Here is a 288,358-nt window from a genome sequence, read left to right as displayed (position 1 = left end):
AGCACCAGTATTTATTGTTCGCAGTGCTTCCGTGAGCATGGCGAGAGGAATATGATCATCGGTTAGCAGGTCAAGCCAATTACCTACCGAGCCATTCTTCAACCATATACATGGGTTAGAATTATTTTCAAGAGAAAAACATAAGGCTCCTTGAAGAGGAACATCTGTTGCATTATACATAGCCATGCTAGGGTCCAAATTTACGCAGGGTAAGCCTAATTCACAACTAGTGGAAAAAAAGACTGGTAAAACCTTTGACGTAGAATGAACATGTATAGGTATTGGCCATGCTTTTGCTATGGCCCAAAAAATTTGTTCATTGGCCTGGATCAGCAACGGGGACATCACCATCAGTAGGATCACAGTTGGAGACTTCATCTTGCTTGTCGTTCCTCTGCACTTGCACTTTTCTCACCAAGCGCTCCGGTTCCCAAATAGGGTCCTGATGATCCTGTGGAAAAACACAGACAGAACCTCGTGCCCATGCCAGCACGGGATCAGGGCCATGCCAGACCCCTGTCAGAACATCCTTCCAACACACCAAGCCTTTGGAGGGACCAGACCAATTGGAATGCCTGTCCGCATCTGATTGGGCGGAGCAATCCAAATTTAAAAAGTTCAAGGTAAATAAGGTTAAGGAAAGTCTATTCTTAGGGGACTGTGCATGTCTTATTCCCCCTTTTTGTTTTTGAAGCATCCCTTTCAAGGACCTGTGGGTGTGTTCCACAATGCCTTGTCCTTGTGGATTATAGGGCAGGCCATGTACCAACTGTACACCCATATGTTGGCAGAATGATGTGAATTTTTGTCCTGTATAGGCAGGCCCATTATCTGTTTTAAGTTGAGAAGGTTTACCCCATGCTGCCCAAGCCTCTAGGCAGTGGGCACTAACATGGTTGGCCTTTTCTCCAGTCATAGGTGTGGCATGGATGATGCCAGAACAGGTGTCCACTGAAACATGTACATACTTTCGGGTTCCAAATTTTGAAATATGAGTAACATCCATCTGCCAAACCTTTTGAGGTAAGAGACCTCGAGGATTCACTCCAAGCGTAGGAGGATGGTGATGTACCACACAGCTTGGACAGTCAACAACTATCTTTCATGCATCAGCACGAGAGAGGGCAAATTTATGCTGTAAGGTTTTGGCATTGACATGATATTCTTTATGAAATTCTTGGGCCCTTTGAAGGGCAGATGCAAGAAACATCCATTCTTGTCTGGTGCATAAATCAACCTCATGGTTACCTGCAGCCATGGGTCCTAGCAAACCTGTATGGACACGAATGTGCTGTGCAAAGAAAAGGTGTTTCCACTGACAAATCAGCGACTGCAACTGAACAAACAATGAATGCACCGAACTGGAGGCTTTTATAGGTCCAGCACACTCAAGGTGCCTGAGAGCATTTACCACATAACAAGAATCAGAGACTAAATTAAATGGGAAAGGGCAAGACTTAAACATCTCAATCACAATCAATAATTCTACTTGTTGAGGAGCTCCAGGAGAAAATTGATGTTTAACAGGTTCTGCGGAGTCCACCATGTAAGCACCACAGCCAGTTTTAGATCCATCTGTAAATATAACGCTGGCTCGTAAGGCAGTGATTTTTGGAAAGACTACTGGATGTTCTTTAAAAAAGTTTAACAGTGGATGCTTAGGAAAGTGACAATTGATGTGCCCAGAATAGGAGCACAGTAAAATAGCCCAATCATCACTAGTGGCACATAAAATATTAAAATTTGAGTAGTATTATATGGGGTGTCTACTACACCTGGTGCAACTCCAAAATGTTGCAGGCAAGCTTGAATGCCTTGCTGATCAAGCGAAGCGACAGCAATAGGACAATATTCTATGGATTTTGTGGGGGAAATCTTGGAATGAATCCAAAGTAGTGATCCTTCCTGCCACAGAATACCCGTGGGTTGTAGACTAGTGGGTAAAATGCATAAATCAGTATCTTTTTCAGCTTGCACACGTTTTAAAAAGGCTTTAGATAATTTTTCCTCTATAAGAGAGAGTGCTTGTTGTGCTTCACTGGTTAATTGTCTGGGAGAATCGAGAGCTACATCACCAATTAAAATGTCATACAACGGTTTTAACTCGTAATTTGCCATACCCAAACTGCCCCTGATCCAATTTATATCTCCCAACAATTTTTGAAAATCATTAAATGTATGCAAGTGATCTTTTCTTAATTCTACCTTTTGTGGTACAACGTGGTCATAGGTTATTTTCGAGCCCAAATAGCTTACTATTTCACTATGTTGTACCTTTTCAGGGTCTATAAATAAGCCCCTTTTCTTCAAGTTATCTGCTAGGACAGCGTAAGCTTCCTGCAGCACAGGCTCCTTCCTTGCAGCTAAAAGAATGTCGTCCATATAATGAAGGCATCTTATTTCAGGAAATTGACTTCTGACTGGGTCTAGGGTGGTTGACACAAAAATCTGACACATCGTAGGACTATTGGCCATATCTTGTGGCAATATAATCCATTGGTACCTTTTATCTGGCTCCTCATGGTTGATGGAAGGCAAAGTAAATACAAATCTATCGCTATCCAGGGTATTTAATGGAATGGAGAAAAAACAATCTTTTATATCTACAAGTATAATGGGCCAGTCTGCTGGTAAAGCTGATAAAAGTGGAAGGCCACGTTGGACGGGTCCCATGACTTTCATCTGTTCATTAATGGCCCTCAGATCATGCAAGAGCCTCCATTTACCAGACTTCTTTTTAGTGATAAATATAGGGGTATTCCATGGAGAAAGAGAAGGTTTAATATGTCCTGCTTCTAATTGTTCCTGTACTAATTGATGTGCTGCTTGCAATTTTTTGGAAGAAAGTGGCCACTGAGGAACCCATACCGGCTCGTCCGTTTTCCAGGAAATAGGAATTCCATCCCCAGTGGCCCCTAGGAAAAACCCAGGCCCTTCCTCTTTCCTCTAGGCTTTGTCTTAACAGGCTCTTTGCGTCCTTGAAGATATTTTCCTAGTCCATAATTAGGGTGACTTCCCATCTCTTTCATCATGTTTTGGGCAGTATTGGAATATTCATTGCTTAATTTAAACCCCATATCTTTTAATAAATCTCTACCCCATAAAGATACAGGAAGCTTGAATACATATGGTTGTATTGTTCCAGAATGACCTTCATTGTCTTTCCACTGTAAACAGCTAGCACTCATATTGGGAGCACTGGAATATCCCAAGCCTTGTAAACTATGAGTAGACATCTGAACAGGCCATCCTTTTGGCCAGTCCTTACTAGCTACAATACTTCTGTCTCCTCCAGTGTCCAACAGACCCATAATCTATATTCCATTAATGGTCAGTTGTAATGTAAGCCTTTAGTCAAGGTCTAATGACAAAAATGTGAGATCAGTTCCGCACAAGTCGAAACCTTTGTCTCCCCTTTCTACCTCCCTAGCAGGGTATTGTTCATGCATGCTTGGGAGAATAACGAGCTGAGCTATTCTATCTCCTTGGGAAATTGCTGAGATGTCTTTTGGCGATTCCACCATAATCTTAACAACACCTGTATAATCTGGGTCAATTATCCCTGGGTGAATTCGTAGACCTCTTAGGGTAGTAGATGATCTCCCTATTAATAGCCCCACCATGCCAGACTGAAGAGGGCCTTGAAAATCAGAGTCCACTGTTTGAACTCCCATTTGGGGAGTTAGTACGAGTGTGGCGGTGGCACGAAGGTCCAATCCTGCTGAACCTGCAGTGGCTCTCCGCAGTCCTTGGGGTGTCTGAAAGTTGACCAATGCTCGTGACTCTCTATCCCTCTCTGTGTCTCCATTGCCCCATATATTTGCAGGCCCTGAGGCCGGGGGGGGGGGCCCTGCCGTCCGTTTTTTGGCCTAGCATCAAGAGGTCATCCATCAATATCTTCCACTGATCTGCATTCATTGGCCCAATGCCTCCCTTTTTTACAACTGGGGCACACCCCGGGGCCAAGTCGCAATTCCTATGCTAATGCTGGCATGCTGCTAAGTGGTGCTCCATGCCGCTGAGGGCAATTGCATTTTAAATGCCCTTGCTTGCCACAGTGGTAGCAGACCCCATTAGCAGAACTTCTGCCTCTAGTCAGCCTCAGTACTGCCGCAGCAAGGTCTGCATTTGTCAGTGGCTCTCCCAGTTCCCTACATACTCTCATCCAATGTTCTATTCTTCTATGTTTATACGAGGTAATGGTGGCCCTGCATTCTTTTGTACACTGTTCATAAATCAATTGCTTTAGCATGGGCAGAGCAGAGTTCAAATCCTCAAATATCCTACCTTCAGCCTCCATTATTCGTGCCACAAAATCAGAAAAAGGCTCAGTAGGGCCTTGAATAATTTTTGTTAAATTTCCTCTTACCTCTCCTTTGTTAGGTACTGCCTTCCAGGCTCGAATGGCGATAGCATTAATTTGCTCATACACCTAATTTGGATATCCATTTTGATTATTAGCAAATCTGCTAGCAAAATTGTCCTAGCAAGATGTCTGCATCCCAGACAGCCTGGGGTCCTCCAGCGGCCTGATTTACAGCGGCCTGTGCATGTGCAAACTCAAATAGGAAAGCTTTCCATGCTAAATACTGTCCAGGGGACAAACAAAGCTTGGCAACATTTGCCCAATCAGTGGGTGTCATAGCAAATCTGGTTAAAGATTCCACCTGGGCCATGGTAAAGGAGGCTGTAATGCCATATGTCCGGACAGATTCAGCTAGATTCTTAGCTGTTTTAAAATCCAATAATTCATGGTATCTATTTCCCTGCTGATCCTGGAAGACTGGAAAAGCTGCCATCATTCTTGCCCCTCCTTGAGTTATCATTTCAGTTCTGACCTCTCTCCATACTGCAGGACTAAAGGAACTTCCTCCAGCGGGTGTAAAAGGGCCTCCTGCCACAGTCTCTCTAGTCTCCACATAGGGAGGAGGAGCCGTGGGAGTGGGATCCCTTTCAGTATTAGGTTTATAGCCTTTCCTTATTCTCCTTTTATGGCACAGTTTTACCCTTTCAAAGGCTTTTCGAGCTGCCTCTATGGCCTCTCGATCATCCTTACTCTCACTACTTCTCTCGGACTGACTGACACTAGGGCTATCAGATTCATCTAATTCGGAAAGGCTGGGATATAATTTTGCTCTCCCTTTTCCAGGATCCTTGCCTGAATGTGTTTTTTCAGATGTTGCCTTTTCAGATCTTTCCTCTTGTAGCACTTCCAAGGCTGCCTGTCCATTTTCCACCACTGCAATGCATCGCTGATCACTCAGGCAGCTTCGTACCAGCTTCCAAATCAGTCTAACCCCGCCTTTCAACGTTCCCTGCTCGAATGCAAAATCGAGATCTCTACCTAACTTATCCCACGACGGTAAGTTGAGATGCCCCGAGGTTGCAAACCAAGGAGCAGCCACATCTACCTACCCTAAAAATTATTCAAGGGTGCTTCTTTTCGGTTTTAAATTCTTGGAGCGTAGCAGCTCATTGAGAGCTAAGAAAAATTGGGTGCGAAGACGAAGCGCCCATAATCAAACTATCTCCCTTCTTTTCTTCTCTTTCGATTTGTCTACCTGCGGACTCACTACTCGCAGTTTGACAGCTTCCAAAGCCGCATGCAGTCTCGGTTTGACCGCTTCAGTTTGACAGCTCGCGAAACCGCTTCGGTCTGACAGCTCGTGGCAGCGCTCTTATGGCCTGCTGCGCTGCTTTCGCCTTTGATTCCCTACCTAGACTATCTGCTTCGCAAAACTCTAACCCCGCTCTGGATGCGATCACTAATCCCTGCTCTGGACGCGGTCACTAATCCCTGCTCTCGACGCGGTCACTAATCCTGCTTTTATCGCAGATCCCCAAACTTACCCGAGGACTTTATTGGTGCACCCCCTGACTGCCGCAAGTTCTGGGCTCCGCGGAGAGAAAGTGGACGAAATCCCCGTATGTCACTTGTTTCCGTAACATTCCCGGGTTTCAGTACCAATTGTCGCTGCCACCTCGACAGCAAGGACGACACAACACCGGAACTCTTCTTGCACATAGTTTTTATTCAGGACCTTTTACAAATCACTTCTCTTCTTCTCTCACTTCTCTCACAGGGCAAGCCCCTCCCAGCCCTTTAGTAGGCCTGGGCCGCCAACCCTGGATTGCCACATAGGCACTGTCCATAGGTACACACACACACACACACACACACGCAAGCATCTTGTGATCATCGGGTGAGAAACACAAGAGCCTGACCATCTCCAAATAAGGGGTTGTTTACCCCGGAGAGCATCTTCTTTCGGGATAGCAGGGGGTGGAAGCCAGCGCCATTTTCAAGGTGCGGCTCCACGCAGCTCTCCACAGCGTACTTGTCTACTTAGGTCTGTTTTCACTATTTTATCAACAACAACATCAAGAAGTTTTAGCTCACCTCTTCTAGACAAAGCTTTCATTCACTTGTCAAAATATCCACATCTACTCGTTTAAAAGAGATTCTGTAGCCTTTCTGGCAAATCCCTCTGTTCTGCTCACCCATATTACTTGACCATTTTCCCAGCTTTTAGTATTCCTAGGAAAACTTCTTACTTTCCATAACCCACAGGGTGATTTCACTTCCTTGGGTTTACATTTATCTCTAGAACCTTCAAGCACTTGTCCAAAACTGAATTCTTCATCCTTCCCTAAGATACATTTCTTTCTTTTTTACAAGAGAGTCCCCTTCCTTCCTTCTCTCCTTCCCTCCTTTTCTCCTTCCTTCCTTCTTTCCTTTCCTCCTCCCTTCCTTTCTTCCTTCCTTCCTTTCCTCTTTCCTTCCTTCCTTCCTCCCTTCCTTTCTTCCTTCCTTCCTTTCCTCCTTCCTTCGGCCTACTAGTTAACTACTTACCAGATTCCATTATTCCTTACTCTTAAATACATTCAACCACTGTCATCTGTTCCTACCACCTCCACCCAGTCCAGACCCGCTTCAATCCTCATATCAACAATTGCAAACCTTACTGATTTGTCTCCTTCATCTACCCTTCAACTACCTTCCTAAGCACAGCTAACAGAATTTTATCTTTAAATCAAAGACTTGCCTATAATGTTTTCAGTCCTTTAACAGCTGCCTATCACTTACACCAAGGCTCTAGAAATGGGCTCTCCTCCATGTTACATGTGGCCTTCATTCTTCCTGTAACCTTCCTTTGCATTCTGCAGTCAGCTCCTTCCATTTGTATCTAACATGAAACATGCCTTGTTCCTCCATACATTTATACAGGCATTCTCTTGCCCCTGGAAAGCCTCCTTTGTCTTCCCTATCCTTGTCTCTGTGTTTGCATGCCACCAGCTTCCTGAGCTGAGGTCACCTTTGCATCCCAGGGAAGGGTACCATGCCCTGATGACCTTTTATAGCACAGTGTCACATCAGTTTGTTTGACATAAGCCTTCCCCCACCGAACTGCTGCCGAACTGATGGATAAAGAACCAGGACCGTATTCCTTTTTTTTAAATTTTATTCTAAATTTATTTATTTATTTATTATTGAACATTTCCACCTCCTCCCCTCCTCTCACTTCCCTCCCCTCCCCTCCCCCCATTCCTCCTCCCCCTCCTTCTCCAGGACCATATTCTGATCACATTAGCCACACACAAAATTTGGTCTATGAGCAGCCAATTGTGGTTGGTTGAAATTCTATGAGATGATAACTGGCTTAAAAGCTCTAATGATATAGCAAATTAATTTTTTAAAGGACATGTTCCAAAGACTACAGATTAGATAATAATAATAATAACAACAACAACAATAACAACAACAACATTTTAAAGTAACATCCTGGTAGACAGTGAGGGGTCTAAACTAAAGAGTAAGAAAAAGGAAAGAATTGTGTTGATTAAAAAAAATACCTCCCAGGAATTTTAGAAATGATAAGTTTACCCTTTTTGTCAAAACACAAATAAATCAGAGCTGTTGGCTTGCAGAATCACTTATAGACTAATTCCCAGCCTTTAGTATACAGCCAGGCTTATAATTTAGAGTATAGCCAGGCTTCTCTGATCCTACCTCTGTCAACCACTTGATTAAACACCAACCCCAGAGCTCAGATTCTGAGTGCTAGGGATTGAGTCTTCCTGGAGGAAACTCTCCGGTAGCCTTCCTTTTCTAATATACTTTACATGTACTCTCTAGTTACCTAAGGCCTCTTACTGAGGGTCCAATCTTGAACGGCCCTGCTCTCAACTTACTAGGTCCCTTGTCACTTGAACCTGAAATAGCTGTTTTTCCCTGAAACCTTGAATCCAGAAAAGGAGACCTGATTGGATTCTCAAAACATTTTTTCCTTTTTTGGGACTTTCCTATCTATGCAAATGGCTTTTCTCTGAAAGGCTGCTTCTCCTTGGATGGCAGGTCCTCAGTGCTCATCCATGAGCATCATGCTGACGAAGGGGTCTCACAAACCCAGCACTTTCTAAATCAAACTGATTTGGGTTTGTGATTTTATCAACTCTCTCAAAGAATTTTTCCCATTCATTTGCTTCTCTATGCCTCTCCCTTCTCCTGACTGTTGTTCTACTTCGTATATTCTCTCTTTATGTCTCTCTTTCTGGAATGCCTCTTTTCCTCTCTCTCTACCCCTTTGTCCTTCTCTTCCCTCTCATTCTCCTTTATTTTCATCCCCCTCTTCCTTTTCTTTCCCTTTCTTCCACTTTCCAATCCTCTCCTCTTTTCCTCTCATTCTCACTTTCCTTCCTTCTCCCCTGTTCCCCTGTCGGCCTCCACTCTTTCCATACAAATCTCCAAAATTTCTTCCAATCATGACTAACGTGCACACAACACACACATACTTCCACTTAATAAGGCGCCAGACTCTCAAGACAGATGTACTCTCATATCTAAACACACTTCTGGGAAAAAGATTATCGCCATCAGGAGAAATACCTAAGAGGCAAACATTTAAGAAACTAATTGGAAAGAGAAGAGCTCACGCCAAAATAAGGGAAAACCCTTTATGTTCTTGGCAGCATCCGAATGCATACTGGCCTCTTCTAAGTGCAGCGAGTTGCAGAAGTGACAAAATCAAACAATTTTGAACTGTGGCGCTTTCAGATGTCTGTAGCCTAATAAAAGCCAGTAGAGCATTTCACAGATTAAAAAAATACAGAGATGTCAGACAACGATGGATGCAGACTATGCGTCAGAAACTTCTTGACTCTGTTCTTTTAAGTATGAAACTAGTTATGTACTTGGTCAAAATTTGCTAGATAAAACTCAATATCTAGTTTCTTGATTTTAAAATATTTGCTTCTTATCCTACAGATTGCTCACAAATGGTCTTCCATCATGCCATTCCTCTCAGTTTCTTGGAATACTATATTCCAGAGTGTATTCTTTCTGTTGTTCGTTATACGTTCTTTCAATATCCTGAGTTTCAAACATTTATTTTCTTCGAATTTATTTCTGAACCCAATTCCTGTTCTACTTCTCAACTGTACTATCTCTACCCCCACACATAGACACACAGACGAGCAAATGCAATTTCACACCAAAAGAGCCCACCCAGTTCTCAACTAGTGGGAATTCAGTGATACAGTTGCTATCTCTCCTCTGCTGAATCTCAGTTTAAATGCCAACACTGCAGATGTCTTTTCTGGGAAAGGCCCTCTAGTTTTTCTACATCCTAGAGTCCTACTTATTTTCTCCCTTCTGCTGCTAATACTTTAAAACTTAATTGTTATCTTAAAATTAATCATTATTCATGGGTTCTTCAAACTTAAGGTTCATAAAGAGAGAAAACACTTCTGTGGTATATTTGTAATTATTTAATCAAGGAACAGGCTAGCATTTTTTAGTTCTCTTTAAGTATACACGTTCTTATGATATAAAGAAATGTATACACATCTGCTTACCACTCCAAAATCCTTCATATTAAAGTATGAACTAAGCCAATTAAAAAAATAGGAAGTCAATGTGGAGCAAAGACATGAAAGCATAGTTAACAGATATTAATAAAAACATATTTTCCTTGATAATCTGAAATGGTGACATAGGATGAAAAGGTTTCTACTGTATGACATCATCACAAATAGCATGTATTCCATGAGTCAAGAGTGTGATAAATAACTACCTGGTTTCTCTTCTTGATGACATCATCAGATTCCAACGGAAGCTTCAGTCATGGTTGTAGTCTCTATTGAAAAGAGGATTAATTCCCAGCCACATACAGATTTTACCAGATATTGGACTATTCCCATCTTTCAGTTATTTACAGTGGAAGCCACTCCCAGTTCCTTGCCATGAGGACTTTCCCAATATCCCTGCATCTTTGACATCAGCAGAAGATTATCTTTTGTATGACAGTGTTTGGAATCTTGTCAAGCCTGATCACATACATTCCTATCATTTTTCATAGTCTATTGATTAGAAGAAAATCACAGGCATGCCCATACCAAAGAAAGGGAATCTCTCCTGGTATGGTTTAGATAAAGGTGCCCCAAAGGCTTATATGTTAAAGGCTTGGCTGCCAACCTAATACTAGAAGGTAAAAGAACCTTCAAGAAATGAGGCTTTGTGGGTAGAAGTTAGGTCACTGTGGACATGTCCTTGAATATCCTTTGAGTTATCATCTTCTTCCTGTCTCTTTTCTTGCCATGATTGAACAATTTCCACCAATGTATATACTCCTACCATGATATTCTATTTTGCTACAAGCCCAAGAGCAGCCTGGTCAATTAACCATAGTCTGAAAATGCATAGACTATAGGGCAAAATAAACTTCTCCTCTTCATTAGCTGATCACCTCTGGTAATTTGTCAGAGATATGGAAAACTGATTAGTACACAAGGGTAGGATCACCAGGAGACAGACATCAAAGATGTATCCCAGAATCAATCTAACCCAAAGTAGTCACTCAGAGCCTTGATTTTTTTTCAGATTAATAAGATTTTTTTGGTGGTCAAGAACATATACAAACCCATTTAAGGAATAAAATATTAAAATCATTTCTATATGTAGTTTAGGTAGCAGAGATTTTAATTTAATTTTCATTGTTTTACACTTCTGGAGATTAAACCTGGGGATTCACAACTGCTAGAAAACCTCCATGACAAGGTTTTGAATGGTGCATTGTGATAAAACGAGTAAATCAAAGAACTACATAAGTATTCAGAACTTCATCAAAGACAGATGGAATAAATGAGATTTTGCAAATAGCAGAAAAAGCAACTGAAGAGTTTATAAGAAGTCAAATGAAAGTGAAAACTATATGTAGGAGGTTGTCTCGCAGTATCTCCTTCTGTCCCCATCCAAAGCATGATTCACTGTGGGTAGTGTGTTCTTCCCTGATCTATTGACTTAGGGCTTGGTTGGAGCTGTGTTAACCAATAATGTGTGGATAGAGATGGCAGTCCACCACTCTGAACAGGCCATAAGAAGTAGCAAGAGTCTCGGTATGCCACCTTTGCATTCTCTCATCTACCACAAGAATAACTTGGGTCAGATTAAGAAGACATGCCAAGCTTAGCAAAGCCTAGAGAGCCATGGTCAACTGTCATTCCTATAAATAATAAATAAATATTGACTAACATGAGTCACTGAATTTGGGGATTTTTTTTCATTAAGAAATGTATTAGGGAGAAAAGGCTGATTAAAGCCAGTATATAATTTTCTAAGTAATGGATAAATACAAGAAGTAACTTGACTGAGTCTGTTATTAAACTGTCTGCTTCAGGATACAAGTAACTTGTCTTTATTTTTATATTCTCCACTTTGGTCTCTAAAAACACAGCTTTCTTTTCCTGGAGTGACCTCCACCAGGATTTTAGAAAGTCAAGACATGACTCCTCTTCTATTCCATCCGAATTTAGAATATGGTTAGCAGCGGACATCAGGCTATGTCCGTAGAAACACACATACCACCTTCATCAGCACCAATTCAGTATCATTAATGAAGAGAAAGGCATAAGCATACAAATCAAGGCATTTTTGCTAATAGAAAAGCCCGGGCAGACAGGAAGAAACACAAGTTGCTATGGTGACAGGGGTCTCTACCACAGAGCTTAGCGCACTGTACAGGCTATACTGAGTTCAGCCTCTCCAAATGCACACATCTGATGGGTCGCTCCACCCCACCCATGGTAGGCAGTGAACTGAAGAGTTCTAGTCTAAGGAGATTTCTGGAAGGAAAAGAGAGGGGAAAGGATTTGGTGTTGGTAAAAGCCCTCATCTCCTGTGTCCTGTAATTTCACAGGATCATTATGTATGTAGTAGAATTACTAGGCAGGCAGGCTGTTGATGCCGGTGTGGTGTTATTGCCTGACTCGTCCTGTCTGCATTCTTGCCATGAGTGAAGTTTCCTCCATCACATCCTCCTACCATGATCTGCTGTCTCACCAAAAGCCCCAAAACAATGTAGCCAGAGACAGGTTTCCCACACTGTAAGGCAAAAGAAACACATAGAAATAAATAAAATATAAGCCATGAAAACCGTAGATCCCCAAAGAGATGAGAGATTAGGTCAAAATTCCCACGGCACACAGTGTTCCCGGAAAACAGGTGCTGAGGAAATGCACAAACTGAGAGATAGTTCTATTTTCTGAAATGGTTTCATGCTGCAGTCTTCATTGACATGACACACACTAGTGTCACCTGGGAAAAGGGAACCTCAAATAAGAAAGTGCCGCTCTCAGATCGACTTATGGGGCAGTGTATAGAGCTTTTCCCTCGTTGTTGATAGAAGAGGGCCCAACCCACTCTGGGCAGTACCATCTATAGACAGGCACCCTGGGCTGTTATAAGAATAAGACAGCTGAGCAAGTCAGGGAAAGGAAGCCAGTGAGCAGATTCTTCTTTGGTCCCTGCCTCCACGTTCCTGCTTCAGTTCCTGTTCCAACTTCCCTCAATGATGGGCTGTGATGTGGACATGTAAGACAAAATAACTTCGTCCCAAGTTGGTTTTGGGCAGTGCTTTATCACAGCAATGGAGAAGCTAACTAGGGCAGTCTTCTTTTTCTATCCATGAGAGGTTAAGAAAGGTTTATAACTTACAAGGTAAATGAAAGACAAACACTTCAATCAAAAGTTAGGATAACTGTGGGTTCTCTTGATGGTTGAAAATTGATGCTCCCATGCCTGGAGCCCAGACACTGTGGTATCTATGTCCCCTCTTGTGCATTTGTGTCTGGGTGAACTCCAGCTCCTGGTTGTAGCTATGGAGACTTCTCTTTGATGTGTTAGCTCCACAAGACTATAAACATAGCTGACAAAATAATACAGTTCATATATCATACATAAAAAGACTGCATACCTATTTTAATAAACACATATAAAACTCCTCGAAGACCTGAAGACAACATACTCAAAAATACATTCCTAAATTTCTTTCCAGAATTTCTGTCCCATGACATGCCACTTCTTTCACAGCCATTAGCACACGACTGCCTTCTGAAGATTAAACTTTCAATAAGATCACCATCCATCCATGCAGAGATGAAAAATCTGGCATTTCCTCCCAATGAAAAGTACATTTCTGTTCCAAGAGAAAGTGGCCACACTGATTGAAAGTTCCTGCACTGACTGGAAAGCGTTTCTAAGAATCACTTCCAAACTTCACAGCAAGGAAAGATGCTCGGGTCAGAACCAGTGATTCAAACCACAGCCCAAGCAGGAGCTATACTAGAATTAGGTGTCCAGCAAGAAGGAGGATTTGTCGGCAAGTAGGACCCTATTCCCCAATCAAACTAAATAGCAGCTTCCATCAGCCCACTTGGCAACACTGATTGAGAGGAGATTGCAGTCTGCAAGAGGTCAGGAAAGTGTGCCTTCTCGCTCCTGTGCTCACAGAAGTGCCAGAAGCAGGGGCACAGAAACAGCAGGGGGCACAGCAACCACAGGGGCACAGCAACATGGACATTTTAGAAAATAAGAAATGAAATAACCCCATTTCCTACCAAGCATGGGAAAAAGAAAAAAATGTGGTCAAGAATAAAATATTAGCCACCAGTCAGGTCTAGAATCTCAGACTGAATTGAAAAGCATAGCAAATAAAATGATCATATACAGGACCCAGGCATCAGAGGCACCTGGCACAGGCTATTGCTGCATTTTATTCCACAGCTCCAAGCAAAATCTGTACAGAGCATCGATGCTGGGTGTTAGAATCACGTGTCAGAGTCAGGAAAGAACTCGGGATCACCTAAGTCACCTCCTGCTCCAACCTGACCCCGAACCTGCCGTTTATAGTTCACAGACAAGGTTGCTGAGGTCCACAGAGACATGGGACTTGCCTTCCAGCTGAGTTTGCATTTTAACTAAATGATGCATTGCTCCTGAAAGCTCAGCTCCACGAGAGAGGGTCTAGCATAGTTAGTAAGTACTCCACATAGAGGCTCAGAGAGAGCTGGCTAGTGTTTGGGTGCTAACATTCATTGGCTATGTGAAGCTGGATAAACCATTTAGCTTGACTTATCTTCTGTGGGAAATGGAAATGATAGGTAACATGTAGTTGTATTAAGTAAAATATTACTTTAAAATTATTATTGTAAAACATCACATAGTACATAGTGAATTATAATCACTATTGTTATTACTCCTTATCTTTAGCAGCACCAGTGAAAGACGACTTACCTTTCTGGCCCTACTGGGTCCTCTAGAGGGCTAGGAAAGCCTGATTTTGTCCTTAGCGCACTGGTTCTCAACTTCCTTAATGCTGTGTGTGACCCTTTCATACAGTTTCTCATGTTGTGGTGACCCCATTATAACTGCAATGCTGCTACTACTATGAATCATAATATAAATATCTGATATGCAGGATATCTGATACGTGGTCCCTGTGAAAGGGTCTTTGATCCCCAAAGGGGTCATGACCCATAGGTTGAGAACCAATGACGTAAAGGGTCATTTAACACTCTACACAGAGGCTCCGATTCCTCACCATTGGTCCCATGGGTCCCTCTGTGTTCTCTCGATGTCATTCACCCTCTATAAAAACAAGTTACCAGCATACACTCCCTTAACCCATCTTTCTTTCCTTTTATTTAATCTTCTGAATGTACCTAGTCCAGTGCCCCTTCCCTGCTGCCAGATGGGCTGATCCACCTTTTTCCATCCTGTTGAGAACTTTTCTCCATTTTCAGCTCTCTCCTCTGTCCTCGGTCTCTCACGCCCTCCCTTTCCTTAGAAACCACCTCCGCTCTAAGAAAAGTCACATTAATTATAGCTCCTTCAGTCACATGGAAATGAACGTCCTCTCTGCCTTGGTTTGGTTTGATCTTGCTTAGTTGGTTGAATTTCTTTTCCTGTCAACTGTCTTCTGAGGACCATCTGTGTGGCTCCCACCTTCTTCCCATCTTCCCTCCACCATTGTGAAGGTGAAGGCTCCACCTAATTGGCTTGGTGCCTCCTAATTGCCTGACCTAAAGTTTTGAACCCCTGCCTTCTGCAGCTTCAGGGCAGGATAAACACTGCTGGTTCCCTGCCCTCCTCTCATTCCCTGCCCCACTGAGCACCCACTTTCACATCCCATCTCTCACCTATGTACTTTCCCTTGATATCCCTGTAGTTGCTGCATCCGTGTGTTAACTCCTTTGGGGTTGATTCCACCCCACTCAGAGTTCCGTCCTCCACCATCCTGTCCTTCATTCACCTACAGATATTTCACCTGGCTCTCTCTCTCCTTCCCATTCACCACTCTCATTCACTGCTTCTCATCTGTATTCCCATTTTGTCTAAAACCTCTAGAGCATTGCAGTCCTAAAACACACATGAAAATCGTGTTCTCATTCTCTGTATTCACCCACTGGAGAGAGAACCCCTCACTACCCCTCCTCCATATGGAACCCCTTCTCATAGCCTGTGGAGTCACCTTCCTTCCACTCCGGCTCATCTCCATTTTCACGCATGGCGTTTTATTAAGCCATCTCTTTAATTCAGAGTCAGGCTATTAAAGATATTCCAGCTTGGCCCTTACCAGCCCAGCACTTCCCAGTCCAACCCCTTAATTACTAACCAGCACTAGAAATCAATGAGAATATGAACCTTTGTCTCCTGGGCTCTCACAAAGCTCAGCCATGAATTAAGCTGTCCCGCGCTACCATCTCACCTGCAAGAACGACGCGGGACACTTAGGATCCTTCTGCAGCAAAGCTTTAATGCGTCTTGAGAGGGAGAGCATAAGCTTACATGGCGGAGACCCAGAATGAGGGGAACCCAGCCCTTATAAAGGAAACAGTCCTCGCTTCTGACGTGTCACTCTTGGATTGGTCTACTGCCCATTATCCCAGATGATGCCTCGGAAGTAGGCAGGGACGCAGCAGTAGAGAGTTACAAAGCACATGCGCTGGGATTAAAGGCGTGTGCTACAACACCTTGAACTCACAGAGATCTGCCTGTCTCTGCCTCCTAGGCATTGGGACCAAAGGCGTGTACCACCACACCTTGAGGTCACAGAGGTCAATCTGCCTCTGCCTCCCAGGCATCAGGACTAAAGGCGTGTACCACCACACCTTGAGGTCACAGAGGTCAATCTCTACCTTTGTCCCTTGAAGCAATGGAGAATGTGGTTGCGGCCCTCCACATTAAGCTGATGCCATTACCTTTTCAGAATCCAGTCCCACCTACCTGTATGTTCCTCCTGCTCCCCTCACACCACTGACTAGCCAGGCTTCATGCCTTTCCATTGCTAGGCACATTGTACTACCGCCAAGCCCAGTGTCATATAATCAGGAACCATTATCTGGATTATAGTTTCTCTCCTCATCTTCGTCCCAACTTCTGGGGCCGTCTCAATTGCCACCTTCACTATAAGGCAGTCCTCAGAGAACCCCAGGCAAAACACGACCTAATACTTTGTTCACCCCACTCTCAGACTTTGTGGTAGCTAGTTTTATGTCAACTTGGAACAAGTTAGAATCACTTTGGAAGAGGAAACGTCAATTGAGGAAAAAAAAAAATGTCCCCACCAGATTGCCCTGTGGGTGAGCCTATGGTACATTTTCTTTATTGATGACTTACGTGGGAGGGTCCAACTCATTGTGGGTGGTACCACCCCCGAGTTGGTGGTCCTGGGTGCTAAAGCAGGCTGAACAAGCCATGAGGAGGCAGCCAGTGGGTAGTATTTCTCTATAGCTTCTGCTTCAGCCCCGCGTCCAGGTTCCTTCCATGAGTTCCTGCCCTGACTTCTCTCACTGAAGAACAGTGATGTGGAGCTGTATGATGAAATAAACCCTTCTTCCTCCAAGTGGCTTTTAGTCATGGGCTCTATCACATCAGTAGAAACCTACTCTTTCCTACTGGAGAATTGAATAGTGGGACAGATATTGCATCGCATAGCAGAACACAGTCAATACAGTGGCAGAATGATGGAACCAAGCAGGGGTGGAGGGTGTTCACCTGGGGCTGGCCTAACATAGCTGCAGAGTGGTACATGACAAGGGCCTAGCACACCCCACCTGTGTCAATGCTCTGTCACCGGGACAAACACCTGGGGCAAGCAACTTGAAAGAAGGACATCTTTATTGTCCTTCCTTGTTCAGAGAGTTCCATCCATAGTCACTGGACACTATTACTTCAGGGGCTACAGTTGGTCAATTCATCAGGGCAGAAGCACCAGGCTGAGACCTGTTCCCCTCCAGACATTTAGGAAGCAAATAGAATCATGGGGGCAGGAAACAGAGTTCCAATCCCATTTTCACAGGTAAATCTCGAGTTCTCTACTTTCCTTCCTGTAGGCCCTACCTCCTAAGAGTGCCATCACCTCCTGTTCCCAGGTTGAGAATCAAGACTTGTGCATAGCCTTTGTGGGGTACTTCAAATTCAAACTGCAGCACCCCATCTGAGAGGCTACAGAAGAAACTGTGTTATGTCCGTTGACATGGAGGGGACCCTGTTCCATGAAGGATGTGTAGTTGCATATGACTTTTATACTAAGTGAAAGTTAGATGTTCCAGGAGACAGCCAAAGAGCAGAAATGTGGCATTTCTGAAATAGCAGCCTAGGCAGGTGAGTAATAACCAGAGTCTTCAAATCCACACCCTAGACCTTAGGGTCAGTGTGAAGACAAGAGAGGAAAGGCCACAATGTCTGTCACAACTCTGGATTGTTTCCATAGACTCTGAACTAGGCCAGGGAAGTTACTATATACTGGAAACACCAAGACTTGCTAGGACAATCAATTGTCCCATAGAAAACTTGATTTATATCTTTCTACACATGAACTTATAAAGCGATGCATGCCCCATCTAAAATACAAAATGCACTTTGACCTGCACCAAAGGACTTAACCCCTGTTTTATGGGGAGAAAATTGCCTGCGTTAGTGTAGTAGCTATCTCTGGCCTCCATCTTCAAGCATCTGCTTTGATGTTAGCAAAGGAGCTTCTGAATGGGCGCTCCACACACTGTCTCTGCTCCCTTCCTCTGGTCCATGCCTCAATCACTGGCAATGTGGTCCACTCTCAATCACTTCACTGAAATGCCTTCAACACAGGTCCCAAAGAGCAACCGTAGAGTCAAACCCCACTGGCAAGTGTAAGTTCTTGTTTTACTACATGTCTATCATACTACCTATATTGTATTTGAAGCCTTGACCTCAGACTCCACCTTCCTCCTTGAATCTGCTAACCACTAGGTCTGCTGACCTATCAGGGCAGTTTTTTACTTTCTTGACCCTTCCCTCCTAATGAGATTTGTCACCTCTTGTTACACCAATCATAACTTCTCTGTCTTTGGCCAGTGAGTTTCTCGCTCTCCTTCTCTATGAGTGAGTATCTCTATACTGCCACATCAGCTCAGAGTTTTAGTGATCACATCAACTACCAGGGGTGATATCTAACTGACCGCTCATGGGATGCCTCAGCTGCTACTCAGCAGAGTCTCGTTAACTTCAACACACACAGTTTCCAGTTGTGAACCTGTCTGCATTATGAGTCATCAGATCTGTCAGGGGTGAGCCCCTCGTGTGGCTCTCAGCTTTCTTACGCCTTTATCTCTCCCACCCCATACTTACCTATCACAGGGTCCTACCAATCTTACTTTCTATTTTTTATTTTTTTTTGTTTTTTGTTTGTTTGTTTGTTTGTTTGAGACAGGGTTTCTCTGTTTAACAGTCCTGCCTGTCCTAGAATTCACAAAGATACGCCTGGTCCTGCCGCCCAAGTGCTGGGATTAAAGGTACCACCACCGCCTGACTTCTAATTATACTTTTAGGAAAAAATTTACTTATAATTATTTTTCAGAAAAGGTAATTCTCTCTTCCTCATCTCTGATATGGCTGGCATAGTTTCAGTTGCTAACCTTGCCTGTTAAACACTCCAGTCTCCCACCTTCTTACTGCTATCCAAGGCAACTGTGAACCATCACACTGCTTTCCACTTTGCCTACAGAGTGAAACCCCAGCTCATCATTGCTCTATAACCTGCCTCCTTACAGGGTCCCTTTTAACCATGCTGACACCCCCCGACTATGCACTCCAATGAAACCAAAGACCTTGAGACTTCTCAAACAGACACAGTTACCACCACCATGAAGTGGATGTCATTCTCTCCCCCAGCATAATAACCAAAGAACCTGTCTTTTATGTCTTATTCAGTTCTTCAGCATACTTCAAGACTCACCTTAAAATGGTCTCCAATAAGTCTTCCTTGGACGTTCAAATAGGTTAATTGCCTTTCTTTTATGTTCATACACCTATGCATACTGCCAGTCATAGCAGAATAAAAATATCACTTACATAATTTTCTTCCCCATTGGAACTAAACTTCTCAAGCTAAAGAACTGTCCTGCTTCTGATAGTCTCAGAAACTTGCTTAAATGTGATTCAGATGAAGTGCCCAAGAGAGGCTGTAGACTTTCCATTACATTACAACTCAAATATTCAGCTAATTTTCCATTTCATCTAATCCAGAAAAAAATATGAAGTGCCAATTACATTTCTGGCACTGAGCTAGAGCTATAAAATAAAAACATTTTATATTCATATTATTTTTATTTTTGAAGTGCTTTTATACACATTAAGTTATTTTTATTTTTACTTCATTTTCAGGCTAAATGAAAACTACATATTCATGAGACAATCTCATGAGGTAATTCCTCAAAGTCTCATATGCTGAGCGTTAAATGTTCTTGAGGTAAAGCCAAATAAAAGGATGGGAGAGATTCAGTTATTTTGAATATGCATTGACCCAATTCAGTATAACAATGAAATATCACACACCAGTACCAACACATTCATTTGGCCCCTGTCTTTACTTCCTGTCTGTAGGGACTTCTAGTAGAGCAGGGGGGACATCACATACAAAACAAAATCCATTTGCGATAAATCAGTTGCATGTTGGAATTATAAAATTATCATGGTTTTGAGACACATCCAGTGAGAGGAATTAGGAAAGACTTCATTTGAAAGGTGGCTGTGGAAAGATGAATATTGGGCAGATAAAAATCCGGGCCCCCCTCCTATACACAAAGGATAAAGAAGCAGAGAGGGAAATCAGAGAAGCATCACCTTTCATGATAGCCACAAATAGCATAAAATATCTTGGGGTTACTCTAACCAAGGAAGTGAAAGACCTATTTGACAAAAACTTTAAGTCTTTGGAGAAAGAAATTGAGGAGGATACCAGAAAATGGAAAGACCTCCCCTGCTCTTGGATTGGGAGAATCAACATAGTAAAAATGGCAATTCTACCAAAAGCAATCTATAGATTCAATGCAATCCCCATCAAAATCCCAACAAACTTCTTCACAGACCTTGAGAGAACAATAATCAAGTTTATATGGCAAAACAAAAAACCCAGGATAGCCAAAACAATCTTAGACAATAAAAGAACTTCTGGAGGCATTACCATCCCTGACTTCAAACTCTATTATAGAGCTACAGTATTGAAAACAGCTTGGTATTGGCATAAGAACAGAGAAGTCGACCTATGGAATCGAATAGAAGACCCAGATATTAACCCACAAACTTATGAACACCTAATTTTCGACAAGGGAGCTAAAGGTATACAATGGAAGAAGGAAAGCATCTTTAACAAATGGTGCTGGCATAACTGGATGTCAACCTGTAAAAAAATGAAAGTAGATCCATATCTATCACCATGCACAAAAATCAAGTCCAAATGGATTAAAGACATCAACATTAATCCGTCCACTTTGAACCTGATAGAAGAGAAAGTGGGAAGTAGTCTACAAGATTTAGGCACAGGAGGCCTCTTCCTAAGTAGGACCCCAGCAGCACAGACAATAAGAGAAACAATGGATAAATGGGATATACTGAAACTGGGAAGCTTCTGTAAAGCAAAGGACACTGTCAGTAGGACAAAAAGGCTGCCTTCTGACTGGGAGAAGATCTTCACCAACCCCTCATCAGACAAAGGTCTGATCTCCAAAATATACAAAGAACTCAAGAAACTAGGCACTAAAACTCTAATTAACCCAATTAAAAAATGGGGTACTGAACTTAACAGAGAATTCACAACAGATGAACTTCGAATGGCCAGAAGACACTTAAGGTCATGCTCAACCTCCTTAGCGATCAGGGAAATGCAAATCAAAACCATTTTGAGATACCATCTTACACCTGTCAGAATAGCTAAAGTCAAAAACACCAACGATAGCCTATGCTGGAGAGGATGTGGGGTGAGGGGAACACCCATCCATTGTTGGTGGGAATGCAAACTCGTGCAGCCACTGTGGAAATCAGTGTGGCGGTTTCTCAGGAAACTGGGAGTCAACCTCCCTCAGGACCCAGCAATACCACTCTTGGGAATATACCCTAAAGATTCCCTAACATACTACAAAAGCATTTGTTCTATTATGTTCATAGCAGCACTATTTGTAATAGCCAGAACCTGGAAACAGCCTAGGTGCCCCTCAATAGAAGAATGGTTAAAAAAGGTGTGGAACATATACACATTAGAGTTTTACTCGGCGGTAAAAAACAATGACATCTTGAATTTTGCATGCAAATGGATGGAAATAGAAAACGCTTTACTGAGTGAGGTAAGCCAGACCCAAAAAGAGGAACACGGTATGTATTCACTCATAAGTGGATTCTAACCATAATTAAAGGTCTTTGAGCCTATTATTCGTGATCCTAGAGAAGCTAAATAAGAAGATGAACCTGATAAAGATTATTTATCTATCCACCAGGAGGTAGGAAATAGACAAGAGTCCCAGGTAACCTCGGGTGCATGGGGGGGGGTGGGAGGGTCGATGGAAGGGGAGAGGGTTAGAGAGAAGTGAGTAGGGGAGGAACGGGGAAAGCTTGGTGGCCTGGGATGGGGGGAGGGAGGAAGGATGAATATGGGATCAGGGAACAATATATTTCAACTAAGGGAGCCATTTTAGGGTTTACAGGAGACTTGATCATATATGGGATCCCAGGTCCAAGGAGAGATCCCCCAGATTGCTCTCTGGACAGAGGAGAGGGTGCCTGAATCGGCTGTGGCCCATGACCATACTGATGTATATTTTGCTTATCACCATAGATCCTTCATCTGGCAAAGGACGGCGATACAGTCGGAGACCCACATTGGAGCACAGGACTGAGCCCCCCGAGGTCCAAATGAGGAGCAGAAGGAGGAAGAACATGAAAAACGAAATCAGGACTGCGAGGGATGCTATCACCCACTGATACAAGGGAACGGATCTGATGAGAGTTTACCAAGGCCAGTTGGACTGGGACTGAACGAGGACGTGATCTAACCAGATTCTCTGAATGTGGCCGGATTCTCTGAATGTGGCTGGCCCGAAGTCTTTCTGAAAAGCCATTGACTATGACACTGGGACCTGTTTCCTCTACATATACTGGATTTTGGGGATCCAGTGTCTGTTTGGACACTCACCTTCCTGGACCTGGAGGGAGGGGGAAGGAACTGGAACTTCCCACAGGGCAGGAAACCCTGACTGCCCTGGGGGACGAAGAGGGAGGAGGAGGGGGATTGGGGGGAGTGGGAGGGTGTTGGGAGGGGGGGCGGAAATGGAAACTTTTATAATTTAATAAAATTTACTTAAAAAAAAAAATCCGGGCCCCAAGACATAGACGTCAGAAGCGTCAGCCTGAGCCAGGTAGCAGAAACAGAAATGCCCAGAGCACGTGGAGGAAAACAAAGATCCTGCTGGCTTTCCAGGAATGTGAAAAGAATATGATACAAAGCCTTGGGGATAATAGGAGGTGATTAAAAATAATTCAGTGGGGAACTTGAGAACTGAGACTTAGTTCATACAGATTCCGGAGACAAGCAAAAGTTGTGAAACAATATTTAAGTGGTCAGAGTTGGGCTTTAGGAAGGGAAACCGCTGGAGCTGCAAAGAATGATTAGAGAGAAAGCTGGGGCAAGGAAAGCAGAAGGCATCCTTTGCCAGAGGCAAGTGGATTTGTATTTCACGACAATAAGTCTTCACGAGTTGTTCCCAACACTAACAGAGCTAAGATCTTACTTACACTGTGAAAACAGACTAGATAAATGATGGGATTTTATATAGCATTTTATAGTTCATTATGAAGTTCTTAATTGCTGTCTACTAGTACTATGCAAAAAGATAGTTCCATGAAAATAAAACAGAAAGAGGCATATGCTGAAAAGATGTCAAGATATCACATAACTATGGGAACCGAAGTACTTCAGATCAAATCATCTATTAATGAGCTCATATCTAGAAACCAGAAGATAAGACTAATATATTGCAGTTGATAAGGAAATCATAATACAAAGCCTTATGATATATGTAGATATGCAAACTAAAATAGTCACAGTATAGGCTAGTTGAAGATTTGAATTAATTAGATTTGATCAAAATCATAATCTTGGTAGCTAACTTTAAATGAACCATTCTTACTTTGAAATGTCATTTATGAATTCATAACATTTAATAATGACTTATGAATCATCGACTCTCTCTGTCACAGGCACTGTGTTAAATGAATTTTCAGGACATGTGAACAGCAGATAGCCCCTAATTCTGAGGATCACATTCTAAAACGGAAAAGACAAGAAAGATAGTGAGCCTAAAAAACAAGTAACATGGTACCAAAGGGTGTGCACACACACACACACACACACCCCACACACATACACATATGAATGGGAGCAAACACACACACACATATGAGTGGGAGCTCTACCCTGTTGCAATATTAAATATGATGGTTTGGGGTAGGTGTCCTTTCAGAGGTAAAATTAGAAGAGCTATCACAACAGATCACTGATAAATGTTGTAACCTCAAGATATGACTACAAAGAACACTATATGCCCAAGAGTTTGGCATCTCAAGTTGAGGATATGGGCTAAAAACTTCTGGAAGAAGTAAAAGCAACATGGGTTTGGCTGGCATCACTCAAAATTGTAGCCCTTCTGCTACTGTGCTGGACATTGTACAAAAGCCACAGTGCAGGAAGAATAAAATAGTTTGAGCCCAGACTGATGTGGGAGGTCCTTCTGTATATGTGTTGCTTTTATTGGTTGGTGAATAAAGCTATTTTGGTCAATGACTTAGCAAAGTCTTCTAGGAAATCTGAACAGAGATATATAGAGAGTAGCTGAGTCAAGGAGTTGCCATGTAGCTGCTGAAGGAGACAAATGCTGGAATCTTGCAGGTAAATCACAGCCTAGTGGCGACACACAGAGTAATAGAAATGGGTTAGTTTAAGATATAAGAGTTCGCTAGCAATATGCATAAACCATTGGTCAAGCAGTGTTGTAATTAGTATAGTTTCTGTGTGATTATTTGGGTCAGGGTGGCCGAAAAACAAAAGCACATTCTCCATTTATACCAGACACTACGGATTTATTCCCATTCTTTCACCAACAATTCCCAAAGTCTCTCTGTGTTTGCACTGTGATTAGGCTATTCACTGTGTAGTCTCAGAGTCAAGTTCAAAACAATCATGTTTTTGTTGTTGCTAACACTTGGATTCTGTTCTTATATCCCTACACAGAACACAATGGCTTGGCTGAGTTTTTTTTTTTTAACCCAGGGTTTCCAGCGGAGAGAAGGTCAGTGCTTTCCAAAAGATTACACATTCATGCATTATGCAAATCAGAAAAGATGTCAATAAAAATCCAAGTGTAGAAGATAACAGAGTCCCAGCTTCATGAGGTCCAAAGAAACACCCAGGACACATCTACTACAGAGTCATCCAGCAACTGATCCAATATTCATCAGTCTATGTACAGAGAATAAGTGGGGAATAGCCAGAACTCATCCTGGAAGTGACCCCACACATTCCAGCAGAGAACCTGGAAAATGGCCATGGATCTGCCAAGAGCAGAATCTAGCAACATCAGAGATTTGCCTCTAACTTCAATTCATACTCAAGTTGGCTTTTATTTTTTAAACAAAGGATAATTTTATTTAAAAATTGAGAAGCAGAGGAAAGGGAACCATTTCATGGAAATTGCTTTTCTCTTAAATGTTAAACAGCACACACCTGTACTTGGACATGGTCTAAAACAACCATAGCTGGTTTTTAAATGGCACCTAACCCTTCAATACTCAAGATAGTTCATCTAATACTTGATGAGCTGTTGCACTTAAACTATCTTCCTGAAATGAATTGCAGAACTCTGGGGAGAGATAAAAGCTCACACTGGCCATTTTATTTGCTCAGCTTGTGGCTGTACAATGGCAAGAGATAGAAGCTCCCTAAAGCTGAATGGGCTGGATACCAGAAGCAGCAGCCAGAGTGACATCTGTCCCTGACTGCTCCTATAAAAACCTAAGTCAATGCATGACCCACTTGAGCTTTAACACCCTGAATTCATATTGTCTATTGTGCTGCATGACTTGGCTCTTGCCTTTCTCTTCCTTGCTTGCCTGGCTGGTTGGTTTCTTGCTTATCTGAATAATATAAAACACCTCCCCACCCCAGCCTGTTTTCATATACACCTCTCTGTTTGGCTCCCCCAATTCTTTCCTTCTTGTTTGACTCAAAACCTCTAAAAACACTTATCATCTAAGATTGTTCACATTTTTTTTTATCACGTCTCTCTGCCTGGAATTTTTTTGGTTTCTTTGATTCTCATTCATTTTCTTTTTCTCTAACTACAACACGAGCTGAAATCAGAATACCCAATTATCTTTGAAAAATTAGAAAACCATAAGGGGCATAAATTCACAAAAATACAGCAAAGATAGTGAGCTAGGAATGAAAAGTATATGTAACTCCTTTGGTTGAAGGACATAGAGAAATTGATGAACTGAACTGGAAGTTTCCTGCATGCTAACTGTTTTATATAGGACCATATATAGAGGTTATGCAGGCTGCTGAGGAGGAGAGATCATCAATGGGATTACCAGCTCTGAACCCTGCAGGCTATGAGGTCAACATTCTAGGTAAGATTCCTACTGTGCAATAGTGGTATGTCTGTTAGGGGTGTATTTGATTGCTTTCTGATAAGGTTGGGGCCCAATTCACAGCAGGGAATTCATGTCTAGTACTACAAAGCTTGTCAAAATTCCTTGGCTGAGGTCATAGGACCTAGTAGGAAAACCTGCTGCTGCTGCTGCTGCTGCTGCTGCTGCTGCTGCTGCAGCTGCTTTGTTCCATTAATGTGCATTACTTTGTTGCTGCTGTGATAAACACTATGGCTCCTTGTCTGCTTGCCTTCATGGCCCTCTGGAAAGTTCATCTGTTCTTCAGATGCCATTGCTGTTGCTGCTGATACCTCTGTATATTTTGCTGGTATCAGAACTTCCTCTGGCTTTCAATATGAAAGATGAATGATTATCCATCCAAGAATCCTTAGGGCTTGCAGCTACAGATTGGAACTACTAAGACAAACAGTCTTACGGACTGAGTAGCTATCAGATTCTTCATTTTGTATGGTTAATATGCTATGGTGCTTCCTAATATGGAATACCATGTGTCCTGGCTAGCTTTTTCAAATCGACACTGTGCGGAGTCATCTGAGAAAAGAATCTCAACTGAGAAAGTACTTAGATTATATTGACTTGTAGGCATGTCTATGGGGGATTTTCTTGATTGTTAATTGACACAGGAGGGCACAACCCACCCATAGTGGGTGACACCATACCTCGGCATGTGTACCTGGGTTGTACAAAAAAGCTAACTAAACAGAAACCTAGGAATGAGCCAGCAAGCAGCATTCCTCCATGGCTTCTACTTCAGTTATTGCCTTAAGTTGCTTTTGGTCACAGTGTTTCATCACAGCAACAGAGAGGAGACAAGATGCTATATATTAATTTAAAAAGACAACTGAAGGAGATCAAGGGGATACTAATTGTAAAGGAGGAAGTCAAAGTATCACTACTTGCAGATGATATAATAATGTATACAACCAACCTGCAAAATTCCTGAAGCTGATATAAACCATCAGCAAAGTATCTGGATGCAAGATTAACAACAAAAAAAAATCAACCCTCCTATATACAAATGACAAATGGACTGAGAAAGAAATCAGGAAAACAACACACTTCACTATAGCCACAAATAATATAAAGTATCTCATCATAACTCTAGCCAAACAAGTGAAAGACCTGTATGATAAAAACTTCAAGTCTTTAAAGAAGAAAATGGAAGAAAATATCAGAAGATGGAAAGACCTCCCATTCTCCTAAGCTCATGGATCATTAGGTTTAACAAAGTAAAAATGACCATCCTACCAAAAAGTACCCTACAGACTCAATGCAATCTGCATAAAAATTCCAACACAATTTTTTACAGACCTTAAAAGAACAATACTAATCTTTATATGGAAAAACAAAAACCCTGGGATAGGAAAAGCAATCCTGTACAATAAAAGAACTTTCAGAGGTGTCACCAACTGATTTCAAGCTGTACTTCAGAGCTATAATAGCAGCAGTAGTAATAATAGTAATAATAACAGTAGCATAGTAATGGCATAAAAACAAATAGGTGTATCAATGGAATCAAATTAAAGACCCAGACATAAATCCACACACCTATGGACACCTGAATTAGCATAAAGAACCCAGAAATACACAGTGGGGGAAAAAAGAAAGCATCTTCAACAAATGGAGGTGGTCTAACTGGATATCTGCTTGTAGAAGAATGCAAATAGATTCATATTTATCACCCCACATAAAACTCAAGTCCAAAAAAAAAAACCCTCAAGTCCGAGTGGATTAAAGACCTCAACATAAAACCAGATACACTGAAAAAGTGGGTAGTAGTCTTGTGAACGCATTGACACAGGAGACAACTACTGGACAGAACACCAATAGTACAGGCACTTAGCTCAACAATTAATAAGTGGAACCTCATAAAACTGAAGTCTTCTATAAGGCAAAGAACACTGTCAGTAGGATAAAACGGCAGCCTACAGAATGAGAAAATATTCTCACCAACTCCTGATAGAGGGCTACTATCTAAAATATAAAGAACTCAAGAAACTAAGCATCAAAAAAATCCAGTTTTAAAATGGAATATAGATCTAAGCTGAGAATTCTTAACAGAGAAATCTCAGATGGCCAAGAATCACTTTAAAAAAAAAAAGTTCAATGTCCTTAGCCATCAGGAAAATGTAAAGTAAAACACTACTGAGATTCCATCTTATACCTGTCAGAATGGCTAAGATCAAAAACATAAGTGATAGCTCAGACTAGAGGGGATGTGGAACAAGGGGAATACACTTCCACTGCTTGTGGGAATACAAACTTGTATGACCACTTTAGAAATCAATAGGGTGGCTTCTCAAAAAAATTGAGAATCATTCTACCTCAAGATCCAGTATTACCACTCCTAGGCATATACCCAAAAGCTGTTCCACCATACCTGGACTCAACCTAAAAGTCCCTCAACTGAAGAATGAATAAAGAAAATGGAGTATTACTCAGCTAGTGAAATTCACATAAAATTTGCAGGCAAATGAATGGAACTAGAAAAAAAAAACATACCTGAGCGAGGTAACCCAGACCCTGAAAGACAAACTTGGAAAGTACTTATTATAACTGTGTATTAGCTGTTACTTAAATGACAATCATTCTATAATCCACAGACCCAAAAAGACTAAGACAGGAGGACTCTAAGGAAGACTCCTGGATATCCTTGGGAAGGGGAGATAGAATAAATTTTGCAGGTAGACTGGGGGCAGGTGGAAATAGGAACAAGAGGGATCAGATGTGGGAGGAGGAATGGAAGACGAGAGTAAGGGGGAGGTGACTAGAATTGGAGGGCATCTGCAATATAGGGGAAGGGTGGAGTGCAGTAGAAACCCCCAGGATTCTACAAGGGTGATCCTAGTGAGGACTCCTAGTTATGGAGGATATAGAGTCTGAACTGGACAGGGGGAGACTGGGTAACTTCTATAATCAGGCAAGATTCCCAGTGGTGGTACTGGGACACCAACCCAACCACAAAGCCTTCTACAATCTGTCCTGCCTGCAAGATGTGCTGGGGCAATGGAGGCCTAAAATTTGTGGGAGTGGTCAACCAGTGATTGGTCTAATTTGAGGTACACATCACAAGAGGGAACCCATGCCTGACACTGCCTGGATGGCCAGGCACTGGAGACTGGGTAGCCCAGAGACTTAGGTAGAGGGGGGGAAATCAATAAAAGGATGATTCCTAACGATTTCCTGATGATATTCTGCTATACTCACAGACGAGTGCCTAACCCAACTGTCATCACAGAGGATTCCTTTGGTAGCTGATGAGCAGATGCAGAGATCCACAGCCAAACATTAGGCAGAGAGAGAGAGAGAGAGAGAGAGAGAGAGAGAGAGAGAGAGAGAGAGAGAGAGCCCAGACTAGAAATTTTCATCCAGTCCCTTGCCTTTGAAGCCTGCTGAAGGAGAGGAAAAATTATAGAGTGGTCAAAGACAGCAGAACACTACCCACAGAATCAACTAAGCACCATTCATAGGGGCTACAGAGACTGGAGCAACAATCAGGGAGCGGATATGGGCTTGCTCTAGGTCCGCTGTATATATGTTATGACTGTAAGCTCCGTGTTTTTGTGAATTCCTACCCATGGGGGCAAAGGGGAGGTATCTCTGATTCTTTCACCTTCCCTTGGAACACTTTTCCTCCTACTGGGTTGCCTTGCCCAGCCTTGATATAAGGGTTTATGCCTAGTCTTGTTGTAATTTGTTATACCATATTCGATTGATATCCCTGGGAGGTCAGATCTTTTCTGAAGGGAAATGGAGGAGGAGTTGATCTGGGGGAGAAGAGAAGTAGAGGACGGTGACATGGAGGAGTGGAGGGAGGGGAAACTGTGTTCAGGATGTTTTCAAAAATAAAAATGAAAATAATAGGATTAAAAAAGGGAGCCAAACTAAATGCAATGGAATTGTATTTTTTTAATTTTTCAAAGTAAAAACAGTTTACAAATATAAACTGTGGTATTGCTTATATAATAAAGAACCTGCGAATATACACAGTAAGCATCTGAAAGACTGAAAACACCAATGATTTTGATCCTTCTGAGAAACTACAATAGTGTAAGCCCAGGATTTTTATCTCACCTCTCACACACATGTATTTAAAATTCTTTACCGGAGTCAAAGCTTATTCTTCCAACAGTATACCAGCTAATTAATAGAAAACTAGAACTAGCAGGCAGTTGTTCATTGCAATCCAGTGCCTGCCTGGCTCACCTCTTGCTGTATACTTACCCACTTCTGACACCTTCACCGTCTCCTAGACTGTTGAATTCTGGAGGAAAAGACAGCACCATCCCACCACCCTAAAGGGGCACTAAACCCTCATCAGAATTTTAAGTCTGTGTACAGATGTAATCCCATTCTAGCAACTGATCTTCCCTCAAAAGGAAGGACACTCCATGCTCTAACTGCTCCCTTCACTTGTACAATCCCCATTCCACTGTCTTTTATGCTATCATATGTGACTCAGTGCTCAGAGCTCCTTGATGGTGTGAAGCTTTGGGCTCCTAGTTTTAAATACCCCCTTCATATGTATTAGTACTATCCTGGGGAGGAGGACATACTGCCTCACACTGACAGTTCAAATCACCTATGAGTCCTTGAAGGTAAAGATTTGATGTGCTTTCTTGTGAATCTCCAACTCTACCCACACCTAGCAAACAGGCTTTCTTTGAATGCTAGAGATGGTAAAAGACAAGACTTACAAACTACTTTTTTTCAACTTAATGATCCCAGGACATTTAACTGAGTATTCATCTTAACACACAGGTAAATATCTGTCTTAGATTGGAATCTGTTGTCTTAATGTCAGGCAAACTGTGAGAAACGCTGTCCTCACCCTGTCTTGAACCTCAGGATCAATGAATCACAGCCTTAAGTCCTCAAATATTCAAGAAAGGAGATCAAAGTTGCAGGTCTAACTTTAGGGACTGAATCATTTTACATCATGAAAACATGACATTTTGAAATCTCTGGTGGCTAATGACGGAGTCAAAGGGAGTATTGATCCTTCATCTATTTGATACATAATAGCCCCCTTCTTCTAGGCTGAGAACGCAGATGAAGTCTGAGCCAATGGACTCACAGAGGGTGTTAGCTGCCCCACAAGCTCCCAGTTCTCCATTTGAACCTATTCTCAGTAAGCTGGGCTCTTTCCCTCTCCAGTGCTGCTTAATTGAACCACAAATTAGAAGGCTACGGCCTCTGGGTACCAGAGGGTTCTGAACCATGGTGCTCCATCAGAGAAGGCCAGGGAAGAAGGAATGCATCTCTTCTCAGGGTCTCCTCAAAAAAAAAGGAGGTTTTAATTGCATCCTCTCTTTTGACATCTAAAATCAATTTTTCAGCTTTATGGTACTCAACCCTGAGTTCAGTCAAAAGTTTACACAAGCGTAGCAGAAGGTTGTTTTTCCCACCTCTCCAGGCGGGAGTGTCAGGGTGGGCTGGGTACCCCACACCATTTCTTTGAACTTGAATGGCTTACTTGGCTCACACCTGTCCTCACACTCCCTCTTACGCTCCCCTGCTCCGTTATTATTCTTCTATTATTCTGCTCTAGCTTCTAGAACAGTCTGCTTGCCTGATGGGGAGAATTACTCAGCGTGTGCTCTGCCCACAAAATTCTAGCCAGTTTACAAATCCATCACTCTTTCATGGTCTGGAAAATCTCCCAGGGCTTGAGTTCAATCAGCACTGATTCGTTTCAATAGACAGTAATCAAACACCTTCCGTGTCGAGGTATTGCCCTTGACATTCAGGAAGAGAGAGAGAATGAAACACAATCCCGTGGTTTAGGACATGAGTGTGTGACTAAGACTGACCTGGAGAGACACAAATGCAGTGCAAGAAGTGAGTGCCTAAGTGAAGAGCCAAGGAGAAATAGTGCTTTAGCATCCTAGGACTAAAGGGACCCACCTAGCAAGATCATCTCAAGAAGGGATTTCCAGGTGGGGGAGCATTTTCTCTCATTCCCCAGCGAGAACTCACATACCAGAAATAAAAACAGATGTACGAGAGAAGGGTAAGCACATGAACAAACGTCTCTGCTACTGCTTTGATTTAACCCTTCTTGTGTTCACCCGGTGACAACACACTGTCTAACGCATGCCTGGGCGAAGAACACATGTCCTCCAGCGAGGCTAAGAGTAAGTCTTAACCACTGCTTGCCCACAGGTTCACAGTGAATAGCTATTGCTCTGCTGTGTAGTAAGTATGACCCCAGAAGTACAGCCCACTGGGACAGAAGATCCTTTCTCTGGGTGAGATGGAAGGCTTCCTGGAGGAGTGGACGTCTGGGCTGCATCTCAAAGATGAGTGTGAGATGCATAAAAAAGAACAGTAAAGGGGCATTTGGAGCTGAAGGAAATGCCCATGGACCAGCTTCCACAAGTCTACTGGGGATGGAGGCCCTCTAGGACATGGCTGAAACTTCCTGAAAGGGAAAAGATCACTTCAAACTTTACTTTGGATTTCTAAATCCTGTTTAGTATACTGCTATGTAAAACCAGGAGGGACTCAATAACCTCCTCCACTTCAGCCTCACACACACAGAGAACTTTGCCCGAAGGTTGGCAGTAGATTACCTTATTATACCTCCATACAAGAATGCAGATGATGCACTGGTTATGGAAAGAGCACTTGTGACCCCTGGACCAATCTCGCATATCAGATGACAGCCTGTTAAGTGTTCCCTGCTGGAGTAGTGGAAGGATGGGGTACCCAGGTCTTTACACCCCACACCTGGGAGTGCTTGCCTGCAGCAAAGCCTAGCTTCTTCCACAACATCCTAAGAAGCCGAGTACAGCAGGGCCTTCCCGCTTGCCACAGCCATGACATAGCTTTGGGGCTGCCATAGCTAAGACCTCTGGCTAGATACTGGGTTCTACCTAACTCCCATGAATCTTTTTAGGCCTGCTAGAGACTCTGGATCTCAGCCATGAAGACCACATATGAAGATGGAGGTACTATTGCAGCTAAGGACAAAGCCCAGGGTATTTCTGAATTAGAGAATATAACAGAGCCCGTGAAGGCAGATCCTAGTAGGTCTTCATATTTAGGTCTTTGTCTCCTAAATCTGTCTTTTCCTCAACTGTGAGGAGGCATACAATTGCTGTCTTCACTGAGCTAACATACCTGTAAATGTCTCTCTCCAGTTCCATATCACATTGAAGGATTTCTGAGGGTTCTAGCTAAGAAGAAATGCTGCTCATCCTTCAGCAGGCCCACTTGCCCGTCCCAACACTCTTGAGAGGCATTTTTTAGGCTTGCTTCTCTGGTGTGTGCCTGATGTGACTCTAATAGTCACTTCCCTACGACTGACAGATTGGGACATTCTCACACGCTAACTGAGCATTGGAAACCTGTCAGGTTTTTTTCTTCTTTTATTTTCTTCACTCATCTGAACTCATTCTTTTATCCTGATGGCAAAATGTCATAAACATTTTAAAGTCTGAGTACGGGCACTGAAGGGGTCCAAGAGTATATGCTGCCAGTGTTGTCTCTCTCTCCAGGCGCTGAAGGTTGAGATGCTGCAACCTTAACTGGACCACGCCTCACTGCATAATGAAGCTACAGTACAACATACCCCTAGAACTTACAATGCTTGTTTGTTATCCTTCTGAGATCCTTTTTTTGTGTTTCCCTACCCAATTATTCTTTAAGTCATCAATAACACTAGAGATATACCACGCTTCTTAAGAACGAGACATCCACTTTTATCTCTACAGCTTTCTCTAAGCATCTTCTTCACACTCACCCTGATATCAGCTCTCTCTTGATGTTACCAAAAAGTTTCCAGACAACAGCCACAGCTCAGTACCTTTCTTCAAACTGTCTTTAAAGAGTCGTATTTATTTCAGATAACTTAAAGTCTGCACCTTATCAGTCCACCCATTAATCATATTTTAATCTTTTTTGAGGATTATCTCACTCATATAACTTTATGGCCCAAGTAATAGACCTCAATAACCCTGTCCAGAGTAATTATAAATGTTATTACACTACTACAGTGCTTTCCCACATCGGCTTAGATATCCCACATTAACTATCTTTGTCGTTACCATAAATTTCCAGGCATGCCACAAACAACGGCCGCTTCGCCAATGTTTTCTTTTGATTTAATATACATGCTTTCTCTTCTTTTAATTTAACATATTTCTCAGGATTATTTAAAAGACTTCTCAGAATTAGCAAGAAAGTAAGCTGCATCCTTCCAGATCCAGGATCCTGCCTGAGAGAGAGAGAGAGAGAGAGAGAGAGAGAGAGAGAGAGAGAGAGAGCAGGATAGTCAACTTTCCTCACTCTGCCATCCCTTCCATTAAATTAGTGCCACTCTTAGTGAAACCACAGGCAGCTATGAAGAAGGCTGAGAGACCTTAGTCTCTCTGGTGTGGAAGTCATTCTGCAAGGAGGAAAGAACAGATTAGAAAAACAAGAGATGCTCAGAAAGGCTAAGTGATTTCCCACAAGTTGCCTGATGAGTCAGAATTCTGATTTCCAACACCACCCCAAGGCTCTTGCTCTCTATGTTAGCGCATCTTGATAATGGAAATATCAAAGAACAGTTCCATAGTATCCCTGGGCTAGTTGTTTTTGCCGACTTGACAAAAGCCAGAGTCACCTGAGAAAACCCCAGTTGAGTAACTGCCCAGAGAAGATTGTTATGTGGCCATGTCTTTGAGAGATTATCTTGACAATGATTGATGTGGGAGAGTTCAGCTCACTGCGAGTAGTAGCATCCTTAGGTAGGTGGGTCTGGGCTACATAAGAAAGCTAGCTAAGCATGGACCACAGTCCAAGACAATAAGGAGCATCCTTCCATGGTTTCTGCTTCAGTTCTTGCTTGCATTCATGTGCTGAATCCCCTAAATAATGGATTGTGACCTGAAAGTGTAAGCCAGATAGACCTAAGTTGCTTTTGACCCTCACAACAATACTCAACCACAAAACGTAAAAGAACTAAAGGTGATTCTTTATATATTACAGAATGAAGAAACATCGCTAGAAGCACATCATTCTAAACGGACAAGAGCCTCTGGGGATCCATATCTTTCAAAAGTCTTGACAGAGGCGAAGGTGACATATGCCCGTCTGAATTATGCAAGCATTAGTTGCACTATCATTGACTTCTTCTGATCCTTTTCTCATTGGCATCATTTGGAGTACCAGGTCTTTTGTCATTTTCGGTTTCTCTGCACGTCTGTAGCTCTGCTGAAAAAAAAATTGGCAGGAGATGGTACCGAAAAGGAACAACTTAGCAGAGCAGATGTTAGCTCCAGGCAGCACCTGTGATCTGTGCTGGGGCACGTTTAAAGAAGTAGATCAGGAGGATGAACTGGGGAGGATAAGGCTCTGGAGGATGTGGGATAGCGGTAAATAAGAAAGGGTAATTTCCAGGCACACCGAGACTGAGATGTTATCCGAGGGTAGTTAGTGGGTGGAGGCCAGAACAGACTAAGTGGGAGGTAACTAGTCCAAGGAAGACCCCGAGGAGAAAAAGACAAGATGAATGGGCCATCATTAATATGATCGGAAGATGGGAAAGCCAATGACTCACTTCCTCTCTGCAGAGCCCCCGCACAAAGCAGAAGCGACTGCATTGAAAAGGCTCTTACAGCCCCGTCCATCTTGTGATTCACGGTGTCACACACCTCTGAGTCTATCTCATTCTCTTCGGCTTTTCTAGAAAATTTCGCTTGACGTTTCTGCTTTTAACTCATCTTTAAATCTCCCTTGAATAAAATCAAGCATGCCACCTGCCTGGTGGAGTTCTACTCGACACCCTCCAGCTATCGGTCGCTCTGTCCTCTATCTCTCACTGCTCAGCTGAGCTCAAGGTCTCTGTTTCATCCACCTTTGTCTCCCACCACACCCTTCCCTCCCTCATCTCTGTGTTTGAGCTACCTGGGAATCACATGATTTTTCTGTCCTCTTTCTTTCAGTTGACTTCAACTCTTTGGTGTTCAGGAACTGATGACAAATGACCCACCCCACCCTCACATCATGAATTCACAGGACAAAAAAAACCATCTTTCCAAACATGATATCCCATCAAGGAATAGATCCATTTTTACATGTACACTGAGTTTTCTCCGATACAAAGTTGGTAGCATTCAATGTCGTGCAAGCCAAGTGTCTGTTGTAGATAGTGTTCTCTTCCCAGGATCTCCTTCATTTCTGAGTCTTTGCAAAGTTGGGAACAAGAACACCCAGACTAGCACTACTCTACCCAATTGACAGATGGAGAAACTGAGGCCCCAAGTGAGAGAACGGTAGAGCTAAACTCTTACAGCAAAAAGCCTGGAATCTCCCTTCTGGAAGGCTCTGGTGCATGTGAGCTACCTGAAATTTATTTTCGTCTGCATTTCTGACAAGTTCATAAGTGGTGGGAGGGGCTGCAACTCGGTGACCCCAGTTTTCAGCCCCTCCTTACACCTGCCTCTTAGAATGAGGAACGGGTTCATGAGATTGTCTATCAATTCTATAAAGTTTGTTCACTAAAAAGAGGCAGATTTAAAATGATTCTGGAGGCCTGAGTCTCTCGACATTTATATCGTAGTGTTAGAAATTCAGAGTTTGGGGGATCCAAATTTGAAGTTATAAATAATACAGCTTGGGAAGAGAGGCAGTGGAGGAGTGAAGCTGATCTTGATCAGAGCCCATGGAGTGTACCTATGGATAGACTGCAGTGATCCCCATTAACATGGCCAATGAAAACATGTCACTACAAACAAATGTAAACTATTTTAAAATTTTGAGGATTTCCATCGGTCTCTGCTTTCTTCAATCACTAAATGAGCTATAAATGCATTCATTTGCCACTTTATATGGCTTCTTTACTGTCATTTTTCATAGGTGGTTCTTGCTCATGTCAGCCAAAGTTTGGGGCTTGGGTTTTATTTTAATTTAGAAGGAAAACAAAGGAACAAAACATATCCTCTCCAAGACAAAGGCTCCTAACTACAGTGTTGAGTTTTTAAGCCACTTTTAGTCATGTTGGTGATATACCATGGGTGTTCTATCTTCCTCAGTGCTCCGAACAATTTTACACAGGAGGCCCTTGGCTTCCGTGCAGGATGGCATTGCTCTTCCATCTGCCACAGTGAGATGGCATTCTTTGCTTTCATCCCAAGATAGATGCCCACAGCTCTCTGGGGGAAACTAATCACAGAGGCTTCAAAGAGGCTTATTTCATAAAACAAATATACTCCAAATGACTTTAAATGGCGAGTCTGGCTTTTCAGGTTTCCTAGAGGTGATTCACAAATAGTCTCCTTGCAAATGGCATATTTGTTTAGGTAAATTACCCTGAAAATAAGACATAATATTCTCCCCACTCCCATTCCATTTTAAGAAGGGATTAAAACAATAACTTCATTTCAGTAAAAGCAGCACCATGAAGATCGTTTGTCATCGTCAATTCCAGATAATTATTCCTGACACTATATCACACATTAATCTTTGTCACCCAATGAGAATTAACTTTCTCATCAGCAGAAATACCCTGCACAATGCTCCTTAATTTCTTCTAAATCTAAAGCTCCTTTCCAAGCAATTTAATCAGCAGACTGTATTTGTTCTACCCAATTTCAACTCTTCCTATTTTGTACAGTTTCTTAAGTTGTGTCTCCAAATAACTGAAACACATTTTGGCAATGGAATAGACATTTCTTCATTCTTAGTACAGTTCAAAGTGTAACTTAATTGGGAATATCTTAGCCTACATGAACAAAAAGGTACTGCTTAGGTGCTGAGTACATAAAGATTTTTAGTAACAGTCAATCCCACTAAACAAGAGCCAATTTGATTCATTTCAAATGTCTACTTAGTAAACAGTTTTGATGCCTAGCATGTGAGTGGAAATACATAAACCATTTTGAATGCAAAGACTAATGTGGCAGAGTCTCTATGACTAAAGTACTCAAACTGTATCAAGAAGTAAGATTAGTAAAGATAGCTGTCCTTCAGTGTGATAAGACACTGAAGAGCAATGCCCACTCTGCAGGAGAGTGGTACGGGAGCATCTACCTACAGAAGCCAAGGAAGCATTACACAGAAGAGATGTGGTACACAGAGGCAGCCATACTTAGCTAAGGAGGATACAGCTCCTAACAAAAGTTGAGAATCTATAGATTGTGTCAGGGTTCTCTAGAGGAACAGAGAATAGAGAGACAGATGATAAATACGTAGGTAGGTAGGTAGGTAGGTAGGTAGGTAGGTAGGTAGGTATGTAGGTAGGTAGACAGATGAGATAGAGGATTTATTAGAATGGCTCACAGGCTGTGATCCAACTAATCCAACAAGGGCTGCCTACGAGTGAAGAGTCAAGAATTCAGTAGCTGCTCAGTTCAGGAGTCTGGGTATACACTGGAATCCCAAAGAAGTAAGCTCTAATGCCAATAAAGGAATGGACTTGCTAGCAAAAGCAGAAGCAAGCAGGCTAAAAGAGAGAGTTTCCTTTTTCCATGTCCTTATATAGGCTGCCAGCAAAAATATGCAGTGCAGATGAAGGGTGGCTCTTCCCACCTCAAAAGATTCAAATTAAAGGTTTATCTTCTCAACTCAAAGATCTAGATTAGAAAGAAGTGGGTCTTTCTACTTCAAATGCTTTAACAAAAAAAAAAAGATTCCTCATAAGTGTGCCCAATCACTTGAGTTTCAGTTAATTCCAGATGTAATGAAATTGACAACTAAACATGTTAAGAATATTTTCTAACAGCCTCTCCCCCAGCACAAAGAATTTCAATCAAACCAGATTAAATGCCAGAGTTTAGTAGACAGCAGACTCCTGGGTGGCCTGGAGCATGGTAGGGGGAAGACAATGGGAGTGCACACACAAACCCCAAACCACAAGTTCCTCGGTCCAGGACGACCTTAAATACCCTGTGGGAGTGATCCTGACCCTCCCTGGGGAGGGGTCAGCGCTTGGCAGGCTGGGAGTTGGAGTTCAAGCCCTAGGCAGGCTGTGAATGGGAGTCTGAACCAACAAAAAATAGCCAGTCTTACCTAATGGATTTTCATTTATGGCTAGAAATAGAAAACAGAAAAGTTGCCCCTCAATAGAAGAATGGTTAAAAAAGGTGTGGAACATATATACATTAGAGTTTTACTCAGCGATAAAAAAACAATGACATCTTGAATTTTGCATGCAAATGGATGGAAATAGAAAACGCTTTACTGAGTGAGGTAAGCCAGACCCAAAAAGAGGAACATGGTATGTATTCACTCATAAGTGGATTCTAGCCATAATTAAAGGTCTTTGAGCCTATTATTCGTGATCCTAGAGAAGCTAAATAAGAAGATGAACCTGATGAAGATTATTTAGCTATCCGCCAGGAGGTAGGAAATAGACAAGAGTCCCAGGTAACCTCGGGTGCATGGGGGGGTGGGAGGGTTGATGGAAGGGGAGAGGGTTAGAGAGAAGGGAGTAGGGGAGGAATGGGGAAAGCTCGGTGGCCTGGGATGGGGGGGGAGGGAGGAAGGATGAATATGGGATCAGGGAAGAATATATTTCAACTAAGGGAGTCATTTAAGGGTTTACAGGAGACTTGATTATATATGGGATCCCAGGTCCAAGGAGAGATCCCCCAGATTGTTCTCTGGACAGAGGAGAGGGTGCCTGAATCGGCCGTGGCCCATAACCATACTGATGTATATTTTGCTTATCACCATAGATCCTTCATCTGGCAAAGGACGGCGATACAGTCGGAGACCCACATTGGAGCACAGGACTGAGCCCCCCAAGGTCCAAATGAGGAGCAGAAGGAGGAAGAACATGAAAAACGAAATCAGGACTGCGAGGGATGCTATCACCCACTGATACAAGGGAACGGATCTAATGAGAGTTTACCAAGGCCAGTTGGACTGGGACTGAACGAGAACGTGATCTAACCAGATTCTCGGAATTTGGCCGGATTCTCTGAATGTGGCTGGCCCGGAGTCTTTCTGAAAAGCCATTGACTATGATACTGGGACCTGTTTCCTCTGCATATACTGGATTTTGGGGATCCAGTCTGTTTGGACACTCACCTTCCTGGACCTGGAGGGAGGGGGGAGGAACTTGAACTTCCCACAGGGCAGGAAACACTGACTGCCCTAAGGGACGAAGAGGGAGGAGGAGAGGGAGTGGGGGGAGTGGGAGGGTGTTGGGAAGAGGGGCGGAAATGGAAACTTTTATAATTTAATAAAATTTACAAAAAAAAAAGAAAACAGAAAAACAGAAAAACAGAAGCAAGGGCTAGGTGGGGTGGCACTTGCCTGAGAAGCAGAGCCAGGTAGCTCTATATGAGTTTGAAGGTACCCTGGTGTGCGCAGCCAGTTTGAAGCCAGTCAAAGCTACACAGTGAGACCCTGCTTTTAAAACAGATGTAGGGGAGAGAGTAAAAAACGAGAAAGAAAGCAAAAGCAGAAGGACCACCCGCCTGACGATGTGCTGGGAAGCAGAGAAAGGAAGTCTCCATCCCAGACATTTCAACAACAAATAACATGTGCCTCCCAGGCCAAACTTGTGTGGGTGGGTGTACAGAAACCACATTTATTGTCCATTGTGGAGTCTGAAAGGAAAGAGTTCACTCCAGAGCAAAGGGACCCTGCAGTGTATCTGAAAGAATGGTTCTGATTGGACAATCCCTTAGTGTTTCACTCCTAGAATAATTATGGTCCTTCAGGTTGAAACCAACAAGCACAGGAAAGCATCCTCTACAACACCTTCAGCATTCCACGCCCACTGAGTAGAATCCCCACCACCACCATTATGAAGCAGGTGTTCTCAGCACACGGAGCATACATTTTTAAATGGTTTTGTTGTTGTTGTTGTTGTTGTTGTTGCCATTGTTTTGATGTAGGATCTCTCTAAGATGCTTAGGCTGAACTTGAACTTGTTCTGTAGTCCACGAAATCCATAAACTTTTGATCCTCTTGCCTAATCCTGTCAAATAGTAAGCTTTACACCACTTTTTAATTAAACAAGTTAAGGTAAAAAAAGAGAAGGAAGGCCTGGATGAAGAAGAGGGTAGACACTTCAAAGCAAGAATTAAGAAAATAGAACATTGGCTTCCCCCAAGAATAAAATCACAATTGCTTTCCAATACCAAAGAGATCATATCTGAAATAATAATATACCTGTACATTGTACAGACTGAGCAGGATGAGTGTGTGAGTGTATGCATGTATAAAGCTGTAGGTGTGGTGTGTGTGTGTGTGTGTGTGTGTGTGTGTGTGTGTGACAGCAATTAAAGAAAAAGAGGCCATCAATCTGAAAGAGAGCAATGGAGCTATACTGGTTGCTTTTTATTAACTTGACACAAACCTAGCCTTATCTCAGAACAGGGATCTTAACTGAAAAAAAAATGCTTCCATAAGATTGTCCTGTAGGGGTACTGTAGAGCATTGTCTTGAATAATTACTGATGTGGGAAGACCCACCTCACTGTGGGCAGTGCCATTCCTGGACAGGTGACCCTTTGTGGTCTAGCAAAGAAGACTGAGCAATCCATGAGAAGCAAGCCAGTGAGCAGCGCCCTCCATGGTTTCTGTTTCAACTCCTGCCTACAGGTTTCTGTCTTGAGTTCCTGACCTGACTTCCCTCAGTGATAGAGTCTGACCTGAGAGATGAGAACTGAAATAAACCCTTTCCTCTCCAAATTGGTTTTGGTCATGGTATTTTATCAACAACAGAAAAGTAACTAAGACAGAGGATTTATGGGAGGGGGCTCAAGTAAAAAAGGAAAGAGGAGACATTATGTGAATTTCAAAAACAGCAAAAGAAATAAAATGAACATATTATAGAGACAATTATAAAGATAAATCAACATAAAATAAATTGAAGTAAATTCTGACTTAAAGACTAATTGTTCACCACTCTCAACTGCTTCACAGAACTATTTCTTAAAGTCTTCATCAACACAGATTGGACCTCAATAACTATACCACAAGTTGAGTCTGAGTCCTGGGCAGAGGCCTCCTGATGCTCAAACAGCTCAGGCATCCACTTCATCTGTCAACAGATGAGAGAGAAAGAGGGAGGGAGAGAGAGAGAGAGAGAGAGAGAGAGAGAGAGAGAGAGAGAGAGAGAGATCCTTCTCTTCCAGCTTCACAGACTGGCCGTGGACTTCTGTGTGAGTGCACACAAAATTTAATGCACAGTTAGACCACTGTTTCATTTAAAAACCTTGACTGACTTTTAAGTACCAACCACATTCACAAAAGGGATTTCTTTGCCCCTACAAACCAGGCACCAACCCTAATCATGTTCTAAAATTTTCTTCCAGGAGAACATATTTATTTAACTCTATAACGCAAAGACAGTAACAGCAGTGTAAAAAATGAATTCAGTTGTTGATCAATGTACTAGTAAATAGAAATGAATGGTTCATCCAGGGGAAATTAGTTCACTACTGAATGAAATAAAAGAATCGCTTTTGTTAGCTTCTTGTGACTGCCACACCAAATTACACACAAACTCATTAGTAATTTTCTCCAATAGAGTCTCCCTGGGTATATTAGCCATTTACAGCAATAATCAGGCAGCACAAAATAAAGTTTGTGGTATTTTTGAGGTATTTTGTCTCACATTACTGTTGTTTATTCATTTTTTGTCTTACTTGTCTTTTGTTTGTTTAGTTTGGTCTCCATTTTTGTGTTTTTGTGAGGTGTGTATGTGTGGGTGTGTGTGGTGTGTGTGTTTGTGGGGTGTATACGTGTGTGTGGTGTATACGTGTTTTTGTGGGGGGGATATTTTGTGGGGTGTATGTAGTGTATGTATGTGGTGTGTGTATATGTGGTATGTGTGTATATGTGTGTGGTGCATGTGTTTCTGTGTGGTGTGTGTATATGGTGTATGTCCATATGTGCGTGTGGTGTATGTGTTTTTGTGTGGTGTGTGTGGTGTGTGTATATGTGTGGGGGGTGTGTTCTTTTGTGGTATTGGGGGACTGTATGTGTGTATCTTCAGAGTTGGGTAGACAAGAAGGTGGGAAAGATACGGAAGGAGTTGGGGAGGAGGGAACATGACCAGAATATATTATATGATTTTTTTTTCAGTTAAAAAAACCAAAAATACAGTCTCTCACAGTTGGCAAGCCACAGGTTCAAAAGCAGCATCGGTAAGCAGAAAAAAAAGGTGTCAGCAGGACCATGGTCTTTCTGGAGGCTCTAGAGAAGAATTTATTCCTTGACTCTTTCAAGTCCATTGCAGATAAGGGTGCGTCCCTCCTTCCTCACAGCCTCAGCATCCCTGTCCCTGTCTCTCACATTCTTTCTCCCTCCCTTCCCACTTGTTTTTAATAGCATAGGCTCAAGCACTTTCCATCTTAAAGTTTCCCTCTTGGGCTGAGGAGATGAAGGACCTGCCTTTCAACCCTAACAAGAGAATCAGAAAACCATATGATATGCCACACCCCCAAAACCCATCACTCTCTACCTATCTATATACTCTTATTATACAATTTCTTTAAAAGATCTTTTAAGGAAAATAATCTGCACTTCCTCACCTCTGGCTCTCTCCTCATCTCGTTTCTATTTGTCCTCCCTCAGTCACTGCCATGAAAGTCTCTTGTCAATGTCACCTATGACTTTCATAGCTACTCTTCAATTCGGTAGCAAATAGAACGATGGCCACTCCCTCCCTCTTGATCCACTCCTGATTTTTTTCCTCCTAACTTTTTCTCAAACTCCCTTCCAGTTATCCTCTAGGTCAGTTGTTCTCAACCTTCCTAATTTTTGTTCTTTAAAAGATAATATGTTGTTAACGGGTGACCGAGGCAGGCTAGTCCAGGCAGAGGCTGCCGCCAAAACGGGTACAGGTTCCACACTGCGAGTGGCAGAGCTGGTCCCACCATGCGGCCCAAAGAGCAGGCCAGATAAAAGACTTACAGGACATAATAAATAAACGTACGGGTAAACATAAAGCTAAATATTTATTATTTAAAGAAGAGGGAGAGATTTATTACTTAAAAAGAGGGAAACAGAGAGACATGGGACAGACATAGAGAGAGAGACAGAGACACGTGTACACACGCCAAGAGACAAGGGACAGAAGAGAGAGTGCCAAGGGCGATGAGGGAGGTCGGAAGTGGCTGGGAGTGGGCGTGGTTAGTCCTTAAAGGGACCAGAGCATAGGGAATAACACTAATGCTGCAACCCTTTAATACAGTCTCTCATGTTGTGGTGCCCCTAACTATAAAATTATTTTTATTGCTGCTTCATAACTGTCATTTTGTTACTATGATAAATCACAATGTCTGACATGTAATCGGTTTCAGGAGACCCCTATGAAAAGTTCGTTCAACCCCTCCTAAGGGGTTATGACCCACAGGTTGAGAACCACTATTCTAGATGCTGAGAAACCTTTAGGCTCACTCTTGGACACGCTCCCCAATCTCTGTTCTCTTTTGTAGACAGCCTTACAATTCTTTTGGCGTCAAGCACAAGGATTCGACTGCTGGCTCTAGACTTTAATACCTGTCTGACCTCATTACTGAGATGCCTCACAGCAGACCTGGATGGAGATCCCCATCCTCTCTCTACTGTTACTCTTAGCCATCGACTTAGTCACTCTGGAAATCATAACACGGCAAGAAAGAACGCAGAGAATGGGAGTTCTTTCCCCCGGAAGAGCTGTCTGCATGTACAGGGGTGCTCATTACCTATCTTCACACAGTAGTTCAGGACGCGAGCTCCTTCATCTCGTGGCTCTCTCTCCCTTTGCAACTCAGCAGGCTTTGAATGCAGCCAGCACTCCAGAGAACTGTGAGCAGAAAGCCAACACAACCACTTCAGAAAACTGCCTTTACTAAAATATGCTGTCAGAATACTATCCAAGAATGGAGTTCTGTGAGGAGAACTCTTGAGTGCTTGTGAGAAAACTCCAAGAAAACAAGAGTCTTATGACCTTGGTTTCTTCAAAATACACAGTTGTTCTTGGAATATGTTTCCCACTCCTTCCAGGTATAGCAGGTAAGAGTGGGTTTACTTCAGATTACTCGGTATGGCTTGCTGCAATAAAAGTTTATATGCCACTTTGGAAAACATGTTTTTGCCATGGTCAGCCTGTTCTTTTGGTTGTACACTTCACTTGGGTGACTCTTGGTAGCCCTCAGAGTATAAACTGTCTGATGCTCCGAATAAAGTTGGCTATTGCATGAGACTTCAGTTTGCCTCATTTATCAGCTCCATTCTCCCACGTCACTTCCAGACACATTCTGTTGGTGAGAGCTGCCACAACCCCACAGTCTAGGTTCAGGCTGAGCAGTAGCCCACCCAAGAAAGGGAGAGCCAAGATTCACGGTGAACTGATAGAACAAGAAACCCAGGACAGTAGCTGATCTGAGCAGTATTAGAGATCAGAGTAGAAATTACAAAGTTAAAAGCAGAAGGATTTTTCCTGGACAGGAACAAGAAGAGTGTGTGAGGACAGAGTAGGCAAACAAGGCACTGAAATACTATACTGTGCTTCGGGTGCTTTGCACCTCAAGCCTTCACTACTCACCTTCCCTGACATTCAGGCTCCCACGGTATTTCTCTCAAGAGACCAGAGAAGAACTCTCCCTCGTGAGGTCGCCATAAAGATGATTTGAAAAATAGATTTCTACTAACTCCTGCAGGTATTGAAATGAATGTGCACACGAATACATTCCGACAGTGGCAAGAAAAATCTAAATAATGAAGCAGAGCCAGGCAAAGATATCATTGGCTAATTGTTTCTGACACTCTCCTGGGTTCCCTTGGGTGTCTGTGACAAATGAGCGGTTTAGTAAATGTAGTCTTCAAGGTAGCCTGACATCTCACCTTGGGATTTGACAGCCTTGCATAATGAGCTGCCAGAGTGCTCTAAACTCCCTCCATACCCTTTCTCTTCATGTTCCTATTATGCATGAGGAAATGAACATGAGAGGGTCATGAACATGAGGAAAACTTTTGTATTCAGTGACTTAGAATGGCAGATCAGCCGACATATATTCCTGGCTTTTGAAGAAGACAAAAAAAAAAGAAAGGAAGGAAGAAAACACAAGGTGGATAAAATGTATAAGCACCGAATAGTCCTGGATACACTAGCAGCCTTTGACCTAGGAAGCTTGGCTTCCAAACAGAGTCATAGAAATGAGATGCCACTGCCCCAGAGCAGAGAACACAGGCTGGAGGAGGAGGTGCCACTTCAGGTAGAAAACAGCAAGGAATTCAACCCTGAACCGCAGCAGTCTGAATCTTCTTCAGGGCACAGTTGGGGGATAGTGTCCCTTTAATGAGATGCTCGGAGACTTTGAAGTCAATACAAAACAGCAACAACAAAAATGGCAGTTTCCCCCAAGTCAAGGTAGCCATGGTAAGTGTTCTCATTTAGCTGTCACTGAAACTTCCAGCTAGTTTCCATGGAGACAACCTATAGATCAAAAAACATGACAAAAACTTACTAACTGAAGAAGAAAAACACTGGCCTTTCAAATGCTTTTCCATTGAGACTTTTGATATGCATCTTAAGGCCAAGACACTTGTTTGGGGACAAAAGACATCATCGTGTTTTTCTCCATAGTTCATGAACTTATATCACAAGAGGTTTATTTTGATATTTCAGTCATCAGTTTCGACTAGAATTTTTAATTGCACAGTAGCTTCCATTGCTCCACCCAGCCAGTTTATTGGTTTATTCATTCATCATAATAATATTCATTCAACATGAGAAATATGCTGCCTACCTTCTCAAGTGAGCTATGTCTTATTCTGGTACAGGGTCGTCCCCCCCCCCCAAAAAGGAAGAATTTGTCAGCAAGAGAATTGCCATTTATGTAGTATGTGTTATAGCTGGTGTTTTGTTAATTATACATGGCTAAGATGGCAGAACAGAAGACTTTTTGCAGCATAAGTCATCCTGCTTGAAGCCTAGTCCTCAGGAACTTGGGAACATATGCATGGATCCTGTGTAGAATGAGTATTAGAGTACGCTTTTTTAAATATTCATTTTTTTTATTTCAAACTCAAAGAAGCCACTTTAGTTGTTAACAGGGGAAAAAGGGGGTCTGGTACTATAAGCCTGAGTGAATCCTCTGTTATGGTTTGAATGTGAAATGTCTTCCACAGACTCGTGTGTTTGACACTTGGTCCCCAGTTAGAGGTACCGTTTTGGAGAACAGCAAATCCTATAGAAGGGAAGACCTGGGTAGCAGAAGTAGGATGCTAGGAGTGGACCCTGTAATATATCCAACCACGGTTCTGGTCTAGCCTGTGCCTCTCAATTAGGCACATATATAATGGATAACATGTAATACTAGGATCAGGACTAGGCAGGATAAGTCCTGCCCCTGCAGTGGAGCTCCTCTATTTGCCCCTTTACCATGAAAGACTCAAACCTCAGGAATTAAGGCTCTTGGAGGAAGGGGCCGCTTGTTCTTCCCCGTAGCCAGGCTGCTTAACCCCAAAATAATCACAAAGAAACAATATTATTTAAATCACTGCTTGGCCCATTAGCTTTAGCTTCTTATCGGCTAGCTCTTACATCTCAGTTTAACCCATCTCCTTTAATCTGTTTATTGTCACAAGGCAGTGGCTTACTGGTAAAGCATCTCTCTCTCTGCCTTCCTTCTCCCAACATTCAGTCCAGTTTTCACCGCCTACCTAAGTTCTGCCCTATCAACAGGCCAAGTCAGTTTCTTTATTCATTAACCAATAAAAGTAACACATAGACAGAAGGACCTCCCACACCAGAGGGCCAAAGCAAAATGCCTCTGTGAGGCATCATGTCCAGCAGTGAGAAGGGTAGCTCATATAGACTTGTCAGACTCCACAAGCAAAGATGAGGAGCAAGATGATGCCCTTTCAGGGAGGGAGGCAGGAGAAGCAGATAGAGGATAAGGAAGTCTCATGGCCAGTACTCCTTTCCTGAAGGAAATGAGTACACACAGTACATTAACCAGCTTCACAGGTACAGAGGGAAAGCCTTCCTGTAACTTGAACAGCTCCATCCTCTTCTTGCTCTCTCAGGCCCCAGACCCTTAGCCTTCCCCTTTCCCCATCCAGGACTATCAATACCCAGTAACATAAAGAAAGAAATGCGAGCTATAGAAACTTCCGGTTTCCATCTTTCTTCCTTCCACAGAGAAGCCAGCTTTTGTTTAGGGAAGCAATGTGCTCACTCTCCAGCATTGCAGCCTGGAACAGGCGGAACTGAGATCTACACCAACCCTTAATTAAATGAGCCAAATCAGGAGGCTCTTGCTTCCTTCACATAAAGACATGGATATGGATAAGCAGGCCCCTACGGCGTGGGCCTATGTGAGCTGGCTCTGTCCCTTCCCTGAGGGAATCAGTCCCATTGACCCAGACCAACCAGCTCAGCTATCACTCAGATCCACATCCTGGGCCTTGGGCTGATCCATCCTAACATCTACCCCATCTATGTATGACCTTTAGCAGCAAAACTATAGCTATAAAGTAACAATGAAAATAATTTTATGGTTGGGGATCACCACAGCATGAGGAACTGTATTCAAGGGTAGCAATATCTAACAACGTTGAGAACCACTGTCCTGAATGACCAGCATAAGGGGGAAGGCTCTAGAGAGAGAGAAAGAGAGAGAGAGAGAGAGAGAGAGACCAAAGAAGCATAGTCGAACACTCAGTTCCAGGCCTGAGCCAGCTGTTTGGGAGTAAAGAGGAAGTCAAGTCCTTTGGAAAGACCTTGCTATGCCATATATATATATATATATATATATATATATATATATATATATATATCCCTTCTCCCTAGTCTGCTCACAATTTTACCTAAAGTCATTTACTGGAGTAATTATGGTTTATTTATGAGTGGTTTCCTGGACATAGGCGCTGAGCTGGCACTAAGTCCCAGAGACCTAAGTATCACTACCCCCCAAGTCATAATAGTACAGGAGGTCGGGTGATCAGTGGAGTTTTGTTCCAGGTTCATGTTTCAGTGGGCTCATGGGTCTGACCATATCTATGGTTATTTCATCATTTTGAGAACTCAGAGTTGGAAGAATCTGTAAGAATCTCCATAAGTTCCCTGACACACAGCATGAGGCTTGTGTGAAAGTTCGTGTACAGCCACCAAAGCTTCATCTATCTGGAAGATCAATAAAGCGAAGGAACCCTGTACAGCTGTAGCAAACAAAAGGGGACTCAACAGAGGCAAGGCGTTGCTTCCCAGTTCCTTGAGAATCTCTAGTCTTCTCATGTTTGGCCTCCAAAGGAGACAGACCTTGAATGGCCGTGATCATAAGTAGTAATCCCAATCATGGTTACTCTTCTAAGTGTGTTTTTATTCCTAGAACAAGGTCACGCATGTCCCTGGTACTTGCAGAAGATCTGGCACACATAAGCCCCCAGGTTCAATCCCCAGTGCCACATAAAAAAAAAAAATTTATATAACAATGGAAGAATACACTGAAGCATATCCATGTTGGTACATAAGGTGCTGTGTTACTCAGACTTTAGAGCCTGGTACTTGGCATGCAGGTGTTGATCTAAGAAGTTACTGCAGGTTTTTTCTCTTTGCTTTTTAGTGGCCTGCCTTCCAGCTCCCCAACAATCACACCAAAGTTTATTCTTTCTTTTGAATGCCTGACTGTAGCTTGGCTTATTTCTAGTCAGCTTTTCTTAACTTCAATTATCCTGTATATCTTTTACCTCTGGGCTTTTCTCTTTCTCTATACTATCTACCTTTCTTTGCTTCTTACTCCATGGCTTTCTGTGTAGCTGGGTAGCTGACCTTTGATGTCCTCCTCTCCTCCTCTTTTTTCTTGTTCCTTGACCTTCTCTTCCCAGATTTCTCCTTCTATTTATTCTCTCTACCTACCAGCCCCATCTATCCTTTCTCCTTCCTATCTACTTGCTGTTCAGCTCTTTATGAGACCCATCAGGTGTTGTAGGCATCAGGCAAAGTAACACAGCTTCACAGAGTTAAACAAATACAACATAAAAGAATGGAATACATCTTTTCACCATTAAACAAATATTCCACAGCATAAAAATAGGTAACACATCTTAAACTAATATTGCACAAGTTATTTTCTCTTCTCTGCATCTATGAGCCCAGACTATCAGGACCAGCTTGCTCTCAGAAAGGCCTGTCTTGCTTCACACATCTCTCAAGTCTCCATCCCATGTCATAACCAGTTTCACAGAGACCTTAGTGCCTTTTTTCCTCCACCAGATATTACACAACTATAGCGTGATATTGATTAGTGCTGACCTCTAGGGGGTGCCCTCTCTGGGTCTACTTGAAGGATGCAAAATGAAACCCCACCAGAAGTCTTTAAAAGCCAGTAGATCCATCTCTCTTGGGAATGCTAAACTCTCCTTGTGCAAGAGATACTCCTCCGCTGGGAAAGAAAGAGATGGATTACCCAGTTGTCCTCTCTGGGCCTTGAGTAACGCACACATCAGCGCACTTACCAGTGGCTTGTGAAAACTGCCAGCTTGGGGCTACTCAGAAAGAGAAGATTCCTGGGTTGGGTTGCTCAGTGAAAGTATGTTTGCCTGGCACACACAAGACCCGGGTTCAATCCTTAGCACCACAGCAATGAGAGGATACTCTGAAATGGCTCCATGCTGCAGCATAAGGCACTGTGCTACTTGGACTTTGGAACACAGCACAGATGAGTGTGCTGAAGGGTGGTGACAGCTGTCTGGAGCCTTTGGCAGGTCCTTATGAGAACACGTAAAGAGCCTTAGAATAATGGAGCCAAGCTGTGCGGTCTTTGAGGATGGCTACATGTACTTATAGTGAGTCTGTTTATCTGTTTGCTTGATTGTTTTCTAGAAGGGTTTCTAGCCCAAGTTGGTCTCTAACTCCCTATGGAGCCAAGCAATTTGGAATTTACTATGTAATAGAGGATGGCCTTAAAGTCCCCAATCACTGGGATTAGAGAAGTATGTTGCCACATCCAGTCTATGGGATGCTGGGGATCAAACCCAGAGTTTTGTGTACCTGAGGCAACCACTCTACCAGTTGAGCAACATCCTGAATCTAACACTCATTTTGGAGAAGCAGCTTTGTTTGTCCTGGGCCTCAGTAAACACTGAACTGCTCCTGGGACACTAAGACAGCAGGCAAAGTGAGCTGTGCAAACTATGTCCCCCTTTTTGCTTCTGATTCTGTTAATTTGGATATTGTCTCTCTGCCTTTTGGTTTGTTTGGATAAAGGTTTGTCTACTTTGTTGATTTCAGCTCTCAATTTGATAATTTCTGGTCATCTAGTCCTCCTAAGTGAGTTTGCTTCTTTTTGTCCTAGAGTTTTCAAATGCTCTGTTAACTCACTAGTGTGGGATTTTTCCATCTTCTTTATGTAGGCATTCAGTGTTATGAACTTTCCTCTTAACACTGTTTTCACTGTGTCCCACAAATTTGGGTATGTTGTGTGGTCATTTTCAATGAATTGTAGGAAGTCTTTAATTTCTTCTTTGACCCATTGATGATTCAGGTAAGCATTGTTTAATTTCCATGTGTTTGTGGGCTTTCTGGAATTAGTGTTGCTGTTGAACTCTAATTTTAAGCCATGGTGGTTCGATAAGGTACATGCGGTTATTCCAGTTTTTTGGTATCTGTTGAGATTTGCTTTGTTACCTAGTATGTGGCCAAATTTTGAAAAGGTTCCATGAGGTTCTGAGAAGAAGGTATATTCTTTTATGTTTGGATGTAATGTTCTATAGATGTCTGTTAAGTACATTTGAGTTATAACATCTGTTAGTTCTTTTATTTCTCTGATAATTTTCCATCTGACAGACCTGTGCAGTAGTGAGAGTGGGGTGTTAAAGTCTCCCACTATTAGTTCAATGTGTGTTTTAAGTTTCAGAAGTGTTTCTTTTATATATGAAGGTGTCCTTATATTTGGCATTATAGATGTTCAGTATTGAGATTTCCTCTTAATGGATTTTTCCTGTGACTAATATGAAATGTCCTTCTTTGTCTCTTTTGGTTGATTTTAGTTTGAAGTCTATTTTGTTAGATATTAGAATAGGTACATCAACTTGTTTCTTAGGTCCATTTGATTGAAAAAAATTTTTCCAACCCTTTACTCTGAGGCGATGTCTTTGAGGTTCAGGTATGTTACTTGTACACAGCAGAAGGATGGATTCTGCTTTTGTATCCAGTCTGTTAGCCTGTGTCTGTTTATAGGTGAGTTGACTCCTTTTTTATTAAGGGATATTAATGATTGTTAGCTCCTGTTATTTTAGTTTTTGTTGGTGGTGATGATATTGTGTATGTTTTCCCCTTCTTTGGGATTTGCTATGTTTTCATGGATGTAACCCAACTTCTAGTACTTTGTGTAGGCATGAGTTTGTGGCTAGGTATTGGTTAAATCTGATTCTGTCATGGAATATCTTGTTTTGTCCATCTATGATAATTGAAAGTTTTTTTGGGCTGGCATTCATGATCTCTTAATGCCTGCATAATGCTTGACCAAGACCTTCTGACTTTCACTGTTACCATTTAGAAGTCAGGTGTAATTCTGGTAGGTTTGCCTTTATATGTTACTTGGACTTTTATTTTTTACAACTCTTAATATTCTTTTTTATTCTGTATGTTTAGTGTTTTGATTATTATGTGGCAAAGGAACTTATTTTTTGATCCAGTCTATTTGGTGTTCTGTAAGCTTCTTATATCTTCATACACATATCTTTCTTTATGTTGGGAAAGTTTTCTTCTGTGATTTTGTTGAATATATTTTCTGTGCTTTAAAGTTGGACTTCTCCTTCTTCTATCCCTATTATTCTTAGGTTTGGTTTCTTAATGGTGTCCCATATTTCCTGGATATTTTGTCTTAAGCTTTTATTAGATTTAATGTTTTCTTTGACTTATGAGCCCATTTCCTCTATTGTATCTTCAGTGCTTGAGGTTCTCTCTTCCATCTCTTGCATTCTGCTGTTTATGCTTGCATTTGTGGTTACTGATCATTTTCTCATAATTTCTATTTCTATAATTCCCTTGGTTTGTGTTTTCTTTGTCTCTATTTCAGTTTTCAAGTCTTGAATAGTTTCAATCATTTGAAACTTGACTAGTTTCAAATAATTGCTTTTTCTTGGTTTTCTTTGAGGGATTTGTTGATTTCTTACAATTTTTTGTCTTTTCCTCCATTTCTTTGAGGGAATTTTTCATTTCTTCCTTAAGGGCCTCAAACATTCTCCTAAAGTTATTTTTTAGGTAATATTTTTTTGCTTTATTTATATTTGGTTGTTCAAGTCTTGCTGTTGTAGGGTCACAGGTTTTTACTGGTGTTGTGTTGCTCTTTGTGTTAAATGTTTTCTTACCTTATCTACCGATCTTTTCCTCTGATTGGTGTAGTTGGGGCTGTCTGTATCTCTGGTGATCAGTCTTCCAGGTGCCAGTGAATCCAAGGCTCAGGTGGTTGCTCCTCATAGTGCAGTGAGGGCCACAGTTCCAGTCACCCTAGAAGTCACTTGGTGTTCCTGGAGGTCTCTCAGTGCTCCCAGGGATTGCTCTGCAATAAGGGAGGGGTCGTTTGGGTCTGCTCCCATGGAGGTTGCTTGGGGCTGCTGCCACTGAGGTCACTTCCTTGGGCCTTCTCTGGCAGAAGTCGCTAGTTCAGGCCTGCTCTGGCAGAGGTTGTTGGCTCAAGCCTGTTTCTGTAGATGTCCCTGGCTTGGATCTGCCCCCGTGGAGGTCCCTGGCTTAGGCCCAGGCCCACAGAGGACTCTGGCTCAGGCCTACTTCCTCAGGCGTGGCTTCCTTATCCCTGCTCCTGTAGAGGTCATTGCCTTGGATCTGCTCCGGGAGAGGTCCCTGGCTTAAGCCTGCCTCCGCAGAGGTTGCTGCTTCATGCCCCGTCCCACAGAGTTCTCTAGCTCAGGCCTGCTCCCTCAGCCATAGCGCCCTTGTACCTGCTCTGCTCCAGTGGAGGTCACTGGCTGAAACCTGCTCCGGTTGAGGTGGCTGCCTCCGGGCCTGCTCCAGCTGAGATAGCTGACTCAGGCCTGCTCCAGCAGAGGTCACTGGCTCAGTTCTGTTCCTGCAGATGTCCCTGGCTGGGGCCTGCTCCCTCAGAGGTCCCTGACTGGTACCCAGTCCCACAGAGGTCTCTGACTTGGGCCTCCTCCCTTGGAGGTCGCTCCCTTGTACCTGCCTTTGTGGAAGTCGTTGCCTCTGGGACATCCTCCGATGGAGATTACTGAACTGTGTAACCTAAATAGGTATTGTCTTAACTCACCAAGAGCTACAGCTGACCATGAAGAGAGCACTCTGTCAAGTGGAAATGATTGAATTAGATCAGGTTTTATCTGGTCCTTAAGACCAAGTGGGTTATACAAAGAAATAGCCTATGTCTCACAAACCTAACTCTGCTATGCTATCTGTCCCTGAAAATCGATGGCCTCTTAGGGGATCCCCTAAGATCATTTTGAGAAACAAAACCACTTTGGCATTACGGGTATGTTCTATACAAAATGCATGCACCAGCCAAAGTGAAGAGCCCTGCCCCGGAAGTCCCCTTAAATGAAGGGAGATCCTTTCCATGGACAGAACTTGGTTACCCAGCTTGGTCATTTTATGAAAAAGAGGGATACCTAAAGGAGAATGAGAAAGTGGCAGAGAGACAGAGAGAGATCGTGAACTGTGCCTTATGATTTGATAGGAAGGCCAGGAACATGGAAAGAACAAAACTAGAAAACCGGTGACTAAGAAAAACATATGAAGACATTTTCAGACAGGCCTAAAGTGTGAGACACTTGAAAATGTAGCCTTAAGCACTCTGTTCATGTTCCTAACTTCACGGCCCAGGCAACCTTTTTCATTCTCCAATGGGCTTGTGAACAAAGTGGTCACAGTGGTAGTGATGGGGGCTAGCCATAACCTCGGCAAGCTGGCTTCCACTCCCCATAGCCTCTGCTGGGCCTGGTCATCATCAGCAGGCCATCGTGTGGGTGGACTTGACAACAGTTGCTCCCTCCGTGGAACCTGGTAATGGCCCCTGAGTCAGGTCACAGCCTTGCTGCAATCAGTCTCAGCATGAAGCCAGGCTGAAGTCAGCCAGCAGGGTCACTCCCTGGTTTCTTAGCACAGACACTCAGACAATAAATGCTTATTTGATAGAAAAATCCTGAACTCCTCTACTATGGCACAGTAAATAGCGTCCACCCAGCTTGGATCAACCTTTTGGGCTCAGGAGCACCAGGTAAGCAAGATAGGAGAGTATGGGGCTCACCAAAAGGAAGCATACGTTGCTTTCCTATTTTAGTTTTCTATTTTGGCATTACTATCTATTATTCTTACATGACAAATAAAATCAGAACCATATTGTTTACAGTTAAGAAGCTTATTTCTAATATTTACATACTTGGCTTTTTGTGTATTTCCTCAGATAATTACACCTGGACATCACATTTTAAAGAAAGTTTCTATAGTCTCTCCTTTGTATCTTTTCACTAAGCACTAGAATAATAAAGGGAACTTAAGAAAAATAAGACAGAGATCCATCAAGACGGATGATCAGAGCCAGGGGACAACTATGGATGTCTCTGACCCAGGAACAACCATAAAACCAATGTACGATGGGAATTTAAAAAAAACTGAGAATTTATAAAATTATGACCAAATGGAATAAACAAAAACCTCTGCTTCTCAATCGTGTTCCTTTCTAGGGAACAGAACTCTGTGGCCTCCAAATGACCAATCAGATGCTCCCTGAGCCTTCCGCCGGGAGTTTTCATTCCTGTGTACTCCCGAGCTATCTGACACCCAAACAGGAGCCCGATCACTTCCAGAAGATTTATTTCTAGGGACAAATCTATGCCTTTCAAATTGCATTTTGTTATCGTTGCTGTTCAGAGAAAGATTAGTTCCGTGCCTTGCCTTTGATGTTCTAACAATGACAATCGGCCTGTAGAGACAGCATCACAGCAGACAGGCTTCCTTTGTCAGGAAGCTGTTTTTCCTTTTGGCCCGATCTAGTAAGATTCGGATCTTGTGGCATACTCACTCCAGAATAAAAGTCCTTATCTCCAGGTTTTAAGATTTAATTTCTTCCATTTCCCATTTTGGGCCTGCAGTTATTCATTAGACATCACTTGCAAATAATTCTTGTTCACTCTATTCACTTCCCGATGTCAAGAAATCGCTCTAATTTTTTACCTCAATACTATCCTATATGAATTTAATTTTAGAAAGCCATGTGTCCACTGCAGCAGCTGTCATACACTACAGGAAAGATATTAAACCACCCACGGGCACGATTTTCAGATCTAGTGACACCAAGTTGCTGGCGAGCTTAAATCAATTTACCAGTTAATGAGGCAATCTTCTGAGTCCATTTCTGTAATTAGTAGTTCCCCTGTATGTGGAAATTCTGAATTCACCTTTTTCTGTCTTTCTTTAAGCAAGTGATTAAAGACCCCAAAACACTGATCTTGGATCTTTAATATCAAGTTTTATATAATCTCAGTCTCTGCTCAGTGTAATCTAACTTGACTCAAGCTTGGTTAGTGAAGGGTGCTTAGCTATGAGCAGAGAAGGCTTAAATATTAACGGTCAAGATAGGAAGCCAAGCTAATAACATTGCTTCAACAGTTGAAGCGGTATCTGAGACAGAACCATGCAAGACGATTGACATTCAAGAAATGAAACTTCTAATCATTAAATCTGGCAAACATGGTGGCTTAAAACAAAAGAAGTTATTCTTTCATGATCCCAGAAGGTAGAAGTGTGAAGTCATGCTGTCGTCTGAGCTGTGTTTTTGTAGGGATTCCTTCCTTATCCCCACCAGGTTTCAGGAGCCATCCTTGTTTCACTACAGTGACCTACTCTGGTCACATACATTGCCACCTCCTCCCCAGTCTGTATCTTCTATCTCTTGCCGCCTTCTGACTTTCCATTATGAAATTACATACTTGCCAACTTTAAGGCCCATCAAAGTAAGCCACGGGATGATCGCTCCATCTGAAGATTCGGATCATAACACATTTCCAAAGAGTTCTGTTCCAAATAAGGGCATTTCCTCCAATCCCAGGAGTTGGAATGGAGTATTTTAAGGCCACCTCTTTTTGGCTGACCACACCTGATAAGATGTAAAAAACAGCCATGCTTCCAAGGAAAACTCCTATTTAGGATTGGTTGAGGAATGGGATATTGGGTCAGCAGAACATAGCCATGGCAATTTAGTATATGTTTCTCTGAGCTTTGGATTCATATGTGACTCTGTGAGAATACAAAACTGAAAAAAAAATCTTAGTTCACTTTTCAAGGCCCTGGCAGAGTTTAAAATACAGCGCTTGACTCTAAATGGGCTGACTATGTCATAGCACCTACCTCCAAGAATCACCGATCTTTGCAGAAGAGAGGGCAGAAAGATAATGAAGAGCTGGAAGGAGTGAACCATAGAAAAACTTTATTTGTCATACAAGACAGTGCTGTTGTAAACATGGACTCACAGCAGCTGTGACTGCATGCACAAGACCCACACTAGAACAAGCCAATCCAAATCCCAACACAGAGTGAGAAGGGGCTCAGGAAACCACATGCTACTTGGAGAGCCACCGGCAACTGATGAGTACTGGGAGAGGGAAAGTTATGCTTCTTTGGGCATGTGGCCTGTGGGAAGCTACCCATGCTCCAGTGGACAGTCCTGTGCCCATGCATATACAGGAAGCACTATGTGGACTCAGCTGATCTGAAAAAGGACAGACACATGAAGTTGGGAAGGAACAGAGTGGGGAGGAAAGGAGAAAAATTGGAGAAGAGGGGAAAGATTTGGATGCATGAAATTCTCAAAAATATATACATACATATACATATATATTTGCTCTTTCAATATATGTAAAATTTCAAACTCTAGAAACTTGCTAATTCAAAAAATAAAAGACCAAAATAAATGTGTGAGCATGGGAGTCAGGAAGCACTGCATTTGAATCCTGTCTACACCAAACTCCAAAGGATATGGTACTTTAAGTTCTTTGGGTCTCTTAAGCTAGGAAATACAGGTCATTATCTTAGGGGAATAAGATAAAGCAGATAATAAGAGATGCTGGGAGGGGCACAGTGAGTAGTGGGGCAGCATCTGGGGTCTGGGAGAGCAAGGAAAGCCTCGACATATTCAGCATCTACTTACTGGAAACTTTGCATATGCTCTGCTCTCTACATTCTCACATGAGCACTGGGATACGATTATGTCATCTGCAATCTGTAGGCAAGGAGATGAGCGACTTACTCAGAATCACAGCAATTGCTTGTACAATTGACTCCAAACCTAAGTCTTCTGATCCCCAAGTCTGTTGAAGTGAGGGAAGAAAGCAGTAAAGTTGGAAGATTAAAACGTAATGTTGGTACCTTGCTCAGCCTAGATACAGTAGGGAGGGCCTTGGTCCTTCCTCAAAGCAATGTGTCTTACCCTATCTGAGGAGGGGATGTGGGGGAAGGTTGGGGAGGAGATGAAGGGAATGGGAAGAGGGGAGGGCGTGGGAACTGGCATTGGGATCTAACATGAAAAAAGAGACTGTTTTTGTTTTTATTTTTGTTTTCTTTTTAAAAATATAATAAATAAACCCTTAGTGTTGGAAATATTTACATGCTTATTCAAGTAGTTCATTAACAATTGCCCACTGAGAAATGCTGGGATATGGAAAAGGATAGACCCTGTCTCCAAGGAACTTCATCCTCTCAGGCTTCTGAAAAACATTGGGCATCTGTAGACTTGGTGGTGACCAGTGAAATCCAGCACAGTACCAGATCAGAAAACTCCTGGATGTCTTTCACCTCGACGCTGACTGTCTAGAAACAGATCATCCACACGTGCAATGAGAGAAAAAAGGTGCTGTATGAGTTCAGGGTTCCCGTTCATCAGGGGTAGACAGATCTTCCTTAAGGCTGCTGCGTGAGTTCAGGGTTCCCATTCTCCAGGGGTAGACAGATCGTTTTTATGGCTGTGTCTTCTCTATTAACTCCACCATCCCCCAGCTGGGTACCACCTCTCAGAGAGAAAGAACCCAAGCAGACAATCTCAGCTCCAATTTCTCAAGGTGTTTCTACTTCTTATCTTTGTAGTCTTTGAGAGGATTTCCTTAGTTAAGATCACACTCATGTCTTAATCAAGAATGGTTGTTTTAACCCTTTTGGAGTTCAAGATGGCTCAAAAGATGGAAGCCTAGCTTTTTCCTGTGGTTTTCTCACACCCAGACTTTGTTGTAAGGGGCACAACATCTTCCATTGCTTCTGTTCTTAGGTTGACAAGGGGGACTAGATGCTATAACGGATGAATGAGATGAACACAGAAGATACAATGACAAAAAGAAATGGACAAGATGATGTGTAAGAAATGAATCAGGTAAATAAGGAACTAAATAATGAATGAAGGTACAGCGTGTTGTCTAACTAAAAAATAGAGTTAAATATAACAAATGAAATAAAAAGTAAGTATACATAATAAATGAGTGATATAAACAGGAAGTAGAAAGAAATTGGCCATTTCAGTGTGGAAAGAAAGATACAGACAGATTCAGGCAGGTATATAAGCTGCAAAGAACAAAGCAACTGAATTGATTCTGTTTCCCTAAATGTCTGTCCCATAATAATGAATCGACTTCCATCATGTGTTTGAAGAACTTTTTGTCAAGTGATTTTTTTTCAGGTCATCTTAAATAGAGACAGGGTCAGAAATCCAAAGAGCAAAGTGTTCCTGTCATTTTACAGATGGGTTATTTCCTAAGGAGAGACTGATCTGTTGTTCTGCTTGGCCATATTGATTTGACATAGGGTATTTCAAACAATAGAGCAAGCAAGCCTATCATTCTCTGAATCAATCATGACAGATCTCCACGGTGTATTATTACAGAAGATGCTCTGATCGAGCAAAGGTCTGTTTGGAATGCAGACTCAGCCCCCTAAAACTTATGTGTGCCTCCTGTGCATCTATATCAGCGGCAATTTTCTCAAGTTGTCAAGCTTTGCTATTGGCGGAATCAAAGCAGAAGAGGAAGGAAAGCGAGTGCAGAGTGTCTCTCTCCTGTCTCATCTCCCAGGCAGTCGCGGTAAGTCAGTTAGCCAGTGCCCACACCGCGTCACAAAGTCATGTTTATAAGTAACTGGACCCACTTACGGGTGAGGCTATCTCCTCCAGTCATTTTACCAGATTTGTTATAATCAACCTCAAACATTAAATTGGGGTGAATTTAGAGCAGGGGCTAGAGAGATGGGTCAGAGTAAAGAGCACTACTGTCCTTTCAGAGCACTTGGACCTGTGTCCTAGCACCCACAGGACAGCCCTCCCCTAGCTGTAACCGCAGATCTGAGAAATCTGATGCTACCTTCTAGCCTCATACATGTGGTACCCATAAGCTCACGCAGGCACATATATGTCCACATAAATACTAAGTGTATCTTACTTTAAAGGACTCAAAACAAAAGGCAGGCTAGTATGTTGAGAACGTGGTCTCCCAAAAGATGGCTATTTAGTGGGGAGTCGGTCGGATGAGACTGCATTTTTAGGCCCTATGTAGAGTTTTCCCTCTTAATACCTTTGGACCAGGACACAGTATTTGCTGCCATCATTGGTATTCCCAAGGGCCCCTCAAAGTGAGAGTTATAGATGTTCTTTCTCCACTTTGAGACACAGCCATGGCAAACGCCATCTTAGGCCTCCAACAACAGAATTATGCTAGCCCTTCACCAAACCCGAGAAGAGTGGGAGAGGCTCACACTTAGTAATTCACCTGACTGGCGGTCAGCACAAAAAACACAGTGAGAAATCACCTACCGCCCCAACCTGCTAGCACACCCTGAGGCTTTATCAAGGACCTTCTCAGGGACATATAGCAAATGTCACTCAGGAGGGCGAGCAGTACAAACTTAATAGACTCCGTCTCTCCTCTTTCTTTCCTTGGCATTTTCCAGGCAAGGGGATCTGATGGTGAAATTTAACGTGTGATCTGACTTGCTGGTTGCTGGTTGCCAGGCATTGCTCATGTTCCTGTGTGGCCCCTGCATCTGCAGAGTGGTAATCTGAAGCTGGCTCACTCGACACACAAGGAGGATAAAAAGAGCAATTGTAACTGCCTTTTACTTAGCATTTACCAAGAATCTGCCGCTTATAAGGCCCCATGCCCAGCCTTTGTGGTTTATTGTATGAGCTGGTGAGGGCAAGGGAAAGTCAGGAATGGCTTTCCGACATTGCTGACCTACAGCTTCGGAGTGTGCTGTTCTCAGCCCCACTGCACCATTGTGCTTCACTTGAAGACACGCTCTCAGACATTAAAGTTCATTAATTATATGTAAAAACAATTTTCCTTCTCCTGACTTCAGGCCGTTGAATATGGCTGTCGATGACTTTCCTTGTTATTGTGACCTGCCTGGCAAAAGGTAGCAGAAGAGAAGAAGAACATTTATTTCAGTTCACAGTTTCGTGGCTAAGGAAATATGGTGGCTGCATCTCTGGCTTTGGTATGGGAATTTGTGACTGGACACATTGATGGTGACATTGAAACAGCAGCTAAGAAGCACGGAGACAGACAGACTTGGGCCAAAGTCCGAGCCAGACCATAACTAGTGAGTCTGCTCCTGGTGACTCATGCCCACCACCAACCTCACCTCCGAAAGGATCCACAACATCAAACAATGCCACCAGCTGGGACCAGGTGTTCAAACACATACGCATGTGGGGAGCATTTCACTTCAAGCCAGAGCCAATACAGACATCTATTGCAGGCCCAAAGGCACACTGCTCCCTCAGACTTTCATCTTTCCCTTTTCCCAGCCCAAGAGCCAGGGAGGGAAGGAAGTAAATGACAAACATTTCACCCACTGAGAGCATCTCAGCTGTAGAACAAACCATTGCAGCAAAATTCTGTCCACACTGTAGACTGTCCATTTTCAATCTCCCCTCTCCCCAGTTCTTAGACATTAGCCTCTGCCCTCTAAACTGGTGTCATCTCCCCTCCTTTCCCAGGAGGCTTTGGGAAAATATGTCCTCAAGATGGCCAGAGTTCTGTTACTTTCCACACAGTGAGAGGTCCTCAGGGGCTCATGGGTCACCACATTGGCTACCTTGCTACTCAGTCCCAAACTTCCTTTCGCTCCAATTTCCGGGAAAATCCTGGGTTGCACTTTCTGTTCACTTTTGCTAATTTCAGTTTGGTTATATTTTGCCTTGTTTTTGTGACAAGATCTTGTGTAGCCCAGGCTGGGGTCAAACTCCTGATCTTTCTGTAACCATCCCACAGGTGGGGGGAAGATATTCTAAAGAATAAACCTCTGCCTTTCCCATTGGTTATTAGACTATTAAGACAATATAACTCAAGAATTAAATATCCCCAGGAATTTCATGCTGGGTGAAGGGAAGGTTGAAGGTTTAGGGCCAGGCAGAAGAACTTACCTCCTAGGGAGACTTCACATGGTTCCAACAGTTTACCAAATCACACTGCAGAAGAAACTGGAAGTGAAACAATGATGGGTCAGTGATGGACAGGATCACACTGTCACTAAAATAGCTTTGTTATCCATGGCTCTGTGCCTCCACTTAAACCTAAACTTCATGCCAGTCTCCTAAAGAAAGATGTGCAACATCAAGGGGCCCATCACGGGGCCCCTTTATCTACTCCGCTTCCAAGCATGGCCTTATTGAATAACCTTTTTATGTTTTGTGCTATTATATGTCTCTTTAGCTAACATATTGGGTATGAGTAACTGTGGTCGTTTAGATGATAATTGCCTCCATAGGCTCACATGTTTGAGTACTTGGTCCCCAGGGAAACTGTTGAGAAGGATTAGGAGTGGTGTAGGCGGTCCTTCTGTCTTTGTGTTGCTTTCATTGGTTAATAACGAAACTGCTTTGGGCCCTTGGTAGGGCAGAACTTAAGTAGGTGGGGAGATAGAACTAAATGCTGGGAGAAAGAAGGGTGGAGTCAGAGAGAAGCCATGGATCCGTGGCCAGAGGTAGATATGCTAAAACTTTTCTGATAGGCCATGACTGCGTGGTGATATACAGACTGATAGAAATGGGTTAAATAAAGATGTAAAAGTTAGCCAATAAGAAGCTAGAGCTAATGGGCCAAGTAGTGTTTTACTTAATACAATTTCTGTGTGGTTGTCTCAGGGCTAAGCTAGCCAAGCAACAGGGATGAACAAGCAGGCCCTCTCCTTGCAATAATTGGCACCCAGAAGAACTTTAGGTAACTGTCCAGGCAGTGAGATGTCGCTGACAATTCTAGAGTTTTGGAAGTTGCTTACAATGCACTTCCTGTTTACTTAGGTAATAGTATATCCTTCTGGAGTCTTTGATGTAGTTAAAAAAAAGATAGATAGTTATAGTTTTCCTTAGTTATGATAAAAGATAAAGTAGATATAAATATTGTAACTGTAATTCTTGTTTGATAACTGTTTTGTTATATGTAATTTTACTATGTTTAAGCCTTCCTTCTTTTTAAACAGAAAAGGGGAAGTGGTGTAGGAGGTCCTTCTGTCTTTGTGTTGTTTTCATTGATTAATAAAGAAACTGCTTTGGGCCCCTGATAGGGCAGAACTTAAGTAGGTAGGGAGACAGAACTAAATGCTGGGAGAAAGAAGGGCAGAGTCAGAGAGAAGCTATGGATCTGCTGCCAGAGAAAGACTCAAAACTTTGATGGTAAGCCACAACCATGTGACAATACATAGATTAATAAAAATGGGTTAAACTAAGATGTAAATGTTCGCCAATAAAAAGTTAGACCTAATGGGCCAAGCAGTGTTTTCATTAATACAATTTCTGTGTGGTTATTTTGGGGCTAAGCTAGCAGGGTGGCCAGGATGAACAAGTGGGCTCTCTCCTTGCAACATAGGAGGTCTGATCTTGTTAAAGGAGATGTATCGTTGAAAACTCACAATTCTACTCCTCCAAACCTGCACTCTCTTTAGATTCCCTCCTACATCCCTACTAGAGATTCCTATTCCTACATCCCTACTAGAGAAAACTGTTCCAAGGGAAATTGTGTTTGGCTTCACAATGCTGTGCCTAAGTCCTAATTTTCTGGGCTATAGTAGCCTGCAGTCTCCTTTTTATGATCTCCAATTTTTAGAGCAGGTGTGAGTCAAACTGGGTTCTGCAGATGCTGTTGTGTAAAATGTGGGATCTTCTGGGTTGGGTTACCCTCATCATGGTTCATCCGTGAATTCACTTGTTCATCAATTAGTGTGTGTTTGTCCAATACTTTTCTATAGTCTAGAAACACAGTACTGAGCAAGGCAGCCCATTTCCTAGAGAAGCTCCTATCCCTGTCAGGAGGAGGTCAGCAAAAGCATCAATAAGTAGTCCAGAATGCATAGATATTAGATTAAGAGGAATGACTAAGTCATGCCTCTGAAGAAGTGGCAGGTGTAAGAGTTAGATGATAAGAAAGAGCTAGCCTCAGAAGACTGGGGAGAGGACTTTTCCAGGCAGAAAGGACTAAACATATTAAGAAGGAGCAGGGGTAAACTCGGGGTGGTGATGGAATGAGAGGAAATCCCTGTGCTTGTAGCTTGGAATGAGGGGTCAGGGTGAGAAAAATACAGAGCCACACTCATGTGGGGGCATGAACTATAGACATACATATAAGATCACTCTGGTAGTTTGAATAGGTTTGCCCTCCATAGAAACACGTGTTTGAATGCTTGGACAATAAAGAGTGGCACTATTAAGAGGTGTAGCCTTGTTAGGGTAGCTGTGGCCTTGTCAGAGGAAGAGTGTCACTGTGGGGGGGGGGGCAGGCTTTCAGGTCTCATATGCTCAAGCTACACCCAGTGTAGGACACAGTTCACTTCCTGTTGCTTGCAGATCAAGCTGTAGAACTCTCAACTACCTCTCCAGCACCATATCTGCATGTATGCTGCCTTGTTTCTCACCATGATGATAATGGACTAAGCCCCAGAAACTATAAGCTAGTCCCAATGAAATGCTTTCTTTGTAAGAGCTGCCAAGGTCATGGTGCTTCTTCACAGCAATAGAATCCCTAAGTAATACAATCATATATACTCTCTGTGAAGGTGGGGTTAGGCCCTTATTTCCTAGGGCTTTGTAAAATTGAAAACAGATCTGTAGCTCACCTTAATGGTACATGTCAAACTTTTTCACCAAAGACTCATATAATAGCCAGTTCTGGAAAGAGCCCCATAGTCCTATAAGTTATTATGGCTGTAGTGAGTCTACACACACACACACACACACACACACACACACACACACACTTAATTTAGCCCCCAGTAACTCCACAGGAAGGAAATAATGAGCTCTGCTTTTGAGGCAAACAATCTGAAGCTCAGAAGTTCATCATCTCTTCATTGGTATACAATCACACACCAAGTCAGGTACATTATGTTTCAGTAAAATATGAGTACCTACATGGAATGATAACCAGCAAATATTTCATCATGCCTGTCTTATTTGCTTTTATGGTGTAATGAATTATCTTCAAAAGAAAAAAAATATTTTTTGTTTTCAGGGCTTTGAGTCACAAGGAATTATGACGCTCGCTGAGTGACTCAAGTGTATTCATCTGTCCAAAAACAAAATTGTCCTGATTCAGCCACAGACTTTCTGGGAAGAATAGAAAATAAAATACCGTGAGCCATTTACCACATGTCCACTGTTATAAGTTTGTTGTCGACATTTTCACGAGTCTTCTGAAATAATCAGTGTTTTGATTATTCCCCTTTACCAAGAAAACAAGGTACAAAAGTGTGAGTAGACAGCAGAACTAGGATTCAAGGATAGGTAGTCTCTTAGCCCCAGAAACCCCAGCGCTTCCATTGCTGTTCTGTTGACTCCCTGTAATCAAAACCAAGGATCACAGCAACTCTGAATCAGCAGCTGTGTGGTATAAAACCCTCAAGGAAAGGTGCTGCGCTGGCCCTCTCCATAACTCCAGGGGAGGGTATAAAGGCACGTGAGCAGTGAGGTGAGAACCAGGACCTAGGACCCTTGCCTGAAGTCAGGTTCACACCTCTAACACCAGTGAGGCTCTCTGAGTGGTCCTCTGTGAGCACCCCATGTGGGGCGCCAAAGATGTCTTCCTTGGTGAAAAAATAAGGAGGCCATGGCATAGACAGTCTGAGAAAGAAGCAAGAAACTAAGAACGGATATTTTATACATTTTGAGCAGGTTCTATTTCACTCCTAAACTGTGCTGTTCTCCCACTTGAACCAACCCCCTTCTGGTGCAGCATCTACAGGAAGGAGAAATTGACTGAAAAGACAGAAAATTACCTTTACTCCAGGTCTACAAATTCTAATTATGCAAATTCTTCATGAGAAGACTTCTGGGTAGATAAGGTATTTCCCTTCGGCTTATCTCACTTGCTGGTTTCTTACAATGATAGCTAGGTAGGTGTGTGTGTGTGTGTGTGTGTGTGTGTGTGTGTGTGTGTGTCAGAGAGAGGGGGGACTCCTTTTGGCTGTTTTATGTCAGTATTGTTCTCAAGGTGCTGCAATGAAGTTTCAGAATGCTGCATGGGAATTACATTAACACCATCTTATAAAGATGGGATGAACTAAGCTGTCCTTTCACTGAGGGTCAGGTGCTGGTGCCAGGCACTGTGCACAATAACTTCATGTTTCCTGAAGTGACAACAAACCCTGGAACATAATTATCTCTGTGTACCAGGCAAACTTGAAGGTCAAAAATAATCAGCATTGAAGCATGAAATTTTGGAGGCACAGTCATCTGGGCTCCACTGGCTAAAGAGACATCTTAGGGTTTCGACCTCTCTCCTAGTCTTACTTTGCTCCTCTGTGAAATGGGTTTGTGTTTTCACACTGAGCTTCTCAACTACAAGAATACATGCACAGATCTCTTGAGAGTCTGTCAAAATCCAGGACTAACCTTAAGAGGTGTGGGCATGGCCAGAGGTTCCAAATGGGACAGGCCAGGCCTGTGCCAATCTCTACAACCATTAAGCACAAGGTGATAATCAAATAAGAACAAAGCCTGGAACTTTTCCAGGCCTTCCTCAAAATGGAAAACTGTAGCCCTGACCAGTCCCTAACTAGATCTAGCCGGTTAGAATGTGCTGATATGATTGCCACTTGCTTAAGCCAATCATATCCGAGATGAGCCAATTGCCATAGGACTGTTTCTTGGCTGTGCTTAAAAGGAGCCTGTGCACTCCTCTCAGGGATGTCGTCATCCTGCCTCTGTATAGGATGATCAGCCCCAGCATGCCAGAATAATAGGATCATGGTCTTCTGTTGGACTTCTCCAGAACCCTAAAAGCACACATCCAAAACTAGTTCAGCCTGAACAGGACTCCTGCGTCTTTACCTGGATATATTTCAGAACCTGTCCCAATGGGTCATTGGAGCAACACACTCCATTATTTGGAGTGGCGTAACATGCAACTTGATGCAGGTGAAAATCCCAAGCTGCCAAGCTCATTGCTAGGAAAAAGGTATGATTGTGTGTATGTCAAATGAAGCAGAGTCCTAGGTTGCAAACCTATCCCTATGCTGGCTTGCCCTAAACCCATGAGTCAAAAATAAGTATTTCCAAAATAAATTTCCTAAATCCTTTGACTTGTACATGTCTAGCATTCTGTCACTGGAGTTTAAGGGTCTAATGACATCATATACAGAGACTAGCACATCATAAACCCTCAGTGACTCCTTTGGGATCTCAGTGTTGTTATTTTATAGTCAACTACAAAGTCAGAGGCTGTGTGTTCTGTAAGGTCCCTTTTCTACTGTCCTAGAAAGTCCTCTAGGAGGTACAACAAGAGTTAGAGCAGTGTGACAGGATAATAAGAGGAGAAAACAGGACCTGGAGCCCTGCCATACCCTATGGGCTCATCCTTTGAGTTCTAGATCTTTGGAGATAGAGATAGTAATAACTGTTCTAGATGATGGAACTAATATAAAAATACGTGGGAAAGTTCTTATAAACCAGCAATGTGTGCTTCGACATGGGTGCAAATATCTCCCAGATCCTCCCTGCTCACCACTCTCTATCCACTGAGAGTTAGATCTGTTTGTAGCTCCTGGTATAAGAAGACATGAAGGGAAATGAGATACAGCCCTCAGGCATCTGGTGGGGGAAATAGATCCAAGCATTGCTTGTCTTTCTTTAGTTGTTTGTTTTGAGAGATGATCTCAGCTCAGACAGACTTCAAATTTGCTATGCAGCTAAGAGTGGTCTGCTAGTGCTGGGATTATAGGTTTGTGACTCCGTGTCTGGCCTTCAAAATATGTTATATGCTGTTTCTATCCTTTTAGCTTAGGATATAGAAGAGAGGGGACTTAGGAGACAAAATTATAAAGGTACCTATCAGGTCAGATAAGCCTAAACCTACCTTCTCAGCCCCTACCCTATGCATCTACCAGCACATGGAAAAGGATCATCAACCTTTCTAAGTCAATAGGTGTGCAAGGACAAAGCAGACAGCTCAGACCTCCATTCTCATTGTTGACCCTAAGAGTCGAGTTCAAGTTGGGACTCTACATGAGAGGCTTTGATCTTGGTTCCCGTCTATGTCCTAGGGAGGAAAAGCTGTGATCATGCATGGCCTCTCAGGAGTTGATGTGCAATCCGAAGCCACTGTTTGGAGGAGAAGTGACAAGTGACGTGGCCTCACCACAGTGCTCTGTGCTCTGCATGAAACCCTTGGAAATCAACTCAGTCAAGGGATTGATTTTCAAGCAATGACAAATATTTGTGCTAATATAGGAAGCTTGCACGGGAAGATCTTTACAGCAACCATGACAAGTGGCTTAGAAGGAAAGGTGCTATAACTACAGGTAACCCAGACAATGGTTTTCTAAGATAAAAGTGTGGACCTACAGGTGCATGGATGTCTGGTAACTTAGAATATCTGGGAGAACAACAAAATGTTTACCAGCTTAGGCACAGCAGCGTGACAGTAAGACTAAAGGGCTTGGAAGATGACTCGGTTGCTCATCTGCTTACCACACGCATGAGGACCTGGGTTTGAGTCCCAGGATCCAAGTAAAGAAGCCACATGTTATAGTGTGTGCTTAGATCTTAGTGCTGGAGTTGCAGACTGGAGAATCCCTGGGGCTGGCTAGCCAGATAGTCTGGCCTAATGGGTGAACTCCAGGACAATGAAGAGATCCTGCCTCAAAAAGGCAAAGTAGAAGTCACTTGGGAAACACCTGAGTTGACCTCTGGCATCCTCCAGATGCATGTGTGCAAATGTACACACACACACACACACACAAACACACACACACACACACACACACACACACACACACACACTTTTTTTAAAAAATCCACCTGGGCTCAGATCTCAACCTATCTTTCTAACCAACTATAGCAAAACATAGTGAGTCAAATCCATCATGGCCAGCTTATACACAAAGTTTTAAAGACCAGAAGCCTCCATTTAGTCAGACTTTATGAGTTCAAACCCATGCACAATTGTTTATGTCTTTCCTGTGAGATCTTAGAAAAAAAATTAATTAAGTTTTCTGCCCCTAGTTACCTTATCTACAAAAATGAGGCTGCTAATAGAATCTGTCCCCTCGGGCTACGGTCAGGATCAAATGAGTTTGTAAACGGAAAGTGCTTTGAATAATAAGAAGGTACAGTAAACATTTCAAAATAACAGGGTCTTGTTATTGTAAAACCTTAATAAATTGGTTGACCTCGTTTGAGGAAGGGCATTCCCTCATTAGCATAAGTATATGCTGTAAATGAAAGGAAGAGATGTATGTGGGGACTTCCTTAAAGCTGAGCAAGCTGGACCATCTGAGTAATGACACAATGCATATTGGGAGGGGACTTCTTATTTTGTGCCTGACTTCAGCTTGGCCCAAGGAAGGATTGGAGCCTCACAGTGCATTCTCTTGAATTAACATTTTCTCATTTCTTTAAATGTCTGATACTGCTTCCGGGACTTTGGCTTGCCAAGAGGTTTGTTCTGGCACATTCAGAGGTCACTGATGGAGGAATTACCTCATAGGGATTAGAAACAAACAAACAAAAAAAAAGAACGAAAGAAAGAAAGAACTTGAAGTTAACTCAAGGGTTGAAGTTAGGAGCAAATCCAGCCCAGAGTATGAGCTAGTGTGTTACTGTAGAGTTGTGTGTTTGTTTGTTTGTTTGTTTGTTTGTTTGTTATCAGCTATATAATTTCATGTGCAAACAGTGGTGTATGAGCTGCACTTAGCTGAGACTTTAGTTTCCCAGAGACCTTAAAGTCACCAACTTCTGAAAAAGGTGATCATGAGTTTTGTTCTTAAAAAATAATGTTGGGGTGTTCCCCTAGCGGCCTGCGAGCCAGGCAGAGGCTGCCACCAGGGTGGTGCAGGGTCCCCGTGGCTAACGGCAGAGCTGGCGGTGGAGTTGGCGGATAAAAGACTTACAGGACATAGTAAATAGATGTAAGGCTAAACATAAAGTTAAACATTTATTACTTAAAGAAGAGGGAGACAGAGAAACATGGAGACGGACATAGAGGAGACACAGAGAAGACACATGTGCACACGCCGAGAGAGGGGGACAGAAGGAAGGGGTGAAGATGGCAACCAGGGGGTCAGAAGTGGCTGGGAGTGGGCGTGGCTTGCCCTTAAAGGGATCAGATCAAAAGAATAACACTGAGTAGTCTGAGACCTGTGTGCATGGTGCTTTTGCTATGGAAGGTGACTCTGCTCAGATCCTCCTTGGTGGGTTTACATGCCCTGTTCATACTAAGGAACACTGCAATCATCACATGTCCACAAAAAATGTCTAAGGGCAGTTTAGGGAAGGCAAGGACAGGCTGTGCAGACAGACTAGGCTCTGCACCCCAGTTCCAGCATCTAAAAGGTATATAAACTTGAGAAAGTAATGAACTGTTTTGTATTTCCCTGTCAAATAAGTAGTAGCTGTTTATACTAGCAATCTGTTGCCCTGTACCTACTCTCTGACATAGCAACCGTAGCAACATAAAGCAATCATTGCTGTGGGCTGGGCCTTTGCAGTGCCTTAGCTGGGAGGTCCTACCTTACAGTCTTTCCAGAAGCTACAGTCAGGCTCCTGGCCAGGGCAGCAGTGGCCCGAGACAAGAAGATCCACTTCCAGACTCCCTAATGTGGTGCTGGCAAGTGTGAGCTCCCTGCCTGGTGCAGGATGGAGTCCTCAGGTCCTTGCCAAGAATGAAGTTACAATCTTCCATGGTCTTATCTGGGAAGAGAAATGCCACCCTTTCTGCCCTGGGTCATTGTTCACAGCTCTGGTTTTAGTTTTCATTTTTGGTTTTTCTTTTTCTGTTATTGTACTAAAGCACCCTTAGCAGAAGCTATTTAGTGATGTGAAGGGTTTATTTGACTATCCCGGGTCACAGTTCATCACTGAGGGAAGTCAAGGAAGGACTCAAGCAGGCATTGAAGCAGAAACCAGAGAGGAGAACTGCTTGCTGGATGAACTCTCCTCAGCTAACTTTCTTATGCAGATCAGGGTCACCTGCCTAGGGATGGTACCGCCCAAGGTGGGCTGAGCCTTCTCACATCAATTAGCAATTAAGACAAAGCCCTGTAGACATTAGCATATGTCAATCTGATGGAAGCAATTCTTTGAGGTTCCCTTCTTCCCAAGTTGTGTTGAGTTGACAATAAAAACTAGTCAAGACAGTCACACAGACCAGCCCTAGTACCACGTGAGCAGTGAGTACACAGTGACATGCACAGTAAGAGCTGGGGACCACAGTAGGTGCCATAGAGACAGGCTGGCATGGCACCTGTTAGACTGCCTGGGAGAATTCATCAATCAATTTTTGTAAATGTTTTGGAAGAGGACCCAGCCCATAGTTAGCAGGGGTAATAGGTGAGCTATGATCATCCTTATATTACTTTTTCATTGTTGTCTTTAAGAGCTAAGCTATGAAATGGAAATGTCAGTCAAACTGCCCAGAAACCAATGCCCAACCCTAACGTTGAGTTGTGTGTCAGGATGTCTCCTTGCCCCAGACAGGGAGGGAAAGGGAAAGTATCAGCCCAAGATCCCCAAGATCAAGTTCTCAGCACAAAGGAGATTTATTTTCTCCAAAGAGATAGGAGGCAGGGAATAAGAGACAAATATAGGAGATGGAGGTTAAGGCAGAAGGGGAAGGAAACAAGGGAAAGGGGCAGAGATATTTATTCTGGGTCTGGGGAGGGCAGAGGACCACTGTGGCAATAAGCAAATGGTGGTTTATAAAGGTAAAGGGGGAAATCCTGTGTTGGGATGAGGTGGTTAATTTTAATTAGGAGTGTTACTTAGGTGAGACAAAAGGGCCTTCTGATTGCTAGACTTCAATACTTTGATAGCTGGACCTTGGTAGTCAACCTCAGGAGGACAGATTGGCCAAATAAGAGAAAGGGCCTTGAAAGCTATCCTTAGTGATGTAATCTAATGACTTTTAGCAAGGCAGAGTAAATGGGAGAGAAGGGCAAGGTCTGTCAAAGCCATGTTTGCATGCTGGCAAGAGTCCCTTCAGCAAGCCCACAGCAGAACAAAGTATGGATACAACAGAAGTCCAACTTGGTGAGTCAATGAGTTTTATTGGGGTTACGTATAGGAGTATGGGTGAAGGTTTACTCACAAGAGCAGAGATGGCATTTCAAAGGTAGCTGTATCACTACAGCCCACCCAGCATTGGCAATGGCTTAAAAAAGCTGGGAACCTGGAGCACAGTGCACAGCCTGCAGTCAGCTCAACAGGATGGAGAGCGTCCCTTCCAAGCGACTCAGTTGGTCTAAACCTCTTCCAGGCAGTTGGTCTGGTCTCAGAATCTTCTTTGTAGGTTGGCTTGTCTATGAGTGACTCTTAGCCTCTTCATTGCCAACTCTAGTGGGGAGGAGCCTAGTGAATCTGGTCAGCTTAGGGGACTTCCTGAAGCTATTTTAAAGTTTTCTCTCCTGCTTAAGGAGCATCCATGCAAGGTGGAATGTTCCAATACCCAAGGAAACAGCTACATGACACCCTGTCAGTGGCTTACCCTAAACCAAGTCTCCTCTCATAACCTCCTCTGTACCTTGGCATGCAGATTCTTATTTATTTCAAAGTAAATATTTACCAAATTTACTAAATCTAGCACTCAAACCCTAAAACTAATTCCTCCATACACCCATTACTTAGAAAGTTCAACAATACAAATCTCAGAGTTTTGGGGGAAACCCTCTCAGATACTTTATCCTCTCAAGTAACAAGAGGCTGGGGTGAAGCTAGCACCGTGCTTAGCTCAACTGTGTCATCCAGGACTGAAGACATCTCCATCTCTCCATGAGCTTGAGTGATATGTCCTGTTATGACCCATACCTTATAGATTCCTATCGTGGATTTAATGGTATCTTGATGTAAAGGCAGGAAGAAAGGACATGAGGACAAAGACAGTGACAGAACTTTCCTAACATGCTTCTGTTTTCCTCAAGGTATGTATGTATGTATGTTTGGGTGTGTATATGCATGTATGTGTGTAGATATATATGTGTGTGTATGTATGTGTGTATATACATACATATGTGTATTATGTATGCGTGTATATATGCATGCATATGTGTATGTACATATGTGTGTATGTGTGAATATGCTTGCATATATGTATGTCTGTATGGGTATGTATATTTATGATTACATATGTTATGTATGTATGGGTGTATGTGTGTGTATGTACACGTATATGTATGTATGTATGTATGTATATATATGCATGTATATGTGTATTATGTTTGTGTGTATGTGTGTCAGTATGTTGGCTCAAAAGGAAGATTTCCTCCAGAAGTTTTCCAAATGAATTTCTTATAAACTACTTTAGCTGGAAGTCAAACACACACCCACACCTAATTACAAAGACTGAAAACACACTGATATTTTATGAGATGGTGTCCCCATATAATCTTGACCTATCACGGACCCAAAAAACAAAGCCACATGATTCAGCAATTAAATACCGCAGACTAGTAATCTAGCCCGAAGACACTTCTTCAGTCTCACAGTTTAGGAGGATGGCAGTCTGAGGTCGTTGTGATGGCTTCAGGTGATGAGAGCCCACTCCTGACTTCCCCCAGTGTCTCCTGTGGCTTTTCTTTGAAGGAAGGTAAGGAGGAGGAGGAGGAGGAAGAAGAAGAGGAAGAGGAAAATAGGGAGGAGAGAGAGAGAGAGAGAGAGAGAGAGAGAGAGAGAGAGAGAGAGAGAGAGAATTTTCTGTTGATTAAATTTTCAAACTAGAACATAAAATAATGAATTTCAGGGATGCTTTCACTCATACTTAACATTGTAGTGTACTCCTATCCCTCCTTCCTTACCTGTCCTTCCTCAGTCACCTTGCTGGCCTTCTGCTGGCCCCTTTCCTGCACCCCAATCCCCCTTCTGATTTCATCTCACATATAGCACATACATATTCTGACTTTAGATTCTAAGTATTGGAGCAAGCATGATTTAGTTTTTCCATTCCCTCTGCTACCCTTTCTCCTTCCCCATCTACTCCCTGAAGACCTCTTCCCATGATATCTTATCTAATTTCATGGTGTTTGTGTAATATGTGTAATATATATTAAATAATAATAATATGTGTAATATATGTTGAATAATGTTCTTTTTGTTGTTTGGGATTTTTTGTAGATTCTAAATGTTAGTCCTCTGTCAGATGAATAATTGTCAAAGGTTTTCTTCCACTCTGTAGGCTGTCTTTTCAACAATCAACTGTGTTGACTGCTTCTTTTCTATATAGAAGGATATTTTTAATTTTACGTATTCCCATTTGTCACACTGTGAATTATGTCCTATGCTCTGTGACCTTTCCAGAAGGTCCTTGCCTATCCCTGCATCTGTAAGTATGCTGTCTATTTTCTGCTAAATTGTTCATAAGTTCAGGTCCTACATTAAAGCTTTTGATATATTGAATTATGTGCAGGTTGAACGATGTAGATCTAGTTTCATTCTTCTACAGGTGGATATCCAGTTTCCCATCACTATGGGATCAAGTGGATCTCTTTTCTAAAATCTATGTCTTTGATACCTTTGTCAAAAACTAGGTGACTGAAGCCAGACAGTGGTGGTGAAGGCCCTTAAAGCCAACATTCGAGAGGCAGAGGCAGGCAAATCTTTTTGAGTTCAAGGCCAGCCTGGTCTACAAAAATGAGTTCCAGGACAGCCAGTGCTGTTACTAAAAACGAATCCTATCTTGGAAAAAATAAAATAAAGTAATTTTTAAAGAATTAGGGGATAATAGCTTTGTATGTTTACTTCTAGGTTATCTGATCTATTTTTTGATTTATGTGTCTTTTATCTGTGCTGTGTGCTAGCACCATGCTATTTTGTTGCTATGGCTCTGTAGTATAGTTTGAGATCATGTTTCATGCCATCTCCAATTTTCTATTTCTGCATTATATCTAATTAAGGGTATTTTGTGCTTCTGTGTAAATTTTAGGAATTTTTTCCTATTTCTGCACAATATGGCATTAGAATTTTGATAGGGATTGTGTTGAGGCTGGAGCTCATTGTAGGTGACATAACCATTTTCACAACATTAATTCTGTCAAAGCATGGGTATGGGATCTCGTTCCATCTTCTACTGTGTTTAATTTCCTTCATCATTGTGTTTTCGTGGTACAAGTATTTTACCTCCTTGGTTAATTTTCTTCATAAAGGGTTTTGTTGTTGTTTATTTGTTTTATTCTATTTCGTGTTGTATTTTTTGAAGCTATAATGAATGGGAGGGGTTTTTCCTCTGATTTCCTTCTCACCAAGCTTATTATGGTATATAGAAAAACTACTTTTTGTATGTTTATTTTATATCCTGCTACGTTGTTAAAAATGTTTGTTGGAGTTAAGAATTGCCTTTATGGTTGGATGTAGTGCAGCATCAAATAGTCTAAAAATTAGGATAGCTTGACCCAGTCTTTCCTATATATGTTCCCTTTATCCCTTCTCTTGCTGTGATGCTCTGGGCTAGAATAAAACATAGCATCATGAAAGGAAGGAGAAAAGGGATACCCTCGTCTCAAGTTCATTCATTCTGCAAGGAGACATTGGTGGAACCAATCTTTTGAGGATCACATACAGGTCATCCAGCTGCCCTGATTTCAAGATGGTCATGAAGGACCGAGTTCCACAGCGGAGACCCTGCCTCCAAAACAAAACCACTCTGGGGTCATCCTTTCTACCTACAATTTGCATAAATTTGCATAAATTAGCATGACTTTCAATGAAACAGCTCACATGTGAGTAACAGAGTCTTGTTAATCTGACATCGATGGTGTATAAAGTATGGAAAATTAAAAGACTCTGCAGATAAGTATCCTTGGGAGTTCTAAAGCTTGCCACACTTCACGTATTTTCCATCAGTCATCCAATGAAACACTTCTCTATCTTTCTTGGCCATGGGTCTGAATATAGTTTCGTGGTTTTTGAATGGCAGAGCTCTTGTGGGAAGCACCAGTGACTGCACTTTGGACAAGCACTCTAGTGCCCAGTGAGACAGCGTTTGCACCAACCCTGAAGGCCTCTATATCATTCAGTCTGATGAGACAGTCTACATGATATTGTGCAAAATCTGTTTTTCTTTGGGTAAAAACTTCCTCCCTTGAAGTCATTTCCTTTTCTGCTGTCACTTTTTTTCTGTTAAATTTCTAATGTCATTCATTACCTGCTACTTTTTGTCCTTCAATAATGACAGAAGCAAGTACTGAAAGCCACTAAGGGAACCATGAGGAGCTGTAGGTGTCTCCATAGGAACGGGGCCATAAGGAGAGCTGCCAGACAGAGGTATTTTGGAAATGTTTAAGCATTTTCTATCTGCAGGCCAAGGACACCAGATGGCATTCTCAGCTAGACCTTTGGTAATTTTCAAAATGCCAGGGTAGCTTAAGAAAGTTAAATAGTTTATTGTTCTAACAACCTGATCTACAGTTAGTATGTTTTATTCTCCAATCAGCGCTACCATTTGACTGCGTACTCCAAAATTTATGTATTGGAACCTTGGTTCCTAGTCAGAAATTTGGAAAGCCATTCAGTCTTGATAGTTCCACAATCATAACTGGGTTAACCCATTCACACATTGGTTATCATATGAGTGGTTTCATTATAAATTTGAACTCCTATCTATCTATCTATCATCTATTTACCTATCTACCTACCTACCTATTTCTCTATATATCTACCTGCCTATCTATCTAACTATCTATCTACCTACCTATCATCTATTTAACTACCTACCTATCTATCTATCTATCTATCTATCTATCTATCTATCTCTGAATCGCTGCACCATGCCTCCCCATATAATGATTTCTCAGGAAGGGCCTCATCAGATGCTAACACCATATTCTAAAACTTCCCTGGCCCCTATAACTATAAAGTAAACAAAGTTCTGTTTGTTATAAATTTATCTGTGAGGCGCAGTTAAAGAAACAGAAAGAAGACAAAGATAATCATAAAAATAGACATTTTCATAGAGCGAGAAGGGACTGGTTATGGTCTGGAAGACTGTGATGATCAACAATGCTGGTCTCTGGGCAATGGAAGAGTTGGGAGATGATGCCCGAAGGGAACTTGGCACTATCTGAGCTAAAGTTGATAGTATTCCTTACTAATATTGGGACATCCTGAGTCAATGGGAGGGGCTAAGTCCTATGCCCGACAACTGTTTCCAAATAATGAAGAGACCTCAAATATTCTCAGTACTCAAGAAGAACCTTTTATTTGCCAAAGCTGATGAACCAATTGTTTTATTAGAACTCAGGTAAGATTTCCTACCAGGATGAAATCAAACAGCAGAGTCCTTTTCCGGCTGTCTCACTGATGGCACTATCTTGAAAGATAGGTAAGGCTAGCTCTGGCAAGTTCCTTATGTTCTTGAGTCTCCTATACCAGAAGACATAATTCAAAATTAAAATACTTCCTTGCTTAGTATCTTTGTTGTCATGAGAGATGTCATGGTACAAAGAGATTAGCTACCCTAAGAGCTCTCACTAGTAACCTGGTAATGGCTATAGGAACATGGTCCAAGAATGGAGTTGTATGAGGAGAATTCTGAGAGCTTGTGAGAAAACCCCGAACATAATCTATAAACAGGCTTAAGATCAGAAACCACTTGATCATCTCAGTTGATACAGGAAAGTCTTTCGATGACATTCAACATCCCTTCAGGGTAAAAAGTCCCAAAGAAACTAGAAATAAAAACAGCATATCTCAGCCTACTGACGTCTGGATAATGCAAATATATAGACAATATTAAATTAAACTGGAGAGGCTGAGAGTATTCCTCTAAAGCCCAGAATAAGACAAGAGTTCCCATCCTCTCTCCTCTTATTCAATACAGTGCTCAAAGTCTTACCTAAGGCAATAAGACAAGAGAAAGATAAGATGTTACAAGTAAGAAAAAAAATCTCTATTTACAGGCAAACTGACCCTACATGTAAAAACCCCTAGATACTCTACCAGAAGATTCTTAGACTTCAAACACTTTCAGCAAAGTAGCAGGAAGCAGAATTAATATGCAATACACCATTAGACACAAAAAATGAACTCGTTAAGAAATAAAAATTTTAAAAATAAATTTTGAAAATCAAATGCTCAATAGCTACCAAAAAAATCAAGTATCTAAAAATAAACATAATCAAAAAGGCGAAAGACCATGGCAAGGAAATTATTAAGACACTAAAGAACAAAGTTGAAGGAGACACTAAAAGATAGAAAATCATGCTCATCATTTGGAAGAATCCATATTGTGAAGATAACTATTACAAAGTGCAACCTGTAGATTCTGTGCAACCCCTATCAAAATTCTAATATCACTCTGAGAACTAGAAAAGAACAATCTTAAAATTCATATGAAAGCACAAAAGACACTGAAGAACCATTGTGAGCCTCAGCAGGAAGAGTAACACTGGAGAAATCACAGTACCTGGTGTCAAATTATATTACAGGGTCATAGTAACCAAAACAGTCTGATACTGGCCCAAAATAGGCATGTGGGTTATTGGAATACAATACAGGGCACAAATATAATCCCACACAGCTTGCTACACCTACTATGCAACAAATGTGTCAAAAACATATTGGAAGAAAGACAGTTCCTCTAACTAACAACACCAAGGAAAGTGGATGTCCAGGCACTGAAGAAAGAAACGAGATCTTTATCTCTCAGTTCATGTAAAAATAATTCAAAATCGGTCAAAGCATGGATGTAAGATCAGAAACTTTAAACAACTAGAGGAAAACATAAGTAAAGCACTTCATGATGTAGCCATAGGTGAGGACTTTTAAAATTTAGGGTTGGAGAGAGGGCTCCATGGTTAAGAGTACTTTTTGATCTTATGGAGGGTCCACATTCAGGACTCAGTACTACACGGGGCACACAACAATCTAAAACTCCAAATCCATGGAATCTGACACCCTCTTCTGAGCTCCAAGGGCATCCGGCACACACATAGTGCAAAGACACATGTAGGCAAACACTCATACACATAAAATAAAAATTTAATTGATAATAATTAGAAATAAGGTAATTAATAACGGCTGAGGAAGGGAGAAACAGTCTTCCATAGGAACAAGCCTCTAATACCAAGTCCTAAAAAGTATACACATATAAGCAACACTAAAAAGATTCAATGGCTTGCACTTACTTTTCACACACACACATACACATACTTACTTTTCACACACACACATACACATATATACACACAAATATACATATACACACACACACGTGTGTGTGTGTGTGTGTGTGTGTGAGTGTGTATAACAGTAATAATAATACAGAAAATGTCATGAATTTGAAAAAGAGTGGAGGGGGTTGGAAGGGGTTAGAAGAGAGGAAGGAGGAAAATGATGCTATTCTACTTCAATCAATTTTTTTTGGTTTTTCAAGACAGGGTTTCTCTGTGTGGCTTTGGAGTATGTCCTGGTCTCAAACTCAGAGATCCACCTGCCTCTGCCTCCCAAGTACTGGGATTAAAAGTGTGTACCACCATGGCCCAGCAAATTTAAATTTTTAAAATAGAAGTAAAATAAATTGTAAGAGATTAAACAGTTTTGAAAATGGTAATAAAAAATACCTAGCAATAACATAAAATGTACTTAAAGGAGAGACTCTCTGTACCCTTTATATAAATAGCCAAATGGTAAATGTCAGACATTTACTTCACCAAAAACTGCAATTTCTTTTTTTTTTTTTTTACAGTTAAGAATGTCAGACCAGTTATGTCCTTATGTCGATGGCTGTTATTTGCTGGTCCTTGGATGCATATGTGTTTGTGGAGAGCAATCACATGAGAGTTAGGATAGGATGGGTTTCCAACAAGACCCTATATCGCAGTGGCTCTTCTCATCTTCACTCAGTGTAGTAGGAGGCTGCTTATTCATTTCCAGCCGCTCAGCCCCAAAATAACCACACAGATACTGTATTAATTAAATCACTGCTTGGCCCATTAGCTCTAGCTTATTATTTGCTAACTCTTACATCTTAATTTAACTCATCTCCATTAATCTGTGTATCGCCACATTGCTGTGGCTTACCAGGTAAAGTTCCAAGCATCTGTCTCCACAGGGGCTACAAGTCTCTCTGACTCTGCCTCCTTTCTCACAGCATTCAGTTTAGTTTTCCCTGGCCTAGCTCTATTCCTCTTTAGCTCTGATATAGGCCCAAAGCAGTTCCTTTATGAACCAATGACATTCATACAGAGGGGAATCCCACATCAACTCGGCTTTGCTCCATGTGGGGTTCCATCTCCCATGATGCTTTAGGATTTACTCTAACTAGGAAGGAGTCAGCTGGAAGATAACACTGCAACCCCAGGGTGACCTAGCTCAGAGAGATACATCTCATCTACTCACAGTCTAGTGGCAATAGCTAACTGTTGCCTGGCTATACACTATCAGGAAAGTATAGCCCTTTTAAATGCTTGAGAAGGGAAGTGATTTGAGTTTGGGAGAAATTATGTTGCTACTGGAAAGTAAATATTTTCCACAAGATGCTCAAGCCCAAGGTAATAAATCCAGGAGCATACATGTCTGTTCAACAAATCTTATTCTAAGTTCTTCAATAGCAGTGAAAACATGTCCTACTTAAGCAAGAAAAATCTAAATTGCCATAACTGAGAGGAAAATCTAGAAGCTTCTTATGCCTTCACCCCATCAAAACTGTGTGTTTCATGCATGCATGTGTGTGGGGTGCACGCACACATGCATGTGTGTTTATATATGTGCACATGTGTGCATATATGTGTGTGTACCTGTGTCATTTTGTGTGTATTTGTGTCTTTATGTCTCTCTATGTGTGTAGATAATTAATTGCGGCGCGCTTCCTGACCAGCAGGAATAAACGCCACGAAAAACGAGAATTCCTTCCCTGATCACGCCTTTATTCGGAGCACTTGATTGAGGAAAACTGGGGGAAGGGAAGAGAGAGTGCAGGGACGAGAGAAAGCTTAGAGAGAGGAAGCAGAGCCCAGAGGCAGCTGCTTTTAAACGGTGGAGAGGCTTGAATGCTGATTGGTTGATGCCATTTGCTGGTCTGCGCATGTGCAGGCTAGGGTTCTCAGCCCCACGTGGCTAAGCCAGGTATGGACTTGTATACCTCCAAACTGCAGGACCACCTGTGCCTCCAGGTGGCTCCCTACAATTATTAGACACCTGAACAACTGGAAAGGCTAGTGCCTGAGTAATCACTATCGCCAATCTTAAATCTAAGGTTTGGTGAGAAGGGGACCTTACAGCTGGGAGTACCAAAGGGATGCAAGCACTTAAAATCATTATTTACAAATACATTGCAAACTTAATACAAGCCCATACTTCAAACATGGTCTAAGAATCTGTGTAATAGTCATCATTAAAAATAAATAATGACTAGGTTTGGTGGCACAGGCCTTTGATTCCAACATTCAGAGACAAAGGTGAGTGGATCTTTCTGAGTTCAAGGACAGCCATCCATATATTAGCCTGAATATAATTAATATTATTTGAAATAGAAAGCCTTACTTTTCTGAGTATTTTTAAAATTTTCTGCTAAATAAACTCATGTATATGACTCAGAATTCTTTAAATTCTCTGGTAATCAATAACAAATGCTATTCCTACTTGGACTTCAAACTTTTGAAATTGAACCTTGTATTCTAGTATCATGACATAAAGCATATTTCTAGAAGACTCTAGAAACTTTCTGGGACATCTTTCTTGACTTGCCCAAATTCTGCAGAAATTGTCCTCGCAGAAGCCCAGTGTCTGCAGGGCTGAGGATGAGGAGTTCTAGCGCCCATGTGCACACACAAACTCCAACATCCCTTTGGGAGAAAAGCATTTTTAAGTCTAGCGTTCACAAATCTCTACATAGTACAGTTGAGAGCAACGATTTTAGACTTCTCATTTTCCAAACCATCCCCAAGTCTCCAACCCCTGGGCATGAAATCAGGTTTGTGCCATCTCTTAAAACAACAACTGCTGACCACAAAAACAAAATAAATGGTTATTCTGACCCTAGGTGGTGGTTTTATGAAGGGGGTGGGGTGGGAGAATCATGACCAAAAATCAATCAAGTGTGATCTCTTGTATTCTCTCTCTCCCCACTCCTCTTCCTCACCAATGTAAGGAGGATTGACATTCCTTGTTTAACCAGTTGATCTGCATTGAAACTGGAGGGTGGGAAGAGTACAATGCACCCTTGTTCATCTTGAGCTGCACAGAAAGCAGGGTCTCTTATGCTGCCACCATTCCTGGCTCTTTACCTTGTGAGCTCCAAAGTCCCGATGCTGGCCACTAAAGAGCATCTACTTTAAACCATCACTACATCAGTTCTGGGAACTATCTGACCAACGCACCAGCCATTCGTCACCTTGTCTTTTCAAAAGCTGGATCATGTGCTGCTCAGAAAACGCCACCAGGCTTTCTGAACATTAGATTCTTTGTTGAACTACCCTTTGAAGTAACATGCTTGTAGGCACGAAAGTATAAAAGGAAATTTTGTATTTCCTGCAGAGAGGGAACAGTGCAATTATCTCAGTAGGAATCCTTCTCCCTTTCTTCTGTCATCCAACATGAATAACAATAAAGAGAATCGATTTACAAAATGAAGCTAATGATAGAGTTGACAGTGTGTTTTCAGTAAAATGCTGACAGTGAAAGTGCTGTTGTTGAGATTCACAATGAATGCCAGCTAGATTATAAAAAACATAAGCATCATCATACATACAAGTATGAGGGACTTTAAGACAAGAGGAAAAACATTACTGGAAGGGGAAAATAATGGGCTGCATCATGTATCCACTAGACAGTGTCCAAGAGTGGTTAAGATCCCTTGAATAAGAAAGGCTCTGTTGCTATGGCAATGTTTGACACTTTCTTATACAACAAAGGCGAGGAAAAGGTGAAGGTGACACCACGTTGATTCACCAAACTTTGTTCTTCTGTAAAATGGAGAGCTTTAGGGAGACGGAGAGCAGTGCGAGAAAACCCCGAAGCTGATATCCTGACTCGGTAGGAAAGAAAAGTGGTACCCTGGTCTCCTGGGTGATGCCTGCCAAAGTCAGCATAGGGGCCATGACCAATCCACAAAGATGGGAGCACCAAGTGACCATCCAGAGGTAAATTATGTTTCACCAAGACAGAAGGTCCCTTCAGAGCCACTGGAAAGGGAATTCTTGCCTATAAACACAGAAGCAAAAACTAATTTCAACTCTAAAATATTGGCAAGTAGAGTTTGAAGTCCCCAAACCAGACATTCTTATTCAAATTCATTTTTGGATTGAATGATTCTGACCTGATTAGGAACTTAGCATAATTTTCTTTCTTAGACTTTCTAAGAGAGAGGGTTGTTATTTTACATATATGCATATCCACTTCATTTTCATTGCTTCATATGGCATGAATAATTTTTCAGGTTGAACATGAACGACATTACGTTTGCTTTGGGGGACATTCCAGATCCAACTACTGTAAATAATAGTTTAAAAAACTCCCTAGCTCTATTTCCATTCCCATGGCCAGACTCTGTGGGGTCTTCAGCACATCCGCCCAGCAGCTCCGGGGGGATAACAGCAAGGGTTCATTTGCTTTTGTGATTCCAGCACCAGCTGCTTTGTTTTCATTATTTCATTTCTTAGATACAATTTACACGCACATTTTTCTAAATTATGAGCAGTTAAAAATACATCATTACCATAGCTAGAAATTATGTGAACCAAAGCCACCCTCTACTCCCACCATATAAGGCAAAAATGATGAAATATGGCCTGGGACCACTGACAGGGATCCAGAAATTAAACAAGCAGGAGTTTAATGTGAGCTGGAATAAACAGAATATTAAATCAGCCATAATAGCATGTATTACAAAGTTATAAATATATATACACAGTAACTTCTACACAACCATCATAATTTAAATTTTATTATACAAGTACTTATTTCAAAACTCGCTGGGCTGAAACTAAATTAGCTTTTCAATATGGTTAAGTGGTTGTTCTTAGCTTGGGTGAAATTTTGCTGCAAGAATAAGTATCAAATCTGCTTCAATAAATTTGTTCTAATTGCCTAAGTCTCCTAACCAAAAAAGGGGCTTGAAGATGGGGTACTATAATTTACCACCTGGAAAACTTTGAGAAAATATTGTTAAATGCTGAGTTTGACAAAGGAATTTCAAGTGTTAGATATTTGGGGTGTTCTCTGAAGACCAGATTCCTTCCTTCCACAGGTTAAAGTCAATCAACACACAAGTTCTTCAGCATTCACAGAGAAATGGTCACACTGGGGCTGGGGAGTTGAATGCTTAAAGCAAATGTGTGCTATCAGCAAGCATGAGGACAGGGTCTAGAACCCCAGACCCCATGCAGATGTATTATGGGAACTCATCTATAATAACAGTGCTTAGAAGACAAAGACGGGGGTCCCGGCTACAAGCTGGAGAGCTAGGCTAACCTTTTGGTGAGCTTTGGGCTCACGTGAGAGGGCCTGCCTCAACATACCAAGAAGAGTATGAGATATGAGCACCAGGCGTACACGTACACATGCCCATACATGCTCACATGTGAAAATATGCATGCACACGTCATAAGCCCACAGGACTATCCAGTGAATGTACAACTGACAGATCAAGAGACAGATCCACAGGAGGTGTATGTACACTCCATATGGAGAACCTGGTTTCAGGGTTTGGGAGCACTTGTCTTTTGGAGTCACTGTCTTTTCTGTAAAAACCTTGTGAAACCATGACTCCTTTTCCCTTCAAAACGGGATTCATTCCCAAAATGCCTCAGCAGTGTAAAACTTCCTCTTGTACAAGCAATAGAATGACCTTCCATGGGGCCTTCGAGAGATAACATTCATTCTTTGTTCTTCTAATAGTCAAATCTACGTAAAGTTCATCTCTCACAATTACCTTTGCTAATAGACAATGTAGGAATTTCTAAAAGATAGGAAGACAGCACACCCACCCTTACCAAAAAACAGGTCTGGGCACAGGGGCACAGGTGAGTCCAACGTTCAAGTAACCTTATCTACTTAACTACACAACTATGATAATTTAAATTTTATTATACAGTGGTTAGTAACCTTATCTAATGGTTTAGGATGTCAGGTACTTCCCCTAGGATGCTAGTCCTTCCTGGGTGGTGTCACCTGCTTTGTCAGGGTCTACCTGCTTTTCTGTGATTCTGAAATGTCTGTGGATATCATTGGTTTTGCCTATGGAATTTTTTAAACTGTATCTGTAAAAACTAAAACCTGAGGGAGATTATTTCTCTCCCTCTGCTTCTTCTCCCAAAGAATAAAGAACACACAGAGATAATGTGCTCGAGTTAATTTATTTCATTTTTACTCTCAGACCCTATTAGTCAGATGTCTGCCTGCTATAGTGAATCTTTCTGAACCCTGAGAGGTTTAATGGACTTAACTCCCAAAATATTCCTTGTTACACACACACACACACACACACACAGAGAGAGAGAGAGAGAGAGAGAGAGAGAGAGAGAGAGAGAGACCACATCACATGCACGCACATGAAAGAAAAAGACCACCTTAAGTCATGACCAAGGCAGTAAGAACTGCCCAGTGCACATTCTCAGAGGGTAAAGAAGCACACACAGAGATTGTGTGGAGAGTAATTTAAGATGGATAAACTGAGAAAGCAGTTTGAATGAGGACTAGTAAAATTATTCCTCTAGCCTCAATTTATCTGTCTTTGGAAGGGACCTCACAAATACAATCCCTTCTTAAGGTTTCCAGAAAGGCCACATTACCAAAGTGTAAAGTAGGAGCTAGTACTTACATTTAACACAAGAAAGAGAGGCACAGGAATCTTAATAATGTGCCCAATAGTACATTAGCTAGCCAGTAGCACTGTTGGGTCTTGAACCCAGTCATTAAATTCCAGAGTCTATAAACTGGACCAGAGAGCTAATCTGCCCCTTCGAAGCAAAATCTCTTCCACTGATATGCACGGCACTCTTTTCCTTTCCTTCATGACATTCATTATAACTCACATTACATGTACATGTGGATAACACAGACCTAACACACATAAGCATCAGTTTGGTTTCTTGCCCTCTTCCAACACTATCCTATTGAGTGCCATGAGGACAAGAATGCTATCTGCGTTGTTCACCTATATGCCTAGTTCAAAAATGGCAAATAATAGAACTCAATAAATATTTATGGCCAAATGTCCTTATTCCTTCCTTCCCCTAGCTCCTCGTTAACAGTCTGTAAATCTATAAACTTCAACTTCACTGCCTTGTAAAAATAAAAGTATTTGAGATTTCATGAGTGTGGCTTCCCTGTCATACACAGACAACATTAGCTCATATCATGTCTTGGTACAAGGTCCCTGACCCCTCTTCCACAATGTTTCCCACGGTTTAGAAGTAGGGGAGCTGTGCTGTGGATGTATCAGCTGTGTCTGGGCACCCTGCAGTAAGTGGTCCTCTGCATATTAACAAGTCTTTGGTTTTCTGTGACGGTGTCTGTCTGGATCCGAGAAGCTTTTTCGATGAGGGCTTAGAGTTACACCTCCCTATGGGTATAATGTTAAGTGCTTAGAATGTAGTTAGAGATGATACTGGTGTAGGAAAGAGACAGGAGTAGATTCTCCTCCAGGGTCCGTGACTCTACCACTCATGGGTAATTGGATAAGTTTGCAGCACCAGCCATGAATTCTCTCCTGTGGTTTGGGCCTTAAGTCCAATTAGATGACTGCTGGTTACCCAACCTCATATTGAGGGAGGTAACCTGTAACATGAGGGGCCGGCGTGTTGGGGTTTCTGTCCCGCCTAGTATCTTATAGCCGGCAAATCCCAAAGAGAAATCACACATAGGACTCCATAAGATTGTTTATAAATGTTCTTTTACATTTAAAGGGGGATATGATATAGATATGAATAATTTCATTGGTATGGATTTTAAGGTCAGTTTTATTATATGTATATATATTTCTGATCTTGATTGAGGTATTGTGATTGTGTAGTTCATTTAAAAATGTAATGTATAATCAAAAATATAGGTTTTTAAAGGATAATCATTGATAATAGTCAAGCTTGTAGTAATGTTAGTTTGATTTTCTAGATGTGCATAGATATATTTCAGATAGGCATTCTTCATATCTTTCAAAGACTACAGAACATGGTATTTAATGTTTTAATAACTTAGGACTTTTCATGACAATGAGACACATCTGCTCCTGGCAGCACCAATCTACTTCAAGAGGAAGATGGGCATCAAAGAGGCTCCTTATGGAGTTTGATAGCCATTTTGGGCAAGAAACTGTTCTTGTCTGGACTGTTGTATAAGCTGGACACAGAGAACCCACAGAGAGAGGACTGCTGAACTTGCCTAAAGGTGAGATGATCTTTCGGGGTTCCTGATTCATGAAGGAGTCTGCGAGACATTCTGCAGGACACAGCAGATAGTGACTGAACTGTCTTTAAAAGTTCCTGCTTCATGGAAATGTCTGCTGAATATTATGGGCCTGAAGGCCAAAAATGGATGCCCCAACGATACAGAGGAACTTTGAGTCACTGTCCAGGCAGCGAGATGTCTCTGTCATTTCTAGAGTTTTGGAGGTTGCTTACTTCTTATTTACTTATGTAATATTATATCCTTCTAAAGTCTTTGATGGAGTTAAAGAATGGATAGTCATGGTTATAGTTTGCCATTATTATGATAAAGATATAGTTATAAATATTGTGACTGTAATTCTTGCTTGATGACTGTTTTGTTATATGTAATTTTACTATGTTAAAATGAAAGCCTTTCTTTTTTGTTTAAACAGAAAAAGGGGAAATGATGGAGGAGGGTTATCTGTCTATTGTGTTATTTTCATTGGTCAATAAAGAGACTGCCTTGGCCCTTTGATAGGACAGAAAATTAGGTAGGTGGAGTAAACAGAACACAATGCTGGGAAGAGGGCAATGGGGCAGAAGCCATGGAGCCAGTCACCAGGTCAGACATGCTGAATCTTTTCCGGTAAGCCACCACCTCGTGGTGCTACACAGATTATTAGAAATGGGTTAATATCAAGATATGAGAGTTAGTCAGTAACTAACTCTCTAGAGATAATGGGCCAGGCAGTGCTTAAATGAATACAATTTATATGTTGTTATTTCTGGGGCTAAGCTAGCCATGCTGGAGCTGGGCGGGTCGAAAAGCAGGCCTGCCTGCCCACTCCTCACTACAGTAATCCAGACCCAGAAAAACAAATATCATATGTACTCACTCATAAGTGGCTTTTAGACATAAAGCAAAGAAAAAACAGCCTACAATTCACAACCCCAGAGAACCTAGACAACAAAGAGGACCCTAAGAGAGACATACATGACCTAATCTACAGGGGAAGTAGAAAAAGACAAGATCTCCTGAGTAAATTGGGAGCATGGGGACCTTGGGAGAGGGTAGAAGGGGAGGGGAGAGGCAGGGAGAAGAGCAGAGAAAAATAGATAGCTCAATAAAAGCAACTTTAAAAAGATATAAAGGCCACTGTTGCACCCTTCAGGATATCTTACTGTGCTTGTTATTGATGTGGGTCACACATTTTTCATCCAAGTCGGTTGCCTAGACAACATCAACACAATGACAACCCCAAATAACATGGCATCATGGATGGTGGAAATCTCACAGGATTCCACTCCTAGGTAAAGAGCTGCAGGATGCTTAGCGAGGGAAATTCAGTCTTTTCCAGAGATGAGCCCCAGGGAAGTTATCTAATCCCAAATGAGCATATATATATATATATATATATGTGTGTGTGTGTGTGTGTGTGTGTGTGTGTGTGTGTATACGTATATATATACGTATATATACACATATATATAATGATATATATATAATGCAAGCAATGCTAAATGGAATCATCAGGCTAAGTTTATAAACACACACACACACACACACACACACACACACATATATATATATATATATATATATATTGGTAACAATACTAAATGGAATCAGTAGGTTATGTTTATGAACACATACACATACACGTGCACACACACACATACACCAATATTTAAAGAAAAGATAGTGAATTTGAGAAGGAGTTGAAGGGATACAAGAGGAGTTGGAGGGGGGGACAGGTGAAAATGATATAATACTCATGTATCAAATTCTAAAATAAAAAGGGAAAGAAAAAGAATAGAAGTAGTAGTTTAAATGAAAACTTGATGAGAATCCCCAGTGCCAGATCTTGAAATGTTGAAACCTTTACATGGACCATCCTCCATAACAGCCCAGACCAACTGCATCTATCTACAGGATCAAATTCCCGAATTCTTCAACCCTCAGTATTTTCCCACCATCTATTTGAAACATAGTCATCAGAGCGGCTGTTCCTCCCACTCTGTCATGAAAACTCAATACCCTATAGACGTCTTTGTGATGTGTCCAACATCCCTAATACAAAAGGCTCATGATGGACCTTGTTTGGAATTTTGGGGGTCAGATTTAGAATACACAATGAGCTTTCTGGGGGATGAGGCCTAAATTGAAACCAGAAATGCACCTGGTTTTTATGCCTCATGCTTTTTATGTGATAAGAATAATTTAATCAATACTTTTAGTTTCCTGACCCCCATGTTTGGCCTGTAACCTATCACACGAGATCAGATGTAGAATTTTCAATGTGTGACATCATGGCCACATTAAAAAGCTTTTGGATCTTGGAGCATTTTATATTTTAAATTTTTGAGGTTGGCACGCTCCATCTGCAGTTAATGATTAGTTAGGAGTGCAGGACAAGTGGCAGCACCCTGGAAATGCAGTACTTGATACCTGGGAAAGACCCGGATAAGTCCAGACCCCTCTAGCAGGAAAAATAGAGCCAAAAATCTGGCAGGAAGAGAAGAGCCAAAACTCTAGGTTAGCTGGTTCAGTGACTCTGTTTCAGGAACTAGCTGAAGATAAAGTTAGATTATAATCTTAAGTATAATCTTGAGAAACAGGGAGTTATCCCCTTGTGATTATCACTGGTATTTTCAGAATTTTTCAATGATCACTGGTATTTTCAGAATTTTCCAATGATGCCCTCCCTACCCCCTGTGGATTACTGGGTTGTGGTTTCTTCCCTTAAATACCCCTTCTCCCAGCTACTCGGGGTCGAACTCTCTACTCCTGCGTGGAAAATAATTTTTGGCCGCAGTGCACTGGTTCCTGTCCTGTCAATAAACCTCGTGTGATTGCAGCAAGGACGGTCTCTTGTGAGTTTCTGGGGGCTCGTGTTATCCGGAGACTTGAGTGAGCATCTCCCCGCTCCTGAGGTCTTTCACCTGGAGCTGTCACTAGCAGAATGGGAGGGACCTTAAAGAAGAGTCCAGAAAATCCGAAGTTAATTTTGCCTCTGTGGCAGTGTTCAGACACTCCCAGCTTGGCTCTGCAGACCTGCTCTGACAGATGTCATAGATGCCTCCTGTTGTGTGAGTTTTCCTGGGGAGACACGAACAAATGTCGACCCACCCTGTATAGGACATCAACAGCAGACTAAAGAAGTTGTTCCACAACATCTGGGTTGGCAAACCAACCGAACTGGGGTCACCTGCAGGAGCAATTAGGGTCACCTGCAGAAGCATGCGTGATTTGGAGGCAGCTGCGTCATCAAAGCCCATAACAGAACAACAGCTGCGGCACTGGAGTCCCTGCTAAACCTGCTGGCTCCATCAGAAACTGGCTGCTTTAGCAACTGTTTACTGCCTGCCTGGCCCTCGGGAGTCTTCCAAGTTTCATGACCTCTCTGAGTTTCCACAGCCTCCTTTTCCTTCAAGAAGGAATGTTTCAGCTCAGAGAAAACAGGGGTACACTCCACTTGGTATACAGGAAAAAAATCTAGTTGGTTGTTTTGTTTTTCATTCTTTTGAAAGTTTGGGGCGGGGGATGTTGCTACTATTTATTATTAAGTGAACGCTGTATTCCTGCACCAAAAAGCACTCATTTGCATAGTGAGAGGTTTATAGGTATTCAAGGAGTTCCTTTGCCTTCAAGATGCCAAGCTACTTTGGTTGATTCTTCACTAATTTAATGAAAAGTGCAAGAGCCTTGTAGCTACAATCTAATTAAGCATTGTTTCCCTCCACCTCAGCCCTGCTGACAGCCCGGGAAGACAGCTCAATATGCAATTTAAGTTGGCAAGATGTTGACAATCATTGTCAAAAATATTTCAAAAGAACTCAGGTATGTTCTTTCAACTTCCTAAACTCAGAACATTCGCTTTAATAGTGCTAGGCCTGCATTTCAGGATGTTTGTGAACTAACGTACTTTCAAGCTCTTTCAGGAAGGAATTAACCTTGTACTGACTGAATTGGTCAACTTTCAGACAAAGAAAAGCGTTTTCAGAAGAGTGTTATCCATTCCTGAATTCAATTCACTAATTTGGAATACACAACTAACTATATTCCTTTTGGATTTTATTTAGGTGAAAAGTTACATGTACTTAGGTTGCACTTAACCACGGGTAAGACAGAACACATTCCAGAAATACAGGAGTGTCTAGGAGAGAAATCAGTGTGATAGCATTTTTTACATTTATTCTTGGAGAATTACATAAACACACATATTGTATTTTGATCCCCACATTCCTTCCTAGGACCCCACCATTGCCGTGGGGGCTCCCTACATCATGTCTGTTTTCCATAAGCTAATGATTCCAGTCAGCGCTGCCTGTGTGTGCATAGGGGCTGAGCCATCCACTGAAGCAGGGGCAACCTACAAGGGGCTGCTTCCCTGGAGACAACTGACTTCCTTACCCCAGCAGCCTTCCTAGGTAAAGCTCCTCAGCTAAGACTGAGTCCCCAAAAGTCCCTCTCCATCCATGCTGGATTGTTGACTGGTTTATTCTGGTGGAGATTCTGCGCAGGCCCCTGCTGCTGCTGTGAAGTAATTCGTACAACAGCCCTGCTAAGTAGAAGACCCAGTTTCCCAGCAATCCTTCTGGAGCACAGGCTCTTACAGTATTCTACCCCCTTTTCCATAATCAACAGTCACCTTTTAAATATATGGACAATCTTTTTTTAAATAGCACTCTGCCCAGCTTTTAGTAACATAACAACATAGATTAGTTTAAAAAACAAACAAGCAAACAAACAAAAAAGCAAAGTCAGACCTAGATTTTTTTATCACTGGTTTGGTTTCTCCTGAGTCATTGTGCAACAGCCACTGCATGTTTCTGAAGCTCAGAGAACGATGCCTTAGAAGTACAAGTTGGTTGATAAGCACAGCTGTGCACTTACCCATACGTCAGGGCAAAGGAAGTGTTCCTGGTTCAATGTCTACGAGCAAATTCTCTATGTCGAAATGCAAAATATTGAGATTATACCAGCAAAGGAATTCTGAGAGACCATTCCAGAAGAATTACAAATATGCTGAACTTGAGATTCCTTCTGAGCATATCCTCCTCCTATTGACCAAATCTGTCCTTCTGAAGTGGGCCCCAGCATTACTATTGCTCTACATGATATATTTTTTTTTAATTTCTATCTTGGAATGTAGGTGAGTTGAGACATACTCTCACTCGAGGTAGCCCAAGCCATCCTGGAACTCACTATTATTATGGTCTTAACTAGTATCAAACAGAACAACCAGGTCAGGACCACCAAGGTAGGTAAATACGAGAGCTTGTGGCTGATCTAACTGATCTACCTGAATTAATTGTTGAAAAATACAGAAGTCTGGGAAAAATAATAAAGCAAGTCTCAGCAGGCTCCAGCTGCCTCCGAGAATCACCCTGCCCCACAGTTCAAAGAAAATATGCACGGCACATGCAAGCCTTTTCACACAGGCTTGTTGATACCAGCAATACACTGGGCACTTCTAAAATGTCTTCACCTATTCCAGGAAGGAAACTACTCCAGAATGTCTCACCGACTAGCCACTTGTTCACAGCTGTGGTAAGCATTCTCTCCCTTTGGCAGTAAAGACTTCAAACAACAAGCTGGTCATGTGACCTGAGAACGAACGTTAATACATAATTTAAGACATGGCTTAATTGATGACTAGCAGAAGGCCAATGGCTGACAACCATGTCAAAGTGACAGAAATAATAAACAAGGATCACATAATGTCTGACCACTTCAGTGACTGTGCAAACCGTGTGTGATAACTTCCCAGGTTGGCCAGGGGAGTTACACAAAGCATATGAGCCACCCACCCACCCACTTACAAAGCATGTGAGCCACAAATCTACCATTTGCTCAGACCACAGTGTGAACAAAGAATTAACCAAACTCTATAGAAATTACCTCATTCTTGGTACCATTTCTGCCATAAGTTCTATAAAAAGCTCCTATCTAGGCTTCCCTTATGAACTCCCCAGCCACAGGAATCTTCCTTTCCTTGCTCACTCCTCCTCCATCCTTAATTCTTAATTCTTCTTCATTTACATCTTCATTTGCACAGGACAGCCAACTTGAGAGTCACTGCCTGGGATGATTTCTGGTCACTGTTGATTCTCTGGCATCACAGTCCCTGAGCCAAGCCCATCTAGATTGAGAGACGCCTGTCATTCTCAGAGAGTTTACAGCACTAGGCAGCCCAGGCTGAGCATAAAGACACAGCAATCAATTTGCACCAAATTCCTGAGTGCATGAATTCCAAGTGTAAGCCACCTCAACTGCCCCTCTTTAACTCTCAAACATGAAGTGTATAAGAGCTCTGTGGTCCAACACGAGTACTTACATGGTGAGTTATATAATATATGGTGACTAGACATAATTAACAATGCATTGTTTCCTTTAATAGTGCTGTGAACAGATTTCAAGTGTCCTCACCACGAAACAATAACTATGGCAAGTCGTAAAGACCTTGGTTTGGTTTTCCACTCCATGTCTGCTTATAAGCATCATGATGCACATGGTAAATATATATGATTTGATTTGATTTTTTTTTCTTGAAGAAAAATATAGATGCCCTGGTATCTTCCCCCTTCTATTCTACCCTATCACATGAAAATGTTGAAACTTTTATTTAAATGCTGTCTGTATACCTGGCCCAGTGCTAAGAATTTTGTATGTAGTATCCAAAGGGACAGGTAATTTACGTATGATCTAGATCACTGTGATGTGTTGACTATGGACTAATATAGTGGGAGTAAAGAATAAAGTGGTAATACTTCATCATCATGGTTGTCCCTAAGCGTTCTTTAAATCATAACCTATCAAGCTTTCTACTACTACAGATGGAAATCAAAGAGGGCAAATGCTGAAATATGCTAATACATTAATTTCAGGAACTATCTGACAAAAACTCTGAATGTTAGCTGTCGAGGGTGAAAGCCCACGTTGGACCACACCAACACTGACATAAAAGGAATACTGGAAGCTTCTGTGTACGAGACCAGCAGCAATGCCTGGGTGGCTGAACACTCCCTAAATTTCTTATCTTCGGGCTCCAGAAGATTTCCGCGAAGTTTTTCACTCTGGGAAACTTGGAAAGTTCACAGCGAAGTTGTGTGCCTCTGCTTTCTCCCTGGTAGCCCTTTAGCTTGCTCTTCCAAGCCAATGAGCAAATCATTTCACAGTAGCCAACAGCGAGGGTGTACCGGAAGGGGTGTACCGGGAGGGGGGTAAAATTAAACAAACCTATCAAGCCTAACGTAAATTCCGCACGCTTGATGAAGAATTTACTGCTGATTGGCACTGGGAGCTTTACTCTGCTCCAGGGAGCATTTATAAACTACACCTGAAATCATTTGGAAGCTCCATTTTCTGAATAGCAACCAAAAGTGTGTCCTGATGCCCTATCTTCAAATTAAATAAAAGCATTATTTTTATCCTGCCCTTTTGCATGAGTCTTTCCTGTTCTAAATAGATCTCTGTTATTCTATAGATTACTTTGTGGGGAAGGACATATCCCCACACAGGAGCACACACACACATACACACATACACACACACACACACACACACACACACAGAGAGAGACAGAGACAGAGACAGAGACAGAGAATTTGGGGCATATTCCTCTCTTACATTCTCCACCCTCCCCTTTCTGATAGTACTGTTCATATTTCTAGACAGCTATACCTCAGCTTTCATATCTGATGTATGGTTTCAAGTAAGGTCTAGGATGCAAAATTAGGACAAATATGTAGTATCTGTTTTCTAAGACTAATTTAGCATGCTTAATATTATACTCTCCCATTGTACATGTTTTCCTACCTATGATATAATTTTATCATGCATTGCATCTAACTAAAACAACATTGTATACACACACACACACGCACACACATATATTTATATATGCCACATTTTCCTCACCCATCCCTCTACTGACAGAAACTGAGGCTGACTCCATAACTTAGCAACAGTTAATAGCGCTGCAGTAAATGTGAATTTGCAAGAATCTCAGTGAGATATTGACCTCCCAATCCATTTATGAAACTAGCAGGAAGGATATAATTGTGTTATATGTTAGATTTATTTGTGGGCTTTGTTTCATTTGTGAGAAAGTGGGAAAGAGGATGAGTGGAAATGAGTTAGGAATGACAGGGAAAGAATATGGGTATATTGGAAGACTAGTAGTGACAACCCAATGGAATTGGTATAGAAACATACAGAATAATCATAAAACCCAATTAAGAAATATAAAAACTCAAGCAAAACTGTCACAAGAGTGAGTAAAGATTAAGACATAAAAGCAAAGAGAAACATAAGTATAATAGATTTTTAAATATCTGAGTACCCATCAGTATTTCTGACTTGGGACAGCATTTGAATTCTTTCCCTCCATGTGATGTTGCCTGAAGAAAACTCTGCTGATAGAGAAAGCACAGTCTGTGACCCCAGTCCAAGCCAACAAAACCAGATTTTTGGGTTACAGGGCTCCAGTGCAGTGTAAACAAATTGCCTTTTGAACTCAACCCCTGATACACACCTCCACAGCCTGTCACTCTCCAGTGAGTGGTTCTCCCTAGGGATGCAGCTAGAGAAGGGTGGTGGAAGCCCTTGCCTTGCAGTTCCCACTAATTTCAGCCACTACTGTGCAGGGACAGTCTCGTCTTCAAATTTGCACTTAATGGTTCATCCCTAAACTCAACAGCCTATGAAGATCCCACACAGTAAGTTGGCAACCCCTTAACACCAACAGGAGAGGAATCAAACTAGCAACAATCCAAACAGTGAGCAAAACAACCACACGCACTAAATGAATAGCAGATACCTACTAGTAGCAATCTTAAAAGAAAACGTCCGGCATCAACTCACTCTCAAAAAGAGATAGACAATACTGACAAATAAAATACCAAATTCACCTGTTTTCTCCAAGAAACACATATGACTGCAAGTCTCCCATAAAGTGTGAGTCAAACAGTAGAGGTCAACCTATCAAGCAAACAGAAGCCCAAAGTGAGCTGGTATAATATTCTAATACCTAAGAAAGAAGACTTCAAACCAAATCAGAAGAGGAAGGTCGCTACATTTGAATAAAGAGAACGATTCATCAAGAACATATAACAGAGCAACAGCTCCGTGCCATGCTGTGCATCTGGCAGGGGCAGTACCCAACCATGAGTCTCTAAGGGACTCTAGCCCTGGGCAGTCATACAGCAACAACAGCAGCTCCACACCAGCCATGCCATGCATCCGACGGTGGTGCGATTCATCCAATAGCCTCCTGGGGCCTATGGTGCAGGGCCACTCAGACACCATTATAATAAATGAGTACAGGATGGGGAAGTGGAAGAGAGAGAAGGGTGGGGTGGTTCGTGGGCTGGGGAGAGTGGCAGGTCTGAAGAGGTCAGGGTGGCAAGGAACAGACTAATGTGTATGGCCTGCTTGGCACCTGAGTCCAAGGTGATGTCCAGACCTGGGCTATTCCCAAGGACCAACCTTCATCCAAGGCCCTGAAGCTGCTGAGGAGGCATGAGCTGATATCTATGGCTCCTGTTGCCACTGAGGGCCATGCAGAGGCCTATGGTTGGGGCTTTGGCCCCGTCGGGCCAGGTAGGTGTCCAAAGGCCATGCTGCTGCAGAGACCGTGGCGATCTGAATGGCCTGAACTGCCACCTGAGGCATGGTGACATCTGGATTGGGTTGCTGCTGAGGACCCACATTTGGGTCCATAGGCCTACCAGAGCCAGGGTCTGTGTTGATACCCAATGGCCCATAAAGGTCACATTAATGACCAGGGTCTAGGCCATGTTGGTACCTGAGGGTTGTGCCGTCACTAGGGCCATGCCAAGTTGAGTAGCCAGCACCGTCAGCTGGAGCCAGAGTGTCATTAGGGCCAGGGCTGCTGCTGAGGGCCATGTCTGGGCCTGTTGCCCTACAGACACTAGGGTCTGAGTTGATGCCATAGCTCCTGAAACCCTTGAAGTTCATGTGGATTCCAAGGATCAGGGCTGTCATCTAGGACCATGTTGGTGTCCAATAGTCATGCTGCCTGCTGAGGGTGGCCTGTGCTACCTGGAGCGATGGTGACACCTGAGTCCTGACTATGGCCTAGGACCATGGTCTTGATCCATGGTCCTACCACAGCCCAGGGTCTGTATTGGTGGTTGTGGCTCAAGTTGCCACCAAAGGCTATACCCATCACCTCAGGTGTGCACCTCACTTGGGCAGCACACTAGAGCTAACCTAGATGTCTGAGATGCAGGTGACCTGGCCCTGAGGGTGTGAGAACAGCAGAACTACCCCCGACCCTCCTTGTCTGCTATGTGCCTCCCCATGCCCCTTGTTACCTGAGGCAGACAGGAGAATTGGCACAGATGTCACGAGAGTAAGAGAACTAGTCCTGCTCCTCACCAACTGCAGCACACAGGCGAGCATACCCTGCACCCTGCCAGGGCAGCATACTAGAGCTAACCCTGTGGTTAGGGACACAGGTGAACCAGCCCAAAGGGCATGAGAGTAGGAGAGCTGACCCAGCATCCCCCCACGCCCATATCCTCTACCTCACCCCACCCCCACTCATATGTTCCTATAGCAATCAAGAGAAAGAGGGCCCTGTACTTTGCCTGGGCAAAATAGTGGAGCTGGTCCTGGTAGTGTGAGTGTGTGTGAGCCAGGTCAAGGGCCTGAGATCAAGAGAACTGGCCCCACTCCTTACTGTAGGCTGCATTGGATAGGCTAGCTCAGGCAGAACCGGACAGCTCATCCAGTTGGTGACAATGGGGGAAAGCTGGCATGCTAAGCAGCCCAGCTACCACCCAGGCCCAGAACCAGGACTGAGCTAGCCCTCTCCAGTACCCACCGCATCTATGAAATGTTGAAGCATATGCAGAAGATTAACCTACAGATGCAAAATAGCAGAATTCCCCAAGACACAGGATAACAATAGGATATCTAAGAGGAGCCCCAGTAAGAGCACATTACTGATAGTGTGGCAGATGCCAGAGACTTTGAACCAATGACTTAGGCAATGAACACTTACGAGTAAAGATAAAAGGACGAAAGGGTTAATGGTGTAACTTAAGGAGTCACACTACAGCTTCCACAATGAGATTCTTCTCCTTTATTTTGTTATTGTTGTTGTTGCTCTATTTTGTTTGGATTTTGGTTTTTCTTCTAAATTGGGGGGTGGGTGGTTGTAAGGGTGGAAGGTGGCTGGAGAGATGAATGGGATCAGGATGCATGATGTGAAATCTACAAATAATAAATAAAAGTTTTTTTAAAAGGACATAAAACAATGGTAAATAGATACACCAAATGCTGGGGCTCCCAGTTCATCAAATAAACATTCATGGACATAAAAGTAAAGACAGGGTCTTATAATAGTGGGTGCCTTCAATACCCCACTCACCAACATATGGATCATCCAGACTAAAAACTAAAAGAAACTTCAGAATTGATTTCCACCACAGCTCAAATAGACTTCCGTCTCACAGCTACAGAGCATACAATCTTCTCAGCATACCCTGAAACTTTCTCTAAAATATACTATATTTTAGGCCATAAAGAAATCTAAAAAGTACAAAAGGAATGAAATAATGGCTTGCAACTATTGTTGTGGAATAAAACTAGAAATCGGTAGCAGAAGAAAGCACAGAAATTATGCAAAGATCTGGAGATTAAACAATACACGTCTGAATATCCATGAGGTCATTGGAGAAATGGGGAGGGAAGATTAGGAACTGCTGAAAGTCAAATGAAAATGAAAACATCTTACAATTTTTGAGGAACTCAAGGGTAGCTGTAAAAGAAAAACTTATGCCTACGGATGCTTCCATTAAAAACCAGACAGAGAGCAAATAAGAACTTTAATGTTATCTCAGTGTTTTAGAAAAACAAGTGTAAACCAAATCTTAAAACAGAGGATGGTAATAAATATAGAGACAAAGGCAGAAAATAATGAAATTGACACGAAAAGAAAGAACAAGACAAAGGGCTGGTTCTCTGAAAACATAGACATGATTTAGAAACATGTAGCCAAACGAATCAAGAAAGAGAAGACCCAAAATCGAGATGAAAATGGAATCCTTACTACAGGCTACAATTAAATTCATAAATGGTTAGGAATACTTTGAAAACTTACATTCCAAAAACCTAGAAAATTTAGACAAATTTCTAACCAAATACAACCTTAAAATTAAGTCAAGAGAATATAAACATCCAAACACATTACTGCAGCCAACAAGACTGAGAGAGCAAAGGTCATTTCAAGGACAGACAGGTTCACTGGCCACTTTGATCAAATATTTGAAGAAATAAGAGCAACATCCCCCAAACTCTTCCATGAACACAAAGAGAAGCTATACTACCAATCTCATGCCCATTTCTCCTAACTAAGCATTCCCCTGACATCCAAACCAGATAAAGACATTACAGAACAGAAAAAGGGAAAAGAAAGAAAACTATGCAAATTTCCCCAGTGAACATAGGCATAAAAATTCTCAACAAAATACTTGCAAAAATAGCTTAAGAACATATTTAAAAAGACCACACAACAAGACCGAGTTACTCAAGGATAGTTCAACACATGCAGATCAATAAATGCCAGGACAGAAGTCACATGGTCATCATAGTTGATGTAGAAAGAGGTTTTTTAAATGCCATCATCCCTTCGTGACAAAAGTCCTGAAGGAACAAGTGCTAGAATGAACACACCTCAACATAATAAAAGCTACTTATGACACGCACATGCCCAATGTTACACAAGTGAACGAAGCCAATAGCATGTCCTCTGAAATCAGGTTCAAGACCAGGATTTCACTCTCATTCAGCATGTGCTTTATGTCTTAACTTAGAGAAGCGGGAAGGCAGTAAAAACCGTTGAGAAGGATACACACAGGAAAGGAAGAAATCAAACTCTCCCCATTTTCAGATGACAGAATTCTATAGTTAAAAGGACAACTAACGGTGTCCTTTTAACCTTGTCCTAACGGTGACAAGAAAACTCTTAGATCTGATAGACACTTCAGCAAAGTAGCAGGGTACAAAATTAACACACGAAAATCAACTTTTCTGAATTTTCAAAAAAAAAAAAAAAGGAAAGAAAGGAAGGAAGGAAGGAAGGAAGAAAGGAAGGAAGGAAGAAAGAAAGAAATCTGGGGAGAGAAATATAATTCACAATAGCTTCAGAAAAAGCCCCAGATATTTAGAAAGAAGCCTAATCATGGAGATAAAAGACCTCCACAATGATACAACTTGGAAACTATGAAGAAATGAGAAAGGCCCAGGAAGATGGAAAGCTCTCTCATGCTCAGGGGTTGGCAGAATTACCAGCTTTATAACAAAATGAGATCTACAGGTCAATGCAGTCTTCAATGAAATTTCAATATATTCTTTATATCATTAGGAAAAAAATCCTAATTCATACAGACACACTAAAGGCTTGAGTAATGAGGATTCACCAAGGCATATTGAATAGTTCCCTTATTCTCTCTCGTGGAAGCATTTTGTGTGGCCCATCATAGAAAAAATTCAGAAAATAAAAAATATTGCTGGTTAAAAACCCCATTATCATATAATATTTTAATTAAAGCACTTCAAATATTAAATCCATTTCTCTAAATTTCAGAACTGCAGAGTTGGTGCCTTCAATTTATAAAGCTATCCTTTCATAAACTGTAACTGGCAAAACCAAAGTCCTCGTTACCTGGTGTGGGAGAAGAGGGAAATGGTGCGGGAGAATTATCTGTATTCTGTCAATCATATATTTTAATAAAACGCTGATTGGCCAGGCAGAAAGTATAGGCGGGTCAACCAGACAGGAAGTAGAGGCGGGGCAATGAGAATAGGAAAAGGCTAGGGAGGAGAAAGCTCCCTCAGCCACTCCTGTCCAGACCACTGAAGAGGCAAGATGTAAGCTGCCCAGCTGAGAAAGGTACGGAGCCATTATAGCTAACATAGATGAGAATAATGGGTTAAGATAAGTCATAAGAACTAATAAGTAGCCAGAGCTAAGGGCCAATCAGTTTATAATGTTATGGAGTCCTTTGTGTGATTTTCTCTTTGGGAATTGCCAGTTGTGGGGTACCGGGTAGGACAGAAACCCCAACAAGCCGGCCCTCGTGTTACAGTTACCAAACCAATCAACCAAGTCCAGTTAGCTTTTTGTCAAAAAAAAAAGCTAATTTTTCAATTTAAATAAAAGTATGAACACCTGTCCCAGCATCGTCTTCTGAATTCTAACACAGACACTGAGCTCTGGAAACAGACTTCTGCGTGAAATTGCCAACTGAACAAAACAAGCCTTCACTACTCAACATTCCCAAGCTCAACCCTGACATTCTGCTGTAGTCTCCCTCTTCCCTCAGACTTGAGCCGGTTACACCTTCTACCATCAGCTGCCTCTAGATCCTAGAGAGAGGACAGTGTGGAGGCATTCTTTGTGCTTTCTTCTGCATGCCTCTTCCAAGGACATACTACAGGCACACAAAGAAAAAGAGGGCATAAAAGATCTTTCCTGCTAGCCTGCTTTACAATATACTTGAGTGAAGAGTATTACTACTGAAGCAGAAACACCATTTGCAAAGCCTTACTTGCAACTCCACATAGATCCTTGAAAAGACAGAGAGAGGCACCAACTCCACAGCAGGCGAACAGAGTTTTGGTTGTGAGCCTAGCCTTTAACGGCTGAGCCATCTCTCCAACCCTAGTTTGACATAATCAATAGCAATGATCTTTACCTTTCTGAAAAGTGCACAGTGGTAAGATTTCAGAAAACTGTTACAAGTGAAAACACAGCCTTCTCAGCAGAAATGTATGGAAGGACAGATGGGAAAGTAAAGGTGGGAAAGAGGGACTTACACGGCCACATGCAGTGTAGACGCCTTCCCAGCCAATCACGACAAATAGAGCTGCGGATTTGATCAAGCCTGGGAAAACAGATATTCTTGACAATTTCTGCATCCGTGTACTTCTTATAAAGGTTTCTCGTTTGTTCCTCACTGGTCCCTGGACCCTGATATGAAGACTGCTGGTGCAGGCTGTGAATCAAATGGGTTGGTGACACTTCTCTTACAACGCTTGAGAAATGAGACATCTTAATATCTACCTCCTGCTGCTAACATCAGGTCATAGTCAGTGTGCATCTCTTACCTCAGGCTTCCTCTGTCTGAGCACAGGGTCCGGCTCAATTCTGGTTCCTCTTCTCAGAGGCTCACAGGAAGTAGCATGAGATTGACAGCTACTGCAGTCTGAACTGAGATCCTAGCTCCTCTCTGAAACTCTCAGGATGCTGACTGAGCTCGAGGCCTGTGGTTCTTAGGCTGCCCCTTCCTCTCGGAGGCTGACCAACCACTGCATGTGTTTTCCACATTATAGCATGGCTTTTCTTTAAGGGCATTAGAAGGATGGCTCTATTGTAGCCTTTCCCTCTGCCTGCTTCTGAACGGGCTCAACTGAGACCTGCCAAATGAATTACCCCATAAATTACAGAAAATAATGAAGAACTTGTTTATCCCTGCAAATTCCTTTCTCTTGTATACAATGTTACATCATCTAGGATGTGGAAATCCATTTGCCTCGTTATACTCATTAGAAATTAGAGGTAATACTCACTGTTGTCGCAAGGGAAGATGGCAAGGGCTCAGGTCATGAGAAGTTACATTCTGCCTCCCACAGTATTCAAACCAAAATTAACACTGAAGTTAGGAATATTTTTAGAAAACGTATTCTTCGAACTTAGAATATAAAACTTCAAGGACGGCCCCCCAGCTCATTTAGTACTTAGTGACTGTGAAAAAAATCCTAGGGCCACTCTGGTTCACTTGGCATGGAAGTTAACCAGGAATCCTTATCACAAACCCTCTCTGATGACTGGGATATATTCTTCCCACATACTGAAAACACCTAACACAGTGCCTCTGGGATCTAAGAATTGCTGGCCATTCCCACAAGGCTTTGCAGTTGGGGCTGGTGAGATGGCTCCGTGGGTGAAGTCACATGTCCCCAACCCTGAAGGCCTGAGCTCAGTCACAGCAGGAGAGAAATGACCCCTGTGGTGTTCTCTGACCTTTATGTGCTTCAGCGGTGTGCACATGTGTACACACACACACACAAAATAAATGAATAAAATTAAAGAAATTAAAAGAAAAATACTAAAATAGCCAAAATTAAGCTCTGCAGTGTGGGCCACAGACTTCCTCCTGCTCAGCTCCTCTGATTATCAAAACTGGATCTCCCGGGCGCCACCTCTCTGCTTAGCGACTAATAGAGTAAGGGGCCTTTACACAGATTCGGGAAATCCTGTTCTTCTAGAGTGCTTCTAAATCTAATCCCCCAGCATTCTTGTGATGTGGAACAAGGTGATAAATCAACAATGGCCCAGAATGAATGGGATCCTGGTTTCTTCTCCCACTGTAGCTCTTGCTTGCCGTTTGCTCTGGAGGAGAAGCGGAAGTTTAGCTAGAGAGGGCGTCCACGTATCCCAGCTGCAACTGTTGCGGGTTCCTGGAGGCCCTCTGGTCAGGAGAACAGAGAGGAGACCAAGGAAGCTACAACAATGAGAGATCCCTGGCTCTGACTCCAGGTAAACTGTGCATAGACAAGCACACCCGACGGTTCAGAGTGCAACTGGCTGAGAATAGGTTGTCAGACCTTGCGCATCAGAATCCTTCAGAATAATTCTGGAAGTGCTTTGGAGTGCCCAGAGTCATAAAGTACTTCTTCCTGCGTATCCATTCAATCTCCCTCCTTACATTTCACAGATTGTACCCTGGACTTCTCTTTATATAATAAATTCCCAAGGGAAAAAAATCAAGAAGTCATTCATAAGGCTTTTAACAAAATAATAATCAAAATTTTAATCTGCAGGATCAGCTACAAATGTTCAAGGAATAATAGGGGTCATGAAGGCAAAAGAAAAGAAACCCATAGTTATCCTTGATTCATTCAGCTGGTAGTACCAAGGGCCACGTGAACCTTCGAGGGTTCTGAACATTGCCATGCCCCTCCACATGTTGACTTCCTCATTATAACGTTTGCCCTCCTTGGACAGCTTAAAAGATAAACAATATTGCATCTCAGTGTAGGATCACTTGTGAGCAAGAAAAAAAGGATGTTTCAACAACCGTTCTATAGTCCCCCTTCACCCAAGGATCCCAAGCCATTATCCCTTGCAATTCTATCCTGCCCTGAGAAAGATTCTCAATGGCTGAGAAAGAGGGACAATCAACAAGATTCTCAAGGAGTAGGAAATAATGCATGTGGCAGATCAGCCAATACTTGGGCAACCTCAGCCAGAGGACAGTGAAGAAACCAAGGCTTGAAGCTTCATGCAAACATTAAGACACAAAGGCATGTCTCTACTTTCCCACATACTAAGCTGGCAATTCAGTAGCTGTGCCAAGCAAACTATGATGTAAAATGTGTCTAGGCTCTCCCAATCTCCCAGTATGCATCTGTGTTCCTGCCCTACAATCCCCACTTCCCATACCTCCATACTATCCAAGTCTTCAGACTTCACACATCATTTCCTTGACTTCTCTTTCTATCAGAACAAGTTCCCAAGGAAGACTCGGGAAATCATTTATAACCTACAACAAAAGATTAGTCTTTCAAAAAAAATTAATTGTAAGTCGACAAATAAGAGTTGCATATATTTATATGGCATGAAGCGACTTTGTCATTTATGGATACAATATTGAAGAATTAAGTCAAGTTAATTGATCTATCCATCATCTCAGATACTTAATGTTTTTGGTGAAATTTTCTGGAACGAAATCACTTAGCACCTCTGAAATAGAAACTACCTTATTTGTTCATTTTTAAAGCCAGCATACAAAGAAGCAGGCTTCATTATGGAATTTTCATATGTACTTTGTTCGTCTCCCTCTGCCCTGCCTTCCCCTCTCTGTCTGCCTCCCTCCCCCGGCTTTCCTCTGCTGATCCGTTTCCTCCTACACATCAGCCCCTTCTGCTTTCCTATCACACCCATTACATTAGCCTCCCCTTTTCTTTATCCCTCAATGTCCCCTTCCCGTTTCATGACCTAAACATGAACACACACGTGTACACATACATGCAAGTTCTGCAGATGAGAGAACATGTGCCGTTTGTCCGAATTGGGATGAATTCCCTTCACATAATGATCTCCATGCCTGTTCATGCAAATGGCTAACACTCTATCTTAGATGTGTACCACATTTCCTTTTATTTCTTGATGGACATCTAGGCTGGCTTCATTTCTTAGCTATTTTGAATAGTGCAGCAATAAGTATCATTGTACAAGAATCTCTGTGCTATGGTAATTTAGAGTCTGCCAAGTATAGCTCCAGACTGGTGTAGCTGGATCATTTGAGACACATATTTTTAGTTATTTGAGAAGCCCCTGCACTGATTTCCATATTGACTGCACCAGTATTCCTCCGAGCCATGAATGAGCGTTCTCTGCCAGGATTTGTTGTCATTTGTTCTCTTGATGATGGCCATTCAGACGGGGTGAGATGGATAATCTCTCAGAGGCTCTAATTTGCATTTCTTTGACAGCTGAGGATGTTGAAACTCTTTGCCAAGCATTCATTCACCATTTATATTTCTTCTTTAGAGATCTATCAATTTGGTTCTTTAGCCCATTTATTGATTCAATGACTTGGATTTGGGGTATTTAATTCTTATGGTTCTTTATATATCCTCAATATTGGTCCCTTTTCTGATGTGTGTGGTTGGCAAAGATTTTTCTCCCATTTGGTAGGCTGTACCTTTACTCTGGCAATTGTTTCTTTTGATGTGTAGAAGTTTTTCAACTTCATATTACCCTGTTTGTCGAGTCTAATATTATTTCTGAAATATATATCCAATCCTCAATGATTCTTTTCTGAGAACAGTTGCTCCCCTCAGTGAGACTACACCATGTTCAGCACAACTCTCATGTCCCACACTGCTCCCAAATCATCACTTGCCCAGAGAATAACATGGCGGCCTCACTCTGAGGCACCCTTGGAGAATCTCAGCTTCCTGTTCCCATGCTGTACTTCTGCCCTCATCTTCACACACAGTGCTGCTCCAGCCATTTCTCTGTCACGGTGTATCGAGCCCTGGTTCCATCCCAACAGTCAGCTTGGTTCTCTCCACCCATTGTTCTTACAGCATCTACCTAGAAGCTTCTACCTACCTAGCAGGGCATGAACAACAGGTATCAACTGAGCACCAGGCGAAAGTGACACCAGGCTGCTTCCCCACATAAAGGTAGAGAGACCTTACCTAAGCTTCTATCTTTATTCCCCAGCTCTTTCTCTCACCATAACAGTCTGTTCTCTTTACCCCGCCTCTTCAATAAACCACACAGACGCAATTTCGAATCTGATAATGCATCTGAAAGTCAATACAAACATTATTGTGCCATACTCACCACACTGAGTGTAGCTCAGAAGAACTAAACCTCAACCCTCCTTTCCAAGTGGAGTTTTTCTACCTCTCTGCAATTGTCCACTCCTTCTTCCCACCCTCCAACCTCTGTACTCACCACCCCACTCTGCTTAATCGAGATGGATTAGTGTAGTTTTACACATGAATGAGTGTATCTATTTGTCTTCCTGTATCTGGCCTGTTCCTACTCAGTATGATGTCATCAACGTTGTTGCTAAAGACACATTTTTGAAAGCAGAGTGAGTACACACCCACATTTCCTTCGGCATCATGGGTCTCCACCTTCCTCATGCTGTGACCCTTTCTTTTTTTTTTAATTCTTCTCTCTTATATTAAAACCCAACCAAAGTTTTCCCTCCCTCCTCTTCCCCCTCCCCCTTCCCTACCCCCAGATTCACTCCTCCTCCACTTACCTTCAGAAAAGAGCAAGCCTCCCTAGGATATCAACCCAACATGCCATAACACGTTTATTTTTAGTTTTATGGGGAGCTTCCACACTTCCATAAATGAACGCACAAATTCACAGTCTCACCAGCAGTGTCTAGGGATTCTCTTCTCTCTACATGCTCAAAAGTATTTGTCTTTTTGCCTCCAGTGGTTTTATAACCACTTCCAAGCTCGACGTGTGTCAAATCAGAGTCTGACTTAAATTCCTTCCGCGCTACCTAGGAGTGGTATAGCAGCATTGCGTGGGAGTTCTCTCTCTGGTTTGCCAAGGACCCTATGCCGATTTCCATGGCATTTGTGTAGCTTGCACTCACATCAGCCATGCTCTGAGTATTCCTCTCTTTCCCTCCTCTTCACCAGGATTTGCTGTCACTCATCTCCTTGACAATAACCACGCTTGCTGAGGTCAGATGGAATCTCAACTTAGCTTTGGTTTGCATTTCATTCATGATTGAGGATCTCAAACATTTTTTTCATGCATTTATTGATCTTTGGTCTTTATGATAATGATGAATGGAAATGGCATTTTATTGTGGCCTTAATTTGCATCTCCCTTTGGAATAGTGATGAACATTTTTGTATATATGTTAACCCTCATCTTTCAAGAAGTGTCTGGTTGGGCCCTTTGGTCATTCTAAAACTGGATTAATCTCTTTTTACATCTTTGGGGCATCAACTCCATATCAGATGTACAGTTTGCTGACACCCCATTCTGTCTTCACGTTGCCATCCTAATCATAAGTTTTCATTTTTATCTGTGTTTGCTTTTACAGCCTGAGTCCTTGGGGTTATGCTCCCAAATGCACAGCCCATGGTGTAGATTTTTACCATTATATTTTCTTATAGAAGTATTACAGTTTCATATCACAAGCATTTAATTCATTTTGAGTTGACTGTTTTCAGTGTGGCACACAGTAAGGGCCCAGTTACATTCTTCTGCATTTAGTGAACAGACTGCTACTTCCTCAATGCTTTTATTTGGCATCTTTGTCCACAATCAATTGTCACATGAGCATGGGTTCATTTCTGGGCTCTTTTTTCTTCTTTTTTTCTCTTACTGAAAGTAATCAATATAACATACTCCTACAATAATTCATACACCATAGTCTTATGGTTGATGCTTCCGCAACTCCTCCAAGATTTCCCCTCATCTTCCCTTCAGTCAGAGTCCACACCCTTTCTGTCTCTTGTCAGAAAACAAATAAATGCATAAAGAATAATAATAAAATAAGATAAAACAAAACCAATCAAGTCAAAATAGGACAAAACAAACAGAAGAAAAGGAGCCAAAGAAAAAGCAAACAATACCCAGGTAGACACACAGAAACACAAGTTTGTACACAAGGAATGCTGGAAAAACACAAAACCAGAAGCCATACATGACATATAAACAAAAGAACTGCAAGGTAAATAATAATGATGATGATGACGTCTGTTCCCTTTTCTTCCTTTGCCATTGGTTGATGAGCCCATTCTCACGCCAGAATCATCCTGTTGTGGTTACTCTTGCTCTGTGATTTTATCTGAAAACCAGTGTGAAGAAAACCTCAGGCTGTGTTTCTGTTGCTTATGAGATCACCTTGGATACTATTTGTGATTCCGTATGAATTATAGGACTTTTATTCTATTTGTATAAAAAGGGACTTTGCTTCTTCTCCTCAGGGTTCATGGAATCCCACAGAAGAGGAGGTGGAAACAGTGCAAGACCCAAAAGGGATGGAGGACACCAAGGAAACGGGGCTCTCTACATCAACATGGATCAAAGTTCATGCGAGCTCACAGAGACGGGGCAGTCTGCACGGGGCCTGCACATCAACACCAGGTCCTCGGTGTATAGATTATAGCTCATAGTTTAGTGTGTTTATAGGGCTCCTGAGTGTGTGAACGAGTGGGTCTCTGATTCTTGTGTTTTCTTCTGTTCTTTTCCTTCTGTTTATTTTGTCCAATTCCAATGTGTTGATTTTTGTTTTATCTTATTATGTTTTATTTTACGTTATCTTATTATTTTGAAAATGCCTACTATCCTATAATCCAATTAAGAACATAATTGGAGAGATAGCAGAATAAATGTGATATGAAAGAAGAGGAGGGGAATAATGGGGGTTAACAGAGTAAGCGGGGGTGGGGTGAGGTGGGGTAGAGGAGGCATAGTGAGGATATTTGTATAAAGTGAGAGTTTTGGTACGGGATGTATATAAAGTGAGGACATGACCACTCCAATGTTTGAGGAGAGGGGCTTTATTGTAGATATTAGGGACAGTACAGCCAGAGGCTTCTGGAAGAGTCTAGAGCAGAGAGAAAAAGTAGTAGACTAAACACGGCCAGTAGACTGATCTGGGCCATGGGGTCAGGGGGAAAAAGACAGCAAAAGAAATGTGGTCAAGAAAAAGGGACCAAGAGAGCACATTGCTGAAATAGGAGGATTATATTGGAATGAGAAGCCCATGAACTAGAGAAGTTCAGGGTAGGCACAAGGTGAGAAGAGCCAGGATGCCAACATGGACCGTGTAACAGGTATCTGTGAAACCGAGAGAACCTGGAGGCCACCCTACACTCAGGTATGCTAATAAGAACCATAGCTATCATCCGTCCATAGTTTCTTTTGAACTTTACAATATTAGCCAAAGCAAAGAGTATGTGAAAACTCTTAATGGAATCACACTAGTTAGTAAGCTGATTTCAGAACATATCTTTTTTTAAAAAAAAAAAAAAAGTTTGGAGTTTTCTTTGTTTGATCTTTGTTTTTGCTTGTTTGTTTGTTTTTAAGAGAGAGAGAGCATATGAAATTTGGTGGGTAGTGAGGTAGGGAGGGTCTGGAGGAGTTGGGGCTAGGAAAAGAATATGATCAAAATATGGTTTAGGTATAAGCATTTTTAAACAAAGAGTTTGAATAAAAAACTTTTAAAAAAAGAACTTCGAAATGCTGGTAGGAATCACATGACTATATAGATCACTGTGGGTAATATAAACAATTTTAGGAAGGTATTGTGGAAGACATCAGAAGAGTCATGATTAGATGTGTGGCATGGGACGACCCAATCTCTAGGGAGGCGATGCATCATGGTAAAATAATAGGAAAGTAGAAAGCTTCCCAATCTCTAATTAGAGGAACTGAGAGCGATACATAAGGGTTTGGTTGTCCAGGAACCAACACAGAGTTGGTCCGCCCTCTCAGATGGCTCGCGGAGTTTCTGCAGCCTCAGAGGAGAGGTTCACAAGGGCCACAGGAACTGATTTTCAAGAAGGCAGTGGGGATACCTCTGCCTACTCATGACACAGACACAGTGGAGTACCCTCTACTGCGGCTGGCTTGCTAGATAGATTCTCAGTGGCTTACACAGCCCTGAACCAGAAATGAACCAGCAACATCAGTCTAAATGGCCAGTTGTTCACAGTGACACCATGTGGCGAAAAGAGGTAATGACATTATCCCGTGTCAGGGGCTGCCTAAAAGGATGATGCTGAACTTGTTCCTTAGAATAACACCAGAGAGCTTGCTTGCGTTGTTTTGTTTTGTTTTGTTTTTTGTTAAAATGAAAAAAAGCCATAGAGCTACAATTTTCCTCAGCATAACTAAACAATTCAAACTCGAATTGTTCACAGAAAGAGAAGGGCTATGATTTCATCCTGTTGCCGTTGTTTTTAATGCCTGTAATCATTTCTGAATGGAGGAGAATCTTGGTAAAACTCTGGAACTAAGTAGCCTAGAAACCATCCCAACTGTTCTGGCTACTGTGAAAGCTGGGACCTGATGGCCTAAGTCAGAATCTGTCTGTTCTTACTCTGAATTTCCCCAGCCCGTGAGCTCCTCCATAGAACCTCCCAGCCCTGCACAGTACGGGTTCAAAACTGCTTTTGTGATCATGAAAAGCTGTTGGAAGCTCTACTTCAAGGCGATAGCACCAGATCACAGACAGAACAGAACTATCTCTAAGAGTGTGGAGAGGAAGTTCCAAGGTTGGGGACAGAACAGATGGCCTGAGAGAACTTCAGGAAGGCATCGTGCAACCTTGTGATCCGGGTGCTGTCAGGGCTGATGCCAGTCAGAAACCGCACAAAGCCAGCAGGTCTGAATTTAGTTTTAAATACATCTGCTTGTGAATTTAAAAATTACACGCATTACAGGGGAAACTCAGTTTCAAATCCTTGTAAGTGTGTGACTCATTACAACATTCTAAGTGCTTTTCTCTTAGAGAAGTTCCTTTACACTCAGTTTTTAGACCCCTTAAGCCCAATTTGTAGAGCTTATTTTAAATGAAGTTCTATCAAAAGGGGGGATTTAAATTTAAATTTGATTCGGTAAAAAAAAAATAATCGTGTTTCCAAGCTAATATTTTGGAAACCTCTAGTAGAAGAAATTTTTTTAAAGAAAAGTGTCCAGCATCTCTGCTGGGTTTCATGCAAACAGCTTCTCTAAGCGTCCTCCAAGTCCTCCAAGTCCTCCCTCCAAGTCCTCCAAGTCCTCCAAGTCCTCCCTCCAAGTCCTCCAAGTCCTCCCTCCAAGTCCTCCAAGTCCTCCCTCCAAGTCCTCCAAGTCCTCCCTCCAAGTCCTCCAAGTCCTCCCTCCAAGTCCTCCAAGTCCTCCCTCCAAGTCCTCCAAGTCCTCCAAGTCCTCCCTCCAAGTCCTCCAAGTCCTCCAAGTCCTCCAAATCCTCCCTCCAAGTCCTCCAAGTAAAAGGCTGACGGAATGCATTGTTCTTAACGTAGAAGTGGGATTTAAACATATTTAATCAGTTTTGCATCTTCAAGGTACTTTTGAAAGAAAATCTGAGGGAAAATGAAATGGAGGCATTGTCAATTTAACCTATGTTTCTTTCAAACTATTCTAGAGGGAAATTTTTGTATCAAACAAAACATTTTTAAGCAAAGAGAAGGGGTGCTGTATTTAGGTAGGGTGTCTGCTAAAGTGGGAATGGCAGATCTGAAGAGGGGGAAGCTCTGAGGCTAAGATTTCCAATGATATGCTGGAAAAGCACCCTTGATACCAGCATGCCTGGTAACCAGGCATCAGTTTGGGTGACCAAGTTCCTTTGACTTTCTCAGAATTGAGATCCACGTCAGGGACTGAGCTATGAGGACCAGTAACTGAGGAGGGAAAGCCAGGGTCCTACTGGAAGTGATGCTTAGCAATATTGTCAGCAAAGAGCATCTGCAATACATGTAGGAGACGTAGGAAGAGATGTGAGACCATACAGTGAGAACTGCAGGTCCAGCTGATCCTGACCGTGTCTCACCAAGTCAAATCAGAGATCTGAGGAAGACCCTCAGTCTTTGAAAGGCAGAAAATATAGAATTATTAAATATTTGAACGAGAAAAGGGCATGGGAGCTGAATAAGGTAACATCATTTTCGCCATGGAGAAACTCCAACAACGGTCAAGCTCGTGTTCTGGTGAACACAATGATACCTTGAGTTAATATTATAAGCAAATTCCATCATGGCTTTACAAGAAAAGGACAGGGACTTCCTTAATACACCTGTGGGTAAGACAGAATTTTCCATATTTCCCTATTTTGAGAGCCTACCACCCCAAGTCTAGTCTAAGAGAGCACTGTACAATACACAGCTGTGGCAGGTTACCTACAAAAAACAAACAAACAAACAAACAAACAAACAAAAACCAACTTTCAGATTCCTTGCCCATCCCTCTCTGCCCCTAAATGCAAACCTGAGAACCAAATGAACCAATGGGGAGAGCAGCCAGTAGAATCCAACTATTCAAAATGAGTTTTTCCTCCCTTCTTAAGTTCAAATTTAGCAAGGAGCCAGCCAAGAGAAGCACTCTGCTTGTCCAACTGCAAAGCCCTCTAGGCCTTTCTCGCCTCGCTAGGCAGAGGTACCGGTTATTCCTCCATGTGTTAACCGAGGGAAACATGAGAATATAGACATGGGGTTGCCAGGCAAACAATACAATGAATGAGCCTTTATTACTCTGAAGAAACCACTCACCGTGTCTCTAAACTTCAGACTTAACTGTGTGCCTTGTGTTTTGTTTGCTGAAGCAGCATCCTCGAGAGACCGCAGGACAGAGCGTTGTTGGAGAGGCAGTGAAAATAGGCACAATTGCTGAGCTTGACCCCTCATGTAGTGCTAGTCAAGACCCTCCTGGCATTGAAGAGGGTCCAACAGTAAGAGTCTGTGGAGTGGACTCTCTGGGGAGGACACTGTGAATGATATCGAGGAAATGAGAAACTCAGAAGGGCTCCACAAAGACTTGCCAACACATAGTTCTATCCCAAGAGCTATTATTTAAGCATCCTTGCCTGATGGAAAGACACCAGAGCAGGAAATAGATTCAAGAGGCTTTCCCTGGAGCAAAACCAAGAAAGGGAAAGAGCGATGGGGCAAAATACATAAGTAAAAATTCTCTTCTAGAATGGCTCCTGCCTAAAGGGAAGAGAGGTGGGAGAAGTTGCCAGCGGTGCCTGTCTCTTCCAGGACAAGAGCTTTCATAGAGTGATAATAACTCCTGCCTGGACTACAGTCTTCCACCTGGATTTGTGGGCCTCTTCACATGAAAAGGGCACTTGGCAGGAAGCTCAAAAGTCCCTCCTCTTTAAGTGAGGTGCTTTAAATATGTGGGGAGAGGACGGTGTGCTTAGCCTCACCCTGAACTGTCAAAGCTAGAATCAGAGATGAGCTAGAGGGTGTGATGTGGACCATTTCAGTCACCTACCCAAGGGCAGGTAAAAGAAGATGAAGAGGCAGGAGTTTTAAAAACAAGATTCATCTGCATCAGCGCTAAAGCCACGTCTATTTTGAATCCCACACAAATGAGAATTAAGAATTACACAGCCAAGTCTTCCTTCTCATATGGTTCCACTACAGCATGGCCTGCATATTTACATTAAAACTAAGTGCCAAAAAAACAAAAGCTACAAAAGAATAATAGATATACTTCATCAAATTAAAATCTTTTATGTTCCCAAAGATATGATCAAGAAAGTAGAAATACATTTCCTGGCATAGAAGAAATATTTAATAACCTTTAATCTCTCAAGGAATTTGAATCTTTACTAAATGAAGAGCCCTCTCAAGTAAACAATAAAACATAATTTGTCGAGTGAGCTCAAAGTAGTTATGAAAATGGCCAATGCATTCATTAGGAGATGGTTAAGATCTTTAGTGATCAAGAAAATGTGAAATGAAATTATAATAAGATGCCAGTATCATGCATGTCTATTTGGGAGCATGAGCACGTGGAGAAAGCAGCAGTCTGGTGGACTACTGGTGAGGCTGTAAAATGGACCAGTTGCCTTGGAAAACAATACGTAGTTGCCGTATGAACCAGCAGTTCTGCCCCCTAGGCCTTCACCCAAGAGAAATGACAGTGTGCATCACTGTAAAAAGCTGCAATTGAGTAGCAGTGCTGAGGAGTTCAACCCAGAGAGGTGAGTGGGTGCTAGCCTGGGCAGCCAGCACGGGAAGAGAGCATAGCCCCTCCCCCCTCAGCTTCTGCAGCAGGGTCTTCCCTGTTTCACCGGACCCCTCCCTGCCCCCACTGCTGCTGCACTCTTGTCTCCTGGGCCCTGGGAAGACCAGCTATCCCAGCTGCAGTGCTGAGGAGCTCTATCCAGAGAGTGCTGAGGAGCTCTATCCAGAGAGTGTGGAGGAGTCCTATCCAGAAAGTGTTGAGGAGTTCTATCCAGAAAGTGCTGAGGAGTTTCATCCAGAGAGGAGGAGATGGGCAGGTGCCAATGCAAGAATTCCTCCAACAACCTGAAGAGCAACATGACATCTCCAGAATCCAGGGAGCATGAAATGAGAAGAATTGAACACCCTACTCCAGAAGAAATAGAAGAAATCGACTCTACGTGGATCTTTATGAAAATAATAAAGGAACTTAAACAGGAGGTGAAAATCTGCCGTAAAGAAATGGAAGATAAGTATAACAAAAAGATTGAGGAAATGAGTAAAGAAATGGAAGAGAAATATACTAAAAAGTTTGAAGAAATGAGTAAATCCATAAATAAAATTCTGGGAAACCAAGAAAAAACAACCAAACAGGTAATGGAAACAGTTCAAGATTTGAAAACTGAAATGGAGTCAATGAAGAAATCACAAACCGAGGGCCAGCTGGAAATGGAAAATCTAGGTAAATGAACAGAGACTTCAGAAACAAGCATAACCAACAGAATACAAGAGATAGAAGAAAGAATCTCAGACTCTGAGGACACCATAGAGAAAGTAAACACTCTGACCAAAGAAAACAGCAAATCCAACAAATTCTCATCACAAAACATTCAGGAATTGTGGGACACAATAAAAAAAACCAAATCTAAGAATAATAGGGATTGAAGAAGGAGAAGAACTGCAGATCAAAGGACCAGAAAATATATTCAACAAAATTATAGAAGAAAACTTTCCCAATCTAAAGAGCAATATTCCTATGAAGGTTCAAGAAGCATACAGAACACCGAATAGACTGGATCAAAAAAATAACATCCCCTTGCCATATAATAATCAAAACACAAAACATACAGATTAAAGAAAGAATATTAAGAGCTGCAAAGGAAACGGGCAAGTAACTTATAAAGGTAAACCTATCAGGTTTACACCGGACTTCTCTATGGAAACCATGAAAGCCAGAAGGTCCTGGATAGAGGTACTGCAGAAACTGAGAGACCACGGATGCAAACACAGACTACTATACCCAGCCAAGCTATCATTCACTATCAACGGAGAAAACAAAATATTCCAGGATAAAAATAAATTTAAAAATTCATAGCCACAAATCCAGCCTTACAAAAAGTAATAGAAGGAAAATCGCAACCCAAGAAATCCAACATTGCCATCACTACCTACAATAACCCAGACATCTAGCAACCCTTCACAACCACAACTCAAAGAAGAGAAACACACAAACTCTACTACACACACACAAAAAATAATAATAACCGGAATCAACAACAACTGATTATCACTTAAAAACAATATCACTTAATATTAATGGACTCAACTCACCTATAAAAAGGGACAGACTTAGAGATTGGATACAAAAACAGGATCCAACATTCTGCTGTTTACAAGAAACACACCTCAAACACAAAGATAGACACCTACTCAGAGTAAAGGGTTGGGAAAAGGTTTTCCAAGCAAACGGACCTAAGAAACAAGTGGGTGTGGCCATTCTAACATCTAACAAAATTGACTTCAAACTAAAATCAATCAGAAGAGATGGAGATGGACATTTCATACTCATAACAGGAACAATTCATCAGGAGGAAATATCAATCCTGAATATCTATGCCCCTAATATAAAAGCACTCACTTATGTAAAAGAAAAACTTTTAGAACTCAAGGCAGTCATCAAACCACACACACTAATAGTAGGAGACTTCAACACACCTCTCTCACCAATGGAAGGTCAATCAAACAGAAACTCAACAGAGAAATAAGAGAATTACTAGAGGTAATGAATCAAATGGACTTAACAGATATCTATAGGACATTCCACCCAAATAGGAAAGAATATACCTTCTTCTCTGCAGCTCATGGAAACTTCACAAAAATTGACCACATACTTGGTAACAAAGCAAACTTCCACAGATACAAAAAAATATTAGTAACCACCTGTGTCTTGTTAGATCACCATGGAATAAAGTTAGAATTCAATAACATTATGAACACCAGAAAGCCTACAAACACGTGGAAGTTGAACAGTCAACTACTGAATCATCCCTGGGTCAAGGAAGAAATAAAGAAAGAAATTAAAGTCTTCCTTGAATTTAATGAAAATAAGACACAACATACTCAAACCTATGGGACACAATGAAAGCAGTTCTAAGAGGAAAGTTCATAGCACTAAGTGCCCAATTAAAGAAAACAGAGAAAGCACATATTGGAGACTTAACAGCACACATGAAAGCTCTAGAAAAAAGAGAAGCAGATTCTCCCAGGAGGAGTAGAAGACTGGAAATAATCAAACTGAGGGCTGAAATCAACAAAATAGAAACACAGAAAACAATCCAAAAAATCAATGAAACAAAAAGTTGGTTCTTGGAGAAAATCAACAAGATTGAGAAACCCCTAGCCAAACTAATCAAAAGGCAGAGAGAGAGCACTCAAATTAATAAGATCAGAAATGAAAAGGGAGACATAACAACAGACACAGAGGAAATTCAGAGAATCATTAGATCTTACTACGAAAGTTTATATGCCACAAAGTTGGAAAATGTACAGGAAATGGATTGGTTTTTAGATAAATACCATTTACCAAAGTTAAATCAAGACCAGGTGAACAATCGAAATAGACCTGTTAGTCGCGAAGAATTAGAAGCTGTTATAAAAAACCTCCCGACCAAAAAGAGCCCAGGGCCATATGGTTTCAATGCAGAATTCTACCAGAACTTCCAAGAAGAGCTGATACCTATACTCCTTAAAGTATTTCACAATATAGAAACAGAAGAGTTATTGCCAAACTCTTTTTATGAAGTTACAGTTACCCTGATACCAAAACCACATAAAGACACAACCAAGAAAGAGAATTACAGGCCAATCTCACTCATGAACATTGACGTAAAAATTCTCAACAAAAGCCTACAAACCGATTCCAAGAACACATAAGAAAAATTATCCATTATGGTCAAGTAGGCTTCATTCCAGAGATGCAGGGCTGGTTCAACATATGCAAATCTATCAATGTAATCCATCATATAAATAAACTGAAAGAAAAAAACCATATGATCATCTCATTAGATGCTGAAAAAGCATTTGACAAAATCCAACATCCCTTAATGATAAAGGTGTTGAAGAGATTGGGGATACAAGGATCAGACCTAAATATAATAAAAGCTATTTACAGCAAGCCAACAGCTAACATCTGAACGGAGAGAAACTCAAAGCCATTCCATTGAAATCAGGAACAAGACAAGGCTGTCCACTCTCCCCATACCTGTTCAATATAGTGCTAGAAGTTCTAGCAATAGCAATAAGACAAAATATGGGGATCAAGGGGATTCGAGTTGGAAAGGAAGAAGTTAAACTTTCGTTATTTGCAGACGATATGATATTATACATGAGCGACCCCAAAAACCCTACCAAAGAACTCCTACAGCTGATAAACACCTTTAGTAATGTGGCAGGATACACGATCAACTCCAAAAAATCAGTTGCCCTCCTATACACAAAGGATAAAGAAGCAGGGAGGGAAATCAGAGAAACTTCACCTTTCACGATAGCCACAAATAGCATAAGATATCTTGGGATAACTCTGACCAAGGAAGTGAAAGACCTATTTGACAAGAACTTTAAGTCTTTGAAGAAAGAAATAGAGGAGGATAACAGAAAATGGAAAGATCTCCCTTGCTCTTGGATTGGGAGGATCAACATAGTAAAAATGGCAATTCTACCAAGAGCAATCTATAGATTCAATGCAATCCCCATCAAAATCCCATCAAACTTCTTCACAGACCTTGAGAGAACAATAATCAAGTTTATATGGAAAAACAAAAAACCCAGGATAGCCAAAACAATCTTATATAATAAAGGAACTTCTGGAGGTATAACCATCCCTGACTTCAAACTCTATTACACAGCTACAGTATTGAAAACAGCTTGGTACTGGCATAAGAACAGAGAAGTCGACCTATGGAATCGAATAGAAGACCCAGATATTAACCCACAAACCTATGAACACTTGATTTTCGACAAGGGGACTAAAGGTATGCAATGGAAGAAGGAAAGCATCTTTAACAAATGGTGCTGGCATAACTGGATGTCAACCTGTAGAAGAATGAAAGTAGATCCATATCTATCACCATGCACAAAAATCAAGTCCAAATGGATTAAAGACCTCACCATTAATCTGACCACTTTGAACCAGATAGAAGAGAAAGTGGGAAATAGTCTACAAGATATAGGCACAGGAGGCCACTTTCTAAGTAGAACCCCAATAGCACAGACAATAAGAGAATCAATGAATAAATGGGACCTCCTGAAACTGAGAGGCTTCTGTAAAGCAAAGGACACTGTCACTAAGACAAAAAGGCTACCTTCTGACTGGGAGAAGATCTTCACCAACCCCTCATCAGATAAAGGCCTGATCTCCAAAATATACAAAGAACTCAAGAAACTAGACACTAAAACTCTAATTAACCCAATTAAAAAATGGGGTGCTGATCTGAACAGAGAATTCTCAACAGAAGAACTTCGAATGGCCAAAAGACACTTAAGGTGTCAACATCCTTAGCGATCAGGGAAATGCAAATCAAAACAACTATGAGATACCATTTTACACCGGTCAGATTAGCTAAAGTCAAAAACACCAATGATAGCCTATGCTGGAGAGGATGTGGAGAGAGGGGAACTCTCATCCATTGTTGGTGGGAATGCAAACTTGTGCAGCCACTGTGGAAATCAGTGTGGCGGTTTCTCAGGAAACTGGGAGTCAACCTCCCTCAAGACCCAGCAATTCCACTCTTGGGAATATACCCAAGAGAAGCCCTATCATACCACAAAAGCATTTGTTCAACTATGTTCATAGCAGCACTATTTGTAATAGCCAGAACCTGGAAACAACCTAGGTGCCCCTCAATAGAAGAATGGTTAAAAAAGGTGTGGAACATATATACATTAGAGTTTTACTCAGCGATAAAAAACAATGACATCTTGAATTTCGCATGCAAATGGATGGACATAGAAAACGCTTTACTGAGTGAGGTAAGCCAGACCCAAAAAGAGGAATATGGTATGTATTCACTCATCAGTGGATTCTAGCCATAATTAAAGGTCTTTGAGCCTATTATTCGTGATCCTAGAGAAGCTAAATAAGAAGGTGAACCTGAAGAAAATCATGTAGCTATCCTCCTGGAGATTAGAAATAGACAAGAGTCCCAGGTAACCTCGGGTGCATGGGGGGGTGGGAGGGTTGTTGGAAGGGGAGAGGGTTAGAGAGAAGGGAGTAGGGGAGGAATGGGGAAAGCTCGGGGGACTGGGATGGGGGGAGGGAGGAAGGATGGATATGGGAGCAGGGAAGAATATATCTCAACTAAGGGAGTCATTTTAGGGTTTACAAGAGACTTGATTATAAAGGGGATCCCAGGTCCAAGGAGAGATCCCCAGATTGTTCTCTGGACAGAGGAGAGGGTGCCTGAAATGGCCTTGGCCCATAACCATACTGATGAATATTTTGCATTTCACCATAGAACCTTCATCTGGCGATGGATGGAGATAGAGACAGAGACCCATATTGGAACACTAGACTTAACTCCCTAGGTCCAAATAAGAAGCAGAAGGAAAGAGAACATGAGCAAAGAAGGCAAGACCAGAGGGAACCTTCATCCCACGATGGATGGCGATACAGACGGAGACCCACATTGGAGCACCGGACTGAGCCCCCCCAAGGTCCAAATGAGGAGCAGAAGGACGAAGAAAATGAAAAAGGAAATCAGGACCACGAGGGGTGCCATCACCCACTGATACAAGGGGACTGATCTAATGAGAGTTCACCAAGGCCAGTTGGACTGGGACTGAAGGAGCACGTGATCCAACCAGATTCTCTGAATGTGGCCGGATTCTCTGAATGTGGCTGGCCCGGAGTCTTTCTGAAAAGCCATTGACAATGACACTGGGACTTGTTTCCTCTGCATATACTGGATTTTTGGGATCCAGTGTGTTTGGATACTCACCTTCCTGGACCTGGAGGGAGGGGGGAGGAACTTGAACTTCCCACAGGGCAGGAAAACCTGACTGCTCTTAGGGATGGAGAGGGAGGAGGAGAGGGAGTAGGGGGAGTGGGAGGGTGTTGGGAGGAGGGGCGGAAATGTAAATTTTTATAATTTAATAAACTTTGAAAAAAAAAGAACAGGAAAGGTGGGATGTTCAACTCTCCAAATGCAAAGCTTTGAGGCTCAGCTCCAAGACCAACCTTGCAAAGAGAAAGCTTCAGTATTCAATGAGGGCCCAGAGCTGGACTAGAGGCAGACCTACAATTGGGATGCCTCAAGAAAAACTTCCTATTAGATTGAACAGAAAGGGGCTGGAGAGATGGCTCAGTGGTTAAGAACACTGACTGTTCTTCCAGAAGACCTTGGTTCATTTCCCAGTAGCCGTACGGCAGCTCACAACTGTCTGTAACTCTAAGATCTGACACCCTCACATAGACATACATGCAGGCAAAACACCAACGTACATAAAATAAAAAAAGTAAGAATATTTTTAAAAAGAATGAACAGTGAGCTCTCACACTGTTCCACCAGGAGTTAGATTCCGCTAGACAATCTGACAGATTGCACTGTGCTGTACAATGAAGCAATGTTCTCAAATAAATCTCCCCTATGCCATAAAGATGGCATCTTATGGCTTGTTTGGCGTGTTTTTCATCCATTTAAAATTCTGCCCAACAGAGAAAGTTGACATGGCTAAATAGTATTAAGTTCTCTGAGCAGTCTCAGTTCATGAGACAATATTCAACTGCTGTATATAGATTAGTCCAAGTTAGATACTGGGGACACAATGCTTAAGAGAGCATGCCTTTTGTCTTCCTGTTGTGTGGGTAACAGGTTCAATTTGGTTTCATCAAAAGACAAAAGTAACCTCTTCCCAATACACACACACACACACACACACACACACACACACACTGGGGCTATGTTATTACACTCACTTAAACAGATGTGCTATTTTATGATACCCTGAGTGATGAATTAATTTAACAAACAGAGGAGGAAAAACGACTAAAGCCCAGAGACTCATCAACAAGCAGTTCCCATGTTCAGATTCTGGCGGCGAGAGAAGAACAATGACTGGCTGCCTCCCATCCATCCTTCACTGTCCCCACTGTGTGCAGAGCAAACATGTCCCTGACCAGTGAGAGGAAAACCTCTCCTATGGTCCCCCCTCCTCCGGGATTTCTGATGCTGCTGTGGGGAGTAGTACTTGTCAAGTTCTCAAATCTAGAAAACAGGCACCAAAACCACCTTTTGGAGACTAGGAACCTGGCAGTGAGTCTCACAGAAGGAGCCTGACCTGCTCTGCAGTAGAAGGCCCCACTCGACTTGCCTATCGGTGAGTGTCTAGGAATTCCTGTTTCCACGTCTGTTAGAGATGAAAGTGCCCACCACACAGGGTCCTTAGAGTGCCGAGGGTCACAACATGCCAAAGCTTCCAGGAGAGGGGTGGGTTATAGTTCTTGGCTCAGTGTCTAAGGAACTTAGCCAGATAATCCAAAAAAAAAAAAAAAAAAACAACTATGGACTTTGCAGGCTAACAATGACTCCATGTAGATTCATCAATTTTTATAAATTTTGCTAGGGGACGTTTATGAGTGTGGGCAAAGGTCTACAGGAACTCTGCCTTTAAGCTCAATTTTTCTCTAAAGACTAAAGTGTGCCTCACCTCAGCCCCTTGCTTTTTTCCTGTGGTAGCCTAGGTAAGTCCTTAAGTTCACAATCCTCCTGCCTCAGCCTCCCGAGCCCTAAAAATACAGAAATGTAGCACCATACCCAGATAAGTCTGTAGAAAGGAGAAAACGTGCAGGAGTTGAAAGAGAAAGCGGGATTGAATAATAAGGAGGTTGATGAGGAAGGAGGAGAAACGGGGGGGGGGGGGGACAGGAGGCAGAAGAGGAAGTAGGAAGTTAAAAGAGTAAGGAGGGTGGAGGACGAGAAGAAGCCAAAACTCCACGCTGGGGATGGTTGGCCCCAGTTGCTGCCTTTATTGAGTCTCTGGGTGTAGGATGACCCTTTCTTTGCTGTTCCACAGGCATGCTCTGGGGGTCGCTGAAGGTGAGGAGACAAAGAAGGTTGAGGGGTCTCTCTGGCCTCCTGTGCTGTGCTTGACTGATCTCAGTGTCCACTGCCACGGCCTCAGACCCTGCTGGGCTTCTAAGGGTCTTCGTTGTTCTTGGCTGGCATGGAGGCATACAGCTCTTCAATAAGCATCTCCATCCGGGCTGTGACCTCAGTCACTGTGTCGATGACCAGCCACTGCTGCAGTTTCAACTTGTTGTTCTCCCACAGGGCCTTGTTCTCCTCCGGGAAGACACGGTGCTCCTCACGCAGGACGTGCAGAGCTCGGTTCTCCTCCTGCAGCAGCCGGTTCTCCTCCCTCAGGGCCTGCAGGGCCTGGTTCATCTCCCTCAGCAGCTGCAGAGACTGGGTGCTGTTGCCTAGGTTGGGGGCGACCTTGCCATCCTCCTCCCCAGATGATAAGTTGTTAACCATCTCCCTCAAAGCACGCGGTGTCTTAGAGTCCTCCTGTGTTGCAGGGGGCCCTTTGGGTTCCTTAAACGCAGCCGAGAGGCCTGGGCTCTGATCTGGCAGAAGCCCAGGGTTATGGGGCTCCTCTTTGGGTGAGGAGATGGGCTTGCTCTCCTCGGCAGAAGTGGCATTGTCTTCTGCCTGGGCCCAGTAGGCCTGCCTCTGTTCCAGCAACTGCTGGAGGGCCCGGTTCTCCTCTCGAATGAGCTGCAGGGTGTTCTCCTTGCTGTGCTGGGCAGGCAAGCTGGCGTTCTCTTTCTTCACCGCTTCCTGGGAGGCTGCGTCCTTGTGCAGCAGTGGTGCTGAGGACTGACTCTCCTCTTGGCCCAAAGTGACCTCGTGCTCCTCCCAAAAGACCTGCAGTATCTTGTTCTCCTTGCGGAGGGCCTTGTTCTCGTCCCTCAGGGCCCTGTTCTCATCCCGTAGCGACTTGTTCTCCTTTTGCAGCACGTACTCCTTGGCCAGCCTCTTGTGGTGCAGTTTGTGGTGGAAGGAAGAGGAGGGGGAGAAGTATGGGGACTGTAGGTGGCAGGTCTCATTCACCCACTGCCCGTCCTGGAAGACAAACATCTCGTCGCTGAGCTGCACTCGGGGAGGGTTGTAGTCCAGTTCCAGGTCCGCCTGGGAGGTGGGGCGCTCCATGGGGTCAAAAGGCACAGAAGAGAAGCGGTTGAGTGGGTAGGAATGCTGGCTGACTACCCTGCGGCTCATCCGGGGCAAGGCTGCCTGCCGGGAGCATCGAGGGGTGCTGTACAAGTTGTGGAGCCTCAGGAAGGGTTCGGTGGTGCCCCTCTGTGGGAGAGAGCGGGAAAGAGTTAATGGAGGAACTGATAAAGGACCTGCTGGTGGAATACGAGGCCTAGAGGCCCCTCACCTGACCTCCGGGATCCTCATAGGAAACTATAGCCAGCCTATGTTAGTCGGGTTACCTTTCTTCTTAAACTAATAGATGGATACTGAACCATGACTCCTAGGGGAAATACTGGGCTAACTTCCCCGGTTAAGTGGAGTTGGTGCAGGTAGAAACATAACCAGAGAACTTTGAGGCCATCCTGGTCTGCATAGTTAGGACTACTGGAGTTAGAGAAAGACACTGTCTCTGAAAATGAAAATCCACAGCTAATAAGGTCCAATCATATGGTAGAAACTAAAGGCATGGATTTTAGAATCAACCTTTGTCAAAACCCCTGTCCTTTCTACTTATCAGTTTTAAGAATTTGGGCAAGTTGTGTGACTTTCCGTTTCTAAAATTTTAACTTGGGATAACCACACCTCCTCGAAGAGGGTGTCAGATCCCTCAGAGCAGGGAATTGCAGGCATCCACAGGCTGCCCAGCTGGTTATCTGATTGCATTTGGCCTACACAATTCACCTAATTCTCACCACACTGACAAATAAAATATTTTTCCAGCTCGCATATCCCTAACCTGAAGAATCTCAGTTCCAAAGTGCTCCAAACTCTGAAGCTTCCTGAGCATCCATGTGATGCCACCAGAGAAAATTCCATACCTGCCTTCCTGCAGAGACACAGGTGCACTAAAACAAGTGCCCAAAATTATTATGATTTGTAGATGACATACAGATATAGATATGGATTTAATGTTTCTGCATGGGCTCCATCCCTGAGAACCTCCCTCCGTTTTGTCTCCATCTAAATATTCAAATATTCTGAAATCCACCCCCCTTTTAGTGGCTTGCCTCCTGAACATAGCATCCATGATGGGTGGTTTTAATCATCAATGTGGCACAACCTACAATCACCTGGAGGGAAAGGATCTCAGTGAGGAATGATCTGGATTGGGATGTCCTGTGAAATACCTATAAGGGGTTTTCTTTTTCTTTTCTTTTCTTTTCTTTTTGAGGGATTCTCTTGCTTGGGTTAATTGATGTGAAAAGATCCAGACCATGGTGGGCCACAACTCTCAAGGAGAAATCTTCTTAGATGGAGTTACTGGGGTTGCCGACCTTCCCCCTAAAGAGTTTGGGAACAGGTCTGGACAGCGAGCAGCCAGGCTTAGCTGACATGCACTGCTGTGGTCTGAATGTGTCCTTTATATTTCACAGGCTGGAACTTAATCCCAAAGGTGCGTGCTAATGGTGTTTGAGATGTGAGACTTTTGCAAGGTGGACTGGGTCATGAGGGAATGGATGAACCTACTCATGGGTCAATGGGCTGTTGTAGGAACATCTTCCACAAAGTGAGTTCTCTGTGGCTTGCTGTATCTCACCAAGTGATGCCCTCCACCATGCTGGGACACAACGGAAGGTCCTTGCCAGAAGGTGGCCAGCAGCTAGGATAGTGTCACGTCTTGCTCTTTATTCTGTGTGAGCTGTCTGGCCTTGGGCACTTTGTTCTAGCAACACTGAAGTTTCTCCTCCCTTCCATGAAAGATGTAGCTGCTACCGCCCAGGCGAGATGCCCACCTGCCCAAGAAAACCCAAGCCAGTTGAACAAGCCTTTAAAGCGGCTGCTTTACCAACACTGTTGAGGGTTAACGTGTAGGGCACGCTCAGCCAGTTGAAGTGCTTTTAATGCACGTGAACCTGAAGGGGACCAGGGTTCTAGAATGAAAAACCACAGTGCTAACTTTCACGGCTGAGTCCCACTGTCATAAAAAAATAAATAAATAGATAAAATAAACCTCTCACCTCTCTGATGATATGCTAAATAGCTAAATACAATGTTTGCTTTAATAACTGCTAACAGATGAAAAGATAATTCACAAGGTAAAAGTGATTGGTTTTGATAGACTGTTAATGCTAATAGCAAAGAGAATAAAGAAGATGCCAGAATAAAGAAGATGCTAATTGACAGACTCTCGTACAATCTTGCTCTGAAGCTATTTCAGCAGGTCTTGCTGTGAGCCAAAGAGGAAGGAGAAAAAAGACAAAGGGAAACCGAGTGGGCACTGGGAAGTAGTGCCAGAGCGCATTCTGATCCAGATGTATTCTGATCCAGATGTAGAACTCTCCTTGATGACCTAACACTGGTCTTTCATTGACGCTCTAGCACTGAATGACTTAATGAGATGCATAGAGAGCTCACTGGGAGGTTTGAATGCCTGAAAGAGTGAGTCTGTGTGTAGAAGGGGATCAGTTGCTTGGACAGAAAATAACACTATGGCTTTCTAAGCTAATGTGCTAGAAGAAAATAGATGTGAAAATGCTCGTGTTCAGTGTGAGGAAGAAAAACGTGAAATCAATAAGACCTGAAAAGACCTAAAGGCGATAACTAGTGAATCACAGACTTTGCAGTGTGATTGAGAATTCCAGCCACCCAATAGGGTTGGGAGGTGGGAGCCAGAGGCACTGTCATAATTCCCTTCCAAAGGGAATGAACTCAACTCAGGACAAAGCTACCTGGGGCAGAAACATACAGGCAGCCTGGGGGTTAGCGGTAACAGTTCTGGTGAGAGGAGAGGATGCAGACTTCCAGAAGCAAGAAAGAATTAGAGCTAAGACATCACCTGGCCCCACTAAGTATCAGTCACAGGCATGACACTGACCTGGCTTCCATCTCAGCTCTGTCCTTGTGACTAAGCCTCCCATTTCCCAGAGCTGTGAAATCTCTGCTTTGTACTTGTGTGGCCCTGTGGCCAGACATGACACCATCAACACTCTCTCAGTATCCTTCCTCACCTTATTTCTCATAGCAATCCCGCTCCCCCCACACCCAGCATCTCATCTGGGGATGTACAGGCTTCTCTTACAACCCTACAGGTAGGACCAGTTAACATCATTGAGTAATCCATGCCTACCTCCCTACCCAAGACCACCAGTCTAGGGTATCCTGGCAGGTTGCCTGGCTTGTACCTGTGACCATCCTGGCAGGAATGAAGATATTCTAAAGAGATACCGTCCATCCTTCTAGATATCAGATGATTGAAACAATGGACCCCAAGAAATTTCTCTAGTAGTCTTAGGTTTGGAGACGATAAAGACTGAAGGCTGGTGCCAGCCAGAGAGGAAGACTATCTCTCAGAAAGAGATTTCACAGAGTCATGATAATTTTTCAGACCACCCTGCAGAAGAGACTTGGGATGACACAGTGATGCTGGGCTGGACCATGTCCAGACCAGGGCTGCTTAGCTACACAAACCTCTGTGACTCTAGTTAAACCCAAACTTCCTGTCCAAGATGGACTCGGAGGATCACTAGACCTCCTCGTTACTCCTTCCAGAGTTGCCGCATTGAAGAAATCTCCTCTTCCTGCTTTTCAACACCAGCTGATTGCTTAAGTGACCTTTAGGTGACCACTGACTAAGCCTGGCTGGCATACTCAAGGCCACATCCGGCCATGAAAAAATCTCCAAGCCCTATCCCATATCCCTCTGTCATTCATATCCCTCTGTCACCCAAGATCCAAGACCCAAGGTCCCACAGCACAGGAAGTAGGTCTGAGGGGACCAGAACAAACCCAAGACTTCTCAATCCACCTTTTCTCCTTGACCGCTAAGCTGGTGTTGGGAGCTAGGGACAGACAGTTGTGCCGGGGTAGATGGATCTTTCTAATCTTTTTATCACGTGACAGTAAGGAAAGGGTGGGGACTTTATGGTGAGAACTGACAGAGGGGAGGACCATACTGAAGATGGTTGGTGTTCATGATCTAGGATCCTGGACTGAATAAAACAGGTTGATCTTCCAACATGTGAGGCCGTGGCCCCACCCCCGCAGCTTCCGCTTCCCAATGGTCTTATCTCCTGAACCAAGAACCAAAATGAAGACTTCCTCCCTTAACTTGCTTCTTGCCGGGTCTTCGGTCACAACAGTGTGAACAGCCATACAACTACTTTCAAACGTTATCCCCAACCCCTTTCCCACTCCCACATCTAGGCCGGTATCTCCTGTCTGCCCCTATGTGCCCAAGGGACCATGTCCACACTCATTTTGTCTACTAGGGATCAGATCCAGCCTGGTTCCTTGTCCTCCTATAAGATGGCCAGGGCATAGTTACCTAATGTTCTGGCTTAGCTTTCACGAGCTGAAAAAGACATAACTAACAGTGGTTGCTCACCACAATGCTGTAAGGAAAACAAATACCTAGGTTGTCCCCTTGTCCTGTAGTTTTGCCTCCTCCTGACCACATTTGCTGACTCTGCTACAATCACACCAATACAAAACACCAGCTCGAGATCCTTCCTCTTCTGTACGTACCTCCCTAGACCAAACTCTTAGGTAAATTACCTGTGCCTTGGGTCCCTCCCTCCTACATTTCACCTCCACTGGCTGCATGACCCTGATCTTCCAATGAGCTCTTGGGTGACTCTGGAGAAAGCAAGGCCACCCCTTTGTGACATAGCAGCAGAAGGAACAGTTAACTAAAAGGGGTCCCCCCAAGGCAGCTGCTGTGTGCAGGAGACCTGGGAACCACAAGCTGTCAGGGTTTTAGCCATTCACTGGCCTCAAAAGAAACAAGTTAATGTCCCTCCCCAGTAAACCATCTTCGAGCTATAGCAGTACTGAATTCTCTTGAGGGCTGCAAAGGGGCCACACGCTGGGGTTTCAACTCCTGAGTTCATTCTCAAGCATCTGGATTTTTTAAGGTCAACTCTAGTTCTCCACAAACATCCAGAGTGGTTATATGCCACCATGCAATGGAGGTGCTCCTTCGGTAAGGTTAGAATTTTCTCATGGTATCATCAAACCTTGATGATGGAGAACCTGACCATCCAACCCAGTCCCCTCATTCAAGGCCAGAGAATCCCAAGGTCCAGAGAGCCCATGCATCTTCCTAGACACATAGACAGGAAAAAAAAACCAATATGACAAGAATTTGAGCATCTGACTTCTCTGTTCATCCTGTAAGGTTTGGAAACAGGGTTATGCTAGCTAAAATTGGTTAAGTTATATCCTTCCGTGGTTGTCCCTACCTGAGGTAGAATCACATTGATTGAAATTTCTAAGCTTTCCGATCGGGTATCTCTCTTTCTTGTAAAATTTGGCCTGGAGTGCTGAGAAAAAGAAAAAAAATTAGATTTCTCCTTCCCAACCCATCCTCAGGGTCTCAGTGGCTCACCTGAAATCCATAACTACTCTCTACACATTTATACCCTTCAATTATATACCTTATAAAAAATCTCAGCCTAATGGTATGTGTAGATGGTACCTGTCCAGAAGTCTTACTGATCACTGAACGAAAATCAAGACAGGGATTAACAGATATAAAAACCCTCCTGCAAGTCTTTGAAGCAGAGATCACTTCAGCTCTTCCTGGTTTTAGACTATTATTTCTATGTCAAGTAAAAATCCATACCAACGTGAGGTGCCAGGTATAGGTCCTGTGCATAAACTGGTCGCCAAAACACTCGGAACATTCCAGAGGTGACATCACAGAACAATACGGTGCTTTTCTGAGCTCATGGCTTCCCTCTGAGCATCTCAGGTGGGAACGGGGCTTCTGCGGGAAGGAAGAATCACTGCTACTGTCTAGCCCGGGTCAGTGTGACACGCAGTAGCCCTAACACCAGCCTTTGTTTGGTCAGCCTCTCTGCCATGCACACCTCACTGCCAGGCTGGCTTGAAACTCTCCACCTCCATCCAAAGATGGCATCTACTTCAACCATATTACTTAGGAAAGGAGAAACATTAACTGTCCAGACCTGGGGAGGTTTGGTACTACTGAGGGAGTCTTCAGTTCTGTTCCTCTCCAATACTAGGTACATGGACTTAGTATCAGGTTCCAGAAGTTAGGGGCTCAGCCCTGCAAGATGACCTTTCCTTCAGGTACCAATCCCAGACCATGGCTACCCATACTTGTAACTGGTTAGCTGTGCAAGGGTTCCCTTGTCCTGCTCCACGGGTTCAATAGTTGTCTCTCAGAACTCAGAAAAGTGCCCTACTTAGGATCACAGCTTTATTATGAAGCACACTAATTTGGAATAGCCAAATGGTAGTGATAAAGGGTGAGGCATTGAAGGATGATGTTGTAAAGCTTCAGGCCTTCTCTGGACTCACCCACCTCCTAACATCTTCACCAGTATCTGAATCCTGTTGTCTACAGGAATTTGTGGAGTTTCATTATGTAGGCAAATTTAATTAAATCATTGGCCTTTTTATCATTTAACTAAATCCAAGTCTTTCCTGCTTCCCCAGAGGGGGAAGTTTGCTGAAAATTTAAACCTTCGAATCACCTGATTGGTTCCTCTGGCAACCAAACCCATCCCCACCCCCAACCCTGCCAAAGTCATGCAGCTAACATAAACTGATGTGAGTTCCAGTGAGGTCCTGTCAGGAAATCCCATGGGTTTAAGGAGCCCTGTTCTGGTACAATTATACAATTATATCACATTAAGGCCACAACACCTGGTCCCTCCATCCTTAGTTCTATCAATTCCATGACCTCCAGAGCCAGTCGAGAGAATACTCTTGTGTTTCCAGAGTCCCAGTTCCATGAGATTTTGGCCCTTGGGGAAGGAAGAGAGTGATGACCCAAGATGAGCAGCCCCAGAGATGCTAGAACTGACCCCTTGAGTCCCTAACACCCAAATTACAAGCAAATCTTGGTATAAGAAAATTCAAATGTACAAAAGCTAAAAGCTACACCTAGAGAAAAATCCAAGTGGCTGATTCCGTTGCCAAAAAATTTATGTCTACAAAGAAACTTTGAGGAAGTTTTTTAACCGTGTGTGTGTGTGTGTGTGTGTGTGTGTGTGTACGTACACTGGTGACAACCTTGGGTGTCAGCCCTCAGCTGCCATTCATCCTATATTTTAAGACATTGGCCCCGAACTTGACAAATAGATGAGGTGGGGCCAGTGAGCCCCAGGGATCTTCCTGTATCCACCTTGCCAGCTCTGCCGGACAAGAGGGCGCCTCACCAGGATTTTTAGGACTTTTCTTTTTTACATAGGTTTGGGTGATCAAATTCAGGTCCTTACAATTGCATGGCAGGTACTTCACTGAGCGAGCTACAAGACTTACTTAGCTGATTATGAAATTGTGGTTATAAATGCAGAGCGCTGAATTTGTCATCTTTGCCATTTTTAAGTTTCTAGTTCAGAAGTTTTGAGTATATTCATGTTGTTGTGTAAGAACACTCTAGAATCCTCTCCTCTTGGGAAACTATGACTTCTGTTAAGCACTAATTCTCCCTCTTCCTTCTCGCCAGTCCTTGGCAGCCACATTCCTATTTTCTGTTTCTATGATTTAAACTACATTAATGTCTAAGCTAGGGTTTCTATTGCTGTGATAAAACACTGTGACCCAAAGCAATCTGGGTTTATTTTATCTTATGCTTCCAGGTAACACTTTATCACTGAGGAAAGTCAGGGCAAAAACAAAGGCAAATCCAATGGAGGAGTGCTGCTTAATGGCTTGCTCCCATGGCTTGCTCGGTATGGGTTCTTATAGCACCCAGGACCGCCAGCCCAGGAGTAGCACCACCCACAGTGAGCTGGGCCACACCACATCTACCACCAGTCATCCCCACAAGCTTGCCCACAGGCCTGTCTTAGGGAACCGCTTCCTCAATTCTGTTTCATCCTCTTAGATAATGCTAGCTTGTATGAAGTAGAAAACCCAACCAACCAACCAAACAGCTACCCGGCACAACGAGATGTGTTATGTGCGTGGAATTACAGAGTGTCGGTCCTTTCATGATTTACCCAAGTTGAAACAAATGCCAAGGTTTCCTTCTTCTGAAAGGCTCGGTGACATTTGACGGTGTGCAGGTGTCATTTTGGGTAGTGCCTGTCCCCCAACTGCTGCAAATACTTCTGCAGTAAACCTGGGTGTGCAAACATCGCTCTGAGATTCTGCTCTGGATTATTGTGGGTGCATGCCCAGAAGTAAAACTGCTCAATGACAAGGTAATTCCATTTTTACTTTGGGGGGTACCTCCTCACTGCTGTGCACAACACCTATTTTACTTAGCCTTCACACCAACAGGAGACTTCTCATTTCCCCAAAATCCTCACCAACACTCACTGGTCTCAGCGGACCATAACTGTGCTGCCTGAAAACATGATCTCATTTCTCCTCATGCACATTCCCCATAGATGCTCCTGCACACCCTGGATGCTGAAGAGTCTAAAGTCACCAGAAGAAGTAATGCCACCAACAAACTGAGGCCTGGAGGGAGCTCCCTGATACAAAATTTGCTCCCATCCCCTTGAGTGGAATGTCTACCGGCTGACACACAATTGATACTTCTGTTGTGAACAGTCAATAAAGGGTTGTGCCAGAGCCTCTGCAAGGGCCTCTTCGTCTGCTCACTGGATAAATTGATTTTCACTTTTATTTTTAAATAAACAGACTTTTCACCTGGGCCATTCCAGTCACAGCCTTTCCAGTTGCCCCAAATGCCTGTTATTACTTAGGTTAATGCAACCCTCAATCAGACGTGTTCCACAGACCTCCCAATCAGAGGGCACAACACCTCAGAGAGCAGAGGTAGGCGGGTTTCTAATCTGGACGTGTTGAAGAGACAGAAGGCAAGCAGGCGCCTTAGACTCCCAAGGCTCCTCTGGCCGGCGGCTGTCTGATAATTATTATATGGGGGTCATCCAGCAGCAAGAAGGCTGTCAGCGAGCACAGATTCCTTCCCTTTCTCCAGAAAGCTACACAAACTGAAGTTCTTGGCCAAGTAGCCTGAGGTGGTGGTCAGGTTTATGTTCCATCCTCTTTGTCTTCTCATCTGTGAAAAAAGGCACAGGAAGCTTGGCAGGTCTGGTAGCTTACCTGACACAGTGTACCCCTGGCCTAGGCTGCTCTTTCTGTGATAAACACTGTGCCCAAAAGTTACCTGACAGGAAAGGGCTTACGTGAATTCCAAATCCTGATCACAGCGAATTGTTTAGGGCAGTCAGAGTCGGAAGTGTGGAGGAATGCTGCTTACCCCTTGGCTCCCTTCCCCTGGCTTTCTTAACTTGCTTTCTTACACAACCTAGGATTACCTGCCTAGGGGTGGCTCCCACAGTGGCCTGGGCCCTCCCATGCCAATCATGAATCAAGAACACACTCAGAGAAGCACACAGAACAACCTGGTCTGATAGGGACAATCGCACCGTTAAAGTTCCCTCTTCCCAGGTGACTATACTTTGTGTCAAACTGATAAAACAACAGCACAAACAGCACAATTGGCTCCTGTAATGGTTTGGGTAACCCCCATAGGCTCGTATATTTGCATGCTCAGTCCACAGATGATGAACTTTTTGGAAGAATTAGGAGGTATGGTCTTGTTGGAGGAGGTCTGTTGCTGGGGTTGGTCTTTAAACTTCAAAGGCCCACACCAGACTCTCTCTCTCTCTCCCTCTCTCTCTCTCTCTCTCTCTCTCTCTCTCTCTCTCTCTCTCTCCTCTCTCCATCCCTCCCTCCCTCCCTATCTGCTCCCCACCATGATGAAGATGGATTCACCCTCTGAAACCGTAAGCCCCCAATTAAATACTTTCTTCTATAAGTTGCTTGGTCGTGGTGCCTCTCCACAGCAATAGAACAGTCACTGAGACAACCCTTTGTCAACTTGACACAACATGCATCACTATTTTTTATGTCCATTGGTGTTCTGTCTGCGTGTATGTCTGTGTGAGGGTGTCACATGCCCTGGAACTGGAATTACAGACAGCAGTGAGCTGCCATGGAGGTGCTGGGAATTGAACCCGGGGCCTTTGGGTAAGCCACTACTCTCAGCTGCTGAGCCATCTCTCCAGCCCCAATGCATCATTATTAAGCCACAACATTTTTAACATGTCCTTTCTTGTTTATCCCCCAAATATCATGCCATTATCATAGTATAAAACATGACTTAACCTTTAAAGTCTCACAATCTTATAAAAAAATTCACCACTTAGAAATTCAATATTTCTTTAAAATATCTGATATCTTAACCGTGGACTCCTATAAAATCAAAAACAAGTGAATTTTTTTCCAAGAGGGAAGAAGCAAGGCACAGTTGACAATCAGATAAAAGCAAAACCAAAAATCCAACAGAGTTAAAGGGCTCATTGTCCAGTGTCTAGGACCCATTATCATTTATGCTTCCCAGGGCTTGGGTAGTTCCTCCTCTGGATCTGTCGTCTGCAGTACAGACAGCTTGCCACACAGGCTCAGGATAGCTCTACTCCATGGACCTGTCATCGTTGCTGGTGGTCACCCCAAGATCCTGGCATCTCCAACACTCTGGAATTTCCATTACAACTAGGCTGCATCTTCTCCAAGGGCTTCTTTGGGGACTTCGACTCTGCCACACATGCCAAGCCCCAGCTTCTCTCAATGACTCCTTTGCTCCTACAGTGTTCATGTTGCTAAAACTAGTACCACGTGGGAGACATTTAGACATTATCAAGTTTGGTTGCCAGATAGAGATGTAGTCACGTCCCAGGACCACCACCACCGCTGCTGCCACCACCACTCATCACCACCACCACCGCTGCCGTCACCACCCCACCTCCATCACAGCCTCTGTGTGCTACCCCCTAAGGAAATGCAATTTGGAAGACCTTGCCTCAATGATAGTGACCTCTTATTAATTACAGTTGGTTCTTCACTTCCAGCCAACCAGCATCAGTTATCTCAAAAAGCAAAGGGTTCCCTTCCATACATTTTTAATCTGAAATATCACAGAAATCAGATAACCCCTCATCAGATAAAGGCCTGATCTCCAAAATATACAAAGAACTCAAGAAACTAGACACTAAAACTCTTATTAACCCAATTAAAAAAATGGGGTGCTGATCTGAACAGAGAATTCTCAACAGAAGAACTTCGAATGGCCAAAAAACACTTAAGGTCATGCTCAACATCCTTAGCGATTAGGGAAATGCAAATCAAAACAACTATGAGATACCATTTTACACCAGTCAGATTAGCTAAAGTCAAAAACACCAATGATAACCTATGCTGGAGAGGATGTGGAGAGAGGGGAACTCTCATCCATTGTTGGTGGGAATGCAAACTTGTGCAGCCACTGTGGAAATCAGTGTGGCGGTTTCTCAGGAAATTGGGAGTCAACCTCCCTCAAGACCCAGCAATTCCACTCTTGGGAATATACCCAAGAGAAGCCCTATCATACCACAAAAACGTTTGTTCAACTATGTTCATAGCAGCACTATTTGTAATAGCCAGAACCTGGAAACAACCTAGGTGCCCCTCAATAGAAGAATGGTTAAAAAAGATGTGGAACATATATACATTAGAGTTTTACTCAGCGATAAAAAACAATGACATCTTGAATTTTGCATGCAAATGGATGGACATAGAAAACGCTTTACTGAGTGAGGTAAGCCAGACCCAAAAAGAGGAATATGGTATGTATTCACTCACAAGTGGATTCTCGCCATAATTAAAGGTCTTTGAGCCTATTATTCGTGATCCTAGAGAAGCTAAATAAGAAAGTGAACCTGAAGAAAATCATGTAGTTATCCGCCTGGAGATTGGAAATAGACAAGAGTGCCAGGTAACCTCGGGTGCATAGGGGTGTGGGGGGGTTGTTGGAAGGGGAGAGGGTTAGAGAGAAGGGAGTAGGGGAGGAATGGGGAAAGATCAGGAGACTGGGATGGGAGGAGGGAGGAAGGATGGATATGGGATCAGGGAAGTATATATCTCAACTAAGGGAGCCATTTTAGGGTTTACAAGAGACTTGATTATAAAGGGGATCCCAGGTCCAAGGAGAGATCCCCAGATTGTTCTCTGGACAGAGGAGAGGGTGCCTGAACTGGCCTTGGCCCATAACCATACTGATGAATATTTTGCATTTCACCATAGAACCTTCATCTGGCAATGGATGGCGATACACACAGAGACCCACATTGGAACACTGGACTTAACTTCCTAGGTCCAAACGAGAAGCAGAAGGAAAGAGAACGTGAGCAAAGAAGGCAAGACCAGAGGGAACCTTCATCCCACGATGGATGGCGATACAGACGGAGACCCACATTGGAGCACCGGACTGAGCCCCCCAAGGTCCAAATGAGGAGCAGAAGGAGGAAGAAAATGAAAAAGGAAATCAGGACCACGAGGGGTGCCATCACCCACTGATACAAGGGGACTGATCTAATGAGAGTTCACAAAGGCCAGTTGGACTGGGACTGAAGGAGCACGTGATCCAACCAGATTCTCTGAATGTGGCCGGATTCTCTGAATGTGGCTGGCCCGGAGTCTTTCTGAAAAGCCATTGACAATGACACTGGGACTTGTTTCCTCTGCATATACTGGATTTTTGGGATCCAGTGTGTTTGGATACTCACCTTCCTGGACCTGGAGGGAGGGGGGAGGAACTTGAACTTCCCACAGGGCAGGAAACCCTGACTGCTCTTTGGGATGGAGAGGAAGCAGGGGAGGGAGTGGGGGGAGTGGGAGGATGTTGGGAGGAGGGGCAGAAATGGAAACTTTTATAATTTAATAAACTTTGAAAAAAAATTTTAAAAAAGCTGCAATTGAATGCTAACTGCAATGTCTACCTTCAACAAAATTTATGTTTCTTTATTAGATAGAAAACGCTAACATAACCTTATGTTGTAAGTCCTAAAAACCACAAATACACACAGAAAGAACACAAGCTCCCAGCAGATCTAATAAGTGAATTTAGTGAGGTTTCAGGATCAAAAACAAACAGAAAAAAATCAACATAGAAAAATCAGTAGCGTTTCTGTGTACCAACTACCAACTGTCACAGAAATAATCTTATGATGACATCAAAAATAGAAATGAATTTAAACTATAATGATGAAAGACTTTACACTTAAGAATATAAAACATTGCTAGGAGAGATTAATGAAGACACAAATAAATGGTAAGGTATCCCATATCAAGATTTACTGTGACTTCTTCTTTACCTACATGCCTCGCGTGTCCTATTTTCTACTTCCCGTCCTCTGTAGCTATTCTTCCCACCCGCTTGTGGTTTCTTTCCTAGTTTCATGACCAATACCCACCCTCACATGTATCCATATAAACATTAAAAGCTAGGACCCAGGGTAGGAAGATGACCATTGTTAAAAGGACTTACAAGTGTGATGCTGACCTGAGTTAGGATCCCCAGATCCCAGATAAGACAGAAGCTGTGACACTTGTATATAATCCTATGGAGAGATGGAAACTCAAGACAGGAGAATCCCTAGAAGCTTAAGGACCAGTCCTAAGATTTGCCCATAGGCAGTCAAAATAAAAACACTTTCTCATCTGAGGTTCCTCCTCTCAAATGACAAAAAAAAGTATCAAGCTGACAGAGAGAGAGAGAGAGAGAGAGAGAGAGAGAGAGAGAGAGAGAGAGAAACAAATAACAAAACAAAATTGTAACATGAGGTCCTGTTAGTTTGGGGTTTTCTGTTCTGCCCTGTTCCCACAGCTATTTAGCCCCAAAGAAAATCACACAGAGATTTCTATAAGTTATAAGCTGATTGACCCATTAGCTCAGGCTTCTTATTAGCTCTTATGACTTATATTAACTCATTATGCTGATCTGTTTTAGCCATATGGTTCGGTACCTTTTTCAGCTGACAGGTCACATCCTGCTTCCTTGGTGGTCTACACAGGACTGGGAGGAATCAACTTCCTCCTTCCCAGAATTCTCCTGTTCTCATTGCATCACCTCTACTTCCTGTCTGGTTTTCCCGCCTATACTTCCTGGACAATCAGCGTTTATTTAAAACATGATTGACAGAATACAGACAATTCTCCCGCACCATAAAATAAAACCTAACTAATTCATAGTAATGTATTACACTTTAAAACTTGTTAAATATTTTTTCCATAAAACAAAACATGTATGTTGGGCCATCACAATTGCCTGGTAGATAAAAGCACTTGCTGACAACCTGAGTTTGCTTCCCAGAACACAGGTGTGGGAAAGAATCAACTTCCTCTGACCTCCACACAAATGTCATGGCATATGTGCACACATACACATGTAAATAAATAACTGTAATAAAAAGGTTTTAAAAATAAGTGCGGTAAAAGTGATTCATATCCATTAGTGTAAGATAACATTTCAGAATATAAACATGTATTGACATATAACATTATCTGACATAAAGATATTCAGTTCTTTTTTAAAAATATGCCTCAGTGTGCCTGGAAAAAAGATCAAAAAAATAAAAATAAAGTATCTAACAACTGAAAAATAGATCAACAAAATGTGGTCTCTGCATGAAATTAATTTTTCAGCAGTTGGAAAGAATGACTTAGAATATTCTACTATACATGAACATTCATGCCATCGTAATAAGTGGAAGACGTCAATGTGACCACACATTGTCTGAATCTAGTGATATCTGTTTTCTTTACATACACATTTCCCATTTCTGAACATCAGTGGTTGTTATAGTTGAGGGGGTGCAGTGCAAAGGAAAGTAAGGTGTGCCTGTCTACTAATGAATACAAGGATAATTTAAGCAGATCGTATTGTGTGTAAATTTTACCTTAGTTAGGTATGTTTAAATGGAAGGAAAGAGTCATGTCAGAAGATCAAAAAACCAAGTATTAATATGGACTATTCATTTCTTTAAGAAATCCTGCTCTCTTAGACTATACAAATGATTATCAATAAAATTACAAAGCAAATGCACAATAAAATGTGGCACTCTACAAGATAACCTAAATGTTTTTGACAGAGGCCTGAGAAACAAAGAGAAGTTAACAGCATTTTTTCTTCAGCATAGGCATTTTTAAAACAAAGGAGAACAATCAAGTCGGTAAAAAGTAAAGTCTTCGCTCAACCCTTAGCTAGATTTTGTAAGGACTTTAGCACGCACCTATGACTGTAATCTTAAGAGAATACCGGAGGACAATTCTTTACAGAGTTAGACCCTACCTTTTCAGAAGAAGAAACCATTTAGTTATCATTGCAGAGTCTTTATTGGAGAAAGATTTAGGATATTGAGAAGTTCCTAAAATCTTAACTGTCATCTCACAAGACTGAGGTGGGCTCATACTAACGAACTAAAATCAAGGAAGGCATCCCTGCTTAGTGACCATCTGGACAATAGCCAAGAGAAGCTGACCTTTCTGTAGAGCTTACAACACAGTATTTTACTCACTGGGGAGATTTAAGGTAGCACAATTTGTCTCAAAATTGTGAAAGTGAAGATGTCAGGGAAAAATATGTCTTCCCTAAGAAACACCTGTGGATCATGGTGGCAGGAGGTGCATATGTCAGGTCTCATGTCAGCACAGGGAGGAAATGTTCTAACCAATTTGTTAATCATATGTAAGTCAGTTCAAACTTTCAGAGGGGCAATTTCCAAAGTCTTCAAGCCAAATAAATGGGAGAATTAGTAGGAGAAGGAAGCAACTTTCAATGTATATATGTATATATAATATACAGATTTTTAATATATTATTGGTGATGTATGTGTTTATGTCTTTCTTTATGGTTATTTTGCATTTCATCTATCCACTGCAATTTTATGCATAACTTCTGTAAATCATAAATAAACATATACATAAATATATATGCCTCTCCAATGCATCCTGGTTAAATCTTGAGTGCAGAAAAGTCCACAGTATCTAAACTGGCTGTGTCTCCCCACACAGGAAGAGAGAACCTCTTTTTGCTCACACACCTTCAGCTCTCCACCACATACCCTCCCAGGAGACAGGAGGAAAAGACATAGTATCCTTTAGCTTCTCTGGGATGTAAAATAAATATTATGGAAAGCAACAAAATCAAGCTAATCAGAGGATTGTGTCCTCATAATTTCATATTGAAAATTCTATCTAAACAGTGGTTTTCCTCAAAGCCAGAAACCTGGGGGGGGTCTCTATGGGAAGTGTTTTCCTTTTCAGAAGGAGAGTCCCTCGCACCTGGTCCAAATGCTGTGAAAAGCCACACACTCCTGAACATCATTTTAGCATCTTTAATTAGCGCCCTTCTGAGACCCAACAAAAGGGAAATGCTCACACTCATGAGACCCACAGAAAAGCACTGATTGGATTCAAAACCCAGCAATAATTGGTTTGCACCTCCCTTGGAGGTGCTAGGTAGACAATGGGTACCCCAGCATCTTTCATTAGCAAGTGTGAACAGTGCCCCAGTTCCTGGGTCTTTGAGGAGAAGCCAGCTTAGCTCTTGGGCCAGCACCAGCCCTGCAGTGGCTATAATGCAGCCATCACTTCCTACGGTGCCTCCTGCAGCTGCTGCATGAACACCTTTAGGCTCTCTTCACTGCTTCTGGTCAGTGTTCAATGCAAAGGCTTGCAATTACATGAGAGATGGAAAATCCTTCCACCTACAACTTTGGAATTATTTTTCCACCAGATCTCTTAGGATGAACTCAGAATAGAACCCACTATTCAGACAAAGGCTCTGTCTTGAACAACTTTGAAGAAGGAAAGAAAAAGGAAACGATTATTAATTCTCTAAATGACAGAACAGTTTACAGCAGGTTAGCTTAAAAATCAGCATAGGAACATGTCAGCCAGGGTGTACGCTCAAATGAAACAAGAAGGTGGTCATTTTTATACACTAAGATGCTAAGGAATTTTAATAATTGGGCAATATTTTCTATGAAGAGGTATTTTGGGTAATGTTATTAAAGAAAGGGGTTCCAAATATTTTTAACATTGCATATGGGAATTTCTGGGAAACTGAGTCACTTAGCCATTTTGACTGGGAGAGAGGAAAGTTCAGCTACCCATCTCCTCAGTGCCTTGAGTTCTTGGAGATAATGGGGGTAGGGGGACTAATAGGACTGTCTTAGCACTGGGGAGTTTCCATTGTTTTAACATGTGCCAATATGGGGGATTTCCACCACATAATCACCTTAGCTTTATAATTTTTAACCAGCTTTCCTTTTTTATTATTAATATTATTATTTTATTTTTATAACAATCTTATTTTACATACCAATCCCAGTTCCCTCTCCTTCCCTTCCTTTTGTTCCCCCAACCGTCTCCCCACCCCACCCTTTAATTCCAAAAATTCTGGTGTGCCCCGAGTGGCCTGCCCAAGATCCCGGGGCGATGGGCTTCCAGAGCAGCCTCGAGCCCAGCAGAGATGGCTGCCAGAGAGAGCGGTGCAGATTCCCAGGCGAGCGGCAGAACAGTGGCTCATCCTGGGCAGGCTGGTCCAGCCATGCGGCCAGGAGAGCCACCCAAGCGGGCAGGTGAGCAGGCAGTGGGTAAAAGACTTACAAGACACAGTAAATAGACGTAAAGCTGAACATTTATTGCTTAAAGGAGAAAGAGAGAGAGACAGAGAGACACGTGTGCACATGCCAAGAGAGAGGACAGTAAGAGTGAGTCCAAGATGACGGGGCGGGGTCGGGGGCCACCGGGAGTGGGCATGGCTCGTCCCTTAAAGGGCCAAAAGAATAACACACCCCACTCCCTTTTGCTCCTCAGAGAGGGGTGAGGCCTCCCATAGGGAGTCAACAAAATCTGTCACATCACTTGAGGACCAAGGCCCTTCCCCTGTATCTAGAGTGAGCAAGGGGAATCTTTGTGAGTTCAAGAGTTCTCTGGTCTACAAGAGCTAGTTCCAGGACAGCCAAGGCTGTTACACAGGGAAATCCTGTCTCAAAAAACAACAAAAACAAACAAACAAACAAGCAAAAACACAAAGGCTTTATCCTGTAGAGCTGGCCTCTACCCATGAGAGTGAGTGACTGGCATTTCAAATGCCAGAGAAACATACTCCTAGCAATGATGGCCTCCTCAATGACTCCTCCCACTCAGGCAGGAGAACTGGCTCTCCAGTCTTCTATTGTATACTTGGTCAAGTATGAGCAGGGACCCCTGAAGGCAATCTGTTACACAACTGATGTTAGTCAGTGGAGAACGAGTGGTAAGAAGAGAAAGGGGGACATCAGTGTGATAGAGTACACTTTATAAAGATGGCAGAGAGCTGTTCTGTCTGAGGACGAGACATCCACATTGGAGGTAAATTCCTGGGGCTGCCACATGTCGTATTTGCAGTGGAGCCTTAGCCAGCCTAAGTAGGACATAGACTAATAAGAGTCTGAGAGCAACAATCAAGTACTCCAGGATTAAACAATACCTACACAGGGAAACATGAGAGAAATTCATCTCTCTAATAGGAAGATGGAATAAGTCCTTGGCAAAGCAGGACTAACTAACAGAAGAAAATTATTCAAAATCCAAGGGAAATTGGAAGATCCTAATTGGGAAGGACAACCCCAGCTCTAGGGAAAGCCAGGCTGAAGAGTGATGGAAAATTTCTTCCTAACCAGCTAAGTCTGAGTCCTGGGGATACTAGGTGCCTTCAAAGCAGGGTCTCCCACAGAGGGGGCGGGGCAAGGGAGAAGAGGGTCTGCGCAGACACAGCTTAAAAGACCTTAGCCACAAGACTACAGCACAGAAGATTTACAGTTCCCAACTGGTACATAATCAGAATCATTACATAAACTCCTGGTAGTATCCGGGGTGATGCACCATTAATCTTCCTTAGGCAAAATACATCAAGATTCACCACGAGAGTTAAGTAAGAGGTGCACATAAATAGCTTCCATTATTTCAAATTGTACCACCATATGAATTAAAGAAAAGTGGATTAATTTCGGGTGATTTAGGAATGTGACAAAGGAGGGCCAGCAAGATGGCTCAGTGGGCAAAGGCACTTCCTACCATGCCTGGTGAAGTAACACCTGCAAGTTGTCTTCCCTCCTCCACACGCATGCTGTGGCACTCATATGCATGTGTGTGTTTATGCATGCATGTGTGCACGTACATGTAATACACACATAATACACACATTAAATAGATATTTTTTAAAAAGAAATGTAACTAAAGGCTATAGACATGTACTTTTTCCGTATGTCTTTCTTTGCCAATAAAGACAGAGTCATGCCTTATGTTTTTCCTAGCATGAGAATTATGACTGAAGCTTAGGAAGGTATATTGAATTTAAATGAATAACTCTCTCTGAACCTCTCTTCCATTTATAAATGGCACTGCCCCAAAATAGGATATTCAGGAAAGGCTAAACTCCAAGGATGGAACTCTGCTCTTCAACTGTACTGTGAGTCTCTTTGAATCCAAGGAGTTAAGAACAAAATTGGAATAGTAGTAATAGCAATCCTATTATTTTAGTGCTGAAGAAGAAACCCAGAGCCTCCCACATACTAAGCAAGCATTGCACACTACAGAGCTGCCCTCCAGCACAAAGAATCTTTCATGCTTAATTTTAACATCTTATTTATTATTCAAAATGCATCTGTTGTTTAAGCCTCTTAAAGATTATGAAGGCAAAAAGAATTTGAGTTTTGCAATTTTATCCTGTTTAGGGATTTGGTGGTAATGTTCTGGAAAGCCCTGAACAAGGTTTGGCAAATGACGAGATGGTGCATCTGGAAAAAGCAGTCTCTATAATTACTCATTCTCACCACTAAACCCTGATAACATTAACACTAAAGATACAGGAATAGAGAGTTCACACACGTACATCAGCCATGGTAGGTGCAGTCCAACACCACCTTCTTCTCTCTGCTCTGTTCCCAGGCTATGATCCCACTCAAATAACCACACCCATGCTCCCCACCTCCCACTACCCATGAGAGCACCATGGGTCCTGCATCCATTGCTGTCTTTTCAGCTCTACCTGATATGCCCTATTGAATTGAATTGTTCTCCGGGATGTAAGTCCTTTAGCATATGGGACAAGGTCACCCTTCTTCCACGGTAGTACAGGCCGTGTAATTAGTCTTCACTTCATGAGGAATGGGGTGCACTTTTAAAGCAAGAAAGAAAACATGAGTTTAAAGTTAAACACCCAAAGCGACAAGGACACCAAGAAAGGCAGCCACAAATAGAACATCAGCAAACACACAAGGCCACCTGGATATTTCTATTTGTTAGCATCAAGGTCTTTTGATGTATAGAACCTGACTGATCTAGAAAACCCAATATAAGGAAATTTAAATCTAGAGAACAAACAAATGACTTTCCGATGAAAATACAATTCATACAAAGTTTTCAAAAGTCACCTCAAGGTTGCCCGACTTAATAAAATGCCACAAGCATATTTTTAGTACTACAGTTATTTATTGCATAGATGACATTTGTGTAGAGTGTTTTTTTTAATCGAAGCAACTAAATTGATAAGAGAAATTAAGGCCAGAAGCTAGATTTTTGATTTTACAGAAATACGCTCTTTAGAAAAGCACAGCACTTTCAAATCAAACTGTCACACCATACATGCCGTTACACATCGTGTGCCCTTCCTACAAGACCATTTAGATAAGTAATAAGGAGACAGACCCCCTAGCCTCTCATTCAGCCAGAAACCCAGGCTTTTCCTCTCTAGCAACAGTTAGCGCTACTCGGTTAACTGGAGGGCGATGAAAGTTTGAGAAGGGCTTGCATGGAGGCCATGACCACTTTCAATAGGATGCTGCACTTCAAGAAAACAAAGACACAAGTTTCCTTCAGACGGTACAGAAGAAATTAGAAAATATAATGACAGAAAACTATCTACATCTGAACAAAGCGACAGCCTCCTACTCCAGTAAGGGGAGAAAGAGCCCAGGGCACCCTCCAAGAGTGGCCATCTGTATGCTTTCAAGTTTCGGGACTCAAAAGTTAGATGAGTTAGAGAAATGTGTCTGACAAAAGTCAGAAGCCTGGCCCTAACATGAACTCAGGAGCCAATGCCCAAACAAGAACTCACAGGCTTCACAACTCCAGATAAAACACAAGCCTAGTCATCAGGGCTTATGACTTAGTCATTATGCCCCAAGGCTAGCACGAGACTGATGCTGAGTCCTCTGGTATGTGGCTGGATCTCCTAAAGTCAGCTCTGACAGCTGATACTGCTGGAGATGGGCTATAAGGAGTTCTCAACTGGTGAGGGTTGTGGAAGCAGAACCGTTTAGATTCCATCTCAGCCATCCTGCCTCCATCACTCATCTTTACAACATTGTAACTTTCTCCTCACTACTTCTTCATCCACATTGGAGAGTGGATTCCTTCCCACTCTGATGATATGGCCTCCCCCACAGCATCATTTGTCCTTCCTCTTCTCCCTGTTACCAGTCCGCAGATCATCACCACCTTGCTTCCATCTTGTCCTCTTCCTTTCTAAGAAGCAGATACCTCCAGAAATCTGCAGGGCTCCCGTGATGCACCTGAAGCTCTCAGCTTAGGACTCAGCACTACACGCATGCTCCCTAACTCATTGCTCTCACACATGCAGACATTGGTGTGATTTAGATTGCATCTCCAAGGAAGAAAATGTGAAGCCCTGAAATCTATAAATGGGGCTTATTATTTGAAAATAACTCTTTATGGTATAACTAAAATATAAGCTCGAATGAGGTCACACTGGAGTGAAATAGATTCTTAATCAATATGACTGTTACCCTTATAAGGGAAAAGGTACCAAGACATTCATGTATAGAGGAAGTCAATCAGAGATATGTGACAAGGGCATGTGACCACAAGTCTAGGGTGGAAAGATGTAAAACATTTGGTATCAAGGAGGAAAACTTACTTGATTTTAGAAGGGATTTACAAAAATACTTAAAAATTGATAAGCAATTATGATTCAATAAATTTAAAGCTCGTAATTTCAACAAATGATAGAAAAATATTAATTCTTTCATAGATATTTTAAAGTATCCCTAAAATAAATGGTCCCTCCTAGAAAAGGTATTTTATTTTTACTGAATTTAAAAAGTAAAATTGTTCTAGGTAGATTTCTGTCAGCTTGACACAAACTATAGTCATCTGAGAGGAGGAAACCTCTATCAAGAAAAATGCTTCCATAAGATCAGGCTATGGAATACCACTTTTGGGCATATGCACAAAGGATGCTCAAATCATACCACAAGGACATTTGCTCAACTATGTTCATAGCAGCATTATTTGTAATAGCCATCTGAAAACAACCTAGATGCTCCTAAACCAAAGAATAGATAAGAAAAACGTGGTACGTTTGCATAATAATGTACTACTCAGCAGTAAAAAAAAAAAAATAAAGACATCTTGAAATTTGTAGGCAAGTGGACAGAACTAGAAAAAGTCATACTGAGTGAGGTAACCCAGACCCAGAAAGACAAATATAATATGCACTCACTCATAAGTGTATTTTAGACATAAAACAAAGGATTACTAACCTACAGTCCACAACCACAGAGAACCTAGTCAACAAAGAAGACCCTAAGAGATACATAAATGCACCTACCTAGGGAGGAGAAACAGACAAGATCTAAGTAAATTGGAAGCATGGGGGGGGGGCAGGGGGAGGGTGAAAGGGGAGAGGAAAGGAAGGAAGGGGACGGGGTGGGGGGAATGTATGGCTCAATTAAAAACAATTTTAAAAAAGATCAGGCTATGTGTCAGCCTGTAGAACATTTTCTTAATTAGTGATTGGTGTGGGGGGTCCAGCCATTGTGGGTGGTTCCATCCCTGAACTGGTGGCCCTGGGTTCTATAAGAAAGCAGGTGAAGCAAGCTATGGGGTACAGTACCCCTCCATGACCTCTGTATCAGCTCCTGCCTCCCAGGTTCCTGCCCTGTTTGAGTTCTTGTCCTGACTTTCTTCAGTGATGGACAGTGATATAGAAGTGTAAACCAAAGGAACCCTTTCTTCTCCAACTCGCTTTTTGGTCATGGTGTTTCATAACAGCAATAGAAACCCTAACTAAGATTAAAAATGAATCTCTTTTTAAGAGTTAATTTCAGGTTAGGATAATTACTAAAGTTTACCACAAAGCGGTTAGTTAAATGTTAATATGCAAGTTGACTTGAAACCAAGTATAAATTACTGGAAATATGTTGCTTTGAAATTTAAACAATATCCCATATTTTTATTTCATACTTTAATTTAAAAGAATCTAAAATATGCTTGCTAGAACTCAGCCAAGCAATAGATTTAGAAAGTATGAGAAAACTTAGTCAAATTATGTATGCTACCAAGATAGAGCTCAACAGACTTTCATTATAGACCAATACCACTGTCTACCTGACCAGTCCTAACTGATTATATTATCAGAGAAAAAGAGAAACTCCTATAGTCTAACATCTTGTATTGAATTTATCTCCCCTAGGTGAAAAGAACTTTGAATATGTTCCCATTATCCCATCCAATCTCTGGCCCAGTGTAGAACCCTCTCGGTTTATCTCCTGAGTTGGGCATTGAATCTTTGCCCAAATACAGGTGGCAACAGGAAACTCTCTTGTTTGAAAAAGCACCTTTTCTTTGCTGGCTTGAGAACCAGAAAGACCTCAGGACCTGTACCAACTGAAGCATCTCAAAGGACACTATGGACTGGCCCAAGGTTCTGGGCCCTCAGTGGCAAGATTTCAGAACCGAGTGGAGATGAAAATGAGGCCTCAGAAAGGCTAGTTTCTAAATGAAAAATCCAAGAGGACCCTATATTCACATTAATGCTGGATTAAAAACCATCTTAAACTTAGCAATTTAATTATTCCCATTGTCTGACTAGTTCCACAAGCCAGAGTCCAGTCGATCTCAAGGTCCTCTGCAGGACTACCCCCGGTTATCAGCCATAGTTCGGTTCTCCTCTTAAGACACAATAAGCCAAACATTTGCTTCAAGACTCCCTGAAGCTGTTCGGAATCCATGATCTTTCCTGGTGGAGCACTGCTCGGCTCCGAACACATGACCACTCTGCTTTGAAAGGCTATTCACAGCTGTGTGGATCTCTCCAACACAGCCAACCACTTCCTCGGAGCGAGGAAGGGGAAGAAAGTTCAATACTGAAACATGTCCCAATGTACTCATCAGGCAATCTCATGATATACCTATTACTTAGAAACAAGCTATAGGTCTTACCCATGCTCTCCAGGTTCACAGAGAGGTTATGATGTCATTATCTGGGACAAATAGTGAGTAAATGGTTAGCATGTATTCACCATAACCCCAAAGAATCTCTGTTTTTATAAAGGTTCTTTTTTCATTACTTATTTATTTATTTTGATGTGTATGGATGTTGTGCCTGCATGTGTATGCCTGGGCACCATGTGCATGCCTGACTCTTGCAGAGGCCAGAAAAGGAAGTGGAGTTACAGACAGTTGAGAGCTTCCATGCTGGTGCTGGGAAAGGAACTTCAGTCTTATGGAAGAGCATCCAATGTTCCTAACCACTGAGTCATCTCTGTAGCCTCAAGGGTCTTTTTGTCCTCCCAAACACGCCAGTGTTGTTGATGTTTGTTTATGAGAATTCAAAACAATTGCAGCAAGTTCAGATAAAAGAGGAAAAACAAGGAAGAGAATTTCTTGTTTGGGTTTTCAACCTTAGCATCTTTTAGAATCACCAAGGGAGTTGTTTAGAAATCTCATTACGGTCCGCATCCTAGACCAGTTGAGTTCACATATCTGACAGCAGCTCCATTTTCTCAAATCCTTCAAGTGATTACAAGGTGCAGTCAGGAGTTCAAGTCGGTCTTTCTGGGATAAAAAGAGTCTACACAAGTTTGTGACCGAGACAAATGCTTTCTAAATGAGACAGAGACAAGGTAGGTGCATCTGTCATTCCATTCAGGGAAGGGAAAGAATCTGAGAAACATCAGGAGGAAACTGATGGGACTTGTGATAAATGGGAGGGTCACAAAGAAGGGGCGGAGGAGGACTCCCTGGCTCAGGCTTAGAGACTTGGAGAAGGCAGAATTCACCAGCCAAAAACAGAGTGCATTGAGCTGCTGGGTGGAGAACAGAGCAGGGGAGAAGCCGCTGGGCTAAGCTACAATGCAAACTGTTTTGATGGTAATTTAATTCAGCATGTGCCAGTGTCTTGTTACCTTGCTAATTTCGCTGAATACAACCCAGGCATTGCCAACATTTCCCCCATTAATTTATTTTCTTTTTTTGTTTTCTTCCTCTTCCTTTCTTTCTTTTCTTTTCTTTCTTTCTTTCTTTCTTCCTTTCTTCCGTTCTTTCCTTTTCTTACAAAGCAAAACGATTACTAGAGCTGGCTTACAGTTTCAGAGGTTTAATCCATTATCATGGTGGAACATGGGAGCACGCAGGCAGACATGGTGCTGGAGAAGGAACTGAGAGTCCTACATCTTGATCCAATGGCAGCAGAGAGAACTGTCAGGCATAGCTTGAGCACAGGAGAACTCAAAGCTCACCCTCACAGTGACACACTTCCTCCAACAAGGCCATACCTACTCCAACAAAGCAACACCTCCTAATAGTGTCACTCCCTTTGGGAGCCATTTTTTTCTGTTTTCTATGCCATTCAGATGCAGCATAGAGCCTTGTGAATTCAATACCCACCTCCAACTTTCTTTCCTAAACGGAAGGTTAATTTTTGGCGGTGGCATGATCCCTTGGCTAACCCTTCCTATGAAACCATTATTGTGCAGTTCAGTTACTGAAATCTTGTTGATTTGGCGATTTCAAGAGGTTATTTGAGAACCATAATTGAGTCCCCATTTTAATCCATTTCAACTTGATTTCCTCAACACTGGTTTCTGATGCTTCCCGCTGTGAAACCCAGAATTGGTAACTAGTCTTCAGCAAACATTTCATTTAAAACTGCCTCCTCACGGGGTGGAGAAGTTCCATCCTAGAACTAAACATATAATGTTTGGTATGATGCTGCTCCAGTGTTGAAATCCAGAGATGTTTTGGATGTCTATATTCTTGATAACATCTAAATGATAAGGAATATCCCTCAAAGTTAAGGAAGCGGGAGAGATGGCTCAATCATCGAGCACTTGCTGCCCTTGCAAACGAGCCATGTTTGGTTGGTTCCCTGTTGCCATGCAGGATGGCTCACAACTATCTATAACTCTAGCTACAAAGTATTGGTTGCTCTCTTCCAGTCTCCAAAGACATACACACTATGTAGATACTACAAATAAAAGTAAAAATAAAATAAAATCATCAAAATAAAAGAATTAGAAACCCACATTGTGAGCTGTGGTCTGCAGTGGTTAACTGTGCAACTGACTGGTGTCACGACCTGTTGGCTTATTTGAACACTAATTGGAAATCTGACTAGTTAATCCCTGGGGGAAATGATGCTTTTGCACACAAAGGTTTTCCGAGAGCTTCTTCACATACTCTATTATAAATTGGTGATATTAATGAATCAATAAAGCTAAGAGTGACAGTTGTCTTCTCTCATCCATAGTAGCCATCATAACTATTTATTTCTTTATTTATTGGGTTAACTGTTTACTTAAAAGAAACTCTACGCAACAATATTTTATCCTAAAATATAATCATTCTTCAGACTTACCCCAAGGAAATAACAGAAAAGAAACCTGTCTAAAATTAAAATGTAATGTATAGACAACCAAAGATTGTAGGAACAGCTGAAGGCTTTGAAAGATAATAAGGAATACTGCTGATGGACCGTTTATGAAAGAAAGTAAGAACACACTAAACATCCCAACTTCGGGCTTTAGAGATGAGAATGAAGGAAGATGCCAAACTCAAAAAGAAATCCTCCCACGATGATAATCTCAAGTGAAAGTCTCTGGTGGCAGTAATAGCTGCGGTTAAATGACAGGCCACTCTAATTCACACACCCAAGGAGCAATTTATTTGTTGTTAGTGGTACAAATCCGTAGATAACTTCCCATCACCAAATATATCAAGTAATTACAATGTAATTCAGGTGCTGAAGTCTAGATAACTTTCACTGAATATATCAAGTAATTACCATGTAGTCGAGGTACTGAAATCTTAACATGGTGACTTGCAGTTCTAAAAGTTAAAGCTTCTTCAAACCACGGCTGAATCCTTGTTTAAAAGCCTTTTAATCCATAATTTAAAATGTTGATAATGTCGAATAGCTGTAGGTAGGTATACCTTAGTACTAAACATGGTAAGGTTCTGTTAGGTAAAATGAATTTGGCAAAGAAAATAAATCTTCTTATTAAACGAAGATGAACATTTTACCCCCCAATAAACCCATAAATCAAGAGACAAGAATCAACAAGAAGTGGAACACTAATTCTGTGAATTTGTTTTCAATACCACAGTCACATTTTACCTGAATAATGTCTTTATTGTGGGTAATTCCTTGTTCAGAAAGAAAAAGAGTCTGAATAAAAAGCCAAGGGGTCCTGCTAAAGCATCCCATTGGAGGGAGCCAAGGCTAACACGGGCAAAGGCATTTCCAAAGGAGGGTTAGGGGTGAGCAGCAGTTTCAAAATCTAACGGTCTCACGCCAAACGGGAGCTGCTATATCTAAGAACCTACCTCACCGCTGCCTTCCTAGTCCCCAACAGCCAAGGAGAAAGCACCAGGAAGATGATGACTCCCACTTCAGCAAGTAACTCCATCAAAGAGGAAAGTCTCTGCCTGTTATCCAATACCACAGTTCCAGAAGCATGATTCTCTATAGTACTTCCGTCTGTAGCATAGTCTGACTCATTCATAATCACTTCTTAGTCCCTCTGCTCTTCCTCTCTTTCTTGAACTGACAGCAGAGTAAGAAAACAGGAGTCCTGGGCCATGCCTAATGTTTTAGATTTCCAGCATGACAAAAACGGGAGGGACAAGGTAGGACAGAAAATTCATGGTTGAAACACTCATGTTTTTAGGCAAATAATCATTAACTGAGAATGTTCAACATCACCTAACTAGGGAAGGGCCAATAAAACAATTTGATGCCAAATATACGCTATTAAAATGGTCAAAACAAAATGCTAAGTAATAAAACTATTTACAAATGCTGGCTAGGTGTGTGGGGACAGGGACTCCAGTCCACTAGAAAATGGTACAGACACTTTTGAAGCTAGTTTGGCAGTTTCTTACAAAATGAATATACTGTTGCCATAGCCTGATAATCATGCTTTCACTATAATTAACTAAGAAAGCTAGAAATGTGTGCATCGCCAAGACCTTCACACTGGTGCTTAGAGAAGCACTTCTGTTGTTGTTGTTGTTGTTGTTGTTGTTGTTCTGATTTTCTAGATAGGGTTTCTCTGTGTAGTCGTGGTTGTCTGGAAACTTGTTCTGTGGACCAGGCTGGTTCTGAACTCAGTGATCCACCAGCCTCTGCCTCTGGGATGAAAGCAGTGAGCCAGCACTGCCCAGCAAAAGCTTTATTCCTAACAGCCAAAATAAAATGGGTGTGTCCTTCAGCAGGGAGCCGATAAGCAGATACCTCCATTCACATAATGGAATAAGGACCAATTCAATCTCAAAACAGGCTACCCAAGAAATTTAAGTGTGTGTTTGTAAGTGAAAGTAGTTAATCTGAAAATTTTTAATATGACTTGTGACTCCAATTACATGAAATTCTGGAAAAGGAAAACTCATAGAGATGGTCAAATAATGAAAAGAGAAAGGGAGGAAAATGGAGAATTTAGAAGACTCTGTATGATCCTCATGGAAAAAAATGTTGGTAGCCAAAATATGTATCACATAATAGTGGACACATAGCACTCTACACTTGTGGTGGTTTGAATAAAAATGGCCCCCACAGACCCATAGAGATTAGGAGGTATGACCTTGTTAGAAGAAGTGTGTTACTAGGGGAAGACTTTGAGGTTTCAGACGCTCAAGCCAGGCCCAGTGACTCACCCATGACGTCAGTATAGATTAACAATGGTGATGAACGTTAATCTTGGGAAGGTGCTTGTTGTGGGGTGGCTGCATGTGCTACTGTAGGGTTTATACAGGATCTCTACTTTCTCCTCAATTGTGCTGCATAGCTAAAATTTTTACACAATACTCTATTAGAAGTAGAAGCTTGTAAAGAGCAAGCAGTACACATCACACAAACACAAATACATGCAGCCCTCTGTCAGGAAACAGTGGAAAGAATGACTCATGGTGAGCAACGCCTCGGGGCCCTGTGAGAAAGGCTCCAGGACAGAAGGCAGAGGGCCTTTTACCTCAGGTGAGTTTTGTTCCCTGGACTGTTCTTGGATGTTATTTTGGGCCTACTGTGACAAACACTTAGATTTAATTTATCAGGTGTTTATTCTTGTTGGACGTCGTAACACATCTATAGAACTAATCTGGCCAGCGTACCTGAATCTGGATATGGCTTCCTGCCTTGTTTTCATGCTTGCCCAGATATAATCTTATAGCATCTGTCAGGCGTGTTTAATTTGGTCTGTCCTGAGAAAGTTCTGAGGAAGGGCAACTCTGTTGATATGTGGTAAGCGCCGACCGGCGTTTATTTCCATGGTTTTTTTGATTATGTTTTTCTGAACTCAAACAACTTTCCTTAGATCACTGTTTTCTTTGTTACATTCATGTCTAAAAGTACACAGAAACTGAAGTTTAGACTGTAGTCAACTCATTCTTTCAGGTCCTCAGATCCCTGGGTCCAGCAGACAAGATCTGCTAAGGTTGGCTGAAAAGTTAACAGTGCTCCATTAAGAAAGACTATCAAAACTCTGATTTGAGGTCATAGCAGTCAGTATTGATACTTGCAAGCAATATGGCTTGTTTGAACAAAAGAAATACAAATGAGGATGCCTGTCAGCTTGCTGAATTTCCAGGGTAATCAGATATGAATGTTACATGCCCTGAAGCCACCTAAGAGATGTGCTCTGTCACAGGACGGACTGGCTTCACTGCCACCTGCCACAGTCACAATAAATTGTCACAGGACTCTAAGAACATGCTTCTATGGGCATCAGGTGCCTCCCTGTGCTGCTTTTCTTCCTGTACACATGTGTCTAACAGGCAATAGCCTTATCACATTCTTACACAGTGTTTATAAAGGTGTCATAGTCTATCATAAGATGAAGGTTCCAATGTAGAAAAGAACCCAAGGTTCAAAATCTCCAAAGCAAAGCAATTCAATTCAGTGTAGGACAAGTTGGGCTGGAAGAAAATCTGAAAGAGCCCAACAGAGTTGGACAGAAAACTTTACAGTGTAGGCAGAGCTTTTCTGTCCCTAGAGCCACTTTCAAACTACCAGACAGAAGTGTACATTAATTGTAAATGCTCGACCAATAGCTCAGCCTTGTTACTAACTAGCTCTTACAATTTAACCTATTTCTATTCATTGATGTGCTGCCCTGAGGCTTGTGGCTTTTACTTCTATCCCATTTTGTATGTCCGACTCATTCTTTATCTAGCTTGTGTCTCTTCTGACTCTGCCCTTCCTCTTCACAGAATTCTCCTAGTCTGGCTCTCTTGCTCAATCTCTTTCTGTCCAGCCAATCAGCTTTTTATTAGCAGATGAGAGCAATACATATTCACAGTGTAGGATTATTGTTCACAGCACTATAGCTTACTGGAGAAGTCAGGAACAGAGATATACAGGTAAGGAATCACTCTATAAGATGACATCTATCAAAAGGGTCTGGAAAGGGCACTCTGTGAGAAACACAGACTCAAGGACAAAGCCCTTTCATCACCAAGCACAGGACAGAAGAGAGGTACATCAAAAGGAAGAAGGAAGATGTGTCAAGGATGGCAATCAGCAGAGCATCTTCATAAGATAACGACCAGGAAATCTCCTGGAGACCAAGATTTTGCTGTTAACCACCATGAACACATCGCTCTCAAACATGGTATGAGAAACACAAGTCAGTGTTGGCTCTTGTTTTCCCTTATTAGTTTCTAATACATAGGAGCAGTGTCTCATTTACCTCAGAATCTCAGGACCTAATATATGGTACTTGGAACAAGGATTTCAATAAAGGTTTGCTGATTTTAACTAGCACAAGTTCCCCATTTTAAATCCTTGCAACAGGTGATGTTCTCAAGCATTCGGGATTTCAGTCTTCGTGATACCCCGTCTCTCAATCCTTTAATATATAATATACAACCACTTGTTTTTAGCTTTGAAATGTCCCAAGTTAGATGAGAGTCTTTGTCCCTTTGGGAGTTTTCTCCTTCCAAATGAAATACTTCCCTTCCTTTCAAGAAGTCAATAACAATCCCATCAATGACAACATAAGCAATGGACCTCTCAAGTACACCACATTTAGTGTTTATATGCGCATAACTTCTACTTAATGCCACACAAGCACTTTAATTCTTTTTAATTTTCTGCCTCATAAGGAGATTATATAACCTGCCTAATAACCACCCATTCTTAGGAAGACGTGCCCCTGGATTGACCAAGACCCTCTGGCCTCAAGCCCCATACTCGGTTGGCACTGCCACTAACTGCAGCTAGCCCTGATCCTATCCCTTCAGGCCTCTAGGTTCCCAGTGAGGAGCACGTGGCTGGCTCTACCCTATTGTGCTAGCATCTGTCACTGGCGCTGCTGAGGGTGGGTATTTGTCATTTCAAGGAATTCAATTCAAATCAGGGATGAAAATGATTTCTTAGAATTTGGGGGGAAATTTTCAAAGGCTCAACTCTTGGTTTGCTGAAGAGGGAGGATGCTTATTTTTTAGGTGTCTGGAGATCAGAGTTCATACCTTAAAGTTTAGCCTCTGAGTCCCTTCTTCTTTATAAGGGAACTGCTGGTGTAGGCAGCCACAGAGGGGAAACAATAAAGGCAACATAGGATTGTGACCAGTTTTGTCTCATCAGGTTCAAATGATGCCACCAACTGGCGAAGCAGTCCCAAATAATTATGGTGGCAGCAGCGTGGAGGGTGACAGTGACAGCTACAGCTCATATTTTCCCTTGCTTTTAGGACCTCTCCCTTCACACACACACACACACACACACACACACACACACACACACACACATACACACCCCTCAGGGAGTCAGGATATAGGAACCGTTTCCATGTGGTGTAAGATAAAGGGGTGGGAACAGCTGAATGATTCCACTCAAAGCAAACAAAGTAAAGCTATGAGCCAAGTTACTTTTTCCACCTTAAATATGATAGACATTTAATATTTCATGTGAACTGAGAAGTGGAGATTGTGTCCGTTGATTTTTAAATATTTAATTCCTTTTCAAAATTCAACTCTCAGAATGGTTTAGCCCTTGGCTGTTTCTTAATGGAAATAAATTCCAAAGTAACGCATGCTGAGCTCAGAGGGAAACCTAAGGCAGGGACAGCGAAGCAGGACTAAGTGCAGAACTGGACAGGCTCAGTATAATGAGCCCAGGGGCAAGAGCTGGCAAGAGAGGGAGGTCAGGGGCATAAACTCGGCCAAATGGTCTAACATAGCCATAGATAGAGAATCAACATGGCACCGTGCAGAGCTTTTCCAGAACGCAGAGGATGAGATCTTGCTTTGCTTCTTCTTAGCTGAGAACCTGGGCCTCTCTTGAATCTGTTTCTCATCCACAACGATGGATGTTCCTAACTTCTACAATTGCCATGAAAATTACAGAAAGTGTTCACAGAGCCTGATGGCAATATGTCAACAAAATAGGAACAAAATGAATATAAGCAATTAGGATCATCATGGTGAGACACATTTCTCTGTGCCTACTACTAGATGCAGCTGGGAATATGGAAAACACTGAAAGTTGGCCAAAAAGAACAAAAGTGTGTGAAAAAAGGACTGGGAACATTAAGGGGCAGAGGATATTGATACAATTGGCAAGGCACTGGATTAACTGCTATGCTTTTAAGATGAATAACCTGTTTACCAGGGGGTTGGGTATTTTAACGTAAAAAATACCAAACTGTGCTTAAGACTAGTATTATGAACTCTGTCATCTTGCAAGGGATCAGTTGACAATACATCCCAGCTGTTCTAAAGGAGAGCTAATGCATAAAGGCAAACAGTCACCCACTGTAATTATTTCAGATGAAAATCAAAGAATGAAGTGAGACCAGCTACTACATCTAATCACAATATACTTCCAAGGACTCAGAATTATTAGAAATTACAGTAAGGAAGACTGCCTTTGAGGGATAAGGGATCTGGGCAATTTTCTCCCTTGTGCTTTCAAATGAATTTTTTGTTGTTGTTGTTTGTTTTTTGGGACAGGGTTTCTCTGTAACTTTGGTGCCTGTCCTAGAACTCTCTCTGTATACCAGGCTAGCCTGAAACTCACAGAGATCCACCTGCCTCTGCCTCCCAAGTGCTTAAATGAATGTTTAAAATAGGTCTCCAACATGAAATGCAAACACTAATAGAATCATTTGTAACTAAGTTTGGATACCTTTGTTCATTGAGGAAACATTTCTTTATCAAAGACTGGCTAAGAACACAAGGAAAATAGATTTTTAGATAAGTTAGTTTTGCGGTACTGATCAAAAAAGATGAGATAAATATCCCCAAGAGTTTAGGGATGGCAGATACCATTTTCCCTCCAAGTCCCAGCTTTGCCAAAAGATAATCCAAAAACATGCAGGTTGACAAGACCTATAAAAATGGCCAAGGCAGCCAACAGATTATGTAAGTCTAAAGACAAGTGGAAGAGGAGATTTAAAACTGAAAAAGAAAAGGAAATTTGTTCTCTGAGCTTTTTTGTTCTTTTCCAAAATTAATATTTAGAATGCACTAAAATATTCCGATGTCCTAGAACTCCAGCAATCATTCTGTGGGAACATAGATTATATTTACTTATGTACTTTTCCCATTTTACTTCCCACATCTCCTCTCAAATAAGGGGAGTGGACAGCTGGAGAGTAAAGGGTGCAATCTGTCAAGAGAGTGGCTTTCAGGGGAAGTGGATAGTCACTGTCTTGGCAATAGTTGGTATCTTACTGTCCTCCAGAGAAGACGAATGTACAAACGTAATGCAATATCTCTTTAACATGGAAATCAACTCATGGGGTTATAGAGAGGAGGAAAAGCCCCATGCTAGGACGCCATGAAAGTTCATGATAAAATAAATTTAAAATCTGAAGATCTGAAAGGAAAGATTGCAAAGTCTGGGGCAAAGAGATACCGGACATCCCCACTGACAGAAAAACAAAATTGGTTTGGGATAATGTTCTTGTACACTGTAAAGATTTGTCACTTGTATTAGTTTAATAAAATGCTGACTGTCTGGTAGCCAGACAGGAAGCATAGGCAGGGTGACGAAACTAAGAGAATTCTGAAAAGAAGAAAGGCAGAAAGACACAGTCACCAGCCAGACACAGAGAAAGCAAGATGAGAACGCTACACTGAGAAAAGGTACCAAACCACATGGCTAAATACAAATAAGAATTATGAGTTAATTTACATTATAAGAGTTGGTTAATAATAAGTCTGAGCTAATACGCCAAACAGTTTATAATTAATATAATCCTCTGTGTGATGCATGTGGGTCTTGTGTCTATGTGTTACTTTCATTGGTTAATAAAGAAACTGCCTTGGCATTTTGATAGGGCAGAATTCAGATGGGTGGAGTAGACTGAACAGAATGCTGAGAGAAAGAAAACAGAGTCAGGCAGATGCCATGATTGCCCTTCCCGAGACGGATGCTGACTAGACTCATGCAGGTAAACCATGATCTTGTGGTGACATAGAGATTATTAGAAATGGGTTAGTCAAGATATGAGAGTTAGCCAGTAAGAGGCTGGAGATCATGGGCTAGGCAGTGTTTAAATGAATACAGTTTCTGTGTAATTATTTCTGGTAAAGCTAGCTGGGAGCTGGGCAGCAAGAAGCAGTTTCTGTGTAATTATTTAGGGTGTAAGCTAGCTGGGGAGCTGGGATCCCTGCGGGAACACAGCCCGACGCTCCTTTTGGCAACATCTGTGTGTTTATTTGGGACTGAACAACAGTGGGACAAGGCAGGACAGAAACTTCTATCTACACAAAGTACCCTTTCCTTCCATCTTTTTGTTCTATTTAAGCTGTCAGCTGACTGGACAATGTCCATTAACATGTCCTCCTCACTCAATCCCCTAAATCAGCTGCTAATCTCTTCAGTAGTGTACTCACAAACAGATATATTAAACTTGCTCTTGAGGCATCCCTTAGCACAGTTGAGTTGACTAAAATTTTTAAAAAAATAAATAATACCTGATCATGATCATTTTCATTATTCTCTATGATGGAAGTCAAAACTTTGCCCCCAAGAAAGTAGAGAGAAGGGTCTCTTTAGGGAGCAAGGAAACAAAGAGCCATGGCTGCTTTAGAGCTGAAGATTATGTATCCTTGACCAGAGAAGAAACTGGCATGGAGAAATCCTCTCTATACCTGTAGCATCCTCACAGGGATTTTCTCAATCTACCAGACTTCTGAGAAAGCAGACTCCTTAATAGATCATAATAATGTGCCAAGTGAACTTCTTAGTAGCTGCAAGATGGACAGAGGACAGTTAATACCAGAAGACGAGAACACACTTAACATCTAGCTATACAATGGGGTGAACACAACACCACCCATCGAATACCGTAAATGTGCTACAGATAAAGCAGTCCACTCACTGGGCTCTCATCTATGGAGGAAGCTAGGGGAGATTTCCCACACATGCATGGAAAGGAAAAGGCACTATCTGTGAAGACCAAGCAGTTCCCATTGTCATGTCCTAATGGTCCCTTTTCTAGCCATCAACTTCTCTCAAGTTTCCTTAATTCACCTTTCTGTCCAAGAAAATGAAGCAAAACCACATAGGTGTGTATGGTGTGAGACTTCTCTCTTCTAACATTGCAGCTTTCTATTGAAGTGGTATCTATTGGAAATAAAGGTAAAGGAGAACCAGCTCCCAGAATGAGGATTTATGGTATAGAGTGCCTCCTACACACTTTGAACTTGAAGTTGTAAAGGGTTCTGAAAATACTGTGGTCCCATCTCTTAATAAATCGCCTTGCCATTTTAGTGACATGTTGTTAATATGAAAGAATATATGTAAATGGGAAGTAATATTGACTTGTTCCTATAGGTGTTCAGATAACATCTTAGAAGACCCAGCAATAACAAAGCATTATTTTTAAAAAAAAAAAAAGCTATTAATTCAATATAAGAAGCAGAAATTACTGAAAAAGAAGCAAGTTTGTGCCCAAAATATCATATTGTATTAGGAAGTAAAAGTGAACTAAACTAAACTAAAATAAAATAGACACTTCCTAGGTAAACCAGAGAGATGTGCAAATTACACTGAAAAATTCACAGCATCCTTCCAACTTGAGATCTGCCCCTTCCAGGGGACCGTCATCTTCCCGCCTCTTCTCGCTAAGGAAGCTTCCATCCGCCCCCTCCAGACATCCCACAGTCCAGCTTATCAGTGACTTCACTGGCGACTAGAACTCAGTGAAATTTTGCTAACTACAATACCATCAACCTAGTCTGGAGAATTACTTCAAAACGCCACACAGTTTCATTTTGCTAGATGCAAATAAAGACTCGAAATGAAAAATAATGTAACACCAGTTCTTCTTCTAAAAATGCTTGTAAGCTATCATTTACAAGCATTAGGGATGGAAAGATTAAAAAGTAACATTTTTTTCTACCAAGTGACCAGCCCTGAGATCATACACATACAAAGTATTATATGTACTAAGCAGGTGGTATTTATGTATTTAGTATAATATAGACATATATAAATAATGCATAAGAAATTGACTTATTTTGCTGAATTTATGTTAGTAACATGAAAGAATAAATGTGTATGTATGTCTGTGTGTATAACAACAAATAAAATTTAAAAGGTCTTGAATTTGAGATAGAAGGTAGGTTGTATGAGGAGGATAATACAATTATAATTTCAAAACCTAAAAAGTATTAAACATCAAGTAAATAAACTTCTTAATTTACACATGAAAGAGCCATTAACAATAAAGTATCCAACATTCTCAGTGGCTAGTTATTGTTGTTGTTGCTGCTGTTATTGTTATTAGTATTACTATTATTATTATTTATTATCATTATCATCATCATCATCATCATTATTTGAGACAAGTTCTCACCACATATCCCTAGTTGACTAGAACTTACTATGTAGAGCAGACTGTCCTTAAACAAACTCAGAGACCTACCTGGCCCTGCCTCCTTGAGTGTTGGGATTAAGGGTGTGAGTCACCAGACCAGGTCTCTCAGGGGCAAACTACTACTAACAAAGAAGGATTAGACTAATTTTTAAGACTTTATCTTTGGTTAATCAAATTAGGAAATAGGTCATTGGTGTTCATCCTGAGCTTCCTGAGAAATTATTTGGTACAAAAATGATTCAGAAAGTTGAAGCAGATTTTAAGTAGCAAGTTACATCATTCCAAAGGAAAAAAGTTTATTTCATTTTAGCTGACAAATATCATATATATATGATATATATATATATATATATAGACAGAATTGAAAAGCTTGGTTCAAGTTTTAAAAAAAAGAAGAAGAGGATGAGGAGGAAGAGAAAGAGGAAGAAGAAGGAGAAAAAGAAGAAAAAAAATGGTGTGTTTTAATACAAACAATTACAATAGCTTAAAGATTTTTCTTCAAAATTTCTTCTAAATTTGACTTATTTTTCATGCCATGATTTTCAAATAAATGAACATATTGTAAACCCCACATCTACAAATATGAATTTTCTAATGATTTATCATAACCTTCTATTCTTTCCCCTGCCTGGTTTAGTGTTGCACAATTTCTAATTGGTCTTAATAATAAAAACCAAAGCTGAAAGATCAGAGAAGCAGGGCAGCCAGTCACTAGTGTTTGCCTCTATGAAATCCTGAGACCGAATGGGTTATCCCATCTCTACAAGTAGTCAGACTGAATGCCTTGAGCTCCTGTCTCCTCCTGCCTTGTATTCTTTTCTCTGCCCAGCCATATCCCTTCCTGTTTCCACCCCTATTGTTAGGATTAAAGGTGTTTGATCCCAAGTACTGGGATTAAAGGTGCATACCATCACCCCGTGGCTCTGTTTCTTTTTTAGATCAATTTCATGTAGCCCTGGGTGGCTTTGAACTAACAGAGATCTGTCTGCCTCTGTCTCCGAGTGCTGGGATTAAAGGTGTGTGCCACCACTGCCTGGCCTTTCTGGCTAACTAGTGGTTAGTTCTGCACTCTGATCTTCAGGCAAGCTTTATTTATTAGATCACAAACAAAATATCACCACAACTTCGGAATGATTAGCTATCTAGAATATTCTTACATGACAACAAATTATTCTCTTTTATATTTACTAAGTAAGCCTAGTTTGCATGGATAGCAAAGTGGGGGGGTGCTGATATGTAGGTGTCTGTATATATGTGCGTGCTTGTGTTTGTGTGTGTCTGTGCATGTGTGTGTTTATATGTACGTGTCTGTGTATGTGTGTGCGTGCTTATGTTCATGTGTGTCTGTGTGTGTCTGTGTATGTCTGTGTGTGTACTTATATGCATGTATCTGTGTATGTGTGTGTGCTTGTGTTTGTATCTGTGTATGTGTGTATGTCTGTGTATATCTGTTATGTATGTGTGCCTAGGTATGTGTCTGTGTCTGTGTTTGTATATGTGAATATATCATAATATAACTCAATTACTACTATTCAAAAGCATGACTTGGTTTTTTAGGCACAGGGTGTTGTGACCAAGAATCTCCAGAAAGAAGCTGCCTGCACAGGTTGATCAGCTGACAAAGTTTCAATGGTTATCGAGAGTGTTGAATATTTTGGGTCATGAGAAGCTAATTACAATTTCTCTCAGGCTCTCTTTAACCCCTCTGAAGAGCCACTCCTGGCCCACCTCTGGGTCAGATCTAATAGTCTGATAAACAGCTACAATCATTTGAAATGTATTAACAAATCTCAATTCTCCCCAATTACAGGGCTAAGAGCACGTGCGACGGAGCCTGAGGCTTGTGACGGAGAGGCTTTCCGCTGCTGGCACTGCCCCTGTGTTTGCAATTGCCTTGATTTATAACTTTCTTTGTTCTACTCCTCTAAAAACTCCACGAAAGTGCTTCCACATTGGAACATTATATTTGAGGAGACCTAAATATATGTTCCCAAGCTAGGCTCACTCAAATTTGGCTCCAGAATAAACTATCTCTCATTCCTTTTGAAGTGAGAGCAGTGTGCTTTTTTTTTTCATTGACAGTATAGCACAAAAAAAGTCTGAATTCTAGCTCAGACAGTCTGCAAAGGCCTTGCTATATTATGTTTCCTCATTTTGAATAGAATCCCATTCTCTGTCATTCCTTTCTATAATCTTCTAGCTTATTTCTACAGAGAACTTTATCAAAAGCTGAAACTACTAGATTTCTCCTTGCTGGGACTTAGAAGCCTCTAGAACTGTGTGGTAATGAGAATCTGAGGTGATCAACTTTTCAAAGGCCTAGGGTCTCGTGCTTTATAGGTCGCAGTCACTACAGTCAGGAGACTCTGTTTCTTGATGGCCGTGGTGAGACACCACATCGCGGTGGACGTGTGGTGGGGAGTTAGTTGTTTATGTTAGATTTCTGAGGCAGCGTCGAGCAACAGCAGATTGTTTATTTTAAAACAGGAAAGGACAGACATAGTGGAAAGGGGGAAGGGAGTACTTGGAGATTATTTAGGAGTCTGGGGAAATGGAAGTTAAACGCATCTTCAGGGATCATGGACCCTCTCTACTTCCTAGAGCTGTCTGTCCACACAAGGCCATTTTATCTTTAGGAACTGCAGCTGGGATGCAGGTGATAGTGGGCAACTGCGTTAGGCAATGGCAGGGAGCGAGAAGGGGCCTGGAGTTTCAGCGTAGGGGCATGGGATTTTATCAAGTCTTAGAGAAATGTAAAGTTCCTTGGTCGGGTCTGACAGATTTGTTCAGGATTTATTCTAACAATTACGTTATAGCGACCAAGAAACAAAAGAAGGAACTAACAAGTTCCAGCATCCTCTTGAGAGTCCACCAGTTCCCTAAAATCTCCCATGAGGCTCACCTATTAAAGAGTCCATTCCTTCCTCATAGGACCAAGCTGGGAGCCAACCCTTAAACATGGGCCTTTGTTGAACATTCCAGACCAAGGTTCCATACAAAACAATATCTCATACAATACTGCAAAAATAGTTTGGGGGAATGAACAAGATAAGTGATGAACTTTCCTAACAACACAGTCAGGATTACACTCAACTCAGGGAAAGGAAGATGAGGTTCACTTGAATTACTATAGTATTCTCAAAAATTCTAGATATCTCAACTGAGAAAGAGGAGCCCTTGACCACAGCTGGCCTGTGAGTCCTCCCATCAGACAGGAACTATCTCAGAATATGAGACTCTGGCCGGGCTAGCCTGGAAATAAGATAAGAACAGAGCCCCTTCATAATTTTATCTAAGCACATACCTTGACCAAAATGAGGCCCTCAACAGGTGAGTTCCTGGAACACCCCAACCATAACTTTTTAACCCTTCTAGGAGCACCAAATCGAGAGTACATCCCGAATCCATTCAACCCTACCTGTAACCACCCAGCCAGAGCCCAAGTCCTGTAAATATTCTTTCCCATGAGCCTCTTGGGGGGTGGGGGGTGTTTCCCTCACTGTCATGAGAAATGGGAAACCAAATCTCCTCAACTACAGGAGTGTGAAGTGCTCCTGCTGAACAGAACCAATGGGGTATTGTACAAAACAAAGCATAAGAGAAAGTTAAAAGGCTAGGGCTTAGGACGGTTACAAAATAGTAGCTGCTAGATGTTTTGCTGATGAAAATATTCATAACCGGCATCAGTAGAGCCATTGCACCAGGCCAGGCGCTGTGCTGTTTTTCATTTAGAACTCCAAACAATATTACAAGATAGATGCTATTATCTCACCCCCCTCTGTAGATAGGAAAATGGGCTTACTGGAATAATTCATTCAAGGGCACCCAGATAACGAACAATAAAACCAAACTGAAGCTCAGGCATTTTACTGACCTCTCTCCAGTAGAGAGCTTAGTCAAAGGAAGTGAAGTTTTTAAAGAACCGAAATCTATAAACTTCCTTGACAAAGACACTGTGTTCCATGAGAGACACGCAACCTTCGAGTCTAAGATAAGCGTTTCCGCATCTGTTGGGAACATCCTCCAGGTCTCCCAGCTCTGCCAGCACCATTCTTCTCCCCTTCTGTTCTTCAAAGTGGCTTACTCACTGGCACCACATTTGCACCACAAAGCCAGCTCTCCGTCGGTACATTCTTTTTAAGCCAGAAGGGACTGTCTTTCTGGCTGCAGAAGTGTTTCTAAACTAGAGGGTTCTGCCAAAGGAAAAATCCTTTATCATTTCAATAATGCCACAGACTATTTCTCCAACTGCGCCCAGGCATTCCTCAGCCCTCACTGAATGGGCTGAATTGACAAAACAGCTCCCTCTTTTCGGAACTAATAATAACCCAGGAACAGTCACACTCTACACCCCGAGCTAAAACAGGACTGGGAGCTGCAGGATACCGGCCCTGCCGGAGATCAAAAGAAAAGCCGAGAATGTAGCGGCCTCTCAACATGTTATCCTGCATCTTAGCTCATCTTAAGGGGAAATCTGCAGGTTTCCAAGGGAGATGAACAGCTGTCCTCAAGCCCGACTCAGGGAAGTCACTGGCGAGATGATAAGAAATTTCTGAAGCACTCGGCTCATGTGGAACAATACAAATAGACAGTAGGTAGCCAACCATCGGGCTCTTTCCCGTATCATCAACTTGGCTTCACATCTTGGTACAAAATGGACGCTTACTCTAGAGCAAAAGAGGGAGGCCCACAGCCACACTTCAGGGATGTAATTTCCTGTTTGGGTCTGACTTGAGTGACCCAAGTAAGAGGGTGTCTAGGAAAGTTCCTGAAGTTGCCAGATGTGAAGATGCAGGAGAGGGAAGAGGTGCCCTGAGGCACTTTCGTTTCTCACAGAAAAGCCTACCTTCAAACACTGTTTCCTCTCCTGCAATGAAGTCCACTGTATGTGTGGGCTGGACTATTCACTTCACAGAGTTCACTAAGCCGCGTGCACATTTAGCATAGATTAAGGAAACACAAGCATTATTATGGGAGGGAAATAAGAACATCACTCTATTACCTATGACATCATTTCCTGTGCACAGTCTTCCTGTCTGTGAGGGAGTCTGGGAAATACAAGTCTGTGCTCTGTCTCCTCCCTCTGCTACTAACAGCTTCATAAGACACAAAACTCATAAGCTGACTAAAGCCCACATTGGTTAAGGTGCAACTCAATTACTCTAACCTGCATCTCTCCACAACCCAGCACTTTTATCAGAGTATGAAAACAAAAGACAGCGAGAACTCTGACATCTCCTGGACGCCGCTTCTCTTTATAGTATTGAAATGGCCATCTGGACGGACGGCTAAGAGCAAACGCAATAATAGCCTGTGCTAGCCGGATGCCTCTGATGCCTCCCTGACCAATAAGCTGTAGATTTTCATTCAATAACTCATGTCCTGTTGTGTCACAGTCTATTCCTCTCTAGTTGTGGTTTTTTTTTTCTTGAGCTGTGAAATCATAGGTTTTCATGTTTGGTATACAGCATAGTCATTGCTACGGTCAGTGGTTCCTATTTTTCATTAACATGCACGTGGGAGCAGCAATAAGGAAGGAATCCAGGGAGAAGTGGAGAGGGGAGCTGAGGGCAAATATGATCAAAACACACTGTATAAATGCATGAATTTTTTGAAGAACAAATTAAAGTATTATTTCCATGACTTAGTTTAGTCCAAACTGTTTCTGATTCTGAGATTCAGGTTTTTGTATTAGTTACTCTTCTACATCTGGTTTTATGGTCTTATACTTTCCTTCTGAAATTCAGATCTCTAGTTCCCAGAAACCCTTGAAGTTCCTTGAGGTTTCTGCTAAAAGAAGCTCCAGGAAGAAACATACTGTAGCAAATGACTGCTCCTGATGGTGAGATTTTAGTGCCTAAAAAGTATGTTCTCGGGGTGAAAAACATATCTATTCAAAATGAAACAGGGAAACAACCATTCCAACTCACCAACTTTCCACACTTACCAGACATTAAGATCATGGATAACGATCAATGCTTATTTTAGAACACATGCAATAACACTTGATAAAAACAGATCTGGCCTCCATCTGTTCCTCGTCCCCACCAAGAACAGCTGCCCATCGATCTGTCTCGCTCCCTTGCTTTCTGCAAGGGATGAGGGCAGAGTTTGTCTTTGGCTTTTGTTGTCTGGGGATCCTTTCTCTAATGGCTAAGAAACAGGACTCTTGGCCCCTTAACATCAAAATGACATCTGCGTGTATCCTCAGCCCCATTCTTGGTCCAGTTATTGAATGTAGAAAACTGCCCAGGTCTAGTGTCAAAACTTCTTGACTTTTTCTCCAACATGCAGGACTATATGATAAGAGGACCTTTGTTTAAAACAAATTTTCAAACAGCTACTTTTTCTTGCTTTTGTGGTAAGTGTTGTTATCTGGGCATCTAGGAGCAGATTTAAAAAGCATCTCTTTGCTGAAACTAAGAATGAATGTAGCCATCATGTGAGAAGTCGGGCAGCAAGCTAGAGCCCGAAACCCAGAGTCCTCCCTTTGTACCTCATCTTGCCTTCTATTTTAAGCATGTTTCCTTCTTAAAGAAGCAGCCACCATAATTATTTGGTCCACTTTCTATCTTTTCTCCCCTCCAGTCCACAAAACGATAACAAGAATATTATGTTCTGTCTCTGCTGGCATGGATAGTAGGAATCCTGGATGATTTTGGTCAACTTTCACATATCTAGAAAGAGGGGCTATTAACTGAGAAAATGCTTCCACCCAACTGGCCTATAGGCAAGTCCGTAGGATAATTTCTTCATTGATGATTGATATAAAAGGGTCCTACCTACTCCAGCTGGTGACAACCCTGAGAAGGTGGTCAATGATGGTACAAGACGCAGACTGAGCAAGTCACTGGAGGAATGAGCCAATAAACGGCACTCCTCCATGGTTTCTGCTTCAGTTCCTACCTCCAGGTTCCTGTCCTGGCTGAGTGCCCACCCTGACTTCTCTCTGCGATGGACCAAAGTTCAAAATAAAATAAACCCTTTCCTCTCCAAGTTGCTTTGGCTTATGATATTTTATCACAGCAATAGAAACCCTCGCTAAGACACTAAGTCATATACAATCTGGTGACGATGTCCCTAATATACTTTTTCCCTCAGCCTTCTGCATCTTCCTTAAATCCAGCTGCCGCTATCTCGGAGCACCAGTTTCAAGTCTCAGGTATCCCCAGCACACATCACTACTTTGCTTGTCATGCCTAACTTGCTCCTCAGTTCATGCTCACAGTCGTAGCCAGGTTTCATTACATAAATATAGGCCACAAACAGCCTCTATTCAACCTTTTCTTTAATTTTGAAAAGCAATGGAGTAATTTGATCTGCGAGTTTTCTGACCGCCCACCTCGTCCCCCCATCACATCAGTCTCGCCTGAGCCCCCTTGTGGGATTTATAAGTGTTCACTTCCTTCCCACCTTCAGCCCTTCACACGCGTAGACACACATAACTAACATTTGCCTATGTGAAGAAACAGGCTTTCCTCGGGGTAGTGTCTTTGCTCTCTGCAAAACCTATCATTATTTTGTTTGAAAAGATGAAGGGGTTTGGGGTGTTTGTTTGGTTTTGGTTTATGTTTTTTTGAGGGGGTTGTTGTTTCATTTTATCTTTCACTTTAGAACACTGAGAAATTATGAATTAAATTATTAATGCCTCTTACTGAGTTGGCGTGAGAGAAGGTAGGTACCATTTATGAGATGGGAAAATTAAGAACATAGCGGAGTCCAAGACCATTAAAGGACCTGGTTTTTATGGTTAAGGCATTTTAAGATGCTAAAAACTGATTAAATATTAAAGGAAACCAGGAAATTATTTGTATAAATGAGACCATAAATGTCTCTAAAAGATACCAGCTACCATATTTTACAAGCTAGGAAATGTTGAACTTCATGTGACGGGGACTCTGTTTTCAGTGGCTTAAATAAATGAAGAGGCTTGTTAGATGGCAAAAGGCACAGTCAGTCAACAGTGCTGCAGGCATAGGGTGATGGGATCCAGTACTATTGGCTTATTCATTCTGCTTTGAAGTCTATGAATAAATTACATCCCTGGGTCACCTTTCCTCACCCAACTGGGACCACTTACCAACTTGTTTCTGACAGTAGAGACTACTGTCTCTAACAGTAGAGGCAACACTTTTCCTAGCTGAGGAATAAATGGCCATACTTGAGTCTTAGTAGCCCCATGCCTCCCTCTAGCCCTGAAACTGTGACTGCAGAAATGCCACTTGCTTATTGGAATAGAGGGATTGAAATCCACCAAAAACTAGAGATATAGTTGATTCCTCCTTAATCTTGGAACAGCATGGAGTACGGCTGGTACATGGAGCAAAATTGGGAGTCTGACTTGCTTAGATGAGGTAGAAATAGTGGACAGGCAGTCTACGGAACCCATTGCAATAGCATTACAATCACAAATGGGGGTCCTGGGGTCCTGCCACCATAAACCACATGAGTCTCCCTATGCTTTAGCTGTGCATCCAAATATCAAGACCGTGCACAAAGAAGTAGTGTCAACCCCTGGTAAGGACAAAGAGTCAATAGGCAAAGCTGCATCGGATGTTCCTAGGACCGATATTCCTGACATCCCTGGTGATACGGCTTATTATTAATATTTTTCTCACCATCAGTGCTCGCTCCCATGCTTCCTTAGCTGAGCTAAATCTTTATCTAATTTGTGGATTTTTCTAGGCAGCTAAGGAATTAAGGCTCATAAACTGAGCTTACAAACCCATAAACATAACAAGGCTTATAAACTCATTCCACCCTGAAGGGATTTCTGAGAATAAACAAAGCTGTTGCTCACCTCTCTCCTGAGGGATGTCTCGGCACAGGCCTCAGCAGCCCTTCCGTCTCCCGTGAATACTCTAGATAAGGCTCTCACTAATGCATAGACAACACCCTGTAGCCCCCAAACTCCTGTTTCTTTAGAAAATAGCAGCCCTGTCATAGGAGCTAGCTATTCTCAAGACTCACTTTCCCCATCCCCCAAGTGTTCCTGGTATCCAGTTGTACTGGAGTATCCAGACATTCCCCAAGAAGGCTTGCTTGATTAGTTAGGATGGTTTTAGACCCCTTAGCTTTTAATGATGCTACAGTCTTAAACATGAAAGATGCGAACCAGTGAGTCCTAAGATTCACACTATACATTCAAACTAAGCCCTCTACCACCCTCAGTATACAATCCCAGTTAAGTACAGGATAGCTACAAGTTGGTTATAGGTTTCAGAATGGTACCTATGAGTTAATCTTAATTATAAACTTGAAGGAACTTAGAACTGTACACAAACAAACTTCCAGACATGACTGTGAGGGAGTTTCTGGAATGGGCAAATTAAGAAGTGAAGACCCCAAATGGGACAGAGACCATTCCATGGGCTGAGATCCTGAACTGAATCAAAAGGAGACAGTGAGCCAAGCGCCAGCATTCATCACTCTCTGCTTCCTAACTGTGGATGCCATGTGACCAGGCACCCCAAACTCCTGCCATCACACTGTCTCTGAAATTCTGAATAAAAATCAACTCTTCCTTCCTTAGGGAATTTCATTATGTTGTGCCAAAAAAAACCCCACAACTACCACGATACCTTTTTCCAAAACCATGTAAAGCCACTAACACGGTACCCTTTTCCATTTCTAGGAGCTCTCCTCAGCACTCACGAGCAGTAGCTACCCATCTTCTCATCACGCTTTCCTGCAGTTTGGAGATCCTCCTCATCACCCCCCTGGCTATATCTCTCTTTGGAGACTTCTGCTTTTAGCTTGTAGATTTGAATTGCTTAGTCATCAGAGAGTGGTACTACTTAGAAGGGATTAGGAAGTGTGGCCTTATGGGAGGAAGTGTGTCATTGGGGGTGAGTTTTGAGGTTCTCAGAAGCCCAAGCCAGGCCCGGTGTCTCTCTCTTCCTTACTGCTGTCTGCAGAACCAGATGTAGAACTCTCAGCTGCTTCTCCAGCACCACCATGTTTGCATGTGTTCTGCCGTGTTTCCCACCATGAGGATAATGAACTAAACCTCTGAAACTATAAGCAAAACCCAACTAAATGTTATCCTTTCTTTATTCGAGTTGCCATGTCCAGCCACATAACCTCTGATCTACGATTTGCTCTGCCTACAAGATATACTGGGACAAAGGTGGCACAGAAATTGTGGGAGTGGCCAACCAATGACTGGTCCAGCTTGAGACCTGTACTGTGAGAGGGTGTGTACCCCTGACACAGCTTGGAGGGCCAGGACCCAGAGGGTTGACAGCCCAGAGACCTAAGATAGAACCAAATCCGGCTGGTAAAGGAGAAAAAAAAGTCAATAAAATGATTCCTAATGATAATTGCTATACTTATATATAGATCATTGTCTAGCCCTATTGTCATCAGAGAAGCTTCACCCAACAACAGATGGAAATAAATGCAGAGAGCCACAACCAAACATTAAGCAATGAAATGTTAGGCAGTCTTCAGGAAATCCTGTGGAAGAGGAGGAGAAAGGATTATGGGAGCCAGAGGGACCAAGGATACCACAAGAAAACTCACAGAATCAACTAACTTGGGCTCATGGGGATTCATCGAGACTGAACTGCCAACCAGAGAACCTTCATGGGATTAACCTAGGTCCCCTGCACCTATGTTGCAGGTGAATAGCTTTGCCTTCTTGTGGGACTCCTAACAGAGGGAGCAAGGCCTGTCTCTGACTCTGTTACCTGCTTTTGGGACTTGTTTCCTCCTACTGGGTTGCCTTTTCCAACCTCGGTTGGCAGGGACGGGAGAGGGGGCATAGGGAGGTGCCTACTCTTGCTGCGCTTGGTATCCCATGACTGGATGGTGTTCATGGGAGGGGAGAGGGAGTGGATGTGGGGGAAAGTGAGAAGTTGGGAGAAGGACTGGGGGGGGGGGGTGTCTGTGATTGGGCTTGGAAGAAATTAATTAATTGTTAATTTAAAAAATAAGTGTTACCATGGTCACAGTGTCTCTTCACAGCAGTAGAACCCTGATTAAGATAGCCTTCCAGCTCTCTGGAGGGTTTTCCTCACCATCCTGCCTCTACCCCTGCTCTCCCTATCTGTCTCTGAGAGCCTTCTTGATTATCTGGCTGAAGCCAGTTTGGTAGTTTCTGAAAGAAACAGTGAACTTTACATTTTTTTGTATTTTGGGGGGGAGGAGGGTGGATTTGGGGGGACATTTTCAGAGCAATGTTAGGTGGTGGATGGATGGCGTCCGGGATTTGAAGAATCACTCGAGCTTGAGTTCAGAACCCAGCTCTGCTCCAGCTGTGTGGCCTTGGGGAAATTGCCTAACCTTTCCTAACCTCAATTTATCCACCTGTCTAGTAGAGTTTTTCCAAAGGTTAAATCTAACATCAATGGAAAGTACAGAGCCAAGAGGACCTGGCCCGACAAATGACAGCTCTGAATTGCAATGGTTGTACCCTGGCAGGAGGGAGCAGATAAGGAAGAGTCTATTTAGGTCAAAATCTCTCATAGAAATAAGGCAAACCCATTCCTACTGGCCAAGTCCAAGGTTAATGCACAAATTATTTTTATGAGATTATGAGGGGAAAAGTTCAAACACCAAGAGGTAGACAGCCACCAGGAAAATTCTACATTAAGCCCTCTCACTTTCCTGGCTGGGGGGTTTCTGTTCTTGAAATATTTCAAACACTATATAATGAGGGTTCCCTCTTCTTGAAGCAAGAGTCTCCCGCCAAAGCTCTTGGATCATTCCTGCTCACCCTTCTTGAGGTGAAGTCACTTCTTCCTTCCTTGTGCTATTATCTTGTTTTTAATCGTATCCACTGGTCACAGATTTTCTTTTTTGGTTTGGAGCAGTGGCCTTCCTCCATTCTTCAACAGATAAGTTAGAAAGCTGCAAGTACTTAAATGTTCTCTTGAGTTATGACCAGCTATTGATTTTTTTAATGTAGCTTATATTTTGACTCTTAAGTTTAGACCTTTTGAGAATTATCTCCTGGGATTTTATACTCTCTAACTGACAGTTTGTCAGCCTTCTCTATTTCCAAATGAAGGTCAGATCAGCAAAGGCCCATGGACTAGTTGGCACCTGAACAGCAATGTGGGTTTTTTTTGTTTTTTTAAATAAAATTTATTTATTCTCTGTGTTATTCATATCATGTGTCTTGAGCCCATTCATCCCCTGACCCTTCTCATCTGTCCTCTGTCCCTGCACCCCTCAGTAAAACAAAATTCAAAAGAAAAAAATAAAAAGAGAAAAATGATAATAAAAAGGGAAGAAATGAAATATCTCATCAGTGAAGTTGCAGTGCGACCCAACAAGTCACACTGTATACCTCTTTGTCCATACAGCTCTGCTTGCAAGTGTTCATTGCCAAGTCATTGATCTGGTTTGAAGCCCCTGGTCTCCATTGTGCATTTGATGCTGGGCCCCCACTAGGACTCTTCCTGGACATCCCACTGATACCCTGTGTTGTGGAGATCCTGTAGCTTTGGGTCTGTGGGTCAGGTCCCTTCACATATCTCTTCCAGCCTGACTATATTTGCCCTGCTATAGGCCAAAGCAGCTTTATTCATTAGCCAATAAAAGCAACACATATACAGAAGGGCCTCCCACATCACACGGTAAGTGGGGACAACTCTTCCATGGTCACAATTTCAGGGCTGCCTCTCCTGTGCTAACAGTGTTGGCTCAATTGTGCTGTCTTGAGCAAGGTGTAGGGCCTGCTCTCCCAAGCGTTACAGCTGGTGGGGGTCAGGGATGGCTCTCCCATACTTACAATCACAAGGCCTGCTCTCCCACCTGCCTCAAGCGTTGCCTCTGCCCCTGCCACCACAAGGCAAATAGGTAACGGGGACAGCTGTCCCATGCTCACAATCTCAGGACTGGCTCACCCATAGCTCAGCTAACAGGACTGGTTCTGTTGTGCCGACCTGGTGGTGTGCAGGGCTTGTTTTCACCAAGGTATTGTAGATCGTGGGGATTGAGGATAGCTTTCCCATTCTTATGACTATGCTCCCATCTGTCCCAGGCATTGGTGGGCAGGGGGAGGGGCTTCCCATCTACCTCCCCCAACTATGCCATCACAAGACATGAAAAATGGGCACAGTTCTCCCATGCTCACATCTTCAGGACTGGCTCACCTATACCTGCACTAACAGGGTTGTCTCTACTATGTCACTCTGTCGAGGTATAGGGACTGCTCTCCCAAGTGTTGCGGTTGGTGGGGGTCAGGGACAGCTCTCCTGCTCTTATGCTCACAAGGCCAGCTCTCACACTGGCCCCACATGTTGATGGGTGGGAGAGAAGGGTAGCTCTCCCCCATCCATGCTATCACAGGACAGATAGATAAAAGGCAACATGAAGAATTAAGAAATGAAATCGGGGGCCTATACAGATAAACCCTGTCTCTAAAACAAATATATATATATATATATATATATATATATATATATATATATATATATATTTAAGAACTGGGGTTGGGATATAATTCAGTGATAGAGCACATGCCTGGGTTGCATAAAATCATAGGTTAAATGTCCAACACGAGAAGCGGGGGGGGATGAAAAGAAATAAATAAGAAGTGTAGCAAAGGACTGGAGAGATGGTCCACTGGCTGAAACATCTGATGTGTAAGTGTGAAGATTGGAGTTCAGATCCCCTGGGCCCACACTACTTCCAGATGGATGTGGCAGCCTGCCTATGGTTCTAGCATTCCGAAGGTGCAGGTGGATAAACCCAGGGACAAGCTGGTCAGCTCGAACAGCAATGCTAGTGAGTTCTGAGTTCAATTGAGAAAGTTTAGTTTAAAGAGTAAGTAGAGAGGTATCAAGGAAGACTTCCTTGAATTTCCACACAGGCACAGACAGTGTAACAGGCCCCCGGACCTCAGCACAACTTACACCATAATACAAGTACCATTCAGGCTGTGGGATCCAGCACACAGGCAGCCAAGACACACCTGCCAACACAAGAACAAAGACCGAACCCATCAAAGTCCATAGATCTTGGCATGTCTCTAAATGTACTAACCTTGCTCTTTGGCTTCTGCAGTTCTGCTTCTAGCTAACTGTTCTTGCTAACTGATGTGTGTCAATCCAGGATGTGGTTTTTGTGCTTATAGGCAACCCTGAGAAAGGCTCAGGACTCTTCTCAGGTCCCAAACACCCAGTGTAGTCACTGATCAACTAATAAAGATTTTCTATTGGCTTGAACCCATGTCCAAGTGGTATTCTGTAGTGAATACCTCACATTTACAAGTCTACAAACTTCTTGCACATCATACCATAAACAGATACTGTTTAAAATGTGTCAACCTAAGAAAGATCTATGCCAGTGGATTTATATAACAGTCGCTTAGTTCTAAGAAGTAAAGAAACAAGGAGCACAGCCCCTCCCCAGGGCAGGGCTGGGAGAGGGCACCAAAGAGACAGCTTCTTTCCCTAGTGCTGACCCAGCAGGAAGAGGTTTCCAGCGGAGCAGAAGCCTAAACACAGAAGAGCCATTCATTGTAGGATGCTAGCAAGGTTGCAGGACCCAGGAACAGAGCTAAGAAGGATAAGAAACCCCAGGGAGGGTGGGGTACTGAGCGTAAGTGGGATGGAGCACATCAGTAGAGAGGCACACCTCCCATGAGTTTGCTTGGTAGTCCTGACTCCTCTTGGGTCACACTGTCCAAGAAGATCACCATTAGATCTAGCCTTCCATTCCCATTTCAACTATTAAAATAAATTTAAAGTATCACTTCCTTAGCTGCAGTAGGCTCACACTAAGAGCTCAATTATCACATGAGCCTAGTGGCCACTGTAGGAAACAGTTAAGCCCAGGAGCATCTCTGGCCAGGACTCCTCCCCTCCAGCATGGGAGCAAGGGTGCAGTACTGGCCTATCTGACCCAGAGCCAGTCTTGATGGCCTCACAGAATCTCTGTGACACTTGCAGGAGTTTTAGAATATTCTCAGTACTCAGATGAGAGGATCTGGGGTGGGGGAGAGCCACCAGGGCTTTGTCGTGGCTAAAAGAATCATTGGGATTCTTGTATAATGTGTCAAACCTAGGATCTTACTCCATCAAACTTCCAAACTGGAGTCCCACAGCACACTTACAAGTGTCAAGGAGCAAACACAACTCATCAAGTTGTAGCTGAAAACATTAGGTTAGACCCACGCAAGCAGGCTTCTTTCTACATGGCAGGAGAGGGGGGCAATATGTGTTCTTCTTTTATACCTGTAATTTCCATGGCCCGAAGTTGCACCTTTCTGTTCAAAGGATTCTCTCCCAATCCCAACAGCTCTTTGTTTCCCGCCTTTGACAGGTTATAAGCACATGAAACATGGAGCATCCCTCAGCCTTCACAGTCAGAAGTCAGCAGGCACACATCATAGCTCCTCCCTCTTTCTAGTAGCTAACTCTCTGTAGCATGTGTTTCCATGACCTTCCATAGTTCTGCTGGTGGGGGGCATTTGAGCATAACAATTGCTGGCAACTTCATGATGGTCCCTCTATCCTTGTGTTACCTCCCCATCCCATTGCTTCTTCTATCTCCTAAATGAACTCCTTGCTCTTGGATCACTGTTTCACTACCTGCTACTAGAAGAGCCCAAGTCACACCTTTCATGTGATGTCTTGGCTTTTTGAGAAGCTCCTGGGCACTACCAATCCTTGAAAGAAACATGTATGCAGCCATTCCACACTTCTTACAATTCCAATCTCATAGTGCCAAATGTGCTTGGGGAATGCAATTTCAGACTGCAACCACATGATTCTAAGCACAAACTCACTAAAAGTTTAGAACCCAAGAGTCTTTCAAAATAAAAGCTTAAATATGTACATCCAATATTGTAAGGTAAGAGGTTGTCGGCGATCAGAATGGAAACAAAATAGAATTCTTTTTCTGACCTCATTCAAAGCCAAAATACAAGAGGAACTCTACATGTAGCTAGTTCTGCCTAAAGAAGGCAACACAGTGCTAGAGGGAGTTTAAAGGTCAAACAAGGATGCTGAGCCAGCCATTTGGGAGAGATTTAAAGATATGACTTGGAATATCAGCATCAAAACCCAAGAAAGTGATACGCCAGAAGTATGTAGGTGGCTAATACAGAAAAAAAGAGTAAAGGCAGTCATTCTTCACATTTTCCATAGGTTTAGGGGGGGTGAAGTTCTGAATGAAGTAAATCAAGGATAAGCTGGGGTAACTACCACATTACACAAGGGTTACTCTGCACAGCTGCTCCCATAGAATCTTCTAATTCCCAACACAAAGGTTAAAGACTGAATATAAAAATGGAGTCTGAAAACTGGGAAGACACACACCAGAATCCGTAGGGATGCCATGATTCACAGAGAAAGAGTTGTCCGGACTAGCAGACCTACTGAGTGCCTAGGGTCAGCTCTGCTAGGTGCTCACTTCCTCCTTTGTGAATGTGAACACAGGTAAAGTGACTGCCTTGCAGAGCTGTGATGGAGAATTAGGCTTGAGGCACAATGCCCTGGTAAGTTCTAGCCATTATCTCGGTCCATAGTAAGCTACTATTCCATAATACATTGTGACCTCTTTAGAAAAAGCAAGCAAACTCCTCATCTTGGTATAATAACTAAAGGCAGGAGGCAAGGTGATGGACCAGTGTTGGTCAGAGGTCCACTGGTACCAGCCAAGCCTCCAGTTCCTTGCGGTTGCCATAGCAACCTGCCAGGGAAGATCAGAATCACTGCTGTGTTCCTTTAGTATTGATGTGATAGAATCTTTCATCAGGACCAAGAAATGTCTCCAGGGATTCTCCATCCTCCAAAATCAAACGCAGAATTAGATGGCGGATGCAAACTAACCAGACAAGGCACTCCTAAGCATCCCAGCCACTCCCTAACAAGAAAGGACTTTGGACTCACTTCCTCCCTCAGCTACTGTCCAAGTTTTCTACTCCCTCCTAAGTCTCTACAGGAGTGATTTCAGCTCCTTTATCTCCTCTCAACTTGTCTGAAGCCCATTTCAACTGTCAAGTCCAGTGTTCATGTCTTATTTTAGTTATGTAAATGTATAGAGTGTAATGTGATATTTTGATACATGCATATGGTACATAATAAGTTGGAATTGTCTTCAACAAAGTACATATTTTTTAAATCACCATTTATGTAGTATCATTCAAAAACTCAGAACTTTTTAGGAGTATTGTTCTGGCCACAGTATGAACAAAGAGAGAAGATAGTTTGGGACTTAGAGTTGAACTGAATAAAAAAAATGGCAAAATGTCTAAATTAAGACACTTTAAAAAATAGGGTAGGTGTAGTTTCTTAAAAGTCTGAGATTACAAGGCCAAAATGGTTATAGTGAAATCCAAAGGTAACTCTTTCTGCATGTATATGAGCATGACCATGCAGAGGCCAGAGGAAGCTACTGAGTGCCTCCATCTGTCAGTTTCCACTCATTTCCTAAAGTTCAGCCAGAATGACTGACTAGTGAGCCCCAGGGATCCTTCTGTCTCTGTCAGCACCCACAAGGTTGGAGTTAAAGGCTCACATGGCCTACAAGGGGACCCTTCTTATCTTATGTTTCAATCATATCCCCTTTCTTCACAACTGGCTATTGTGGCAGTGGAGAGATATGCTCAGATCTCATCTGAACTTCCTGTCCAAAGAACTCTTTTATAGGATTTGGGGGTTTGCCATTTTTATTTTGTGTGTGTGTGTGTGTGTGTGTGTGTGTGTGTGTGTTAAGGTACATTTGTGTATGCAGTATGTGTGTATATATGCATGGGGAAGTCAAAGCCTTGGGAGTTGCAACCCTACTTCCCCAGCACTGGGATACAAGAAAATGCTACCACTGTAGAAGGAGTGACAGTGGGCTGCGCTCCCGCCACCCGGCTAGCTTTACCCAAAATAATTACATGGAAATTGTATTTTTTAAACATTGTCTATCCATTAGTTATAACCTCTTATTGACTAGCTCTTACATATTGATTTAACCCATTTCTATTAATATGTATAGCACCCTTACCGGGAAAGATCCTAACCTGTGTCTGTCTCGGAGAGGAGAGCTATAGCATCTGCCTCATTGCCTTCTTTCCAGCATTCTGTTCTGTCTACTCCACCCACCTAAGGGCTGGCCTATCAAAAAGGCCAAGGCAGTCTCTTTATTAACCAATGAAAGTAACACATAGACAGATGACCTTCCTCCATCATACCACACCTGCTTTTTTATATAGGTTCTGGGGATCAAACTCAGATCTCCATGCTCACAAGGCAAGCACTACTGATCTCTAGCCTCTGCCCTCAAAACAACACTTGAAGAGGCTCTGGTGATGTGCAGAGAATAGAGCCTAGATGAAATGTGCCCATGACCAGCATCAGAAAAAAGCTACCATTCAGCTGGGAGCAGTGGCAACCGAGGATTGCAACAGCTCCTCTGACATCCCAGTTCCAAATGGCCTTAGTGGGCAAGCTTAACCCGCACCTCAAGCTCTGTCTGTAGCCACTGTGGGGAAGCATAAACACTGGACTATTGTCAGAGACCACTTGCTCGTTCCTGGATACCCAGACCATGAAATAATCACTCAGAAACTATATTTTTGCAATACTATTTAGTCAATAGCTTAAGCATATTTTCAACTAGCTCTTATATCCTGAACTAACTCATCTCCATTAATCTGTGTATCGCCATGTGGCTGTAGCCTACCAGCAAGTCTCCAGCATGTCTGTCTCTGGTAGAGGCTACATGGCTTCCTTTTTGACTCTGCCTACTCTCTATATATATCTCTTTCAGCCTGGCTTTACTCTGTTAAGCCATTGGCCAAAAGCAGATTCTTTATGAACCAATAAAAGCAACACATATACAAAAGGACTTCCCATACCACTGGAGCTTTGTGCTGAGAATGGAGTCTGCAAAATACAAATCAGAGAACTTCCAAGTAAAGCAAGTGGGAGCTTTGTAATAAGAGGGGACAGATGCGGGCATCTCAAGAGTCTCTGAAGAACAACAGGTACCCAAAACAAATGTCTATAGACTAAACATTCAGTAAGTTCTCATCAGCATACTCACCAATTTTATTAGAACTTCACAGATGGTTCATCAAGACAAGGTTCTCAACTACCTTCAGGAAAGATGCCTTCCAGGGTCTCTACTGTGGGCAGAGAAACTCTATGAGCACATCACTGTGCACTCGGGTCCAAGTCATCACAGCCCTCAAGGAGTCCTCCACACAGAAAAGCAAATGGGAAGGAGCCCTGCTGCTTGTCAGTATCCTGAAATTCTTAATAATTTTTAAGTAATCTTTAAGCAGAAATTAACAAGAGGCTCTCCCGTTCCACTTGCAGCAGGCCCTACTTCATCTGGACCCATTCCTGCCACTGGGTTCTCCATTTTTGCATTCCTGTAAGCATCTAAGAACACACTGGATAAACTAGAAGAACTGAACTTAAAAGACTACATGCAGATGCCAGGAATATTATATGTCTATAATACCCTTTCAGGTCTGAAGTATTTCACTTCACCTCATCACATAGGCTGAAATGGTTTTCTGTTGAGGAGAGAAATAGAGAGAGAGGGAGGGAGAGAGGGAAGGAAGGAGAGACAAACAGACAGACAGACAGACAGACAGACAGACAGAGATTGATTCAGGCAAGATGAAACACATCTTTAATCCCAGCATGTTAGACGCAGAGACAAGAAGATCACTGTTTGAAACCAACCTGATCTACATAGTAAGCTCCAGGATAGCCAGGGCTATACAGTAGGATCCTAGCTCCAAAAAGAAAAAGAGAGATGACTCACCAGTTAAGAGCCCTGACTGCTCTTTCAGAGGACCTAGATTGGATTCTCAGCACCCAGACGGTGACTCGAAAACTGTCAATAATCCGGTTTCAACCAATCCGACCCCTTCTTTTGGCCAGCGTGAGCACTTGACACACATTGTACACAGACGTACATGCAGGCAAAGCAGCCATACACATAAAATTACTAAATACTATTTTTTTAAAGGAGGGAAAAAGGAGAGATGGGACATATTCTCTTTTCTAAAACAGAGCACTGCAGATATCACAGGATGCTTGTCATTGTTAGTATGAAATAGTTTGTCTTCCTACTTCTAACTGGACTCTTGACTGAGATCAACTGCCACATTCCCCTCGTTGGGAAGGCAAACGAGAGACAGGTGGCCAGAGTGGGGACCCTGATGCCCACAGTGGGAGCCTCTGGTTCAGAATGAGGAAAGGGGTTCCAGGAGGCAGGCAGCGGATGCGGAAAAGGAGTGTACTGATAACATTGCTGAAGAACTCTGCCCCTCTCAGGAGTTTGCCTGGGACAGATGAATACCGTAGACCATTCCTTTTGGCTTTCTGTTTACAATTAGTCCTTCTCCATACGTAACCACAGAATTAATTAGCATCATTAACTTAGTACATTATGTTCCAACAGCATTTATAAATAATCTTAGTGCTGTGCATATATATATAGCAGGTCTTTCTGAAGGGAAATGTCACCAAAATATCAAACTGATGATTTCTAATTAATTTTCAGAAGACTCCCTATTACCGCCCAAAACTAGTCAAAGTAAATACCAGAAAGTAAGTGCTAGTAAGTCAGTGTGTTTGTGTATAGCAGTGCTCTTGAGCAAATCCAGGGCCTTGTGCAGGTTAGGCAAGCTTTGTGTCACTAAAGCCGATCACTAGCCTTGCAAATGAGTAGTCTTGCATTATTACTATTACCCTGGTGTTTTATGGTTTACATCTTGAAAGTCCACCAAAAATACGAGCATCAGACTTGCTCTGCAGATCGTGTTCAGAGGTAGAGCCCAACTGGAGGGATCCAGGCTATTTCAGGTGTTCCCTCGAAGGATAGTGATGTAACTCTGGTCCTTTCTTCTCTCTTCTTCCCAGCTGCCAGGAAGTGAGAAGCCTTATTCCACCACCTGGTTCGATTGTGATGCTCAACCCTCCCTAAAGCCCAAAGCAATGGGACCAAGCAATAGACTTAAATTGCTGAGACAACGAAACCAAAATAAATATTTCCTTCTTGGGCATTTTGCCACAGTGACATCAGTGACGAACATACCTGGACACATGCAGTAAAATTAACCAAACAGTAACATTAGCATTTATCAAGAATACTGGTGGCCGAAACTGAATGATTAGTTAGGTTAACTTAGAATGCAATGGGTGTTTTCTTTCCAAAAACATGAAGTTTCTAATTCGTTTTTACAAGTAAGACAAATAGATTTCTGCGTTTCCATTGAAATCAGAAGCAAAAAGCTACCCACTTGACAGAGCTGTACAAGTCCATGGTGGGACCTGTTCCCAGTCTAACATTGCCCTTGCTTTGCTGAGCAAAGTTCCTACAATCCTAGGCCTACGCCTGTGTGACACATAGGGCCTTTAACAGTTCAACACTGCTCTGATGATAAAAAGCACTGGAGTAACTATAAATAGAAGAGCCACACCTCAACATAATAAACACTACATCTGCTCCAAGTCAGCTAAAACAGTAAGAGAAGAGAATACAAATCAATAAGGAAGAGGTCAAATTGTCCAGATTTCGAGGAAATATAGTCTTAAAAGACTTTACCAAATGCATGTGCAAACTTACACAGCCACTAAAGGAATCTGTGTAGTGGTTCCTCAGGAAGATGGAAGGTGTTCTACCTCAAGATTGAGCTACTCCGTTCTTGAGTGTATGCTGAAAGGATGCTTCAACTTACCAAAAAGACAATACTCAACCATGCTCACAGATCCTCTATTAATAATGGCCAGAAATTGGAAGCATCTTAGATGAATTTATAAAATATGTGTTACATTTACACAATGAAGTATTACTCAGCCATTTAAAAAGTTATGAAATTTGTAATTAAGTGGATGTAACTAGAGAAAAATCATCCTGAGTCAGATATCTCAGACCCAGCAAGGCAAATAGGGTCTGTTTATACTTATATGTGGATATTAGCCATTAAATCAATGATAACCAAGCAGCAATCTATAGAACCACAGAGGGTAAATATAGAGTTAGGGGCTTATTTGGAAAGGGAAGGAGAAGATAGTTATGGGTGGATGGGGCACTGGAATGGGAGGATCAAATGGAGAGGGTGAGAGGCGATGGAGAGCAAGGAAGGACTACGGGGAGAAACAGCCAAAATTAAGATCCATTTGAGGGGTAATATGGAAACCTAATATAGTAGAAAACTCCTAAAATATATACATATATGAAAGCAATCTAAATGAAATCACCAGACCCGTCTGGGTCATAGTGGCAACTCACCTTTAATCCCAGCACTCAGGAGGCAGAGGCAAGAAGATCTCTGTAAGCTTGTGGCCAGTCTGGTCTACAGAACCAGTTTTAGGACAGCCAGGAGCTACACATAGAAACCCTGTCTCAAAACAGAATAAGAAAGAAAGAGAAGGTGGGCGAATATGAGCAAGGAAGTCAGGACCATGAGAGATTGGTTCACTCAGTGATTCACATTGATTCACTGAGTCAATGTGCCTGAGCTAATGGGAGCTCACCAACTCCAGCTGGACTGGGAATGAATGAGCATGGGATCAAACTGGACCCTCTGAATGTGGTTGACAATCGAGGTAGACTGAGGGAGCAATGATAATGGCATTGAAATTTGTCTCTACTGCCTGTTCTGGCTTTTTGGGATCCTATTCTCTTTGGATGCTCACCTTCCTAACCCTGGATGTAGAGGGGAGGGCCTTGGACTTCCTGCAGGGCAGGAAGAGATCTAAAAGAAAGGAGAACAAGAGTAGGTAATGGTGTGTGTGTGTGTGTGTGTGTGTGTGTGTGTGTGTGTGTGTTTAGGTCATGAAGAAGCTTATTGCTCTCTGGCCATTGTTTGTTTTCATACATGAGCTCCATTATCACGGGTCTTAGAGAAGAATTCAATTATGAGCCTCATTGCACAGATGGCCGACTGAATGGCAGAAAGACTAATTACTCAAGGCCACATAGTGATTAAATGGTGAGCACACATGGGACACCAGAGCCCATGTCCCTAACCACTCACAGAAGTGACCTTCTTCCTATCTGCCTATTTTTCAGAACTCTGTCCTCCAACTCTGAAATCTGACTCATCAAACAAAATCTAAAAGAGACTGTCAATCACTCTTATTCTTAAACCAGCACCATTCCTGGGGGTTTCTTGTTTCCCACATGACTGATTGTTCACCTTCTTATAAGTTAACATCTGTTTACATAATTTTACCTATGTTTTCTGTTTGAGAGGGTTTCTGTTTGTTGGAAGGCTGAAATAATATATAACCTGTCCAGGTGCAGTGCCCAGAACACAGGACTTTCCGTCAATTTCATTTCCCTATTATTCTTGATGTATTTGACTATTGCCCCTTGAGGGCTTTCCTTCTATGCAAAATATGCCCGCAACTCTTTAGGCCCATGGAGAGTTACACGGCTCTCATATGGACCCACTCATGAGCTACAGATCCAATACTACTAAGTGGTAGGAGAAAGAAATTGGTCTATCACCTGGTGGGGTCCCAGTCGTGAGAGTAGAAGTGGACACAAGCCCCCATCTCTAACCCAGAAACTGTCTCCAATTGATAACGACTCATGAATAAAAACTGAGCTTTCCTCAGGGAAGTATCACTGGGTAGAGAAACCACTCTTAAGGCCAGGCCCCATGCCCAGCATTAGGTGGCCAAGACAAAACAAACTCAAAGGAATTTTTGGAGGTTTTGGGGGGGCAGGTATTTGTTTGGTTTTGGGGGGGGTTGTTTGTGTAGTCTGGGCATTCTTCTTCTCTTACTCTTCTTCCTCTTTCTTTTTTTATCCTACATGTCTTTTGCCTATATATTATGGTTTCCAATTTTGTGAGTTTTGTGGGATTTCTGTGTTCTCTCACATGTGTGTGTCTCTGCATATATATGGAAGAGTGCTACCACTGGGGTGGGCTTTGGGGTCTTATATGTGCTCAGCTATACTCAGTGTGGGACATAGTTCACTTCCGGCTGCCTTCAGATCAAGATGTAGAAATCTCAGCTACCTCTCTAGCACCGAGCCTGCCCGCATGCTGCCTTGCTTCCCAACGTGACGATAATGGACTAACTAAACTTCTGAACTGTAAGCCAGCCCCAAATAAATGTTTCCCTTTATAAGAAAAACAAATGAAAATTAATCTAGAAAAGAAAAGAAGAGGTAGAAGAATTCAGTGCTCCATTTATCTTCCCAGTCTTTGAGAGAAGTCTTTGGTGAGATCTCATCTGACAACACACAAATCCCAAGCCTTTCTTCAGGTCTTCCTGAAGACCCATATAACTCAATAGTTCGTATTAAGCATTTACCCAAAGCCATCCCTGCTTTGATTTTTGCCTGTGCCAAGAATTAACAGTAGTGTTTGTGTCTTCTTACTTACCGATTCCCCAACCCTTTTATGTGATGCCCTAAATGTCCACTTCTCAGATGGTTTGGCATTGCTAACTCTGTCTCACCCATTATCTGCCCACATTAATAGCTCAACTTTTTGCCTGGGGCACTTTTCTCCTGGGTATCTTTCTGTTTTACTGGCTCTTTATTTCTTAAGCCTCAGAATCTATGCAGCGAGTCAGGCTAAGTACAGATGAGCAGCATTCCCACTTCCTTGAAATTTCCCGTCAAGGGGAAAGTGGTCATTGGAAACATTCCTGATTTGGGCTAAGTGGGTTTCTGAGAAGAAGGTGTTGTTTCCTGAAGGCATCCAGAAGATGCACAGTGCCTCTGCAGGATTGTTACCGAGTAGGAGGGTGTGTGCCTGGCATCTAGCTGTGAGCTGCAATTTTGAACTCTAGCAGTTAGTCAACGGTGTAACCTCAGGCTATACTTTACATTTCTGACCTCAGTGTCCCCATCTGTAAAATGGAAATAATTGTATTGTTGGTGGAACTAAAGCAAAGAGTGCCTTTTGGAGACTTGGCAATGGCAAATATTCCAAAATGATTACAGCGCTTATCATCATTACCACCATTGTCTTCTTCCTGTCAGAATTCCACTCTCCGGGAAGCATCCTGGACCATGTCCCGGAACATGGGTGAGGGGCACAGGTGAGCAAAGGAGAAAGCAGGGTTCTGTGAGGGCTGATGCTTTGGGCCCCTGTGGCTGGTGGCCACTGGGAGCAGAAGGACCTGGAACTCTCCCACCTTCAAGTCCTGGACCTCACTCCCTGTGTAGACTAGTTTTTTTTTTCATCAACTTGAAACAAATTAAAGTCACTTGAGAGGAAGAAACCTCAATTGAGAAAATGCTTCCATTAAGACCAGGTGGCAGGCAAGCCCGTAGGGCATTTTCTTAACTGGTGATTGATGGGGGAAGGCCCATGCTATTGTGCATGGTGCCACCCCTGGGCTGGTGGTCCTGAGTTCTATAAGGAAGCAGGCTGAGCAAGCTATGAGGGGCAAGCCAGTAAGCAGCACCCCTCCATGGCCTCTGTATCAGGTCCTGCCTCCAGGTTCCTGCCCTGTTTGAGTTCCTGTTCTGACTTCCTTTGATGATGAACCAGCAATGTGAAAGTGCAAGACAAATAATACTTTTCCTACCCAACGTGATTTTGGTCATGGAGTTCCATCATAGCAATAGTAACCCTAACCAAGACACTCCCTGTCACCTCTGCCTCCTTTTTCTTTGATGCTGCTACTAGAGTATTAAATGAGATGCTGGCTACTCAGTGGGAAACTGATATAGGAGGGTCTTCTGTCTATGTGTTACTTTCATTGGTTAAATAAAGAAACTGCCTTGACTTTTTGATAGGGCAGAATTTAGATAGGTGGAGTAGACCGAAGAGAATGCTGGGAGATAGAAAGCAGAGTCAGGCAGATGCCATGGCTCTTCTCTCCAAGAAGGACGCTGGTTAGACTCATGCCTGTAAGCCACAGTCAAGTGGCGATACAGATTATTAGAAATGGGTTAATTAAGATGTGAAAGTTAGCCAAGAGGCTAGATATAATAGGCCAGGCAGTGTTTAAATGAATATAGTTTCCGTGTAATTATTTCGGGTGTAAACTAGCCGGGCGGCCAGGTGCTGGGAACGCAGCCCGCCATTCCTTTTACAACAGGAAACCCACAGTTCTTTTTTGCTTTCTCTCTCTCTCTCCTTAATAAAATTGTCTTAAAAATGAAAAATCACAGGACAGAGACCTGCAAAATAGCTCAGCAGGTAGAGGTGCTTGCTGCTTACTGCCTGCTGGTGCAAACCTGATGACATGGGTCTGATCCCCAGAACCCAGAACTCAGGTAAACTGTTCGCTACGCTGCACATGGACATACATACACAATATACATACACACACATGCACACTAATAATAATAAATAATAAACTACTTTGTAATTCCATGACATACCTTAGGTTGTTAACAGCAGTTACAGTGGGAGGAGAGAGAGGTGGTTAGGAGTTGGCTTGTTAATTAGCTGGCTAATTAATTTTTAATGCATATAACTTTTAAGTATTGGGATTACAGGTAGAGCTTATCTCCTTTTTTTGTACTTTTTCAGTATTCGAATATTCTAGCCCAAACCATGCATTTTGGAAATTAAACAAAAAAATAATAAAGATTTATTATTTCAATTAAATGAATTTTTCTGTGATTCAGTAATTTCATAGCAGCAAACTTACTTTGTTTAAGTTGTATATAATAAATATTTCAACCTTTTTCTTTAGGCCTTGAAAAATAGTAGGAGAATTTGGCTGCCATCGTCGGAAAGCAAGAAGAAGTCTGCCAAAAGTGGAAGGTGTGGCACCCTTATGAAGAGGAGTGAGCCTGAGGCTGGAAACAGATGCTGAAGTCAGAGAGGCCACCACAGCAGGCAGACCCCTACCTGTCTTCCTAACATTCTGCATTCTAGAAGGCATCCTGCATCCATTTCTAAGAATATTTTTGTCCTCTTCTGTAGTTACAGTATGGTTGGGATGATTTTGACATTCTCCACATTGGACATGTGCCCTTCAGTATTGGTGCTAGTTGACAAACATACATGTAAACTTAAAGAGGGTCCTCTGTGTCCACTGTCATAAGAAGGCTGGTGCACTGAGGTCCCATTGCTAGAAATACACACTGTTTCTACGAACAGTGTTCAATACATTCTTAAGTTCAAGTTCAGACCTGAGATAAAATTCATCCTCAAAGCATCATGCTTGGGGTTATTCTACCCCATATTTCTCCAACCCTGCTCTCAAGCATGACCACATAGACGTTGCTCTACATTGCAAATCATTCATCTTAGCCCAGAACAAGTACTTAATAGCATTGCTATGTTTTAAGCAAAAGAGTCCAAGCTATGCAAAAGCAAATGGTAAACGTTTGAAGAAGGGACAGGGGCTCTGTGGGTAAAATGCTTGCCTCTGAGGATCTGAATTTGGATCTCTAACGTCCATGTAAAAGCCAAGCAAGATGGTACGCACCTGTAACTAACTCCTAGCACCAGAAGAGGCAAAGAAAGGCAGAACCCAGGGGCTCACTGGCCAGTCAGTTTAGCAAAAATGGTAATCTCTGGGTTGAATGAGAGATCCTGCCTCAAAAACTAAAGTGGAGAAATAACAGAAGACACATGCACATACAAGCAAGGATAAGCACAACTGTACACACACACACACACACACACACACACACACACACACGTATACATATGAACACACACAAAGAAATGATAAATTTCTAGAAAGAAATTTGATTATAGCTGCCAAAATTTATCTCACTGAGATAATTTTCTCTTGTAAGTATGTAAAAAATTATAGACTATGCCAAATGGAATTGTTTGAAACAAAAACTTTGTGAACAACAGAAATCTATCTCTAAAGAACTGTTTAAATTATTATTTTTGTGTACAATAGAATCTATCTCTTAAAAAAGTGGGTACCCAAGGCTGTGTCCAGCAACACTCTGTCAGAGATGGAGTAGGTAGGTGTTCATGAGGTCCCACCCTTCCCAACAGAGTTATGGGCAATTTGTGTCCACTGGGGGAAGGGAGTCATATTCCTCATTGGTGTGACCACTGGCAAATTGTCCATGCTCTAGCCAAGTTTTTACAAGCAATTCTGATTATGTGCACTGGGCACTGCACTGGAGGGGTCCAGCTCTGACATTTTTTTTCCAAGAGACCCAGTTTCAATTCCCAGCACCTACATGGTGGCTCATAGACATCCACAATTCTAGTTACAGGAAATCCAACACTTTCTTCTATCCCCAATGCCACCAGGCACAAACATGATGTTTAGACATGCATGTAGGCAAAAAATGAATGATGTTTTAAATGCAGAGGGCACAAAAAACAAAAGAAACAATTTGTTGGGCAGAAGGAGGGAACAATGGAGAGGATAATGGGGGAAGTATATCGAAGCATATTACATATATATATATATATATATATATATATATGTGTGTGTGTATATGTATATACATATATATATATATATATGAAATTGTGAAGGATAAATAAAGATAAAATAAAGAAGGATTTAAAAAAAGAAGAGTGAGGTGCATTTCCATATCTGATAGCTAATCTTAGTTGTCAACTTTGCTGAGTTGAGACGGCCTAGTAGATGAGTAGAGACCACCTACTAGACACCTAGGTGTGTCTGTGAGGACGCCTCTAGGGAGGGTTAATTAAGGAGCGAGGCCTGCCCTGGCCTGGATGGGAATGGCACTACCCACAAGCAGGGACAGAAGGGTAGAGACAATGGGAGAAAGGAACACAGTGGGTTCAGGCCTGTCTAGTGCCCAAGGAGACTGAAGAAGGCATCAGATCCCTTGGAAGTGGAGTTCCAGATGGTTGCAAGTCACCATATGGGTTCTGGGAATTGAACCTGGGTCCTCTGGAAGAGCAGCCAGTGCTCTTAACTACAAAGCCATCTCTCCAGCCCCAATGCTAGAGTTCTGCCCACAGAATACAGAAATACGCACAGATTACTTGCCTTTCAAGTGTGGGGAAAGATCTCATTGTGCTCTCCATATCTCCTCCAGCTAGCTGGGCAGGAAAGGCTGTTTCCAAAAATCTGATTTTAAACATGTTTCTCTGAGATCCCCACACAGACACTGGAAACACAGCCTTAAAAAAAGACCACTCACTAACAAATTTCCATAATAAGAACTCCCTGCATTGAGGGGCCAGAAATCAGACCTGGGAAAATAGAAAGCCATGTCAGCTGCAGACATCTAAGAGGCCCAGAGATCTTGGGAATCTGCTTGTAACTATTCTCCCATCCAAATTGGACACTTCCATCATTACAAATGCCATGGTTGACTTTCATTGGAAAGCTTTGCCCTAGGAAGTCTGAAAGATCATTACTGGGGCTCCACTTAAGTGATAGCATTACATATGGCGGCTCAATGGAAATCCTGGGAGCTTTGTGTAAGAGGTTGGGGTAATATAGAATATAGCTAGAAGTCAACAAAAATACAGGGAACGTTCTAGGATCTGAACGAAGAAGAAAAACACCAGCCCCATGCCATATATATATATATATATAAAACCAAAAAAGAGGACAAGCGGAATCTCCAGTGTACTTGGGTCTGCCAGGAGAATACTATCAAGAGGCCTGGATGCAAATCCTAAGAAGCACCTTGAGATTGATAAAGACAGGTCTGTGGGTGCAGTGTTACAAGGACAGATGGGTAACTCAGGGAAGCCAGCTGTCATTACTGCCAGATGAAAAGGCAGATTTAGAAACTAGAAATCCGACAGGAGCACTGGGAGCTGCACCCCCACACCTGCCAAGCTGCCTGTGGGTGGGAAACCCTCACCCACCTACACGGCAAAGGAAGCGGTATCTCTGTTTGGTCATCTTCCCCAGGCTTTAGGCGTTGCTTTCCAGAAAATGAAGAGTTTAGTTCCAACATCCAGAGCAAGTTGGCGGTGTCCTTGGCTCCCTGGATGATTCTGCAATATGTTGCTCACACCCTTAGCCTTCTTGACAGGAGAAAAGGGAGACACAACATTCCCCTTGCTCTGGGTAATGCCAACTTTTTCCCTCCTCCTTTCTTTTTTGCCTTCTTTGTTATTCTGTGACATTTATTTGGCTGGCCAGAAAGACACTTACAGCCTCCCTCCTGGCACCTCCAATCACACTCCTCCCCCACAGTCCATTTCTGTAGCTCCTCACTGACTGCTCAGAACAGAAGCTTCTTCTCTGTGTTGAAGCCTTACCACACGTGCAACCACACTTTCCAGGGTCCATGGTCGCATTAGCAGGGTCCAGAACCTGTGCCTACAAATACCAGTACTCAGAGCTCCAAGATCCTGAGTGAAGATCTATCTCAGTTGTCTTCTGAAAGCAGAGCTTGAGAGAGAGGATTTGGTTAGGTTGTATGGTTGTTTGAATAAAAATGGTTCATAAGGTCTATAGGGAATGGCGCTATTAGGAGGTATGAACTTGTTGGAGGAAGTATGTCACTAGGGGGCTTTGAGGTCTCAGAAACTCAAGCCAGGCTCAGTGGCTCTCTCTCTCTCTCTCTTCCTCCTGCCTGCCAATTCAGATATAGAACTCTTAACTACCTCTCCAGCACCCTGCCTGCATGCCACCATGCTTCTTGCCATGACGATAAAGGACTAAATCTCAGAACTGTAAGCCACCCCCAATTAAATGTCTTCTTTCATAACAGTTGTATGGTGGCGGTGTCTCATCACAGCAATAAAACTCAAACTAAGACAGGTAGTTTACTGGGAAATGATGCCAGGACACTAAAATGAGAGACTATAAAAGAAAATTTTTACTTAAGGGTGTGTTAATACCACCACTTCTATAGGCAACAAGAACTGGACTGATGGGTTAATTTTTTAGACGGTTCCATGAGGTACTGAGAAGAATGTATATTCTTTTGTTTGGATGGAATATTCTAAAGATGTCTGTTAAGTCCATTTGAGTCATAACATCTGTTAGTTTCCTTATTTCTCTGTTAAGTTTCTGTCTGGCAGATCTGTTCAGTGGTGAGAGTGGAGTGTTGAAGTCTGCCACTATTAATGTGTGGGGTTTAATGTGTGATTTAAGCTTTAGAAGTGTCTCTTACAGATGAGGGTGCCCTTGTATTTGGGGCATAGATGTTCAGAATTGAGATTTCCTCTTGATGGATTTTTCCTGTGACTAATATGAAATGTCCTTCTTTGTCTCTTTTGATTGATTTTAGTTTGAAGTCTATTTTGTTAGATATTAGGATAGCTATACCACCTTGTTTCTTAGGTTCATTTGATTAGAAAAAATTTTTCCCAACCCTTTACTCTGAGGTGATGTCTGTATTTGAGGTTGCGATGTATTTCTTGAATGCAGCAGAAAGATGGATTCTCTTTTCATATCTAATCTGTTAGCCTGTATCTTTTTATAAGTGAGTAGAGTCAATTTATATTAAAGGATATTAATGATCATGGATGCCTTGTTCCTGTTATTTTAGTTTTCAATGTTGGTGATGTTATCGTGTGTGTTTTTCCCTTCTTTGGGATTTGCTGCTGTGAGATCATCTATTGTCTGTGGTTTTTTGGATGTAGCTAACTTCCTTGGGTTAGACTTTTCCTTCTAGTACTTTGTATAGGGCTGGGTTTATGGCTAGGTATTGGTTAAATCTGGTTTTGTCATGGAATATCTTGCTTTGTCTATGTATGGTGATTGAAAATTTGGCTGGGTATAGTAGTCTAAGCTGGCATCCATGATCTCTTAATGTCTGCATAATGCTTGACCATGACCATCTGCCTTTCATTGTCTCCACTGAGAAGTCAGGTGTAATTCTGGTAGGTCTGTCTTTATATGTTACTTGATCTTTTTCTTTTGCAGCTCTTAATATTCTTTCTTTATTCTGTATGCTTAATGTTTTGATTCTTATGTGGAGAGGGGACTTTTTTTTTTAATCCAGTCTATTTGGTGTTCTGTAAGCTTCTTGTCTCTTCATATACATATCTTTCTTTAGGTTGGGAAAATTTTCTTCTCTAATTTTGTTGAATATATTTTCTGTGCTTTTGAGTTGGACTTCTTCTCCTTCTATCCCTATTATTCTTAGGTTTGATCATTTCATGGTGTCCCATATTTCCTGGATATTTTGTGTTAAGCTTCTGTTAGATTTAATGTTTTCTTTGACTGATGATTCTAATTCCTCTATTGTATCTTCAGTGCTTGAGATTCTCTCTTCCGTCTCTTGCATTCTGCTGTTTATGCTTGCACTTGTGGTTCCTGATTGTTTTTCCATAATTTCCATTTTCAGAATTCCCTCGGTTTGTGTTTTCTTTATTGTCTCTATTTCAGTTTTCAAGTCTTGAATTATATCTTTCATCTGTTTGATTGATTTTTCTTAGTTTTCTTTAAGGAATTTGTTGATTTTTTCCAATTTTATGTTTGTCTTTTCCTCCATTTCTTTGAGAGAATTTTTCATTTCCTCTCTAAGGGTCTCAAACAATCTCTTAAAGTTACTTTTTAGGTCATTTTCTTCTGCTTCATCTGTGTTGGGGTGTTCAAGTCTTGCTGTTTTAGAGCCACTAATTTTTGTTGGTGTTGTGTTGCTCTTTATGGTGTTGAATGTGATCTCACCTTATCTACCCATCTTTTCCTCTGATTGGTGTAGTTAGGGTCATGTCTCTGGTGATTACTCTTTCAGGTGCCAGTAGATCTAAGACTCAGATGATTGTTCTTCATAGCGGAGTCAGGGTCACAGTTTCAGTCAAACTGGAGGTCACTTGTTGTTCCTGGAGTTCTCTTGGCATTCCCAGAGGTTGCTCTACAATATTAGAGGTCAGTCAGGCCTGCTCCCGTGGAGGTCATTATCTCAGGCCCAGTCCCACAGAGGTCACTGGCTCAGACCTGCTCTCTCAGAGGTTGCTTCCTTGTACCTGCTGCAGGAGAGGTTTCTGGATCAGGCCTATTCCGGTGGAGGTTGTTGGCTCAAGCCTGATCCTGCAGAGGTGGTTGACTTGGGCCTGGTTCCACAGAGGTCTCTCACTCAGGCCTGTTCCTGTGGAGGTCACTCACTCAGGCCTGCTTCCACAGAGGTCACTGGCCCAGGTCTTGTCCCATGTAAGCCACTGACTTGGACCTGCTCCTGCAGAGGTTGCTCGCTTGGGCCTGCTCCCACAGAGGCCACTGACCTAGGCCTGGTCCTGTAGAGGTTACTGACTTGGGCCTGCTCTGGCAGAGGTTGCTGGCTCTGTCCTGGTCCTGCGGAGGTAGTTGGCTCAGGTCTGTTCTCATGGAGGTCACTGGCACAGCTGGACTGGTAAGTTAAAAGGGGGGACTTAAAAAAGGGACACAAAATTGGATGGATAGGGAGAGTGAATCTGGGAGGAACTGGGGGGGGAGAGAGTGAAAATGATCAAAATGTATGTGTGTGTGCACACGCGTGTTTGTGCGTGTTTATGTATATGTGTGTATGGGTGTGTATTGTGTCACGTGTATGTGTGTATATGTATGTAGTGTGTATGTATGTGTGTGTATTATGTGTGTTTGTATGTATGTGTGTATGTATACGTGTGTGTATATAGTATAAAATTGCCAAAGGATTTAAAATTATTTTTAAAAAGGGAACTGAATAAAATTCTACGAAGGAAAAAAAGTTACTCAGTGGGAACAGGACTGGGCTATAACCTATAAACCCTAACCAGACTCTGCTAGGTAGCCTCACCTCTTAAAAGATCCACAACCTCTCCTAAGAGCACCACCAGCCGGGGACCAAGAATTTAAACACATGAACCTTTGGGGAACATTCTACACTCCAACTTTAATAGTACTGTTTTGTGCTACATCCACTCAATCCCCTCCTGAATTTGGCTATGAAGTCAGTTCCCTACAAATTCTGCTTTCCCTATTGCAGATAGCATCTTGTTTCAAACTTAGATTCTTTTACTTCCTCCCACCACCTCATAGACCTTAAAAATTACAGGCTATCTTGGCTGTTGCACAGGATCAAGAAAAAAATAGACAGGTGTACAGCCAACCTTTTAATAAATAAAACGTAATTTTTGACTGGCAATGCCAGAGGAATCTGAACCTCGGTAGCCACCCAGGTCTCCAGGAGGCCATACTATCAGGAGCATGGAAGATAATGCTGAGGGGGATAGAAACTGTGGGTGCCCAGCTCAAGAAGTTTCAGATAGAAAGTCAACTAGAGATCATTCTGTTGATGTTTTAGTGAAGAATGTGGCTGGGCTTTGCCCTTATCTGGAAAATCTGCCTGAGGCTAAATTGAGCTTTTGAAACAATGGCATTGGCAGAGGAGACTTCAAGATAGCCTAGTACTGAGTACCTGCCATGAGGATGATAATTAAACATCTAAAACTGCAATCGAGCCCCAATTAATTGCTTTTCTTTCTAAAAGTTGCTCTTAAAAGTTGTTCATGGTGTCTCATCACCGCAATATAACACTAAGACAGAGTAGGTAAGGTGTTACCCTATGCAAGCGTGAGGACTTGAGTTTGACAGAAGCCTAATGTGCTACCATCTGTAATCCCAGCACTCCTACCATGAGATGAGAGGCAGAGACATGGGAATCCCAGAAGCTCTCGGGCCACTTATCCTGGTAGACAAAGGGCAGACAATAAAAACTAAAAAAATTAAAAAATTAAAAAAAACCTGTGTCAAGTAAGATGGAAGATAAGGACAGTCACCTGAGTTTATACCCCATGCCATGTGTACACCTTCACTCAGACATCACATATATACATGCATACATGTGCACACACACACACACACACACACACAGAGAGAGAGAGAGAGAGAGAGAGAGAGAGAGAGACAGAGACAGAGACAGAGACAGAGACAGAGATTTTATTTTATCCTAGTAAATAGTGTACAGAAAAAAAAAGCAACAATTGCTTACTTATTCCTCCTTGTACCTAATTCTACTCCTGAGAGCAAATAGGTAGACATGGATCTCCAGGGAAATGGAGCAATTGGAAGCTAGAATGTGAAGTTAAGGACTTGTCTACAGCCCCCTCAGAGACTTGCTGCACCAGCTGTGGACACATAACACCACAAGAAAGGCTTTGAAACTGGCCACCAGGCCAGGAAAATCATACACAGGTAGACTTTGTCTAGGCTCTTCATTTGACCAAAGCACCTTCACAAGAAAGAGGAGGCAGCATTTTTATGTCCCAGAATTCTCAGCAAGTTTTCCACATGTGATACTGATCAGGCAACTTTAAATCAACTCCCTTGGACTGAGGGAATGCCACACACTGAAGGACTTAGCAATTCATGGGTGGGACTTGGATGTTAAATTTTTTCCTGTTTCCATGGTGTAGCTATATCTATCACAGGAAGTAACTGCATACGAGAGGGGAAACAGAAAAGCTACGAAGAAGGCCAGAGAGGTTGTTAAGACGCAGGGGAGAAAGAAATAACAGAATTACTTAAGGTAGTAGGTGAAAAAAGAATTGTGCCCTAGCAATACAGGTACAGCTCAGTGGTAGAGTTTGCCTCACATGCATGAGACCCTGGTTCAAAATGAAAATCCAAGACTCTTCTTAAGTCTACATAATAAAACATTTGCAAACACAAAGGCCAGGATATCAGAATAGTAACATTTTAATTTTTAATGCCTTGCATGTAATTATAAGTAACTCTTTGTATTAAAATATATGCATGTATGAATAAAAAAGATTACATTTATAATGGAAAACATCATGTTCTCATAATGTTATTTACCAAAACAAAATCAACACGCAGCTACTGGTGCCCAAGTTCACCATTCCTGATGCATCATTCTCTATTTAATTATGTTTAATCATCAATAAGCATTCCTCTCATGCAAGCAAACAGAATGCACTTGTTTGGTAAAGGAAATGGCTGCTTTTCCATGTTATCAGCTTGCCTTTCCTGCGCTAAGCACCCAAATGTTTATAGATCACCCCTGGGTACCATAACAGCTTTAATTAATTGTTCCAAAACAATTTTGTTGGCATTTACCTTTTTAATAATGTTCAAAATTTTTAATTGTCATTAAAAATCATCAAGATGAGCACATTTTGAAAATTAATTACCCCATTTAACTACTACTGTGGGGCTTGCTTAAACCTGCATGTCACTAAAGAATGGGTGGGGGAATGAAGTTGTTGCACAAGAAAAAAGTATCTATTAATTATATGAGGAGCTTAAATCACCAAAACTAAGTAGTTCTCCTTGCATTAAAAACACCAACAATATTTGAGTGGCAAATGAAATGAAGTAAGGCAGAAATTTATCTTTCTTTCCCTGCCTCCAATTCATAAACCTTTGCATTAATTTCAAAATGCAAAGTGCAGAGATTTAATGAGGTTTTCCCCCTGAAGCCTATCTCTCTAAGGCTGTATCTAAATGAGAAATTCACATTAAAGTATGTATGCTTTCAGTCATTTCTTTGAAATGATTGCATAGCCTCCCAACACAAATCTCCAAAGACAAAGAGATTACATAATTATATGTAGGCATAGCCATCTGAATCTATGTATTTCTCTTCTTCATGTTTTTTTAAGTTAACAGTTTCAGGTCCATGTGTGTGTGTGCACTTACCTTTGTACATGTATCATATCACTTTGGCATATAGGAACAGCAGCATTACAGGACAACTGTCATGAAGTTCAGATGACATGTGTTGTCCTATAAAGCACATGTGTTGGAAGACTTCACTGCTCAGTGACCTGGCAAACAAAAGATCATTTTCCCCCAGGCTGGTCTCTCCTTTATCCTAGGTTAAGAACTCCTTGAATCAAGGGTCTTTAGCATCTTCTCATATTTATGAGTCTATAATGGGTCTTTTGATTATTTATTAAATAACATATGACTAACTGAATTAAGCTCTCCATTAATTTAGTAGTAACTTTAGGCTTAAGTAAACGGAGATGTCAAACTAGCTGAGGGTCACAGTCACCTCGTGGCTTCTCAGCTATGGTATCTAACCATGTTCCAAACTCCAGAGGCTCTCTGAAGCATTTGACCACTTTCTAGGCCAAAGAAATTCTAGTGTCTCTCCTTTATCTATAATTGACTCTGCCGAGCCTCCTCCAGCAAGCTATTAACAGAAACATCAGATGTGTTACAAGAATAAAAAATCCTCCATACAGGCGCCCACCAATGATGTCCCCATACCAGCCTATAGTCATAGTAGGAGTAGCAGTCTCGGGCCCTCCCTGCATGTGGACCTCAGTTCCTCTGGGTTATTAGGCAGACCCTGCAATCCCTCCGCATAATTCTATCAGAACAGATCATGCTTCAACTTCCTATTTCTAGCTGAGCTATTACCTGAACCTGGTTTTGACCACAGCCTGAGGAAAGAGCAATGAGTTTTAGGAAAACCAACAGGTGGCCTGATGAACCCACATGTAAAGCTTTGGGTAACACTGGGGTGATGGGAAAGGGACAAGTACTTCCCACGCAAGAGGCAGAGTAGCTGCCCTGGCAGTAAGCAGACTCCGGAAGAGGCACGGATGGAGGAAGAATTAAGGCTCCCAGGCACTCCTATGATGCCAACTTTGATGCAGAGATGTAGTACAAATATCCACATCTCTGACCTTATAATTAATTCATGAGACTGCTTTCCATCGTCTTCCAGGAAGTTGTGAGAAATGTCCTTTAAAGTAACCTTTAGAATACTACGGTCTGGGAAGCATGATATTAATGTGTCTATGATCACAGAGTTTAGGCTTTTGCTGCTGCCATTACTGATATCACAGTAATTGGATTGGGCCCAGGACCCGCATACTAGGCAAGTGCTATACCATTGACCTATACTCAGAATCTCTGATTTTCTTTCTTTTTTTTTGTCAAAAGAAAACAAACACTTTGCATGACCTCCACAAAAGCATGCCCAAGTCAACGACCTCTGCAGGACCAGGCCAGTGACCTCTGTGGGAGCAGGCCTGAGACAAGGACACCCGTGGGAGCAGGACCAAGCAAGTGACCTCTGCAGGACCAGGCCCAAGTCAGGCACCCCGCCAGAGCAGACCCAAGCCAGCGACCTACACAGGACCAGGCCCAGGCCAGTAGCACAGACACTGAGAGAAACAATTAATAAATGGGTCCTCCTGAAACTGAAAAGCTTCTGTAAAGAAAGGACACAATCAACAAGACAAAACAGCAGCCTACAAAATAGAAAAAGATCTTCACCAACCCCACATCAGACAGAGATCTGATATCCAAAATATACAAGAAACTCAAGAAATTTGTCATCAAAAGAATAAATAATCCAATAAAATAATGGGGTATAGACCTAAACAGAGAACTCTCAACAGAGGAATCTAAAATGGCTGAAAGACACTTAAGGAAATGTTCAACATCCTTAGACATCAGAGTAATGCAAATCAAAACTCTGAAATTCCTTATTTCACCTGTAAGAATGGCCAGGATCAAAAACACTGATGACAACTTATGTTGGAGAGGATGTGGGGTAGAGGGAACACTCCTCCATCGTTGGTGGGAGTACAAACTGATACAGCTGCTTCAGAAATCAGTATGGCAATTTCTCAGAAAATTAAGAAACCACCCACCTCAAGACCCAGCAATACCACTTTTGGGTATATATCCAAAGGATGTTCAATTGTGCCACAAGGACATGTGCTCAACTATGTTCATAGCAGCATTATTAGTCATAGCCAGAATCTGGAAACAACCTAAATGTCCCACAAGCAAGAAATGGATTAAAAAAAAAAGATGTGGTGCATTTATACAATGGAGTACTACACTGCGGGAAATAAAATAATGACATCTTGAAATTTGCGAACAAATGGATGGATCTAGAACACATCATATTGAATGAGGTAACCCAGACTCAGAAAGACAAATACAATATGTACTCAATCATAGTGGCTTTTAGACATAAAGCAAAGAAAAAACAGCCTACAATTTACAATCCCAGAGAACCTAGAAAACAAAGAGGACCCTAAGAAAGGCATCACGGTTATAATCTACATGGGAAGTAAAAAAAAAGGGGGGGGGGTCATGGGAAAGGGTAGAAGGGGTAGGGGGATGTATGCTGTGAATATGTTTTATTATCATTGGTTAATAAAGAAGCTACTTTGGCCTATGGTGAAGCAGAATAGAGCTAAACGGGAAAACTAAACTAAATGCAGGGAGAAAGAAGGCGGAGTCAGTGAGACACCAGGTAGCTGCCAAAGGAGAAAGATGCCGAATCTTACCAGGAGGCCACAGCCTCATGATGATACACAGATGAATAAAAATGGGTTAATTTAAGATGTAAGAGTTAGTTAATAAGAAACCTTGTTAATAGGACAAATAGTGTTGTAGTTAACAAAATTTTTGTGTGATTACTCAGGTCTGGGTGACCTGAAAACGGAATAGCAGTCTCTGTTTACAACAAAGCAAAACAAAAGTCCAGCTCTGTAAGTAATTCAGTGTCCAGTGTCTGGGACTCACTAACCATCTTCTGGGCTCCTCCGGGCTTGGGTTACTTCTCCACTCTGCCCTCCGTAGCACACACGGCTTATCTGCTGACGCCACCCCACTGCTGCTGCTGTTATGGTGGTCATCCCATGCTACTGGCATCTCCAAAACACTGAGGTCTTCTCCCGCAACTGGGCTGCACTTTCACTGGTAGCCCCTCATCATGGTGCCAAGCCTCAATTTCTCTGCATGACCCTTTCAGTCCTGGGCCTTCAGCTGACACTGAGGCTGTACCTTCACCAATTGGCCTCTCCCAGCCTCAAACAGGGCAGGAACCTGGAGGAGTTGATGCAGAGGCCATAGAGGGGTGCTGCTAACTGACTTGTTCCCTTGGCTTGCTCAGCCTCTTACAGCACCCAGGACCACCAGCCCAGGGGTAGTCCCTCCCACATAAACCACTAATTAAGAAATATCCTCCAGGCTTGCCTACAGCCTGATCTTAAGGAAGTATTTTCTCAACTGAGGCTCCCTCCTCTCGGATGACTCTAGCTTGTGTCAAGTTGACACAAAACCAGCCAGGACAAAGTCAACATCAGTAGCTGAGATGATAGTTAAGGAGATGTTCTCTCCCCCAAGAGATAGCTGTATTTTCCCCTTTGGTTGAAAATGGATTTTCTTCTCACGTTATAAATCCTGATTATGGTTTCCCCTTCCTCCACGCCTCTCAATTCCCCCACTGCCTCCCATCCCATCTGGACTCTTCCTTCTCTCTCTCTCTCTTTCTCTCTTTCTTTCTCTCTCTATCTCTCTCTCTCCCTTCCTCCCTCCCTCCCTCATTAGGAATCAAACAGGCTTCTAAGGGGTAATAATGATATGATATAACAAAAACTAACACACCAAAATTGTACAAAAGAAACAAACAGAGGGAAAGAGCACAAGCAAGGTGTAAGAAACAGAAACCAGCTCGTTTGCACACTCAGGAATCCCATGGGGGGAAAAACCGTATTGGAAGCCATGATATATATGCAAAGGTATGGGAAAAAGAGAGAAGAAATATGTGTGTGTATATATTTAATGAAAGTTTAAAATAAGATAAAAATCATACAAAGAGAAGACTCTGATGTGACATTATGGGACAAAGAACCCCCAAAGACACTGCCGAGCTCCTTTCCTATTGGTCATCTACTACTGGACACGCAGCCTACCCTGAAGACTAGCTTGTTTTATCACTGAGACTCCCTGAGAGGGAACTGAATCTTCATTTGCACATGGTATCAATTGGACTGAGCTTCTGGGTTAGAGACGGTGACTTGTGTTCACTTCTCCTTTCATCTCCATCTTGTGCAGATTTATGCAGGCTCTGTACATGCTGCCTCAGTATCGGTGGGTACATATGTGTGTCGATCCTGTTGATTTTGAGGGTCTTGTTTCTTGGTGGCCTCCAACCCCTCTGACACACAATTTTCACCTCCATTTCTGCATGGTTCCTAGAACCCTGAGAGGAGGTATTTCATGGAACATTCCATTTAAGGCTGAGTGTTCCAAGAGAAGATCTCTGACTCTCTGGATAATAGCTAGCTGTGGGTCTCTGTATTTGGTCCCATCTGGTGCAGCAGGAAGCTCCTATGATGATAACTGAGCAAGACACTAGAACTATGAGTAGATCAGAATGTCATCAGGAGTAATTTATCACTACATTCTCTTTTTCGTTTTTTAGACCAGTATTATTTGGTTTACTCTAGGATATACACACACAGAGACACACACACACAGACACACACTGAAGACATTTAAAAAAAAGAAATACCTGAAAAGAGGGAAGAAAATAGCAAGAATGAAAGGGGAAGCAAGCAAGGATAATAGGGGAGAATATGCTCAAAAATGCATCATTGCACACATGGCAAAGTCACATGGAATCAATATAAGCTAATTTAAAACACAGAAAAGCTCTGCTAACTCAGGAAGGGACACGTAGCAACTAACTCTCCTGTCTCCAACATCTAAGACAGATTCACAAAGTAGATAAACAAATGGGCAGCTAGAGAGAAGTAATTGGAGCACCAATTTGCAGCACAGCTTGCCTGCACCCTCTACTGTTTGACACTCACAAGTGCTGGAGGAATTGCTGCACCTTAGCCAAAACTTTGAGCAAGAGAAATGGAGACCATAGATAAATTCTTCACCATCGTTCTCAATGGTTAGCACCCAAGGCATCATTTATTTGACACCTTGGAAAGATGTTTCTATTGAAATCAAGTGGTGATCATACTTGGTACTTCACACAGCTTGCTGTCATTCCTGTTCTCACTTTTCTGTGCCCTTCCTTTGTACACCAGGATGCTATACTGTAGCATGATGTAGTCTTTGCTCAGGCTCTGCTTGTTTGGGAAACTGAGATGGAAAAAACTAAAGTTCTTTTTTTGTTTGTTTGGTTTTTGTTTTTTTCAAGAATTAGTTTCTCTGTGCAGCCCTGGCTGTTCTAGGACTTGTTTTGTACAGCAGACTTGCCTCAGACTCACAGAGATCCACCTGCCTCTGCCTCCCGAGTACTGGGATTAGCTGGTTTTATCACAGGCCACTGACCTATCTAGCCTCAGTTTCATGGTCACTCAATCAGTGTTGGGCATGGGTTCCATTTCATGGAGTGGGCCTTAAGTCCAATCAGTTATTGGTTGGGATTTCTTATAAGCTTTGTGTCACTGGTACCAGTGTATGTTGACAGAGATTTCTGTCTCACCCAGTCCCACAGTCGTTCAGTTCCAAAGAAACACAGAGACATATATATTTATTAAAAAACTGGTTGGCCTATTAGCTCAGGCTTCTTATTAACTCTTACATCTTAAAGTAACCCATAATTCTTGTCTGTGTTAGCCACGTGGCTTAGTACTTGGTATCAGTGAGGCATTCTCATCTTGCTTTCTCTGTGTCTGGGTGACAACTGCAGACTGAGCCTTTCCTTTTCCCAGAATTCTCCTATTCTGGTTGCTCTACCTATACTTCCTGCCTGGCTACTGGCCAATCAGTACTTTATTAAATTAATATAAGTGACAAATCTTTATAAGGTACAAGATCATTGCCACACAGCATTCCCCCTCTTTTATTTTCTAAATTTCCTTTGTTTACTTTTTTCCTGACCATCATCCATAATAACTTGGAATCAACACTCTAAACAAAGACAAACATTCATAATTCATTTTTTGGGAATGTGGGCATAGTTTTCTAGGCTACTTCCTGCTGATTGGGGGTGCTGATAATATTATTATTTAGGAAATGGTAGGATTACCATTTAATTTAGGATTATGGTAAAGTCCTGACTGGAATATTCTGTGAGGCTAGATCATCTCAGTCAGCAGTCTTGAGGCTGTTCTGGATGTAGAACTCAGAGGAAACTCCAACAAAGGTCTGCTGAAATGTTGGATCATCTGGCTATCCACTCCTATTGGAGATTTTTCAGAGGATCTTCCTTGATCAAAACTGATTTTTCTTAACCCAGAATGAATCCACAGCCTCTCATTTCCTGAGGAAATATATTTTTAAACACACTGTAAATCATTTGTAGGTTTTTTTTCTGAATTTATCTTAACTATATCTCTCTTTTTCTGACCACAAGAGTCTTTTGTTAAGTGATATATCTAGGATTAAAGCTGTGGATTTGAAAGCTAGATCCACCTCATTCCTGCCTCTCCCCTTCCCTTCAACCCTCTCCTAAGGTCCCCATGCTCCCAATTTATTCAGATCTTGTCTTTTTCTACTTTTCAGGTAGATTAAATCTATGTATGTGTCTTTTAGGGTCCTCTTTATTGTTTATGTTTTATGAGATTGTGGGCTGATTTTCTTTGCTTTATATTTAAAAAACCACTTATGAGTGAGTACATGTGATAATTGTCATTCTGGGTATGGGTTAACTCCCTCAAACTGATGTTTTCTAGCTCCATCCATTTGCCTGCAAAATTCAAGATGCCGTTATTTTTTTCTGCTGTGTAGAGCTCCATTGTGCAAATGTACCACATTTTCCTTATCCATTCTTTGGTCGAGGGGCATTTAGGTTGTTTCCAGGTCTGGTTATGACAAACAATGCTGCTTTGAACATACCTGAGCACATGTTCTTGTGGCACAATTGAGTATCCTTTGGATGTATACCCAAAAGTGGTATTACTGGGTCTTAAAGAAGGTTGTTTCCTAATTATCTGAGAAATCACCACACTGACAGCCAAAGAGGTTGTACCAGCTTGCATTCCCACCAACAATGCACGAGTGTTCCCTTTACCCCACAACCTCTCCAGCATAAATTGTCATCAGTGTTTTTGATCTTGGTCATTCTTACAGGTGTAAGATGGAATCTCAGAGTTATTTTGATTTGCATTTCTCTGATGACTAAGGATGTTGAACATTTTCTTAAGCCATTTTAGAACTCTCATGTTGAGAGTTCTCTGTTTAGGTCTGTATTCCATTTTTTATTGGATTATTTGTTGTTTTTTTTTTTGATGACCAATTTCTTGAGTTCTTTGATTATTTTGGAGATCGGCCCTCTGTCTGATGTGGGATTAATCTTTTCCCATGCTGTAGGCTGGCATTTTGCCTTGTTGACTGTGTCCTTTACTTTACAGAAGTTTTCAGTTTCAGAAGGTTCTATTTTTTAATTGTTTTTCTCAGTGTCTGTGCTTTTAGCAAGAGTCTTATGCTCAGTTTGTAGAGAGCAATCAATAGTTGTGGCAATTGTCTGAGTTGTTTGGGGGTTTTCATAGGCTCTCATTGATCAATAACTCGATTAGATGTAACCCAGTTCTGAAACTGAAGACTCCATTTGATGACAAGAGATGTCTAGTTAGAGCATTGTCTCCTCTGTTAGTTGATTATTTCATTTAGATTTCATTCATATATGTATATATTTTAACAGACTTCTACTACTGAAGAAGGAAGCGTCTCTGAAGATGGATGAGCAAGACACTGATCTATGAGTATAGAAAAATGTCTATATGGAAAGAGTGAACAACCTTGTCTTGTTCCTGATTTTAGCGGAATTGTTACCAGTTCTCTCCATTTAAGTTGATGTAGACTGTGGGGTTTCTGTAAATTGCCTTTATTATGTTGAAATATATCTCTTCTATTCACAGTCTCTCCAGGACTTTTATCTCTCCGGGTGTTGGATTTTTCCAAAGGTCTTTTCTGTGTCTAATGAGATGATCATGTGGTTTTTGTCTTTCAGTTTGTTTATGTAAATTACATTTCTTAATTTACATATGTTGAACCATCCTGTCTCTCTGAGATGAAACCTACTTGGTCATGGTGGGTGACCATTTTGAGGAGTTGTTGGATTCAGTTTACAGGTATTTTGTTGAGTATTTTTACATCTACGTTTATGAGGGAAATTGGTCTGCAATTCTTCTTTGTTGAGTCTTTTTGTAGATTAGGCATTGGGGTAATTTCATTAAAAAAAACTGGGCAATGTTCCTCCTGTTTCTAGTTGGTAGAATATTGGTATTAACTCTTTTTTGAAAATCTGGTAGAATTTTATACTAAAACCATCTGGCCCTGAGCCTTCTTTATCTCAATAGAGGTTACAAGTCTGTTTAAATTGCTTATCATATCTTGATTTAACTTTGTAGCAAGAAATTATCCATTTCTTTTAGATGTTCCACTGTGGTAGAGTACAGGATTTATTTTCGCTTTGGCGGAATGCAGGTTTTTAATGTATGTCCTTATGAATCTCTGGATTTCCTCAGTGTCTCTTGTTATGCCTCCCTTTTCATCTTTAATTTTGTTAAACTGGATCTTTTCACACAGTTTTTTAGATAGTTTGGCTAAAGGTTTGTCAACTTTACATATTGTCTTAAAAAACCAACTCTTTGTTTCACTGATTCTTTGCATCTTTGTTTGTTTCTATTTTATTGATTTTAGCCCTGTTTGGTCATTTCTTGTCATCAACTCCCTTTGGGTGTGATTTCTTCTTGTTGTTCTAGGGTTCCAGGAGTGCTGTTATGTGACTGAGATCTCTTCAAAATTTTTATGTAGGTGTTCAGTGCTATGAACTTTCTGGTTAGAAAAGAATCTCCTTCATTGTGTACCATGAATTTGTGTATGCTGTGTTTCCATTTTCATTCAGTTCTAGAACATCTATAATATCTTTCTTGATTTCTGTCTTGACCCATTTTTCACTCAGTAATGATTTGTTCAGTGTCCTTGAGTTTGTAAGCTCTCTGTTGTTTCTGTTCTTATTAATATTCAGCTTTATTCTGCAGTGGTTAGACAGGATGCAGGGTGTTTTCAAGTTTCTTGTATCTATCTGTTGAGACTTGCTTTGTGTCCCAGCATGTGGGACACATGTGGTTAATTTTGGATAAAGTTTCACAAGCTTCTGAGAAGGAGGTATATTCTGTTTGGGTAAAATGATCTATCAATATCTGTTAGGTCCATTTTGTTTATATGGTCAGTTAGCTCTAGCATTTCTCTGGTTTTTATCAGGGTGAACTGTCTATTGGCAAGAGTAGAGTATTGAAGTCATCCACTATCACATTATAAGGATTATGATGTGGTTTTAATTTTAGTAGTGTTTCATTTATAAATTAAGGTAACTTTCTGTTTGTTGCATAGATGTTTAGAACTACAATATTATCTTGGTGGATTTTTCCTTTGATGAGCATGTAATGTCCTTCCCTATCTCTTCTGATTAGTTTTGGCTTACAGTCTATTTTGTCAGATATTAAAATAGCTACACCAACTTGCTTATTAGGCCTATTTTCATGCAATATTTTTTCCATCCTTTTCCCCAGGAGTGATGTCTACCTTATTGTTAAGGTATGTTTCTTGGGTGCAACAGAAGGGTGTTTTCCATCAAATGTGCTAGTCTGTGTCTTTTTGCTGGGGAATTGAGACCACTGATGTTGAGAGATATCCATAATCAGTGCTTGTTGCTTCTTGTTATTTTGTTGTGTTTTCCCCTCTTTTGATTTGCTAGTCTGAGATTATATATTGCTTATGTTTTCTTGAATGTGGTTAACTTCTACAGGTTGAAGTTTTCCTTCCAGTGCCTCTGTAAAACTGGATTTGTACATAGATACTGTTTAAATTTTGTTTTATTATGGAGCATTTTTTTCTTTCTCTGTCTATTGTTACTGAAAGTTTTGCTGGGTATAATAGTCTGGGATGGAATCTGTGGTCTCTTAGAGTTTGTAGAACATCTATCTAGGCCCTTCTGGCTTTTAGGGTCTCAATTGGAAATCTAAGTTTTAGTCTACTAGGTCTGCCTTTATATGCTACTTGGTCTTTCTCCCTTTCAGTTTTCAACATTCATTCTTTGCTTTGAAGGCTTAGTGTTTTAATTATTATTTGCCAAGGAGAATTAATTTTCTGATTCAGTCTATTTGATGTTTTGTATTTTTCTTGTACCTTGATGGATACCTCCTTCTTTAGGTTGGGGAAATTTTCTTCTATGATTTTGTTGAAAATATTTTCTATGCCATTGACCTAGACTTTTTTCTCCTTCCTCTATGCCTATTATTCTTAGGTTTGATATTTTCATAGTGTTCCAGGTTTCCTGGATGTTTTATGCTTGGAATTTTTTTTTAGACTTAACATTTTTTTTTTTGACTGAGGAATACACTTCTTCTATTGTGTCTTCAATGCCTGCGATTCTTCTATATTCTATCTCTTGTATTCTGTTGGTGAGGCTTAACTCTGAGGTTTCGTTTTACTTCCTAAATCTATTGTTTTTAGTTTTATGTCAGTTTGGATTTTCTTTAGTAATTCTATTTCTATTTTCATGTCTTGAATTGTTTTGCCATTTCATTCCACTGTATGTGTTTTTCATAGATTTCACTAATAAATGTATTCAGACCCTCTTTAAGGTCCTTGAATGTATTCATAATAACTATTTTTGAAATACTTGTCTTGTATATTAGATACATTGAATTTCTCAGGGTTTACTGTCTGTCGTAGGGTTGTTTAACTCAAATGGAAACATATTGTCCTGGTTATTACTGACTGACATTTTACTCTGATGTCTATACATCTGGGTTTGAGATTATTATAATTCCAGATGTTGATATCTGATCTTGTCTTTGTTGGGTGGCCACAAGGTATCTGAGTAAAACTTGTTTCTAGGTATTGGCAGCTGACACTCAGAAACAGGAGTGGCCTAGAAGAGTGGGGGCTGAGAGGGCCCATGGGAGAAAGAATAACTAGGTCTGTCGTAAAGATTTGAGGAGTTCCTAAGTAGTGGAGGAAAAGAGAAAAGATGGGTCCATGCAGTTGGTCTTCTCTAAGGCTGGGGATAATTCAGGGACACTGGAAATGGAAAACAAAGAGGAGGGTGAAGATCACCTACCTGATTCCCAGGATGGCATGGCCAGCAAGTTCCAGGACAGAGTGCTTCTATCCTGTGTTTCTTGGCAGTTAATAGAAAGGGATGGGTGACTGAGGAAGGCTGAATGAAATCTGTTCCTTAGACGGGGGAAAGAAAGAGGCCCCAGTAAGTAATCCTGTACAGGGCTGGGGATATGACTGAGGAGTTGGAGATGGCCTTATCTGATTCCCAAGCCAGAGTGGCCAGTGTGTTTCCAGGTAGAGACCAGAAGTTAAGTTCTTCTACTGAGGTACAGCAAGAAAGTCAAATTCATCTTCCATAGTTGTACCAGTGTCAACTGTATTCAAATGTCATATGAGAGGCCACTTGTTTGTTTCCCTCCACCCTACAGCTCAGACCCGAAAGAACCACACAGAAACTGTATTAATTAAATCACTTCTCGGCCCATTAGCTCTAGCTTCTTATTGGCTAATTCTTACATATCAATTTAATCCATCTCCATTAATTTGTGTATCACCATGAAGCTATGGCTTACCAGATAAAATTCTGGTGTCTGTCTCCAGTGGGGCTACATGGCTTTTCCTGACTCCGCCTCCTTTCTCCCAGCATTCAATTTTGTTTTCCCCACCTAGTTCTACTCTACCCTATTGGGTCAAACCAGTTTTCTTTATTAACCAATGGTATTCACAGCATACAGAGGGGCATTCCACATCATTCAAATATTTATCTGGTCAGCTAGAATGTAATTTGATGAGATATTCAGAACATGGCTGCTGTCCCCAAAGGGCTTGATTTCATTTCTCAGCTATTATATCCTAGACCAAAACGCAGCTCTGACAACATTCTGTTCGTTAGAATTGAATTGCCAGGCTCAGCTCAGCTCACACACACAAGAAGAGAAGGGAAATTTTACAGGAGTGTGTCAGGAGACAGGGAAAGAGAAAACACCCATCTGGCCTCACCATGGAAAACTCGCTGGTATCACGATCTGAAAATCTAGTTTCCCCACTGATGCCTACGGAAAGAATTATAACCATTTCTTTCTACTGTAAGGCTAACCATGCAGTAGGCTCCCAATATCTGCTAACTCATTGAAAGGAAAAATGTGTTCTGTTTGTTTCAGTAGTGACTAGAACCAGCTTTTCAGTCGCATTAACGATCCCCACAGACATGAACAAGTAGGAAGTAAGACAGTGGGCTGAGAAACCCAGCAGAGTAGTCTGTCACTTTAATGACTTCCAGATGATGGAGAGACTTTTGTCTGTGGAGAGACTTTTCTCCACTATAGAAAGCAGCAGATTTTCTCTTAGATTTTTCCCTTCTCTGCTCAACTTAAAATGTCTCCCAAGTGTCTCTGAGCCCCTCACGGAAGCGGGTTGTCCCCATCCCTCTCCTTGAAGGTATGAGACATTGCTTCTGTCTTAACTAGTCTCAGATGAACAGTAACTTAACCAGCACTGAGGCCTGCCTGCTTCCAGGCTGTTGCTAGGTAGCTTTCCTGGGATGAGAACTACACCATCTCTACCCCCAAAGAAGGCTCGGCAGCTCATTTCTATCTACAGTGAATTGTGTACCGAGCCTAAGTGCCCAACTGTATTAAATCTGTAGAACCTGAGGTCAAAAGTAAAGTGGAAATCCAAAGATCTCCTTCATCCGTCTGGAGAAGGAGAAGCCTATTCCTAAACAGACTTTCTGACCCACAGAAACTTCTGTCAGGATGCTTCCATTCACCCCACTTCCTTTGGATTAACCGGAGGGGGGGGATGTTTTTTCTTATTTTAAAAAGTCAAAAGGTTCTCAAAAAGAAAAGTATCTGAAGCATAATCTATCCAATCTGCACCACTAGTTAGCTCGAGTATTTAAAATGACTTTCAAACAATACTAAGCCTTTCGTTATATACATGGCAACGGCTCAATAGTATGACTCAGCCTCTCGGGAGAGGCTTTATTCCCTCTACTACCACCTCATCCTTTCCTGAGTTGAGAAAGATGCCATTTTAATTACAGGAAGTGACTGTGAAAACCCCAGCCTGGACTATTTTTGTACGCTGAAGCTTCCTAAGACACAAATTGCCAGTGTGGTCCACATGTCCTGTGCCAATAATAGACCAGGCCCCACGGCAAGAAAGGAATATGGCCAAGACACAAAGAGAGAGCAGAGATGTCTGCAGGGTCTCAAAGACCAAGAGTGCCTGACCTTTTCCCCATTTACAGGCCAATTCCTGTGGTAGTGTCCAGAGAGACACTCAATTTTACCATTAGAGTTTAGAATAGGTAGGTGGCACATTACAGTGTTTACTTGCAGGATATGAGGTGTGTCGTTGTATAAGACACACAGCAGTTTCATTCTGATAACAAACGGGCAACCCTTCCTCTTCTCCATCACACCTTATTTATAAGTCATTATGCACAGATAGAACGCGCAGTTGCTACAGTCCAGAGGCTGCAGCAGTACTATAGATTCCATGATTCTGCAATAGACCAGGAAAGGAGAAGATAGCACAGACAATGAGACTGTGCCTGAACAGCAGACGTTCCCAAGCATAAGAAAGGCCAGCGATAGGGGCTACTGTGTCGTGGGGAAGGGCAGGGGACAGGAAGCCTCAGTAGCACCAGGGAAGCTCACGCTACTCACAAAGCTCAGAATGGGGCGACCTCTTTTCGGACACAGCCTGGCCGCTTTGGAAAGCTTTATTCAATGTGAGGGTATCCAAGGCCACCCCGCTTTGTGTTCCTAGCCTCCCATGTATATGTCATCACTTTGCTGCCATTGTCAAAGTTTCTATCATGGGCCACACAAAGGAGCAATCCAAAGAAGTCTTCAAGAATGAGAAAAATACCTATTAGTCAAAAAGAAATAGAGATGACAAGATAAATTCACAGAGCCCTCAAGGTTCGGGCTTTCCAGCAGTCTGCAAATGGAATCACTACCCCGATCCACTCACCAAACAAACACAGACGCTCTGTAACCCAAAGCCTTTCTGACTGCAATAAAGCTCCAATATTGATTTCTACCAAGTAAAAAGTAAAGTAAGAAAAGTGCATCAGAGAAGGACAATCCAAACCACTGGAGCCAGCAGAATTCTGAATCATGGGGTCTTAGGAAGTCAGTCTGGGATTGTCTCGGAGATTCATTCATTCTGTGGCCACTAGCTATGTGCTGTAAGTAACCCTTCTAAATATTACTAGGCGAGAATGAAATCCATTTAAGATCTCAACGACCACCTTATCGTTACAACAGTCTACAACTATAGACTGTGAGCAAAATATGATTTGTCCCATTGAATTTGTGGAAGAATTTAAATCCCCGAGTCATGTGTTCACAGTATCAAGAGTATGGAGCTTTAAGTATGGTGTTTAAAGGTGGGGTCTTATGAAGTGGTTACAGTAAGTCACCAGGGCAAAGATCCAGTGATTAGATCCTAACATCTTCATAAGGCAAGGAGAACGACCACAGAGTTATAAATAAACACATGAAACATGTATGCAAACGCTCCCTATCCCTTGGACTGTGGGGTTCTGTACACCCCAAGAATCTTCCAGCACAGATCATGCAGTAGTGTCTACTTGATCTTGGATTTTGAACTCCTGAGAACCACAAACCAGGATGAAATGTTTTCTAATTTTATTGATTTTTATTGAGCTCTACCTTTTTCTCTGTTCCCCTCCCTGCCTCTCCCCTCCCCTTCAACCCTCTCCCAAGGTCCCCATGCTCCCAATTTACTCAGATCTTATCTTTTTCTACCTCCAATGTAGATTAGATCTATGTATGTCTCTTTTAGGGTCCTCATTGTTGTCTAGGTTCTCTGGGACTGTGATTTGTAGGCTGGTTTTCTTTGCTTTATGTTTAAAAACCACTTATGAATGAGTACATGTGATAATTGTCTTTCTGGGTTACTTCACTCAAAATGATATTTTCTAGCTCCATCCATTTGTCTGTAAAAGTCAAAATGTCGTTATTTTTTTCTGCTGTGTAGTACTCCATTGTGTAAATGTACCACATTTTTGTTAAAGGGAGAAATTCTTTTGGAGGTGCTAGAAATTAAAACAGGGTCCTCTGGAAAAGCAACCAGTGCTCTTATCCACTGAGCATCTCTCCAGCCCCAGAAATTCTTTTTCTTTCTAAAATCACCCTGCATCAGATAGTTCTTTAAAGTAGTGACAAGCTAAAGACACAGTTCATATACCACTGAGTAGGTGCTGAAAATGTGAAGGAGGAAGAATAAATAATTGGGGTATTTTGGCGGGTGTTGTTGTTTATTTGCTTTTTGAGCAGGGTTTCTCTGTGTAGCCATGGCTGTCCTGGAACTCTTCTGTACACCTCAAACTCAGAGACTCTCCTGGCTCTGCCTCCCAAGTGCTGGGATTAAAGGCATGCACCACCACCACCTAGCAAGAATAGGTAATTGTTAAAAAGGCTTCCTGGAAGTAGCCACCATCCTGGACCTCAATAACAAACACTAAGCTTCAACAATGAGGGCTAAACACAGTCCTTTGAACAACAAAAATCTATTTTGCCTTGGTTTTCACAAGGACTTGAAAAATGTTTCAAGATTTTGGAGGTAATAATATTTTTGTACCCCTACGGCTCCATTTTCAGCCAACATGCTGCCTGCCAATTTCCCAACAGAACGCAGAGAGCTACAATCAAATGTTCAACTTATAGAAAGTTTGGCTATGTCTCCTTACTAGACTTTTATAGATCTTACCTTCCAGAGACAAAGTATCCATCACCACCATCACTTTAGGTATACCATCGCTTTTTGGCAGCACCTCCCCCCATTTGTGAGCCACCAGTTTCTAGAAGGAAGCACAGTAACTAAATTAGGCCAGAACTGTCTGACGAGCACTGTGAAAGCTCACTGAGGATTGCGACCACTCCCATAAATTCAGTTGTTTATGTCACAAATATCCCACTACTTTTGTTGTTGCTTTCTTTTTTTTCACCTTTTTAAATAAAAATATCCAGAAGGTGATATGCAGACTTCCAAAAGAGGTAAGAATAAATTATTCTTATAATTGATATAAGAATTATATTATGTAATATAATTATATTACGTGTGTGGTGTCTACGAACCACAACAATGACCACCCCTGCAAGATTCTCTTAAATGCACGACAGTGACAGTCATATCGTGGTGGTGACCGCCAGTTGGCTAGTTTGACTTAAGTCTAGTTCAACAGGATCTAAATCATGCCTGGGACTAGAAACCTAAGAAACTAACTAGGGCCAGTGATATCATGGCTCTTCAAGGAGACTCTGCTAACTGCCCTGGTATAGAAGAGCATAACTCCTAGCTGGACTCCTAAAACTTACCCTTACACCCACCAATAAGTGCAGCTCTCATGGCACATCAACGAGTTTTCTCTTTGGAGCAGAGAAAGACCATCACGGGAAACCACAACCCGTCAAAATGTATGGAAAAAACTGATCATGAAATGTCCAGAGCCAACTGATACATATGTGTATGTGTATATGTATGTGTGTATATATGTTTATATACATGTATGTGTATATGTGTATGTATATATGTTTATATATGTGTGTGCATGTTTATGTGTGTGTGTGTATGTATGTATGTATGTATGTATGTATGTATGTATGTATGTATGTATAAAACCCCTGCACCTAAGGTTCAGGGAACATCTCAGAAGAAGGAGCAGAAGGATTGTAAGAACCAAAGAACTGGGAAGTCTACTGTGATGTTGTACATGCTAAGAATGGCAGGGAAGCTCTATCCACTATAGTGCAACAATATTGCTACTGGAACACATCCCCAACAATGACAAAGCCAATAGACATGCTCACATGGAAGGGGACATCTCAAGGGGCACCACTCCTAGACGAAGAACCACAGGCAACTACTGACTGCTGAAAGAGGGAGAATCAGTCTTCTCCAGAGATGAGCCCCTTAATTGGTTATCAGACCAAGTGATCAGACCTGAAAGAACATATACATACAAGCAACACTAAGCCAATTCAGCAGATTAAGTTATATATTTATGCATATATATCAATAAGGAAGAAAAAAGTCCAAATATTTGAAAAGAAGTGGGTGAGGGGACAGGAGAAAGATTGAAGGGAAGAAAGGGAGAAAGGGAAATGATGCAATTACATTTTAAATGAATTTTAAAAGTCACTAGGAAAACGTCTTTGAAATGCCACAAAGAAATCTCAGTAAGGCGTTCCATGGCAGACAGGTCCTTCTGACCCAAGAGTACTAGGGGAGAATTGGTCTGCCTGAGAAGAGTTGGGAAGTGGCAGCCAGGCTGGATTTCCTAGCCTCCTAAAGGAGATCTGATTATAAAAGGAAACACAAATTCCTAAACTCCCAGCTACACAACAAAGCGACAACAAGAGCAGCCTCTGTTCTCCCTCAGCATCCCTAGGTGGCAGTGCTGGGGTCGTTTATCTTTTAACTCTAGAAAGGTTTGAAATGACTTCCACACATGTGCAAGGATGGGGCTGATACTGCTGCTTCTGCAATCCATAAGATGTGGGTGCCTGCATGAATCTAGAATCCTAAAAGAAATAGCACTAACAATTAATATCAGTGACATTAGTTCCCACAGTGAAATCCCATGCTGGGGTGAGTATCCTCATTGTGCGGGGTCTAACAGGAGCCCAGCTCCTCATCAGTCTCCAGGAGGATGTAAGAAGCTGCAAGATGACAATCATTATATTTGGCCAGAAGCCCCTCCCACCACCATAGCTGTGATGGGGAGCAGGAGCTGTGATGGGAAGCCTCTGACCAGGCTTCAAACAAAGCAGGCCTGGAAAGCCTCACAGGAGTCTGTTTTTACTACCTGCCTTTGCTGTTATGAGCAAAACCGTGTGTCAATTTGATTTGGAATAGAATCTGGCTCAAAGCTTAGTTCATTTTTTGTCCTTTAAAACATCATCTATCCTGAAAATAAATTTTAATGCACGATCTAGAAAAGACCCTGAACAAGAGACGGGAAAAGCAGTAGTTCTTGGGATAATTGGAGAAATTTAACGAAGATGTAGAGTAATGTTATATCAATGTCAACTTCCCTGATTTTGACAACTGTAGCTCCGCTCTGTCAGGAGCACCCTTCATCTTTGTGAACAAACGCCAACGTATTTAGGAGCTAGTACCATAATCCCTGCAACCTATCCCCGTGTGGTTCTGAAAATTCTGCAAACAGAATGAGAAACAATACAGCAGATGTGGCCAAGTAGCAATGACAGACAAATCCAGGTGAAGGGCACCCAAGAGCTCCCACTGTGCTTAAAGCATTTCTCTAAACCTGGACGTTCAAGATAAAATTGTAAAGAGCCGTGTATCTCTCACTGAGCGCTAAGCAATGCACTGCCTGCCGCCTTCAGTCACCTGCTTCCAGTGTGATTTCCGAAGTCACTCAGGGAGCCTTTGTGTCCATTGTGGTCTAAGAACTCTGGAGAGGATGAAAGTGAAGGTCATCCCACCTCAGGCCAGTGGGGTAATTCAGGAATCCACTCATTGCTACTCTGTAAGCAGGGAATCAAGTAGGTCATCAAGGACAGAGGTGTGGGTGAGAAAGTGTTGGGATTGGATTACGTCGCAGAAAGTTTTATTGATGCAGAGGACAAATGAGGGAGGTCAGACTGGAGAGCAGGCAGATCCTCCCAGCAGAATGCTGGTGCTCAGGGCTGTGGGCACAGTGGGGTCCTGGGAATATGTTAGCATCCCAACACCATCAACACCTCAGACAAGCCAACCTGCAGGGACAAAAGGTCTAGTTCGGCTCACATTCCAGAGGTTTGACGGTTCCTTTGTACCATGTCCTTATGACTTAGGATTTTTATTGCTTTAAAGAGACACCGTGACCGTGGCATCACATATAAAGAGAACATTTAATTGGGGTGGCTTGATTACAGATTCAGGGGTTTAGTTCATTATCATCATGCTGGGGAACAGGGCAGCATGCTGGCTGATGTGGTACGGGAGTAATAGCTGAGAGTCCTGCATCTTTCAGGCAACAGGAAATGGACTGAGACACTGGGCAGCATCCTGAGCATAAGAAACTGCAAAACCCACCCCCACAGTGACACAATTCCTCCAACAAAACCATACCCACTCCAACAAAGCTACACTTCTTCCTAATAGTGCCACTCCCTATGAGATTATGGGACCAATTACATTCAAACTAGCACACATTGCATTGGGACTTCGGCGTCAAAGCATCATAGTTAGAGCATCCTGCAGAAGAAATGTCATGGTCGGTGGAAAGCAGAAGAGGCAGGAGTCTCACTATCGCTCTGTATCCTAAAGGCTCTATCCCTCCCCAAAGCACCTAAAGCTGAGGACCAAACCTTCATCACATAGCCACTAGGGTTCATTTAAAATAAAAGCCATGCTAGGGAGATGGCAGAAAGCAACATGCATTCAGCCCCAATGGAGACTCTGGGAATACAATTAACAGTCTTGGGAAAGAAGGCTAGAAAGGAAAGACAGAGTCTTAGACCAAGTGGTCTTAAATGGTTAAGTATTTTCAAGTTTATTCTGGACAACAGGGAGTTAAGACTTTTGAGAAAGTAGTTGTTTCCTTCTGAGACTGGGGCCCATATCTTGAAAGCCCTCTGTGGAATTTTACTTCACAAATTTTTCACAGTAAGTAACACATCTGATACATGTACTAGTCTGAATAAAAGATGCTTTAAACCAACAAGGTTGTGCTGGCATCTTTTCTGTTACGTAAAAGCAGGAGATGAAATTCCCACGCGGAGGACTCTCCCCTAACTAGAAGGAGAAGCAGGTTCCTTATTTTCAAGGTCTTCAATCAAAGCTGAAAAAAATTCTGTCCAGACCGTGCTGGTAAAAATCGTTCTTATCTCAGAAGCCTCCCCATGGAATAAAGCAGCCTCGTCACACTCCACAGCTCATTGGCTAGACAAGTAGATAAGTAACTGCTGCCTTTTAAATGTTTTTAAGTGTATTTGTTGTATGTGTATCTGTGGTTGTGTGAATGCATGTTCTTGTGTGTACACACGTGTATGCAGGTGTGCATGTAGAACCCAAAGGTCAACGCTGGGCATCTTCTTCTATTGTCTTCCACTTTGTTTTAGAGATGGAGGTCCCTCACTGAACCCAGATATCTCCAATAAGGCTACACTAGTAGGCTAGTGAGCTCCAAGGATCTTTCTGTCATATCCCCCCCCCCCCCGGCTGCGGTTCTGGGTGCATTCTGTCCTGCCCAACATTCAAACTCACATCCTCATGCTTGAACAGCAAGTTCCTTACTGGCTGACCATTTCCCACGGGTCGCGAACTGCTTCTTTGGGTCTACATTTGTTTGTGGGCGGGGGGGCTCCATAGCAAGTAGAACTCATATCCAACTACTGTGTATGCTTTCCTCCTGGTCATCTGTCTTGTATCAGTTTCATTCTCAGGTCCCAGCGGAACCCTAATAGAATGAAGGCGAAGCTGTGCTATCCCTATAACATCCAACAATGGATTGAGTAGGATTTGTAAAAATAATCATTTAAAATCTCGTGCAATTAATTCTACTCAAACTGACATCTCAGATGTACAGTGTTGAAACTGATTTTTGAAGGGGAAAATATCAGGCAAAATATTTATTTCAAATATCTTCATATTCTGTCTTATTTAACCCTCAGAACTTCCCATGTTTAACAAGCAGAACAAAAGGACTAAGTACTGAAAATCTGTCAATGAATCAGACAGTGAAGTCAATGGCTTCAGGCAACAACAAATGATGTCTAGCTGACTTGAGCCTGTTCCCCAGAATACAGAGGTCGTTCAGAAGTCACTCACAGATGTACTATGCTAAGGAAAAGGCAGCATCTCCACAGTGGATATTCCCATCAGGTCATCTCCATGGACCAGTGAAAATAGACTGTGCTACCAGAGGCTGTGATGGTCATGGAAACCAGCCACTTACACCCCTTGCTCCAAGGAAGTGACTGGCATCTCTAATGGCAACTCCCAGAATCCATTGCTTCTTGGAGGTAGCACATCCACAGCTTCACCTAGGCAATGGATAAGTACAGTTAGCATCCTCAGCGAAGTCTCAAGTGGGCCTGGTCCAAGTCGTGCATAGTCTCTGATATACAACTTTAGCCTGAAGGTTTCTCCAAAACTCTGGCCAAACCTTCCTTTCAGCGCCATGAAAGGTTTAACACAGTGTTCTTTCTTTCTCTTTCTCCAGGTATCAAACCTGAACAAGACCTGGGAATGTCATCTTCCTCCAACAGATCTCTTTGTGTCTAATCAGGATGGCTAGATAGACCAGCCCTCAATATAAAGGCAAATCAAGAGTTGAACTCCAAGCTATGCAACCTTAAACTGGCATTCTTTTCACTATGTCCATGGGATTCATATAGGCAGAGAAAGGTAGTTTCACTGATAATTACAAAGGCTAAGAATCCACTGTCTCTCAGGAGTCAAATGCTTGGATTTATCCATAACACCAAAAAAGCTACAAATAATGACTCTTGTGAGATGACTTGGTAGATAGAGTGTTTTTGCTACAGAAGCATGAGATCCTGAGGTTGACTCCTAGCACCCACTTAAAACCAGGCTCTGCAGCACGCATCTATATCCCAATGTTGGGGAAGCAGAGACAACAAGACCTGAGAGATCTGGGCCAGCCAGTAAAGCTGAATCAGTAAGCTCCGAGCTCAGTGAGAGATTCTGTCTCTACCAATATGGTGGAGGGGTGCAGACACACACACACACACACACACACACACACACTGCAAATGTAAATCTTTTAAAACACTGGCTCATGGATAATTTTTGCTTTTCTCAGATCATTTGACCTTTTGTGGGATTTCTCTCAGATACCGGTATATTGAAAAAGTCTGTACCAACCTGGCAGCTGTGGTGATCTGAAAGAAAATAGCCCCCAGGACTAGAGAGATGGCTCAGTGGTTAAGAGCACTGACAGCTCTTCCAGAGGACCTGAGTTCAATTCCCAGCAACCACATGGTGGCTCACAACCATCTGTAATGAGATCTGGCACCCTCTTCTGGCCTGCAGGCATACAGGGAGGCAGAATGTTGTACACACAATAAATAAATCTAAAAAAAAAAAGAAAGAAAGAAGAAAGAAGAGAGAGAGGGGAGAGAGAGAGAGAAAGAAAGAAAGAAAGAAAGAAAGAAAGAAAGAAAGAAAGAAAGAAAGAAAGAAAGAAAGAGAATAGCCCCAAAAGGGAGCAGCACTATCAGGAGGTGTGGCTCTGTTGGCGTAGGAAGGACAAAGGAAAGAGTGAGGGGTAGGGTTGGAACAGGGCCAGGATGGAGCCTGCTTCCTGATGAATCCTCTGCTATGGTTGTCCCCTTGTCTTGAGGGTTTCATTTTGATACCAAGGGCCAGTCACAATCTTTTAATTGCACGGGTGAATGAGAGACACTTTACATATAATTCTATCAGTAGGTAACTCAATTTGATCTTGAGCCCTGGTACTTGATCCAATTTAATCCTGTAGCTGAATCAGTTCCAACAGTCCCTGGGTTATTAAACAAACAGCAGGATGCATTCCTGACTCCATAGGTAAAAGTCCCTAGATGGCCCCTTCTGGGGGCTACTGAACCTTGGTTATTTTAAAAACTTTTTTCAGTGGCTTCTGAAAGGGCAAACTCACCAAGAACTGAAGAAGAACATGAATTTTAACCCATCAGCCCATAGAGAATCGCACATTTCAAAGGATTATTTAAAGCCAGGGTGGCAGCTTGTTCCACAGTTGCAGCTGCACCTTACCAGCCAATCACCGTGCAGCTCTCCGTGGGAATTTCTAGCTGGCTTGTGAATAGCTCTAAGGCACATCAACTGCTTCTCCAAATGCCTATCCCTTTTTCCAGCCTCATTTGCATTTCATCTGTCAATGTCCTACCCCTCCTACGTAGCCATATTTCTTTCACTCCTCAAGGTCCCGAATGAGAAGCTAGAGTTAAAACTTCATAATTGAAACGACACATTATATATAACAGGAAGACATTTCCATCCCATGTCACCAAATGAACCCCGACAAGCAACTCCCCTTTTAAGCAGAGCCAACTTCTCTGTTCCTTTTAGTCATTCAACAAACGCTTATGGAGACCTCTGATTGGAAGAGGCCACCCATCAGCTACCCTCCAAAACTGGTTTAGCTCTGGCAGAAAGTTAAGGCAGTCCTGGTGTAACTACCAAGCCTTTTTCTTACTGTAGCATTTGCTCTCTGTTCTCATCATTCTAGACATCTAGCCCTGGCTTCCTCGGTTGTGATGTTGTGATGTAACCCACTGTGGGTACCACTTCATCGGAATGCATCATACGCAAAAGGACTGCAGTGTCCGGACTAGCTCCATTTGCTGATATCCCCCCCCCCTTTTTGCTCTGTAATGAATAATGAACTATGTGGTTCTGATCTCAGATATCTTAACACCTGAAGAACAGTAATTTGCTCTTTTTTATTTCCTGTCACAGTGGGGCTCTTCATGATACCTGTGATGTGTCAGGACCTGTGACTAGCATTGTTCCTCTGTATCTCAAAACAGAAGGACCATGGATCCCAATAGCCACAGAGATGTTTGGATGGGATGTACCCTGGTGGACAACATTTTCTGAATCTTCAAACAAATTCTTATGAAAACATTACATATATATTGATTCAACTCACGAGCAAATATACTGCTGAATATGGTTGAAGGATTCATAGCCAGCACACATATTTTCTTTATAAGACACATTACAGCCTTATTACACAGAAGATCGTCAGATAACACTTTAGTATGCCCTTGGGGGCTGTCCTAGGTTACTTTAACAATCAAAGTAATACAGCCTGGAGTCACAAGAGAAGTAAATCCTAGTTGAGGGATTGCCTGGATCAGCCAGGCCTGTGAACATGTCTGTGGAGCATTTTCTTAATTGCTAATTGATGTGGACAAGTGGTTCTCAGCTTTAAGAAGGCTAGGTAAGCATAACCCAGTGAAAGAGCTGGTATTCGACTTGAGTTCCTGATCTGAGATTCCCCTTTGTAGGTTATGAATATGTTTAATTACCATTGGTTATCAAAGATGCTACTTCAGCCAATGGCTTAGTAGAGTAAAGACAGGCAGGAAAAGTAAATAGAGATATAAAAAGTAGGTGGAGTCAGAGAGATGCCATGTAGTTGCCTAAGGAGAAAAATGCCAGCTGCCAGGCAGAACCTTACTAGTACGCCACAGTGAAGATTCACAGATTAATAGAAATGAGTTAATTTAAGATGTAAGAGTTAGCTAGAAATATACAAAAGCTATTGGCCAAATGGTGTTGTAATTAATATAGTTTCTGTGTGATTATTCATGTCCAGGCAGCCAGGAAACAAACAGTCTCCGAGTACAAGTTCCTGCCCTGATTTCCCTCAATGATGGACTGGAACTTTTCAACACCTTAAAGGTGCCAGCTGAAAGAAAACCTTTCCTACTTTTAAGTTGTTGTTAGTCAGAGCATTTTATCAAAGCAACAAAAAGGGAAGTAGAATAGGGGCCATTTAAAATAGCAAAATCATCAACCAAAAGTATAACACAAAATGCAAGACACAAAAGATCACAAAACGACACTTGTTTTCAACATGAACACTGACACAGAAAGGCAGACCTCAGCTGTGATCATGCATGTTAGGTGGCTGAACGTTTTGGCTCCTTTGTATGTGTTCACTTACAACCATAAAATCATGATCAGCATTGACTTAGAAAGCACAAATAAATGTTAGTGAGTAGGCAAATTCCCAAACATAGAATCCAGGACGGAGAATGAGTGTGCATAATTATGCATGACTTATGCATTAGTTACAAAATTTGAGTTTCGTTAGTTTATGCTTAATTAACCTGTCTGAAGAAATCCTTGATCCTACCCTTGCCAGTGCTGGTGACTTGTAGAGAGAAAGCAGTAACTGGACCAGATGCTTTCTCTGTAAATATAGGAGCCCTGAATGACAGCAAAGGCCCTTTCATTAGCTCAGGAACTGAAACCCCAAAGTCTTAGCAGGAACCCTCTTCCTAGACAAGCTCACACAGTTGATCTTGTGAGCAATAATTTGAGCAATAATTACAGCTCTTGCAAATATTAGGACATGTAGGTAGTGAGAGGTGTTGATTTTGAGACAGGATTTCCATCACAGAAGAATAAAGATCACAAGGAACTTGTTACGCTACAGGTAAGCTTGTAAGTCTCTCAAGGCAGGACCATCAACAAAACAACCTTTAAAGAAGGATGTAAAGAATCTCCTAATGTATCCTGGAAATTAAAGCCAGGTGTAGAAACTCCAGGGAATCCAACATGTTCTCCCTGAAGCATTGATGTGGGACAATGATCTGTATTCTGTCAATAATATTTTAAATAAATGCTGATTGGCCAGTAGCCAGACAGGAAGTATAGGCAGGACAACCAGACAGGAAGTAGAGGTGGGTCAATGAGAGTAGGAGAATTTTGAGAAGAGGAATGCTCTCTCTGCAGTCCTGGCCCAGCCACAGAAGAAGCAAGATGTGACTGCCTCGCTGAATAAGGTACCAAGCCAAGTGGCTAGCATAGACAAGAATAATGGGCTAATATAAGTTGTAAGAGTTAATAAGAAACCTGAGCTAATGTGCCAATCAGTTTATAACTAATATAGAGCTCTGTGTGATTTCTTTGGGACTTGACGATTGTGGGAACTGGGCAGGACAGAAACCCGAACAACAAAGCATCTTACCAAGACAGAAACTAGCTGTACCTACAAAACCTGACCTATTTTCAACCACATCAACCCAAGATGTTGTTAACCTTGAGATACCAAGAAGCCAAACAACAAAAACAACTAGCATATGAAAGGCCTTAGTAGAACATAGTGCTTAATGGCTTAATGTGATGATTAACCCTCATTGTCAATTTCACTAGATTTAGAATTACCTAGGAGACATACCTCTGAGTATATCTATGATGGTTTTTCCCACAGTGGTTTGATATTGGTGGTAAATGGGTACAACATACAACCCCTCTAAAAACATTTGACAATTTTTTCATTAAACACATTTGCCATATAATCTCATTGTTGTAGAATGTCCTTGTGTGTCCATAAATGTGGATATGCATGCATCTGGAGGCCAGAGGTCAATATCTTCCTCTATTGCTCTCCATCTTATTTTTTTCAGACAAGGTCTCTCATCAAACCTAGAGCCCATCAACAGTACCAGACTAGCCAACAAGCCCCAGGATTCCTCCTGTTTCTGCTTTCTCATAAAAAGATTAGAGGTACATCACACTTAGCTTTTGCCAAGGTACTGGGAATCTGAACACAGGTCCTCATGCTTATATGGCCAACACTTTACCCACTGAGACTTCTCCATGCTATGGGATAATGCGCTTGTACTCTGTAAAGATTTCTCACTCTAATTGGTTTAATAAAATGCTGATTGACCAGTAGCCAGGCAGGAAGAGTAGGCAGAGCTACCAAACCAACAGTGATGGGAAGGAGAAAGGCAGAATCAGGAGTCACCAACCAGATGCAGAAGGAGCAGGACATGAATGTGCTAAATAAAGGTACCTCCAAGTGATAGAGCATAAATAAGGAATATGGGTTAACTTAAAATATAAGAGCTAGTTAGTAATAAGCCTGAGCTATTGGCCAAGCATTTCTGATTTATAGTAAGCCTCCGTGTAGAAGCAGCTGCAGGGTATTTGGGAAGAAGCAGTTGGGACAGGAAACTGCAGCTTACATCTCAGCACCTCTTTTAATGTGTGCGAGAAGGGAGTGGGGTTGGAACATGTCATGAGTTGAAGACAGGTTTCAACTTTTTCTATAGAAGCCAAAGGGAATGTTCATGTAGCCATCTGGTCCCATGGGATCAGCAAGTAATATGTTTCCATTTTACTAAAATAGTCTCAAGGAGTTACTCAGATGTCCAGAATGGTCAAATATGGTGGAGTTACAATACATGAGTCAGTAAACAACTGAAAACCTTAATGGAACTACACTGTAGATTCTTCATTCTTTCTTTATTCACCCCTCTGTGCCTGCCACTCATGTACAGTGGAATAAGCCAGCACACTCAGTCTTCTTGTGGGCTTTATTTTACTTTATGTATGTGTTTGTTTTGCCTGCATGTGTGCCTGTGCACCACATGTTTGCAGAGACCAGAAAAAAGCATCAGATTCCCTACAACTGAAGTTACAGAGAGTTGTGAGCCACCATTGGGGTACTAGGAATTGAACCCAGGTCCTCTGAAAGAGCAGGTAATGCTCTTAACCACTGAGTCATCTCTCCAGTCCCTCCGTCTCCTTATAGAACCTAGACTTCATTCTGCTTATTATATTTTAATTTGTTTATGTTTTCATTTATTTACTATTAGAGTGTGTGTATATATATGATCACGTGTGTGTGTGTGTGTGTGTGTGTGTGTGTGTGTGTGTGTGTGTGTATGTGAACATGAGCAAGTGGGTGCCACAGAGCAACTTTCTCAAGTTGCTTCCCCCACTATGGGTTCCATGGATAGAACTCAGCTCACCATGTTTGCTTTTAGCAACTAAGCCTTCTCACTGGCCCCATTTATCATATTTTTTTAATATTCAGAGATTCCTATTCTCATTTTTATCTGCCTTAGCCACATTTTAAACTCATTATGCGGATTTTGCATCATATGTATGTTCTTTGAAAAGAAGTAGACTTTTTCATCAAAGTAGGCATTTCTTTTCTTTATGTTACTGTGAAACTGTATTTATAGTAAACATTCAGGGGACATTGATCATTATTGTAGCCAAATTTTTTAAAGGGAGAAAAATATCTCAGGGAGCCTTTTAGGAAAAAACTGATAAACAGCTTTTTGCTTATTTTACCAATTCTGGTGAATTAAATATGGACCCAAATACAGACAGAAAATTAATAATCTTCTCTTTTCCACATAACGTTAATCATGGAAGCAGTACCAGAAGTAGTGAGAAGAATGAGCCCATGCAGAAGAAATGACATAAACTAAATCTAACTTAAGATTTTTCTATAAATAAATACAGAACAATGATCACCTCCATAGTTGTCTGGAGGCTGAAGATGTTACAAAAGCCAGCCCAGTTCAAGAATATTTTGGGCTGTGGGACACAGCATAAAGCCACTACATAATATACTACAAGAAGTGTCCTCTGATACCAGAACAAAGGACCTCAAGCTCCCGTTGTCCTAGGGTTTTCACTTGGAGAAGCATGTGACAACCGAGACACAAAGACAAGGGCTGCTCTAAAGGATAAGAGGTTTTTTTCTCTCCCAAACCAGCATCTTTCAAACAGATTTCCAGGTCTTAATTCTCTCAAGAATAAAGCATACACTCAAAAATAGCCTCTGAAAACACACTGAGAGTAGAGGGGTGGACAAGCAGTTTGGTAGATTTTCCATGTTCTAGTTTGATAGGATAAGAAAAAACTTTAAAATTCAGCTGTACTACCTAATTTTATGTCAACTCAACACAAGCTATAGTCATCAGAGAGGAGGAAGCCTCAGTTGAGAAAATGAATATATAAGATCCAGCCATTGGGACTAGAGAGATGGCTCAGCAGTATTGACTCTTCTTCCAGAAGTCCTGAATTCAATTCCCAACAACCACATGGTGACTCCCAACCATCTATAGTGGGATCTGATGCCCGCTTCTGGCCTAAAGTCAATACAACAGTCATATACATAAAATAAATAAATCTTTTTTGCCTTGGTATAATTAAAGTATTATAAGTTATAACAGCTGTAATCTTGTGACTTACATTTGCATAAAACCTAGCCTAAAAGTAGGCAGTCTGCTTTTGAAAAACTGTGAGGCCATTTAAGAGCAAATAAGTTATCCACTTTGGCCTGTAATTCACACTTTGAAAACAACTCCAGGAAAGAGTCACGACAATGACAAACGGCAGATTTAATGGTAGTGGGAGGGTGGTGCCTTATCTATGGCTGCATGGTATGCACACAGGCACTGTTCCACTAACACTGCAGCTGTGCCAGGAGAGGATTTTCCTGCTTGTTCTGTGCAATGCAAGTCACCCATGAACTTGTCTGCCCATATCAATATTCTTATGTATCTGTTTATACATCTATATGTCGGCTAATGTTTTTTATCATGTTGTGTCTCTAGATTTGAGTGGAGGAGGTTACAGAAAATGTAAATCGATTTGTCTTATGGTGATGGAAGTTTTTTTTTTCCTTCACTTTATAACCTTTATAAATATTGATACAATGGTGTAGTTCGGTCATATGTTTTAGTTTGGCCAGTGAATGTATTTATGTGTGACTTCATTTTTAACTGATATTTCTCTCAAGAAAGATTTACAATAAAATTTCCGAGCCACAGAGATTTTGGTTAGCTTCTTTTGCAACACACAAGCAGGTGTGACTTGCAGTGATGAGCTGGGATAGCCCTCAAACCGCTATCATTGGTATGATTCCCTTCCCGTGGAGGCGGTACTGATTAGGATTGCTTTTAGGCAATGCCAGAGGTTAGATGGAAAAGGTTCTAGGTCCGTATCTTTTACTTTTCATTGCCCTCTGCAAGTCTGTGTATTTTAAAAGATGCAAACAGCTGTAGTTGATCCTCTTTCAAGATGGGTAAGTTCCACAGACGAGACTGTTGGCCCAGCAAGGCAAGGAAGTCAGTCAACAAGTTAAGGAGTCTGGGAGGGTGATCTTCTAGTCAGCTTCCAGATATGGCTCAGCCCATCTGATACCTGAGCATTTGATGCGTGGGAAAGATTGAAGTGTGTGTGCTTGCGCGTGCGTGCATGCATACGTGTGAGAGAGAGAGAGAGAGAGAGAGAGAGAGAGAGAGAGAGAGAGAGAGAGCTTGCATAGGGGTGGAGAGAAAGACAGAGGAGAGAAGGGGAGACAGAAACAAAGAGAAAGATACACGGAGAAGTAGAGACAGAGAGACACACAGAGATAGAGACAGAGGCAGACAGAGAGAAAGAGAGATGGTTCGAGAGAGACAGACTTCTTGTGGATAAAATATTTCAAAAGTGGATTTGTTTACGTGGCCAATTTCCTGGTAGTTTATTGTGAAACATGATAACAAACATGTTTTTATATAAAATAAATCTTAAAAAATAAGATCCAGACATAAGGCATTTTCTTAATTAGTGATCAGTTGGGGAGGGCCCAGCCCATGGTGGGTGGTGCCATCCTTAGGCTGATGGTCCTGGGTTCTATAAGAAAGCAGGCTGAGCAAGCCAGGGGAAAACAAGCCAGTAAGCAGCACCCCTCCATGGCCTCCACGTCAGCACCTGCCTCCAGGATCCTGCCCTGTTTGAGCTCCTGCCTTGATTTCCCTCAGTGATGAGCTGTCACCTGGAAGTGTAAGCTCAGAAAACCCCTTCCTCACCAAAGTGTCTTGGTCATGGTGCTTCATTTCACCGACACTAACCCTAACTAAGACATCAGCATTACACCACTCATGGTACTCAGCTTCAGTTTAAAGATCAATCGAAGTAAGTTAACTAATTATTTCCTACCACAGAGAAAAGTCACAGAAAAAGGTCAGGTAAGGGTGAGGGGGGTGCTAGCAATTCAAAGAACAAGAGTAGAGACTGAAACCATAAGCCGGTGGCAGACTGGGGTCACAAAGATAGTACTGGGGTCTCTGGGCCAATATAATGTCCCCTTTCTTAGGGAAGCATACCTGTGTACCAAAGCCACTAACACCTGTACTTCTTAAGCCTGAAATTCTAGGAAAACATTGGCTCAGCAAATATACGGCTTCCAGCCAGAGGCCTAGCTCAGCATTCGGGGTTGCTAAAGCTCCGCTTTTCTCCAGTGCAAACGATTCCACTTGGACAGGCCCAGGTCGCCTCCTCATGGCTAAACTGATTCTTCACCTGCTTTGCTCATTTTTCCATTTCTACGTCATGTGCTTTAATCAAAACATAAAATCAAGAATATTATCATTTTCCAGAATAAATCAGAGCTATTTTGCATTGTCAGCCCAGAATGTTACTTTTTAAAAACCTCTTCCAGTTGATCTTATGCTCTATTATACAGCAAGGTGACTGCAGATAAAAAAAATATATACTGCATATTTTTTAAAGGCTGGAAGAAAGGAGACTCAAGATGCTGCGTGACATGCAAGCTGAGTCTGCTAGGATCTCCAGGGAATAGCCTGGAGGGAGCTGGATAACAGCCATCAGAGATCAGAGAACAGCCCAACTCTAGTCTTTTAGCATAGTAAAATAGGAAATGTTAAAAAAAAAGCAGAACCGGGAAAAGTCCTGAGTCCGTCGTGGAGGTGCAGGTGCAGTCTGGGAAGCTTTGCAGACCAGAGAAAGGGGGCCATGGCAGGCAGCTTCACTGTAGTCTCAGTAACATTTTTATTTTTATTTTTATTTTAGTAAATTTTATTAAATTATAAAAGTTTCCATTTCCGCCCCCCCTCCCAACACCCTCCCACTCCCCCCACTCCCCCCCTCCTTCCCCTCCGTCCCCCAGGGCAGTCAGGGTTTCCTGCCCTGTGGGAAGCTCCAGCTCCCTCCCCCTCCCTCCAGGTCCAGGAAGGCGAGCGTCCAGACAGACTGGATCCCCAAAATCCAGCATATGCAGAGGAAACAGGTCCCAGTGTTATAGTCAATGGCTTTTCAGAAAGACCCCGGGCCAGCCACAGTCAGAGAATCCGGCCAAATTCCGAGAATCTGGCTAGATCACGTCCTCGTTCAGTCCCAGTCCGGCTGGCCCTGGTAAACTCTCATCAGATCCGTTCCCTTGTATCAGTGGGTGATAGCATCCCTCGCAGTGAAATCAGTAACATTTTTAAAGCGGAGGAGGGCAGCGAAAGGTCCGTGTGCCAGCTGCAGAGGCTGGAGACACACCGGGGAGACACGGTCCTCTCTGTACAGGACAGAAGCAGGAGGAGTCACCATTGTAAAAGACCCCTGTTGGCTCAGCAACCTGTCAGTCCCCCAGGAAGCTCAAAGATGCAACTGTTAAGGCTGGTCTACCAAGGATCCTGCCCATATGATCTACTGGACTCCTGGACAACCATTCAGGGATCTGACCTGTGAAGGACTTCCCACTTCCTGGACCAACTTCAGTGACTATTTCAACCTTGCAAAAGACCACCCAGAGGCATAAAAAGCACTGATCATCCATTTTCCATAGGGCTACCTAGAAGATTGAGCAGCATCTGTTACCCTATCAGAGAAGAGCCACCCACTCACAGGACTGGCATCTGTGACCTAAGTTCATAAAGGACCACCAAGGGGTGTGATAGGCATCTGGGAGCCTGGGAAGAAATGCTGAGAAAGTCAACGCTTCAGCCAGGAATTGGGCAAAATTGTTTAAACCACATACCTCCCACCATCTCTCTTCCCATCACACTTATTCTTCCTTCATTTAATAACAATTTTCAGTTTATCAGGACCCTTCTGCCCTGCTCTGATCTCATCTCTTCCATTCTGTCTCTCTTATCTTTCCTTTTTCATTTTCTTATTGATAGAATAGATAGATAGATAGATAGATAGATAGATAGATAGATAGATAGATAGATAGATAGATATACAGGCAAGCAGGCAGACAGAAAGACAGAGATAGGTAGGTAGGTAAGTAGACAGGCAGGCAGACAGAAAGACAGAGAGAGAGAGATGGTTAGGTTTGTGGAGTCTCCAAGTCTCAACCATGAAGTTGGGACTTCTTTAGGTGTTCTGATTGCACTTCTTTCTTGTCAGCCTGATTCATTCTCCTCTTGCCCACACTCTTCTCCCCTTCTGTTTACTTTTTCCATATCAGTCCAATGCTAACCACTATTCTCACTCTTCTTTATTTCCTACTAGTATCCAAAGCTAACCAATATCTTAGGCTACACTAAATGGTCAGAGTTCTCTTACTTTCTAAAATAACTGGATTTTAAGACATAGTTGTTGTTATTTAACTATTACTGTACATTCATAGTGAACCTACCCTTTGACAATTATTGGTTGTTTAGACAGTATTTCTTTTAGGCAAGTACTGGGGACAGAACTCCAGCTAGAAGAGGAGAAAAAGATACTTAAAAGCTACTACAGCCTCTTGAACATTGCAAATGTTTTCACTGAAAGATCAGTGGCCTAAACCGAGATGTGAAAGTCCTAATGAAAAACCATAAAATGCAAGCCAGTCAGTAGTGAGGCACACCTTTAATCCCAGCACTTGGGAGGCAGAGGCAGGCAGATCTCTGAGTTCAAGGCCAGCCTGATCTAAAGAACCAGGTCTAGGACAACCCAGAGCTACACAGAGAAACCATGTCTCAGAAAAAAAGAAAAGAAAGAAAAAATAAAAACTATAAAACACATTAAAAAAGCCAACGCAATAGGATTCCTCCAAAAATTATTAATCTCACAAAAATAGCCTCCGATGAGAGTAAATGACATGAAAGACAAAGAATTCAAAAGATTGATTATATAAACATTCAAATGAATAAAGATAAAAGGCCACAAACTCCTGAATGAATTCTAAGAGAACACAGTCAGCTGAATGAAATAAGTCAATGCATGATACAAAAATTGAATTCAATTATTATGTAGAAATAACAGGAAGAAATCCTGAAATTTTAAAAACAAAAACTTCAGTAAGTTAAATAAAAAGGCTCTGTGGAAAGCCTCGGTGACAGAATGAATTGAGGTGAGGACAGGAAATCACAGCATCAGACAGTGACAAAGACAAATTAATTGGAAGCAATGATCAAGATCTATGGACAATATGCAAAGATGAAGTCTACAAATCATAGGTATACAAGGAGAATAATTTCATGATAAAGCATAAAAAAAATTGTGGTGATTTCAATGTAATTAACCCCCATAAGCTCATTGGGAGTGGCACTATTTGAAGATGTGGCTTTGTTGGAGTAGGTGTGGCCTTGTTGGAGAAATAGTGTCACTTTGGAGGTAGGTTTTGAGGTCTCCTATGCTCAGGATACACACAGTGTCTCCGTTCATTTCCTGATGCCTTCAAATCAAGATATAGAACTCTCAGCACCTTCTCCAGCATCATGTCTGTCTGGATACTGCCATGTCCCACCATTATGTTAATGCATTAAACCTCTGAACTATGTCAAATCAATGAAATGAAATCATTAAGGGACATTAGAGTGTTTGGAGGCATTTTTGACTTTTGAATGAGTAGTAGTCAATAGAAGGCTGGTCTCCATCACCTTCAGGGGAAGGGTGTGGTAGGGAAGGGAAGCATGGATCTGGGAGGACTGAGAAGGAGCGAATATCATCAAAATGCACAGCACAAAATTCTCAAAGAGCCAATGAGAAATGAAAACAATGAAAAGATTTGCATCCCAGTGGTGGTGAAGGCACAAAGCCATTTGTTCTTCACCTGTCAACCACACAGACCTGTCAATCATGTTGTCCTTTCGTGTTATCAGAGTATTGTCTATCTCAGGGTGGAACTTTTATTCATAAGGAGAAGCTAGAAGAGAGAACACTGTTTTCAACATAAAAAAATGCAAAGTGTTTGGGGGATTGATATGTTTGCTTAGATCTGAGCATTACACTAAGTACACAATGTATCAAGACACCACATTATGTCCTATAAATATGTGTAATGCCTACATATCACTGAAAATTAAATGAATTTTTAATTTTACAAAGCATTTATACGGGATGTAAAACGCATAAGACAAAGGAAAGAAAAGATTGCAACTTGTGGAACCAAATCTACAGACAAAAACTCCTTACAAAATTATTAAAACCTTTTAGAAACTGTCATCTGAATCATATAAAGTAAATAAAGTTCACAACATATTCTGCAAATTATAAGTCATCTAAACACTGGAACCAGGAAGCCTCCAAACACTTATAAAACAATAAATATCTATCTGTGGAGGTCACTGCAGATTCCCATCTGTGGGGTGTGTGATAGCCTGTCTTGACCCAAATTGCATCTGTGGCCTTTAGTGTTCAGCCTAGAACTTTCTGCCCCAGATAAGAAGAGAGTGAACTTGGGGCTAGCACTATAGCTAAGTGGGAGAACTCGCATCTCCCATAGGGTGGAAGGAGAGAACTGGCTCCTGCAAGTTGTCCTTTGACTTCCACATGGACACGCACACCATGGCATGTGTGTGCACACGCACACATACACACACACACACACACACACACACACACACACACACACACACATTAGAATGGGGGAGAGAGTGATAGTCTGTCTCATTAGGGAAAGAGTCTATTTCAAAACTACAGTCTGTCCAATGCCTCCCCTTCTATAGCATTACCCCAAACTTACACCTTGGCAGCCCCAGTTCCTGAGACCCAACTCACAGGACAAATGCAACCTCAAAAAAAAAACAAAAATAAAAACAAAACAAAACAAAAACAGCAACAAAAACTATAGCTTCCATCAACTGCAAATGGCTTTCTCGAACTATACCCAGTATTTCTTTTACAGAGATCAAGTCATTCTACTTCTTGCTACCTCAAGTAACAGGGTAGCTTATTTAAAATCATTAATACAGTTATTGTTTAATAAAAAGAATAAGCAAACCCAAATACTGACACAATGATATCTGAAGTTGGACAGACTTTTCCTAGGAAATCTAGATGGTACCAAAAGGGAACTATTATCTTCCCAAGTCATGGGCAAATAAACTATCTAACTAGACATGATCTGATTATAAAATGGATTTATGCATTTATAAAAGGAGGGCGAAGGGGAAAAATAAAGAATGGGAAAGAGAGAGAAGGATCAAAATCAAAACAATCATTTATGAGAGTAACAGTTACCTTCACTACACACACACACACACACACACACACACACACACATACACACATGTGGAGGCCCAAAAATGTGAGCCTATTTCCACCTTGTCTGATAGAGAGTTTGGAGGTTGCTCAAAGTGGTTGGCAAGCATAACTGCACGTCCCAATTCAGGATGTGATTACTTGGTTCTTTTGACATTAAGATGACTCATACAAGTAGATCCATTCCATCCTGACAGGTCAGGATAGGTAAACATGCTTCTGTTCCTTCTTTTATAAGTATTAGGTCACCTGGGGAATGGCTGCCTTCGGGGTACCTGGTCTAGGGTAGCTTCACTGCCTAAACAACAGAATGCTGATGATTTAATGTCTCAAAGTGTTAAAGCAATTGACTGAGTTGTCCTTTGTAGTATGTTAACAAAGTCTTTTGTTACCTTCTTCCCCCTTTTGAACTGGATATAAAAGCTTATGGAAATATAAACATGGACAATTTCGGTGTTCACTGGAATGCCCTCCCGGTGTGGTTCTGTGGTTTTGGTTCTATTATTTTCACACATGTCTTCATATTATTTTCATACGTGTCTTTGCATTCTTTACTTATATCTCTAAATCCCCATGCCCCTACCCTGGTAAGAGGTGTTTTTGTCGAGGCTGGTCCCCAACAAACACATACACATACACACACATCATACACACACATGCATAATACACATACATACATACACCACACATACCACACACACATACATACACATACACGTACATCACACACACTACATACACACACATATACCACACACACAACACACACAAATGCATATACATACATACATATACATACACTACACATGCAACGTACATACACATATGTGCACACACACTAAATACACACACATGCATGCACACACAGCACACACACACACATACACACACAGCACACACACACACACACACACACACATATATATATATATATATATACATATATATATATATATATATATATATCAGAACACATGAGAAGGGTCTGCTCTCTATTCCTACCACCAAAAAGCAATTTCATCTAATTGAGCAAAGGGGAAAGAAAAACTTTTTTTAAGCCAGAAAAACACTCTGTGGATCATCGTGTTGATGGCATATCTTCTGAACCTGGGAAGCTATTAAGTGCATTGCTACCAAGTAATTGCATAGCAGCCCCTGGGCCATAACCCAAGATTGAGCTGCAAAATGTGAAGAAAGGGTTAGGAGGACATCCAGCACCAGACCCAGTGTTCAGCCAGGTAGATGTGGAGGTGGCCAATTTAAAAGTCAGAGCTATGGGACTGAAAAGATAGCTCAGCGGGCAAGAGCAGATGCTGCTCTTGAAAGGACTAGGTGACTCACAGCCACCCACAACCCCTACTCCAGGAGACCCAAAGCCCTCTTCTGGCTTCTACAAACACCAGATACACACATGGTTCGCACACACACACACACACACACCATCAGCTTCCTCGCAGCTCTACTGTGGCAAGGTGCTATCTTGTGGATTTCTCTGCTTGGTTGGTTTGTTTTGAAAGGGTGTATCCACTACTCCTCTCGCTGCTATGACAGAATACCTGACAAAGGTAACTCAAGGGAGGGTTATTATGGCTTGTGGTCCATCGTGGCAGGGAAGGCATGGCAGCAGGAGCAGGGGCAGCTGGACACATTGCATCCTCGGTCAGGAAGCAGAGGCGGACGAATGCTCACACTCAGCTCCCATCTCCCTTTGATGCAGTCCAGATGCTGAGCCATGAAACTGTGCTGCTGAGTTTAGGCTTGCTCTTCCCACTCCAACCTAATTTAGAAAATTTCTCACATACATGCCCAGGGGCTGGATCTTTGATGATTCTCGGTTCTGTCAAACAGACAGTCAACATAAACCAACACACAGGGTCTCATTTAACCCGAGTTACCTTTTATGTAGCCAAGAATCATCCTGAACACCTGCTCCTCCTGCCTCTGCTTCCCAAATGTCAACAATATATTATACTATTATATAGTTTCTAAGTTGTCGGTGATGACAGAATTCAGAGGAGGTTCTGAACAAGAAGAGAGTATTAACATAAGATATATCACAGGAAGCTCAGAGTTACGAGTCCTAAAGCATCCGGGCAACTGGGAGAGTTATACCATGTGCGCACACACCAGAGAGAGGATGTGTGTGTTTGTGTGTGTGTGTGTGTGTGTGTGTGTGTGTGTGTGTGTGTGTATTTGATGAATAGGTGTGATTTGAAAGGGACTTTGTGCTCTGGTATTGAGATTTGTTGCTTGTTCTATCTACAAGGTGGGCTCTGAACCTGGATGGTTTGCTGTTGTTGTTATTGTTGTTCTTGCTGCTGTTGCTGTTTTTGTTAACCGGAGTTGTCTCAACTGTTCCCAAAAAATTTTCCCGAGATGATGTCTCAGACAGGTTCTCAGAATAGTTTATTTGAACCTATTTTCTTGGTTACAGGAAATATGTAAGCTTGTCTTTTGCAAATATTTCTTACTTCTCTTGAAATGGATACAAAGAAAACCAGCCTACAAACCACAATCCCAGAGAACTTAGACAATGAGGGCACTAAGAGAGACTTACATAGATCTAATTACATGGGAAGTAGAAAAAGACAAGATCTCCTGAGTAAATTAGGAGCATAGAGACCTTGGGGGAGGGCTGAAGGGGGGAAGGAAAAGGCAAGGAGGGGAGCAGAGAAAAATGTAGCGCTCAATAACAATCAATAAAAAAATTAAAAAAAGAAATGGATAGAGATTAAAAACATATTTAAGGAGCCAGCAAGAAGGATCAGTGGATAAAGGTGTCTGCAGGCAAGCTTGGTAGCCTAAGTTCTATCCCAGAAACCCACATGATTAAAAGAGGAAACCGACTTCTACAAGTTGTCCTGTGATGTTCACATGTACATTATGGCACACGTGTATACACACATACATACACACAAACAGTGAAGTGTGATTACATATATTTCAAGTGACTTGAAGTCAAGTGACTTCAAGCGTTTGGTGGAATTGTTCTATAAGAACAATGAGAAGGTATAACAGGACACGAAGGGTACTCTTTCAGCCAGGGGCAGCTAACATTCATGAATGTCAAGAAACAAAAGCATACCTCAGCCCAGATGCTAATAAGACAGAGGCAAGGCAGAAACAGTTTATGTTCATTATAAGGATAGGGACATCGAAGACTAGCCATTTGAATATTCTTGTTTTATCAATGAAGTCATTAGAACTATGAAGACATACATAGTACACGAAGGTGCCCAGGTTCCCTGTGGGTGCCGTCTGCACCCACAACACCACAGTACAGCAACGTGTGGAGCATCTCTCGGGCTACTTTGCAGAAAGGTTGAGCCCAGAATAAATAGATGACGGATCAATAAATAACTCATATTGTAAATATGATTTTTTAATTTAATTTTCCATAAACAATTCAAACAATGTATGTTGAAGCAGTGAATGTCTGGAGAAAGGTCTTTCTTGGCAGGTCACCACGCACCTTCCCAAGCCTGGTCCTCTCCATGAGTCTCATGTCTGTTGCTGGCCCACCACACACAAATACACACTGTATGTCTTTGAGCCAGCTCCTTTTTTGATACATGTCTAGACAGTCCTCCATCGTCCTGATGGCTTTACCTCCTTAAACTTCAGAATCCACTCACAGATGCCCGCCTTCTCCACTGTACTCCCATCCGTAAGGCCATCCTGCCTTGTCTGCAATTACCTCCTGAGTCTTCACAGCAATTCTAGGCTCTTAACACCATTACCAGAACTCAGAACAATAACACCACCAAATGTCAAGAACGTGGAGGTAGCTCTGGTGGATTAGAGGCTAGCTCTGTGAGCCAGTGGAGAGGAATTCGGAATAAGATGGGGAGGAGGGAGCTATATCCCAAAGACAGGAACCAAGGGAGAGTTCTGGAGATCCATGAATGAGGAAGAGACCAGAGAAGAGCATTTGCAAGATGGGGGACTTGGAGAACAGTCCAACATGGTCTCAGCCTAGCTGATGGGGAAGAGGGAAGAAGAATGTACTTCTGAAAGATAAACCAGATGAGAAGCAGGCTATCTCTCCCCGGGACTGACGGCCCTGCTTGCAGGACAAGCCTGGGTGCTCACCAGTTTCAGATCCAGTTACAGGGATCCGTGTGACAAACAGATCAGTGATGGATAAAAATCCCATTTCTTGTCACGCTACATGGCTTAGAGGACAGTTTGTTCTTCCAGAGGCCCTGGGTCAGAGAAGGCCCTAAGGTAGCTGAGAGGAGAAGCTGACATTGACGGACTGGGGTGCAAACAGTAGGAGGCTGGGCTCCAGTCCTCATGGAGGGGGCTCTGACTCACAGCCACAGGAAGTCTCTCCAGGACGGGACTTACGCCCCTGTCATTATTCTTAAGCCAACTTTAGCTCTCTGGGTGCCCTGTGCTCCAGTCCCATCGTGCTTAGGAACACCCCAGCCATGACACCAGCCACAACAAAGTGTGTAAGATCTGGGGAACCCTGATAGAATCCTCCCAGCCCACGCAGTGAAAAGGTAAATATGACCAACAGAGAGCCCCGGATATTTAAAAAGGAAAACTGACACTTCAAACTCCTCTTGCTGACATCAGATACTCCAGTTTAGACTTGTAACAACTGAGCCCCGGTGACTCCCCAGGCTCAGCTGAACCCCCTGCATCCTGGCCTGTAAAGGATCTAAAGGCTGCTCCAACATCACATCTTCTTTTTAACTGCACATTTGGAAGGGTTTTTTTTTCTATTGCATTTTCCTAAATCTCTTAATTTTTCTATTCCTCCACATACATTTATCTAAAATTGTTTGTGCTTTTTAATAAAATGGAAGTGATAGGTATTTTTCCTTAGTTTTTTTTTCTTCTTTTGATCTATGTTCCCTTCTTCCCAACCCCAACTCCCTCTATATTCATTAGCATTTTTACTTTATTGAGTTACACTTTTACATTTTTTTTAATTTTTCATTATCTTCTTACATGTAACTAATTTTGATTTTAGATTTTTTTTCAATAATGAGAATTCCTTTTCTTCTGCACCTCCCCACCCCAGTTTCTCGCTTCCTTTCTATTCCCCTCCGTAAGTATCTTGTCCATTTCCCTTCTGGTTTTTAATAGACTAAATCTTGCTTCTCCTTGATGTCTTCTCTCTCCCAGGCTCTTTCTTTTGTCTCTGCAGTAGTTTGAATGCAACTGGCCCCATAAGCTCACAGGGGGTGGCATTAATGGAGGTGCAGCTTTGTTGGAGTGGGTGTGGCTTTTGTTGGGGTGGGCATGGCTTTGATGGAGTGGGCGTGGCATTGTTGGAAGAAGTGTGTCACTACAGGAGAAGGCTTTGAGGTCTCCTTTGCTCCAGCTTTGCTCAGTGTGACTCTCAGAATACTTCCTGTTCCCTGTGGGTCAAGATGTAGAACTCTCAGCTCCTGCAGCACCACGTCTGCCTGCACACCACCATGCTGCACGATGATGATAATGGACTAAACCTGGGAAAGCATAAACCACCCCAATTAAATATTTTTCCTTTATGAGAGCTGCTGCGAGACCCAAACCACAAGGACATTTGCACAACTATGTTCATAGCAGCATTATTCGTAACAGCCAGAAGCTGGAAACAACCTAGATGCCCCTCAACTAAAGAATAGATAGATAAACAGATAAAGAAAATATGGAACATTTACACAATGGAGTACTACCCAGCAGTAAAGAAAACAATGACATCTTGAAATTTGGATGGATGAAACCAGAAAAACCATCCTGAGTGAGGTAACTCAGACCCAGAAAGGCAAACACAGAATGTACTCGCTCATAAGTGAATATTACACATAAAACAAAGGATAACGAGCCTATGGCCCAAGACCCCAGAGAAGCTGGGGAACAAGAACAACCCTAAGAGAGACATACATGGAAGAGATATCTTGATTGTGGGAGCCTTTATGGGCCTAGCATGAAATCTGGCACCAGGGAAATTCCCAGGAATCCAAAGGATGACCCCAGCATAAGACCCTAAGCAACAGTGGAGAAGGTGCCTGAACTAGCCTGCCCTTGTAATCAGATTGATGACTACCTTAATTGTCATCCATAGAACCTTCATCCAGCAACTGATAGAAGCAGATGCAGAGATTCACAGCTAAGCACTGGGTCAAGCTTCCGGAGACCAGTCCAAGAGAGGAAGGAGGGATTATATGAGCAAACGGGTCAAGACCATGATGGGGAAATCCATAGAAACAGCTGACCTGGGCTAGTGGAAGCTCACTGACTGACAGCAGGGGAACCTGCATAGGACCAAAGTAGGTGCTCTGAATGTGGGTGACAGTCTTTGTGGTCATGGACAGTGGGACCAGGGTTTATCCCTACTGCTTGAACTGGTTTTTTGGGAGCCCATTATTTTCGGAGGAATACCTTTTTCAGTCTAAATATAGAGGGGAGGACCTTCGTCCCACCCCAAAGTGATGTGCCAGACTTTGCTGACTCCCCATGGGAAGCCTTATCCTCTATGAGAAGTATCTGGGGGTGGGGTGGGGGGAGGTGAGGGGAGCTGGAAGAGGGGAGGGAATGGGATAGGTATGTAAGATGGGAAAAGATCATTGTGAAAAAAAATAAATTGATTGATTTAATAAAAAAAAGTTGCTGTGGTTATGGTGTCTCTTCACAGCAATAGAAAAGTCTACTAAGACGGATTTATTCTCTATTTCCACATTTACCATACATAATTTCAATTTCAAAACATCTTCTACAATAGTTTACCCCATTCAGTTCTATGATTATCAGGGCATGAAATTGATCTAAAGTGTATTTCTATATCCTGTAGAAGGAACGGTGGGCTGTGTCCTGCCACCTGGCTCCCGGCTAGCTTTATCCGAAATAATTACACAGAAACTGTATTCTTTTTAACACTGTTTGGCCCATTATCTGTAACCTCTTATTGGCTAACTCTTACATATTGATTTAACCCATTTCTAATAATCTGTGTAGCCCCACAAGGTGGCGGCTTACCAGGAGGATTCTAACCTGTGGCTGTCTTGGAGAGGAGAGTCATGGCGTCTGACTCACTGCCTTCTTTCTCCCAGCATTCTGTTCTGTCTACTCCACCTATCTAAGCTGCCATCCTATCAAAAGCCAAGGCAGTTTCTTTATTAACCAATGAAAGTAACAAATAGACAGTTAGCCCTCCTCCATCAATATCTTGTATGGTTTGAAAGTGTTATGCCGTGGCAAATTAATTTCCTCTTCACTGATAATGCACACTGAACCTTCAACTGTAAGATATATAAGCTATGAAGATATTAGCCGGGCAGTAGTGGCGTATGCCTTGAATCCCAGCACTCGGGAGGCAGAGGCAGGTGAATCTCTGTGAGCTGGAGGCCAGCCTGGTCTAAAAGAGATAGTTCCAGGACAGGCCCCAAAGCTACAGAGAAATTATGTCTCAAAAAAATGATATTATGAATTCCCTCAAAAGAAACAGATATCTAAACCAACAATATTTGCAGAAGTCAGAACCCAGAAATGCAAGAAACAAGGAAAATAAAACGACATGACTCCTCCAAAAGATTATTATCCCTTAACTATTGTACTTATGATACTAAAATGGGCAAAATGCCCAAGGAGGGTTTCTTTAAAGTTTTCTTGGTGAAAATGATCAATGACAAGACTAATTCCATCCAAGAACTAGAAATGAAAATTAACACCAGCAAAGAGGAAAGTCGGCAACATAGATGAGAAAATCAGCAATATGGCTGAAAAAGTCAGCAACGTAAAAGGAAAATATCAGTGAGGAAATTTAGATTTAAAAGCAAACAAACAGAAATGCTGGTAGCGAAAAACTCAATGATTCAAATTAAACACACACACAGGAAAGGCTCAGCAACAGACTCAACTAAGTAGGAGAGAGCGTCGGGGTGGAGAACAAAGCTGCCGTGGGCCAGGTTCAAGCATCAATCAAGACCAAAACAAATGAGCAGGGCCACAACACCTAAGAGTTAGGAGATGAAATCAAGAGACCAAACATAAGAGTTCACTGCACAGAACAAGGACCTGAGATGAACATTGGCAGCTAGAGAATCCACTCAAAGAAATTAACAGCAGATTTCTCAAAGCTACAGAGAAAAACATGAGGCATTTAGAATCCCCACATAGAAATGACTAGAAAAGATCCTCTCTGTGACATCTATAGTCAAGATGTCAAAATATAAAGCAACGAAACAGCATGAGATGCACAAAACTCAAGTCCAAATGGATCAACATAAAACCAGCCACACTGAGCCTCATAGAAGAGAAAGTGGGAAGTACACTTGGATGCATTGGCACAGGAGACCACTTCCTACATATAAACCGAGCAGCACAGACACTGAGAGAAACAATAAATGGGACCTCCTGAAACTGAGAGCTTTGGTAAAGCAAAGGACACAGTCAATAAGACAAAACGACAGCCTACAGAATGGGAAAAGATCTTCACCAACCCCACATCAGACAGAAGTCTGATCTCCGAGATATACAAAGAACTCAAGAAATTGGTCATCAAACGAACAAATAATCCAATAAAAAATGGAGTGGAGTACAGACCTAAACAGAGAACTCTCAAAAGAGGAATTTAAAATGACTGAAAGACACTTAAGAAAATGCTCAACATCGTTAGTCATCAGAGAAATGCAAATCAAAACAACTCTGAGATTCCATCTTACACCTGTAAGAAAGGCCAAGATCAAAAACACTGGTGACAACTTATGTTGGAGAGGATCTCGGGTAAAGGGAACACTTCTGCATTGCTGGTGGGCGTGCAAGCTGGTATAGCCCCTTTGAATATCAGTATGGTGATTTCTCAGAAAATTAGGAAACAACTTTCCTCAAGACCCAGCAATACCACTTTTGGATATATACCCAAAGGATGCTCTATCATACAACAAGGACATGTGTTCAATTATGTTCATAGCCGCATTATTTGTCATAGCAAGAACCTGGAAACAACCTAAATGCCCCTCAACCAAAGAATGGATAAGGAAAATGTGGTACATTTATGCAATGGAGTACTATACAGCAGAAAAAAATAGTGACATTTTGAAATTTGCAGGCAAATGGATGGATCTAGAAAACATCATATTGAGAGTGAGGTAACCCAGACCCAGAAAGACAATTATTATATATACTCACTCATAAGTGGTTTTAAAACATAAAGCAAAGAAAAACAGCTTGCAAATCACAATCCCAGAGAGCCTAGACAACAATGAGAGCCCTAAGAGAGACATACATGGATCTAATCTACATGGGAAGTGGAAAAAGACAAGATCTCCTGAGTAAATTGGGAACATGGGGACCATGGGAGAGGGTTGAAGGGTTGGAGAGACGCAGGAAGGGGAACAGAAAAAAAATGTAGAGCTCAATAAAATCAGTTTAAAAAAAAGGAAACAGCATGAGAAGCTGTGAGGGGAAATCACAGCCTCATCTACAAAGGTAGAAATGTCAGAGTACCAGCAGATCTCCTCTCAGTAAACACCAAGTCAAGAAGGTGTGGAAAGACACACTTCAGGTGCTGACAGTAACTGCCAGTCATGCTGGCATAGCCATCCTGGATTTGATAAAGCAGGCTTCAAAACAAAATTAGAATAAAGAAGGGCACTGTAGATCAATGACGGGAAGCACAAGCAGAATGAATATAGAATGTTAACTGTACATGCACCAAATATTAGGGTACCCAGTTTCATAAATACTAATGAGCATCAAAACTGAAATAAATTCTCATACAGTAATAGTGGACGATTTCAACATCCCAGCCTCATGTCTAGATAGGACACCCAAACCTAAAGCAAAGAAAGCTGAGCACTAAACTACATCATAAACAAATGAATTTAATGGATGTATACAGAATACTCCATCAAATTAAACAGAATGCACATTATCTTCAGCACTAGGTAGACCCTACTTGAAAATATACCACATGCTATATTACAAATCAAGTATTATCAAGATGCAATAGTGTTGAAATAATATCTTATATCTTATCAGACTGTAGTATAATAAAGAAATCAATAGCAAAAAAAGAATACATAAGTACATGAGTACTCAGAGATAGAGCAATATTCTTGAATGACCAGTCATTTTTTAAAATTAAGAGAACAAATTTAAAAGTTCCTAGAATCAACAGAAAATTAAATCACAAATTATCAGAACCTTCTACATGTATTTACATCAGTTTAAGGGGAATGTTTATAGCTATGAGTATTTACAACAAAAATCAGAAATATCTGAATCCTAACAATGTATATCAAGGTCCTAGAAAAAAAACAATTCAAACCTAAAAACAGTAGGTAGTATTAAATTACAGAGATCAGAACAGAAATGAAGCAAAATAAATGAACAGTGCACAGGATCAGTAAAATGGAGAAATTGTTTTAAAAATTAAAAGAAGAATAACACTGACAGTGTCCTAACCAAAATAACCAGGAGAAAGAAATCCCAAATTACTAAAATTAGAGATGAAAAAGGAGGGGCTACTGCATATGTCAATGAAATAGAGAGAATCAACAGGGAATGCCTTGAAAACTTTTATTCCATAATCTCAAATGTGTAGAAGAAATGCATAAATTCCTAGATACATTGTCTTTCCAGAGTTAAATGGATATAAGCAAATACATTAGAGTTGGTGAAACTGAACCAATAAAAAAAATCTGCTTGTGAAGACAAAAAGACCCTAAAACTCATATGGAAACACAGAAGATCCTGAACAGCAAAAGTGATCCTTAAGAGAAAGAACAATATTGGAAATATCACAAGATCCCATCTCAAACTATATTATAGAGCCATGGTAACAAAACCAGCATGGCACTGACAGAAAAACAGAGACACCAATGGATTAGAGTAGAGAACTACACAACCCAAGGCCCTACATCCACCTTGGTTTATTTTTTGTTTTATTTTTGTTGTTGCTGCTGCTGTTGTTTATTTAAGGTGCCCAAAACATACATTGGAATAAAGATAACTCTTTGACAAACGTACTGGAGAAACTGAATACCCTCGTGTAGAAGAATGAAACTCCTATCTCTCATTTGACACAAAGAATCAATTCAGTATGGATCAAAGACCTTAACATAAGGTCTGAAACTTTGAAAGTGCTAGGAAAAGCAGGAAAAGCTTAGATATAGGCATGGGCAAAGATTTTCTGACTAAGACTCCAGCAGCATGGGAAATAATTCCAGGAGCTGACAAATGGAATTACATGCAATTAGAAGATGCTTGACAGCAAAGGAAACAGTCACCAGAGGGAAAAGACATCTCACAGAATGGTAAAAGGTCTTTGCCAACTACACATTAGACAGGGATTAACATCTAAGATACAAGAACTATAAAAATTAGACACTGAAAAACCAGACCATCAAATCAATAGATGGGTTTATACACTGAACAGAGAGTTCTCAGAAAGAAATAGAGAGTCAACAAATGCTTGAAAAAAATGTTCAGCATCCTTAGTCTCCAGGAAAGTGTAAATTACAATCACTTTAAGATTCCATGTGACCTTGGCTATTATTAAGAAAACAAAGGACAACAAATGCTGGAGAGGATGTGGGGCAAGAGGAACCCTTATTCACTGGGGATGGACGTGAAAAAAAATGTACAGTCACTATGGGAACCAGGATGGAGGCCACTCTAAAACCAAAAATAGAACCACTATGTGACTCTGCTGCATTGCCCTCTGTCTATATTGAGGGACTCTGTCACCAGACCACAGATAAATTTGCACATCCATATTTATTGTTACATTAGTTACAGTAGCCAGGAAATGGAACTAGGCTAGCTGTTTGCCAATAGATTAGTAGGTAGAGAATGAACTATATAGACTCAATGAAATTGCATGTGTCTACAAAGAAAAAATGAAATCATGGCATTGAAGAAAAAATGGATACAACTGGAAATCATCAAGTTAACCAAAATAAACCAGAGAGATAAATATTACATATTTCTCTCATGTACAAAACCTGTATTTGGGGCCAGCAAAACGGTTCCATGGGTAGAACTGATTGTGACACATGCCTGACAATCTGAGTTCAATCCCTGAAACCCACATAAAAATGAAAGCTAATATCTGACCCCCACATATACTCCATAGCATAAGTATACACACACACACAAATAAGAAGAAGAAGAAGAAGAATTTTAATTAGATGCATATGCATTTATATATGTGTTTGTGTAGGTCAGTAAACTAAAAAGGAAACCATTAGAGGAGAAAATGAAATCATAAGGGAAATGAGGGGGAAATGCTGTTAAGGCTCCAGTTCTAATCACCCTTGGAAGAACTCAACATCAGCATCCCATGGATATATGTAATAGCACATTAATAAGCTTCTGCTTTTTCTTGTTGACCATATAAAGGAAAAAATGTATGTGGAAATATGTTCATTGGTGTAAATAAATTAATCAGTTACAGTCCTTCCTTCACAGGACCAAAGGAAAGATTCTTTCTCCTTTTTATCGTCTGAACGTATCTCCTGTTACATTCATCAGGAATCTCATAATCCTAGCGATCTCACATTCAAAGATTAGTTCTTGGCATAAGATTCATCTCGTCCCCAAATTATAATGGAAGCTATATTCTAATCTGGCACATTAACTTGAGAATGTACATAATAATCACAGAACTGTGGAGAGATGGTTGTCAATCTTGTTTTTTCCTAAAATTGATGACAGTGGACCATGTTGAGGCTCTGACTAGCAAAGAGAGAGAAGGGATACAAATGGATTTCTGGCTACATTAAGACAACCACGAAGGAACAGGTGGCTAAGTCTCTACTTCTTGGTAACAACTTATGCCCCAAAGACATCATGCCCACCCAAGACATTAGCAATACACAGGCCAGGTTAATCCATCAGATAGATGCCAATCCTTTAAGATCACACTCTGGGCCCAGCACTGGTACTTTGTCTCCATTCTGCTGAGCCTATGACAAAAATGGCAAAGATGAATTATGTAGCTTGACTGTCTCATGTTGAACTCCTTGGGAATGGGGAAGCTGCTTTCTCCTGTCTCATGCCCAACACAAGAGGGGAGCTTAGAAGAGGTGAGAAGTGATGAATGAATTAACTAAGCAGGTACCTGAAATGCACCATACTTCTGTACGACAATTGTTTATGGTCTTCCCCTTCCACATTCAGAGAGAGTGCAAACTGTTACTCAGCCCAAACCAAGCTATGAATGACACTTAGAGTATAGTCATAAAATAAGATATATCCTTCAATCCATATGCATTCTTAGTCTGTTTTCTATGCGGTGATAAATATCATGATCAAAAACAACCAGGGGAGGAAAGGGTTTATTTCATCTTACAGCTCACAATCCATCATGAAGGGAAGTCAAGGTAGGAACTCAAGGCAGAAACTGAAGCAGAGACCTTGGAAGAATGCTGCTTACTGGCTTGCTCTCATGGACTGCTAAGCTATCCCCAAGACCATGTGCTGAAGGATGGCACCACCAACAATGTCTGGATCCTCCCATATCAATCATTAATTACTGTAGAATAATCCTTTGTACACTGTGAAGATTTGTCACTGTGGTTGGTTTAATAAAGAAGCTGACTGTCCAATAGCTGAACAGGAGAGAGTCAGGCAGAAGAGCCAAACTGAGAATGCTGGAAAAGAGAAGGGCTGAGTGAAGGGTTACCAGCCACATATCGAGAGAGCAAGAGATGAGAAATATGGGCTAATTTAAAATGTAAGAGCTAGTTATTAATAAGCCTGAGCTATTGGCCAAGTATTTACAATTAATATGTCTCTGTGTGGTAATTTAGAAGCAGCTCTTGGGATGGGAAAACTTTGCCTACAGAAATCAAGAAAATGACCCAGAAGCCTGCCTACAGGCTGGTCTTACAGAAATAATTTCTCAGTTGGCCTTCCCTCTTCCTAGATATGTCTAGATTTATGTCAAATAGGAAAAAAAAACCTAACAAGTCATGTAGTAAATGTCCACAATATCCCAAACTGTATCCTCAGTACAGAACACAAAGGGGAGCCAGGGTGAAAGTTAGAGGAACTTGGGGAAGAAGGGCAGCTAAATGCAGATTTAACATACCCTGGTAATTTTCCCTTGGAGAACCTTAAAATGAGGTTGAAATGTTTGGCTGAGTGTTACAGAAGAAAGTACACTGTCCCAAAGGGGCAGAAACATCAGCCTGAACAGTGGTTCAAATAGGTTAGGGGTTGTTGGATCCATAGTTTTTAAAACATGGACATTAAAACTGTCTAAAAAAACCAAAAGAAACAAAAAAATCTAATTAAAAAAGAGACAAAAGGGGTTCATTTTTGTGGGCTAACTACTCCTGAGCATAGGGTCGTGGGGTGTGGATGATATCCACAATGACACACTCCATTGGAGAAAATTAATTTTTCCTTGCCTGAGAGGTGTTCATTGCTAATGGCTTCTTGGCTAGGGGTAGAACCTTGTGCTCACTTCCCAGTCTCAGTGATGGAGCTTTGCCTGCCCTTAATTTGTGCAGATCTTGTACGTGCTATTGACATCTCGGTAAGTTGGTACATGCACCAGCCCTGTTGCATCTGAAGATGATGTCTCCCTGGAGTCACCCACCTCTCCTGACTCTTGCACTCGTTAGTCCTCCTCACCGGCATAGGTCCCTAAGCCATGAGAGGAAGAGGTTGATATGCACGCATCCCACTTAGGGATCATCCCATTTAGACCTGCCTGCTCCAAAGTCTCTCACTGTCTTCATCTTAGTGAACTATGTTGTTAATGACCACTACAAACAAGAAGGGCGCCTCCTGACATCTTTTTTAAAGTGTGATTTACTTTTGAGATCTTTAACAGTCAGACTCACCTGGGGTGCTATAACAAAGAGTCACTCTTGAAGTTCATTAGTTAGACTATGATATATGGTTAATAAAAAGTTGATATGTTTAGTTTTTTAATTCTGGGAAGTATAAGATGGAGGTATTTATTGAATCTGTAGAATTAACTTCTTTACAACTTCTAAATAAAAGTAAATGACATAGGATACAAATGGAGACTAGTGAATTCTGCATTTTGAATATAAATCTGTTGATAATGTTCATCTAACTTGTTCTGCATAACATGGGTAGATATTAGATGAGGAAGTACTATCAATTAAGAGTACTTACTAAATAATTTTTAGAAACTAGTAGAAACACTGAGTATCAAGTGGCACATACCTGTCACACCAGAGCTTTGGAGGCTGAGCAGGGACATCAGGAGTTCAAGGCCACCCTGGAGTACAAACGTAACAAAACCATCTAGCAGGTTTAGTACAAAGCATGCTGGCATCTCAGAAGAGAAATAAGCTAAGATTCTGAGAACAAATGGTTGCGTACTGTGACCAACATGGCTGGGCACCTTGACCTGATTGGGGACAGTGAGGGAATAAGAAAGACAGACACACAGACAGAAAAGCTGGGGTCAGGAGGGCTGTGCTCACTCTGATAATCTGGAAAGTTTGGGTGTTAATGTGCAACACAGGGAAGAGTTAACTGGCCTCAGTAGGAGGTCTCTGAAGGTCAGCAGACTGTGGCCGTCCTGGTGGAGGAAGCTGCAGCTGTCTTCATTAGCTCTCAGACTAGAGGGAGGCCGTACCAAGCCTGTGAGCCTGGCCTGCAGTGAGAGGTTGGGAGGCTATGCCAGTTACTCAGAGGTCTGCAGTATTGGTCCTTGACCCCGCCTTGCCCATGACCATACACATTTCCTCAGCACTTCAGTCAGTCTTAAGGTATTCGTTCAAGGCTTCCTGGGCCCCCCACAGTGATGGCGTCCAGAACACAGCCCCTTGACATTTGAAGAACAGCAGAGCAGGAAGGGTACTAGTACCTTCCTTGAAGCGGATCAGAAACCCTCTATCCAGAAGGGAAATCTTTATCTCCGAAGATGTAGGGGCACAGAGGACAATCTGAATCAATGGGCCTCGCTCCTTCTCAGTTGATCACTTACATACACACAAACACACACACACACACACACACAGAGAGAGAGAGAGAGAGAGAGAGAGAGAGAGAGAGAGAGAGAGAGAACATTGGGCCCACCAGCAGCATTCTTCATGGCTCCTAATCTGTAAATGAGTGAGGAGAACTTGATAATTAAAGTCCAGCCCAGTCCCTGGTTCCTTGATTTTGAAAGTACAAAAATGTATGTGGCGTATGCATCAAACTGTGCTCCTTTTAACTTTAGTTATCAAATTAACTCATCTATGGAGGCCCCATTCCCCAATACTTCAGAATATAACCATGGCTTTAAAGAGATCATCAACAGTAGGCGAAGCCATATGGGTAGACCTTTGTCTAGTCTAACTTAAGGTCTTTCGAGAAAAGGACTGAGAGCGAGGGCTCAAGCCTTTAATCCCACTCCTTGGGAGCAGAAGCAGGTGGATCTCTATGTGTTCGATGCCAGCCTGATCTATATAATGAGCTTCAGACAAACCAAAGCTATATAGAGAGACCTTGTCTCAAAAACAAAACAAAAAACAAAAGAAGAAAACAGGAAAGAAAGAAAAAGAATGAGAGACAGGAAAAGACTAGAGGCTGTTTGAACAGAACGAGAAATAAATGGGAGGAGGTCACATGCAAGGGAAGGACATGTGAGGCCACAGAGACATGCCATCTGCCAGTCAAGGGCAGAGAGCTTCAGGGAAGCCAAGCCTGACAATGCACTGACCCCGGACTTCAGCTTCCCGAGCTGAGACAGTAAATCCTTACTGTTGAAGCCATAGTCTGTGGTACTTGTGTACTGCAAATGCAGATGGTCTCCGACGAACTGTTAAAAACTTACACTGCACAGGAAGATTTCCCCAGCAGGAAGCCACCCCGTGCTGTTTCTGATGCTCAGCCAATGTACCTGGGCTCTGTGCCACACTCAACAGAAACAACTCCATACAACAAACATTGACTGCATGCCAGTCACAGTGAGAGGCATTGGCAAAACACATCTAATTCTCCAAGGTCAGAGGCCGTGGAGCGTATGCAGGAAGGACAGGTCAATCAAAAGCTCAACTTCAGCCAAAACCGAAGGTTTCCTCTCCCACATGTGTCGTCGGATTCCCAAACAACTAAGGTGTTTGCCTTGATCAGGACTGCTCCTGTCCCGGTGAGGGGCTAATAAGAGAAGGGAGAAAGCTAACCCATAGAAACCCACATACTTAGATTAGCACCCCACAAAAGCCAAGACTGCTCCCTGTGAGGAACCCACAGCTTGAAGATAATGGAGGAAAGAGAAAACCAAACAGTTCTGAGTATGTCCTTGAAACAGTTGTCCTTAGTGAGTCCTAAATAAGCTCTATGGAGTGGGGGAGGGGAACAGGTCTCAAAGCGTTTCAGTAATATTCTTAGATATACCCAAAGAAGTGTGGAGATGGGCTAATGCTCACATCGAAGCCCTGCTTGTAGTTAAAGTCATTGATAATGGCACTGGGACTTGTTTCGTCTGCATGTGCTGGATTTTTGGGATCCAGTCTGTTTGGATACTCACCTTCCTAGACCTGGAGGGAGGGGGGAGGAACATGAACTTCCCACAGGGCAGGAAACCCTGACTGCTCTTAGGACTGGAGAGGGAGGAGCAAAGGGAGTGGAGGGAGTGGGAGGGTATTGGGAGGAGGGGAGGAAGTGGAAATTTTTATAATTAAATAAATAAATAAAGTGGTGATTAAAAAAAATACATGAAGGAAGATGGAAAAGGGGCGACAGAAAGAACCAGGGATGTGGGGGTTTTGTGATCAGATGCCCTGTTGGGTCACCACAGACCCTCACACTGACATCCATGCTGAAAGGAAAGAGCATCAGGTACAATCTATAGAACGTCCTTAAAATCAAAGTCCCCCAAATCCACCAACTGGGAACCCCAGCACTGCCTGGTGACCCAGGAAAACAGTGTTTCCTCAGAAGAGCCGGCCTCTTAGTTCTCTGAGTGACAGAGATCTAAACTCCGTGCTGGCAGGCAGCATGGCCAGCATGGCTCCAGCAGGAGAGCAGAACAGAAGAATATCCCCACCTAAGGTCCCTTTTGAAGCACTCCCTACATCAATGCCCTGCTCCCATGGAGAAAGTCACCGGTTTCTCCTTCCAGGGTCCTTTCGGCCAGAACTGGCTGTTGCTTCCAGGAGCTGACTGTGCAAGTCCCTAACTCACCTTTGCCCGGCAACCACAGCCAGAACTATGTGTCAAGTCCTGAGAGCCACCTCAGGATAAACAGCTGTCCGCCAGTCACCATCTGGCTGCTGTCCACAGGGACAGCAAACAAAATTAGGTCCTCTAGGGACAACCCCTGTGAAGACTTAGAAACTGGACGTGGAATTTAAATAAGTGTGAAACCTTTGCTCAGACCTGAAAGAAACCCAGTTGTGAAAGGAATGCATAGCACAGCACGTGCCCTGGGCTGAATAAAGAGAGAAGTATCTGGACCTACTCTATCTTTGCCTTGTGGCTTTAGATAAGTTACATAGTATCTCTGGACCCCTTCTCAGCCCCAGTAAGAAAGCAAATCTCTGTCGTCAGTTTCCATTCCTTCCGTGGTTCTTGTTAGCATTCCTGGCGAACAATCGTAGCCCACACAAGATTGGCTGTTATCAATAATAAACCATTAAAGCACCAAATATTGGAAATACTATTTTTCATGTTTAGTGGACCTATCTTTCTTGTGTTTGAGGAGTATGCCACCTTTGACAGTGGTGTTGATTTAATTGTTTCCCCCTTGAAAATGGATGCAACGAAGTTCTAACTCCTGGTCCCTCAAAATATCAGAAATAGGACCTTTACAAATATAATAGTGAAGCTGAGAGGGCCCGAATACAAAGAAGAAACTTGGGCCAGGCACCTGGGCCTGGGGAGACGACTATGGAGTCACTAAGGAGTGATTTGTTGCAGGACCAAAAACTTGCCAAGAAGTGCAGAGTCCAGACTGTGCCTCCAGAGGGAGCAAGAGTGCCAACACCTTGACCTCAGCCTTCACTCCAGAATCTCAGGGGACTGAGTTTTGATGAAGCCATCAATCTGTGGTACCCTGCTAGGTAGCTGAAGCAAATGATGAAGTTGGTGATACCCACTAAAGAGTAAGATGAGTTCATAGCTAGGTCAAAGGGCCTAGGCTCTGCCAGTCAGGTGCTCCTGCCATGGCTGGTAATGCATAGAGACATAGACAGACAGACAGACAGACAGACAGACAGACAGACACACACACACACACACCCTTCATGCACACCCCTCACACACCCTTGTATACAAAATAAGGTGACAGATTTCTAAACTAAGTTATACTTCATCTCACTGAATAGCAAAATAACAACGACATTTAATAAGAAAATGTTGCCTGTTGTGTGGTGGTGCCCTCCAGTGGGATATAGTGAAGGGGTGGAGGTAGGAGGATCATGAGTGTGAGATCTCTTAGGCTACACACTTTGGCTGGGTGTGGGGTCATACTCCTTTAATCCCAGCACTCGGGGGCAGAGGCAGGCAGGTCTCTGTGAGTATGAGCCTGGTCTAGACAGTGAGTTCCAGGATAGCTAAGCTAAGGTAAAGAGACCTTGTCTCAAAAAGAAAAAGAAAAGAAATAAAGGTGACAGAGGAGAGAGAGAGAGAGAGAAAGAGAGAGAGAAAGAGAGACAGAGAGACAGAGAGAGAAGGAGGAAGAGGAAAGGCAAGAGGGAGGGAGGGAGGAACAGGGAGAGATTGAGAGAGAGAAACCTGGGTTAGGCTTGTTATCTCAACACATGACACCCCAGGTTAGACCCTTCTAAAACACTGGCTGAAATCCACAGATGGGGACTCCATGTCTGGATATCAGGAGCAAGCCTCTGTCCAGTGCAAGACTAAAAGCCAGGTGTTCTGACTCTATTAGTGATCCTTGGACCAGTACTGAAAGAAACTTCTTTAAAATGGTTCAAGTAAAGACGGGCAGTGGTGGAGCACATCTTCAATCCCAGCACTCGGGAGGCCTAGGCAGGCGGATCTCTGAGTTCAAGGCCAGCCTGGTCTACAAGAGCTAGTTCCAGGACTGGTTCCAAAGCTACAGAAAAACCCTGTCTTGAAAACAAAACAAAACAAACAAACAAACAAAAGATTCAAGTAAAGAAAGAACATCAGAGCCATTGACTACCACGTAGCCATACGGCAATTCTTTACATTCGCTTTAGTGGCCACTTCTATACATTCTTATTGGGAGGAAGGAAGCTAGACCAGAATCCTTCTTCTTTTCTGCCAGCAGCCCACAAGAAGACTGATTGATGGGAACAGCTAAATAATGTAGGGTACAAATTACTCAGGCAACACCAAAGCTGGTGACATTGTGTTGTGTCACCTTGTCTTCTAAAACCAAATTCATTTTTTAAAATGTTAGCCAGGCTCTTTGTAAAGCTTGTTTGGCCAATGAGAACCATTGGGAACATAATATCCGCAATGAGAAGAGCTAAAATATTTTCTTCAAATGAGAAATTACGGTAACTGTAAAATCTAAGTACTAAGAGCACATGTCCGTGTCCTCGATGCTGGTGACCATCAGAATCAAAGCATCAGTAATGAAAGTGTTGGAGTTAGCCTATGTGGTCCGGTAGCCAGTTTTCTGCTGGAGCCTCTGAAGCAAGAATAAACTAGGTCAGATGTAACATGCTTCCCATTTTCAGCTGGGAATCCACTCCTGGCAGAATTACTGATGAAGACAGGCAATTACTGTCTTGAAGGTCTGCAGAGAAGTAGATCAAGTTCTATTGGTTTGTCGCCTTCCACACCGTTAGATGGGGCCTCTGGAGCTCTTTCCTGGTCCAGCCTGGATAAGACACATCACTCTCTGGGCCTTGACTTACTTACAAAGTCCAAAGGCCACCTGATATCAGTAGAGGCGACAAATACTCCTGAAACCCCTGTAAATGCTAAGCTGTCCCATGGGTGCTAGTTACTCCCTTTCCTCACCCCATACCCTTGGATCAGAGCTGTGAGAAAACTGAGAAATCCAACACTTGCAGAGGCAAAGAGCTACAGTTCAAAATCAAAATGATAAATCTCAGAGAAGTGGATCAAATCATTAAAGAGAACAAAAACCTCCTCCAAAAGACGTGTGCTCACTATACACACACACAAAAAGACACAACCCAAATGTACATCAACAGTCCAAAAGTGGTTCAGACTCACACATCAATACCCAGCCATAACAGAATGAAACACTTCTATATTCAGCAACATGGGTTGACCCAGTGTTGACTGAAAGAGAGTAGACACCAAGAGTACACACTTCATGATTCCATTAATTTCACGAACTGGAAATACAGATCTGTAAGGAAAGAGGTCAGAACAAGGGTTACCCGTGGAAGAGAGGATGGATGCTGACGGGGAGAAGACAGTAAAGAACCTACTAAGATACTGGAAATGTCCTGGATATTTGGTCTAATAATAACAATTACATGAGTCCACACATAAAAGGCGAAAGATGCTTCTTTTCCTGTATCTCATTTTTAAGATTTTTTTAAGGTAACATATTTTGAGGCTCAGGCTTCAATCTTAAACAGTGAAGAATAGTGAAGGATATTTTGATCAGCAAGTTTCAGTCAAAGCTACCAGACTTCAGTCCTGTGTTCAGGTTAATTAGGAACTCTAGAACATAAAGAAAATACCTTCAGAAGGTCAATAATTGCTGCCTTTCAGTATTTTCCAAGGCCATTATCACTAAGCCCTTCCAACTGTTTGGCATTGGGACCTGACATTATCACCTACAAAGTTCATTCTTGACAACCAAACAACCAAGTTGCAACAACAACAAAATCATGTTTTAAGTAAATGTATAATTTTTGATTTGGACGACACTCAGAGTTTTCTTTAGCCACTATGGGCAGCCTATAGACTGCAGGTGTGACGCATCTCTAAGGGTTTTGTAAGTTTGATCTCATTGAATATGGAAAAATCATTATAAATGTCATAACGCTCATGTCACCATTGTTTAAAATCATGGCAGGCTTTGCTCAAGAAAGCCTAGCTGCCAATGAGAGGCAGTCAGGATATCGAAGCGTGTGTGTGTGTGCGTGTGTGTGTGTGTGTGTGTGTGTGTGTGTGTGTGTGTGTGTGTGTGTATTCAGAATGAAGGAATGGGATAGTTTTAGGGTAAGAGGGATGAGTTTTTCAGGAACCTCCGGATTTTGTATTTCTTGGTAAGACATTAGTCAAATTTTCACATATGGGGCTGGATGGTTCAGTCAATCAGTGCATGCAACACAAGCACAGGACCTGAGTTTGGGTCCCCAAAATGTACATCAAAGCCGTGTGTAGTGGTCTACTGTCCCCCTAACATTGGTGGGGCAGACACAGGTAGCCCTCTGAAGCTCACTGGCTGGTTGGTAGAGCCAATCAATGACTTCACCATTCAGTGAGAGACTCTGACTCAAACACTAAGGTGCAAAGCGATCATGGAAGACTCTCAACAACAATCTCTGACCTCCATGCAAATGGGCACACATGCATTTATACATACATGCACACACACGCACATGCACAAACACTGACACAAAGCATTTCAGATGAATACATACCTTTTCCTTCCTTAAGCATCCAAGCAACAATCAAGTCAGGAATATTTGTATTTTAAATAATAGTTTTATTTATTCTTTTAGAATTTCATGCTATATATTTTGATCATATCTATATGCCCTGGCTCCTCTCAGATTCTCCCCACCTCCGTCCCTACCTAACTTCCTCTCCCCGCCTTTAAAGAAAATAAACAATAGTAATAATTATTAAAATAGCTATTAAAATATTATTAAAATAAAGATAACTATTAGAATAATAATGGTAATTATTTTTATTATTACAAAAACTAAAACCCATGGGTGCAGGGTCTGCTCTGGAGTGTGGTCGATACACCCCATGAAGTTAGGAATGTTTTTAAGAGAAGAAATCACACCCAGGCAGACAGTGGCCTCTGTCTTAATCAGCAAATATCCTTCCTCCTTTTCCCCTGGAAAGGATTCCACACGGTCCCAGCCAACTGCTGAGCTGGGCAGTGGCCCAGCAGGCAGGATCCAGCAGACTCTCGTCCCAGAGACCATGATGCTCCAGGGCTAAAATGAATGGAGGCGAGGACCAAGCTGCTCTACAAGCTAGAGCTGAGGACCAGGACACCTTGTCCACTCTTGCATCACTTTTGTTTCCCTTTTTATGAATTCTTTCAACAAAGTTTGTTCTTGAACGTATAAAAGACACTCAATTTGAACCAGCTCAAGTGCAAAGAGAAATCCAGTCATAAGATAAACCATGTCAAGGCTGGGGAGATGGTTCCACAGTTAAGAGCACTGGTTGCTCTTCCAGAGGACTCTTTTGAGTACGCACAAGGCAACTCACAACCATCTGTAACTGGTTCCCAGAGAATCCAATGCCTTCTTCTGGTCTCCTTGGGCACCAGGCATGTGTATGTCACACAGACATTGCATATAGGCAAAATACCCATACTCATAAGAAAGAGGAAGAGGGAGTAGGGAGCAGGGGCATCAGTTGGTCTCACAAAAGTTCAGAGATAGGAGTTCAGAAGGCTTGAGAAGAGCACCATGACAGGAAGGAGTCTATAGGGAACCTGGAGGCCATTCCGCCTTACGCTGTTTCTCCTTAGGCATCTCTTCTCTACTTCTCTAGACCAGCTTCCTGCTTTCCATCTATATGGTGGGACACAGCTACTGCTGCTTCAAAGATCTATATAGCCCATATCAATGTACCACTCAAAAAGCCTGGCTCTGATTCTTTTCCTCAAACCAAAACTTAAGGGGTAGGACTCCTGAATCTACAAATGCCCTAGAGTAACAAATGCTGCAGAGGGCATGGTTACGACCAGCTGGCCAGCCTTGTAGAGATGTGATGACGCTGGTCGCAGTTCTGGGGGTGAGCAGAGGAAGAAGTAGCTCAGAGAAGTGCTGTGGAATATCTGCTTACATTGTAAAGATGTGTCTCTGCCTAAGGTGCCTTCTGATTGGCTTAGTAAAGAGCTAAATGGCCAACAGCAAGGCAGGAGAATGGTGTGGGAGAATTGTCTGTATTCTGTCAATCATATTTTAATAAAACGCTGATTGGCCAGGCAGGCAGTATAGGCGGAAAAGCCAGACAGGAAGTAGGGGTGGAGCAAAGAGACTGGGAGTATCCTGGGAAGCAGGAAGCTTCCACTCCTGCCCAGATCACTGAAGAGGCAACATGTGAGCTGCCATGCTGAGAAAGGTACTGAGCCGTGTGGCTAACAAAGATAATGATAATGAGTTAATATAAGTTACAAGGACTAATAAGGAGCCTGACCTAATGGGACAATCAGTTTATAACCTAATGTAGACTCTGTGAGATTTTCTTTGGGACTTGCCGGCTATGGGGTACTGGGCGGGACAGAAACCCCAACAAGCCGGCCCTCATGTTACAGGAGAAAATAGGTAGGCCTTTGGGGCAGAAAAAGAAACTGGGAGGAGGAATCTAGGCATGGAATTTCACCAGCAGACTCAGAGCAAGTCAGATTGCTGTACTAAGATGATGTAACTGAGCCACATGGTAAAATGTAGATTTAATGAAAGCAGGTTGACTAAGTTGCGAGAGCTAGTTGGGGAAAAGCCTAAGCCAAGGCCAAGCTTTCATAAGTAATAATAAGTCTCCAGGTCATTGCTTATGGGCTAGAAGTACAAAGAGTCTGACAAGAAAGCTTGCTACAAGAAAGGGGATTGCAGACAATGACCTGATGGGTATCTAACCCATGGGCTGATTCAGCCGATCCTTTGACAGCAGGAAAATCATTAGCTTTAAAATTACAAGTCAAGTTCCATACTCAAGCACCAGTGTGAACTCAGCAAATAGCATACCGCATGGTGTCTTTAAAAGCAATAAACGAGCAGAATGCAAAGCATCTACTGTGCCGCCTGACACACCTAAATGCTGGATGGTCCCAGTCTTACTGTTTCCACCAACCATGGGGAAACTGGGCTTTGTGTATAATGGACCTAGCCAGACCCATTTGCTAGCCACACGGGTGCCAACCACAGAATCAATACGTTTGGCAAAAGACCGAGTTTATTCAACAATGAAGCAACGGGAGGCCCAGGTTTCAGATTTGTCTCCTTGAGGACATTTGGGGGAGGTGTGAGGGCACAAAACTGGAAGTTAACTACACAGGTGGCAGACAGACAGACAGACAGACACAGAGACAGAAGTCTGTAACAGTGCAAGAAACTTGTGAGCAGGGCAGATCAATGAGGAAGAAAGGGGGACTGGGAAGGGGAGGGTTCCAGAAGCCTCTAAAAAATCTAACCCAGAGCCCGAAGGCAGACTCCCACTCCCAGGACCTCTCCCATGCCCTTGGTAGGAAGCTATGTGTTCTAAATAAAGCTTGTCAGTTTGTGCTTGCTGTCCCCACCTCTGTGTGTGTGTGTGTGTGTGTGCACTTGTCTTTACTATATTTGCACTCCTCCCCACCCATCCCCAGTCCCCAGCCCCACCCACCCCCAGCCCCCAGTCCCACCCACCCCCAACCCTCAGCCCCATCCACCCCCAGCCCCCAGCCCCACCCACCCCAAGGTCTCCAACCGTCATTTCGGTTTCCTGTCACTTTCAGTTCCTCTGCATGGGTCTTCTTTCCAGGATGTACAATTCTTTGTTCTTCCCAGAGAACAAACTCAGCAGTTCCCCCCACCCTCCGCAGACAACCGCCTTTCACACAGGAACCCCCCATAACAGGAACATCTGGAACCACTAGGAATTGGGGCCCATAGGAAGAAGTAGAGCATCCGGGGTGTGCCTTAGTCCTAGTCCTCAGACTTTTCCTCTTCTCTTCCATGCCACATGCTCCACACCACAATGCTCATTCACATAGTACCAAGCACAAGCCTAAAGAAATTGTTGCTCAATGAAATAGACCCATATTTCTAAAGAAATAGAAGCAGTCATCAAAAGTCTCCCAACCAAAAGAAAAGCCCAGGGTCTGATGGTTTCAGAACAGAATTCTACAAGATTTTCAAAGAAGAACTAATACCAATACTGCTCAAATTGTTCCACACAATAGAAACAGAAGGAACATTGGCAAACTCTTTTATGAGGTTACAATTACCCTGATACCCAAACCACACAAAGACATTACTAAAAAAGAGAATTACAGACCAATCTCCCTCATGGATATTGATGCAAAAATACTCAATAAAATACAGGCAAACCAAATCCAAGAACACATCAGAAAAATCATCCACCATGATCAAGTCAGCTTCATCCCAGAGATGCAGGGATAGTTCAACATATGAAAATCTGCCAATGTAATCCATCATATAAACAAACTGAAAAAAAATCACATGATCATCTCATTAGATGCTGAAAAAGCCTTCCACAAAATGCAAAATCCCTTCTTGATAAAGGTCTTGAAGAGATAAGGGATACAAGAAACACACCTAAACATAATAAAGGCAATATACAACAAACCAACAGCCAACACCAAACAAAATGGAGAGAAACCCCAAGCAATCCCATTGAAATCAGGAACAAGACAAGCTCTCCATATCTATTCAATATGGTATTTGAGGGTCTAGCTAGCAATAAGACAACAAAAGGAAATCAAGGGGATAAAAATCAGAAAAGAAGAAGTCAAACTCTCACTATTTGCTGATGATATGACAGTTTATATAAGGAACCCAAAAAAATTCTACCAAGGAACTTCTACAACTCATCAACACCTTCAACAATGTAGCAGAATACAAGATTAACTCGAAAAAAATCAGTAGCCCTCCTTTACACAGATGATAAAAGGGCTGGGGAAGAAATCAGAGAATCAACACCCTTCACAATATCCATAAATAGCATAAAGTTCTTGTATGACAAGAACTTTAGATCTTGTTGAAGAAAGAAATTGAAGAAGACACCAGAAAATGGAAAGATCTCCCATGCTCTTGGGTAGATAGAATTAACATGGTAAACATGGCAATCTTACCAAAAGCAATCTACAGACTCAATACAATGCCAAGCAAAATTCTTCACAGACCTCAAAAGAACAATACTCAATACTTTTCACATGGAAAAGAAAACCCAGAATAGCCAAAACAATCCTGAACAATAAAGAAACTTCTGGAGGCATCACAGTCCCTAGCTTCAAACTCTACTACAGAGCTACAGTACTGAAAACAGCCTGGTATTGGCATAAAAACAGACAGGAGGACCAATGGAACTGAATTGAAGACCCAGATATCAATCCACACACCTATGAACACCTGATTTTTGACAAAGAAGTAAAAAATATAAAACTGAAAAAAAAGAAAGCATTTTCAACAAAAGGTGCTGGTATGACTGGATATCAACATGTAGTAGAATGAAAATAGACCCATATCCATCCCCATGCACAAACCCAAGTCCAAATGGATCAAAGACCTCAACATAAAGCCAACCACACTGAACCTCACAGGAGAGAAAATGGGAAGTACACTTGAACGCATTGGCACAGGAGACCACTTGTTAAATAGAACCCCAGCAGCACAGACACTGAGAAAAACATTTAATAAGTGGGATCTCCTGAAACTGAGAAACTTCTGTAAAGCAAAGGACATGGTCAACAAGACAAAATGGCAGCCTACAGAATGGGAAAAGATCTTCACCAACATAGACAGAAGGACTTCCCACACCACCCACCAATGCCACTTTTGGGTATATACCCAAAGGATGCTTGATCGTACCACAAGGACATGTGCTCAACTATGTTCATAGCAACATTTCTTGTCATAACCAGAACCTGGAAACAACCTAAATGTCCCTCAACTGAAGAATGGATAAGGAAAATGTGGTACATTTACATAATGGAGTACTACACAACAGAAAACAACAATGACATCTTGAAATTTGTGGGCAAATGGATGGATCTAGAAAACATCATATTGAGTGAGGTAACCCAGACCCAGAAAGACAAATATTATATGTACTCACTCATAAGTGGCTTTTATACATAAAGCAAAGAAAAACCAGCCTATAATTCACAATCCCAGAGAACCTAGACCACAAAGAGAATCCTAAGAGAGACACACATGGATCTAATCTACATGGAAAGTAGAAAGATATAAAAATCTCCTGAGTAAATTGGGAACATAGGAACCATGGGAGCGGGTAGAAAGGGAGAAAAAAGGAAGGGAGGGGAGCGGCGAAAAGTATATAGCACAATAAAAACAATTAAAAAATAAGAAATCTTTGCTCTAAGTTGTTCTCTCAGGAACTTCCATGCGGTGAGGCAATGAACAAAAAGTAGCCAACCAAACCGATTGTATGGGGCTCCTCTCATCCAATAACCACACAGCTTTGGGGAAAACCTTATCTTGCTGAGTTTCTACTTCTCCCAAAAGTGTTCCCATGGTCAAGAGCAACCAGACAGACAGGAACTTCATGGGCAAAGGAAATGTTTTAAAGTCTATTGGACGTAAGTTTTCATCCACAACCTCGCTACCTTCTTTACTCCCTTGTTACCATTGTCACACACAACTTCATCTTGACCACATTTCTAGGTTCTGCTTCTGCCCACCACTAATCACCCCCTTGTGAATAGGTTTTGACTGTCCTAAATTACCAGGACGGACCTGTGCCAGTTATTGATCTGATCTGGTCCCAAAGGTGAAAGGAAAACGGTTGATCAAGGCCAGACTGTGTTAGACTCCTTTGGCTAAAGCGTGGCTAACATTGGAACAACAAAGGGGTTAGAAGGACTAGTTCTGGGTAACCTTTACCTGAAGACAATCCAGCATGCAGTTCTTCAGTACTGTGGGTGACAGGTGTCACCCAAAGCCCTGGGCCAGCATTAGACAAAGTTCAGAATGGAAAATCCTAAGTCAACATAAATGAAACATCCATATTGTTTTGGGGGTTAGTTGTTTCTGCTGATCCATTTTGTTTTTTAACAATGGTAAGTTGACATGTGTCCTTTGGGCTCCCAGGGGCTATCTAAAATCCCAAATCCCAAACTATTTTTAGACCCTAGGGGGGGAAAAAACCAGAGCAGTGACAAAACAAAGGAAAAATCGTTAGGCATGATGGTACGTGCCTTTGAACCCAGCACTCAGTGTAGCAGGGCCCCAGCCCTTAGCAGGCCCTGAGACCCTAGCACAATTGGTTTCATGATGGAAATGGCATTCAGGCTATGAGATTCTGCCTATAGACAGACCACCTGCCAAAACTAAATCAAAGACCTAATTCATCAAAGTCCATATAGTTCTGGGCAATTCTCTAAATGTACCCATCTTGCTTTTTAGCTTCTTAGATCTGCTTTTGGCTAACTATCTTTGTTAACTGAAGTATGTCAACATGAGTCTTATGCTTCAAAGCTCATCCTGAGAAAGTTGGATCCCGAACACCCAGGGTAGTCACTGGCTGACTGATAAAGACTTCCTATTAGTTTAAATCAACATCTGATCAGTCTTCTCTGATGAATGCCCCACAAGATCAGAAGTCGAGGCAGACAGATCTGTGAGTTTGAGGTCAGCCTGGTATATGGAGTGAGTTCCAGAACATCCAGGACTCTGTAGGCATACACTGTCTCAAGAAAAAAAACAAACAGAAAAGAAAAAGAAAGAAAATGAATCCTTTTGAAATGTCTCATTAGGAACAGATCAGTGATTCAAGAGTGACTTAAACACAGGAATCAGCTTCAGTCTTACACAGTCTACCTTCACTGTCAACGCTCGGTCTCCGGAAACGCCTAGAAATCATTTTTGCTCACTTGTTCAGGTATCAAGTCTTACTCAAGACTCATGCTTTTCCAAAACCCTTCTATAGCTTTCTCAAATCAGTCAAACACTTAGACTTGGTTACCTTTCTCCCCCACAACACAGTCTTATATTTCCTACCTTCCTTTACAAGACATAACCCATTTTCTCATCTACAAAGGAAACTCTGAGACATCAAATAAAGGCAGCTATTACCCCGAGTTGTTTCCATGTACTGTCAGGCAGTCTTCACGCAAGCTTTTCGTTGATCAGAAAGCACAGCTTTGTTTATTAAACTGACAATATTAGACAAGCCTTGCTGAAAAGCATTTGCAACTTCATATGAGTCCTCATTTATGTCTAAGTCAATTTACTACCACAAAGGCAAAAACCAACACAGACAGATAGCCAGGCAAACATAGAGACATGAGCAAAACAAAAATCACAGGGATTTAGACTCATTTGCAGTCTTCCAAAAGAGCTTTTCTCCTTTATTGGACTATAAACATTCTGATTACTTTCTCCTCACTCTAAGCCATCTGCAACCCCAGAAGTACCTAAGTCCTAACCTCACCCATTTCCTCTATCACATCCTTGAGCCTAGCCGTCCAAGGGCATTTCCTATGCCTGCTCGACTAGAGGAGTCTGTGGGAAAGTGATGTTAGTTCCCTAAAACCTGTCTGAATGTATCAGACTCCAGTTGTTTTAAAGAAACCCTGTAAGTGGGGGAGGAGTCTAGAGTTCGCAGATCACACCGAAGTCCGGTGTTCTGGTCTTAGATGCTGTTTGCTCTGGGTTTCAACACATTTTCTCTCTGAGTTAACAAGAAATCTCAGATGGAGAATTGGTATAGATGAAAGGATCTGAAAGGGGCCAACATCAAGAAAGCACTCTTGGATGATGGGCAGGCGGAGGGATGGTGAGAGAGCATCCGTTTGAGTAGTTTCAGATCTCCGTGGATGGGTTAACGCAGCAGCATTGCAAACGGAGAGGGTGGCTCCTGCTATCGAGTAGAGCCCTGGTTCACTGCATTTCAGGTCTTCCCACTAGCTAATAAGGAGGCAAGGAAAGGCCGGTGTGTGTTCGCAGTGCTCCATGGGAGACTGCAGAGGTTGTTCTGACGAGAATACAGACCTTAAGGGAGCATGGAGGGACAGTCACAACTTTCCAGCTGGGTCACAAAATGTATCACTCCCTGACTGGTCACTGAGGCCAGGCCACAGCAGGGACACAAAGAACCAGAAACACTAGACCAGCTGGGTCTTGAGCTGTGCTAGCTGCCAAGGAAAGGGGGATGCTGACGATTTTGAACAAGCCCTATGCTTACTGAGAGTTCTGTAAAATTAGTTGTTTAGAACGCGTGCAGACAGCAGATCATAGCTCCCAAGTCAAATGGGTCCCATTTCAACTTTGTTTTTTTTTTAATAGAAAAGAATCTTCTCTACTTTTTTCTTTTCTTGGTTTTCCATGAGTTTTGGAATTAACCATTGGATGATTACATTTTAGCCAGGACTGAATGGAATAAAAAGTCCCCAAATAAGAGCCAACAGATTCCACACGGGCGGAGCTATAAATCTTCCCTCTGCTAATCCTGTGGCTGCAGGCTAACAGTTCACTTTAAGTGCCTACAAGAAACGTTTAAATTAAATGTGTTAAACAACCACTTATATAGAACTAACCAAAAGTGAATTTGGAAACAAAGAGAAATCCCTGACCACAAAAAGCAGAGCAACTTAGGGAACGCTTCATAGGACTGCCCGGGACAGTATATCTGGGTGGGTTTGGATCAAATCCTGTCTAGAGATGTCTCTGGAGCCATTTTCAGGATATTTCTTTTCTGACTCCTGAGAACGATGGGGCTAAGAAGTAGATGGAAGTGTCTCAGCCCTTGATTCACTTCACACTGCTGCACACTGAGACACACCTGACAGCATGGGCCCCAGGAAGTGCTTGCTGGGTGTGCAGACTTGAACTGGGGAACCCTGACATGAACCAATGTCAGCTGTAATTAAGAAAGTTGTGAAAGGAGAAAAAGACTTATCAGACCACAGAAGGTCTTCTAGTTTCAGAAAAGGCAGGGAGAAACTTCTCTGATTTCTTTCTTTTCATAAAAGGAAAAGTGTTCTTCACATTATTGCTATGTTACGAAGTCCTGAACAATCCCAAACACAACTTTAAAGGAATGACGTAATAACACCTTGAGTGAACTGGCCTCACATCACCCTTATCAAGGTGGCGTTTCCAAAAAACAAAGGCAAGAGATGTTTGTGTTGAGCACAGCAGTCAAGAATTTCCAAAAATGTCTTAATAAGTCTACCCTTCTGCTGATTCTGGGCTCAGGATCTCAGTGCTCACCATTTGCATCCGGATCTCCAATAACTCCTTTTCTCTGGGACTCCATGAAAGGCCCTGCGACTGCTTTATCTGCTGGGCTTGATGGAAAGGACCACATGTGTGTTAATAAGCCTCAAATTTTTGGATCGTTGTCTTGGTTTCTGATTTTTGAGAAAGGGCCTAGCAGCGTTGGTTGGGTGCAATCCTCCTGCCTGAGCCTCCCAACGATGGGACTGCAGGCTCACTGTCCACGCCTGGCTGGGACACTTACATGGAGGGCAGCATTTTCTGTGTATGTAAACATTCATAAACTACAAACTATATAACAGTCAATATTTAATATGTAAATGAAGGACTTATCTGCAACCTAAAATTTTAGCCTACATTTTAGTGTGTTGACAAGACTCGGGGCTTCTTTAAATTAAGCCAGTGGTTAAGAGCACTGGCTGCTTTTCCAGAGGAGGACCTGGGTTTGATTCCCAACACTCATATGGTGTTCATAGAACAATTTGTAACTCCAGTCCCAGAGGATCCAACGCACTCTTCTGCCTTCTAAGGTCACATGCATAAAAAAGAGCCATAGATACCCCCCTCTCTCTCTCCTCTCTCTCTCTCTCTCTCTCTCTCTCTCTCTCTCTCACACACACACACACACACACACACACACACACACCCTTTACATAAGTCCTGTGAATGGTCACCCACCAGCTCTACATCCTAGGGAGCAACCCAGCAGCGAAATTGTAGAGAAAAAGATATGAACTACTCATTGAAAAAGAATACAGCATGAAAATCTGAATGATGGTTCATTCATTGGCAGGCACATGGGCTTGCAGTGTTGTTAGCCTACAATGCTATTTAAAAAAAAAAAAGTTCCAGAAGTAAACCCAGAGGCATGGATTCTCACCACACCCATACTCCTCCAAATTCTTGTATCTTGAGAGTAATTCACGGCTAGTATAGTGTTGTGTGACTCCTGAATCCTGTTATCATTTGGTAAATAACTTGCTCTCTCCCAACACACACGCAAAGGCATGTTAGCACAGCAAATATTTGAAGTTCAAGAAAGTCACGTGTGTGCTTAATGATTCTGAGAATGGAGCAAGCAGGTTGGCAAACACAGTGGTGCGAAGATGATGCTCTATGCCCCTGCTGGGAATTCTCGCCTCCCCTTGGCAGCCAGCATCATCTGCGGCAGAATGGAAAGAAGAGGAAGCGTGGGGCATGGAAGGGCAGTGAGCCCCGCCTTTGCCGGCTGAGCATGGAGAGAATCTCATCAACTGATTTGGAAACATGTTAAGTCAGAGCAGACACCATGGCTTCCTCATGTTTGTGTGCTGAGGATTCGGAACCACATTACAGCCAGAGCACATGCCGTGGCTTCCTCATGTATGTGTGCTAACCACGTTACAGCAGAGCACACATCTTGGCTTCCTCATGGCTAAAAGGCCTCTCCTTTTTAACTTGTTTGAAATCTTATCAGCCTGTTAACCTGCATAGGGTAGCCACTCCAAGGCCTCATTTACTTTTAAAAAGTTCCTTAGAACAAATATCATATGTACTCACTCATAAGTCATTTTTAGACATAAAGTAAAGAAAACCAGCCTACAAATCACAATCCCAGAGAACCTAGACAACAATGAGGACCCTAAGAGAGACATCCATGGATCAAATCTACATGGAAAGTAGAAAAAGACAAGATCTCCTGAATAAATTGGGAGCATGGGGACCATGGGAAAGGGTTGAAGGGGAGGGGAAAGAATAGCAGAGGAGCAGAGAAAAATGTATAGTTCAATAAAATCAATAAAAATTTAAAAAAAAAGAAGAAAGAAAACAAAGAGGGAGAGGAAGGGGGAGGGAGAGATGGGGTAGAAAGAAAGAGGGAGAGGCAGAGGGATAAGGAAGTTAGTGGGTATTTGGAGAAAGGAATTTACATAAATCTTCTCTGTTATGGAAAGAAAATAAAGAGCTGATGTATAAAAAAAAAGTTCCTCAGAAGCACACCAAAACATTTTACTTTGAACAGTGTAGCTTCCTAAGCCACCAATTTACTGTAATTCTAGCAATTCCTAAGACACCTAAATGTGACCTCTTCCTGGTTTACCTGTGCCAACTCCAGGCATCTACTACGTCCTTCTTATCTCTCCCCGCCCCATCTCAATGCCTGTGGTCCAATCTATACTAGACGCTCTCCTTAACGACCTCCAGTTTTGTATCGACTCATCTTGAAATTCTTCCCTGTGATCTAAGAATCCTTCGGGCCTTCGCCTGAGTAGAGGTCTCTGAAAAGAACTCCTAGGGCTGCTGCAGCATCCATCCACCTCACGGGCTGCGGCTGATGCTTCCACTGTCATGATTCCCCTCCCAAACACCATCTCCTCACATCCTCTAACCACGTGCCACCTCCACGCTCCACGGCCCAGCTGTTGTAAAGTGCGACCGTGAGATTCCAGGGATCAAATCCGGCACTGGGGTTTCCGGCTCGCTCCACAGAAGAACCGCTTGGAGAGGCGCTTAGAATGCAAATGACTAAGATCTGTGAATGCCAAGGAGGAGGGGGTGGAAGGGTGGTAAGAGCCAGAGTGTGGAGAAAGTTCTACTGCCAGCAGAGAAATGAACCATGAGAGGCAAAAAGGAAAATCGGCTCAGCACAACTTAGCCAGGCTGGTTCAAACTCCTGGACACATACACATAGAATTTAAAAATAAATAAAACACAAACACACAAAAGTGATTAGGAAAACACCAAAAGAGAACACTGAGGAGAACTAAGTCCAACCAGACACCAAAGCACACTACAAAGTCTCCATAACACACAGGCGTAGACAACCAGACACCAAAGCACACTACAAAGTCTCCATAACACACAGGCGTAGACAACCAGACACCAAAGCACACTACAAAGTCTCCATAACACACAGGCGTAGACAACCAGACACCAAAGCACACTACAAAGTCTCTATAACACACAGGCGTAGACAACCAGACACCAAAGCACACTACAAAGTCTCCATAACACACAGGCGTAGACAACCAGACACCAAAGCACACTACAAAGTCTCTATAACACACAGGCGTAGACAACCAGACACCAAAGCACACTACAAAGTCTCCATAACACACAGGCGTAGACAACCAGACACCAAAGCACACTACAAAGTCTCTATAACACACAGGCGTAGACAACCAGACACCAAAGCACACTACAAAGTCTCCATAACACACAGGCGTAGACAACCAGACACCAAAGCACACTACAAAGTCTCCATAACACACAGGCGTAGACAACCAGACACCAAAGCACACTACAAAGTCTCTATAACACACAGGCGTAGACAACCAGACACCAAAGCACACTACAAAGTCTCCATAACACACAGGCGTAGACAACCAGACACCAAAGCACACTACAAAGTCTCCATAACACACAGGCGTAGACAACCAGACACCAAAGCACACTACAAAGTCTCCATAACACACAGGCGTAGACAACCAGACACCAAAGCACACTACAAAGTCTCCATAACACACAGGCGTAGACAACCAGACACCAAAGCACACTACAAAGTCTCCATAACACACAGGCGTAGACAACCAGACACCAAAGCACACTACAAAGTCTCCATAACACACAGGCGTAGACAACCAGACACCAAAGCACACTACAAAGTCTCCATAACACACAGGCGTAGACAACCAGACACCAAAGCACACTACAAAGTCTCCATAACACACAGGCGTAGACAACCAGACACCAAAGCACACTACAAAGTCTCTATAACACACAGGCGTAGACAACCAGACACCAAAGCACACTACAAAGTCTCTATAACACACAGGCGTAGACAACCAGACACCAAAGCACACTACAAAGTCTCTATAACACACAGGCGTAGACAACCAGACACCAAAGCACACTACAAAGTCTCTATAACACACAGGCGTAGACAACCAGACACCAAAGCACACTACAAAGTCTCCATAACACACAGGCATAGACAACCAGACACCAAAGCACACTTTGGTCTACACAGGCGTAGACAACCAGATCACTAAAGAAGAGGGAAAGTCCCCAAACAGAGCCAATGACACAAGACTATGTAGATAGCGCTATGCTGACACTTGGTATAAACAGTGTTGGGACAACCAACTTGGTGGGAGAGTGGGGAAATTTAACCCATTCTTCATACAGTTAAGTTCTTTTGTGCCTTGAGCCTTCCTGGCTGCAGGGAGCTTAGGAAAGTCCAAAGGAACACAGTTCCTCCACTTCCCCCACCAGCCCCCTAGTTCCAGTCACTCCTTCATGACTGTGCCCTACTGGTTCACAGCTTGGTGCACTTGGGACCTACCTACATGCATGCATCTGGGCCACTTCTTACCAGGAAAGCCTTCCCGCCTACCTACCCTCCCCTGCTACATTCGTTCTTCCAGATCTGGCTTTGAAAGCCTCCCCCTGATGTTCAGCATAGTGAAGCACTGCTCCCACTCCTTGGAGCTTCTATGTCTGCAGAAATCGCCTTCTAGTGAAAGCAGAAGATTCCCCTCCCCCACCAGCTTTAGGCTTTAAACCCCTAAAGGGCAGAGGTGTTGCTTCCTTCTGCCGTCTTTGTCTTCCCAGATCCCTCTGGTATCTAAGCACTTGGTTCACACTTTGTTCAGCAGAAGGCATCAGGGTTTCCTTGCAAGCCACGAAAGGTCCCAGTGCTGATAGAAGAGTCTATGAAACCCTGGAATCGGAGCTACAGTGGATGGGAGGCAGAGGTTTTACCATTCAGAAAGGAATCCCCTACATGCATAGGATGAGAGCACTAGACCAGATGGTGTCACAACAGAAAGCCAGGGAGGTACCTTTAGCTGGTAACGAATACCATGGACTGACGAAGAAAATAAATCTCTGGCACTGCCTTATAGATGGCTGAGATCTTATGAGATAAAAGCAGATAATCACTGGGTGCTTAATTGGAACACTGTCTTGTGTAGAAGAGAGGAAAACATATTGAGCTGTGTTGACCCAAGGCACTAACTTACAGTAGGCATGGAAGTCAGTGTTGGCCACACCCCCCAGACACGGCCCTTTACTGATGGCAGGTGGGACAGAGGTGAACTCCTTGTCACTCATGGACAGAAGGGTTGTCTCATTTTGTCACCTCTAGGGAGTTGGTCACATCCGTCCCTCAGGTCTGTGGCTACTCCTGGGCTGCACTGACAGCCTTTCTGGAATGTACTCATGAAAAAGCCCCCTTTCATTATAAATGTGTTCTGTGTCCTTAACCAGTGCTCTCACTCAGCAGCCATTTGCAAAGTGGCATACTTCCTTTGTGTGCTTTAGCACTGCCTCCCCACCTGGGGCATGAAAGCTCTTCTTGGGGCAATGTACTTTACAGTCTGGATACCTACCAGTCGGGTTAGCATTTAACTCCCTACTCCACCCTTGTGGATTCAGAGGCGCTGAAAGTCTAACCTCCGCTCCTGACAGGGACCGACAATGTGTCAGCTCTGAGGTCACTGGATCCTCTCATCCCTAAGATTAAAGCCCATGAACCAGAAAGGGAAAAAAAGCGAAACTTAAAAACAGAGAGCAGAAAGGTGGGCAAACTGAACGGAGGGGGGGAAAGACTGGGGAACAAAGAACTGGGGTGTTATAAATACTGCCAGGAGTAGCCCACTGCTGTCCTGCTAACACTTGGACAAAGACCCTTCCGGATTGAGTTCACGATTCTTTCAGCAACGACTACAAAGGACAGAAAAATTTTAAAGCCTAACATCACGTCTCCAAAAAGCCAGCACAGTGAAGGAAGAGCCATGAAAAGACACAGCCAAGGCAGAAAGGCTGGCCCAGGTCGTGGCACTGAGAGACCCTGAGTGAGTCACTTAGCCTTTGCTTCTCAGGGTCACCTGTCACCCACAGGTGACCCACAACACAAAGGGCTGTTGTGACTGTGCGCATGAAAGGGTTAGTCTGTATTTCAGCCATGGTGAAAAAAGCACTCCGCGCCTGTACTTCAGGGGACTCTGAAAACTGCAGCCTGAAGATATCCATGCAAAGCCAAGATGCAGCTGCCTTAGCAGTGTCCCTGTGTTCACGTGTATTTCTACACACAAAATGGCAGGGGGGGAGGCGAAAGAAACAAAGATATTTTCCACTATGTGAAACAAGAGTTAACTATATACATAGCTGACTGAAGACAGAAGAACCTCGGTCAAACATGCGAATCAACGCTACAGGCAGAGAGGTTTGACATCCTCTACTTGGAATCTTTCCAATGCTCAGAGTTCGTTGAGAACGGGAAACTCTGATTAGCAAGGAGTCCCTTAGAGTGAAAATGTCCATTGAGAGGCATGGCCAACTCTCAAGAGACATTCAGATATTGGGTCAGGTCCCGAGCTACCTGAGGGCAGGCATGCACATGTGCCTGTTGTGTTCACTGGTGCAACCCAGCGTCTGAAAAGTGCAGCTGGCACATAGAAGGCCCCCAGATACGGTGGTAAAAAGGGGATAAGCAAACCCTGTCTGCGATCACTTTGATTCAAACAATGTGATTTTCTCACAGATGTTCAACAGCAGCTGGAGTTCTGCTGGGTTGGTGCCAGCTCAGCCAGTTGGTTGGGGACTCGATGACCTGGCCTCCTCTCATTCTACCACCGTGACAAAAACATTCTGACCAAAGCAATCTGAGGAGGAAAGAAAGGGTTTCCCTGGCTTACACTTACAGGTCATAATCCACCAATGATGGGAGTAAGGGCAGACACTGGAAAAAGAAGCCCTGAAGGAAGGCTGCTTGTTCACTCTTATACCTCCATCCAGGACCACCTGTCCAGCAAATGACACTGCCCACACTGGCCTGGCCCCTCCTACACTAATACAATCAAGATAGTCCCTCACAAACACGCCCACAGGCCAGTCTGATCTAGACAATATTTCAGGTGAGGCAATGTCACATTGACCACCAGAGCTAATCAGGACAAGCCAAAAGCATTTTAACAGATCTTTCGATTCAAATTCCCTTCATCCTGGGATGTCTGCCTGGCTGCTACACTCAAAGAATATAGGAGGAACAGCGGTTGAAATTGCCAAACCCGGACCAATCAGTCACAAAATCAAATGAGAACTGAGGAGAGACCAGATCCAAGCAGTTTCTGTCTTGAATACTTAGCGCGACACCAGGTATTGTTCTTTTTAAAAGAATATGATGATGGGATGGCCCCGGCGGCATGCGAGCCAGACAGAGGCTGCTGCCGCCAAAGCAGTGCAGGGTCCCCGGGCGAGCGGCAGAGTCAGGCGGCTGGATGCGGTGGACGGCAGAGTAAATGGACATAAGGCTATACATAAAGCTAGACATTTATTACTTAAAGAAAGGAAAACATAGACAAACACAGAAAAAACAAAGACACACACACACACACACACACACACACACACGCACGCACGTACCCACACACATGCACCAGAGAGAGAGAGAGAAGATGGCGGCGGGGGGAGGGTCAAAAGTGGCTGGGATGGGCGTGGTTAGTTCTTAAAGTGTCCCAATGGAATAACACCAGGTACCAAGTCAGTACTCAGAACGGTTTGCTGCCCCACACCATCATGGCCACTGCTCCCACACTGGCCACCCCTGTATCCTCTGCAGGATGAAAGGGTGAGAACGACCAAGAGGACGACAGGGGACAGCCCGAGGACACTGTGGAAGGACTCTGGACCTGACGACGGTACCGCCAGAGCCACTTTTGATCTCTCCCACTTTGTGGCCCAAAAGACACATCTTTCTCCACTGCAGCATTGTGAACTGGGGCCACTTCGTTTATGATCCTGGCTCTTCCCATCTTTGAGATGGAGAAGTTACCAAAGCAGCAGCAGCAGCAGCCTTGGGAGCCTGACACAGGACTGCCAGGAAAGCCAGGGCTCTGCCTTCTCTTCTTGGAAGCATCTGGATTGCTACTGCTATAGTTGAGGTGTCTTGGAAACATCTGGATTGCCACTGTTACAGTCAAGCTATGGAAACACCTGGACTGCTACTGTTATAGCTGAGCTATCTTGGAAGAACTTAAAAATTCAGCTCACATTGAGTGATTATTTGGATTTCCCACCACCACCACCACCTTCACTTTTAAAAATTTGTCTCACTGATGCATTTAAATCTGGTGGGGAGAGCTTATCCCCCTGTCTCACAGAGACAGCTGTCCACACGTATCACCTCTGTCCTGCTCTGAGTGTGACCATTTGCACCACTGTCCCAGCTCCACCAGCTTGAGTGAGTTGGTCTGAACTGGCAGTTCTCCCTGTCACTGTGGGTAGAAACACTAACGCCAGTGGAAGGGAGCGAGCACAAATGACCTTTAACCACTTCTTTGTTTGTCTGTTTGTTTTTTAAAGAAAGGAAATGTCAGGAGAGCAGGAGCACTGTGTAAATCTGACACAGGACCTCACAGCTGTCATGTAAGCAAGCAGGAGCCCTGGCTGTTTCCAGGGATGGAAGCTGGCTGCAGCTTCGGCTGGAAGATGGAGGCAATGGGAAGCTCATTTCGTTGTACATTTTGCCTAAGTGTGTGGAACAAAAGGTCAGTACTCGCTGTATTTCAATATCAAAATAACTCCAACTGAGAAAATAAGCATTTGCCAGATTTGATTAGACTGAAATGTATACCTGATGATTATCAAAGCAGTTGCCTCTCATCAGCGGGTCCACAGCTCATGGTTATGTACTGGGTGGAGGCTTTTTTGGATTTAGCTGCTTACATGAGGGATCGTGTGTCATTTGTTGGTTTGGACCTATAGTGCCTGCCCTATGGGATGGTACACGAGCTGGGAAAAGGACTGGAGATTTAAAAATACATGCATACAGACAGAGAGAGACACAGGGACTCGGGTCATCTTGAAATAAGAATCCCAACTTTACTGTGCTCCAGGGAAGCTTATGTAGGGATCCTTATCTGACAGCCACGCCCCAGATCTTGGGATTTCCAGCTGTAAAACCCACCAGAATTCATTCCCCTGCCATCAGGAATTCATGAGGGTCTCGTGCTCAGAGCAGCTGCAGACACAGGAAAACAAGCTGTTTCACTCCAGCAGGCAAAGGGTCTGAGGCAGGCAAAGAAACTTAGGGGCCAGGAGTCTGCAGCCCCCAACATGGCCCTGGGTGGTACAGAAAAGATCCTCAGTGTGTACTGAGTGAGCTGAATGAATACTGGACGTTGTTCCTTGAAATAACTGTATCCTTGAATTCTAGGGTTCCAGACGGTTTCATTAGCAGAGACCTCTGTCTTGGTCATCATTGTCGAGTATGGGCATTGGGATGAACAAGTGAAGAACGGAGAATCTAATCTAGCAATAGCAAGTATAGGATGATTCTGAACAGCTGCCAATCGTGTTCACCAGAGGACTGGAAAGATGACTCAGAGAACATTGTGCCCTGCTCTTTTAGAGGACCTGAGTTCACTTCCCAGCACCCATGGCCCCCTGCAACTACAGCCCCAACAGGTATCTAATGTCTCTGGCTGCTACAGGCACCTGAACACACACACACACACACACCTTAAAAATAAAATCTTCAAATCTTTAAAATAAAAAACCGAAGTGCTCACCAGACTCAGCTCCCACTTCTTTGGGGAAGACACTGCCTTGTCCACCACTCTTCCCTTTATCCAGAAGCCACAGACTGACGAGTTAGCCCGTTCTCCAAATATTCTAACTGCATTTTCTTTCATTGGCATTTCCGCAGTTGGACAGGCTAGATTGAGCCAAGGAACCAAGTCAAACCGTAGGAATTCTAGCCAGTTATCTGAAGTCGGGTCTAGTGAGCAGAGCTGGTCTATGGTGGCCGGTCTCTTCTACTTCTCCCACCCAGGGTCATAGAGAAAGATGCTCCTCTAACACCAAACGCTGTTTGCACACTCCGCGGCTCAAATGTTAGTCAAGTTGGTACTGAATCTACTTGCCCCCAGCCTGATCCCTCTGCTGTGCCCAGCGATATAATTGACATTCTGGTAAAAAGAATCCTTAGCCAGGTTACAAATCAGGGGCACGTAGCCTCAGACTGACACCTGAAGTGACCTTAGGCTATGAGGCTGAAAATGATGACCTCTGCTGCCCAGTGAGGGGGCTGGAGTGATGACGTGGTGAGAAAGAATGCCCACTGCTCTTGGAGAGGACCAGAGTTTAGTCCCAGCAGTTCACAGCCTCCTGTAGCTACCGTTCCAGGGATCCGATGCATTCTAGCCTCCGGGGTACTCACACACATGGTATACATTCCAAAGACACATACACATAAATAAAAATAAGGGGCAATGCTAGGCCTTATCCCCTAAATGTGACTTCTCACAACATACATGTAAAACGCTATGTCTGGAGCAGGTGGACATAATATTTGAGATCTGGAAGGAATCCACCAAAATGAGGTCCTGTCATGATTGTGAATGGTGCCTTAAACAATACCAATTCAATTCTCTCCTACCCCGTCTTAATCTTGTTTTTCAACTGATGGTCTCTATTAGAATCACCTAAGGAATGCATTAAGTTTTCATGGTACACACCTAGCTCAACCAAAATCTCTGGGTATGGGCTGGAGGAACTTCAAGCTTACCAGACATCCAAAGATACATAAGTATCCGAATCTGCAGCTCAGCCCCCAGAAAAGTTTTCCTTTTTAGATTCTTTGCCATCACTAAAGTCCAAAGCAAAAGTTGAGAGCACCTGTCCCTGCCGTAAACATTTCCAAAAGCCAAAACCCTCATGAATCCATGCTGTCGATCAGCTGATGCAAACATCATTTGCAACGAGGCTCTACCACACAGTATTTACTGCTCAGTGTTTAAGCGAACCAAATGAACTGCAATGCCTAGGCCTGTGTTTCACTGCCCTTGACCACATGGGTTTCTTGTTGCTGGGTAACCCATTTCTCAAGGAGACTAGGTATTTCATGGCGCTGAATTAAGGAACAATGGATCCTTGGATATTTCTCTATGCTTTTAATAAAATTTCTTAACCTCAGAGATAGCACAAGTTTCAATTTGCTTTCTTCTCAATGGGACATTTCAAAACAACCGACTTCTTCAGTGTGCCCTTTGACTCACCGGTCCTCTAGATGACTGGCTTGCCAGACACTGCTCACATGAGTAGGCTAAGTCACCGACAAACATACCTGTGCCACTGTAGTGGCTACACAAGACAGTGTGTAGGTGTCTTTAAACCCCTTACCACTCTGCCTTGACAGCAATGAAAACTACAAAACAAGCACCAGGCAAGGTGCTGACCTCTGCCTGCTGTGTTAGAAATGTTCAGTGAAGCACTTGGTCTTGGACAATCGAGTACAAGACAAGCCCCGAAGGGCAGAATCTGACCGGGGAGAACAGCAAGGGGAGGACTCACCGAAGGTCCTGGGGGTCATGCTGGGAGAGGAGTCAGTTACGTGACTCCATAACTGTCACATGGTCTTGGAAAAGGCAGATGAAGGCCAGATATTTTACATAGATGTATGATGTCACACACACATGAGAATCAACAGCCTGCAAAATCCAATTAGTGGTGATTAAGAGGAGGCCTCTAACAAAAGAGCTCTCACATGCTCAGAAACGGTCTGTAACATTACTGACTCGTAGTATTTATGAAAGTCATGGCCAGTTTACTTTCCCTGGGGCTCCCTGAGCTTTGCCAAAGAAAAAGCAGAAAGGAAGGTTCAGACTGGGCGGAGTGCAGCTCAGCAGTCCAGCACTTGCTTAGTGTGTGAAAGGCCTGGACTCCGTGCCTGGCACCCAGCCCTACTATCAATACATTCATGTTGCCTCTCTCAAGAGCCGTGGCCCACCAGACCCAAGTAGTGAATCACTAGGCCAACGAGTGCTCCAATTTCACAGCAGCTCAAAGTGTTTAATATACTGGAGCTCAGACAGTATAGCCTGGATCACTTTCCTAAGCCTTCCTGTAAACCAAGCGGCTCAGGTCTGTAATCCTAGCACTCAAGTGAAGCTAAGGCTGGAGAATCACAAGTTTGAGGGTAATTGAGACTGCACAGCGGAGCCCAAGGCCAACCTGGGGTTCACGGCAAGACCCTGATTTGTAAAGCAAACACTAGAGTCTCCCTGTAAATGTTTCCTACACACTCAATAACACACAATGATTTAGTACGGGAGATGGATGGCATTTCAGAAACAGATAATGTAGCCCAAAGGAGGCTCATGTGTTAGAGTTGGCCGTCAGCTGATGGGCTTTGGGGAGGAGCTAGAGTATAGGAGCTCTGATGTCGACAGAGGATTAGTCCACTCATGGGTTCATAGCTTGATGGCGTCGCTGGGGAGTGATAAAATCTGGGAGATGGGGACTTGAAGTAGGCCAATGGGTGTGTGCCCTGGCCATTAGTGCATGTCTGTATGCGTGTGACCATCTTTGGCAGGTGGGCAGATGCTGTGGGAGTTCCTTCAGCTCCTTCAGCCAATCGCCGCTGAGTTACCAGCCCATTGGGGCGTGGTCTCTCCCTTTAAAAAAAGCAGCGGCTGTCCTCCACTCTCTCTTTGTCTTCCGGCTCCATTTCCGGCCCCTGGACTCCTTTCCTGTTCGCGCGGAGGGGCTGTTGTCTGGGACGGTAATCTGTAAGTTTTTTCCCCTTTGAATAAATAACCATTCTATTAATCATAATTCCAAACTGGTGTGGGATTGTCTGTGACTTACGCCTTCATCTGGCGCCCCACGTTTGGTTGTAGAACCCCCCCTTCCCCCCCACTCAACTGCTTGCTACCAGCTCGGCTAGTCACGAGACCTCCCTCAGCTGCGGCCTGTGCCCTGTGTGTGGAGCCAGCAGTTCAGTTAAACCCCACGCCTCCCAAGCTCCACAGGCTCGGGACAGTCTCTGCCTGCCTGGTTTGCTCTTTTCTGAGTTGTTTTTAAATTTCCCTTGTAAGTGCGGTGCTTTAGTGGCGTGAATCAGAACGACTCGGTCACGTGGAGGCATACGCGGCTTCCGGGTTGCTCTTTTCTACCCCTGGATTCTGGGTTTCTGGTTCCGTGTATGGAATTGATTTAATTAAACTTTCTTTCTTGAGCAACTTATATTTCCTAGTTTTTAACAAATACTAAGGCAGACACTGAAACAGGACCTGTTTAAGTCACCTTTGCAGTGGTTCTAGTCGCAACTTGGCAACAGCGCCGCCAACTAGACAAGAGGTAATATGGCAGTTTTTGTTTCCAACGCCAATTTTACTGTTTTCTTTATTAATACAATGGATTATGTCATGCAAGGTTTATATGACTATGGGAATATATTAATTTACTTGTTGCTAGGTTTCAGTTTTCTTTTCAATATTTTATCATTAAGAAAGATACGATTTTTACGGACTAATATTGAACAACTAGTTGAAAGGATTAAAATTATTGAAAATCAGGGGTTATCTGAACAAGTGGATACTATGATAGACAAAATTGACTCCATGTCCAAGGGTACTAGGAAGTTACCTGAAAGGGTACAGGCTGTTGAATTTGACGTTCAGATGTTACCACAAAGTTTTGATAAGGTAACAGATAGAATGAACCTCCAGAATGGGAACCAAAAAACTGATACCTTAGTGAAATTACTAGAAACACGGGTAGGTCAGGAGATTCAGGATTTAAGGGATACAATGATAAAAAGATTAGAAATGATTGAAGAAACTATTGGAGCTGGTGAACAGAGTAAGAAGGCACAAGGACAGGATACAATGCCACCACCAGCTGTTAGAACTGGCTTACCCAGGGTCCTAACAACATACCCTGTAATTTATTCTGACAAAGGGTTAACTTCCAAAGGCTCAAAGGGAGTTAAAGAAGCTAGATGGACACCAATAGCAATGAATGATTTAAAAGAAATTAAGCAAGCTGTCGTTAACTTTGGCTTGCACTCTGCATTTGTTAAGGAAATGATAAGGACTTGGGCTTCTAATGTCAGAGCTACCCCCCATGATTTCTCTCAGCTAGTGTCTGCAGTTTTAGATGATGGGCCTTCCTTGATGTTTGGAATTTATTTCAGAGAAGAATCCAAACATATGGAACAGCAAGGAAGAGCAAAAGGTGTGGAGGTTTCCCAAGATCAAATTCTTGGTGTAGGAGCATATGCTGATCCACAGGTCCAAGCTCTTTATGATGAAGAAGTGCTGTCCTTATGTCACAAAGCAGCCTTGAATGCTTTGAATAGAATACAAGATCCAGCAAAAAGGGTCGAATCATATACCAGGGTTAGGCAGGGACAGAGAGAACCCTTTACTGACTTTGTGCAAAGATTAATTAAGGCTCTGGACATAGGGGTAACAGACCCAGAAGCTAGACGAATACTTCTTGAATCTCTAGCTTTTGAAAATGCAAATACTGAATGTAAAAAGATAATTGGGCCTTTAAGATCTAGATCAGCACCAATGGAAGAATGGATACAGCATACAATGAATGTTGAGATGTTTAGCTATAACGATGAATCCTGGGTAGGAGAAGCGATTTCCAAAGCTATGAGGAGACATCAAACTACCAGGTGTTTTAATTGTGGTAAATTAGGACATCTGAAAAGGGATTGCAGGCAAAGAAATCCTAGGAATAATATCTCCTCTGGGAATGACAAAAGTAGGAGATCTCAGCCTTCAGGTATATGCAGAAGATGCGGTAAAGGCCGACATTGGTCCAACGAATGCAGGTCAACAACAGACAGACAAGGCAACCCGATACCATCGGGAAACTCCTTGAGGGGCCTCTCGCAGGCCCCCAAGCCAAAAGTGGCCCAGTCATTCCCAGTTACAGTCGAAAATGTGTCTCACCAAGAAAATTAAAAACTCCAATGTCTGCCGTAAAAAGTAATACTGGTCTAAATGATGAATTACATGTGGAGAATGAGTCAAAAAATTCCGGAGGACAGAGTAAACGTATATTTTGGCAAACGTATATTAACGATCAAAGACCAAAGCTAAGAGTCTGTATAAATGGTATTTTTATTGAAGGCTTATTAGACACAGGTGCGGATGTAAGTATAATTACTCCAGAATCCTGGCATCCGAATTGGCCTCTTCATGAGGTAGATGTTCAGTTCCTGGGAATTGGAACCCTATCTCGTGTAAAACAAAGCACAAGATGGGTGGAATGCATAGGGCCTGAAGGGCAAATAGGAAGATTAAGGCCATATATAGCAAATATTGCAATAAATTTATGGGGCCGTGACCTGCTACAGCAATGGAATACCCAGATTAACATTCCTGTAGTTCCAGGAACTCACAATTCTGGGAAGGATATAATGAGGTATTATGGAAAAAGGTCACCAGCCATTCAGGCTGTACAAGAACACACAGCCAATAGCAAACCTTTAGAGGTACCAACAGCCCTACCTTTAAAATGGCTAACTGAGAAGCCAATATGGATCAAGCAGTGGCCTCTAGCTGAAGATAAGTTACAGGCTTTGGAACAGCTGGTACAAGAGCAACTAGATGCTAACCATATTGAAGAATCAACCAGCCCTTGGAATTCTCCTGTGTTTGTTGTAAAAAAGAAATCTGGTAAATGGAGAATGGTGACAGATCTAAGAGCTGTCAACAAGGTAATTCAGCCTATGGGTCCGCTACAATCTGGAATTCCTTTGCCTTCTCTATTACCAAGAGGATGGCCTCTTATAGTTATTGATTTGAAAGATTGTTTTTTCACTATACCTTTGCAAAAAAAGGATAGAGAAAAATTTGCCTTCACAGTGCCTACTTATAATAATTCTCAGCCTACTAGGAGATATCAATGGACTGTCCTCCCACAGGGGATGCTCAATAGTCCCACATTGTGTCAATATTTTGTTAATAAGCCACTGGAAATAATTCGTAAGCAATTTCCCAAGTCCATAATTTATCATTACATGGATGACATTTTATTATCTGATTCAAATAAAGATATTTTGGAAAGTATGTTTGAAGAAGTAAAGAAAGTTTTGCCTAGGTGGGGATTACAAATTGCCCCTGAAAAGATTCAAAGAGGAGATTCTATTAATTACCTAGGCTACAGAATAGGGTTAGAGAAAATTCGAACACAAAAGGCACAAATTAGGAGAGACCGGTTACGGACTCTTAATGACTTCAAAAGATTGTTAGGAGATATTTCCAGTCTACGACCAGCTGTTGGGATAACACCTGATCTAATAGTTCATTTAAACAAAACCTTAGATGGTGATAAGGATTTGAATAGTCCCAGAAAATTGACAGTTGAAGCAGAAAAGGAACTGACAATGATTGAGGAAAAATTACAGGAGGCACATGTGGATAGGGTCAACCCGAATCTTAGTTCCATCCTAGTCATACTGCCTTCCAGAATTTCTCCTACAGGGATTTTAATGCAGAGGGAAGATATTATTTTAGAGTGGATATTTATACCTCATAAACCAAGTAAAAAATTAAAAACTTATGTAGAAAAGGTTTCAGAATTAATTATAAAAGGTAAACTGAGACTTCGTCAACTAGCAGGTATAGACCCAGCAGAAATTATAGTGCCTTTTACTACTGAGGAAATAAGAAAGTTATGGGAAGATAATGAACCATGGCAAAGAGCTTGTGCTAATTTTTTGGGAGAAATTAGCAGCAACTATCCCAAAAGTGATAGACTTAACCTCATAAAGAGAACTTCTTGGATTCTTCCTAGAATTGTACGTGATGCTCCAATAACTGGAGCTCGGACATTTTATACCGATGCAAATAAATCAGGGAAAGCAGGTTATAAATCAGAAGAATTGAGTAAGGTGGAACAAAGCCCTTATAATTCTGTCCAGAAGGCAGAATTATATGCCATTCTTATGGTGCTAAGGGATTTTAAAGAACCTCTTAATATAGTTACAGATTCACAATATGCAGAAAGAGTTATCTTGCATATTGAAACCGCTGAATTCATACCAGATGACACAGAGTTGACTTCATTGTTTATCGAGGTACAGGACATAATTAGGAATAGGCTTTGTCCAATGTACATAACACACATCCGGTCCCATACCGGTCTGCCTGGGCCTCTAGCACAAGGTAACGCTGAAATTGACCAATTATTGATTGGAAGCGTTCTGCAGGCCTCAGAATTTCATAAAAAACATCATGTCAATAGTAAAGGCTTAAAGAAAGAGTTTTCCATTACATGGCAACAAGCTAAGGACATTATAAAGAGATGTCCTACTTGTTCTTTCTATAATCAAACACCATTGCCTGCAGGGAGTAACCCAAAGGGTACTCAAAGGAATGAAATCTGGCAGATGGATGTGTTCCACTTTATGGAATTTGGTAAATTAAAATATGTACACCACACCATAGACACGTATTCAGGTTTTCAATGGGCAACTGCCCTGAGCTCAGAAAAGGCTGATTCGGTAATCACACATTTATTGGAAGTTATGGCCATCATGGGTATACCTGCACAAATAAAGACAGACAATGGTCCAGCATATGTATCTAAGAAAATGAAACGCTTCTTTGCTTATTATAATATAAAACACGTTACAGGTATACCAAATAATCCTACAGGTCAGGCAGTTATAGAAAGATCAAATCGTACTATAAAGGATATGCTAAACAAACAGAAAGGGATGAAAGATACCCCCAGAAATAGATTGCATAATGCTTTATTAACCTTGAATTTTCTTAATGCTAATGAGAAAGGAACAACAGCAGCAGAGAGGCATTGGATAATGGAAAAAACTTCTGAACTAAACCAACCTGTTTATTTCAAAGACGTGCTGACCTCTCAATGGAAGCCAGGAGATGTGCTACGTTGGGGAAGGGGTTTTGCTCTTGTTTCCACAGGAGAAGAAAAATTGTGGATACCATCAAAATTAATAAAGGTTCGATTTGAAGAGGAGAAACCTCTTGGAAAGGAGAAATGACAGCATCTACAATGATGATAACCATACAGGTGGTAAGAAAAGCATATAGAATGGGGGCAGGGTTCTGTTCTTATCTCCACAGGAAAACACTGATCTTTGAAAAGTTCAAGGGACCCTGGATATTTGAATACTGACAGATGGAAAATAACGGCCCAATAGGGACTATCAAGAAAACTGAATAGGTTCTGTAAGTACCATATACTAAATCATATTTCTAAATTTATAGAGCTGGTTTTAGAGTTGGACTCTGGCTCAGTCCCTCTCTAATTCCAAGCCTGTTGTTTAAAGAAAAACCCAGAGTTTCTGGAGTTTCTGTCTCATGTCAAGAGCCATGATATGGGACAGAAAGAAATATGAGTTTAGAAAACATCTTTACTTTTCTTCATATCTATCATACCTTCATTAAATATATCTATCATGTCTCTCATTGAATATAGATATTCATGTATATGTCTATATAATTAATGTTTAAGTTTTCCACAATGAACAATGAGTTTTTCCTACAGTGACATTTGAAGTTTCCAGGAAGAAGATGGGGCCCCATAACAACAACTCCACCTGGTTGATATGACGTCATGATACTGATAGCGCTACTACAAGACCTGTTTTGGGTACCAGCTGCACAAGACGGTTCCAATGTGCTGAAATGGTGCACATCTTGTACAACATTCTGGCCAGACCTCCACAAAATACTCAGAGACTATTTGCAATTTTAAAAGACATTGATCTTGAAATTTAACCATCATTTTACTTTCACAGGATCCCCCAGAAAGAACGTCGCCCCCATGACAGCTGGAAGTAATTCTAGAGAACGACGTCCCCTCTCCCAATAAAGTTTGTCCTTGGGTTTAGGGACATCATTTAGGGGTTGGTTATAATTAGTATACGGTTGAGGGTTGGGGGAGGAATTTTATAAGCACAGGAATCTTAAAAAAAAAAAAAAAAAAAGGAGGGATAATTGGATTATGGGATAAATAGATTTGTACTTGTGAGTTATTGCTTTTAGACAAACATATTGGTATCGATTCTTATATATTGATACAAAGTTAAATTATGTTGACTATTTTATGCATGCATGCTTCATGCTTCTACTTCTGTTTAAAACATTTTTATGTATTTGTATATATATATTGTATTGATATATGTATATTTACCATATTGCATTGTACACTTCTACCTCTGATTAAGATACTTATATATTGTTTATGTATTGATATATATTTACCATATTGCAATGTATACTTATACTTGCACATTGTTTATATTTGGAGGTCTCATTGTCCTCATTTATTGCACACTTGTTTATTATCTCAGTCTTTAAGTTAGATAGATATTGAGAATTATATAGATCAACAGTCATCTAAGTTTGTCATTTATAATTAGACTAATCAGGTTCTTTAGATATATAGAGATTATATTCAGTATAGATAGATAATCTTCAACCTCTTCAAAGAGCTGTAGAAAATGGCCTTTAATCTAATTCAGAGTTCTATGGTAGGGAGACACAATCACTCCTGGCAACACTGATCTATGCCCGAGAGAATGTTGAGCACCAAAGACACTCCACCTGGAGCCTTTCTTCTTGGCAGAACTGGCCTTTGGGTAAAGAAATGCTCATACCTCAACTACTGACAGAGTTACAGAATATCCGTAAATGGATAAAACAAGACTGTCATATCCTGCCAAGACAGGGTAAGATAGTTTTGAAGTTTCTTGCCTTTGAAAATGGTATGTCAGTTACATCAGGCCTTAGCCAAAGTTGGTTGCTTCAACGCTGCAAATGTGACTTTGGGTGTTTGTCCAGGTAGCCAGTTGTCTCTGCGATTTGGTACATGTTCTGGAAGTTGTTTGATTGCACTTCCTAATTACTCAGATAACATTATTTCCCTTCTCAGATCTTCGATGGGATTGAAGATTATATAAATGTAGTTACTTTCCTTTCATGACTTGGCCAAGTTATTTGTTATACAAGACTTAAGCTAGTTAGAATAGGATATTTGTATTTATTGTATATAATTTCGTAGGTTTGTACTTATTGTATATAATTGCGTAGTAGGCTTAGAACTCTCTTACTTAAACAAAAGGGGGAGATGCTGTGGGAGTTCCTTCAGCTCCTTCAGCCAATCGCCGCTGAGTTACCAGCCCATTGGGGCGTGGTCTCTCCCTTTAAAAAAAGCAGCGGCTGTCCTCCACTCTCTCTTTGTCTTCCGGCTCCATTTCCGGCCCCTGGACTCCTTTCCTGTTCGCGCGGAGGGGCTGTTGTCTGGGACGGTAATCTGTAAGTTTTTTCCCCTTTGAATAAATAACCATTCTATTAATCATAATTCCAAACTGGTGTGGGATTGTCTGTGACTTACGCCTTCAGGCAGAGGCACTCATAAAGACTATGGCTCTGCAGTTCCAAGGCTAGCCTTAGCACAGCACTGTGCTTCTGCAGAGACCAGCAGAATGCTAGCCCGGCAGCACAGGTGGTTTTCGTTTGTTTTTTTTTATGCTTTTTTTTTTTACAGCTTCCTAGTAGGTTTTTGGTTTTTTAGTCTCATTTACCAAAACAGCTATATTTTTTTGAAATGATACTTGCTTCCCTCAACACTATGTAACACAAATTGTGGAGAGAGAGAGAGAGAGAGAGAGAGAGAGAGAGAGAGAGAGAGAGAGAGAGAGAGAGATGCATTTATGCTTTGGAACTAATCAAGAACAGTCATAGTTTGCCTCTGGTTTCCTTTCCACGTATTCATCCTGCCAACCTAGAACAATTACCCTCAACTACTTGACTGGTCTCAACAGATCAATTCCTACTGGACATCTGGGAAGTGAATTTCCCAGGAGTATGGATGGGGAAGCCATACTTAAGCTAAAGGGTCTACAAGGTTGACTGATTAAAGCTTCGGGATTGCTGTGTAGTTGGGACGTTGCAGATCCATAACCAAGTTATCTTTATTTCAAACCCATTAAAGTCCTTCACTCTCATTTTTACGTCTGACGTAACACCCTTGGACTACCAGGTAGTCCAAGGTCTTTTTGGAAGGCATTAACAGGCCACTCACTTCCACCAACCCAAACTAGCCCAGCCCCTCCCACCAACGCATTTGAGAAGTGCCTGGTGACTATTCTGTAACTATACGATGAACTTGAATCCACTTCAGAACATGGAAAAACCTGAATTTGTGGGCTATGATCACTCATTACTTAGCCCAAAAATAAACCATCTCTTCCCCTCGGAGACAAGGGCCGTTTTACATGGACAGATGAATGAACGTGTTCATTCCCCAGCTTACGCTTACTGACTTGCCACTGTGCTGGGGGTGATGAGACTCCAGGGCTTTGTGACTAAAGCGACCGCTATGGAGATTCACAAACCCCGAGTCACATGAGGCTGAGCAGCCGCTCTCCTCTCCTGAGGATTTTCTTACAGCTGACCTGCACTTCCAGTGTTGACACGCTTCTCACCAACGGGGACGGAGCTATTCTTGGCTCTGCGGAAAACATGATCTATGGACTGGTGATGGTCATGAATAGCTGAGCATTTGGAAACATTTGTAACAATCTAAAAGGGCATCTTATGGTGTTGCATCAAAATTAATTAAAGGGGACTGATTACTTTGTGTGACACTTCATTTTCCGGTAACAACTTTTATTTTACCAAAGAATGAGGTCACGACATTCAAATTTTAAGTTCTAAATTTTTGAAAATTTATCATTCAAACCGGTTACTAAAACTTACAGAGCACTACTGGGTGTGGGTGGTTACTGTTTCGTGTAAAACGTCAGAGTGTTTTTCAGCCCGAAACATGAAAATCCTCACGAGTGCTGTGTTCCATGATTGCTGGAGACACACACACAAGTCTGCTCACCGCGGCTCACAAGCTGATGATAGATCACAGTGAAGACGCCACCCAAATTCAACTTGGCAAACAAATGAGTCTTATTGGGGTTAATTAATGGGAGCAGAAATGACTCAAAAACAGGTACATCACCAAAAGCTCACCCCGGCAATGGGTGCTGGCTCACAAAAGCTGGAAACCTGCAATGCATCACACAGCCTGAGGCAGCTCACAGGTGGGAGGGTGTCCTGGCTCAGCTGGTCTGAGCCTCTTCTAGGCAGCTCGGCTGATCTGAGGGTCTCTTGGCAGTCCTTACAGGTTACACACATTTGGGGAGGAGAGAGGAACCTAGGTGGTCAGTTTCATCAGAGCCCTTCGGGTTATTTACTTCCTGAGCTTCCCTGCAGAATGTTTTACCTCCCCTTAGTACCCCAGTTCTCAACCTTCCTGAGACCCTTTAATACAGTTCCTCATGTTGTGGTGACCTCCAACCCTAACTCTTTTCATTGCTACTTCATAACTGTAATTTTGCTACTGTTATGAATTGTAATGTAAATATCTGTTTTCTGACAGCCTCAGGCGACCCCTGTGAAATGGTCATTCAAGCCTCACCAAGGGGTTGTGACCTACAGGTTGAGAAGCAACAGTTTAAACCATCCTGTGCCTTAGCAAGCTTCTCTGAAGGGCTTTATCTCGGAAGAAAAGTGCTCCACAATCTGAATGGGTGTGGCTGGCTTCTCCTCTTGCTGTCTCATCAGCTAGCTACGCTCTCATCAGGACACTGAGAATTCCAACAGAGAAACAGTAATATTAAAACATAGTAGAGTGCTGGGAGGAGACGCCAGTCCAGACATTAGGGCACCAAGCAGACCAGGCCCCTTTTCCGTATCACAGTCAAAGCACTAAATGGACAGAGCGAGGGAC

The 288,358-nt window shown here is 42.4% G+C and overlaps 1 protein-coding gene and 2 long non-coding RNA genes across 3 annotated transcripts; 2 read left to right on the top strand and 1 right to left on the bottom strand.

Moving 5' to 3' along the window:
* The first annotated feature begins 88,587 nt into the window (after positions 1-88,587).
* Positions 88,588-275,360, top strand: LOC125392364 (uncharacterized). Its single transcript, XR_015734644.1, has 3 exons — positions 88,588-88,622; positions 274,151-274,335; positions 275,004-275,360. It is a non-coding gene; the product is annotated as an uncharacterized LOC125392364 (long non-coding RNA).
* Positions 123,468-130,447, bottom strand: LOC148120250 (protein chibby homolog 2-like). Its single transcript, XM_087912221.1, has 3 exons — positions 130,290-130,447; positions 129,907-129,987; positions 123,468-124,828 (listed from the first exon to the last, which is right to left on the bottom strand). Exons 1-3 carry the CDS (start codon positions 130,362-130,364, stop codon positions 123,662-123,664), a joined length of 1,323 nt encoding a protein of 440 aa, XP_087768347.1. The 5' UTR covers positions 130,365-130,447; the 3' UTR covers positions 123,468-123,661.
* Positions 131,153-133,240, top strand: LOC148120249 (uncharacterized). Its single transcript, XR_015734643.1, has 3 exons — positions 131,153-132,423; positions 132,525-132,843; positions 133,033-133,240. It is a non-coding gene; the product is annotated as an uncharacterized LOC148120249 (long non-coding RNA).
* Positions 275,361-288,358: the final 12,998 nt, after the last annotated feature.

Source organism: Myodes glareolus, chromosome 12 (assembly GCF_982192425.1).
Source record: "Myodes glareolus chromosome 12, mMyoGla1.1, whole genome shotgun sequence".
Classification (NCBI taxonomy): Eukaryota; Metazoa; Chordata; class Mammalia; order Rodentia; family Cricetidae; genus Myodes; species Myodes glareolus.
Note: the sequence above shows the minus strand (reverse complement) of the source record. Positions and strands in the feature narration are given on the sequence as shown.

What these genes read in the sequence shown, in the direction of transcription:
- LOC148120250 (XM_087912221.1), bottom strand. Translation starts at nt 130,364, where the DNA reads ATGTCACCTCTGGAATGTTCCGAGTGTTTTGGCGACCAGTTTATGCAC. An exon ending in ATACCTGGCACCTCACGTTG is followed by an intron (nt 129,988 to 130,289) that starts GTATGGATTTTT and finishes TCTTTTTCTCAG; the next exon opens with CACTCCAGGCCAAATTTTAC. An exon ending in TCAATGTGATTCTACCTCAG is followed by an intron (nt 124,829 to 129,906) that starts GTAGGGACAACC and finishes TCTCTCCCACAG; the next exon opens with AGGGGCACCACCGAACCCTT.